At 42.7% G+C, this 284,796-nt stretch overlaps 15 protein-coding genes and 3 long non-coding RNA genes across 62 annotated transcripts in view; 6 read left to right on the forward strand and 12 right to left on the reverse strand.

Annotated features, from left to right (window-relative positions):
• Positions 1–4,960: 4,960 nt before the first annotated feature.
• LOC118237132 lies at positions 4,961–8,014 on the reverse strand. The gene is made up of 2 exons (XR_004767126.1): positions 7,145–8,014; positions 4,961–5,995 (listed from the first exon to the last, which is right to left on the reverse strand). It is a non-coding gene; the product is annotated as an uncharacterized LOC118237132 (long non-coding RNA).
• Positions 8,015–8,110: 96 nt separating this feature from the next.
• Positions 8,111–12,638, reverse strand: tmem267 (transmembrane protein 267). 2 transcript variants are annotated; one of them, XM_035435863.1, is made up of 3 exons: positions 12,519–12,638; positions 10,373–10,784; positions 8,111–8,475 (listed from the first exon to the last, which is right to left on the reverse strand). In XM_035435863.1, exons 2-3 carry the CDS (start codon positions 10,700–10,702, stop codon positions 8,140–8,142), a joined length of 666 nt encoding a protein of 221 aa, XP_035291754.1. In that variant the 5' UTR covers positions 10,703–10,784; positions 12,519–12,638; the 3' UTR covers positions 8,111–8,139. The 2 variants fall into 2 exon arrangements, with proteins under 2 accessions (XP_035291754.1, XP_035291756.1); XM_035435865.1 differs by having other exon boundaries at positions 10,373–10,864; positions 12,519–12,627.
• Positions 12,639–17,551: 4,913 nt separating this feature from the next.
• LOC118206565 (lysophosphatidic acid receptor 1-A) lies at positions 17,552–29,095 on the reverse strand. 2 transcript variants are annotated; one of them, XM_035379379.1, is made up of 3 exons: positions 28,150–29,095; positions 21,416–22,180; positions 17,552–18,176 (listed from the first exon to the last, which is right to left on the reverse strand). In XM_035379379.1, the coding sequence occupies exons 2-3, from the start codon at positions 22,152–22,154 to the stop codon at positions 17,878–17,880; spliced, it is 1,038 nt and encodes a 345-aa protein (XP_035235270.1). In that variant the 5' UTR covers positions 22,155–22,180; positions 28,150–29,095; the 3' UTR covers positions 17,552–17,877. The 2 variants fall into 2 exon arrangements, with proteins under 2 accessions (XP_035235270.1, XP_035235269.1); XM_035379378.1 differs by lacking the exon at positions 28,150–29,095 and adding an exon at positions 24,852–25,291 and having other exon boundaries at positions 17,553–18,176.
• Positions 29,096–42,703: 13,608 nt separating this feature from the next.
• Positions 42,704–72,014, reverse strand: LOC118206566 (phospholipid phosphatase-related protein type 1-like). Its single transcript, XM_035379381.1, has 8 exons — positions 71,458–72,014; positions 57,631–57,724; positions 47,196–47,384; positions 46,667–46,799; positions 45,494–45,744; positions 44,188–44,364; positions 43,575–43,706; positions 42,704–43,194 (listed from the first exon to the last, which is right to left on the reverse strand). Exons 2-8 carry the CDS (start codon positions 57,688–57,690, stop codon positions 43,162–43,164), a joined length of 975 nt encoding a protein of 324 aa, XP_035235272.1. The 5' UTR covers positions 57,691–57,724; positions 71,458–72,014; the 3' UTR covers positions 42,704–43,161.
• A 6,374-nt stretch (positions 72,015–78,388) lies between these two features.
• si:ch211-12e13.1 lies at positions 78,389–90,491 on the reverse strand. Of its 7 annotated transcripts, none has more exons than XM_035378580.1 (8): positions 90,159–90,491; positions 86,961–87,063; positions 86,562–86,669; positions 83,892–83,962; positions 81,585–81,748; positions 80,932–81,174; positions 80,446–80,643; positions 78,389–79,081 (listed from the first exon to the last, which is right to left on the reverse strand). In XM_035378580.1, exons 5-8 carry the CDS (start codon positions 81,661–81,663, stop codon positions 78,873–78,875), a joined length of 729 nt encoding a protein of 242 aa, XP_035234471.1. In that variant the 5' UTR covers positions 81,664–81,748; positions 83,892–83,962; positions 86,562–86,669; positions 86,961–87,063; positions 90,159–90,491; the 3' UTR covers positions 78,389–78,872. The 7 variants fall into 7 exon arrangements, with proteins under 7 accessions (XP_035234471.1, XP_035234470.1, XP_035234474.1 ...); XM_035378579.1 differs by having other exon boundaries at positions 86,562–86,675; XM_035378583.1 differs by lacking the exon at positions 86,961–87,063 and having other exon boundaries at positions 86,562–86,675.
• Positions 89,898–120,837, forward strand: si:ch211-12e13.12 (A-kinase anchor protein 2). The gene is made up of 7 exons (XM_035435630.1): positions 89,898–90,228; positions 96,500–96,521; positions 97,451–97,556; positions 99,325–100,041; positions 116,120–118,240; positions 118,857–119,038; positions 119,484–120,837. The coding sequence occupies exons 4-7, from the start codon at positions 99,336–99,338 to the stop codon at positions 119,577–119,579; spliced, it is 3,105 nt and encodes a 1,034-aa protein (XP_035291521.1). The 5' UTR covers positions 89,898–90,228; positions 96,500–96,521; positions 97,451–97,556; positions 99,325–99,335; the 3' UTR covers positions 119,580–120,837.
• A 1,222-nt stretch (positions 120,838–122,059) lies between these two features.
• On the forward strand, positions 122,060–150,994 carry LOC118206259 (polypyrimidine tract-binding protein 3-like). 7 transcript variants are annotated; one of them, XM_035378678.1, is made up of 14 exons: positions 122,060–122,076; positions 122,289–122,423; positions 136,187–136,268; positions 141,195–141,341; positions 141,632–141,799; positions 142,266–142,376; positions 143,778–143,952; positions 145,532–145,603; positions 146,275–146,414; positions 147,072–147,105; positions 147,609–147,701; positions 148,410–148,626; positions 149,028–149,105; positions 149,629–149,761. In XM_035378678.1, the coding sequence occupies exons 4-14, from the start codon at positions 141,207–141,209 to the stop codon at positions 149,759–149,761; spliced, it is 1,356 nt and encodes a 451-aa protein (XP_035234569.1). In that variant the 5' UTR covers positions 122,060–122,076; positions 122,289–122,423; positions 136,187–136,268; positions 141,195–141,206. The 7 variants fall into 7 exon arrangements, with proteins under 7 accessions (XP_035234569.1, XP_035234568.1, XP_035234574.1 ...); XM_035378677.1 differs by lacking the exon at positions 122,060–122,076 and having other exon boundaries at positions 122,261–122,423; XM_035378680.1 differs by lacking the exons at positions 122,060–122,076; positions 122,289–122,423 and adding an exon at positions 129,374–129,486.
• Positions 150,995–151,149: 155 nt separating this feature from the next.
• LOC118206968 lies at positions 151,150–155,514 on the forward strand. Its single transcript, XR_004761287.1, has 3 exons — positions 151,150–151,927; positions 152,938–153,018; positions 153,469–155,514. It is a non-coding gene; the product is annotated as an uncharacterized LOC118206968 (long non-coding RNA).
• An 825-nt stretch (positions 155,515–156,339) lies between these two features.
• susd1 (sushi domain containing 1) lies at positions 156,340–175,654 on the forward strand. Of its 19 annotated transcripts, none has more exons than XM_035379387.1 (22): positions 156,342–156,947; positions 158,076–158,216; positions 158,349–158,504; positions 158,776–158,961; positions 159,238–159,417; positions 159,839–160,018; positions 160,503–160,682; positions 160,891–161,070; positions 161,408–161,587; positions 161,966–162,145; positions 167,856–168,035; positions 168,125–168,304; positions 168,594–168,773; positions 168,999–169,178; positions 170,674–170,850; positions 171,548–171,642; positions 171,890–172,076; positions 172,810–172,903; positions 173,677–173,929; positions 174,625–174,657; positions 174,983–175,076; positions 175,502–175,654. In XM_035379387.1, the coding sequence occupies exons 1-21, from the start codon at positions 156,872–156,874 to the stop codon at positions 175,058–175,060; spliced, it is 3,276 nt and encodes a 1,091-aa protein (XP_035235278.1). In that variant the 5' UTR covers positions 156,342–156,871; the 3' UTR covers positions 175,061–175,076; positions 175,502–175,654. The 19 variants fall into 19 exon arrangements, with proteins under 19 accessions (XP_035235289.1, XP_035235290.1, XP_035235283.1 ...); XM_035379388.1 differs by having other exon boundaries at positions 156,344–156,947; positions 168,239–168,304; positions 174,625–174,664; XM_035379385.1 differs by having other exon boundaries at positions 156,345–156,947; positions 174,625–174,664.
• Positions 175,655–182,021: 6,367 nt separating this feature from the next.
• LOC118206309 (ceramide glucosyltransferase-like) lies at positions 182,022–202,840 on the reverse strand. 2 transcript variants are annotated; one of them, XM_035378874.1, is made up of 10 exons: positions 202,640–202,840; positions 199,208–199,349; positions 196,069–196,171; positions 194,500–194,601; positions 190,476–190,588; positions 189,888–190,066; positions 189,318–189,404; positions 187,899–188,085; positions 187,351–187,506; positions 182,022–187,218 (listed from the first exon to the last, which is right to left on the reverse strand). In XM_035378874.1, the coding sequence occupies exons 1-10, from the start codon at positions 202,732–202,734 to the stop codon at positions 187,204–187,206; spliced, it is 1,179 nt and encodes a 392-aa protein (XP_035234765.1). In that variant the 5' UTR covers positions 202,735–202,840; the 3' UTR covers positions 182,022–187,203. The 2 variants fall into 2 exon arrangements, with proteins under 2 accessions (XP_035234765.1, XP_035234764.1); XM_035378873.1 differs by having other exon boundaries at positions 182,022–187,506.
• On the forward strand, positions 201,108–221,540 carry LOC118206308 (protein shortage in chiasmata 1 ortholog). 7 transcript variants are annotated; one of them, XM_035378868.1, is made up of 30 exons: positions 201,108–201,317; positions 201,414–201,493; positions 204,622–204,698; positions 205,198–205,327; positions 205,999–206,089; positions 206,868–207,061; positions 209,667–209,835; positions 210,091–210,190; positions 210,508–210,652; positions 210,953–211,069; positions 211,506–211,641; positions 211,902–211,996; positions 212,226–212,522; positions 212,898–212,927; positions 213,810–214,211; positions 214,328–214,471; positions 214,941–215,117; positions 215,730–215,837; positions 216,007–216,188; positions 216,515–216,587; positions 216,708–216,777; positions 217,055–217,230; positions 217,602–217,731; positions 218,048–218,159; positions 218,496–218,617; positions 218,696–218,789; positions 219,185–219,316; positions 219,442–219,591; positions 219,959–220,817; positions 221,084–221,540. In XM_035378868.1, the coding sequence occupies exons 3-30, from the start codon at positions 204,627–204,629 to the stop codon at positions 221,167–221,169; spliced, it is 4,593 nt and encodes a 1,530-aa protein (XP_035234759.1). In that variant the 5' UTR covers positions 201,108–201,317; positions 201,414–201,493; positions 204,622–204,626; the 3' UTR covers positions 221,170–221,540. The 7 variants fall into 7 exon arrangements, with proteins under 7 accessions (XP_035234759.1, XP_035234761.1, XP_035234755.1 ...); XM_035378870.1 differs by lacking the exons at positions 201,108–201,317; positions 201,414–201,493 and adding an exon at positions 202,838–203,226 and having other exon boundaries at positions 219,959–220,559; positions 220,602–220,817; XM_035378864.1 differs by lacking the exons at positions 201,108–201,317; positions 201,414–201,493 and adding an exon at positions 202,838–203,226.
• A 227-nt stretch (positions 221,541–221,767) lies between these two features.
• On the reverse strand, positions 221,768–227,285 carry LOC118237059 (guanine nucleotide-binding protein G(I)/G(S)/G(O) subunit gamma-10-like). Of its 2 annotated transcripts, none has more exons than XM_035435457.1 (3): positions 227,050–227,285; positions 225,153–225,285; positions 221,768–223,582 (listed from the first exon to the last, which is right to left on the reverse strand). In XM_035435457.1, exons 1-2 carry the CDS (start codon positions 227,128–227,130, stop codon positions 225,160–225,162), a joined length of 207 nt encoding a protein of 68 aa, XP_035291348.1. In that variant the 5' UTR covers positions 227,131–227,285; the 3' UTR covers positions 221,768–223,582; positions 225,153–225,159. The 2 variants fall into 2 exon arrangements, with proteins under 2 accessions (XP_035291348.1, XP_035291347.1); XM_035435456.1 differs by having other exon boundaries at positions 221,768–223,585; positions 227,050–227,282.
• A 5,077-nt stretch (positions 227,286–232,362) lies between these two features.
• tal2 (T-cell acute lymphocytic leukemia 2) lies at positions 232,363–234,139 on the reverse strand. 2 transcript variants are annotated; one of them, XM_035379968.1, is made up of 2 exons: positions 233,820–234,139; positions 232,363–232,782 (listed from the first exon to the last, which is right to left on the reverse strand). In XM_035379968.1, the coding sequence occupies exon 2, from the start codon at positions 232,776–232,778 to the stop codon at positions 232,449–232,451; it is 330 nt and encodes a 109-aa protein (XP_035235859.1). In that variant the 5' UTR covers positions 232,779–232,782; positions 233,820–234,139; the 3' UTR covers positions 232,363–232,448. The 2 variants fall into 2 exon arrangements, with proteins under 2 accessions (XP_035235859.1, XP_035235860.1); XM_035379969.1 differs by having other exon boundaries at positions 232,363–232,785.
• Positions 234,140–238,306: 4,167 nt separating this feature from the next.
• LOC118206880 lies at positions 238,307–238,876 on the reverse strand. The gene is made up of 2 exons (XR_004761264.1): positions 238,751–238,876; positions 238,307–238,623 (listed from the first exon to the last, which is right to left on the reverse strand). It is a non-coding gene; the product is annotated as an uncharacterized LOC118206880 (long non-coding RNA).
• A 1,154-nt stretch (positions 238,877–240,030) lies between these two features.
• On the reverse strand, positions 240,031–245,809 carry LOC118237376 (leucine-rich repeat-containing protein 19-like). Of its 3 annotated transcripts, XM_035436025.1 has the most exons (6): positions 245,589–245,809; positions 244,070–244,176; positions 243,226–243,347; positions 242,377–242,881; positions 241,485–241,784; positions 240,031–240,987 (listed from the first exon to the last, which is right to left on the reverse strand). In XM_035436025.1, the coding sequence occupies exons 3-6, from the start codon at positions 243,304–243,306 to the stop codon at positions 240,620–240,622; spliced, it is 1,254 nt and encodes a 417-aa protein (XP_035291916.1). In that variant the 5' UTR covers positions 243,307–243,347; positions 244,070–244,176; positions 245,589–245,809; the 3' UTR covers positions 240,031–240,619. The 3 variants fall into 3 exon arrangements, with proteins under 3 accessions (XP_035291916.1, XP_035291915.1, XP_035291914.1); XM_035436024.1 differs by lacking the exon at positions 244,070–244,176; XM_035436023.1 differs by lacking the exons at positions 244,070–244,176; positions 245,589–245,809 and adding an exon at positions 243,534–243,745.
• Positions 245,810–252,604: 6,795 nt separating this feature from the next.
• LOC118237185 (tyrosine-protein kinase receptor Tie-2-like) lies at positions 252,605–263,175 on the forward strand. Its single transcript, XM_035435663.1, has 19 exons — positions 252,605–252,842; positions 256,100–256,399; positions 256,743–256,853; positions 257,024–257,176; positions 257,464–257,595; positions 257,940–258,077; positions 258,815–258,940; positions 259,098–259,376; positions 259,537–259,845; positions 260,118–260,278; positions 260,490–260,697; positions 260,815–260,925; positions 261,050–261,240; positions 261,427–261,540; positions 261,636–261,706; positions 261,866–261,906; positions 262,070–262,166; positions 262,281–262,380; positions 262,750–263,175. Exons 1-19 carry the CDS (start codon positions 252,791–252,793, stop codon positions 262,822–262,824), a joined length of 2,769 nt encoding a protein of 922 aa, XP_035291554.1. The 5' UTR covers positions 252,605–252,790; the 3' UTR covers positions 262,825–263,175.
• A 481-nt stretch (positions 263,176–263,656) lies between these two features.
• zgc:152968 (uncharacterized protein LOC564848 homolog) lies at positions 263,657–271,968 on the reverse strand. The gene is made up of 16 exons (XM_035435947.1): positions 271,816–271,968; positions 269,809–271,376; positions 269,637–269,720; positions 269,352–269,559; positions 268,976–269,124; positions 268,249–268,389; positions 267,905–268,019; positions 267,593–267,664; positions 267,217–267,363; positions 266,577–266,690; positions 266,264–266,337; positions 265,629–265,733; positions 265,053–265,168; positions 264,759–264,897; positions 264,453–264,573; positions 263,657–264,177 (listed from the first exon to the last, which is right to left on the reverse strand). The coding sequence occupies exons 1-16, from the start codon at positions 271,961–271,963 to the stop codon at positions 264,086–264,088; spliced, it is 3,393 nt and encodes a 1,130-aa protein (XP_035291838.1). The 5' UTR covers positions 271,964–271,968; the 3' UTR covers positions 263,657–264,085.
• An 8,861-nt stretch (positions 271,969–280,829) lies between these two features.
• Positions 280,830–284,796, reverse strand: part of LOC118237077 (transcription factor AP-1-like) — a 6,311-nt gene continuing 2,344 nt past the window's right edge. For both annotated transcript variants that reach the window (XM_035435496.1, XM_035435495.1), the window contains one exon: positions 280,830–284,796. This exon is cut by the window's right edge. In XM_035435496.1, the coding sequence (XP_035291387.1) occupies positions 284,734–284,796 (63 nt within the window). In that variant the 3' untranslated portion in view covers positions 280,830–284,733.

The following is a 284,796-nucleotide window of genomic DNA, read 5'->3' on the forward strand; positions in this document are numbered from 1 at the left end:
GTGGCAGCCACTGGACCTGGCTCACTCGTCTTCACTGATGATGTCACTGCTGATAGCAGCAGCAGCATGAGGTGCGAAGAGCGCAGAAACATTATCCGCTCAGATCCAACCAAAATGCCTCAAAGCTCTCTGGGAAGGCAATTCACCTGGCAGCAGGACAATGGCCCTGAACGGACTGCTAAAGCAACCACGTTTTTCAGGGTCAAGAGCGGAATGTTGCCAACTGGCCGAGTCAATCATTCAAACAGAATCCAACTGAACGTGCATTTCACTCGCTGAAGATACAACTGGAGGCAACAGGCCACAGAAACAAACAGGAACTGAAGATGCTGGAGATGCTGTAGCCATTGTTTTTTGCCAGAGCTAGCAAAGTGTTTTCCTCGTGTAAAGTACGTATTTTTTTCTATGTCTGTGTTTTTATGGTGTCTGTGATTAATAGCAGCTTAAAATTGATTTTATTGGTAATTGCCATGGTCAAACAGGACAGTAAGGTTGAGATATCAATTTACATAGATATAGTACACATTATTTTTTGGAAGATGCCAACTCTAAATATGGGCATTTCTTAGACAAAATCAACAAGTAATAAATCCCTAAAATGTGCAGTCTCGTACACACAGACTGTGTTGAAAGTCGAAAATAGTAAACTTTTTTCAGGATTGTTCACATCCCCAGTATCTGCAGTCGCTGATAAATGTTACTGCCCAATTCCCATTTAAAAATAATGGCACCGGAACCCATGTACTGTCTCTTCTATCCTCACTTTAAGCCCCCATCAGAAATAGCAGTGGAGAACGCTGTCAGGACTCTGACACTAAGCCAAACCCTGTTTTCATTCTGCCTGCACCTTACATGACCCCAGTCCGGTATGACTTCTCTCCTTGAAAACAGCATACCAGGTTCTGCAGTGTTTTTAACCCATCCTACTGCTTTCCACTTTCCAATGAATAAGATTGTGGGTGGAAGCCAGATCCACATTATAACGTTTCTCTAGCTTTTTGCTACAGTCGCTCACATAAATTATAAAGGGAGGACTCAATTATCATTATTAAAGTGTATTAATCCCTGGGTTTCTTACAACAACAAAAACATTCAACAAGTAACAATCGATAGCAATCAACAGCCTGATTTTAGCTGATAACATATTGACGTGCAATGTTACGACCTCTGTCATAGGGTTTGTGCTCACATTAGTCTCTACTGCATGCGTCTCATTCAAGACATAAGTGTATATTGCTTGTTTACTTTTGAAATATGCAACAAAAGGTTTATATAAATATTTAAATGAATTTTCACGGAAACATGTCTGTGTATAACGTTGTACCTTATGCATGAAAAGTGGATTTCTGACAAACGATTTTGGTTTTTTTTGTTTCACGATTTGCGCTGTAGATTGTGCTTTTATTCGGCCTCCTGCAGTGAGATAATACTGCGCCACTGAAGGGAGGATTAATGTTCTGCCAAACATTACATTTGACAATAATCTATGTTCAAATGTATCTGTCCCTATCAAATAAACATTAAATAAATAAATAAATAAAGATTCTGCAAAACTCCTCATGAACAACTGCCCTGCAATGCACGACCATGCAAGACCATAATGCACTGGGCTGCCACCTCACAGAACCTCTAGCTTTATGCACAATGCAGTACCTCACAGTCCACCAGATGGCAATATAAAAAGAAATTGATGACATGCTGGATCAAAAGCAGCAAAGTTGAGATTTAAGCAATGCCAAATGCTATTCAACAAAAAGTCAGATGCCATATTTTTTGGCAGCTGGAAATGTCACCCTGCAATGACCAAATAAAAGGTCAAAATCCAGTTTTATTTGCCTCCTAGCGGTTATGGATGAATCACATTCAGCACAAAATAGTATAAAAGAATAATGCATGGCACTACAATGTGGTAATTAATATCTATATTTGAAAGGCTGCTTTATTAAGTATCTACATTAATAACTACATCAGTGCAGTTATGGAACACTGGAGCACAGACACAACGTTACGTTAATAAGCATCTGTCTTCCTGGATTCATATCTACAAAAACACTTGAAAATGTAAGATATAAGCTTTTGTAAACTTGGAAATGTTTGAAAATGCTTTTTCTTTCTGGCTGACTTTATGAACCAGCCAACTAAAAATGCTTGTAACATTTTTAAAAATTTTAGGAAAGAGGCATGTATAACAGAAAGCTCTCGAGTAATATGAGAGTGCTGACATGGGGACTGTGACTTTAAAAATTAAATCATTACATAAATCAGTTGGTTATTCAAATTTACATAAATAAGGGATTGCTGTACATATGAGTTTCCATTTTCACAAAGATTACATTCTTCAAACACTGAAAATAAATTATATTTTTAAAATAATAATTTTTTTAATTTATTTTTTAATCAAATCAAAGTTTGTGTTTTAGGCTCAGCCCCTCTAATTTATTAAATGCAGTTTTTACTGGTCGAATTCTGAAGCTATACATTGCAATTTTGACATCATACATTTTCACATTACACAGTTTCTGGTTAGATAAATGTTAAATAAAAATAAAAAATAAATTAGACCAGGGGGTCTAAAACTCAGTCCTGTGGGCTCAGAGTTTTTTTTTCTTTTCTTCTCTTGATCAGTTAAGCTTGTTGAAAACATGTGCTTATGTTCGACCATAATTGGTTCCTTAAACTCGTTGCTCACTAATTCACTACAGGTTTGGTTCATTTGCATTTACTTAAAGAACTCAAAGATAAATCTTATTATCCACCAATAGTTTAGTTTTGCACGCCTGTTAGTCTATTATTTAATCAGTTAAAAAACATAACCTTAACTTATGGAATTATCTTCCATACATCACATTAAAAGCATTAGCTGATTAAGTTCATTGATGAGTATATCAAACATTTATTAATGCCATGAATTGTTGTTTCTGACGTAATGTGGTCTTAAGAAGGTTAAATCATTGAACAATAGAAATGAAAAGTGTCTAATTAAGAAGATTTAAAGCTTGATACAATACACTAGCTCACAGTTGTGGTATGGTGAAGTTTTCTGCCGTGTTTTAAGACAGGTAGCCTTAGACGTACTGCCACTGCAGCAAATCAAAGACTTGTTAGATTTATTATTCACAAAAGTAGTTTGACGAGTTTGTGTGTTTTATTTGTTTCTTCTTCTACATTTCTATAAATACATGGACAGGAGAAGGGTTCAAAAATCTCATCAGCCAGGCACCTCGAGCCTTCAAGTGCAGGGTCTCGGTGAAAACATTCAACCCAGAATTAATCTTTATCTGCGTGAGAAACAGAAGCATGTGACAGATCGACACAGTTGAAAGGTGACGGAAAACCAAGAGCTCATGGGAAGATTAATCAAGGTGACATGATTTATTCAGGAGCCAGTTTGTCATGGCGATGGAGAGCCCAGCAGGCCTACCCCAGGTAATTAGGGGAATTATGTCCAGTTGCTGCCATTTTGAGCAATTTTCATGAATTTTTTCATCCTAGATTTACTCAACCGTTGTCCCTGACATTGACTCACAATTAAATTTGAGTGTTAGATTTATTCTTTGCGAAAGTTAATGGCGAGTTAATTTCATCGCTGTGTTTGTATAGACAATGATGTAAAACAGAATTTAATCACGAGTCTAAATTGGGTGTTGATTGAATCACTGGCTAAACTCTGGATTCTCATTTTCAAACACAATCAATCACATTTTATTTCCACAGCACATTTTACACAGGATTTGTCACAACACACATCACAGAGTGCCCTGGTCTAAACCTCCACAGAGCGAGCCAGAGGTAACAGTGGTGGGAAACACTCCCTGGAAAATGTGTAGGAGGAAACCTGGGAAGGAACCAGACTGATCCGGGGGAGCCCCGTCCTCCTCTGGCCGGCTCAGGGTGGGGTTCACTGGGGCAGGCAGTTTGGGACGGGCTGCATTAAGCACCCTAAGGAGTCGGGCCAGGGCTGGGGTGGCAGGCTGAAATGGGGGACAAACGGGGGCGATGTTTCGAGAGCAGGGACCGGGAGAAGCTCAGAGCCTCAGCAGTTTTACTTGGTTTCATTTTGCGACTGGCACACACAGCTGAAACAGACAATGCCTTTTGTCTGCATGAGAAGTGATGAGTTCAGAAATTAGATATCAGACAAGAATGAACTTAGATGGGATGAGAATTAAATGAGATTGAGATGAGAATTAGATATCATACATCAAATAAAAGCATAACCTATGAAATGTTCAGCTTACAAACCAGTTGCATCATAGTCTACAAATTATTCTATTTTAAAGTTTTGATGCTATTCATTACCCTGAGAAAACACATTTGCAAAGGAAAATAACCACTGCGTCAACATTTGTTTTGCGGATGTTGTTATCGTCAGGAAAACCTTAAAATCAGTGCATCTGTTAATGATGCTTCGTTCCAGATGGCCTTTTACATTTGTGCATGTGTGTGTGCCTGTGCTTGTGTGTGTGTGTGTGTGTGTGTGTGCATGTATGTGTGTGCCTGTGCGTGTGTGTGTGTGTGTGCATGTATGTGTGTGTTTGTGTGCACGTGTGTGTGCCTGTGCCTGTGCCTCTGTGTGTGTGTGTGTGTGTGTGTGTGTGCATGTATGTGTGTGCCTGTGTGTGTGTGTGTGTGTGCGTCCAATCCATGGAGAATGAGGTCACGGCATGCAGGGTCCTGCTTAACTGGCTGACAGTCAGTGTGAGAGGATTGAGAGATCGATGCTGCCGACCCTCTCCCAGCAACCAGGAGAACATGAGACTTATTAACTTCCTGTCACATACAGGACATGTAGCAGAGCCAGCCAGCTGAAAACTGCAAATAAGAAGGAAGTGTGTGGAGGCAGGAAGTGTGTGGAGACAGGAAGTGTGTGGAGACAGGTGCTGCCCCTGTCAGGTTCCATTAGGGCAGAGCGATAATGTCCAGCTCCCCTAATCCCCCCAGTGGAATTGCCAGTCTGTCAGAACGGCAAACTTTTCCAGATTTAATATCAAGATAAGAACTTTTCACTGCAGAACTTTGAATGCGACAGACACTTCCACACAAGGCTGATAAATTCACACTGGCTCACACTGAGGTAGGAGCAAAGCACAGCATTAAACCTGCAACCATTACATCAGGGGTTTTTACAGCTATGTGGATGGAAATGAATGATCTGAAGCCTTCAATTTGCTGAATTTCAGATATTATTCTTTCACATGTAGAGGAAGGATGAACATGTCCCTGACTGTGGCTTTGATGTGGGAGCAGTCATATTCTGGGTGACCACCAGGGAGAAAATTATGGCATAATAGGCATCATCACATCAGATTAAATTATTTACCACATCCATTGTATTTATACATCTTCCCTGTCAAAATAATACTATTAAACACAAAATACAGTGAATGGCAAGTTATTCGCATATATGGAAACTAATTAAAATATTTTGAAGGCAAATAATTACATTAGTCTTCGTCTGATCATTCCTATTCCCAATAATGTAGAGGAGTGCGGTAGAACTAGAGCACACCCAAAAAATCTGAAAGCAACAAGGCACGCGTTTATGTGCATATTATAGTGCTGCTGTTTACTTGGCATCTGCATGAAGCCGAGTCCTCAGGCTGACTGAGAGTTCTAAGGAAGAGAAACAATCTACCGAGCTGCACGCTCGTCACTGGAGATGCTGTAATTAACTGGGCGAACATTCAGTAAACAATCAGTAAAGACTTCAATGAGTGGGCAATGCGCCCTGACATGATCTAACTACAGAGGCATGGGCCATCAGTTCATTTATCAGGGGAATTTAACCTCAGAAATTACACTAATATAAACGAGGGTGAAGCGTGGATTCAAGCAATGCTCCACTGTCATCCATAAGCACACATCTCTCTTCTGTCTGTGTCCAGCGCGGAACCCCTTCAAACAAAGAATCCTTATTTGTCTGATAGGCTCGGGGCAGTGTGCGAACTCAGAGCTAGGGGTGAAATCGAACCCACACGGAAAAATGATGAAATAGCTGGAAATGAAAGAAAAGAGAAAAGCAGGCAGAGTGAGAACAAAAAAAAAGGCTAAAGTAACCGACAGGCCGCCGTAATCCATCCTAAAACCTCAGACTCGCAACCCCCCATACCTCCCCCCCCCCCCCCCCCCCCCCATCTCAATCTTAACCTCGCCATTTCAGTGACACATGAGCAGCTGGTCACATGCTGCTCTTTTCTGTGCGCAGGGTGACATCTGCTGGACAAACTGGGGAAATGTGTTCACTTGCCAGAGAATTATGAAAATCACATGAACAGAAGGTCAATACCTTCCATTCCTTGTACTGTTCACTAACTATATATACATATGCATTGCTGTGAGATTTTTTATTTCTCAAAAAAATTTTTATCTAATTGTTATTTATTCTCTTCCTGTAAAGGACTATCTGTCCTATGAAAGGTGCTATATCAATAAAGGTCATATCACAGCTGATGGACTGATAAAGTTGCTGCTAATAGGGCAGCACAGTGTATGTAGGGTTAAATTATGGGAAGGTAATATTGCTGAGACTTAAAAGACCAACAAGCCATAGTCAAGTCATAATCACTTTCTGTATTTTATTACAGTTGTTATGAATGCGCTTAATCTAAAAATTAAAATGATACCAATTACATCACAAGACACAATATGAAGTAAATAAAAAATACACTTAAAACTTCAATTAAGATTTGATGAAGTGCAAAAAATATGTGCAAAATACATGTTCACAGGTTCAGCTTGTCAATATCAAAAATATATCATATCAAAACAATAAACTGCTTGTGGGCTGCAGTTGGATATTGCCTTGTTGATACTAATTATACGGCAGTTACTGTCCCCAGAGGAGGTGTGTATTACAGTTAGGCTTAAAACTTTGACCCAAATTTATGCAACTCTATTTGCACATCACAAAAATGATTCATTAGAAGATCCACTTGTTAAAATTGAAATTACGGCCAAGAAAGACCAATTAATTTGTACCATCTGTATCTCCCTTCAGAATTTTATAAGAATTAAATTACAACAGCAGTATAATCAAGAAGTATAAACCAGGCATATCCATTATTGAGGTAATCCGTGATTTATTTACTGTTATTTTTGTGTGTTGTGAAAATGCTCGGATGGTGTAAAACTCTCTGTCTTTTACCTGGATAATCATGAGGGTGACAGCAATGAGCGGAAAGCAGGTTCCATGATTCATGTCCAGTAAAAACAAGATTAATGGGATGCCTCTTCGTCCATTGATAAGTCAGGGCCTTGGCATTGATCTCCTGTGAAAACAGGGCTGAGCGATATACTCGCTCAATAACGGTCACATTGTTTTGACAACGGTCATCACCACCATGTGCCTTTCTGTCTGTCTCTTCACTTACACCTGCTCTGGTAATAAACATCCAAACTTTAAAGGCAGCATGAAGTGCTTCCGGGGGGGGAAAAATCCCCGCTGATATCTATTGGATGCTGATAAAACAGCCAATCAGTGGCTGTTCTTTGTCGATCACATGGAAGCTGCAAGCCCCTGTATGACCTTGCTGCTGATTGGCTGTCTTATCAACATCCAATGGATATCAGTGGTGTTTCTGGAAGAATTTCACACTGCCCCTGAAGTTTGGATGTTTACTACCACATCAGGTAGAATTAAATAATGCAGATAATTATAATAACGATAATTTTAAAAAACAACAAAGAAAGAGAAAGGCAATACACCAAAAGGTGGCAATAACTGCTATTGAACTAAAAAATATATATAAATTAGGTAATTATTGAATGAGTATATTGCCCAGCCCTATGTAAAACTGGTCCATTTTTTTTTTGAGCTTTTAGTTAAATATTCTCATGAGATGCGTTCTGATATCAGACAAAACCTACCAAAAACTCCCGAATTAAAGTCCAACATTCAGATGATGAAAGAAAAAGCAAATGCATTCACAAAGAAGCCATGTAATTCCAAGAATATGGGGCATCTAGAACTAGGTATAGTTTTTTTTCTTGGGGGGGTGGGGGGGGGGGGGTAGGACCGAGGCATCAGCAGTGCGCCAGACGCAGGAGACAGGCCCCGGGTGGCAGCAGGATGGCGGGGGTGGCGGCAACACGGTGGGGGGGGGGGGTGGGGGCACAGCACGGTGGGGGGGGGGGGGGGGGTCAGACGTCGATGGCGACGCCGTGTTTGGTGGAGATCACGTCTCTGGTGCCCGTCAGGTACATGAGCACGGAGCAGAGGTGGGGCAGGGTGGCGCTGATGCCCACGTACAGCCAGTAGGGCACGGGTGCGGTGTTCCCCAGGGGCCACACCCACAGGCCGTGCCGCACCCCATCCCGCACGTGGTGGGACGCCAGCGCGATGAAGAGCATCCAGGGGAGGAAGCACCAGGAGTCCTTCAGCCGGAACAGCCACATGAGCAGCCTCAGCGACAGGCAGAGCACCGGGATCAGCGTGGAGCAGTGCAGTGGGGGGCGGTGGGGCAGGCTGACAGCCGCCTGGTGGGTGGGGGGGTGGGGGGGCGTTAGGGAGGTGTTACAGTTCACACATAAACACATCACATTCACTCAGAATTAACACAGCTGCTCAAAAATGTAATGGGGTCAAGTCAAGTTAATTTGTGAAGCAGCTGCACTTTCATAAAATAACCACAAGAGGCAACCTTGGCTAAATTTTAAGGCCAGTCTCATTGTCCGGGCAATTAGCTTGTCGATATTATAAAGCACTTTTTAGAACACTTTCTTTTTGTATTTATGAAAATGTTTCTGAACTTTGGTCTTCCGATTTTTAATATCCCATCGTATCTGTAGTATCTAAGAATAACTTAATTATTCTTCTCTCACGGCATCTTCAGGTGTAGTACTGGGCTGGAAGAGTCTTGATTGGTCAACAGTGCTGGTTTGGAAGTCTCTTGATTGGTCAAGAGGAAACCTTCTGATCGGCCTTTTAAGACTGAGCTCGTTTTGACAGAGCCGGAGAGAAAGTGTCATGTTACTGTGTAAGTGGCATCTTTGGAGAGCTCGTTGTGTTTAAACAGCCAAAACAGACGTACTTTAAATTCAAGACCAGGCATCTGTGACCTACGACTCTGGTTTTAATGTGCCTTCCATACACACGTCCTTGGAGCGTGACAGGAGACAGAGAACAGCAGCAGCACACGACGAGACTGCAGCTTACAATCACACTGCATGCAAAGGCTACATAACTCCCCAAAATTAGGAGATCATACATATCGCTATATTTAAATTGTAAAATGTAAATTGTAGAGCAAAGCTTACTAATTGTGTTAACTGCTGTCTCCAGAATCTCAAGGCTGAACTTCACATCAGTGTGTGTCACAACCACACAACCATGCTGTTTACAGGCAGCTTTGCAAAGAACCTGAAGAGAGGCCAGAACCCTAATGTGAAGCTACGCTGACCGTGATAGCATTATTTTCAGATATCTGTTATGAAAAATAATTATTTGTACTTCTGCATGGTGTGAGTTGACAGGATTTGTAGCGATGTTCATGGCTATTTTTAACACTGATGTGCAGTTACATGGGAACAGCTACAGGCTGCCTGTCTCTCCTAAACCCACAACTTCCCGTGGACTCAAACCCTCTCCCATCACATATCCTTTAACCACAGGCTAATTCAGGAACATAACCACGGCGGTCGGCAAGGGATTAATGACCTGGCTGAAACTCCCACAGTGGAACAATCCCAAACTCTCCCAATCTGGCCACGTAATCCTCCAAACTACAGTTAAGGAGCTACGCAATCCCTCGAGCTCACGGCCCGCTCTGTTTCCCATGGATACCGCTGCAAATGAGAACAGAATTCTCTGCTGACCTTTCCAGCTAAAGGTCATTATGATGCGCATCTGCGTGTGTGCGCGTGCGTGTGTGTGAGTGTGAGTGTGTGTGTGTGTGCGTGGGTGTGAGCGTGTGTGAGTGTGAGTGTGAGTGTGCGTGTGTGGGTGTGCGTGTGGGTGTGCGTGTGTGTGTGTGAGTGTGTGTGTGTGTGCGTGGGTGTGAGCGTGTGTGTGAGTGTGAGTGTGTGTGTGTGTGTGCGTGGGTGTGAGCGTGTGTGTGTGTGTGCGTGGGTGTGAGCGTGTGTGAGTGTGAGTGTGAGTGTGTGTGTGTGAGTGTGAGTGTGCGTGTGTGGGTGTGCGTGTGGGTGTGCGTGTGTGTGTGTGAGTGTGTGTGTGTGGGTGTGCGTGTGTGAGTGTGAGTGTGTGTGTGTGGGTGTGCGTGTGTGTGTGTGAGTGTGTGTGTGGGTGTGCGTGTGTGAGTGTGAGTGTGTGTGTGTGCACGTGAGAGAGTGAGAGATACTGAATGAGCACAGCAGTGCGTTTTAAAGGTCAGACCGTCACAAGGCGGAGCCTAGAGCGGGAGGGGGAGGGGCCTACCTTGAGTGACAGCGAGCCGGCCAGGTAGAAGTGATCCAGGTCGATGACAGAGGCGAAGAAGCCGGCCAGCGCCACCTCGCACAGGTCGCTCCTCTTCCTCAGGCCGATGACGATGGCCCAGGCCCAGAGCGCGATGGCAGCGTGGACCGCGTTGTCGGCGGCAGCACGCAGCCATAGGTGGCTCTGGATGAGTGACAGCTGCAGCAGGCGGTCGGCGCAGAAGCAGAAGACGCCCAGGCCCACGCTGGCTGCCACCGACGCCGAGCTGAAGGTCTGCAGGAGCGCCCGCGCCTTCTCCGCCTCCGCCGCCGCGTTCACCGCCATCGCCATGGCGACAGACCAGGGGTCCGCGTTCGCCGGCGCACTAACGCATGGCCGGCCCCGCCCACAGCAGGGTCAGCACGCCCACATCCTGAAACAGCCAATCAGACGCAAGCAACCGGTCAGCCCGAATACTCCCTTTACCCACAACAGGGTCAGCACGCCCACATCCTGAAACATGGATCACATGATTGCTTTAATAAAAAGACCGTAAACCAATCAGCTCTCAGCTGTTCTAGCCAATACTGCAATAGGAATGCATAAACGCTAAATATAAAATGAGACGGGCCGAGGGTAAATATCTGTTATTAGGCCTACCTCTCCCGCCTGAAAGTTAGAATTCAGGCAGGAAAAGAGTTACACTGACTCTGCATTGACTCATTAATCACACACTGGTGTGGTTTCAAGGGAAAATAGGAGAACATCATTATTATTATCAATTATTCAAAATGCACTCACCTAAAAAAAATAAAATAAATAATAATAAAAACTGCACATCACAGCACTATTTTCTGTATTCCAAAAGAAGATTTACAGGCTGCGTTTAGTATCTTCTCTGTCTGTTTCACCGCACATTACAGGAAACTGAGGCATTTAAGAGTGTGTACATTTAACTGGAGTGCGATTAGACATGGATATAGGTTATGACATTTAACTGTATTTTACATATTGTGTTTATTCAGTGTTTTTGCATATCTGTTTGTGTGTGCCCAGAGTATTTTTATAATAAATCACAATTTTAACATATCTTGGTATATAGGTATGTTTCAAGTGCAGTGGAATGGACAGAAGTTAAGGAGTAGATGGAAAGGGTTGGACTAAAACATACATTTCAGTTCATTTCATTTCATTTCAACCTTGGATTGCAATAAATACACGAGTTTCACTTGCTGGGTTTCTGATCCAAATCATATCTACAATCTAAACTCCAAGCCGATAATGTTACAGTAGGTTTCATTTAGGTAACTGTTTTTTTTTTTTCATCCAGTGAGCCATTGAGCTCCTTAGAAAATGAACAACGAAACATTTTACAATTTTACAAAGAAAGAAAGAATATTTAGCACTACGCACGTAGGAACCCTATGTCTGTACATTTCTCATCCACAACGCATCGCAGGATTGCCTAACAGTAAGGAATTCGCTCTTATGTCAGATTCCTATGTGTAACGTTAGTGCGAAAGGTTAGCAATAGCCCTACAGCACTAACGTTAGCAACTGACAAGAAAACGGCAAGGGCTAACCAACACTTCGGCTAATAGGACCTACGTACAATTAACATTGTTACCTAGCAAACATAGGAAGCTAAATACAGACCGGAAGAATGGTCCTGGTCAGGTAGCTAAATAGACTACCACGTTTATTATGGAATGCTAGGGTTAGCTAGCCACCGTACGGTTAGTAGCTAAAGAGCGTCATGCATTGTGTGCAGTATGTTTTGTAAAGCAAAACAAGCCGGTTCATGCAAACATCTGCGTTCTACCAAAAAATATTATCTCGAAAATAATATTTTGCTCTATACTTTTCGAAAAGTATTAGGTAACTAGCAAAGTATACAGAAATCAAGTTAAATATAGCTATTTGCGGAGTGGATTAGTTTAACATTAAATCGAACGTTGTAGAAAGCTTGCTGGCTACATTCATTTCCAACTACAATTTTGCAATTCTAGTAAAAACACTGATAGTCCCTTTAGCCACCTTGCTAACCTAGCCTTAGCTTGACATTTCAAATAATGATATACTGTCAGCGTTAGCCAAGCAGATGACATAGCAAAATAGCAATTAGCTAGATAGTATGCATATTGCCAATGTTACCTCTAGACCTTACCTTATCATTCAAAACGTATCAGCTCGAAATCCGTCTTCTAGTCAACTGTCTGGACATCCAGCAGGACTAGCAAGCAAGCTTCGCTCGGATGCAGCGTGAGCAGGAAGACACTAGGGTTGCCAGAAATCTAAGGATGCACCAATCCAAAAAAATCCCCCATATAAGCCATTTTGAAGAATTTTCATTCGCCTCATCTATTTGCAATGTTATTGTCGCGGTGTAGCCTCTTTTCTGGATATAGCCTACAGTTATTGTAAGACACTATTTTTAGCATGCAGTCTGGTGATATAAAATGACAGATTTTCCAAGGTATTTGAATTGATTCAATTGTGCTTGCAAATGCTTCTGGCAATCAATGCCCAATATATTTCTGATGTAACATAAATAAATAGATAGATCAATAAATAAATACATTTCAACTTCATGTTTTTGTCAGTATACATGTAATATGTATGTATATGAATAATTTATGCACACAAGGTTATTTCAGGTTATGTTAGGGTTGGTAATGCACCAGTGTGTTTGATCTGCACACAAAAAGAGATCCAGTGCCGATCAAGTGATGATATTAATTTCTTCAGCAACAACAACAACAAAAACCTGGTAGAATCAGCTTTCTCAACGCAAACACACTGCACTATTCAACTGTAGACCAATCAGTAATAATCTGGCAGTTTATTCCTTGTTACTTTGAGGTTTGAACTGCTCCATGAGCATTAGATCATGCATGAACAGTGCAGCACGTGGGAGGCTGAGGGGTGTCGTGCAGCTGCGATTGATTATTAATGATGTCAGTCCATGGGAGGATGACATCATGGGAACTGTAAAGCATCATGATTTATATTTCACATAAATTACAGAGTTCATATTAATTTTAAAAATGCCAATGGCTTAAAGGGATGCTGGAGTAAGTCCATGTGATTTAATATGAGCTCCTTTCTTGATTTAAGTTCAACGTGTGCATGGCAGAACCTGACTGTATAATCAGCAAGGACTTTATATAAAGAATTAAATAGACAATTAATTATTTATATAAAGCCCTTACTGATTAAATGTCAACTCCTGATTTTTTTCTTTTTTATAGATTCGCGGTTTGGAAAAAATTACCTGTCCCCCTGTTGTCTTCCAAGCATTTGCCTGACTTTCTACAAAAATCGGTGGATATTAATGGCTCTGGCAACGCCGCAAAACACAATGCAATCAGAGGCGTCCTGGGTGACGCAAGACCTCGACGCATAGGCCTACGTGTAAACGATGTGCCAATCATTATGCGTGTATGAGCATGCATCACATAGACATTTTAATGGCATAAACCCAATGACATAAACCTTTTCGTAAATACGTAAAACTAAACATTTACCCAATTTAATAGTGCTACCTGAGATTACATGGCAGTAATTATAATGTTCGCCTACTAACTAATTTACCAAGCAGAGCAAAGTCAGGGTAGCAGGGACACATATCAACCAAAATGCCATACAGAACTGCATTTTCAACTTGATTTATCGTTAGGCGTTTACAATTAGCACAAAGTGCTAGCCGTCTTTCTTCAGAATCTTCTAACATGAATACGCGAGAATGATAACACGCATTAATGTTAATATAAAATTGAAGTAGGCTACGGTAATTAGGTCTCCGTCGGGGTTCTGTACGTGGTACGTGTACCATGGTAATGTGCTTATTTCCGATAGACAGACAGGCTGCTGTAAATAAAAAACACATTTTCAAGTAGGCAATACTCAGAAATAAATATAAAAAAACATTTTTATCTGATAAAGAATTAGGCTGAAATGAAGCATACTGCAAAATGGGATTATTTTCTTTGTAGTAAAATAAACCAGATAACCTTTTTAAAATATTTGCCAGACATATAACAGACTGGGAAACACCACTATTATTTTATGTGACCTTTGGAACAGACTTTTCCCCCTTTCTTTAAAATACCACAATAACCCCCCTTTTAATTCCCCTTGATTTATGGAGGACACACACACACACACACACACACACACACACACACACACAAGTATGCACACAACACACACTGTATAATGAATATGCATTAGTATCAGAGGGAAGAAAACTACATTTAAAAAAAGTTTGATAAGGTTTACTGTAAGTTTAAACATGCTCCACAAACTGAGTTCGAGGGAAACTTCAGGTGAACTTTGTATTTTATTGGAAGGCATTTTACATTACGTACATTAATCAGTTAGCAGATGCCAATACCCAGGTATACAGTGCCAATATACAGTGCTTACAAGCTTTACTTTCAAATGAATGTAGCCCATTTATACAGCGTTATGTTCCCTAATGCAGTTCAAGCATCTCACTGAAGGTAACAGTTTTACCAGGGATTTGTAGGCCCTGATCTGGACTCACGCTAACTTGCCTTTTTTGCTCCCGGTTGCTCTAGGGTAAGTTTGCACTTAAGCCAGAAAAATAGCGCAAGATATCCCATTTTCCCTGACCCCTGTATTGACCATTTGCCAGTCTTCCAGACTGTAAATTAAGTAGCGTGAAAGAGCAGTAGACTGCATTTCCCAGGCTGATTTTACTAACTCTTCATGTCTGAATTGATTGCATGTGCGTTTGAATATCGTCTGAGCTGCCCAGTATCAGTGGTTTTCACCACTTTTAAAAGCTGCTTCCACTTTCCTTCCACAGGCAACAAGATTCCCAACTGTCCATGTTTCTCTGAAATTGAATGTCTGACACTAGAAGAGAAGCAACTCTATTGGTTGGGACATTGCTGTCATAGCCAGATAAGGCCGATGGTTGGATGTCTGCCACTAGAACAGAAGTATCTGCTGGTCAGGAAATCGCTGTCGTAACCAGATAAGTACGCTTCATAACTGTGTCCTTTCCTAAAAGCTGAGTTGTGCAGAATTATCACACTTTGATATCTGTGTCCTGGGTAAGGCAGAAAGCATATCAGAAAGCACAAAAGGACATTTTATTTTTTATTTTCTGGTGGGAGGGGGGGCTATATTTATGCTGCCTTTTCAGCATTTAGCCAGCAACAAACACGTTATTTGTTATATATTCAGTATATCAGAGATTTATACAAACGTTGGGTACCCAGAGTATACACAAGAGACATGCTGTATGTTCCCTTTGCTCCATACTGATGTATGGCTGCATTAATTCAAAACAACTTCAGCTTTCCCACATGTCTTCATGTACTAAACATTAAATGTCAGGATTACACGGGCCTTCGCGATTAATTACTGAAGGCCGTGCTTCATTTAAGGCACTGTAAAATAAAGTGCTAATTTGAATTCCTCAGGTGCTGATGGTAGGTAAACATCTGTGGGCATGAAAGGCTGGAAGCTGGGCTGTAACACAGCTGCATTGAGATCAAAGGCTGATTCATCATGAAGCAACTCATAGGATGACTTGACCTATCAGCCAATTAAAATGGCCGTCATTCACACGAAAGGCAAGGCCACATTCACCACACACTTCACTCATGAAGGGAAAAGGTTTCTTTATCTGTCTGTAAAGCATTGTGAGACTTGGAGTAAAAGTTCTATCTTAAAGGCAAGCATTTATAAACTATTTACTTTTTAAGCAAAGTTATTCAATCAAAAAAAGACCAGCAATTTTATTATCACTAAATATTATTATACAATATTTTCAAAGCAAAAAAAAAAATCTTATTTTAAGTGTTAATGCATGTTTATTATATCCAAAACATGAAATTGAATTAATTTCCAACATTGCCTACCATATTTCATTTACGGTAGCCACGACTGTCCGTACCAGAATCGCAAAGCTATAATGACCTCGGGGTGAGTCGGTGGGTCGGTCCATAAGTACTTACACTCTCATAGGGAAAATCAAGTAACATTACAAAAAATTAAAACAATGTTGGAATATTGTAAAGAACAGAACTTCATACAGAGACAGGAGAGGGAATATGTAAGATTTTCTCAGAAAAGGAAAGCAATTTTTTTCATGTCCAATTCTGAGTTTTCTTCATGTACAGTGAAACCTGCCCTCTGTGAAATGCATATAAAATGAAAGACAGTATTCCCTTTTTAGCTACCTGTTACTATGCCCACTCAATCAAAACTGTTTCCAGTGACCAAGCGGAAGAATCGAGCTTTATGTTCTACTTCTGACCTTCGTCAACTCTCCACATGATGCCATGATGAAGGAAACAGCCAGAGGGGGAAGGTCCACGGCTGAGACAGTAAAAGTCCTTCCGTGTGTTTCCTCCGCCCATGAACTCAGCCAGCTGATTTAGCTCCACCATTGTGCTAATTAGCAAATCCAGGTGATTGGAGCAAAAAGCAGGGGAGGACTTTTACTTTCTGAACCTGGATTCTTTCCACCTCTGGATAGATATACACATTTCACTATGCAGGGAGCAATAAAACCACAACTGCATTTCATCCTCTCACTAAGAAACCTGCAGACATTTGTCGTACCGAGTGACCTGGTCAGCCTATACCTAATGTAGCTTAGCAATGTATTGACTTTTTTTTCTTCATACTATAAATAAGAAAACACATTGGCTAGTTATGGATTTACCCTGCTATCAGCAGGTGACATGAATTTTGTATCTCAAAACTTGTTTGTGAACAGCACTTGATCGATGTATTGCTTATTTTAAATGTATTAAAAAAGCTATATGTCTACATTATTCTATAAACATTCCATTCACAAAGACTGTATACTTATCCAACAAATGATAGGACACAGGTCTTGTTCCCTTTGTAAATTATAATGGTATTAACTTGAATAAATACTATGGTATACATTTTACATTTAATGACCAAGATATAGATGTCGTCTGCAGAATGATAATTATAAAATGCGATACTGTGGTATATCCTAAAAATGCCTATCAAGACAATCCAATAAGGGGGACATAACGAGAACACAGTAACTAAGATGTGTGTGTGTGTCTTCGTGTGTGTGTGTGTGTGTGTGTGTGTGTCTGCGTGGGTGTGTGTGTGCATGCATGTCTGTGTGAGAGTGCGTGTGTGTGTGTGCGTGTGTCTGTTTGTCTGTGTGTGTGTGTGTTTGTCTGTGTGTGTGCGTGCGTGTCTGTGTGTGTGCGCATGTAACAGTGTGTGTGCGTGCGTGTCTGTGTGTGTGCGCGTGTAACAGTGTGTGTGAGCGTGCATGTGTGTGTTCTGACATTAATATCACATTAAGTTAGTCCTCCCTGCATAACGCAGGGAGCTCCATAGGCAACGTGACATTTCTTTTGCAAGAAACTTCTGGCCAATGTGGCAACGCGATGGCATTGTCCTTTTTGGCAACATCCTATTTGGATGATCTCCTGGTGACCTGCGATTCACCCTGTTCTGCTCCAGCCAGGTGGTGTTGTGTGGTGCCCGTTAGCCTACACAACCGTGCGGTCGTAAAGCGGCGCGCTCAGGATGGTGTGGTTGACGGAGGAGGCCGAGCGGTCAGAGCCGTCCGCGGCACCGTTTACGTTCTCCTGCCGCCGGCAGCACAGGATCTGCTTGAAGGTGGCGCTCATCTCCTTGTCCCGGTACGAGTAGATGATGGGGTTCATGGCGGAGTTGAACTCAGCCAAGAGGAGGAAGAACTTCTCGAAATCCAGCACGTTGCATTTGGTGCAGAAAACATCCAAGAGCAGCAAAACCAAACCAGGTGTCCAGCAAATGATGAAGGCACCTGGAAAACATTAATGCAGAAAAATGTCAGAGTGGTTCTCGTTTCACAGCCTCACGGAGTGGTGCTCAGCAGCCTGGCCCAGGCCACAGCTCAGATGAAACAGCAATAATGTATGTTTTCACATCCACACTAGAGGTCTGCAACGGCCAAGCCCTAGCCAGCCTGGCAAGCTCTGGCCAAATTTTAAGCCCAAACCTGATAGAGCCGGATTACTGAAATAACAAGCCAACCACGCCATACAGCGCGAATAGGAAACAGTGCAGTGTTTCCTGTAGGAAGGTTGCAATTGAAGGTGATGGCAGATCGAGGTGGCGGGGGGGGGGGGGGGGGGGGGGGGGGGAGACAACACTTCCACCAGCTTTTAACAAGGACGGGCACAGCGTACGTTACTGGGACCCCTACATGCACTCAGCATCTCTGGGTCAGTCTTCCTCAACAACCCCAACATCACCAAGCTGCATTTGCCTCTTCAGATATCTTAACTATTTGCCAGTATATAGAACAAATACATGCTTTTAATTTGATAGCTTGCAGATCCTAAACGTAACTATAAGCTATTGTGTTACGAAAAGCACAGAATCACTGTCATTCTGGAGACTACTCTCGTGGAAGGGAACTGTCTTTGGAAGAATAGTATGTTCCCTTGACTTCATTTGTGTAAGGAACACAGAGAATTGCTTTCATTCAACAGTGTTTTGTAACACACTGTGGACCACCTCTTTTAAAGTTATACATTGTGGATCACAGATGAAAACTGTGGTTAAATTAAAAGTGAGCAAGTTGTACACTGCCAAATGTGCATACCAATTTCTATTTAGTTGGCTCTGAGTCTCATAACGTGGACCTCCTTTGACTCGAACATGAAAGATATTAGTGGATTTCCCTGCAATATTTACAAGTCACTGAAGTAAGTTCAAAACACTAACAGTGGAAAAAAAGAGAATGTCTCATGTTTACGCAAGAGATCCAACTCAAGACACAAAGAAGCTGGTGAAGAGGAATAACATTTATTTTAACTGTGGAGGAGTTCAGTGTTGAAACACACATGCAGGATGTTTGTCAGGGCACTGGTATGAGCTTTATCCCTGCTAGGGACTTGGAAGATTTTACGAAGTTACGGGAGATTTTGAAAATGCCATTGTGAAATGTACCAATCCACAGCCATGAAATGGATGTGAGTATAACAAATCTAATAACCATAAGTGAAATTAATAATTAATATGTTCCAAACATTATGGTGCCCTGAAATGGGGGGCTATGTGTAAAATGTGCTTTAATGCGTACGTAGTGAAACAAAAATGTCTACAAATATCATTATTTTAAGAAAAGCAGAGAATGTGCACTTTAACCACAGGCTACATTAACTGCCAACCTCTACTCTACACTGCAAAAAGCAATGGGCCAAATAAATGAATAAATCACACAAAGATACTAAACAATCCCGTCTTTACAATCTAATGCCATTACACTTTGAAAATGAAAATAAATAAAACATTGTAATAAAATTGTTTCATTACAAATCAAAAGTTCTGGAGTAAAGCCAAATCCAGAAAAAAATGTCCTTGTCCCAAACGTTATGGAGCTCATTGTATATGCAGAAACACACACTGAAGTTCATACTATCACCAAATGTCCCTCTGCACGTCTCTAACCACTGAAAGATCTTTCCGCTGAATGAAAACGTTCCTTTTCCACATCATTCATCATAATATTTTCATTAGGGGTGTGCAGAGGAAGCTGCAGCCATGTCTGTAATCATATCTGTACCATGTGACAGATGCACGTGTACTCAGAAGCACAACGACTGGACGGGACGAACCAGAAATGCATCTGAAAGCATTCCACAATTAATTACCACCAGGAAGTCATAATATTGCGAAGTTATGACAAGAAAATGTAAGGACAGATTACTCCAAAAAATATTATCACATCCAGATCAGATTCCCAGAAATATGATCAGAATTTGTGATTAGATTTAACATGCAGGAAAGAGAAATATAATGCACATAATGAAGTATTTTAATTATCAGTCCACAATTTTTGAGACATCTTTCCTATTTATTGTAACTGGAGAACTGTCTGTTAAGGAAAACACATTTCTTACTCATATTAGCATTGCTCATTTGAGGAATAGTAATGATCTTTATATCTTTGTATTATCAGATGATAAACTACTCAAAGTGGAATTTTTCGAGCCTTTCATATTACAATTTACTTAATCAGATCGTTTTGTTCAATCATGGCACAGACTTTTAAAAAACAGAGACAGACTATCCATCATGAAGACCATCAAAAAAAAAAAAACTGGCAACAGTCTCATTAAACTGTGAGCTTCAACTTGGTCTGCTGAACACAAAGTTCTGTTTTGGCCAAGTAAAGCTTCCACTGATGTGTGGACTCTGCATGTACATTGGTTATTATTATGCTTAAGAAGTCATTAGCACACTGGAAGAACAGAGATTTATGAGACCACATTAACTGCCAACGTCTACTCTACACTGCAAAAAGCAATGGGACAAATAAATGAATAAATCACACTAAACTATACTAAACAATCCCATCTTTACTATCTAATGCCATTATACTTTGAAAATGAAAATAAATAAAACATTTAAGAAAACAGTAAGCAAAGCAAAACCTTTTTTTGGTTTAACTTCTGGGGCTTTCCTCATACCTGTTTTGTGGTTTGTAATCAAAAGCAAATGCAAACCAGCTGGAAGGCAGTAAAGCATGTTTCACTCGGCCTACCCCTGCACAAGCTAATTATACAAACTGGGACATGACCTAGAACATGCTTAACCTCTGTGTGGTCTTCATGTTCTGCATGTGCCCCGTGTCCACAGGGTCAAAAACAACCCACCCTCGCCAGACCCCCTGCGATAAAGCCTCTTCACTTAATTCTAAACCAGAAATCAACTTTTGTCATGTGGAAACAACCTGTCACTCATCAATAAATCAGTGAATAACTGTTTTCCTACTTCTCAGGCCACATTGTATTTCGTGAGTCTGCACCACTCGTTTTTTTTATCACTAAACCCGTATCAGGACAGATTTTTTTCTGTTAATTGCCTTAACTTGTCCCTCCTCACCAAACCAAAGTTCAAAATTCTAGCTAAAGGAACCTCACATCCATAGCCTTCTTGGCTGCCAGGACTATCTAGACATATACATACATACAGCATATCCAGTCTCACTCTCAGGAGAGGGCCCAGAGAGGAGAGGACCGGTGGGGTGCTTACCCAGGACAATCACCACGGTCTTCAGCAGACTCATCATGGTGTCCCTCTTCCGCCGGGGCCCAGAGATCTGGCGGGACATCCGCATGGTCCTCTGCCGCACGTAGACGAATATGTGGGCGTAGAGCACCACCATGACCACGAAGGTGACCAGGTTGAAGACGGCCCAGAAGACCAGGTAGGAGTTGCTGTAGAGGGGCGCCATGTTGGAGCAGATGCTCAGGTCGCAGATGCAGTTCCAGCCAGCGCTGGGGATGGCGCCCATGACGATGGACATGGTCCAGATGACCACGATGACCACCACCACGCGCCGGTTGCTCATGCGCGTGTGCAGCTGCATGCGGAAGACGGTAATGTGGCGCTCGATGGCGATGGCCAGCAGGTTGGCCACCGAGGCGGTCAGGCTGGTGTCCAGCAGGCCCTGCCGAAGCAGCCAGGTGCTCACGGTCAGCCTCCGCGTGTTCGGACCCGTGTTGAACATCAGGTAGAAGTACGCCAGCCCGGCAAAGAAGTCCGCGGCCGCCAGGTTGGCCATGAGATAGTAGATGGGGAAGTGGAAGCGGCGGTTGGTGTAGATGGCGACCATGACCAGCAGGTTGGCCAGCATTATGATGATGCACACAGTGATGCCCAGTCCCATCACCAGCTTGCTGACTGTATTCCATTCTGTGGCCAGATACTTCCCGCTGCGGTTGTAGAAGAAGGCGATTGTCTCGTTGTAGTAGCACTGCCCTTCGGCCATTTTGTTCTCCGAGGACCCTAAACAAACTGAGGAGTTTGACAGAATGAGCAAATAGATTTTCAAAAGTCATAACACAGCAACATAACTATGAAATGTAGGTACAGCGAATTGATGAAATGATGTTCAGTAGATATATATTCAACAACCAACCTAGTGAGCAACTAATTGGTGAAAGGTATTCTGTATAATTCTTGACTTGACAGTGTTTATAACAAAATTCAGAGGCTGGCATTCTGCATAAGCTAAATATTATTCATGATATGACTGCATGATCACACATCTATAAACATTCCTAATATTTATAAGTCTCCCTATCCATGTACATATCAAGTTTACATCTACAGTATGTGTCCCTCCTGTACAGTGTAAAAGAAGCAAAATTATCACGCATGCTATCACTCCATCTATATAAATGCCACAATCAAACCAAAATTCAGCATTATCCACATCTCTATTGGGTTTTATTTGAATTGGCTGATTCTACCCTTTAAAACATCCTGGACAGGATGTGGGCCTCAGGGCTACTTCTGGACTTAATGCCTTTCTGTAATTCAACCCGTATTATTTACTGGCAAAGCAGGGTCACTACAGTTGACTATTTTGTATTCAGCTGAAACACAAGGGGAATTCTGTGGAGTTGGTGAATAGCACACCTGACACAGCAATGGTTCCACTGTTACGTAAACTACAGAGTTCAACTAAATCCGTGCTTAAATAAAAAAAGACCCCAGGGCCCTTGCATTCATTGTAAATGAAAGCAATAACACTTGAATAAAATGGCTTTCGTTTTCATTCACAGTGAAAATAATGTAAAAAGAAGAGTGTTTGATGTATCACCAATGAAGACATCCACAGTCACACAATGGCAAACTCTCTCTTAGACAACACATCCACACTACATGCCCATGAAAAGACAGGAATAACTGAAAATAATCACTCTCTTGCTAGATTTACCATATCCTACAGTACATCCAAATCACACTTCAGGCAATGATCGAGAATTGGTCAAAGTCCCAAAAACTGGCCTTTTTTAAATGAAAAAAAAAAATTACATTGTAATATTTGTAGCAGCATATTTTACGCTGAAATCAACAGTTTTTACACCCCCCATTTTGCTCAAGTTTTCCACGCGCGGGTAGTTACTCCCATCTGCCCTTGCCTGTTAAATGGCTAGAGTACTCTCGGAAGAAAGACAGACAGCCATCGTTGTAGCGTCTGTTCTGCCGCGCTTCCCGCAAAGTTTTTCCTCCTCTCAAACTCCTGGTGAATCATGGACCTACGGTACGCATTACCGTCCCTTGGGCTGTGCTTTTTAATGATTTCCTGTCTAACTGGTAAGTGAATTCTCGAACCTACAGGACACACGAATGATTTGATCACGCGTATCTGCTGGGGTGTCCGCTTGTCTCACTGTCTCTCCAAGCTGATAATTATTCCCGCTGCATTTATCCTCTTAAACTTGTCTTCAAATTGTTATCTGGCATGACATTCCAAATTACACCGTAGTTACAATAATACAACCGAATGACACAAATTACAAACACACTCTTCATTTTAAGTAAAGACTATATGGAACCACGGTCTGCATATATCGTTCTTAATTTACAGGTCTAAAAACGTTTGACAACTCCCTTCTGTTCCACGCCTACTTGTAAAACAGAGCACATTAAATGAAGTGTCTGCCCCTTTTATCTTACTCACACGGCCATTACGAGGGCTATAACGAGAAAGGCTAAACCATACAGCTCAATATTGTAGGCTAAACCATACAGCTCAATATTGTACTTACTAGGCTGCCAGATGTTGTTATCTAGTACAGACCATGGCCGGAGACATTGGCAAAAAACTACACTTTCAGATAAGTTGACCAGATATTTGCATATGATACCACAATGGACAAACAGTTTAGACAGCCCTGTGCAGATTTTATTCACATTTGTGGGGTGCAAAACCAGTACAGCATTCAGAATTAAAATCGAGTTTCCCAGACCAGGGTTCAATTTGGAGAAAATCCAAAACAGCTGGGATTTTCGTATTCGAAGGATGTGTCAGCCAAGAAAAAAGACAAGGCTTCAGGGAGAAAGAAAGAAAAACAACTGGGAATTTAGAAATGAGCGGAACACTACACACGCTCGACTTTTTTCATTCTTAAATATTAGTGTAAAGATCTGCAACAAACAAACGAATCTTCACGCAACATTCTCTATAAGTCTTACCTTTAATCTGACGAACCACCGTGGTTACATGCGCTCATTAATGGGATGACTGGACCTTGACTTTTTTGTTCATAAAAGTTAATGTCTACATACGACACCTATAACGGACCCGAAATACGTATCTCCAGACTGCAGCATGTGTAGTTTTCCTCCCTCAGACAGTTTCATGTCAGTATTCAAAATATTTTTCTTGGAAAAACGTACATCACTGGCCGATTCAAGTATATCAGACCAGTTTCTACATTATTGCTCTAAAAGCTAGAGCGCGTTTTTAACATTACGCTGGCATTACGCTTTTCCAGATGCGCAGGTGTGACCTAAATCAAAAGTATAGTTCTGTGCCTAGAAAATAGTGTGTGTGTGTGTGTGTGTGTTATAACACAATGAAACGTTTGCAATACAGTACTTGCAATTAAATAAAACATAACTGAATAAGTAGACATAAGTTTACCACTTTCGTATAACAAAAACGATTACTTGCCTTCTTGGTGACACGGAATATACTCGTCAACTGTACTCCAAAAACTGGGAATTGAGAATTAAGAAAAAATCTTTTTCGAACAATAAATTTTGAATTAAGGAAAAGAAGACAGAACAAATTTTCCAGTCGAAAAATCCATACGTGATGAAATCATCTTCTATCCATTAAAGGGAGATTGTGAGACGGCGAGATACCAACGGGAGTCTCTTTTCCACTCCGCACAGTTTCTTTGGGCTGCGAGCGGCATTCTGCTGAGGGAGAATCAGTCTCCTGCTGCTGTGACGTCAGCCCGTTCGCATTGGCCGTGTTCTTTGCGGTGGAACCGCAAAATTTAAGTCAAGAAGACCATGCTGTTGATATCCAATCAGAAGCCGACAACCGTACCCAAAATTCTACGAGGCACCACGTTTTGTTTTGCGTTCATGGTGCAAAGACATGACCTTAAATCAGCCTCCAGCATACACACACCCACTAACTTGGACACGCTAACCCGCCCCCCCCCCCCCCCCCCCCCCCCACCCCCTTCACTCCGTGTGTCTCTGGAGTTTAATTGGAAACAGATTTTGCTTCACAACAAGCTCAAGAAACTTAACTCTAAACAAAAGGAGGGGAGGAAAACCTGAACCTAAATGTTTTTGTTTCTCAGGCATTTGAATGTCATTTTCTGAGGCTGTTTTATTCTGCCCTGACAATTGTGATAAAGTGATAGAATACAACTGCATTCATTTTAACATATGAATTGTTCTTACACCATTAAGACATATCTTCAATTCACTAGAAAACAAAAACTCAGAGGCCCTACATCTTTATTTTTAGACTGTTCACACAGAATGATACTGACTACACATAAATAAATTAGAAATCCTAATCATGGTATTTTAAATTAAAGCCCAATTTTAAATGAAAAGAAAACTAATGATGAGAATTGAGTTATTAAATTATCTTCAACATTAACTGTGACTGAGACCCCGCTGTTCACAAGGTTATGATGTAAAAACAGATGCTAATTTCTTTCAGCCCATTTCAGTAAAAACGAATCAATTTTAAACTAAGAGGAAAAGTGTGGTGGTGTGAGCAATCTGAGTATTGTAATGAGGTAATAATATTACAACACAAATGTTTGCTGTTGCATGAAGTCATAGTAGCATCTCTGGGTGAATATCAGTTGCTATAGCTACTAAAAGCCTGATTATTTAATGTAAGTCCACAACTGTAAATCACCAAAACAGTGACAGCGGGATAAGTGGCGAGCACGAGGGTGATCTGGCAGCAGGGCAGTATCAGACCTCAGTAACATAGGGGAAACACCAACAGTGGCACTTTCTGGCTTTGAGAAGCTCAGTGCTGGGTTTGTCACTCAAATGGAACTCAGAACGTCCTTAATGTGACCTGGTTCGACAAACAGGCCCGGCTCTGCTCACATCCGCAGTTTGGGCTTTTTCAGTAGTATTTGAGTCCCGGTCTGACCGTAGTCAGCGAGTGCGCTTTTTAACCGTTCTGATAAGATCATCGACTGTCTGCACGTCTTTGTTGGGGCACCGTATATACAAAGAAAAATAAAGAAGAAGCATTGTTGGGACACTTTATACACAGCCTGGAGCCTTCCAGAGAACAGCCACAGAAAGGTTAAATAAATCAGAGATGGAAATTATGGGCATTCGCGTCAGTCCCAGGGGACACGCAAGTTAGGCAAGCGTCGGCTGAGCTGAATGTGTTTAATTAGCGCTGACACAAAGTGACGCAGCACGTCCTTGAACGACTTTCTAAACACCACTTGGGCTGTTTCGGGAAAACAAAGTGCAGTTGCATCTCCTGATGTTGAGTGGCTTGCTGCTGGCAGGCTGCACGCATGGCCCTGCCCGGCCAAGTGGGAGGTTTGCGTCTGAATTACACAAGCCAGCTGCTGAGAGCCATGCGAGCGAAGGGGGGGGCCTGTCCCATTCAGGTCAGCGCACTCAAATGTCTCCCCCCAGACCAGAGGGGGGAACTGAGGTCACCCCTCTGGGCCTGACCCTTCAGACGCATACCATGGACAGATGTGATGGACTCTCTCCAGGAGCTGGGAGCAGCTTTATGACCGCTCCGTCCACTAGCGTGAGCTCACACCCCTCCATCCACTAGTGTGAGCTCACACCGCTCTGTCCACTAGTGCGAGCTCACACCCCTCCGTCGACTAGCGTGAGCTCACACCCCTTCGTCCACTAGTGTGAGCTCACACCACTCTGTCCACTAGTGTGAGCTCACACCCCTTCGTCCACTAGCATGAGGTCACACCGCTCTGTCCACTAGTGTGAGCTCACACCACTCCGTCTACTAGTGTGAGCTCACACCACTCCGTCCACTAGCGTGAGCTCACACCACTTCGTCCACTAGCGTGCCTATGAGCTCACACCACTCCATCCACTAGCATGAGCTCACACCCCTCCATCCACTAGTGTGAGCTCACACCACTCCATCCACTAGTGTGAGCTCACACCACTCCGTCTACTAGCGTGAGCTCACACCACTCCGTCCACTAGCGTGAACTCACACCACTCCATCCACTATTTTTCATCCACATTTTTCCTCAAGATGCATATTATCATATTATCGAATCCAAGATGGCAGCATATCAGTCTTTGTCTGAGTTTGCAGTTTGTTTGTAAGTGTTTTGTAAGTTTGCAAATTAATTGTACTCATTTTTCGCACCAATTATTTTTAAATTATAGGCAGAAGAATAGGTTTTATTTTATTTTATTTTTAATATGTTGAAAAGTTCGTCTTGATGCATTATTTTTGGCTTGCTGCTCAAATTTGAAAACAGGACCACCAAACAAGGCCTAGCAAAAGGTCCCTTGAAGTGCGACAAAGTCTGCAAAAGAAAAGCTTGTGGATTATATGATTCAAAATGCCAGCGTGAGTGGCATAAGAGTGGCTTCAGCGCCTCTCCCTGGAGTTGTTCTGATCAGCTAGACCACCATCTCCCAGCCCCTGTTCTATGGTCAACATTCTCCATGGCTGCCTACTGATGTTGTCTATGAAGGAAGCTGGCCTGCACATCAGTAGAAGTTTTTTTTTCCTGGTCAGCTGAATCTTCTTTCTACCTGCACTTCGCGGCTCTTTGTGAGCAACAAGCAATCCTGTCCTCGTGCACCTGGCAACCCACACAGTGTCTCTCTGTGATCAAAGACTATGGCTATCTGGAAATCCGCTTTGAGCACATCTGGCAATCCTGGTGTTTGAGCTCACAACACAAATCAGTGGGTAGAAGTACAGTCAAAATGAAAGCTCTCCTAGTAATAATATACTATCTACTCACCGTCCGTAGTGAGCAGAATGTGGTGAGTAGTTCCAATCACGAGCGTTTTTCGCGGATGATCTTCCCTTTGACTGCCACGGACTCAGTATTTCATTTTGATCATGCCCTGTCTGTCGTCAAGCCAACACAAAATTCGGAAATCCTACATCATCTTCGTAGTTTGTTGCTTTTGTATGACTACTTTGTTGTATCGAAAGACTCCGTTTTGGATTTTGTGGACAAATTAAATGCCGAAAAAGTGATGTTTAAGCACACTGAACTGAGAAGCTTAATTGTTCTGCTGTTGCTTTTATCCGGAAATGTTCAACCAAACCCTGGCCCAGACGTAAGTCTAAAATGTTTGGAAACTCCGTCAGATTTTAAAAGTACATCGCGTCTGGGTATAGTACATTTTAATGTTCGTAGTGTAGTTCCGAAAATAGACCTGATAAGGATTCGGGTTGAATCAACTGATGCGGATATAATTGTGATATCTAAAACTTGGTTGAGCAAGTCGGTTCCTGATAAAGTTATTCAAAAGGGGATGTGGTGTAGCTATTTATGTCAAAAGCAATTTCCATATGAGTGTACTGCTGTCAGAGTCCGCGTGTAAACAATTTGAAATGCTTGCTCTAAGAGTAGAGGTGTCGAAAGACGTCTTCATTACTGTGGTTGGTTGTTACAGACCTCCATCTGCTCCAAGTAATATGCTGTCTTCTTTCACGAAATGCATGGCGAAACTGAACTACAGTGAGGTTGTCATTGTCGGAGATCTAAATTGGGATTGGTTAAAACCGGTCTCTGATGATTTAAAGGCTTACTGCGACTCTATGAATTTAACGTAATTATTAAGTGGCCCAACACGTCCAAATCAGAAATGTCCAGAGAAATCGACCCTTATTGATCTTTTCCTGACAAATGTTCCGCACAAATATATTGCAACTGGTATTTTTGTTAATGATCTGAGTGACCATTGTGCCATTGCAGCTATACGCAACACTAAGATCCCTAAAACCAACCCCCGTTTTCTCCAAAAACGTAATTTTAAACATTTTTCAGAACAATCGTTTTTACACGACCTGCACTATTGTGATTGGAGCAGGATCAGTCTTATTCCAGATGTTGAAATGGCTTGGACTTTCTTTAGGGACAATTTCTTGAAAATCTCAAACAAACATGCTCCTGTTAGAACTTATAGGATTAAAGGTAGGGAAAATCCTTGGTTTTCTGACGAGTTGTCTAAGCAATTACACATGAGAAACCAAGCTTGGGCTACTGCTAGGAGAACAAGTTCAGAGTCAGATTGGCTAATATTTAGGTTTCTGAGGAATAAGTGTACACTTTTAGTTAAGAAGCTAAAATCTGACTACTTTGTATCAACCACAACTAAAAATGTAAAAAAACCCTTTCAAATTTTGGAAAGTAATCAAATCCCTGCATACAAACTGTAATTATGAACTGCCGTCATGTATTATAAAGGGCGTTGATAAGGTCACTGATAGAGCTGAAATGCTCAGCTGTTTCAACAAACATTTTGTTTCCTCTGGTTTTCTATTTAAGGCTACATCAGGTAATCCGCCATTTACTGATGCCGTTGTAAATAAGAGAATGGGACAAAGTTTTAGTTTTTCCCCTTTTTCTCTACCAGAAGTACACAAAGTGCTTAAAGGTATAGACTCAAAAAAAAGCAGCTGGTCCTGACAACTTGGATCCTTATCTATTGAAACTTTCTTCTGATTTTATTGCTGAGCCCCTAATGTATCTCTTTAATCTCACTCTTGAATTGAATGTTATCCCCAGTGTATGGAAATCTGCCTTTGTTCTGCCCCTGTTTAAAGGAGGGGAGCCCTCAAATCCAGATAACTACAGGCCTATTTCTAAGCTTTTAATTCTGGCCAAGGTTTTGGAGACACTGGTGTGTGATCAGATCAAGGGATTTTTAAGCAACAACAATATTTTAGCTGAGTGCCAATCAGGTTTTAGAAGACAGCATAGCACTACTACTGCAGCAATTAAAGTGGTTAATGATGTTATCTGTGCGCTGGATAAGAAGCAACACTGTGTCACCCTTTTTATTGACCTGTCAAAGGCATTTGACACTGTATATCATGACATCATGCTACAAAGATTAGTCAATATAGGATTTTCTGACCAGGCAGTTTCCTGGTTCAGAAGCTACCTCTTAGATAGAACACAGTGCATCCAGTTTGATGGAAAGACATCTGGTGTTTTAACTGTACAGAATGGGGTGCCACAGGGCTCAGTCCTAGGACCTCTTTTATTTACGATTTATTTAAACAATATTGGCAAACACGTGTCACTTGTCACTTGCGCACACGTGTGCTATTCCCATACATGGCAGGTTAGGGTCATAGTCAGGGGCAGCAGCAGTGCTGCTTTGCCTTGATTGCCATTCAGAACATGCTAACCAATTAGGAATACATAGCAGGGCACGTCTAATCAGCTATAAAATCCAGTTATGAACAATATACACTAATAAAAAGAAGTCAAATTCATTAAGTAAAGTACAGGAATATATGAATGATATAAGTAGAAATACTAATACTTTCATACATTAAGTTTATAATTCCTGCAATTGCTAATGCATTTTTTACATACATTGTGTAACATACTGCAAAATGTATTGCATTGAAATGCATTCTTTCCATTTAAAGATTTTTAAAAGTACAAATGCACTTCTTTACCAGGCTACAATTCCCCGTGATCGAATGAAGTGAATGTATGACCTGAATTATAAAAATGTTGTAATATTTGGTGGTCTCTCCGCAGTCCCTGTTCTGGGCGTACGCGTGTGCGTGAGGAATGCAGCTGTTGACAGTGTCAGTTCTAAAGGTCACGGCGTGTGACACCACCATGACCGATATCAAAAGAACACCAGAGTGACCCGGTGACACCTCCCCAGAACCATTCTCTCTTCTCTCCCGTTTTCACTGGTGATATATCTCTCATGAGTGGCTCTCCACCTCCCCCCTGCCCCACCTCCCCCCTCCCTGCCCGAGCCTTTTTCCCGACAGATGTTTGTTATTGAGAAAGTGAGGTCAGTTATCGCATACTTCAGGCATGCGGGCGTCTCATGCAGCATTTGGAAATTGCCGAGTGATCCCCTTTATGTGCAGCTCTCAAGCTGTATTTCCGCCTCCCATTTCCTGCGAATGATTATTGGAACATTGGAAGAACACAAAACATTGGAACTGTCCAAAAACGTATGTGTGTGTACGTGTGTGTGTTTGAGTTTGTGTGTGTACGTGTGTGTGTTTGAGTTTGTGTGTGTACGTGTGTGCGCATGAGTGTGTGTGCACATGCGAGGGTGAGGGGTCGGGGGGGCATTTTTCTTACTTGTTCCTGAAATTTGTTGATTTCATTTCTTAACTTTCAGTAAGCAATGACATCCAGTTCCATAACACCATTCTGAGAATACTGTAAATACTGTAAGTTTCTTAAACCAAATTTTTGGAATTGTAGCAATGGAGTCTCCACCTTCTCTCTCTCTCTCTCTCTCTCTCTCTCCCTCCCTCCCTCCCTCCCTCCTTCCCTCCTTCCCGGTAAGGTGTTTTCAATTACAGAACTTTGCAGTAGACAGGAATCGACAGTCTTTCTCGCCAGCACTACCACGAAAGTGGTTAAAATTATTATTATCATTAGCATTCATGCTAGTAGTTGTAATGGTATTATAAATATGTATTTATCTGCAGAAGCAATATTGTTCATACTAATGAAAACAGATCAGTTTGTTGTGTAGCATCTCAGACCTTTTATTTTGGTCACAGCCATTTTGGGTGTCTCTGTAGAAGGGTGTTTTTGTACAGTACGTAAAGGTGAGGCAGGCATCGGATCTCTCAGTGTTCAGCCCAGCTCACTCACAGGATGAATGGAAAAGCCATTTAACACAAAAAGCCCCATTATTTCACCAAGAACTAAGCAGCCTCACATGAGGAACCAATTACCCTCCTTTCCGTTACCCCCCCCCCCCCCCCCACCCCTCTCCCTCATCTCTCAGAATAAAAGTGGTACTATTAGCATCAATCACACTACAGCCAACTGCCTCAGCGATGTTTAATACTACTATTGCACTACCTGTTAGTACACAGGGTTGATCAGTTCACAGGGGCATTCAATGTAATTATCAATAAGGCTGTTAGTCCTCTGTTATGTAGATGCAATGTATAAATGGGTGCATTGTATTATTCTCTTTGATCACGATAAGAAATGCCATTTTAAATGTAAGTTCAAAGAAGCAGTGTTGTGTTCACTGTAGGCAGTGAATAGGTTCAAAAGAAAACATCGGGGAACCAGATTTTGGACATTCAAGCTAATTAAGCATCCAAAAACTATACAGTGTAAAGCATGAAGTGTGAACCAGATGTTTAATTGGCCTCTGTGGTTTCTTCCGTTCTATCTAAACGTATGTTTGTGATTTCTGTTTGGTGATTTTTTTTTTCCTTTTTCAAAAAGCAAAACTAACTCATTATTTGCACAGGGAATGTGATATCAGAACCAATAACTAATAATTAGAGCACTGACAGCTGACCATATTCACATTCAAAAATGTTAAGAGTTTGATAGCATAGTTAGTATAACAACACAATGTGCTCAATTTTGGATTAGGAATATATGTTTATGTTTAAAAAATACTTACTAAAATTAGAATAAATCGTAGCACCACATGGTATAATCAGGGGTAGTCATGTTTCAGTTAAGCAAATAAAATGTTTTAATAATTACAATGGTACTGAAAAGGCAGTCAAGCAGCACACAAAAACCAGCGAAAGAAAGGAGTAGCCTACGAACCTTGCATTTAAATGATTCTTAATTTGAGAGTGTATGGCAACTCTGGTGAACTGCTGAGGGTACAGTGCAAGAAACCAATGCAAAGCACAGCGGTTAGCCACAGGAATGAGATATAATATGACCTCCGTGCGAAAAATATTGCAGCGTATTGATTGTGTAACTGCGGCTGAGGCGTGAGCCTTCTTACAAAATTTGTGAAAGAAAGCGAAGAGCAGCCGGATAGCGTTAGTGATCAAAGGAACGTAAATCGTTAACACGCTCACAGTCACGAGTGAGGCGCGGCTCTGTGATCTCAGCGCACTGTATTCAGAAACAAATCAAGACTCTTCAACAGGGACCGTAAGTGTTTTTGTTTGTTTATTTTTTAGTACTATTACTTTAAAAAATATATATACACAGGAATGATTATTTCTGCATCCATCTCCGAAAACATGTTTGTGGGAGATCAATTAAACCTTGTTTTAAATGTTTAAATCCGTTACTGGAGATTTCTGCAAAATGTATCGTGGTAATCTGCAATTGGATATTGTTAGTTACAATGGCCTGTATCTGGCAAGGGTTAATTTTGTATTTTGTCTGTTTTTAAATGGCATGTTAAACCTTGACACACAACACAAAGACATTTGTACCTATATAGCTAGCTAGTAGGCCTTGTCTGCAACCAGAAGCATGACTGACACAAGCAGTGGGCTCTGCTCTGAGACCGGTATGGAGGCTAGCTAGCCAGCTAGCCTGGTAACGGTACCGAACTACGCAAGAGTGAGCTTGCTAGCTGTGCTTAATTTTTAAATTACCCGAAACTTCGAAGCACATGTTGTCTCTGTACCGTTTGTTATATTTGCACTGGATTTCTCCAACTAATGAACTATATTTTTATTATTTTTGGATTATTGGACTAAATGGACTTATTAAAAATTGCCTGGCTTTATATATTTATTAGTGAATTTATTGGTTAAATTCATGCAATTACCAAAGTAATGATGTTCCAGAGCGTCCCGGCCCAATTTAACCCACAAACACAAAAAGCTGCTGTGAAAATACAGATTTCTGTTACGGAAAGGTGCGATTCAGGAATGAGTATATGCGGTGTCTTCCTTCCCTTATTGGCTGAACTGTAATGCACAGCACTTTAAGACCTCCAGCTGTGCTCACCAGGAGAGCCTAAAACAAAAGAGCTGCATTTCACACATTTCTGCCCCGTTTGCCTAAGCAGTATGAGTAAATGCCGGACCCACGCGGAGTACTGAGCTGCCCCTCAGGGCCCGCGCAACGCGTACAGTACAGCATCGCCGTTAATGAGGTGACGTCATAAGGCACTGATTTCAGACTGCGGTGAGAACGCAAGAGCGCCCGCTGCAGCTGAGAATGCGCGTGCCAGACTTCAAACCCAAGAGCTGGAAATACGCAGTAAACAAAGCAGCTAGCTACTTGACCCGATGCATGAGTTACTTGGAACCACAGCAAGACAGTGAACGGATTAAACTGTACATTGCAAAGATGACGTGTATTTAAGAGATAGAGTTGTCCATAAAATGAGTCATGGTGGGGTTCACTGAAGATTAAGTGGGGGTGTTGCAGATTGCCCAGCGAACTCCTGGTGGAGTAGTCAAGGGGGAGTCGGTAGGGAGGTGACACAAATGGTCAAAGAGGAGGCGTACACTGTTTGTGCAGTCAGAAATATTTAGTGCAGTTTTGCAATTACACAGGGCCGTCACTACTGGGGTGAAAGGTGGAGATGATTGTAGGGGCCAACAGCCTGGGAGGAGGAATGGGGGGGGGGGGGGGGGGGGGGGGGTTGGGAGGGGGGGGGGGTACTGTAGCTTTAAAAAAAAAAAATTCAGTTGGTTTTAGTTTAAAAAAAAAGGGGGGCCCAGAGCAATATTCTTTAAGGGAGGCCAGGATTCCTGGCTACGCCCCTGCTTTTACATTCGCCCATGCTACGTTTTCCAGCTAAAATGCTCCAGACCCAATACGAATCTGCTCAGTCGATCTGCTGGAGGGGGTGAACCTTCTGAACCCTTTCTGAACCCTCTCTGAACCCACCAGGTTGAGCTGCCCAGGATCTGCGGGTATAAACTGCTGTCGGAGGTGAAACATTTTACAGAAGGACCACAGAACAATAGTTCTTTCCTTTCCTATAGAATCTTATGTGTTTTGTGTTTGTTCTAACACAGGGGTGTTCAGTCTCATCCAAAAAAAGGTGCAGATTTTTGTTTTAGCCCAGCACTAAAGACACCTGATTCTGCTAATCAAAATGCTGAAGACCATAATTAGTTAATCAGTTGAATCAGTTGTTGAGGTGCTGGGCTAAAATAAAACCCTGCTTCCGCATTGGCCCTTTTCAGATTGGCCTGGATGCCCCTGTTGCAACAGATGCGCATGTCAGAAATGTGCACAGGGCCAGCTACAGGAGAGTAGCTCTGTGTGTTAAGAAGCTGGTCTACACTGCATAGAAACAGCACAAACATCACATTAAAGAGAGCTTCCTGTGAGTTCTTATCACAGAGCAAGATAGCATAACGAGATTCACAGTTAAATGGCAGCATTTGAATGTTCATATGTTTTGCCAATTGCTTTGACACGTTTTACAAAAGCCTACCAAAGTGGTGTTATTTCCTTTTCTTTAGATTACAGTTATAGACAGTAATTACTGAGCTGTTTCAAGTGGAAGGCAAGCCTGTCTAGTAAAAGTTAAACTCAGGCATTTACAATGCAGAATATAATACAGAAAGGCTGTGGATGATATTCTGAATGTAAATAGATTGCTTGCTGTGAAGTTAAATGTGGCTCTGCTTTATGAACACCAGTCTAATGTATTCCACCGCATTCTGGTGACAACATATCATCATCAATCACATCATCTTTCATGTGTCTGTGATTTGGGATGGGTTAAAAATACAGTTATATCCTCATCTGATTATTCACAAATGTATTTAGCCATTTGGCATTTTTGCTACACGTTTTTACTGTAAAAGTTTCTCTCGCTGTTTTTTTCTCTGTCACTGAGCACAAGAATACTCTAGTAGTATTCATATGTAAATGTACAGATTTTTTAAAGCAATTTTCATTCTCCTTATTCATCTGAGGAGCAAGCCTTGGTGGGTTGACCTCATATACCCTGTTGCATATGTGGAAAAGTGCTGTCTGTAATATTTCAATAGCAGTGACAGATGGCAGCTGATTTCATTTGTTTGAAGTGATGTAGAGACTGTAACCCATACATATGAAATAGAATCTGCCCTGTTTCAAAACCCATCACATACATTTGAATTATGAGTATACAGTTCATTCTTTTTTTTAGATACAAAAAGACTGATCTTTTGGTCACCACGTAGATAAATGAACATACCTCTAAAGTGCGCTTGTAGCTTAGATAAAAGATTAATTCTTTCGGAAAATGTTGTCGTGTCTTAACTAAATATTTTTGTAACTTTTTGAGGCCTCCTCTGAAATACTCAAGCATCTCTGTGACACACGAGGAAATCTGTAATCCTTGTGAAAATCCCAGTGCGAGAATTCAATGATATAATCAGAGTTACAGCTGTTTTCCATTGGTAGGAATTCAGTTTACAAGCGGAATTTTGTCATTAGATGATGCATTTCCACCATTATAATAAATGTGATGTTTATGGGGATTCGTCTGTTTAAATAGCGTGATATTTTAAAGCCCATAATAAACACAATCTGGCCTTTTTGGCGCCATGATCTGTTATCAGCGGTCGACCACAGACCCCAGCGTTGGGCACCCTTGTGCCTTTCATGATAAGCTTGATTGACAGGTGCTTAACATTCTGGACATACCGCACTGAGCAGCTGTTTGATGGCGTTTCTGAAGGATGAAGAGGAGTAAAGACAGAACCCGTAGCTCCTACTCAAAACCCGGAGTTTTTAGCTTCAGAAATACATGTTAAAATAATCTTGTCATTTTACAGAAATTTATGATAGCTATAGAATGGAATGAAAATGACAAGCAATAACACGGTGGTAAACAGAGAATAAATCTAATCACATTAACTGTCATAATTTTCCATAAAATTGCATTGAAATACACTGAATTTGATAGACAATGATATCGCCATGACAGTGTCACCTCACTGGTGTCTGGTGTCCACTCTCTCTGCTAATGATGTGAGTGCTGTTAGCGTTTGCCTGTCTCACAGCTGAGGGAATGTCCTCTTGCTGTGCTGTTGTACGGTGGATCCTCATCGAGGCTGTGCTCCAGATGGGCTTTCATTAACTGCCAATTTTCAGTTTCTTCTTCTTAGCAACTTAATTTTCCCAAACTCTGCGAGAGTTCAACCAGAGAGTTGTCTGTTATGAAGAGCTCAGGCAATTTTAGCTTTCTCCCTCCACCACCACCACCGCACACATATACATGCACGCACACACACACACACACACACACGCACGCACGCAAACACACACGCAAGCACGCAAACACACCCACAACCAAATGCACACAGACACATACGCGCACACTCAACATTCACACACACACACACGCACAAACACACACGCATACATTTAATTTCACCTTTTGTGATGATTCTGGGTGCAGTGCTCTGATGGAGACCAGTGATGAGGCACCACATGTCCCCAAATGCTTGTGCAGGATTGGCTGCCTTGATCCCGACAGGAGGGCTCGTGAGCTCTTGGCCACATCACAGAAACGAGTACCACATGCAGCCGGAGACAGACAGACAGACTCATCCGCTTCCGTCCCACGCTGAACCCAGGCTTGGGTTTGGCAGTCTCCTCTTACGGCCTCCATTCCATTTTCACCACAGCCCTGACTCACTCTTAGCCAGACAGATGTGCAAATTCAGCCCTCCTCTGGATCCTCTTTGTTCTTCAATTGGTATAAATCACCTACAGCTTTAAAGATCTAAAGACACATGAATTAATGCAAAACACCTGCTGCTTCGAGTAGAAGCTCATTAAAGACGCAATCAAACCAAACTGGTCTCCCACCCAACAGTTGATTGTGCCAGATGAGTTTTTACAAAATAACTGGCTCCAATTTAAGATAAACTGGTTACTTAAATTGTACCATCAATCATTGGTTAGAGGGTGTATTAAAGCTTTGAGTTTCAAGACCCCCTACAAATTCTGTAGAAGTAAAGGTTCTTATTTCTGGGAATATCATTCAGTCATATTCAGACTGTAATCTGAACATATGATTTGGAGCTGCAAAATCCACCCATATCTGGTTCTAACTAAGATTTGAGGAAAATCCATTAATAATCTGTCCCTCTTGGGGGCTGCTGGGGGGCTCATCCGGTTAAGGCACCATGTTGTGAGGCACAGATGAGCTCCACTGTCACCACTGAATGTCATGATATATCATCCACTAGACCAAGACCCCATGAACTAACCTCCCCATGTTCAGGCCACTAACATGGCTAAGAATTTCAGCAAGCAACATGCAGCATCTCACTGATGTTTGGTGAAGACTATGTTGAGGTGTAAAAGTAGGTGAAGGTACAATACTTGGAATCCAGGTATCCAGCAGACAGAAGAGCAGATGTCAGGCAGAATCACTCCTAGGAAACTTGCCCATGACGCCACCGCTGCTTGGGTGGCATGGGAAGAGCCAGCAGTGGTGCAGGCTGTCCACACAGTCTAGTTTCCACTGTCCCGTCCAACAGCTTCATCTCTGAAAGCCAGCTACATTCCAAGGGAGATGTACGACTGGTCTATCTAACCAATGTCTAGCGTACATTCAACAGAGCACTGGCAGTTCCTGCACTCCTGTCCCAGATAAGGGCGATAAGATGGACACAGATGAGACCGATGGACCCGCGGCCAGGGAGCTTAGAGAACAGTGCAGGTCATAAGTGTAACATGGTAAAGTTATTAGGTACATTTTAAAAAGCTGCCTGTGATTGAAAGACTGCACACCTTTTAGAAGATGGCTTCCACCAGAGTTTAGGGAGCGAAGCTTCTACAAGAGCTCTAAGCACTGTGCCGAACCCCAAGATGGACCCTGCCGGTGTTTCGGTGGGAAGAAGGCAGTGGACACCCCTGCTGCTGAGGAGTGCACCAAACCCAAAAAGGCCTCCGACAACCTCCACTTGATGAGTAAAACTGGCAACGTTATATTCCAGTGGGGGAAAAAAACGAGCATAGGATCATTTAGAGGGAATTTATTTCAGGGCCCGTGCTTTGTAGCATTAGTCTGCTGTAATAGCTTAGCATGACACTGTACTTCATAACGGTTAACTTCTTCTCTCTGGCAATGTAAAAGAAGACTGTCAAATCAGGGCTGTTTCTGTGAATTAAAAAAAGCTTATTAGTTCCTGTACTGGAAGAGAACACAGGATTTGCTTAAAAAAAGAGAAAATACTCAGTGATAGTGCCTATATTCTCTCTAGCCCCAGGATTATGAAGCTATTGCCAAAAAAACTTGTTACAGTGGTGAGTGTTAATCTCAACTAGGCTAACCTAAGTCTTAGTCTAAGCAGCTATTAAGCTAAAGTAAAGATTTAAACACACATATCAACCTCCAGCAGTGAATTAATTTAATTAGCAATGCAGCCAACCAGTTCTGAGTAACATGACCTACACATAGCAGAAATATTACCCATAGAATGACACGGCAGCGGGACAATGCCTGGTATTCACACTGACATAAACGGCACCCAAACCTCAAGGGATTAGATGCCTAACATCCAGTAGGTGTCTCCCCTGGTGCCGTGCTTTTCAATGCACTGCTACAGTCCTCCTGGCCTCATACACCATTATTTAGCACCACCATTCAGGAATTTTTATTTGTTATTTCAGTTATGCCCTTTTTTTCCCTCTCTCTTACCAAAAAAAGACTCCTTTCAAAGGCTATTTACCTAAAAGTCAAATCATTCAGACGCACTAGCTGGGAATACGAGACGTGTTAATGAGCCGGTTCCACTGCAGCGGCTCAGAGTGCAGCTGAACGTTTCCCCTTTTGACTGCACATTGGGTGGAACCTGAACGCCCCGACATAAACAGGGCCTGGACGTCCCTCCAGCCAGCGCTACCTGCCAGTCCAAATCTGGCACAACCTCCTCCCTTGTGCTTTTTGGGGAGAAGCTCATAGGCTTTGGCGGGGCAGCGGAAAAGCAACCCGCCCTGTTCCCACCCAGCATAACTACTGTGTGAAAGCAATTCATCAGGCCCACGTTCAAATGAAGCTCAGGGAAACTTAAAAAAAAGACAGGAAATAACTTGAGTCGAAAATTCTGATAAGGCACACAGTGCATGTTGACACAAAACACACAGCGTGCAGGGCAGTCCTCAACAGCGCAGAACTGCACCCATGGCTGCTTTCCGTGCTGATTTCATCTCAGATTCCTCTGAAATCTCCTCAGTCCTTCAGCCGTATGCAACGCCAGTTCTCATTTGCAAACTGTGGCTTTGCTACTTTGGGCTTCTGCCTAATTTTTATGCTGAGCAATGGCAATTCCCACTCGAGTTCAGCATTATAATGAATCTATCTGTAATATGACTGCGTAATACATGCTGAATAAATACAGGACCCTGTTGGATGATGAATAATGGAGTCCAAATATTTAGTTATGGGTTGCATGACATATTACTGTGTCAATAATGGGTACTGGTTTGCCGTATTTTACTTTTATCCTCATTTTCAAGAAATGAAAATACACACTAAGGTTAGTACTGTTTTCATACCGCTCACATTAGAAAACTCAGTCTTCCATCGTTAGTTGTTTAAAAAGTTAGATAATCCATCTAAACTTAAAAAGGGGGGGGGGGGGGGGGGGGGAGAAAAGGCAGATTGTGACCCGTTCAGCAACTCAAAGTTAAGAGACCTGCATTTTTTCACATTTCCTGTGGAAAGAATGAGGTAATATCACAGGCCTGTTAAACACATCATGTCACTGAAAGAGCTGCTCCATTTTTCTTGGAAAGAGCAGGCGAAGCAACGATGGCCAAATTCATTTTCTCCACAAAGCACAGAAAATACCGTTACAGATGTCGGATCAAACCACAATAAACAATCACTGAAAGCAGAATTCAATAACTAAAAAAAAAAAAAAAAACAATATTGACTGAAAATGTACTTTTTTTAAAACTATCAAAACAAAGCATTACCACAGGAAGAAGGAAAGAGTAAGTCCAGTGAGGTCATCGGACAGCAGTGAGGTGGCAGTCATTACAATGGCTTTTACAGCCAAATAAAGAGTGAACTGCAATGCACAAACAACATGGTTTCAATCTTCTTCTTTTTTTCTGTCGCTGCTCATCCAGAAAGAATTTTTAAAACTTTGAGTTGATGAAATATCAAAAAGCTTTCAGTTTTTTAAGCCCACTCGCGCCCATAATTGAGAACATTTTTAGCACAGCTTATTGTGAGTTATGTATTCAGTGTTATGTAAATACAACTAGCTTATTTTGATGAAAGCAGTTTGCAATAAAACATTAATAAAGCTGACATCCACGCTACTACTTTTCTCAAAAAGCTCTCTTTCATGAGATTCAGTCAAGCCGACACTGAAGCAACAAACCCCGCAGTGTATGGCGCTCGGCTTCCAGTGCAGGGGGTTCCAACCCACGCCCGGCCTCAAAGGCATCCAGGGGACCCCCATCATCAGGGTTCTACTATTTAGCAATATTTCAGCAAATCTATATATCGTCATTGCGTATCATGCCTGGCCAGGGACCCCCTACAGAACCTTCAAGGCCCCCCTTGGCTCTGCAGACCCCCTGCTGAAAACCCGGGTTCCAGACAGAATCATAGAGATACTCAAGTTATTTTAAACTCTGAACCTAATGCATAGTCTTAATAATTGTCAAATTACTTTCTATTAGTTAATAAGCCCAGTAAGGTTGTTATGTCCACTATTCTAGGGCATCCATTTTTGCACCATCCACCAGCTCTCCTAATAAAAACAACTTTAACAGAAACCGGACTTTCCAAAGTGACTTCTAGTCCAGGTGTTAGGCAAGCCCTATAGAGGGTCTCTGAAGTGGCTAAGCTCAAATAAATACTTTCTGATTTTAAATGAATAAACTAAGATAGGACCATGAAACCACAAGCAGCGCAGTTCACCCACGTGCCCATCTATCGCATGGTACACTGTATTATCCAGAACTACCATGAGTTAATCTTTTTATCACATTCAACATTATCTCTTATAACACATTTTGTTGGCTGTACCTTATCTTATTTCCGTTTGTGTTACTTAAGAAAATAAATCAATTTTCTACACACAGAAGGCCAAAACGAACCACTGGAAACCATATGAAACTATATCTGAACTTGAAGTTTGAAATATATCAATAGAATAGTAGTAGCCACAGGTTTTGACGCACGTGGAACGGGAATCGAACTGGAGTCCTTGACAATGACAAAGTACGCGTGGACCTTTGTGTTTCAGTGGCTATTACTTATTCAAGATTCTGTTACAGTTGTGATGAGCAGTCACTGCAGAGCTGACATCATCTCTGCTAAACGATGCACAGCCTTGAAGCTGTTTTTATAATGCATGACTCCAGCTGCCTGTGTTCCACAGCATCTTACTGAACAGTTCAGTGTGTATGCTGGATCTGCTCTAGGTCTGCTTCATTGCACTGTGATGCTACCCATCATACTGTATAATATTTTTAACTGGATATTTTTCAATATTCTAGGTTCAAAAAACCTAAAAAGGTCCAATCATTTCAAAAATATAGTTTCTGTAGAATAATTCATTTTGTTGACAATTGGTTTACAAAGGAAAAATATTCTGAATAAATACCAGGTTTTACAAAAAACAGCACACAAATATGTTTTGGATTCCTGTTTGATTTTCTTTACTTCCATGCTGAGTAAAGGGCATGTTTTAAAATCCCAACAGAAAATGTACAACAGAATAAAGAAATATATATTTTTCCTTAAAACCTAAATATATGAATACCAAAGCATTCCTGAAACAATTGCAGGCAAAGTTGGTCAAATATTGAGTTTAAAACAGATTAAAAAAAGAATACAAAAGGTGAGCTTTTTTTCAAAGATTTACAGAAACAGTTATAAGAGATTTTCCTTGTACAAACACCACACAACAACATCAATATCTTTCTCAAAGCTATTTAGGGTAAGCTACGGCACTCTCTTATACAAAAATGTACAAAAACAGCTTCTAACTACAACATAATACTGTCCTTTTTACAGTGTAACACAGTACAAAATGCTTGTGCCTAGGGGTGTTCCAGGGAAGCAAACTGCAGTCTCTGCTGGGTCTGGAGTCATGTGACCTCTGTCATGGACGCCGAATGATTCTGTCAGGCAAATCGCAAAGCTCGTTAAATTAAGCAGGAATTAAACCAGATTTAATTACATTTTTTAATACATACTGTACCCCTAGGCCTGAATTCGACAAACTTTTAACTTTGTTTCTCTTCACAAGCACAAGTTTGGCAAAATCATCTTTGCACCACCCACAGAAGTGTCCACGGTTTGGCGAGTTTATTTATTTATGCTGAGCTTGCTAAATTGGGGTTGTGAAGAAAAACAAAGACTTGCACTTGTTTGTAAATCGAAGTAAATGAAAAATTCTGGAGTCCATGCCATGTTCTCAAAAGCAGGAGAGAATGATATTAAATGAAAAGTAAATGTTACACACTTGACTGAGCGTACCGAAGGGCAGGTGGGGTGTTACCTGTGCAGTCAGGGTCTCTAGGGGGCTCTCCACCCGTGGAAACGTGATGAGCGGCAGCCCGCGGTGCTCCTCCGTCTTCAGCTTGGCCGCAGCAGAGTGCACTCCCCTGAAGTTACGGACCACACAGACCGCCTGCAGGCAAAAACCGCCTCGCGATCACCTCACAGTCAGCAGCCAATACTTACGTAACGCTGAAGCCAAGGCTCAAACCGGGACACAATCAACAGGTCTTAACAAACTGGTCTTTGGCAAACTAAAAGCAACAGAACCACAGCTGAAGAAGAAACTGGCATTTGGTCTGACAGTAATTACTAAGCAGTGGAAACGGGGCCAGCGCATCTCTGCACAAACCTTAACCAATCAAACGCCCGTATCAAGATGTCCATCCTGTAAATTTATAAAAGGGTATGTTTTACACATCAGCGGCTTCACATCAGTGTGTGTCTTTACGGAGGTGTGGCTAAGTCATGAGATCTGTGCAGCACTGTATTACCAAAAACAGGAGTCATGTGACCTGTGCATTACGTTCTCACCAGGAACAGGAGTCATGTGACCTGTGCATCACGTTCTCACCAGGAACAGGAGTCATGTGACCTGTGCAGCACATTCTCACCAGGAACAGCGCCACGGAGCTGCCCAGCAGGAAGCCGGCGATGACGTCGGCGCAGTGGTTGCGGTACTCAGACACGCGGTTGAGGCCCGTGAGGAAGGCGGCGCACAGCGTGCCCAGGCACAGCACAGGCTTGGCCAGCCGGCTGCTCTTCGTCTTTATGGTGCTGGTGATGTACATCTGAGAGAGTAGCGCGCACACACACACATACAGATACACACATACGCACACAGATACACACATACGCACACACACACACACACACAGATACACACATACGCACGCACATACACACACACACACACACACACACACAGATACACACATACGCATGCAGATACACACATATGCACGCACGCACGCAGAGAGAGACACACACACACACACACACACATATGTCAGGGGAAGAGGCCCAGGTGAAATCAGCACCATGTATGGAGGCTGCGACATAAAGGCAACGGAAGGACTCTTCTTTGTAGATGCTAGAGGCAACAGGCAGGGGGTGTTGCCTGTAGAATCTACTAAGGTGGGCTGCATATGAGAACCTGAGAGTCCACCATGGTCCTTGTAAGCATGTGTGTGACCATGTTTGCCTGAGTCCAATTATAGATTTTTATTTAGGGCACTGGACTGAAAGAAATACGTTTTCCTTTGTTATGTATTAAAATGTTGTACCAGCGACTCACAGGTCAGAACCAGCACCTGGCCTGGGCTTGTCCAGTCCTGATCTAGACCTCTCAATCAGCAGCTGCATTGCTGCCGGTGGGACAGATTAGGGTTTGAGTCTCTTTGGGGCCCTAAGGATGTACCGGATATCAGGGCGACATCCTGCTCCGGAACTCATACAATGCCCTTAAATGACCATACCCCTTTATTATTACTGAAAATAGTGTTATATTCTGAAAAGTTTTACATATTATTATTATTATTCCTGTGAGCAATGTTTTCAAAAATTCAGCTATCCATAATAAACAAACAATGACTGAGCCAAAGTACAATCTTAAAATACACGCATTACTACATGCGATACACACACTGAACACACACAACAACTGGAATCTTTCTCTGAATTCCTAAAGCTGTCACTTTTCATTTACCCCCTTTCAAAAATGTTTTTCTGTCCGTTTACAAAAAAGACTTACGTGGGTATACTGACCTGGAAATTCTGATTCTGATTTAAAAACAAAAACATTTTAAATTGTTTGTGAGGCTGGTCTTTGTGAGGTCCCTGTTTGCGAGGCTGGTGTTTGTGAGGACGGTGTGCATGAGCAGCAGTGGCTCTGAGGGAGGAGGTCTTGTGGGGACTCACAGTGACGTACACAGCGGAGTACACGCTGAGGGAAGCATCTTTGGAAGGGAAGGACTTCCTGGCCCGCTCCACCACCGAGGGGTCACCTGTGCAGATGTTCCCCCGGGAGATGAACTGGTGGCCGACGCGGCAGTCTGTTCCTGTGTAGTTCGGCTTGCACACGCTCAGGAAGTACGGGGACAAGTTGCCGGTCACCACCTGACCGGCATTCACAAAGATGTCCGTGGCGAACAACCCAAACGCAAAGACACCTGCAGAAAGAGACAGGAAAGAAAAACAAAAAAAAATTGAAATAAAACTGACCTCAAGCCATTGCAAACCTAGAGTTCAAAAAAGGGAGGAGTTACTTAAATTCATTTAAATTTCCACATTTGTGTGCTATTACCTTTATTATATTATTAACACATGAAAATAATTGTTCAGTTCAGAGTTTTGGAATGTTCTAATGTGATATCTTTGTATACTCTCCAGAAATCCACTGTAAATAGATTCTTCTGTCTCGAGGTGTAGATCCTGTTTTAACATAAAATACATTAGCTTATGCTAAATTAAACTCTGGGAAGAGCAAGCCCATGGCCTGTAATAACATTCAATAATTCTAAAAATTCAACATTCTTCACAATGACAATATAGACAAAGAGAACTGTCATTTGATAAATCTGTGAAGACTCTGCCTAGAAGCTGAAAATAGCAATGCTACTGGCTCCAGCAAAATATAAATATGCAGTTGTCACTGTGTTTAACAAGCTACTCCCCAGCACGGCCTATATTTAAATAAGCCTTTTTAAATTTTAAAATACACCCAGGTAAACCACAACCATCTCTCAATGTCAATGCTGTGCTTTAGCAATATTGTATATTTCACAAAATTGTTGAGGGGGGCAGTGTTTTAACTGGATGTGCATGACATTGCTACACTGAAATACTGGCCACAAAGTGCTATATTTATTTATGGCTGTGTGTGTGTGTGTGTGTGTCTATGAGTGGCTGTTTAGGCCATAAACCATACTGGATCTCTCACACACCATCATACTCACTATATGTGTGTGTATGATGGCGTGTGTGAGAAAGCACAATGGTGTGTGTGACAGAATATGATTTACGGCCTCTCATGGTGCATTCACATTTCTTCAGGGTAAAGCATAAACAATACGAGTCAGTCTCAGAACTCACCAATAAACCTTATGATCCTCCGAATGAGCGGGTTCAGGTAGCAGCATTCTCCGGTGACGATGGTCTTCTCCTGGGCAATGAGGGCTCGTCTGGTGGACTTCATGATGTACATTGAGATCTCGCCAATGAAAATCTACAACAAACAACAACAAACAACAGAAAAACAAATTAATTAAAATTCCAGAGTCAAGTGCAAAGACTGGATTTGTTTAAGTGAGCTGTTTCTCCTTAAAACTTCCTTTTAAGAAACAAATACCAGCTGACTCAACTGCCCTCCATAAAATTAATTTAATATGCTTGTTTTTTTATTTATTTAATTTTTTACAGCAGCTGATTCTGAGACTGGTTGGGTTAGGGTTGGGTTGGGAAGGTGAGGCCAGAGTTGGGTTAGGATTAGGGTTGGGAAGGTGAGATTAGGGTTGGGTTAGGAAGGCAAGGGTTGGGTTAGGGTTGGGTTAGGAAGGTGAGGGTTGGGTTAGGGTTGGGTTAGAAAGGCCAGAGTTGGGTTAGGGTTGGGTTAGGTACTCACGACAGCAGTGGGCACTGCCGCCACCACACAGTAGAGGATGAGGGGGGGGATGAAGCTGTCCTCGTCCGTGCCGGGGTAAGGCTTCATCAGCTCGGCGTCGTGGCAGAAGAAGCCCTGCACATGCACCCCGAAGGTGTCCGTGCACTCAAAGTAATAGGCCAGGAGGACTGTCCCGGCCATGATGACCAGCTGGAGGGGGGGGGGGGGATTGGGGGGGAGGGGGGTGTTAGACCACATGTTCATTGCTTCATTTCAAATCCAATGTGCTACAGTAACAAGCCAAAGCAACAAAAAATGTGTCACTGCCCAAATACTTACACACACACAAATAATAAACACTTTAATACAGATTGAATGAATAAGGCTACAGCAGCTAGATGGCTGCCTAAAATAACACGCAGGCTAGGTGGTCTGGCTTGACACCAGGACAACATGTTTACTGTAAAACACTGGTCTTTTCATTTAATTTCATTTCCACGTTAGGCTGAGAACCTGACCGAAAATGGGCCAGATTTGCAAGTACTGTACGAATGCCACTTCTGACAGGATGCCAGCAGAGAAGAAGACATTTGAGAGCTCGTCACATGATTTGGAAAATGCTTAGATTTACTAAACTCTGGCAGAGCTTTCAAAAAAGGAAGTTTACAGTGGACTTCAAAAGAGAGCATAGTGAAGGGAACCAACAAAAGCAGACCATTTCTGCACAGTCAAATAAATCTGGGCCTGCACACACTGCACACTCTACAGCAGCAGCTAGGGGTAGGACTATTTACTCGAGTCTGGCCAGCAGATTCTTTCAAAAAAATATAATCAGAAACTGAAGATCTTTTTTTGCATCTTTTAATAATAATCGCCATAGTAACGGATTAAAGTGACAGATGATGACTGATATTTTTGCTCCTTCTGGATTTCAGCATCTTTGGGGACCGCACAGAGAAGATTGTGGAGAGAAATGACCAGACTGAAGTCAGCAAAGTACTTGCTTTGATTATCTTATCAGAAACGCAATGTCTTTAAGACAGTACACTGCTTCAAAACAGGCTTCAGGCACAAAAATTATAAAAAATGCAAAAAAGCGTATTTGAGTAGACACAAGGAAGTCCGCTTGTAATCATGTAGAGAAAACCGTAAAATCCTCCACCCCTAGTAGCAACCGGCACTGTAAACAAATGCCCCGTAAATAAAAAATGAACAGACTACCAGCAATGCTGCCAGTGAAAAACCATTTACTGAAGGGAAGAAACGGCATAAATCCTCTTACTTAACTGTAAATATCCATCATTCTTTTCAAAAATCTGTGAAATCCTGTAAACATTTTACCGTAAAAAAAGTGATGGGGACAAACACCACAAGATTGGATTCATGCTACAGAAGGATGTGTTTCTCCATAAACGAGAGGACCAGAGAACTCTAAAAACCATTTTTACACAGAAACTCTCTACTGGTTACTCACACTCACTCACACCTACACGCAAGCACACACGATCATGCACAAGCAAGCGCAACTGTGATGGCTCAGACAGACTGTCCCAAATTTAGAGAGTGCGATCAATCTTAATGGCGATTGTTAAACTTCACAACATAAAAGCACAGACTTGTGCCAAAAAGGCTCTCACCTCACAGAATCACAGAATCACAGAACCCTGTCCAGTTAAAAAAGCCATTGATGTAGTGCTCACTATCTGTCATCATCTACATCAAGCCACAAACTCACTGCCACTCGGAGGACTCAGCTGCACTTTGTACTAATCTGAGAACACTTATATGTACAGATTTATATGTACAGATTGATGTATTTGTTTCATACATTTTGCCAGATTTTGGCAGTTGTTAACCATTTGAAAAAATATTTTTGTAATAATGCTTTCACAGTAAACCAACATCCAATTCTTATACTCATAATACTTGCATTAGTAAATCTTCTGGCATTATCTTGCCAAAACATTCTGCCCAAAGACCTTTATAATAAATGAAAACATGGAGGGTGCATTAGGAAGTCATTTATCAGCAGTGACATTGTTTTTCAGGCAAACATACTGCTCTCCAACACAAAGCGAAAGATTCTCATTTCTGGACTCTTAAATATATGCTTGTAGAGAGTGTAGGAATCAAGAATGTTTAATGAAGTGCTTCTACTTAGCAGACAGCGTAGGCTGATGTTTAAAGACAGCATTTTCCCCCTCAGTGGCAACCTCTGTGAATCCTTAAGATGCACAAAAAGACTGTTAAAAATAACACAGGTAACACAACTGTGTTGTTCCAACTGTTCAAGAAAGTTTTTTCTAACAGGTAACAATTTTGTATTGCCACCTCTGTTTTCAGTATTCTCATCACAGAAATACGACTACACTGTGGTCTTCTATACTGTTGTATGAAATTAGTATTCGTATTGGAGGGGATTTGACCATTATTCCTCAACACAGATGTTTTCTCAATCGTACAGATCCTTTACTTGTGGACAGCTCACTTTAATTCAAACCACAATTTTCCAATCGGTTAAAGTCTGGAGACAGAGATTACATTGCAAAACATTACATTGTAATTTTGTCCTCAACTAACCATTTCTTGCTTGATTTTGAGGTGTATCTGGGATCACTGTCTTGTGGAACAATCCAACTGAGGCCAAATTTTTGCTTAAACAGCAGCCTTTTTCTTACCCAGAATGCCATAGTCCTTCTGTTTCCATTGACCTAAACAAAATCATCAGGACCCAGAGATGCAAAACAACCCCATAAGATCACAGATCCACCTGCATATTGCATTATAGGTATGATTTTACTTTCAACATAAGTTCCAACGCTGGACTTTGATTACTGGACCTAGGTGGCTTCCGATCACAGACATTACTGGTGTTGTTTATTTTATGCAGCCTTTTTGTCATAATTAGCAATGATGCCAATGACATGTCCACTATAGACTTTAGATACTTCCACTCTTGACCGCCAGATCGTATATATATGTGTGTCTGCGTGTGAGTGCATGCGTGTGCGTGTGTGCGTGTGTGCACGAGTTTGTGTGCGTGCATGTGTGTGTGAAGATTAAGGCACTCAGATAACAGACATAAGCCATCCAGAAAATAAGCTGGAGATTTAGAAGTAGATTTCTCTTCACAAATGAGCTCTTTTTTATCGCACTTGAGCTATTAAACACTTTTAAACACTTGACACCTCTTCACATATAACTACTTAAATCAATGAGAGATCTTTTGATTTCACTGTTCTTTACAGAAAAAAATGTTCGATTCAAATGTGAGCATTCCCTTTCTGTCTGAGGTTCTCTGGTGGAAATTCAGTGAACAAAGGATTGGTTCCATCATCCAACCAGTGCACTCTGGGTAACTGATCCAAAAAATAAGAAGAGGCCGTGCTCTGGGGTGGTGAAAGTTAATAAAAGTGACCAAAAAATGCTTCTCTGGATCCCCTATAACTCATTCTGTGTGCCATCACTGAGGCTTCTCTCTAAGACAAATGAGTGTGATTAGTCATTTGTCTTGATTGAGGTGATAGCTTGTGACAAGCTATCACCCCAATGAAACAGCATCCAATCTGCAGTCACAGTGTGATTAGTCACAAGCTATCACCCCAAAGCCACAGCATCCAATCAGAAGCCACAGTGTGATTAGTCACAAGCTATCACCCCAAAGCCACAGCATCCAATCAGAAGCCACAGTGTGGCTTTAAGAGCACAGTGCTGATTGGTTCTGCTGGTGTTAATATGCCTGATTAGATACAGCAGCTAACAAGGACATTGATTCTGAGCCTGTTTGTGATTTATAAGGAGGAAACGCTCCTGATGGCTGCAGTTCACTGATTAATTACCCTAATTACACTTGTATTGATCTCAATTAGTGAGAAAAAGTTCATATGCTCAGTGGTGAACACTAAAGGTAGCAATCAAAGGAATCATCACAGTAATTTAATCAGTAAAGCCCACTCAAGAACAACTGAGTTTGCAACACACACTGTTCTGGAACTCATTTAAAACATGCAATAAAAAATATTTGTCACTGTCAGACAGTTTATGCGCACATTTGCTCTTCATATCGATTTTAGGAATTCATTTAAGGATTAAGAATGACACGTCCAACAGATTTTAACATAGAAAAAGTACTTGCCCACCAGGCTATATTTTACACCAAAAAGTCAAAAGTTTAAACAATTCCAGTTTGTACTTTGAAAAAGAGAAAGGAAAATGTTTAAAAAATTTGGAAAATCCGAAATTGACTGGATACTGCGCCACGGCAGTCATTTCAGTTGATGACGGGTCACGGAACAAACGCCAAAAAGAGACGAATGTCTGAGGATCGCGCTGAGGCAGAAACACGCCAGCCAGCTGCAGGACCGATACAGAAACGAGAGATGAAACATGACTCTGCTTCAGCTTGCGCTGGAAAAAATATTGTGCAACCCCATCAGGGCACTCAACAAGAAACAGGAACAGAGAAGCAGGAGGTTGTAAAACAAGAGCACATTTTCCCCCAACATGTGATATGAATATAACCAATGACTGACACAATTCTTCACTCTTTGCCAGTGGTACCCTTGTGTCCAGTGCACAAAATGTGAAAGTAAACACTACATGTGAAATCAACTGTCTGGACGCACCCTCAATAGTGTAGCTGTACTTAGCACAATGTTAGCATTATATAGAAAATAACCAGAAATTGGGAAAATTAGGAAAGGAAGTAGTGTAGGAAAGGATGATTTACAATTTACTAGCTCAGTAGGTGTCATCTGGGGTGACTTGAATGGTCTGTATTTGAAAATGTTAGTGTTTTTTTAATCAAAATCAAATGTTCCTTTCCCTGAAGGTACAAGAGCCTTCCTACCCAGCAAGATCAAACAAGATTGTGGAGACAATTCAAGATCCATAACCACTACTCCTCAATGCCTCCCATAGTGCTATCTTAGAAATATTACTGATTAATAATACAAGTCATTCTATGCAAAAATAATAAGAAGAATGTACATAAATCGCAGATATACTGACAAAAATATATTGGTGACTTACCACCCCTTCTGACAAACCATTTTACTTGGCAAATTAAAAAATGGCTCCCTTTTTTTCCAAAACATGAAATGATATCTAAGAGCAGTCGCAGACAATAAACACAAAGCACCAAAAGTGGTGGAACAGTTCAAAATTTGCCCAGGATCAAAAACCAATATCAAGTGCATTCTGGGTAAAGCAAGCTGATTAGCTCAGAGCTTTTTTTTCTTCTCACCCCAATTTAAAGAAGCGGCACCAGGTCACCCCCCAGGCTGCTGAGTAAGGGGGGACCCCTTGGTGAAATCTGAGAGGAGGGGGTTAAAGCACTTTCACTGCTGAGAAGGTCACTTTGCTCTTACGCAACGGTCTGGAATGTAATTGCTTTTCCTGTGTGTAAATGCATAGATGCTCCCTGGGGAATAGAACATATTCCCTGACAGACTGTATGCCTTTGTGCAACTGCAGACTCCATGCCACCAAATATTTTGCTACAGACATATTAAATAGAATGTTGTTCAATCTGGCAATATTTTACATATGATCAACAAGGGAAGTACAAATTGCAAAATTCAAGTGTCAAATACCTGATCAAAAACTATGCTAAAGCAGTACTGCCTGCTTGATTGTGATATTAGAAATTGACAGCTAAGTCACACAGAGCCAGCTTTTCCTTATTTAAAGTCAGTCAGGTTCTTAGCACTAGTTTTGCCATCTTTATTTTCCTCGAACTGTGAAAAAGTGCTTGATAAACTGTTAACCGTCAGAAATACTCTGAAAGTGCATTTAACGACACTGGCACTAAACATTTAAACATTCCCCTCAATTGATGTTTTATGTACTGCTGCTAACATTCATTTATTTGTTACTACATAATTAGGGTGCACCGCTCTGAAATAAGGCGTGTAGGAAACTGCCATAAAGTAAATGAATTCTATACCGTGGGCTGATGTATATTTATTCATTCATTTAGTTCTTGGTCCTGGAAGAAACAGTACAGCTGTCAGCAGGAAGGCAAATGAGCCAGCAGCTTTTACTGTTAATAACAGGCCTCCAAACCGTCTTCTGCTACATCGCAGTAAAGCAAACAAAGATGGAGTTATGAATATACTTTTGCCAAAGGGCTAGGTTCAACTGACTAGATAAGATAAGCAAAACCAGAAGAAGAAAAAAAATTAAATAAAGATTATATAAAACTTTGGCAGGAAGAACCAGGAGGCCAGAGAGGTAGCCGTCACCAAATCACAGAAATCTGCCGAGATTCAAAACTGCTGCTTTCAGCACCACATCACTCTTAATAATGTTTGGATTGCTGCGCTGCACTTATTGTCATCCTTGAATTTTTTATTTCATTTTAATTTGTGCAATAGCAAAGATGCTGTCTGTGACTGCGCTTAATTTATTTCTGCATAATGGCTCAGTCATAATGATCTGGATTTAATACAAGGTTGTCCTTCTGAAATGAAGTCACAAACATTTATTTTCCCTTTCTTTTTTCTTTGCAGACAAGTTCAGTGCTCAGCTTGGCAAACTGTGTGAAGAAAACAAACACTTGCAGCTATTTGAAAGTCAAGGTTAAGAAGAAACATGGAATGAATGTTGGCCACTGAATTCTTTAGCTATATAAATCTGAAGACGATAAACGATGTCACCAGACATGAGAAATGAACACGTCTCAGACTCATTTGTCCTCTGCAGTCTCTGTATACACCACTACGGCCTGGATTCAGTCTTCTTTGACAAATACATGCAAGCATTGACTTTTTTTCCTATTCAAATACTTTCTTTCATAAATTCTGGTAACTACTGAATGTACCAAAATGTTTTCGCAAAGAAATAAGGTGACACCCTCATTTAATTGTATGTCAAAGCTAAGGACAACTGTTAATTTGATCCAGGCCTATATACACAGATGAATGAAGCTCTCCATCTCACAGAAATCTTAAAGCAGAACAATGAACACTACCCTCCTTTGCCTGCAGGTGGCAGAACTCCACTGCTTTAGGCCCGTCTGACTCCAGTTTGAATTCATGAGCTGAGAGGGTCTGTGCCGTGTGGGAAACACAGCATGGCCAAAGGACCACAGCGGGCTCAGCCCTGGCTGTTCAGCTCTGTGATTATTGTTAATAAGCACTGAGGAGCTTGTCTAAAGCTGCCGCAGTCACTGCTGAGATTAAGGGAGATCTGTGTACATTATGACAGCACTTACCGGCCACAGGCGTGCAGCAGACATGATGCTTTTTACTGTGGCATTAAAACACGTTTCAAAAGGTTACAACAGGGCGTTATCTTAGTAAAGCTTGTAGGCAGCCTGATACACTGTGAATATAATATCTGCCCAGTCAGGGGCTTATTTACACACAGAATATAAAAATTGGCAGCAAAGGAATCTCAATATGTAACTGAATCAATTTTTCCCCATTTCCAACACTCATGTGGTTAATAGTTTGGAGCCAGATATTTAAATGGAAAAGCCAGGTCAGACCATTTGGGGTGACCATAGGCTGCCACATCCCAATTAGATTTTCTCAGAAAAAGAAATTCAGGTGTGGAGCAATTAATTAACACAACTAATCAATCATCTTATTTACACACCAGTGTGTATCCTGAGAGTCCGCTGGCATGTCGTGGCAGAACCGCCAGCCCAGGCTTCAGTGGAAAGGCTGGAGTTTTAATGAGCCAATTAGAACCGCAGTAATTCCATGGCCAGATGAAAGAAAGAACACGCAGGGAACTGGAAAAATACTCTGTGGGTGAAAACCTTCCCCTTGCGGTCAGTGTTTCCGGGATTTTAATTATCACAGCAGATCCGTGAATCGCTTCAAAGTCCAAGCACGGGAAACTGCGCGAGAAAATGTGGGCGTCCCAGAGCAGAAGCCCTTTCACCTGACCAATCAGCACTCAGCAGGCTCCTCATGCACTATTAACGAGCAGCGAGTGAGGCTCCTCCCACCAGGGGAAGAGAAACGCAGCCTTGTGCTGGAAAAGCGTGACTGTGGCAGCAGGACTGCGAGGTCAGCCAAACAGAGCCGTGACGATGACCAACACCTCTAATGAGGCCCATATTCAACAGATATTTATGGCTTAATCTGCACTTATTTATACATTTAAGTATCATTAACTAGAGGAGTGGTGGTAGTAGATTGGTATATTCCACAGCACTGACTACACCCCATTCCACTTGGCGACACCAGACCTTTACTAAACTCACTCGATAATGATACCTACTAGTTAGCAGAGCAAAGATGAAACGTGCATGAACTCAAAAACCGCAGGAGTAGAAAGCTCTTTACTAAACAGCCTAGCAAGCATTTAAACCCCAGGTTAAAGTCTGCAACTGCTTCCTTGGTAATAGCAGAGTACTGGAGCACATATGATTGGTTTTACATCCAGAGCTGGTCTGTGTATGATCTTTGTTTGACGCGCTACCCGGTTTAAAGGGACGTGATTTCCCGTGTGATACCTCCTGTATGACTGCAGGCTGCCTCTTCAGCAGCAAAGCTAGCCAGCACGTTAGCACTCCTGCATTTCCAACTCGCCGGCTGTGATAAGCAGAGCTAGCACAGCACGTTAGCAGTCCTGCATTTCCAACTCGCCTGCTGTGATACGCAGAGCTAGCACAGCACATTAGCAGTCCTGCTTTTCCAACTGGCCTGCTGCGATACGCAGAGCTAGCACAGCACGTTAGCACTCCTGCATTTCCAATTGGCCTGCTGCGATATGCAGAGCTAGCACAGCACGTTAGCACTCCTGCATTTCCAACTGGCCTGCTGTGATACGCAGAGCTAGCACAGCGCTATGTCTGCCCACTGTTCTCAGGCATTTCGCGCTTTGCAAACAGCGCTGGGATTATCTTCCATCGCCCGAACACGGGCGGGTAAGCAGCGCTTAGTCCTCCTCAAACCGCTGAAACGTGTGATTCTTATCCAGCACATCCAGGATTACGCCCCCAGGCCTCCATCAGGAGGATTTGGGAACAGACTGACACCATATGGGACACGGCAGTGAGTCCCAAAAGCACAGTACCAACCCCCCCTCTCCCCCCCCAGGACAGACACAGTCATAGTGCCACAGCTGATGACTAGCATGCCTGCTATACGGCCCACAGTTTCCCTGGGAGAGACAGAAGCAGTTTTAGGAATGGACAGCTGATTGTTGAAGACAGAATGTAGGGCCAGGCAAACACTTATAGATCATAGACTCCAATACGGAGTTCAGATATCAATACACAGGGTGCCATTTAATCTATGCTCCACTCTTCCAAATGAGCTGATCTAAAAAATAAAAAAAAACATAGCTTTGGTATTAATGCCAGCTGCTCAGGCCTTGCAAGTAGAAAGATTGCACTTTAAACACATTTTGTAAATTCAATCAAGCCTAGTTCAGAATGGACCTAATTTACAAAAACAATCCAAGGACTGTACACATGAAACAGGAAACCACTACCATATTGTACAGGAAGTGATCTGGCTACAACAACATCCAAGTGTCCTTTTCGGCAAGAAATATGTGCGTCCTTGAGATGCCAGCACTGACCCTGAGGTCCATACGCGTTATCACGAATGCTGCAATAATATTCTCAAGTTCAGGCAGCGGAAGTGTTCACAGACACACACACCCCTCTCTTCCCAGGGCAGTGTCCATATCTTCATGGAATTTATGGCTCGGCTGTAATTACTGAGTGTTTTCACCAGTTTCTGGGTCTCCATGGTGACAAGGCCGAGATGCAGAAATCATAAATTGACATAACCAGATCCCTGACTGTGCATCTGAAACCCCTTCCATGGTGTGCAGGGTGCTGCAAAAATATGTATTTGTCCATGATGACGGATTTATATCTGACTGCAGAATGCTAGCTAATGCAAGTAACCCCAATTATACTGTACTCTGTATGTTAATTAGCATGATGCATTATCACAGCATGATAGCGCTGTAGCTCTTAAGAGTTGAAAATGGCCGTCACTGCTGTTTGGCTGTTTAGAGGATCTTCCTCACTGGGACTGCAAGTCTTTCAAATAAATCATTTGTACATTTAAAGCGTTTTCATGTGATTAAAAACAACTGATAGAAATGGTGAACCAAATAGTGCCGTCAAAGTTATTTTTGAGAAAGAGGAAAAAACACCCCCATGAGCTCACATGAGCATGAGCATACACCTGGGGCCAGAAGCACGAGGCAGCTAGCAGGATAGCTGCGCTGAGTAAAACACGGAACAGTTCATTTTTCACTTCAATTCCATGTTCCAGATTTAGGACAATTCCGGGTTTTACTAAGCGCTGCAGTTATCTAAACTAACTCAGTAATCCTGATTTGTGATACAGGCCCCATGTCTCTTTGTCCAAAATGATTCTCGAAGGACAGCTGCATTCTTTCCATTGAAATAAGAGAGTTTAGACACATTTGATCCTATGGAAAATATAATGGATTTTGGTTAGTATGTTAGTCTTACCTCTATGAATATGAAGCATGGTATGATTGAGTAACTGCGATATGTGTTTTCAAAAGCCATTTTCTTTTGGTGTGAGTCTCAGTGCCGTCCCACCCTGAAAAACAAAAACACGCATTTAGGAACATTCATGCACTGTAAAACGTATCACATTTCAACATGACCACCCCCTTCAAATTGGAGCCAGAGTTCACACATATATTTCAACTATTTCAATGCCATTGATGCCAAATTAATATTAGTACTTATCTCTATTCTGAGATATGCTTTTGTGATAACTAGTTCCTCATAATTCAGGAGCTCATGAATTCTAGGTTCAGTGCTTAAATCTCACACCCATGGCCAGGGACACACAGGCACGTCTACTTTAAAGAAGAAAGCACAGTAAAACACATATCTGCTTTTTATTCTCACAGTTGAATGCTAGTAAAGTAACAAATGATGACAAGCAGAAAAGTCGTATGACTGATTATATTAGCAAATAATCCTCCTGGAACGAACATAGCTCCTTTTATGTCTATATTACCATCATCATCATGGAAATGATATGGTTCTCATAGCACTAATACAGTCGATGATTAAAATATTTTTATTCCTTAAAGAATTTCTTACATTAATTTCCTGCTTGAAATATTTAAATAGCAATCAATGTTTTGAGTAAAATGCTAGATGCAATGGGAAGCCTATGGATTTAGCCCAGGAGGCAGGAGCTCTGGGAACTGAGTGTGAGTTTTGGATGAGTTGTACAGATTGTCTGCCATTTATTGGCATGGAGGTCAGCCAAGAGGGCGCTGCCAAGCTGGCCTCGGAAAATCAGTCTTAGCAGATTGGCAGACACCAGAAATGCTTTCAATATTCATTCAAATGAACCCATTCCAGTGCGTGGAAGTGGCTATTAAGTTTACTCCCATGGAAAATAAACTTGGACCAATTAAACATAAAAATCTGTTTTGCTTTCTCTACATCTTTCCACGACAATATAATCCTCTCCAAAACTATGATACTGAAAAACATTGTGTTGCTCTGATGACCAATCCAGTCCCTGAATACCTGTTCTGGGATGGGACAGAAGTTAAAACAAAATTATGTCCCTCGGTGGCTACAACAACATGCACTTTCCATTCTGCACCTATGCTGAGAATAAAGACCTCTTCAGCACAGCCTTTAATGTTATGAACGGATGGAACAGGCCAAATTACTGCAAACGGGGCAGAAGCCTGGTCTTGAGTTTCTGACTCTACTACGTGACCTGGCAGACTACTCCACACATTGACTACTCTCTGTGTGAAAAAAAGTCTTCTAATGTCTGTACAGAATTTACCTTTTGCTAATTTCCATTTATGTCCCCTCACTCTACTAGCAGAACTCAACCTAAAGAATCTCAAATCGCTAAGTCTGAAGGGACTTAGTACACATCTAAGCGAAAAATACATTTTTCAAGGTAACTGAGTATAAGCTCTGATTCATTTCTTCTTTTCAGATGACAGATAATTCCTTCTGCACATCAGCCCTTTCACAAAAAAATCAATAAATTTGGCCTGAATAGGAGCAACTTGAAAAGCTATGTCCAGCAAAATCTAATCAAAGAGTATATCAGGTTCTTTCATAGCCAATTAATGAGAACCACTACCAGCTTAAAAAATCTCAAGTACACTGGTGGTTATAGTTCATACATCAGCAAAGCTGATATTAACAGAGTTACTCTGTGTTAGAAAGCCTCCTCTGAGCACCTTCAACATACACCACCAGCATTCCAATGCCTGCTTCACTTCAGCTTGGAATATAAACATTAAATTTCATTAAATAAACATTAAATTTCAGCGCAGGCATTCAACTTCCAGCTGCAGCACAGGCTGATGGATTAGCAAACAAATTCTGGAGCCAACACATTCTATGATACATGGCAGTCTACACGACTCACTTTACAAAGAAAAAACTGAAGTGCTGTGATTTTATATACTTTATATGACATGTATCTTTCATGCTATACAATGATACAATGATTTAAAGACCATTTTAAATTTTTACAAATTAACACATTTTGTTTCCAGCTTAAAACATGAACAGGGTTATAAGCGTGGATGCAATCTGTCTGTTTCTGCGTTTCAGCAGATCCCCTTTTGAGCCCCATTTTTACCAGTTAGAAACTGTAGCTCAGCATGGAGAGAATCAGATATTTTTGATCGCAATCTGCAGATCAGCCTCAAACAAATTTCACACTGTTTTCCAGTGACTCATCGGAAGCCAACTGGACAGAATGAATGCCAGTTTGAATTCCACTTGATTATAAGCACTTTCCTGTCATGTATATGCATTGAAGGGTGACTAGATATTTCAATTAACAGGCCAATCCTTAAAGCACTCGTTAACAAAAAACTAATTGTGGACCAATTAACCCTGGCCTTGGACCCAGTCTTTACATTTGTATTTACTGTTGTATAGCAGTAGTCCTTGTCTCTCATGCTCATGCAGTCAGAGAACCGAGTCACAGCCCCTCCAAATGCTTTGAAACCTGTTTCCAAAAAAAACAGAGTCTCATAACCATTCAGTCACATGCTAGCATTCCAGGAAACAGTGTATGGCCCAAAAATCCTCTGTGTGTTCTTAACTCTTGGGATAAAGTTACACAAACAATCTCTGATGCACCACTGATTAATGATTTTGAACGAGTGAAATATTTTCTACAGTAGCTTGGCTACCTATGGCCATTAAAAAATGAGCAATATATAAAAATTTTTTCAAGGAAAAAATCTTTTTAAAAGACCTGAAACATATCATTTTTCATTTGTATTATTGTATTCGTGATATTTACCTTGATCTTAATGAATTTTAAATGGGTTTTCTGATGTTTTCCAAGCTACCAATGGCTTCAATTAGGGTTAAGGGCCCAAATTAGGGTTAGGGTTAGGAAAACGGTAAGTCTGAGGGTAAAGGGAAGTTCACAGCTGTGTTCAGCAGCTTGAAGAATGGTTAGGGCACAGGTTTGTTAATGATTTTGAATGAGTCAAATATTTTCTACTGTAGCATGGGTACCTATGGCCATAAAAAAATGAGCAATATATAAATATTTTTTCAATTAAAAAATCTTTTTAAAAGACCTGAAACATATTATTTTGCATTTGTATTATTGTATTTGTGATATTCACCTTGATTTTTAATCAATTTTAAATGGGTTTTCTGATGTTTTCCAAGCTACCAATGGCTTCAATTAGGGTTAAGGGCCCAAACTAGGGTTAGGGTTAGGAAAACGATAAGTCGGAGAGTAAAGGCAAGTTCACAGCTGTGTTCAGCAGCTTGAAGAACGGTTAGGACACAGGTTTGTTAATGATTTTGAACGAGTCAAATATTTTCTACTGTAGCATGGGTACCTATGGCCATTAAAAAATGAGCAATATATAAAAATTTTTTCAAGGAAAAAATCTTTTTAAAAGACCTGAAACATATCATTTTGCATTTGTATTATTGTATTCGTGATATTTACCTTGATTTTTAATGAATTTTAAATTGGTTTTCTGATGTTTTCCAAGCTACCAATGGCTTCAATTAGGGTTAAGGGCCCAAATTAGGGTTAGGGTTAGGAAAACGGTAAGTCTGAGGGTAAAGGGAAGTTCACAGCTGTGTTCAGCAGCTTGAAGAATGGTTAGGACACAGGTTTGTTAATGATTTTGAATGAGTCAAATATTTTCTACTGTAGCATGGGTACCTATGGCCATAAAAAAAATGTGCAATATATAAATATTTTTTCAATTAAAAAATCTTTTTAAAAGACCTGAAACATATTATTTATCATTTGTATTATTGTATTTGTGATATTCACCTTGATTTTTAATCAATTTTAAATGGGTTTTCTGATGTTTTCCAAGCTACCAAAGGCTTCAATTAGGGTTAAGGGCCCAAACTAGGGTTAGGGTTAGAAAAACGGTAAGTCTGAGGGTAAAGGCAAGTTCACGGCTGTGTTCAGCAGCTTGAATAATGGTTAGGACACAGGTTTGTTAATGATTTTGAATGAGTCAAATATTTTCTACTGTAGCATGGGTACCTATGGCCATTAAAAAATAAGCAATATATAAAAAATTTTCAAGGAAAAAATCTTTTTAAAAGACCTGAAACATATCATTTTGCATTTGTATTATTGTATTCGTGATATTTACCTTGATTTTAATTAATTTTAAATGGGTTTTCTGAAGTTTTCCAAGCTACCAATGGCTTCAATTAGGGTTAAGGGCCCAAATTAGGGTTAGGGTTAGAAAAACGGTAAGTCTGAGGGTAAAGGCAAGTTCACGGCTGTGTTCAGCAGCTTGAATAATGGTTAGGACACAGGTTTGTTAATGATTTTGAATGAGTCAAATATTTTCTATTGTAGCATGGGTACCTATGGCCATAAAAAAATGAGCAATATATTAATATTTTTTCAATTAAAAAATCTTTTTAAAAGACCTGAAACATATTATTTTTCATTTGTATTATTGTATTTGTGATATTCACCTTGATTTTTAATCAATTTTAAATGGGTTTTCTGATGTTTTCCAAGCTACCAATGGCTTCAATTAGGGTTAAGGGCCCAAACTAGGGTTAGGGTTAGGAAAACGATAAGTCTGAGAGTAAAGGCAAGTTCACAGCTGTGTTCAGCAGCTTGAAGAACGGTTAGGACACAGGTTTGTTAATGATTTTGAACGAGTGAAATATTTTCTACAGTAGCTTGGCTACCTATGGCCATTAAAAAATGAGCAATATATAAAAAATTTTTCAAGGAAAAAATCTTTTTAAAAGACCTGAAACATATCATTTTTCATTTGTATTATTGTATTTGTGATATTTACCTTGATTTTTAATAAATTTTAAATGGGTTTTCTGATGTTTTCCAAGCTACCAATGGCTTCAATTAGGGTTAAGGGCCCAAATTAGGGTTAGGGTTAGGAAAACGGTAAGTCTGAGGGTAAAGGCAAGTTCACGGCTGTGTTCAGCAGCTTGAATAATGGTTAGGACACAGGTTTGTTAATGATTTTGAATGAGTCAAATATTTTCTACTGTAGCATGGGTACCTATGGCCATTAAAAAAATGTGCAATATATAAATATTTTTTCAATTAAAAAATCTTTTTAAAAGACCTGAAACATATTATTTTTCATTTGTATTATTGTATTTGTGATATTCACCTTGATTTTTAATCAATTTTAAATGGGTTTTCTGATGTTTTCCAAGCTACCAATGGCTTCAATTAGGGTTAAGGGCCCAAACTAGGGTTAGGGTTAGAAAAACGGTAAGTCTGAGGGTAAAGGCAAGTTCACGGCTGTGTTCAGCAGCTTGAATAATGGTTAGGACACAGGTTTGTTAATGATTTTGAATGAGTCAAATATTTTCTACTGTAGCATGGGTACCTATGGCCATTAAAAAATGAGCAATATATAAAAATTTTTTCAAGGAAAAAATCTTTTTAAAAGACCTGAAACATATCATTTTGCATTTGTATTATTGTATTCGTGATATTTACCTTGATTTTTAATGAATTTTAAATTGGTTTTCTGATGTTTTCCAAGCTACCAATGGCTTCAATTAGGGTTAAGGGCCCAAATTAGGGTTAGGGTTAGGAAAACGGTAAGTCTGAGGGTAAAGGGAAGTTCACAGCTGTGTTCAGCAGCTTGAAGAATGGTTAGGACACAGGTTTGTTAATGATTTTGAATGAGTCAAATATTTTCTACTGTAGCATGGGTACCTATGGCCATAAAAAAAATGTGCAATATATAAATATTTTTTCAATTAAAAAATCTTTTTAAAAGACCTGAAACATATTATTTATCATTTGTATTATTGTATTTGTGATATTCACCTTGATTTTTAATCAATTTTAAATGGGTTTTCTGATGTTTTCCAAGCTACCAATGGCTTCAATTAGGGTTAAGGGCCCAAACTAGGGTTAGGGTTAGAAAAACGGTAAGTCTGAGGGTAAAGGCAAGTTCACGGCTGTGTTCAGCAGCTTGAATAATGGTTAGGACACAGGTTTGTTAATGATTTTGAATGAGTCAAATATTTTCTACTGTAGCATGGGTACCTATGGCCATTAAAAAATAAGCAATATATAAAAAATTTTCAAGGAAAAAATCTTTTTAAAAGACCTGAAACATATCATTTTGCATTTGTATTATTGTATTCGTGATATTTACCTTGATTTTAATTAATTTTAAATGGGTTTTCTGAAGTTTTCCAAGCTACCAATGGCTTCAATTAGGGTTAAGGGCCCAAACTAGGGTTAGGGTTAGAAAAACGGTAAGTCTGAGGGTAAAGGCAAGTTCACGGCTGTGTTCAGCAGCTTGAATAATGGTTAGGACACAGGTTTGTTAATGATTTTGAATGAGTCAAATATTTTCTACTGTAGCATGGGTACCTATGGCCATAAAAAAAATGTGCAATATATAAATATTTTTTCAATTAAAAAATCTTTTTAAAAGACCTGAAACATATTATTTATCATTTGTATTATTGTATTTGTGATATTCACCTTGATTTTTAATCAATTTTAAATGGGTTTTCTGATGTTTTCCAAGCTACCAATGGCTTCAATTAGGGTTAAGGGCCCAAACTAGGGTTAGGGTTAGAAAAACGGTAAGTCTGAGGGTAAAGGCAAGTTCACGGCTGTGTTCAGCAGCTTGAATAATGGTTAGGACACAGGTTTGTTAATGATTTTGAATGAGTCAAATATTTTCTACTGTAGCATGGGTACCTATGGCCATTAAAAAATAAGCAATATATAAAAATTTTCAAGGAAAAAATCTTTTTAAAAGACCTGAAACATATCATTTTGCATTTGTATTATTGTATTCGTGATATTTACCTTGATTTTAATTAATTTTAAATGGGTTTTCTGAAGTTTTCCAAGCTACCAATGGCTTCAATTAGGGTTAAGGGCCCAAACTAGGGTTAGGGTTAGAAAAACGGTAAGTCTGAGGGTAAAGGCAAGTTCACGGCTGTGTTCAGCAGCTTGAATAATGGTTAGGACACAGGTTTGTTAATGATTTTGAATGAGTCAAATATTTTCTACTGTAGCATGGGTACCTATGGCCATAAAAAAATGAGCAAAATATTAATATTTTTTCAATTAAAAAATCTTTTTAAAAGACCTGAAACATATTATTTTTCATTTGTATTATTGTATTTGTGATATTCACCTTGATTTTTAATCAATTTTAAATGGGTTTTCTGATGTTTTCCAAGCTACCAATGGCTTCAATTAGGGTTAAGGGCCCAAACTAGGGTTAGGGTTAGGAAAACGATAAGTCTGAGAGTAAAGGCAAGTTCACAGCTGTGTTCAGCAGCTTGAAGAACGGTTAGGACACAGGTTTGTTAATGATTTTGAACGAGTGAAATATTTTCTACAGTAGCTTGGCTACCTATGGCCATTAAAAAATGAGCAATATATAAAAAATTTTTCAAGGAAAAAATCTTTTTAAAAGACCTGAAACATATCATTTTTCATTTGTATTATTGTATTCGTTATATTTACCTTGATCTTAATGAATTTTAAATGGGTTTTCTGATGTTTTCCAATCTACCAATGGCTTCAATTAGGGTTAAGGGCCCAAATTAGGGTTTGGGTTAGGAAAACGGTAAGTCTGAGGGTAAAGGGAAGTTCACAGCTGTGTTCAGCAGCTTGAAGAATGGTTAGGGCACAGGTTTGTTAATGATTTTGAATGAGTCAAATATTTTCTACTGTAGCATGGGTACCTATGGCCATAAAAAAATGAGCAATATATTAATATTTTTTCAATTAAAAAATCTTTTTAAAAGACCTGAAACATATTATTTTGCATTTGTATTATTGTATTTGTGATATTCACCTTGATTTTTAATCAATTTTAAATGGGTTTTCTGATGTTTTCCAAGCTACCAATGGCTTCAATTAGGGTTAAGGGCCCAAACTAGGGTTAGGGTTAGGAAAACGATAAGTCTGAGAGTAAAGGCAAGTTCACAGCTGTGTTCAGCAGCTTGAAGAACGGTTAGGACACAGGTTTGTTAATGATTTTGAATGAGTCAAATATTTTCTACAGTAGCTTGGCTACCTATGGCCATTAAAAAATGAGCAATATATAAAAAAATTTTCAAGGAAAAAATCTTTTTAAAAGACCTGAAACATATCATTTTTCATTTGTATTATTGTATTTGTGATATTTACCTTGATTTTTAATCAATTTTAAATGGGTTTTCTGATGTTTTCCAAGCTACCAATGGCTTCAATTAGGGTTAAGGGCCCAAACTAGGGTTAGGGTTAGAAAAACGGTAAGTCTGAGGGTAAAGGCAAGTTCACGGCTGTGTTCAGCAGCTTGAATAATGGTTAGGACACAGGTTTGTTAATGATTTTGAATGAGTCAAATATTTTCTACTGTAGCATGGGTACCTATGGCCATTAAAAAATGAGCAATATATAAAAAAAAACTTTCAAGGAAAAAATCTTTTTAAAAGACCTGAAACATATCATTTTGCATTTGTATTATTGTATTCGTGATATTTACCTTGATTTTAATTAATTTTAAATGGGTTTTCTGATGTTTTCCAAGCTACCAATGGCTTCAATTAGGGTTAAGGGCCCAAACTAGGGTTAGGGTTAGAAAAACGGTAAGTCTGAGGGTAAAGGCAAGTTCACGGCTGTGTTCAGCAGCTTGAATAATGGTTAGGGCACAGGTTTGTTAATGATTTTGAATGAGTCAAATATTTTCTACTGTAGCATGGGTACCTATGGCCATAAAAAAATGAGCAATATATTAATATTTTTTCAATTAAAAAATCTTTTTAAAAGACCTGAAACATATTATTTTGCATTTGTATTATTGTATTTGTGATATTCACCTTGATTTTTAATCAATTTTAAATGGGTTTTCTGATGTTTTCCAAGCTACCAATGGCTTCAATTAGGGTTAAGGGCCCAAACTAGGGTTAGGGTTAGGAAAACGGTAAGTCTGAGAGTAAAGGCAAGTTCACAGCTGTGTTCAGCAGCTTGAAGAACGGTTAGGACACAGGTTTGTTAATCAGATCCTATAAGACTTATGTCCTTTATTTAAATAAAAGCTACAGTGTCTGGTGCATTAAAAAAATCTTTATGAAGATTAGTAATGAAATGGAGTCAGTGATTCCATAATAATACTAATAGTAGGATTTTGCCAGCAGTTTTTGGCAGATGAGAAGATGTAATCCAAAGACTGCATTTTGCCAGCCAACAATCAACAAATATTTTTGTTTGGGAATGAGAGTGCCACACCCAAACATCCTACTGGATCTTCTGTACATACAACACCGTATACAGTATCTCGACCTACTTTAATTGGCAACGGTATACGTTGGTACAACATGGTATAATATTGCATTTGGAGACAAAATAGTTTACATATTTTATAAGCTTAGACACATATTTATGGTGACAGATGGGGCTTAAATTTGGGATTTGGACCATTTATAGCATGTCTGGCAAATTATATATAGCTGAAGCTATTAAACTGCAGCCTAACCCCGGTTACCCTGGTAACCACGTACTCATTTCCCATCAATCTGTAACTTAACAGTGCGAGCAGGCACGCACCAGAACTGGCACAGCTTTCTTCAGCAGCGTCAGAGAGATGCTCAGGCTCGAGACAGAGGCTTGTATCACCACTGTAATCTTGTAAAACGTGTCAGTAAGATCCTGGAGCAACACACATTTAATCTGTGTAATTTATATCAAATACCATGATATGCCACCAACACAGCAGACAGTTATTACAGTAGATGTGGGAAATGATGTATGATAACCAGCTCTTCCGACACCATGCTATACCATCAAACCTCTCTACATCACCCCTAGTCTAGAGAGCTATGAGTCTCTGCATAGCTGGGCTTGTGAGCTTTGGCTGGTCGAAATGATACAGCTCATAATAAATAAAAAAAGACGTTCAAATGACTATGATTGGGCTACTTTTTGAGCATGATATTTGCACCTAATTTAAAGCACCAGTAGGACATCTAATGTATCACCTTTACAGCCAAAAGCATTCCACCATGATATGGGTCACTAACTTATCAAGCCGATGCCAATGAGATTCCAATGCTATCATGAATCTGTAATTCATACAGCACAATGTTTACTGAGAGAATTCAGCTGTAGTACGTACATTCTGTAATCCTCCCCAAGATTTGAATATGTACTCTTATCTTTAACCACTAGACCACACTGCTTGCAGAGAAAAACGGAATGTACTCTAGACAATACTAAGTATTCAATACAATAACAAAACGGATTTGAAGGCAAATGATCTCACGTTGAGTGCACATACTGACACCACAAAAGCCAGGGAAAGTGAGTTAATTTGCTGAATACGCTCAACTCAAATGTAAAACATTGCCACCTGAGGGAGAAATTAAGAGCTGGATTTTTTCCCCTACCTCCTTATAATTGGAGACTTTACGAGCCAACTAAGATGTGCTCAAACTTACAATTACTATATTAATCAACACTAAAAAGGTCAGCATAGAAGGTATGGAGCCTGAATGTTCCCCTGCATGTAACACAAAGGTTTGTAAATATTTCCGATTTCACTACACCTGCTATACTGGGAGAGACCAGTATATGTGCTAATGACATGGCAAGGAAGAGATTTCTCAAATTTTAAATGGGCTACAGACAGAAATGAATGCTATCATGAGACTGGATTTAATACGCCTCTGTTTCCATGAGCGCAACACAGTCCCTGCTCCGAGTTTGCTGTGGTTTATCACAAATGGTCTCCTTCCTGCCGATTATTCTGTATTTTCAAACGGTAAACTATCGTGAAAAGTGATAGTACAGTACAATCCATCTAACACACCACAAATGGCTACAAGGCATGAGTAATTATGTTGTCTTAAGAGTCAGAATAGGACACTATTCAATCAAACATTTGTTGTTAGCTTTGACTCATAATTGAATTCAAACCCTCTGGTGACTCCAGTGACTGCCAAAATGAAATTTAAAAGTTGTGATGAACTGAATGAGTCAACATTCAGGTCTACTTCAGGCCTCGGACTCTAGTTTCAGAAATATGATCTCTAACTAGATTCCATAAAGTGACATGGATATTAATTGCAGGTTCTACGATTGCACATTTCACATAATAAACTCTACAATTTGTCAGAATTTTGAACATCTGAATAATTTCATAACTGCAGAGTATATACTGCAGAGTAGTCAAAGCTTATAAAAGAGAGAAGGTGCCCTCAGTATAAATGCCTGTAATGTACACATATATATTACAGGCATTTACCAGATGCTCTTACTCAGAATTACTTACACAACTTCTTTTTAAAGCATTTTTTAGATAGTATCTATTTATACAGCTGGATATATACTGAAGATACACAGGTTAAATACCTTGCTCCAGGGTACAACGGCAGTGTCCTACCTGGGAATCGAACCTGCAACCTCTGGGCTACAAGCCCAGTTCCCTAACCAATATACGGCCAAAGCAGTTTTTGAGAGATGCTCATGGCAGTATCCCTGGCAATGCGGTGCTCAGCCAGAATAGACTTGCCAAACACATTGTGGATATGTGGCATCTGGCCAGTGCCTTCCTACCTCTTATTCAAGCACTAACATCATAAGCGCTGACAAAAAAAAGCTGACCTGAATGCTGGGTTTTTATACCGTTGCTGAATAATTTACCTGCACTATTAGCCACAATATGAACAAGGAAATTATACTAACAAGACTGGACATGGAGTATAGTTCAGCCTCAGTACTAACAGCTAGTATTGTACTGTGTTAAAAATGCTTTATATATTAGTCTTTTTTATATACAATATTTTGACACTTTTGACCAGAAGTATCAGAGTATGAAAGTACCCATAATGCACCTCAGCATGAGTTACAGCGACGCCCTCCTACACGTGTCTCTGACACACGAGGCAGAAATCAAAGCAGTGGAGTCCAGACAGCCATTACCTGAGCTCCAACATAAAAACTTTAAATCTTCTCCCTTCCTCCTCTTTGTATCTCTTTATTTCCCTTCGGTAATGTAAAATTTAAACCGCTTTCATTGCGAGTCTATTTTACCCTGAAAAGGCCTGGAGCTGTAAAGCAGAAGACAAATTGAAATGCATCAAATGAATCCGGCTGATCAGCCAATGACAATGCAGTTCACAGCACTGCCAATTAAGAGCAGGATCCTTCAGGCCACATTCAGTCTCGCTGAGATGGGAGGAGAACTGCTGATTAAAACCATTTCATCCACTTGCAGATTCCTGGTTTATGAGTTCAGCAGTCTGCTCAACCTGACCTCATAACTGAGCGCTACGGTCCACACAGTACGAGCAAACCGCTCTTCCACAGACCAAGGAGGGGGAACACCTCTAAACGGGAAGTAATGAGATGGTACAAGAGACTATTGCAGAATAAACTGCTGTCCACTCAGAAATGGTCTATCAAAGCTGAACATCAGAAACAGAGTGTAAGATTCATAGGCATTAAGCTGAAAATTCTGCAACTGTAAAATATGTATAAAAAGTACAGGCTGAGATTATTATTATTGCCCAGGTTTATCTCAAGCACATTTTGGAGGCTGAATGTGAAAATGAAGGTGGTCCATCCATCCAGACAGACAATCTCATAAACTTTCTTTTCTGTCTTTATCCCATTTTTGAACATCAGAAAGTACAAATATGTGGGTGTCTTTTTAAAATGCATAATAAATCAAACAAGGCAGTCCTCAGTCAGGTGAAAACTAAACTGCACTTCAGGAACACTATATGCCTTTCTGACATCACTGCAACCTACATCCTACCTTCTGCGTTCTTCTGTTCCTTCCGGGATATTCACAGCAACATAACATCCACAGCACTGCATAACAATTATTTTAATTCATGTCCGGAGTGATGGGTAGAGTATAACAATACAAAGTCAATATTACGTTGTATATGATAAATAAACAGTGAACGATTGTTTAAAATGCCATTCTCACAGTGCACAAATAAGGCCATATAATAATAATAATAATAATAATAATAATAATAATCATACAAAATGTGGACTGTTTTCAGTAAAATTATCTGTGGAAAAGGATACTGAATGCATTTGAGATGAGTGCATGTTACTGTTATTAACAAGCAAGCACCAATTACACGCTGTTATATGTTGTTCCTGCACTATAACATAATCGGCTATATAATGATGATAAGAATGTTAAATGCACAATTCATATTTGGTTATCGAAGCATATATCTGTACTGCATATTTCATAACAAATATACTATATCTATTCAGTATATTATGAAATGGCGATTGCCAAAATGAAGTAAATAAAAAATATATTAAAAAAAAAAAAAAACCATGTGGCACACATCGGTTGTAACCCACAACTCAAAATGACATTTGATGGAGGCGTGTATGAGGTTGGCGGACTGATGGAATCCCGACAATCCACACGTCCTGAAAAAAGCAACCTGGCTTGCTCCAGAAAACCCCGATCCAGAATTCCCTTCGATTTATTAAGTGTAATTCTATTATGTTTCTACAAATATTTTGCTAGGCGAATCTATTAGAACGATACCAGTGCGGTGAAGTAATGCATGTCTTAAACGACGGAGCACGTACCATTAACCTAAGCTTCAGTATTTATATATGTGGTCTTGCTGGAAGTCATTACGACGCAAAAGAAATATTGCATTTTTAGGAGTAAATATGGTGCAACCAAAGATTATGTTGCCATAATTAGTAACAAACATCTCGATATTCAACGATAAAACGCGCACGCAAGCTGATAACGGAAAGATCATGCATATCCCTTACAGAAAACAGCAATATTTTCATCAACCAACCCTTCTCCTTTCGAAACTTACCTTACGATCAAGATTTCCTTTTGTGAGGAGGGAAATGCATCAAAGGAACGAAGAGGGAAATCCCACAAATGACAGGTGTTAGTCCATGGTCTTTTCCACTCTTCCAGTATCACGGCACTCGGCTGGGTTGTGATTACAGGATGTCGTGTTTGTTGAAGAGGTTGAACACAAGCAGTGAGTAGGGGGGTGGAGCTCGTAAAAGCACAGCGGTTCAGGGGGCAAGGGAAGGAGACGGGCGGCCACGCTTCGCTGCGGTGCGGTATCGCCCTTGTACACCAAGCGATCACTGAAAAACGACAAGACTATAATAAAGCTGGACAGTGTGATACTACCATGCTGACCTCGTCATCTCTGGCAGAAACGCTAATGCCGTGAGCCGCGATGAGCAAGCAGTACCGTGCCCCTCCCCCTTCTGCGTCTTCCTCTGTCTGTGAAATAGCCTATATGATGATACAAATGCAACTCTTATTGACGGAGTGAAATCTATACGATTTTGCAAAGAAACCCACATGGAAGCGCATCGTATCAACAATAGGATCTGGCGGTCTATAGTGCAGTCCGTAAGGGACAGTGACACCATTTTTGTTGTTTCGCCTCTGTGCTCCAGCACATTGGATTTTAAATGAAATAATTAATATAGCGTTAAAGTGCAGACTGTCACCTTTAATTTGAGAGTATTTATATGCATATCGGTGCGTACTAAAGCTAAACATAACGACTTTATTTAAGATTATGTTAATCAGTCCAAATACTTGGTCCCCTAAAATGGGGGACTATGTGTTAAAATGATCTTTTTTTAAATTTCAAATCCAAAGTGCAGTCAAAACAACAAAAATTCTGTCAATGTCCAAATACTTCAGCAATACACAGTATTTTTTTCATCAGCCACTATGATATTCATGACTAAAAGCCCAGTTGCTCTGTGCAGTCACATCTCATTTGTGAGAACCCTAACCCACAATACCCCGAGGCAGTTATAACGCTCATTTTGATTGTCCTCCTGTAACTGCAAGGGAGCATAAATGCTCCGATTTAACTCCAAGTCCAATTAAGTCCAAAGCTCCCTGTGCTAACAACACTTGTTCTCATTTACCCAGCTGTGCTCATAGGTACACTAGGAGGACCTTTTCTTATTTGTAGATAATTTACTCAATTGTACAGCAGGGTGCTACATTTTCTGTGCATGGTGCAGATGTATGTGCTGTTTTTGCTTTTTCAGGGGTCAGAAAATAAAAGTCCTGCCGTGTGTTTCTTCCACCCATGAACTCAGACAGCTGATTTAATTAATTAGTTCTACCTCCTGGCTGAAGAATTGTGCTAAGTAGCAAATTCAGGTGACTGGAACAAAACACTGGGAAGGACTTTTACTTCCTGGACCTGGATTTTCCACCCCTGGTTAAACCTCCTTGAACTCAATTGCAGGCTGTGACACTGGTGCTGTGTAGTGCTTATAAACTGGAATTCTCACTAAGAGAGCGCCGGTTCAAATGCCACTTGTCGCACTGCAGTTGCACCCTTGCACAAGCTCTTAACCTCAATTTCTCCAGTAAACTATCCAGCTATATAAATACAGTAGAAATCATTTAACAGAAAAGGCTGCTGTGTGAGTTGATCTGGATGAGGGAGTCCGCCAAGCCACTAAATAATGTAATGTCTACTTGTCCGACATAAAATTCAGTGACCTTACTTCAGACCCTTGAGTGAAATATCTGAGACTAGGGGGAAAAACCTTTGAGAACACAAGAAGCTGAAGCCGTATCTTTATGGGCTGCACTCTGTAAAGGCCAGGCAGATGAAGGTTAAGTGAGTACTGGGAGACTGAATCATCCAACAATGACGGGGGGGGGGGGGGGCATTGAAGACAAGGACATTGCCACAAACAGCTCAGGAAGAGACCCTATACAAAGAGGGCCTCATGGAAGAGAAGGGGGCCCGAAGGACACACACTTTTGAGATGCTCCCTGGAAAGCCAGAGATCCAAATGGAATATACAAGGAAGGAGTCAATAATGTCATCCTGTCAACAAGAGGAGGACATTAGACACAGCATCCAGAGGACTGAGGAAACAGCCAAGACACCAACGGCCGGAAGAGGACTGTGGTAGCTCGTCCTTCCACTAATGGGGAAAAGTTGAAAATGTTTCAGTTTAAAGAAAAGCTTATCATTTCCCTTGCGGCCTACTGTTCCATACATCCACAGAGACTATGCTTTATATCTTGACTTAGGTTGATCCACAGAATTTGGTGTTTCATTTGATGATTGCCACCCTAGATAATAGCTATTGAATAGAATCAAATAGGCATTACCCTGGTCCTCTCAGACACCACAGGCGTTTTACCCTGTGAGCCAGTGACCGTACCCCTGGCTAGCCTCATCACCATGACAGCCAGAAGCTCAAAGTGCAGTGGACTGAGCAGTGGAAGGGACATCTAACGTGCCTCAGAAGCACCTATGATCTTCTCCAGTCCTGCAGAGCTCTTTGAAGCGAGACCCCTGGTCCAGGTACATGTGAAGCGAGACCCCTGGTCCAGGTACATGTGTCCAGAGCAGAAGTGGGACTAGTACTAGCCCCAGGGAAGAGAGGGGAGGACAGGCTTGTGTTTGATCTCCTTCCCTGAGAAGCCAGGTACTCTAGTATTGGGTGATGCCTTGTCATTAACAGGGCTCTTGATAGCCTGCAGTATTACTGGCTCTGGAGAGAATGTGAGACTGAGAACAGAGGAATGACACGGACTCGGACGATGACCCAAACCAGCGCATGTCATTTAGCGCTCAGCGCTTCAACCTTTATAATTAACAATCCCGCACAAGCCTGGCACACGCAAAATAACGGCTTTTCATGTGTCCTAGCAGTAAGGGAGAGGAGGATCTTTGTCTGTCTCAAGGTTTCATATCATGCAGCCTTTGCTGGAATGGGGAGAATCCATTTCACAGGAAGCAACTACAGTTTTTATTGTTAATATATATCCCAAAATTATTATCAAGTACTCACTTAAATACTGATATATATATAATTCTTGTTAATTTCTGAGGCGCTGTAGTAGATGATTCTTGTAGAAATGACACAATTATTAACTGCGGCCCCAAAAATGACATTTAGATAGCCCTGATGAGAACGGGACTGAAATGGAACAGGCCAGGACTCTTGGGGCGGGGATTTGGAACCACTGCTGGGGTTCGACCAATGAGAGCAGATTCTCATAATGGCTGTTTGACTACACTGCTGAGACTGAATTGCACTCTACATTATTATGTACATTGGTTTATTTACATATCAGTAAGTGTTATTTTTCACTTTATTTACTTTTAGCTTGGTTTATGGTGTTAAATAAAACATAATTGCACTTGTGTACTATTATGCCTGAGATGTGTGATTCAGCAGCCTACATTACCCATATACCCAGGGGCAAGGAGTGAACTGAGAATCACCCTAATCGCAATAAAATGTATTAATGAAATCAGGAAACTACAAAAAGCTTCATTATTTAAGCACTTCTATTCCATAATGTGCAATTGTAATAAGCAGTGTTTCTCCCGAATGCTTGTGTGATATGTTTTTCCAGCCCATTAAAGGCGAATCCAGTTTAAGCGTAGTCTATTACCATAAACACAATGAGAGATGCCATTTTCTCTTACGCAGATGTGACGTGATGTATGCCACGATCGCTTCCTGTAATGGAGCCATATTTCAGATCCCAGCAGCTGCATAAGAGCAACATGCATTCTGTCCCTGCCGGTGTGTTACTGGACCTCTAATCATCTGAGGGGAAAACAGCATTTTGCTGTAATTAGTATCCCACTGTTGTCTGAAAGCTGAAAACCACAAATTTAGAATTTCTGTATAGTCCTTTTGCTAACTGAGAACAGATACAAAATCAGCCACGTTTTATATCAGAGTAGAATTGGGTCTTATTATAGCTTTTGGTTGTCTGCTACTGTACATACAGGGGTATATATAGAGGGATATACAGGGGGATAGGGGAAAGGCCATATTTTTTCGATGTCATTGTGACATTACAGTGGTGACATTCCACAATGAAGCCATTAACACAAAATAATAAGAAATAATCATTTTGCAAAAAAATTAGGATTAATCATAATAAGAAGCTTCAACATCAAATGTTCAGATCAAATATGCACTAATCTAATCTGACGAGGTAGCAGTGTTGATTGTAGCTACAGATACTTGGTGACTACAGATCTTTTAGTGTTAACAAAGCAGTCAAGGCCTCCTTAAGGATCTCAAATGAATGATTTTTTTGGGTCACTGTGTTAAATTCAGATAAATTTGACCGGGAAGAAAACAACAATAACAATGACCAGCCAGACGAGCTAGAGCACAGCTAAAAGGAAAATAGTTAGCAGGGAGCACTTTTAAATAATTAAACCGCTTCCTAATTTACACTTATTTATGTGGTGGCCATTTAATATGTGGCCATTTATAAAATGGGGCATAAAACAAAGTAGCATAGCACATTGCAGGAGCCACATGTACACAAGCAGTCACATATATACCACAGACGTCTTTTAGGCCACTTAATTACACAGGAATGCTAATACACGTCACAAAGGGAAATTTGCAACATGCAGAAGTGAAAACAGTGAATTTATACTTTATATTTCTTAACTTTATTCCTATACGTTATATACCAACTGATTAGTTAGTAATATGGCACTATGCAAATGTCATAGTCATTTTAATGTTAATTTTGAATGTCTGGTATTTGTATATGTGGGATCAGAATCAGACAAAATGATGAAAACTTACATGGAAGTGCACTATACACATTTTTAGCTGCTGGACCAGTATGCCAGTAAGGAATGCGCTAACATGCTTTTCCCTCCTGCCACACATAAATGTGGATCAGACACGTGTATGAACTGCTAATTCCAGCCAAGTGTGCCACAGAATAAAAACAACAAGGCACCAGGCACTGGATCTTCCTTCGGCCTCTGGGAAATTGATTTGTACACACACTCAGCATATTATTAATATTATCGTGTAATATAAGCACTGTTCAGTTTCAATATGCTTGCATTTAACCCCGCATGTATTGATTCTGGCATCCAGTTTCCCTCCCTCGGAGTTCCTGGCCCCTCCCCCTGTTGTCATGGAGATGCTGGTGCGGACGGGCGTAAGTATCTGAGTGGCTGGCTCGTAACCAGAATGACACAGTCTGAGGTGGAAGTCACGGCTCAGAAACAAAGCTGGAGAAATGTCCTGCTGCCGTCACTGTGAGGACCAATGACAGGACATCCTATTATTCTACTGCCAATTAACGTGATCAAACTACCTACCATAAACGATGCCTTTGAATTATATTTGACAGACATTTTTAATATGCTGTGGAAAATATCAATGACCTTTGTGCGTCAATATTATTCATCAATTTTTCAGACACTAATTATCCCAGGCTGACAGACAGATTTGTGCATTATAAATCAAGGAATTATTTCAGTTCCCCACTGGCCAAAGCAAACAAAAAGCTACTGACACAAGATATACAAGCAGCACAGTTAGGGCACATGATAAGCATGATAGAGACATAATGATACATAACAGCCTGTCACAGATGAAGGCAGACTTGTGCCACATATCGCAAAAATCACAGTCAATAATTCATTTGTTTTTCAATTTAACTGCCGCGGTTTTAAAAATTATTCAAAACAAAAGTGGGTTCTCATTTTATCAATCTGTCTGATTTATTCACTCAAAAACAGGAACACATTTCTTGAAACATGCTGATACTGATGGAGTAATATGTAAAGAAAGGTCCCAAACTAAAATGGCATACTTTCAGAAGGCCAGTGGACACACACACACACACGGTAGCAGAATACTACACAGAGCTATAAATAAACCAGGCTGAAGAGGTAGCCATGGTAACGACAAGACCTCAAAAACCGATGCATTTGAGCTCAGAAAAGGCTTTCCAGAAACACAAAGGCGGGGGAATGGTATGTGGCTGTATACACCGCTGAACTGCTTAACAGAGTCGCCCAATGGACCCAGATCAGCACGCTGCTTAAATATCCCCCTTTATACCTGCGTCTGAATCACCCCTGATCTCGGACTCTGAATCACCCCTGATCACCCCTGATCTTGCACGCCTGAATCACCCCTGATCACCCCTGATCTTGCACGCCTGAATCACCCCTGATCACCCCTGATCTTGCAAGCCTGAATTAATGTGCTGGTTCTCTGACGGGATGATCTTCTGCACGGCTGAACATATTTAATATGGAAGTACCCGAGCAAAGAGGAACACAAGTAAGGTGAATTTGGTGTGCTTAATATATTTCAATCAAAATATGAGTATTTATATATGTGCAATTTATCTTACAGATTATGAAATACATATACTGAAAATTGACTCAAATCGATGGGTGGGAATCCAGAACTAAACTTGAGGGAAAAAACAACTTCCTCAGCTTTCTATACATTAAAAAGCTTATTTAAAGCTAACTGATATGTTAGCAGCTTTTCCCAAGGAACCGAATGCTAACACTTAATGAGAATTCAGCGAGAATGAGAATGCTGCGGCTCGTCTGGTCTTCAACCTCCCCAGACACTCCCACGTCACTCCCCTGCTCACTACCCTCCACTGGCTGCCTGTTATAGCTCGAATCAAATTTAAAACATTGGTCCTAGCATACCAGGCAGTCAAGGGATCAGCCCCAGCATACCTCCACAAGATATTCAAACCCTCCATGCCAGCCAGATCCCTCCGTTCTGCAACCTCAGGACAACTAGCACCTCCCCCTCTTCGCACCTGCACTTCCAGAACACGTCTCCTGTCTGTTCTGGCCTCATGATGGTGGAATGACCTCCCTGTGGAGGTCAGAACAGCTGAGACACTGACCCATTTCAAACGACGACGGAAGACTCACCTCTTCAGGCTGCACCTCTCTCCATCCCTCCCTACCCCCCTGTAAATGACTGTAAGCTTAGGGTTGTAACTAGGTAGCTGTTTCGTAGGTGACGAGCAGGCCACACAGCCTGACACGGCACCCAAACACAGCGGTTTAACAGACTGAGTGACTCGGCAACAGCTGTGAATTTAAAGTGAGCAACGATCACAAACCATTAGAGACGCGGTGAGCCAGTGTAGTCTGAAGAGGTGTTTAGGGTCTGAGGACCTTTTTGACAATATAGCCGGCCTGTCCCTTTAGCAGCCAGTAGGTTAGCACCAGGGTTGTGCATGTGATGTGAGCTGATATAGGTAGGCCTGATGGGGAAGGCAGGGTGGCGAGTGAGCAGGGAGGTGCAGCAGTCCAGACGGGAGGTGATCAGTACCTGGGCTAAGAGCTGGGCTGAGTAGCGGTTAAGTATGGGATGAGTAGGGGGCGAGTAGGGGGTGAGGAAGGGGCAGATTCTCCGAACGTTGTAGAGATCATCTGAAGGCTTACTAAGGCTACTGCTCCAACCTGCCGATTTCTCCCACAATGCACGGCGTTCCCAGGCTGTCCTCCATTTGAAAGGCGCAGTGTCTGTGAGAGGGACCCGTGGCCCCTGGGGCCCCTGGGGCCGTTTCCCAGAGCCTGACAGCGGCCTTCCCAGGCAGGAACAATGGCTGACTGAACCAGACACGCATGCAGACTGGGGCTCGGACAGCATCAGCTCCTGCAAATTAAATTAATCACAATCCGGGTTTACTGCAGAGGAGCGCCCCTATTAATCTTCATTAACGGATCATTCAGAGGTGGAGAGAAGAGCATTCAGCAACGTACTGAATAAACAGCCACACAACTCCCTAGCCAGGATAACTAGGATTTCACACTACGTTCATAAAAAATGTTTGTTATTCTGGTAATTAGCATAACTGCATTTTTTTTTTTAATAAATGGGATTTCGGGAAGCTTCCTAGAATTATCTAAAATAAGTCATCTCTCTCTCTCCCCCTCCCTCTCCCTCTCTCTCTATGAAACATAATACAAATGGGACTTGGATGTAGGAAGCCTCCAGTTTCACCATTTAATCTATTCAGCGCATGGCAAATCAATAAGGACTCCATTACAGGTTGTTGTCACCAGATGCACATCTCCTCTGTGCATTTTATAAAAGCCACCTTTAGTAGATCAGCGATGCACATAAATCCCACAGACCAGGTTTGGTTGGATTTACAGAGCTGCATTCTGCCCATCGACTTTCATTAGAAATGTTCATCAAAACACTTTAAAAAATACTTACTGTAACGCAACAGAGCTATTAAATTAACCTTAACAGAAAACTGTATAAATCTCAATTTACAGTTACATTGAACAGTGAGTATTTGACAACATGATGGCCATCTGATAATTCTTACGACAGCTTCAGGTGCCCTTTTATTGCATTCAAGCAAATTTGTATTTTCAAGAATTTGATAGCTTAGTCAATATCAGATTTACTGTTTACAGCATATGGCTTAGTTCATATCTATGAGTGTGGCATTATCTTATTAGAATCATATTGGGCCTGTAAAGCAGAACAGCGAATCCAGACGTTTTTATGTTGCTGTTTAATGAGCTGAGCACGACTTGGTGATCAGACAAACGGATTTTGTGAGAAGCGCAGTAACGGTGGCACTTCCCTGTGTGGCCCGCGGGTGGCTGAAGGCCCAGGGAGCACTGTAAACGCTTCTTACAGCTCTAACTGCAGACCCACGACTCACGCCTACATTATAACATCATCACTTAGCTCATGTTAATGTGATCAGATTTTTTTTTAAAACAAACCAATTAATCTGCAGGTTAGCAGATTTACATAGAGTACTTGCAATTATAGTAGTGAAACACAACTGAGTATGTATAGCGCATATTACAAAATTAATCATAGGCCCCAAGGGCTGGAGTTTGGAGCGTCAGTGTGCACATAACCAACATACTATTCAAACAAACGCCACATAATTACCTAGTGTATTATCCTTATCATACAACTCATAACACGTTCATGTTAAAGCCACCACATAGGTAGTGATGATGATGACTGGTATTATTCCATAATGTTACCTTTGTGCTTTTCGACTTCAGCCAGGCATTTGGACAGCACCCACAGGCTGGGAGCGAGGGGGCGCCTGTAGCCCAGCAGCCGGGCGGTGACAGGGAGGAGGTGCTGGGGGGAGTAATCACCGGACGCCCAAGCACACCTCAGCCCGGTGGACCAGGGCACGGAGATCTCCACCGCCTTCACCTCCTCCGGCTCTGGGTCTGATATAACAGCATAACAGAAAGACCACAACACCGCTACATCATGCGCAAAGGTTCTCTTCTTCTATATCAGAGCAGAAAAGATCATCAAAAACACTGGTTAATTAATTTTATTAATATGCATTCAGACAACAGCAACTCTTTGGTTACAGTATGTTAATGTATATGATTGAATGGGGGAACCAAATTAAATCCTGCAAACATATTAAAAAACCCTTCTAATCCATATTTATGATCATCCCCCCACCGGTGTACAGCCATGTGGATAAAACTCCTGGTTATATTTACCCAGAAGCCCTTGGGCTGGAGGCTGCCTGCTCGTTATGTGCTGGGTGTCTCTGGAGAGCAGTGTCACATTGGCTTCCCACACAGGTAGGTCAGCTCTGTCGGCTGCAGAGAGCTTAATATCCACCTCTACACCACGCTCCACCGCCCTGTACTCCACCACACCAGCCTGCAGGGAGAACGGACCCTTCTTCAGCTCGTCTACCGGCTGGAAGGTTCTCAGGGTTTGGCCTACACGAACAAGGCCTAAAAAACAAGAGCAACACCTGACTGGCACTTATAATCATCGTACAGTGCTAATTCCCGCAGTGCATCAGAATGTCCATCCGCAACATCTCAGTAGGTCCCATGTTTGTATAATTTGTACTTTTGTTTCATTGACACCATACCTTCTGGATAGTTCCAAATCAAGTCCTCATGTCCTGTGTTTTGGAATGAATTTACCCAGAAATGCAAACCACTACAGAATTCAATGTTCACATTAGCACATCAAAAAGAAAAGTCTCACCACCTCAAAAGAAACATAGATTGCACCAGATAGTTAATACTGTTGGAGGTGATTTTGAAAATCACACTAGATTGCAATGAATATAGAAGTCTAGATTTCATCGATAGACTTTAGAAATACACAATGAATTCACAAAAATAAGTCTTACCCAAGGGGCTTAACCTGAATCTTTCAGCACATACAACCATAGTGAGTAACCGGAAGGAGAGAACCTCCGGATAGCACATCGGGATGTCTCTGAACGTAGAGTCTGGGTAGTCCCAACCATACCCAAACGCACTGCAGTACCGCCTCAAATGCTTGGACTGAAATCTGAAAGAAATATAAAAACACACACAAACCATGGTGAAAGGCACTTCTAATAAAATAGAAAATAAAAAATAAATACAGGAATGATCTCTGTAAAAATCCACTGTCAATTTATGTATGAAGCTCAATGTGTTTGTTAAAAATAAGAGAGCTTCCATCAACGCACGGTTTAGCTATTGACTTAATTTTAAAGCGATTGTTCTTTATGCTTCCTTTGATTACTAACCAAGTAGTAGTAAAATTGCATTCTTGTTCCCTGCTGTTACTATAATATGTGGCACTGTTCTAAGTAGCCTGTGTTAAAACGCCAATAAATTAATAAATGAATAAATAAATACGCCCGTTGCTTCCCAAATGCAATGTGCAACATAATATTTTTGTTCGTACGGGGCACGTGGAAAGAACGATAGAGTGAGGGTGGAAACTTGCTACAAGAAGAAAGATATACACCGGGGTACGTTACCTGCAATTAAAAATGGTAAAAGTAACTTTTTCGGCACTATCCTTGATCGGATAAAGCTTTCCCTGTCCCCTATGCAGGGCTGCTTTTGTAAATCTATACAGCAGGTATGCAAAACTTGGAATCTCCCGTTGGCTGTCAAACACAACGACGCCGCTTTTATTTAGTTTATATGAGCGATACAGGTAGGTGTAAAATAAATACACACATAAAGCTGTCCAAGCTCCTATGAAAAACAAAGTGAGATAGTTTTCCATAGTTTAAAATCGGATGAGAGACGGTCAACTTCAGTGACTGATAGAAGGCTACTTAAAGATCAGTAGATTACTTCCGTCATCACGACTAAAGGAAATTCATATTTAAGATCCAGGCCGGAGTGGCAGGACCACCCGATTGACCAATGCAAAAGTTAACAGCTTCCAACTTTTTTCCATTTGTTGTGTAGGCTACACAGAATTGTGGTAGGTTAACGACAACTTTACACCCACCCAATGAACAACAATGCACCCACCACTGAAAGATAGGAGAACAGGAAGTCTACCTATTTGCACTATGCGCAAGCGCAGATTGTCTGCCTCTAGTGGCGGCCGAAAGAATTGCGTTCCTCTGAAATCCATTCTGAAGAGTTATTTTTTGTTTTAAATAATACATTTTGTTTGCTGTAGTAATTCTTATTTTTGAAGTTACTCTGAGTTCCTTTGGCAATAGAAAATGCAAATTTTGTCATACCAATAAAGCACTTTGAATTAATCTGTTTTTACAGCCATGTGAAAAATGTTTCATTTGTCTGGGTAATCCACGTCAGCTCCTTTAGGTTTATTTGTGCCCTGGAGTAGGCTTGTGCCTCAAAGCAGCCTTCTGTTAAGAAACACGAACGTTTTATGCAGTTAATTATAAAAATCAATGGTGTTGATGTGGAACAAAGTATAAATACCTACCCATAAAATGACAAATTGATCATATTTTTCCATCTAATGTTTTCATCCATTAACTGTTTATTGTTCTGTCTGCTATGAATCTGTTTTGTCAATGTTTAATATGCATTCATAAGCTGCTAAAGTGTATTGTAAATTTTGTGAATTCTGTGTTTTCATCAAAACACTTTTCTTCTCGGCTATTAAACCACTGGATGAAGTCGATCAAAACTCTTGACTCTGCCATGTTTTGCAACAAAAGGCAGCCGATGCTCCAGATTGTTAATATCTTCCAATGGTGCCCGGAGGTCCTGTAATGCACATGTGCTGTAATTTCCATCTGCAGAAAGCTTGTATAAAACCCAGTACATTCCAAAAGGAGTGCTGCAGCAGAACACAGACTTTCCCACATGGTTTTGTATAGCTTAGAAGGTACAGACGCCTTCTAAACCACAGGTCACAGTGCAGTTTAGCAATCTTTGTCAATTCATAGTCAGAGACATGAGCTGCTTTTTTTATGAGCCAATCAGAGGGCAGTCACCAGAGTTGAAACTTTAGTTCCTAACATCCTCTAAGCTCAGTTTAAATTCTGAAAAGCATTCATATTTGCTTCTGACACAAACGCTGTTGGGTCTGAGCGCTTTATTCAGGCCTGTGTGATGGCTCTTTGTTTCCAGCAGGCTAAACGGCCAGACAGTGTCAGACGTAACAGTGATGTAGAGAAAGTTGGGCTACATTTAAAATAAATAAATAAAAAGCAAATTAGCCTCACCACTTCACATTCATTGCGCTGTCCTCAAATAAAACAAAGTGCTGTGAAAAATGGACGGTGAAGTGGAACGTCTGAAAAAGAGTAAATCAATTATTGAAGACAATAAAGAGCCATTCACAGCCTTGAAATGAGACAATTGTCAGGTCTGCTGTATATCTCAGGACATTAACCCCCACTGTAAGGGAGTGGTGCTGGCACTGTCACAGACAAATAAGGTGGGGAAGAGGGACCAGAGCCATTTATCATTTGTCTCTGCTACACAATTCCTTCATTTTTATTTCTCAGTACGGAGACCGCTTGCTCTGCTATGTAGTGTCTGCAGTCCCGCGTGTGTTTGGCTTCCTGGTTACGCCTGTGTGCGCTCGGCGGTATTGTTCCGTGTTGAGCTATGCGAGAGCTTCCATTTTAACGGCAAATCCTTCCTCGCGCTCCACATCTCCATCACCATGGCAACCACTTCGACTTGCTCCACTACCTCCAGGGGCTAGCCCTGGCCATTCATGCAAAACGCAGCCGTTCCTACAAAGCGATTAACGCACAGGGAAACGACCTGAAAGTTAAAAATCCCTTTCAAGCCAACAGTTATGTTCTCCCTTTTCTGTTTTGGTTCAGTGTTTAAAAGCAGGTTGACAGTTTTGTTAATTCCTACAGGCACTAGCTTGTTGTATTTTATGCGTGTTAAATTCTTTCTTCACACTTTACACATGAATGCAAATGTCACTCATGGTTGTCGCAAAAGAGAAAGTTATTCAGGTATTGAATTAAGTAAATTGTTTTTCGTTTATTTAATTGACACAAATGAACATTATGAACACATTATCTCCATTTGCATACCTGAAAAAATTGTCCAGTTGTCAGAATCACTATGCACTTTTAATTGGAAAAAATCGTAAATAACAAAGTAAAGACGCAATGATTAAAATCCTTTGCAAGTTGAAATTATTCAAATAATTAAAATACAGTTTTAAATGAATTAATATGATTATTTAAAAAATAGTGATTTTATGATGTGCAGAATTGAGAGGGGAAAAAAAACTATTTAAATTCCTGTCACTCTTAACTATAAGGATGGATATTTTGTGTTTACAGATGTTCTGAGGAAAATCTGAATGACTGACAATTAATCGGAGAGAGGGAGAGAGAGAGAGAGAGAGAGAGAGAGAGAGAGAGAGAGAGATATGGCATGCAATGGTCCTTTGTTCATTTATGTCCCAGAATCCTATGATTGATCATTTCTGTTCTGATCACATGACATATCTTGTTCATTTCAAACATTGAGTGGCAGTCCATTACTTGTAATAACCATGTCTTCTATACATTCTCTTCACTAAAGAACAATGATGAAAGAGTGATAAAAATGACAATGGATCTATCAAATGCACACTATGATGACGCACATTTCCTGGTTTTGGCTACATATAATGAGACATCTCAAAGTATGCATGTCTTTTGAATCATCTTGTTCTCTTCTATGTTGTCTTTTAAAGTCTAATTAATTTTCTCAGATTTTCTTCTTCGCAAATTTGGAGCTGCCAGTTGTTCTTCTCGACTCTACACAGTGAAATAAATGTGTATTTAATTAGATAAGCTACTGCATTTTTTGTGCAATGGGCTTTCAAATACTGCACTAATGCATTATCCCTGTAATAATGAAGTCCCATTTACATGATTGCAGAAGTACACACTGCCCTCATAATGTTTTAATACCCGAATTGAGACAACTTTAATGTTCCTCCATCTTAATGTGATTGAAGAAAAGAACCCTCTTTAATTGGTTTGCTTAACATGTTCCCTTTGATTCTCTCTCTTCAGAAATAGGAGGCAATTCAAAAGAAAACAGATGGAATGCACTTTATTAAATAAGTGTTTTTAGGGCTTTTTCAGCTTCATTGGACGGGACAGCATAAAGGGACAGGAAGAACGGTGAGCGAGGGACATAGCGTTGCCAGATTCGAACCGACGACATCGCAGCAGCGCATAATGAGCATGTGTACAGCGATCTACAGGCTACGTCACCAGACACACCTGGAATGAATTTAACTCAGAGCTGGGCTCTATGGGACAAGCAACAGTCAGACAAAATCATATTATCCACGAGGGGCCACAGGAAGAGGACCAGCCAGAATGGAGGTGCATGCTGGACTCACAGCCAACCCACGTGCATTGTGGATGACCCAATTCCCACTAAAATGGTTGAAGAACTCCCTGAGCTAGGCCAAGACACGTTCAAAACTATTAACACGTCTTCAGGGGAGCCAGAATAAAAGTTTAATAAATATATTTTTTACTCTCATAATTATGTCATCATCTGCCAGTTTATTGGATATCTATCATTACAAAAATTTCAAAACTACAAAAAAAAAAAAATTGATTCCTCTAGAAAAACATATCCTGTCATTTAGCCCCATGCTCCCACAGCCTTGACTTAAATAACCTTTATAAAACAGTAATTAAGCAGAGATGAGTTACTGGGAAGACAACGTCAGTTTAGTGAACAAGTCTGATTAAAAATAAGATGAACGGCTCCCATTTAAAAGACGTAGTCTCCAAGTTCATCAACATCAAAATGTGTATCGATGTGTTGCGTTTTCAATAATTCCTAGTAAAACCGCTGACTCCACGCCTTCCATTAATTAAAACACAATATTTACTGAAACGTGCGCTACATACCGTCTGCTGTAGGTACCCCCGCCTCAGACTCCCCTGGGGCGCTGCTTCAGATAATCTGCCGCTGCAGATCTGATTTGGGCCTCTGTAACTGTGCGATCCATTTCATTACTGCAGCTAAGACAAGTGTTAGTGTAAATCATACAACATTAAACGTAATCTTGAAAATCATCTATTGCAGCACAAAATTGTGTTTTCCTGCAAGTGGAAACATCTGTACTTCTAAAAGCAGACCGTGATATAATGCTACGGCAGTGGAGAGAAGCTACTCCACTGCTGTCAAGCCTAAAACTGACCATGGCCCTTCTCTAGTGTTTGTGTGTCTAATGTATGCACGTAGGTGGAGACCAAACAGAGAAGAAATAAGCTGACTAGAGATAGGGTGGTCAGTGCAGTTCTCACCGCTGTGGTTGGGGGCCGGCCCAAGCGTGTGCTCCCTCTGTGAGTAACCAGCTCCAGCTTCCCTCCATGCAGGATTGCTCAGAGCTTCAGAAGTTAGTTTCATCTTCCAGGTTGAAATAATCAAAAGGCAAAACAAAACAAAATAAACTTGGCCAGACAACACCAGGCCAACAGGAACTCTTCGAGGCAGTCAATCCCAAGGATGTAGCCACCAAGCAGCATTTGAGGCCTGTGGCAACCAGAGCAGCCACCATGCTCCAAACTGAGTCTCAAACGCAACCCTGGGCTGGGCCCTCAGAAAGGGGCCTTCTTGTACCCTCTCCCCAGTCACCTGACTTCATGTGTGCAGTATCTCTCTCCGGTCAGTGATGTCAATTTTATAAGGTATAAATTGAGTTAGCACACTTGATGCCTGTAATACAAGTTAACTGCCGAATCAGACTTTAGTGCTTTTCATGAGCTGGCTTGGCGTGTGTTTATGCTTTATGTATACTATCGGTGAATGACTTGAGAGTGTGTGGGTGTGTATTTGCTTGTGCAAGCGCACACTCTGTTTATACGCTGACGTGGATGCACTTAGTCTGTAGGCCTATCCCTGGACAGGGTTTATGGCATCATACTTCTTTTAGTATTGTAATATTTTTTAATATTGTAATAATATCTACATATATTTGTGCTGACGGCTGACAGTTGTCTGCATATTTTGTGGTGTCTAGATTTAATTTATTCTGTATTTATATAGACATTGTTGAACGTACTGTTACAGGCTGCCTCAAATGTGAAAAACGTTTTCCTTGATCCTTCAAACCATAACCTTCTTTTATAGTAGACATACTGCCCTCTGCTGTTCAAATAGTGTTAAGTCACAGTATGTGTTGCTGGTTTCCAGAAATGTATAATGGTAAATATAATTGAATATTAATAGCTTTATTCCATATGCACAACTGATCATGAATATACAGTTATTTGCTTATTTCATTTAATTTCATTTTGCTTCAGGGAAAATACAAAACATAAACCCATTTGTTTGTTCGATATTTTTTTATGTTTCAATTTAATTCAGCCTTAGGGCCAAAACATTGGCCATCAGAAGTTCACTGATGCAGCTGCATTGAATTGATCATAAAAAGTCCAGGTTTTACATGACTGAATGCGTTATTCACACGAGATTCACACATCATTAGCATTATTCTTGGAGGATACCAAAATCAGCAAATGCAGTGCACGTTTGAATATTGCACTTGCCTACTCAGTTCTTCAAGGTGTATAGCGAGCTTCTTTTCAGACCCAGAGTGAAGGATTTTCCCCCATCTGAATCTTAAAAGAGGAAGAGACAGCTGATCTTAGCATACTGTCTTTGTCAAAACGGGGAAGACACTCCACTGCAAGCACTTTGCCCGGCTTCCCTCCAGTAAGCAATACTGAAATCACTTTTGGATCAGTTTCAGTGGAAGGAGGAAATGGCTGTTTTCATTTGAAATGGGAGTTTTTAAAGCTGCAAATGACTGAAGGGTGAAGGAGCATCTGCACAGAGACGTCCGGTCTGGGAGTAAACATCTGTGTTTCCCCTCCCGGCTGTCTCTCCTGAGGCCACAGGAGCCCAACACAGCCACTGGAAACAGCTACAGGAGCCCAACACAGCCACTGGAAACAGCTACAGGAGCCCAACACAGCCACTGGAAACAGCTACAGGAGCCCAACACAGCCACTGGAAACAGCTACAGGAGCCCAACACAGCCACTGGAAACAGCTACAGGAGCCCAACACAGCCACTGGAAACAGCTACAGGAGCCCAACACAGCCACTGGAAACAGCTACAGGAGCCAAACACAGCCACTGGAAACAGCTACAGGAGCCCAACACAGCCACTGGAAACAGCTACAGGAGCCCAACACAGCCACTGGAAACAACTACAGGAGCCCAACACAGCCACTGGAAACAGCTACAGGAGCCCAACACAGCCACTGGAAACAGCTACAGGAGCCCAACACAGCCACTGGAAACAGCTACAGGAGCCCAACACAGCCACTGGAAACAGCTACAGGAGCCCAACACAGCCACTGGAAATGGCCACAGTGGCGCCCGTAGTGGCTCTACTGGGAATGGAGGAACTGCTAAATATTTCAGCCTTTTCAAGCCTGCATGTTTGCGAGAGCATTTTCCTGTGTATTATTCATACAACGTTCCCCGTCACAGAAGGTAAAAGTGAGCGCTTGTGAGTACGCCTCTGCGCACATTCTACATGCAACAGAGAAAGAAAAGCGCAGCAGTCACAGAATGCTGCTTACAGGATGCAATGGCATTCAGATTTCCTAAATAAAAACACCTCCCCTTCCGTTGCCTTTCGTATAATTACATATTATAACACATTTCAGATTTTATGAATTAAAAGTCTATGATCTAATGAACAGTCCAGGGGGAAATGCACAGTAGAGATGGGTCCAGCTCCACCGGGCAGGGCAGTCGTTTCCACACAGACCAGCTTATCTATAGCATTATACTCGGAGCTTTCATTTTTACATCTTGGGCGTGATCTGACACATCACCCATGGCAGGTCAGTGGTGTGCTGTGACATACATTGCTTTGCATGAACAAATCAAGGTGAAACTTTTATATAATTTAAGTGTATGTGTGTTTGTATAAGGCAAGTAATCTAAAATGTTTCAGTAAAATCTTGACGGAGATAAACATTAATATCAATGTCATTTAAATATTTCTCAGTTGGTATATTCATTAATACAATGGAGTATACCCATTGACATTTTTCTTGCTTTATCCCTCCTCGGGTGGCTAAAAAAATTTTGAGGGCTCTGTTTCAGTCCCATAAACCTGCAGAATCAAGGCCTCTTAAAAATACTGCAAATCCCAGACTCACTTCCTGCAAGAGCTTGCACCAGAGCAGCCTAGCGTGACATTAACGACAAGAATTATTCATGCCAGGTTGCTGTCTCTCAGCTGAGCTCAGCTGCTGCTCCCTGCCCGGCGCGAGGGAGAGATTGAGTGCCGGAGAAAGAATGCGGGCGGAGAGAAGGGCAGACGGCCAGTGAATGTGAAGCAATGTCCCCCAGCATGCGATGCCGCGCAGAGACTGGATTACAGCCGCGCCGGACCAGCATTCCGACTCAACCCTCCCACACTCGACGCCGCCGATCAGCACGCGCCAGGGCTACCGCCCCTCTCCCCCTGCAGTGACTCACCGTGTTCCCGCGAGTCCCTCGTCTCTCCCGCACGGCCGCGCTCGCTGTTCGGAAGGAGCGGCTCCGAGTGGTAATTCATGTCTCTTTCTCCCGCTCGCTTTCTCTCTCAATCGCGCGCGCGCGCGTACACACTCTCCTACACACACACACACTCGACAACTTTATCCTCATTAAGCCGCTGGATTGTGCAATTGTTTTCATTTTGACTGATGTTAAGACCGGTTGACAAAATGTCTGGATGGCGTAATACTTGGGACGGATGTCACTTTTGCTTGAGCTCGGGTGATGTGTCAGTATATGAAAGATGAATAACTGTGTGAAGCTATATAATGGATGATATGTTGCATGATCTCGGTTTTATACTCGGCCAAATCCATTAGCATACACTAGTCTACACAGACGGGTGAAGCCACAAGCACTTGGTTTCACTCCACTATTGCAGTTCAAAGATGCTTTAAAAAGGTCAAGACGCTGTTTAAAGGCAAATGTTTTCATAGCGGTGAAATTATCATTTTGTATATGCTTTTTGTAAGGTAGTCCAACATTTTAATACCAGTTTTTTAAAGTGGTATTTGGTTTATTGACACTCTAATACCTGTTGGAGGAAGCCAATCAATATTAAAACTGTGAGAACTCAGAATCTCTGAGGGGTTTTAAATTAATATTAAAACAGTGAAGCACAACCAAAGGACATTCAGGCTTGCCTGTACTGGCACCACAGAAAGGAGATTTGATTTTGCCAAAGCAATGAGAACATTTAATTGTCCCTGTTTTTAAGGCTAACTGTGCTTTATACAGGAATGTACTAGCCGTGTATTTGCTGTTGATATTTTAAGCGGGAAGATAGAAGAAAGAAAATCGAATCATTTTCATAATACTCTCGGACAAGTAGTTGTATCCACAGGCATAATGTCAGAGGCACAACCTCTACTATTTAAAACCAAGAATTCATAGCTCAGCATGTCATACTGTAAGCAGTCAGTACATCATGTCATAATATATACAAGCTCTCTCTCTCTCTCTGTCTATATATATATATAAGAGAGAAATTTATGACCATTAATGTAACCTTGGATGAAGGAAAGCAATTGTTGCGAATGCTGAAAAATATTTGAATTTGCGCTCAATTGCGAATTTGAGTCCCTCGTTGTGGCTCTGAAATTAATTAAGCAATTATTCCCTCAGCTTCAACATAGTACAGTGTGTTCTATGAAATGTGTTTTTACAGGGTCTTTTAATTAATCATGAATGTATTTGTAGAAAAATGTGGTATACCTGTTTTTTTTTTGGGGGGGGGGGGGGGTAGGTTCACTGGATTTGTCAGTGGAAAGATTTACTCCTTGTTTTTTAAGTTCACTTGATGGATTTTGAAAAACTGTTATTTCGGTTTTAGTGGATGTTTATGATTGGCTCAGACAGTTTTGGGTGGCATTGTAAGGTATTTTAGTTAGGCAGAGAAGCTTATGATGACATGCTGGCTTTACAGGTGCAGGCAAAGGGCTTTTGGTGTTTATGGCCTAAAGCTATAAAACACTTCAGGTAACTCCAAAGCAACCTGTACTTGTACCAATAGTTTGTGTTTAACATAGCCTAGTAATCAATGAAAATGTTTAAATGAAAAAGCTGGTGTATTTGTTAAATACACAAACGATAAGACTCTAGACAAAGAGGGGTAATGTGAGGATTTATTGGCAATGTAAGTGAGGTCCATCTTCCTACCTATTCCAGTACAAAGTTGCCAAGTCAAGCTTAATCTACTTTTTTGTGTTGGGCTTCAAGTAATTCCCTGGAAAGGCGTTACATATCCACCATGCTCATTGTGTGCTTAGTTGCACGTGGTCTTATAAACAACAACGTGACAGTAACTCAGTACTCCTCTTTGCACCCACCTCTAAAGCTTTGAAACTCAAGTTTCAAAACCCGGAATTGCCGAAGTCTATGTATTGTGATGTATTGGAATATTTCTCCCCATGCTTCAGAGCATACTTCACAGCGTTACTCCATAAAGTCGTTATTCTGAATTATTCAAAGCTCCTGCATCTTCCCGAGAGGCGAGACACAAAATGTGGGAAATGCGCCCGATACCCAGTCTCTTTCTGCGGACACGCGCGATTATCTCTAATTTATGAAACCCTGATTCTATCTCGCGAGGCATCCGCGCGCGTAGATTGTCCTTTTAATACCGCGCGATGCACTCCCGGTAATGGGTCTGCGATGAGGACGGGGACGTGCGCTGTCGATCGGCGGGATCTCCAGTAATAAAAAGCACCGGCGATGTTCTGCTGATGGCTGAATGGTTTGATTCCCTGGCCGGTGAAGGAGTGTTTTTAGCGCTCGCTACTGTTTTGGGATTCCCTGTGGGGTAATTGCACAGGGCTTCTAGCGAGGCTGCTGCTGAGCATTGTTTCTGTTTATCTGTTTTTTAATGTAGGCCCACCCCTGCTATGCTGCTCTGGTTCCTCATAGATACAAGCAATGCAGTTTTCTGTTTTTTTTTTTTTTTTAATTTTTAATCGCTTCATTTTTATGCTTAACAGCCATGTCAGATGGTCTCCAAACCTGCATAATAAGCAGTGTTGTTTTCGTTTCTTTTGGTGGGTAGCCATCAGTAAATTCAGCTGACAATCCTGTGGCTAAGAAGCTTAATATTACATGCCACCTGAAACATATTTGGCAACCATTATGTTTAACGGATTTATTCTTCTGAAGCCTCAGGTGGCATAACATTGACTGAACCAAGAAAATTAGATTTTACGTCTGGAAAATATTCAGGGTCAAGGATGCTAAATCTGAGGGGTTAAATCATATCAATGAGGCAAATCCAAATCATAGGTCTGCCATTATGGCACCCACAGTGAGCTTTATCAGCTCTGAATTGAGACATAATAATAATATAGAATTGAATGAGGATGAATGTGTAAACTGACAGGGTTATGATTTGGACACAGGTCACTGCAGATCTGTTTATTTTGTCTTGCGGCATTTTTAACCTAAAAAAAAAAAACTCTTGACTTGGTACTTTATAGAAGTTAGGTCATGATCAGTATTTTATCTTAGAACATAACTTAGAAGAATAAATATATATGTATGTAATCCCAGCTGGAGCTGGATGCTGTGGTCAGGTGTGGCATCAGAACAATAAAACTTGAGCGTAACGTTGAAATGGGCGTTACGGTCAAGGTGAAATATGGTGGTGGATTTTTTGTGTTGTTGTGTTGTTTTGCATCTATTTGTCCTGGACCTCTGGTTAAAGTCAATGGAAATATTAGCTCCAGCAAGAAACAAGAGATTTTTGCCCAAAAAAAAAACAAACATGGTATTCCCTCTGCAGGAACCACAAACTTGGCGATCTTTTTGCAGACCAATGGTCCCAAGTGTGCTTCTAAATAAACCAAGACCTGGCTGACTGACCGCAAAATTGCTGTTTCTGCAAAGGTCACCGCACTCCAGTTTCAATACAGATTGAAAACTGGAAGTTTCAATTGAAGTGCGTAGTCCACAAACTCAGACTGTAGGATTTTAAGAGATTATTTATGGAGGAACGGGTCAAAGACTCCATACAGGAAAAATCTGTAATTCAGTATTCTACGGCAGTGCTTGCTTAACGCTGTAAAGTGATAATTTTTTTTACAGATTATAATGTGTTGCTCCCTCTCTGGCTGTGTACGATACGCTATCAGACATCTGCTACATAACAGCATTTTACATGTATTCTCAGACCAGGCAGTTAATCCACGGCTATTTCAGAGATGGTGCGAACGATGCCAACTGATTAATCGCTCTGGGGTCCAGAATCCTTGGAGACATGCGAACCCTTCTGGTGGCTTTCTGATCTGTTTGTGAAGATGGCTCTCATTCCTTTCCTCCACACCTCCTATTTATCTTGCTGTCTTGGCGCAGCGAGGGCACAAGTGCAGCAGCTAATTTTAAAAGCAGCTGTCCTGGGCGGGGCTTGGAGCATGGTGGGAGGGGCCAGAAGGCACTCAGTCTTCTGTTTCCCCCATCGCAGCCACGTGGAGGTAAACAAGTGATTTATTATCTATTATCTATTTAGCATTTACCTCTGTTTAGGCCTCACTCTATATGCCAGTGGATCTCAAACTCAGTCCTGAGGGGACCACTGTGCATGCTGGTTTTCATTCCAACATCAACAGCAATCTCACAATTTTAACAAGCTGTTAATTTTTCTTAATTAGGTGCTTTTCATGTTTTAGAGCTGGGGTCCCCAGTCTTATCCAGAAAGGGCCAGTGTGGGTGCACACATACTACAGTGTACCTTCTAACCACAGCACTACCCCTTTATCCTTAACTGTGAACTTAAGTGCGAGAGATTTCAGTCCTTTATTTTAAAATAAAATCACGTGAGTGAGAATAAATAACACTATTTTCTTAAAAACTCCACAAATGTATAACATATCTCGAGATGTTTTACTCTTGTTTTTGTTGTGACTGGTCGTGTGATGTGACATCACACTGTGTATTACGTTCAATGACCTTCAGTCGTTGCCTAGGTATCCAGTGACAGGAATGTTTATCGCGTGTTTACCAGTGCAGTCTAATCTGTGCTGTTTATTAATACTTCTTATCAAGTGTCCACATATTTGCAAGAAATAGATATGCAAACGGCATTCACTCCAGATTTATTAGGTATGGAGTAACGCTAACCATCACACAACTAATTATTTTTAGTTGGCTTTTCAGTATGCCATTTAATCAGGATAGGGATTAGAAGGATACAGAATAGAAGCAACACAGTCTCATAATTTAAATTTTTTATGACTCCTCTATAAAATGCATAATTCTGTGCTTGGCAACTTGGTGTCCAGGAGCAGTAGTTGAGTGGAGAAATGCGCACACACATTGCCCTCCCCTCGTAGTTTAATGGGAAACAGCTTTTTCTGCAGGTCATGTGTAAACAATTCACGACTCTGCTGTTTCTGTAGATTGGAGAGAATATTGTCCAGTGGGGAAATGAAGGCTCACAGATATCTAATGAAGAGGTCCTCAGAGGGCATAGAAAGACAGGGTCCTGTAATTAACTATAAAAAGGTTTTTTTTCATTGACCCCAAGCTTATTATGATTTAATAGCAGTGCTTCCTCACAGCACAGGGGAATGTGCATCTCACACAGCTGACCTGTGCAGCCCCAGATGACTGTGCATCTCACACAGCTGACCTGTGCACAGGGGACTGTGCATCTCACACAGCTGACCTGTGCATCAGGGGCATGTGCATCTCACACAGCTAACCTGTGCACAGGGGACTGTGCATCTCACACAGCTGACCTGTGCACAGGGGTCTGTGCTTCTCACACAGCTGACCTGTGCACAGGGGACTGTGCATCTCACACAGCTGGTGAAGGCAGATCACAGAGTGGCTATTGGACAGAAAGGAAAACCCAAAGGGAAACCCTGCCATTTGAGATCCTCCCTCCCATTGGCCAATGCTACAGCCAATTAAACAGAGCCAAGAAAAATAATTAATAACTCTGTGCTGCCACCTACTGCTCAAAGCATTACATGCTTTTGAGTTATATAGTAAAATTATTCAAATGGTAAATGGACTGCATTTATATGGCGCTTTTATCCAAGGCGCTTTACAGTTGATGCCTCTAATTCACCAGAGCAATTAGGGGTTCGGTGTCTTGTTCAGGGCCATTTCGACATGCTCAGGGCAGGGGATTGAACCAGCAATCCTCCGACTGCCAGACAACTACTCTTACCTCCTGAGCTATGTCGCCCCCTATTCAGATGCATGTAAAACTCTGGTCATACTGTGGTACTACTGTATTATACAATATTATACTATATATGTTTATGTATTCTTCTATGTATGTTTATATAATTTGAGAATAAGAGCATTCATTTGTTATATTAAGGGGATATTTAAGCTTGGAAAAACATGATAACTTAATTTTTGGGGAGCTATAGGGTCAAGATTAGAGGTGTTGTCAGTATCTATAAGTTTATAGTCAGTGTAAACAATATTTATTTATTTTTACTTAGCAGAATGGAATTACAATAATTTAAGTGGCAATTTTTAACTTCCAGTAAAACTTTTGCTTTCATTCCCGCTTGCTGGCTGAACGAACGTGTCTCACACACCACCCGTCACATGACTGACCGCTCTTTTATTTTACAGAAGAATGGCTGGCGTTTAGGTTATAAGCCCCGCGCGGTCTGTGTGACCCCCATTTTAGAGGCAGTGTGCCGGAGTCATTCGTTCACTCTTCTTGGGTTTTTTCCCCCTTGTGCGCCGGCAGTAGGTTTTCAGATCTACACGTCATCCTCCCTGCTAACCCCTGCCAGCGTTTGACCATTTACAACTTTCTTCCTTTGCAGAGTATCCTGAGACCGGACGGAGGTATGTGCTGGGGACCACGTCAGTGCAGAAAAGCGCAGATATGATGTCACAGGTTGAGCAGTAATATAAATGAATGGTTTATGCATAATGTGAGCTTTCAGACTTGTGTTACCAACATTCAAATTCTGATGTCATATAAACAATAACATCATAAACATACGTCTTTATGTTCTACTGCGATCAGAAGGGGCCTGCTGACAACAGAAAGGTTTTGTCTTATATTATAAAACATTATGTAATATGTGCACACACACAGACTTATGTTAATACAACATGTGTGTGTATAACATTTTTAATAATTATTCCAAATGATTGCAGATTGTGATTAGTGCTGTGTTTTTCTCTACATCAGTGTATTGGCAAGTTAACAGACTGTTAGCATCAACTCTTATCAGCCATAGGCATGTGTGTTTTGCGTGCATGCAGAAACACAGACATGCATGCAGAAACGCAGACGTGCATGCAGAAACGCAGATGAACATGCATGCAAAAACACAGACGTGCATGCAAAAACACAGACGTGCATGAATAGACACGTGCACACATGCTGCACGGACATACAGGTGAGCAGGTGCGTAATCTCACTGCTTGCCGTCTCCAGACAGAAGAGCGGTCCCTCTCCAGCTGCACAGCGGCCTCTTGGCCCGTTTCCCTCTCGCCTCGGCTGGATTACTGAACTTCACCCACAAGCCAATGACTCTGCACTTTGTTTACAGGCTGATCCCACTATTCAGAGGGAATCCCCCTGACCGGGGGTTCATTGTTCCCTCTAATACACTCTCACTGGTTCTGCTGCCTAAGCACTCGACTGCCTGGTGGGGGAGGGGGCGGGGAGGACAGAGGGGTAGAGTTTGGGGGGAGGGGGCCACAGGGGGGTTGGGGGGCCCGGCGGTCTGGCTGTACTTCCCCTCCTGTTCTCCGCCCGACAGATGTGGTGAAACGCGTGGTCTCCCTGAACCCCGACCTGTAGAGCTGCTCTCCGACTGCCCGCCTGCCGCCAAGGCTTCTGGGACACAAGACTCCTGAGGAGCACCGGTACGTGTTTGGGGTGGGGAGTGGTTGCCAGATTGGAGCTGGTCCAAGGGTGTTACTGAGGAAGCCACTACAGGGCTGCTCATTTCCTCTTTGCGAATACAGCCAGCGTCTTTGGTTTCTATAATGTCTCTGTAATGTACACTCACTCAGGCTGGCTTTGAGCTCTGCTTAATAGTTTGTGGCATCAGTAAGAATAGTTTGCATTCATATTCTTTTCTCGTGTTTAGCTTGAAATTTCCTCGTGTAGCTTTCCCCTCTCTCACCATGTGCTTGTCTCATGTCAAATGCTTAATGCAATGCATGGCTGTGTATATGTCAATACATCCATAATAATTTGTGGAATTTTCACATTCACTTGCTCTCTTTAAATTGACAGCAGGTTTTCAATGTTTTATTTTGTAAGCTGTATTAAATAGTGTGTGTCTGTGCGAGGGTCTGTGTAGAGCTTTCAATAGCAATATCCCCTTTTTTGTTCCTATAAATCTTATTGTTAAAAACACGTGAATGACTGGGAGCATGTGGTGTATAACTGTCCCCATGAGTCAAGACAGATCTGAATGTGCAATGTGTCACCTGGCAGATGTCATATTTATGACGAGAAACTACAGGAGGGTAGATTGGATTATGAATATCTACCAACAGGTGGCAGTGTTGTAACATGCAGCAGTGTTAGACGACTCATTACAGGGAGTCCTGGACTCTATTGAAATGAATTCCACTAAATATGATCTTATTACTATTAATTTGTTTTCGAGAATGTCTGATAGTAAGCAGCGGGGATTAATTGCCTGGTTCAAGGGTTGAACCTGCACTCTGCAATGAGTAACAAGATCATTAATACAGTACTAATACACTACACCACTATCACTGTACTTTAGAATTCTAACATTTGGTGAAGTAGCGACCAGCAACAATCTGCATAAGTGTATGGAGTTATGCAGTTCAATCTTTGTAGTATGGTGAAATTCTCTGGATTTAGACCTCTGTTCCCTTTTATTTGGTTTATTATTGTTGTACAACTCAAATATAAATTTATTAATAATAACATGAATTTGAACATTATTGTATTTTTACTGGATCACTGCAGAAGAATAGTGTCTATGTTTGTGACAACCTTTGTTTTGTTTTTAATCATATATCACCATTTTGAAATATTTTATTAACCATTGCAAGATGGTCAGTTATTAATCAGTCCTCACGTTCGCGGTGTGTGATTACTGCAAAGGCCAAAGTAATGATAAAAAATTAAGAAGAGTGTGGGACCTAATATGGAACCTTGGGGCACTCTCTTTACTTATTTAGCATATTGAACTCTTAGATAATTGAAAAACCAAAAAGGACTCATCTGTTATGATGATATGTAGTTTGGATGAAAGAATCAGTTGGTCCACCATGTTAAATACCTTGGCTAAATCTACAAAAATACCAGATCTGTTTTTATAAACAGATTTAGAAATACAATTAGGGACCAATGAGGTTTTCCCTGAATTTAGATAAACAGAGAAGAATAGAAATGGGTCTCTAGAAAAAATGGTCACCTCCCCACCTTTAAAAACAGGAAGCTAAGAGGCCTTTAAAAAGAATGGACCAAAATCTTTGAATTTTGTAACTGAGTTGCATTAAAATATGTTATATCAGTATGAATCTGTTAATCAGTGGTTGATATTTAGAAAGTTAGAGGGCTTTTTAATTTTTTAACTTCTGCAGTTAGTTCTCAGATTTGAATTTGAAAAAAGATTTGACTTTTCTGTCTCCCTGCTTCCTGAAGCAGCCTAAACCATGGATATCAGTGTGGGGAAAGACAGAAAAATGGCGGACACCGCGATACTCTCCGTCTCGGCCGCAAACGCAGAGGAGCTCAGCCAGCGGGGTGTGAAGCTGTACGATGACGGCCAGAGGGTGGTGTACGAGGTGCGGTCCGGAGGCTCCACCACCCTGGAGAACGGCGTCCACCCCTGGAGCTCCGCGGAGACGGAGGAGCTGATGCAGCGGGTGGGCCAGACCTTCGGGGACCAGGCCAGCGTGACAGTCACACGCACACGCCCAGCGGCTGCGGGCAGGGCCCAGGCAGGCACCGGGGAGCAGACTGCCCCCGCTGAAGCTCACCGGGACGCCGTGCTGGGTCCACGGGGAAAGAGGGCGCCTGCCCCCCCAGGAACCGGGCACGGGGGCGAGGCAGCGCAGTCCCCCCCCGCCCCGGCGGGGATGGCGGTCACCGTGGTGTACGTGGGGGATGGGACGCCGGCAGTCCTGGAGTTCGACGGCACCGCCCAGGGGGACGTGTTTCTGATCGACGAGGACGACGACCGCTCCTTGCGGGAGAAGACCGTCACCGACGTGTCCGTCACCGACGGCAACGCGGCAGACCTGGTCGCCGGCCGGCCCCAGTCCGTGTCCTCCGAACTGCCGTCCGAGGAGAAGGAGGAGAGCTCGGTCGTGGAGCTGCCGCCCCCGGTTATTCAGAGGAAGAAGCGGTGCCGGTGCTGTACTGTCATGTGACCACATCAGAGCCGCCATTGCAGAAGGCCTGCTCAAAAAGGCACCATCTCACTGCAGACAGAACCTTCACTTCTCCGCTTGGAAAGCTCACTCTTTGATGTCTGTTTTTAAAAACCAGCCGCTACTTTTCAGCGGCTCGCCAGCAACCACAACCACGTGACGACAGGAGACGGGCAGGGGCCTGTGCCCGGCGATAGAATGAGAATCAGATATACAGAAAGGCATTTGTTCAGCCAAAGGCTGTTTGAATATATACAAATATTTTTATTTTTAAGGAGGGAGCCATTGACCTGCTTAAAAAGTCCAGTGATTTACCTGTCAACCAAAAATAAAAAGTCTAGTTTTTTTTGGCAAGATACAAGGCTTCAGGACAATTAAAACATAAAATTTATTTATGAGATAAATAACTTCCATGATTCTTGGATTTTTGTGGTGGTGAAAAACACATTCTCACAGGTGCATGTAAATTAGGTGTTTCCTGAAAATGCACTGTAACCATTGTTTGGTACTTCACACACTGAAAACTTTACTAGCATTTTTACTGCCTTTCAGACGCCATAGTTTCCCAGTTGCCTTAAAGAAGCAAAATTAACTTGCAGTTGAGCAGGAAGAGGGTATATTTCACATTTTCAAGTCGAAGTGAAAATTCCCTCCTTTTTGGCTGGGAGGAACCCTAAAAAATGAAAGATAGCGGTGTACAATAAGAGATAACCTTGAAACATTTCAGCATTTATGAAGAACCTTTTCAGTACCTTGATTTTGAGCCTATTTATTCTAAAGTGTGAGTAGTAGAAGCTAATATTATATTGAAGTATTCTCTTTTATTTATTTTAATGTGTTTTTAATTTAAATCTATCAAATGGACTTCCTCAAATTTGGCATAGCTTGACGAGACATTGTAAGTGTTTTTCTTAAAAAGGCTCCCAAGTTTCTTGGGATATTTTTGTAAATGTGTTTGTAATCCCAAAGATTTCTGGGGCCTAATTTACCTGCAATGGGCTGAAGCAGATAGTTGACTTAATTAACCTTCTTTATAAAAGTATGTTCCATTTTTCTTTGGACTGCAGTTTTTTTTTTCTGAAATACACAGACCATACTTTTGATCATTCTCTTTTTGAAGCGTTTAACTACCTATTGGACTTTATAACAGGGCTGTAGGGCAGGTCTCCCAAAATATTTTGGGTGGTGTGGGTTCAACAGGCACAAGCTGTACTGTGACAATCGAGTCTTAGTTTACATGTGAAGTTAACTCAGTGCTTCTCATCATTGGAAACAGCACATTGGAGACTATTTATAAAAAAGCTGCTTGCTAAATCTATAGCGGTCACAGTCATATTAGCAGTTGTTGCATTTAATTGGCCACTTTGTCTGGGAAACAAATATGGGGAAAAAAACCATGCCCAAATTAGTGTTATGTCTTTGATTATTCACGGTATATTTCTATGTAAAGTGAAGCCATATTTAAATTTCTATGAAAATATTTGAAATATTCTGAAATTGTTTTTTCATAAATTGATTTCAAGCAAATGCTTACTTGCATTAATATATATAACCAATATCTCCAATTATGAAATGGGCTACCAAGGCCAGATTTCAAGCACACAGAAATGTTAGGGTTAACATGTTACTGTTAACAGAAGTCAGTTTTGTTATTTTATTTGATGTCGAATCCAAATTCAGACCCTCCATTCAATTCTCATTTGGCTGCCATGGAAATTAAAAGTCTAGATTGTAATATCTAAGCACAAATCAGCCAAACATTTGTAAAGCCAATTGCAAAGCATCCATTTCCATTGTATTTTAGCAGCACATTTTTATCTTCTATATTGTTTTATTGCTTAATTTAAATTTGAAACGCATCTCAGGTGTCATTACGATCCTCTGCTATTAGGATCCTGCATTGCCATCCAATGAGGAGCCTTTAATGAAATTGAAATCTGCAGATGTATGAGTGGTATCATGACTGTGTATAGCAATACTAAGTTATCTAACATCTGTTACTAATTCTTTAGAAGCAGGGAGAAAAAAGCAGGGTTTTTTTTGTTATAATAGCTAATGCTTTCTGGATTGAATGGTTTGGCATTATATATCTCTCTGAGATGATTCAGGTTCTGCGATTACTGTGGAGAATCGCTCAACAGGTGGCTTATGAGGATAATTACTCCACGGGTGGCTTGTTATTCTGTTTCTGCAATACCAAATGTTGTTTCCAAGCATAAACTTCAGGTCGGTAATTTCTGCTTCTGTTTGTTTATCTAAACTTGTAGGCCATTTACCTCCATTTCTCAGTATTTGCACAAATTTTACAGTAAAAGGTAAACAAAGTAGGTTGACCATTGTCATTTGTACTAAAAAACATAATGTATTTAATAAAGTAAAAATATTATTTTAATTTTACAGTTGCACATAAAACTATAATAATGTAATGTGTCATTTTAGTTTTACTTTGGGGGAAAAAAATATTTTGGACATTATTAGACATAATTAGTAATTTATTCCATCTGAATCAAACATGAATGCAAGTGGTCTGGAAGTAATGACCTACAGCTAGCCATATGAATGGACTTCTGTGAGTTCGAAATATTATTTTTGTTTATGTATGTTTATCTACTATTTTTAGCTATTTACTTTTCAGCATAATTATAACCCTACAAAAAAGTCCAGCTTAAACCAGCCTAAGACAGTCAGTCAAAACAATTTTAGCTGGTCAACCAGCTGACCAGCATATATAGTCAGCTCCCAGTCTTACTGGTAGCATATTATACCAGCTCAAACAGCTTTGACCAGTTTGAGACCAGCTATGACCAGCTAGAAGTGTTGAAAACACAGCTTAAACCATGGTAGACTACCTTAGAATCCCAGCTGGTATTACCTGGAATTTTCAGAAGGGATGGCCCCCATTAAAAATGTATAATAACTAGTTCTTGTAAACATAATGGTTCTAGAGTTACAGTTGATAATGTGAAGAATAGAAATCATCTCTTGAGGTTTAAACAAAACAAATTGTCAAAACTGTCAACCTAACAGCCTGTTTTATTTTTGTGGAAAGGGGAAATAATAATAATAATAATAATAATAATAAAAACTAAACTATGTTTATGTGGAGAAAGAAAGAGCATTTAACTCCATGTTAAGGACTGTTCATTTCTTTGTCTCAGCCTTTTGTTTTAACGAACCCCATTATTATTTAAACATTAAAGTAACATAGTTATTTGGGGGGGGGGGGGGGGTGGGGACTTCCAAATAATGTTAAATTAATAATTTAACATTAATTAATATTTCTTCATTTCCTAGTTCAGAACATTAGGGCTCGTTTGGTTATACGTAAATAAAACAATGTAGAAGAATATAATTTCAGCATTTCAATTGGTATTGATTTTTCTGTCTTTGCTTGGTGAATCATTGATATCTTCACTTGTGAATAAAGTTCATGTTGCTCTAAGTCACACCAGTCAGACACTTGAGATGGAATAAGCTGGCCTAGCCTGTCCCTTAAACAATGGCCACACCACTGATTTTCGTGTGGCACAGTTTTAAACAGATTATCTGAATTAACGTTAGTGTCAAGGTGTGGGAATGCAGCTTCTGTAGAATGCTTTTTTTCTGTTGAAGGTGAACTGATTGAGTGAACAGAATTACGAGGACACCACTGTGCTCTTTGATAGAGATCTTATGTATTTTCTTTGCCTGAAGCTTAGTTTGTTTATATGTTAGTTAAATTACACATTTCTCCTCTTCTCTGTTTTCATAATAAACGCATCCTTCCCATCTCCAGATCATGTTCCCCCTCCAAGATATTAAATGAACTGCTGTAACTATGGCAACTCCTCTGTATGTTACACTGATTTGAATAAACTTCATTTTTTTCCACTGTGCTTGTTCTATGGTTCTTTCTAAAATGGTTTCATCTTCCTAAGCCAACCCTATCCTCCTTTTCAGGAAAAAAATCTCCATCTATCATAAGTCTTTGGTACCGCTAACCCAACCCCTGCTGTTTCAGCATTTTGTCTGTCACTTCCAGACTCGTTCTTCTGTCTCCATCAAAACAGCTGCAGTCAACAGCTACATGATTGGTGTGGTGTGACATTAAATCAGGAATACATATCTGTTTATTCAGCATTTCCATGTATAATTCCCCACATTAGCCATGTAGTATCTTAGTGTAATCAAAGCCAGAGTTCATTTACATCAAAATAAACTGCGCATTCAAATTAAGTACACAAGCAATATCATACGTATTGCTAAAATATTCGAACTCTCTCTTGTAGGCTAAATTAACTTCAAAATGGCATATAAGTAAAGCATTCTGTAAGAGTCTAGCTGCTGTCTACACCAAGTTATTGAAAATGATATGCATTAATCTTTTCTGTTCATCACATGACACAGTGAGCAACCTCCGCAGCGTGCTGGACTCAGAAAGCAGAACAGAAAAGGTGCAGAGGGACAGAAGAGTAAGCTCATGCAGGACACCCTCGTGCCACACCCACCTGCTACACCCATCCTCACCCCACAATACACATAATGCTAACCAGATGTTCCTGCCACACCTTTAAGTTTCAATCCATAAGGTTTCCATGTTAATCTGCACTGTACTGCAAAAAGGTTTCACCTTTAAAATGGCCGAGTGGTTCTGAATGGGCTTTGTGTGAGTGCTGCACTCTGGAAATCACCCAGAAATACTCCAGATGCCTTCGCTCTGGCTCTCTCATTGCAGATTGTGTTCCCCTCGCAGGTAATGGTTCTTGCCGGGCATGTTTACTGGCGTCCTTGAAGACACCTTGACCAGCGGCTTTGGGCTTCCGTCCGCGGTGGCGTTAGCACAAAGATAGGAAGAGGGCAGCTGGGTGCCCTGCTGAACAGGACAGGAAGAGGGCAGCTGGGTGCCCTGCTGAATAGGGCCACAGTAATCTGAGCTGCAGCGCGGGGCCCCTTGTGTGGCCCCGCTCCAATATGCGCCCCGCTGCGCGGAAAGAGAGAGAAAACCGGCAGGACCCCAGCATCCATTCATTATTCAACTGGAGCCCAAGCAGAGAGGGAGGGAGCAAGAGCGAGAGAGAGAGGAGAAAGAGAGACAGAGAGGGAGCGAGAGAGAGAGAGAGGGAGGGAGCAAGAGAAAGAGAGGGAGCGAGAGAGAAAGAGGAAAGAGAGAGGAAGAGAGGGAGAGACAGAGAGGAAGAGGGCGGGGGAGAGAGGAAGAGGGAGGGAGAGAGAGACAAAGGGAGAGGAAGTACAAGAAAAAAAGTTACACCAGAGCCTCAACTGCAGTACCTGAAACTGAGAGGCTGTGTAGGACCCAGTGGTGGCAGACAGTAGCAGCGGCTGGACAGTTTATCGCATGCTCTTCATCAGTCTTTCAACAGTAACAGTTTTGTTTTGCCTGCCGGGCGGTGCAGCGCAGTTTGCTGCAGGACAGTGAATTCATCGGCCGTCCGAAGCCCGCTTACCCGCTCTGAGGTAAATCACTGGGATCCTCCGACATGGGATTATGAGTGAGTGAACGCCACAACTGCTGGGTTAACATACAATACATTTTACTCTCGCAAATGGCATTAAATGCATACAACATGAACAGGACAGCAAGTAACAGAAACTGGGTAGGCCACAGTCGGGTCATTGCCTGTTTGAGCCTTCAGTGGTGCTACACAAGTGTTTAAAGTAAAAGTCTGTTACTCCAGTTACTGCCACATTATTTTCTCCCAGAATAATTACCGGTAACATTTTTTTGTCAGTGCTGAATATACCCCTCTACTCCTATAGGCACTAGCTGTCCTGTAGCGCTGTGTGGCTAGTGATGCGGTGCATAAAACAGCTGCAGTGCTTTCTGCTTGGAATGTGGGTGAACAGGAAACCAAACAATGCTGGATTCAGACATGTTCTCTCCAGTGTGAACTGGTGTCAGTGTTTGACGTTGGCAGTAATCGCCGATTTTTGTAGTCTTATGATCTTTATACAGAAAGAATACCAAAATAATTTAAATTATATGCAGTGGTCTCCGTAATGTTTGGGAAAAAGAGACATTTTTTCTTTATTTTGCTCTGTACTCCACATTTTGAAATTTGTAATCAAACAATTCACATGTGGATGTGCATATTGTTGTCCACCCTAACCCTGAAGAGTGTTTCTGACCTGCTGGACAGATGTTTGTGTTTTTTTTCATTATGGTGAGAATTATTTGGTCATCAACTATTGAGGTCTTCCTTGGCCTACCAGACCCTTTGTGATTACTGAGCTCACCACTGCTCTTTCTTCTTAATGATGTTCCAAACTGTTAATTTTGGTAAGCCTGAGGTTTGGCCTCTATCTCTGTTTTTATTTATTATTTCTCAATCTCCTAATGGCTCCCTTGACCTTCACTAGCACAACCCTGGTCCTCTTGTTGGCAAAAGGCAATAACAGAAGCCAAAGGCTGAAAATCAGGACTACATGTTGAAAGCTCACTTTCAAGTATACCTGCAATAAGGAGACAATTGATCACACTTGACTAATCAGAAAAGAAACCTATGAAACCATTTTTACCACTTGGTGAAACCAAAATGTGCAAAAATACCCTTTAATAAACCACATATGACTTGTTTGATTACAAATATAAAATTGTGGAGTACAGAGCCAAGTCAAGAAAAAAATAAATAAATATGTCAGTCTCAAACATTATGGAGGGTACTGTATGTATCACTAAAAACTACAAGAGAGATTTTAATACTAATATATTTAATATCAGTATATTCCAGCCTATTCCTGCATAGTCGTTGTATATTATTGTTACCAGGATCCTTTAAAAGAACTCCTGACATCTGTTTTCCCGGAATTTCACATGAAATTATCAGGAAAATCCTCTTCACCCCATGAAACACTCCCAGCTGGCTAGATTCTTGGCAGTCCATCACCGTACTTTCCAGTCCAGTCTCAGAGAGTGAGTTTGCTTTCAGTTTTACATGAAGTAGAGAGCATTGTAACAGTATGTCTCATCGCCAGGAATTGAAACTGAATCTCATCTGCAGTTGTCACGGAAATCGGGGTGTGGTGTTATATACACACATCTTAACCCCACTCTTAGTCAAAGGCTCCTTCTGCTGTAGCCAGACTATAACATGTTAAAGCTCCAGTAGCTCTTTAATAGTGTGTGCATGAGAAAGGGGGGGAAAAGTATGTTTAATAAAAGGAGATAAAGCTCTCTTCAGTTTAACTTTGACATTGAGAGCAGGAAACACAAAGCAGAAGAATCTCTGATCTGGAATTTCCTCAGAAATGTAAGGTCACTGCATTGTTTGTGGCATCCGGAGTGGGGAAGGCCAGTAATGCAGCCTGACGTTGCGTCAGGGAAGTCCCATTCCCCGAGAGGGTGTAAACTTTCATTACTGCTAAGTGGACCAGATCATTTTGGAAGAGCTTTGGAATTCAGTGAGCAAAAACAGGAAGTAAACATTTTACTTGTTCTTCAAAACCCATCAGAAGCAGTTTTCTGGCTCAGCAAGACTAATGTTGTGGTTTTTGATCTACTGATTCTGATTGAAAAGATTTTTGTAGTCATTGGGAGATTGCTTTAAAACTTTTATATAACGTAGGATTTTGAATTCTAAAAACAGTGTTTTTAATGAAAAGCAGTTCAGGACGACACAACTTAGACACCTCCTAAGAGCTTGTTTGTTTTTGAAATAAGTTATATATTTTTTCAGAACAGTAGCCTAAATACAGCACACAAGGTTTTTATAGTCTTAAATATATTTTAAATTTGAAATTAATTGTACTCTTTCAGCATCTAGATGCACAGATCAAACAGATTCAGTAACTGCATTCACAAAGATCTCTACAAAATGTTGCCTTTATCTAGGACACATATAATATCCAATGGAACAGTGTGTGCGCCATTGAGAGAGGCCTGAGAGCAGGCTCTACCGCTAGCACGGCTGAATTTAAATTAGCCTCTCCTACGGGAAGCAGCAGGGTAGCCTGTCACAAGCACATGCTAATTATGGACATGAAAGCATGCGAGAACATTTGCTATTGTGAGTGAACTCAGATGCTGTGATGCTAATTCATTTAAGCGGTTAACAAAACAGCCTCACTATATATTTTGCCAAATGGTTTTTGGTAAAAAGCTTGTAATCATTTCAGTTCAAGTTCTTATGCCGTTCTTTTGTGTTCTGCAAGCAAAGCTTTTTACTTTCACATTGAGAAAACGGAATATTCTAGACCCTATTTGAAAATTAGCCTTCTAACTAGACATTCCGTGGCATACTGTAGTCTCGGTACATATCTACTGTATATTGAACTGATTTAATAGGCTGACCTTTTAACATTCTTCATAGGAAATGTGAAAAGGTGAAAGAAAAAGAAATCACAAATAATTCTCTTTTAGCTGTATCTGGGAAAATTGTGTAAAATCTATACTTAATTTCGGGAGTTTAGTCAAATGCAACGCTGTGGACGATGTCTCTCTCTGTGTTTGATATATCCCAGGCCTTGTTGAGTTACAACATGAGTTACCCTGCTGGGGGAGTCACAGCATTCCAACATTCCTGTCAATCAGCGCTTTGGAATGGCAGGGTGTCTGCCGTGAACCTTGACCTCCTCACGGCTTACTGCGCTGAAGTGGGCGTTACCAGCAAGCTGTCACTCACACCTCACTGCTTCCTGTGCGGGGCTGCAGCACGGAAGTGGCCATTATCAGAGAGCTGTCACTCACACCTGTCCTCGCCGCTTTGAGGGTCTCGCCCATAAAATGGCCACTGATGCAGAGCTGCTTTTGAGATGGAAAAAGCTCTTGGTGCCAGCTTTGTATAGACATCCGCCAAAGAACACAGACATAGTACTGCTCGAGTGATTGACTAGATCTTATCCTGTATATGGATAAGGGTTTAGGTGTGTGTGTGTGTCTATATGAGAGAGAGACAGAGAATGGAGAGAGAGATGGAGAATTTCAAAAAAATTACTTCAAGATAAGTCTGGTTCTTGGATTTTCAAAGGCATTTTGGAACACTGGGGTTGAAAACTGCGTGGTTGAAATCAGTCACAAAGCATTCATTTTGCTTCTTGTGGAGACCGCTTAGAGCCTGAGTTTACAGAGCTGAGTTAACAAAATAGCAATGTTTGGGTTTATCCTTTGGTATGTATGACTGTGCGGTGTCCAGTTTGTGGACTTTAAAAGCCCTTTCCTATGGAAAATCATAATATTAGGATGCTCTAATATATGGTCTCTTCTTGTTCTTTCTGTTAGCTGTACCTGGTTGTTTTGAACAGCGTAAGGCTTTACTTTTTTTTTTTTTACCTGAGCTACTCTTGAATAAACCTACAAACTCCCTTTTCTACCAAACATGGTAGAGATCCTAGCATTGCAGAATTGGAGACGTGTATTTTTAGAAACTGTTCCTTGTACTATAGATAACAGCAGGGAATGCTACTGCATATCCTATTTTTTAGCTAGTTAAAAGGTGTATGCATTATTTGAAAAACCTGAGAAATCCATGAAACAGAAAAGGAATGCCAGCATTTCAAAGGCATGCGATACTGGCTCTGCAATGCACAGGGAGGGGCGATCTGGCAATCACGCACGCATCACCACCAAGTCAGTGCGTAGATCTGGACAACTATGAAATCCTACTACTATAATTGGAGAGCGGTTTGTGTGTTTGTGTGTGTGTTTGTGTGTCCCACCACTCCTCCAATCATAAGAATTCCTTCCTCAAGAGCTGTTGGCTACAAATAGCTGGCATTTTCCAGCTCTCCTACTTGAGAGCTGTCATGATACCTTCTATTTCCAGCCTTCCCATGGGACAGGAAAGCGTGCAAACAAAGACCCACTTGAGATGACCAGAACACCGAAGTTCCCAAAACCGGGAGCGGAGAGAGCACCTATTCCACAGCTAGCCCCAGCCCCTGCCCCACACAAGATCGTGATTTGGGGTGCTTTGTCCAGGTTCACTTCAGATCCTTGCCCAATTTTTATATTTCACATTCATTTTAAGGCCACCTTATCAGTTTTGTTTTTCCATAAATGATACCTATGGATAACCAATCACAGTTCGCATGTACAGTGCACTGCATAAGTATTTGGACAGTGACACAACCCGTAAAATAACTGGATCACACTCATTCAGTCATTGGACTGGTCTGGCTCGCGTGACCCGACCAGGAGCTTAACCGCCCGCTAGCACGACTCTAGGGGTCACTGAGACATGCAAGTCCCCCGAACACAGCAAGGTGGCGATCCGCTGGGCATCCATTATAGGTGGCCCAATAACAGGGAATGGATGCAGTCGCAATTAAAACATCACAAATGAGTTAACGGCAAGCCAACTGTTAGTTAACAAGTAGGTTACGGGCAGTTTTTTCATTTTCCATTTTTAATTTTTTAAATAGCTAAATCTGATCAGAAAGGAAAAAAATGATGTGGTGACTCATTCAAACATTATCAAACATACTTGCATTCTTGAAAGATAGAGCAGTCATAAAAGTACTAACGACGGACGAAGTCGATGAATGCCAAACATTTTTTGTCAAACTGATGTGAAGAAGTGCAGTTCACTTCTATATAAAATACAAAAAAATGTAAATACTTTAAAAGAAATTGAAGAGTGAATGATTGTGCTGGTTGTGCAATTAAGCCCAGAGGTCAGAGGGGAGGCAAGCAGGCACACTAACAGCTCTGCAGGGATGAGTTATGCCCCCCCGAGGCCCGGGACCCCCACTGTGTGCCTGTCAAATTAATTTAGGGCCTTGAACTGGGCCTCCACCGTATGAAGTCATTAAAACCGATTCACTTCTGGCCCAAATTTAAAAGGCTTTGCCAGAAAATGCACAATTCTATCCAACATTCTTGTCTTATACCAGAGGCAGCATCACTGCTTTAAACATCAGACTGAATACATATGTCCATATTCCATGTGTCTGGTCACAGATTTTAAAATTATAAAGACCAAGAATACAGGAACTCTCTGTTAGCTGAGCATTGTGGATAAAACAGTCCCTACAACACACACACACACACACACACACACACACACACACACACATTCTCCTTCAGAGCTGGACAGTGCTGTGTGTAAGGCCAGCGTTAGGGACAGACTGCCCGGTCCACGCCCAGGTAGGCGGGCCGAATTGTCCAGGGGGGGTGGGGGGGGGGGTATGGGGGGCGCAGTCACAGAGGGGCTTTGTGTGAATGGGCCTGGAAGGGGTGCTGCCCAGTCTCGTCCGGCCCCTCTGAGTATGATGTCACTACCAGCAGAAAAAAGGCAGAGGAAGGAATTTGTCTTCAGCTGTGAAAGAGAGGAGAGGCACTGTGGACGTACAGGGGTGCGCCGAAGTGAACCGGGACGAGCCGAGCTGAACCGAGCCGTGCCAAGCTGAACCAGGACACCCCGAGCTGAACCGGGACAGCCGGAATGCAGGGTGAGTGGAGCGGTGAATAACAGGAAAAGAGCAGCTGGGCAGCACAGGCACAGCTTATCACTGTTTTATTCTCTCAGTATAAAGAGGAAAATCACTGTGAACGTCGAAGTTTCAGCCAAGCAGCTGAGAGCATATGACGTCTGTAGTTTGATATGTTACATATCAGATTAAAGTGAGAGGAGAAAAGTAATTCTCTGACAGTTGGCCAATGGACTTTGTGTGACGTTAGAGCTTTTCGATCATGAGGATTTCATGTTGTGTGTACTAGGATAGAACGCACAACCCAATCAGCGTAGGCTCTCAAAAATGAGAAAGGAACTGGAGTTTAAGAAGCTCTATGTTCTGTTAGCCCTTTTCTCGCGTAGCGGCTGAGCCGTCCGTGTAATCTTCCATCAGACCCCCGAACGCTGGACTGCTTCCCCCCCTGGGCATAAGCTTCATTTCCAGGAATTCCTGTGACAGAGGGGGCCGCAGTTTGTGTAGGGAGGAAGTTCTTTTGTTAAAAAGGCTGGCTGGGGGGGTCCTGGCTCGTGATCTGAATCCCAGGTGCAGAACTGCAGTGGTGCTCTGGACCGTAATCCTGTCAGTATACACACACAGAGCAGCGCTGTGTGAACGTGCGGGACATTAACCGCGAGCTGTGGAAGTCCCGCAGGACCGAGGCGTCCAAAAAGGAGCGAGGGGAGTCAGGTAGCGTGGCCGCGCGCTGACGAAGACTGGGGGGCGCGGAGACGAAAGTTGGGGGGGTGGCGGAGACAAGGGCTGGGGGCGCACAGCATGTTTAGCGGGAACCCTGGGGGGAGATAAATGCTCACAGACGTGATGAACGGCTTGGCTGTTTGGACAACGCAAAGCCCGCCGGACTCCAGCTGCTGTCAGACACAGAGAGCACAGAGAAAGAGGGGAATCACAGAGGCCAGTGTTAAGAGTTAACTCAGGGAGCGCAGAGAAGTGCTTCTATTCACTCATTTACATGCAGTGTGTTCCTGGAGTGCACAGAGGTGCACATCCAGTCTCTTACTGCCTCTCTCTCACTCGCAGATATCTAATCTGTTCTTCTGTCCACTTTCTCTTTCCCATCTCACACACATGCATGCAGGTCACTGAGATCATTTCCTTTGCTCTTAGTCCCATACAGTCTATCAGAGTCATTCGTTATAATTATACTGCAGGGTTGCTGTACCCTCAGTAGTGCTGTTACCCAGATGGAGCGGAGGCTTGTATGTGAGGAATGCCATGCTGTTCTGCCCCTGGCTTCCTGGTTATTACTACATCACACACATCACAACCAACTGGCTTCCTGGTTATTACTACATCACACACATCACAACCAACTGGCTTCCTGGTTATTACTACATCACACACATCACAACCAACTGGCTTCCTGGTTATTACTACATCACACACATGCTACAACACACATCACAACCAAGCCCTGTAAACTCTGGGAAGTAAACTCTGTGGTGCTCAGTGGGTTTTGAAAGAGGCACGGCTTTAGATAAAGAACTATGTTCTTATTCACACATTTAAACGAGGTCTTCCAATAACAACGCCATATTACACACGAAGTCCTCACCTTCTATGCCATATATCAAGATGCTTTCTAGTCATAATTACCATCTGTGGATTCTTTCCATTGAACAAAATTTAACAACAGATAGCAGTGAAAAGAAGATAAAGGCATTTTAAGCTTTGTCCAAAAACAGAGGATGTTCTGCTCTCCACGGCTAACTGCCGTGGAAAACAACATTCTTCCACTACGCTTTGAGGAGTACTGGCCCAGCAGCCAGTGCTATCACAGATAACGCCGCTTCCGAAACACTGGCCACTGTTTGTCCTGGGAAAACACTTACGCCAAGAGACAGGGCGGTGAGGGAGTTTGCAGTGTGTCAAAATAAGCTAAGAAATCACAGTGATGTGCGTGTGTGTTTGTGTATGTGTGTGTGTGCGCGCGCACACGTATGTATGTGTGTGTACACACATGCACACACATGTATGTGTGTGTGTGCGCATGTGTGTGTGTGTACTCGCATGTTTGTGTTCACATACGTGCACATGTTAGTGCATGTGTGTGTACGTGTCAGCCCAGACGGAGAGTAAAGTAAAGTTGCTGACCGTTACGCAATGCGCTGATTATGAGTGCCACACCTTTCCTTTGTACATGTTGTGATTCTTTCAGCACAAAGACACCCGGGGGTCAGTTTCCTTTGTTGACCTAATCATTGTTGGACAGCAGAGAGGGCAGGAAGGCAGGAGGCTGCTGGGGTGTGTGGATGGTCTCTGGGCTTCGTACATTTGATAAAGCTTTTCCTAAAAAGGGCAATTTTTCTGCACTATACTGTTTAATGAGCAGCAAGTCAAATAATATTGCCTTTCAAATAAGTTACTTCAAGAAAACTGGCCAGACCCAAATAACAAAATTGGTGGATGGCTTTTAGAAAATTAGCAAAGCGTGATTGCTTATTTCATGCAGGCCTAACACACAATTCACCTGTTATTTTTACTTTCCACTTGTTTGTTTCTAATTAACATAAAAAGGAGGAGACAATTTAATGGACACAAAGTACATGCATCTGCAAAAAAAACTGAAAAAAGACCCTGTCGTAGAATACGGACTCTAGATCTGTGTTCTGTCTCATTCTGGCCAGCGACAGTGAATCTATAAAATTACTGTTGTTCCAGGCAGGCAGAGCAGGGCTGACAAATGTCAGATGTCATGCATTCTCAGTGATTAGTTGGCTCTGTGCAGCATCTTTAGCCAGTTATTGACCGGTCCTGTGCAACATCGTTAGCCAGTTTTGGACTGGTTTGACTGTAACGTTGTAAGCAACCATGCAGCCCTACCGTACAATACGATGACTCCGTTTTAGTAAATATGTTTTTAAAATAGTCACTGTGCAAAAATGTGACCTGTAAAAAACACTACCAACTTAATTGCATAGTTGCAGGGTACTTAAGACACCTACAGTTGCTCTAAAATTTAATAAAACTACAGGGAAGCCATTTTGGTTGGACATAGCAGTCATTCTGAGATCCACAGGTTGGGTTTGTGCTTATGATATCAAATTACTGTGCAGCCCATATCAGACTATCAAATATCACATTTAGCATTCATGCAATGATACCTGCATGATAAATGATAAAAATAATGACCATGAAATGCACTTTTTTGACCATGAAATGCACTTTTTTTGTACGTCGCTTTGGATAAAAGCATCTGCCAAATGAATGTAATGTAATGTAATGTAAAGGAACTTGTTTTCAGAAAACAAGGCATCTAAAATGAGACTGTTGTTTGCCTTTCAGTTTAATGTTTGACACGCTTTATTCTTGATACTTCAAAGACAAGAAAAAGATCAAGACCTCCAATTCAGATCAAGTCATTCTAACTGTGTAAAAAGTCACTGTCTTTGTAGTCACCTCAAAAAAATGCCTCCCACAACAATTGAATCATTTCTAAGAAATGCTGGGCCAACACCCAGGTCAAAAGGGAAAATGAAGCCGTTCCATCCTTCTAAATCATACCGCTTAATCTGAGTATATCTGAACTCTAAAACTGAGAACTTCAGCGCACACACACAGTTTCTCTCTCATTCAAAAATCGTATACACTTTCACTCTCAACTCACAAACATGCATAAACCCTGATTGTTTTACAACCCTGATTTGTCTTTAAATGAACATAACCTCATGTTAAATAACAAAATAAATAACTTTTGATGGGATAATTCCCTTGCCGAAGTCAAATTCAGCTGATATAGATCTACTAGCAACTGTGTTTTCATAGTGTTTCCCCTGAACACCTTGCAACATAAGCTATTGTAATTACAAACGAGCAAAAGGTGCCAAAGTGGAATGCTGGCCTGTAGTAAAAGTTGGGCAGTCTCTTTGTTTCTCCAGACATTTGAACCCCACTGTGTTTCTCCCCCACCCCCCCCCCCCCCCCCCCCCACCCCCCCCACATATGTTCCCTCATAATGTAGCCATGTGAACTCCTTTTTGCATTACTCAAATGACTGAAATTATTAAAAACAGATTTATGCAAGAACAAAAATGTAGAAATAGGCTGGGGATCACTTCAGATAGGCTACATTTGATGTGAAATAGAAAGTAAAGTAAAACAAAAATGTGTTAAGCTGAAAACAATTAAAACACAACTTTTAAGATAGTCACAACTATCTTGGCATCTACTCCAGGCAACACCTAATGAGTATATATAACTGCCTTTAGAATAAACATCATACTTGCATACATGTACTGTGTTTGAGCTCTGGATTGCCTGTCAGAGACTGCAGGACATTTCTCGCACAGTGAGTGAAACCACTTATTTTATGTTTAAGATTTTCTTAGATTTTCTTAGATTTTCTAAGAACATATAGGGCATTTGGGTACAATAGCACTTTCACCTCTATTCTCCTCATAGTGAATGACTCACAGTCTCAGGCGGGGGAGTGAAAGTTCCTCTCATTGATTATAGATGCCTTAGATCCAGTTGCCTTGGCCAGAGGTCAAGGTATCCATTATCCTCTGCATTCAGTGTTGTACAAACAAAGTTTGAATAATTTTGTTATTTTTTATTGGACTAATTGGATACATGTTTGCCTTTCAGATATCCTCCTCCAAACTCTGAAAGGAGAACCCTGAGCCATTGACTGACAGAAGCAGTGTGACGCGTGACGCTTTCCCTTGCACTGTTGTCAGACCTCTGGGTAAAAGGCACAATGGAAATGGAAGCTCCTTTTCCCAACACCCAAATGGAAAACCAGCATATCTGCTGTCCCGCAAATGAGCAGAATGGCTTCGCAAACCGCCGTGACTCTACGGAGGGTGAAGCCATGAGGGAAATGGTCCCCCTAGATCTGGCACTGGAAGAAGACAGCTGCCATTCAGCATTTGGAATAAACTCAAGCGGACCTTCTTCCTCTGGTCTAACGACAATTGATACCAGTGATAGTCAGTCTGCTTTGGTTCCTGATATACAAACTGCGCATATCAAAAAAGATGAGGTAGAAGGGAAGAAAAGTGCTTGTACTGATGAAGATTCTTACTACAGAAATCCTAATGGTCATGTAAAAATGGTAGGTCAGGATTGCAAGTCGCCGACAACCATCAAGAAAGAGGCCCGCTTCGAGCTCCGGGCCTTCCAGGAAGAGAAGCCCTCAAAGCTTTTTGACTGCAGTTCAGAGAAGGAGCCTATCCGTGTGACGAAGGTCAGAGACAGTGAGGAGATGGAAGAACTGGAGAGGGAAAGGCAAGAGCTTATCCATAGTCAAGCCGTTAAGAAAAACCCAGGGATAGCCACAAAATGGTGGAACCCACCTCAGATAAAAACAATAGAAGAAGAGCTGGATCCAGACCAGCTGGAATCACACAGAAAGTATCAGGAGAGAAAGAAGAAGCTTGAATCTTCAAATATGCAGCAGACAGATGCTTCCTTCATACCGGAGGAAGCCATCAGGAAGGAAGACCTTTTAATAGAGGAAAGAAACTTTTCCACAACCCAGAACCAGCTTCAGCTGGAAGAGAACACTGTTGAAATTAGAGGACTCCAGACAGTAGTAACGCCTGAGCTTTGTTCAGGAAACCTATTTTCTGGAGGAGCAGAGGCAACACATGCAGAAAAATCTTCTTCCTCATTAGAAAACACCACTGCTGACCATGTCCACAGCGCTCAGGAAAAGGCTACTGAGGCAAAAACCCAGAGAGCTGATGAGCATCCAACAGACACTACCACTGAGCAAGCAAGGACTGAGAATGAGCTGAAAGAGAGAAAGGACAGGCGGGAAAATTATGGAGACTTCACTTGTGCCCAAGCAGGGGTGACTGTCCTGGAGGATCCAGAACTGTCCTCAGCGAATAGTTCCTGTCACAATGAGGAGATTGACTCTGGACTTGATGACCTCTCTGTCCAGTCTCAGGACACAGCCCCACAGGAGCTCCTGTCCAACGACTTCAGCATAGACAACGTGAGCGACAGCGGGGCCTCCAACGAGGCCACCGGCACCTTCCTGGAGAATTCTCTGGGGGATTTCTCTCTTCCTGCCACCCCACAGGCCACCTCGCCAGTGGATGGTGAGATGGGCAGGAGAACTGCAGCACGAAGTGAGATCAGCACGTCCCCATCCTCCCCCAGGACCTTCATGACAGAGGAGCCCGTAGAGTATCACACTACAGTCCCAGTCCAGAAGGCCACTCAGCAAGCCCGCCAGACCACCAGCTGGGAATTAACAGAGTCCCAAAAGGAGTCCCTGCCCAACCCTGGGAGATATGAGGAGGTGCGCAATGAAACACATTTGGGAGAATCCTCAGGGAGCAGCGATGGGAAAAGCTGCATTCAGCAGGACTCCCAAATATATGACCACAAATCTAAATATGATCCTCCACAGGCGTCGTCTCCAGTGCAAGAAAAGCAAGACGTAGCTCAAGAGATCCCTATGAAGACCCCTCCAGTCTGCAATGACACCTTCCGGCCTCTGACCGTTGGGGGTAGCCAGTCCCCACAGGCCAGTGAGAAGCAGCAGTTCAGCTATTTCAGTAAGTACTCCGAGGCCGCGGAGCTGAGGAGCACAGCCTCCTTGACACGACACCGGGAGCCCGAGGTCAGCTCAGTACCCTTCAGACTGCGCTCCCACAAGCAGAGGACCCTGTCGAGGATCGAGGAGGAGATCCGAGCAGCGCAGGAGCGCGAGCAGGAGCTGAAGAGGCAGCGGCAGACACGGGGACCGAGTACGGCTCCCGGCCACAAGGACAGGACCTCCAACGTTCCCACAAGACTGGTGGTGACAGCAAAGACAGCACCGGGTGAGCCCTTGGGCATTATTCTGTGCAATATGTTAGATTCCTCCTGACTTCCTGTATGGCTGAATAGCTCATTCTGAGGTCCCAGCTCCATATGCCATATATAGCACACATCTTACAATCAAGTGCTCCACAAAGGTGTCTTTTGCACTCCCAGCAGTCACTTTCATAACATGTTAATAACTGGCATGTTGACACTAAGTCCAGTCTGAAAGGAGCCTTTATGAAAAATGAAAACTCAAGTAATGCAAATGTAGAGGAAATTAAGGCCAAAACCCGAGACTGGCTTGGGACTAAATGGTCAAAATATTAAAGAAACAACAGAGCCTGACATTAGCCATTTCTGATCATTTCCATTACTCGCATCGAGAATATTTTTACTGAATATTTTCCGCCAGTTTTGATATCAGAAATGACAGCACCAGGGGAGTTTATTTTCATTATTTTCAAGGCTAATATTGATATAAAATAAATACCACATTGTCTCAACCCGTTAAATGATAAAGCATTCATTTTAATGCATCGTGCCAACAAATGAATAAAGTAACATAACCGGAGAACACACTCCAGTGATTAGACCTTAATATAGATTCTTCTTCATTTCCTCTGTTACGAACAGGGAAAATACACTGTGTTGCTTTCACACCCCCGGGCCAGGACTGCCCAAACTCACCCACCCTCTCTGACGTGAGCAGCGAGGGCTCAGAGGGGGGCCAGCGTCCCAAAAACTTCATGCAGACCCTAATGGAGGACTACGAGATCCACAAAGTAAAACGCAAAGACAAGATGGAGGACAACAGAGTGAGTTCTTACCCATTGCTCTCCTGCCATTTTGATTCATCACTCAAGTATAGTGCAGTGTGTGTAAAGCAATCAGTCCAAGAAGTCTACAAAGGCCTCTGGTCTGGTCTGAATGTCAAATAAGATGCCAAATCAGCTTTTCTCCAATGGCCACGATCTGCCATTAAACTCTATCTTTAGGGATAATATTGATAATAGGTCAAATTTTTTCATGTGAATGTGACTGAATTTGGATGCCATGCATCACATTCCTATAGACGATTTAAATATAGTGTAGCAATTATAATATTTTAATGCTCAGTATACAATGTGAAAAAAAGGCCAGTTAGCTCTTCTTACATACTGTATTTCCAGATATAGCTTTATGTTCCAGATATAGCTTTATTTCGGCTGATAGAGATGAAAGGGTTTGGTTGAGTATCTCCTGTCTTGTGGTTTTTGCCAGGTCCTGGAGGCGACACGCATCACCCGCCATAAAAGCAACATGGCGGTCCAGTGGGAGGCAGGGGCGTACACTAACCAGGAGGAGGAGGAAGAGTAGCACATTCTTCAACACCGTCCAAGGAAAATGCTTGAGCCAAAAGTGTGAACCCCAAAGAGTCCCTTCTGAGTGCAGTTTATTTGACTCCAAGCGATTGGCTCTTTGAAGTAACCTGGTTCTGTGAGCCCAAACTGAGGACTTGGACCTTCTCCAAACATAATGTTTCTGAGACAATGAGGGAAATCAATAGGAATTCCATACAAACACTAAGCAACGGGGAGGGTCGGCTTGACTCCCATCGTTCTATTTCCTATTTCACTTCAATATTTGGGTGTTTTTAGCACACAGGATTAAAGGAAATTTTGCAAGTGTGAGGAGGATGAAAAATGATAGGAATGTTGTTCTGAAGTTGTGTAAAACTGAGATGCTAACTGTAACGTAGCTCTGAATTTGATGAGTGTCCAGCTCAAGAGAGACTTATTTTAACACTGATGTATGCAATAGTTACTTTTATTCATGTTACAATCAATTTCTATGCTGTGTCAGTAAAAACTGGCATTATCATTCAACAAATCAAACAGCAAAACCTAACATTAAAATGCATGTTCAAATATAAATATAAGGCATGTTCAAATATAAAATCTAAACCATAAGGAATATTTACTTGAATATGCATAAAATTACACTGCATTAATTTGTAAATATTTCTATTACTACTTGTTTCCAGTTTGTTTATATTTATATCTGTAATATACAAATGTATTCTGCAATAATACATTAAGCTGCATATATCCAAGTGGCACTAATCATTTGAGCTATATAAAAGATATTAGTATTATTATACAATATAGTGTATTTATCCACATTTATTTTTTCATATGATTGTGGAACAATTAATACAACACACCTTGAAGGGAACTATAAAATATTTTTTTATTCATGCTCCTTAAAATAAAAAAAATTCCCCCTAGAGAGAGCTATACCTGGGTTGGAAAATTACATTCATAGTAAACTCATTAATAAACATGTGTTGTCTGCAATTTTTGGTGTTTTTGATAAGAAAAGTCCTGCTGAATTACATTGTGCTTTTCTTTCATCATCAGTGATTCATAGTAACGTCAAAGAAAACACATTTTATGGAAGACAATCAACTATTTGATAATATTTCTAAAAACTTCCTCTGAGACAAAAATGTTCAGAGGAGACTTCAACTGTTTTGCAAGAAGGCCGACCTTATTAACTTCAAAGGCACCCAACAGCGATTGATAATTCTCAGGTTGTGGATATCATTATATAATAAACAAATGAAAAATGAATTCTAACCATTAAAGTGACAAACACTTTAAAGGGATTGTTTTGAAAGGCTAATTGAATCTCTTTTGATGTGTCCTGAGGGCATTTTCAAATACTGAGTGTTCACAGATACTTAAGGATCAAGGGAATGCTTCAACAAAGAGGTGAAACTGGGCATTTTATTTGCATTTCCAGTTTTGTTTATCAGTGTTGCTGAAGCTTTAACTTTAGCTTGCCGCGCCCTCTAGTGGTGTGATGAAGGGCGGCCTTTTTTTTTCTTCCTTGGACAGCATATTAGCCAAACCAGCTGGCTCCTTAATGTCCCTCTTAGCAGGACTAAACCTTTTTATTCTTCTTTTTTGCTGAAGGCTCTGCTTTAAGTTAAGGGGTGTGACCATTAACTAATACAGTAATTACACTCCATTATAGCCATTTAGAGAGGGACTTTTACATTATTATTTTTTTTTGCATTTTTAGATAGTATCCACTTATACAGCTATATATGTAGTCAAACAATTTTAGTTTAAGCACCCACTCCGCTTTATTGCTGTAGCATTACCCTAAAAAAAATATTGACTTGATTTTAAAGCTTTGAAATTATGTTACATATACATTAAACATAAAGTAAATGTACCAGATCATTTCAGTTGGCTGATTAATTAAAGCAAAAATATTTTTCATGGTACTAGTATTGCGTAGCAATAGCAAATGACTACATACAACTCGGTATGTTGTTTTCTTCTGAATAAGCCCAGTTCATTGCAATATCTCTGTATGCTTATGACAACATAGTAACAGTTCGGAAGAACTGCATTTTTCTCTTCAAAATAACATGCACTCTTCCAGCAAAAAAAAATTTAAAAAATGTTATTAAGCCCAATGCAAGAGTCCTTCCCACACAGTAAACTGTCACGTGGTGCGACCTCCGTGGACTGTATTCAAAGCAATATGAAAAGAATTTCTGAGTTCAATAATATTATCCACGAAGTGACCACGTGATTGGGGGGGGGGGGGGGGGGGGGGGGGTTCACGTTATACAATTAACAGGCAGACTAAACATGCATAGATACAGCCATTTCTGAGTTTAAAATTATGGTAAACTGTTATTGGTTTGTCAAACTCAAATAGTCTTTAAAAATACATTAATTATATTGCCAACTTAATTCCATGAAATCGACGTTGTTTCCGGTCTCCCTATAAATAAGAATGCTAGCTACAATGTAACGCCATAAAAACGTCATGTATCCAAAAAGTATTTCCTTGGGTAGGCTATTTATGTATTTGTTGATTTACTTATCCATTCAATAACTCTTGAAATGACTTCAGAAAAAAAGATATTTATCAGTGTATATTTAACAGTATATAGTCGCTGTAAGGAGCGTTAAGATATGCTGCCTAATAGCAGAAAAGGTAACCATTTTGTGCGGCTAAGTGTGTGCAGTCTACAGTACATGTCTGTTTCTGTGTTCACGTCAGGACCAGGAAGCATTTCTTTGTGCCTATGAGAGCGAAAGTGTGGTGTGTGCGCGAGGGCGCAGAGTTCCAACACCTCATTCTACACAGCCCCGGTTATAGCTTCATTCTCCGTCGGCTCCTGCGTGTAATGGATGGGTAGGTGTCTTTTAAAACGTATTTTAGGCTGTCTGTTGCCTGCTTACAGTTTGAGTTAGGCAGGTTATTTTTTTCATGCGTGTGGCATTTACGCGTAGCTTCTACACTGAATGAACATGTTTTGAAATTCCATTTCCAGTGAGTTTGTAGCCAGTGTAATGTTGTAAAATGAACACTGTAAAGCTATCGCAGAGAAAGAGGAAGTAGCTACAAAACACGGGAGAAAACTCATAACTCACCCCATAATGCTAGGCTATATTTATGCCGTCGCGATGACTTCCTATGAGCCTGTATTATTATTCGTGTATATGACTCAACACGCATTGAAGCAGCGCTATAGGCCATGCATCTGCGTTACTTCGCCAATCGGTGGTCTGTAACTATGTGGGTCTGGCTGTTTACTAAAAGTTAAGAAAGTAAGCGATCACATCTCCTTGAATGTGGTTATTTGTCAAGTCAGTAAAACAGAAAAAAATTAACAGCGCCGAACATTTGTAAATTCACTATGTGATTAACTCGAACATATTTACGGAGAAATTGGTGAGATGTCATAATTATTTTTTATTGGTTCCTGCTTAATTTTAAAACGTACGCACAACTAAGACGCAGTCGAACCAAATCCTTTAAATTCATTAAAGAAAGAGTTGGATCATTGGTTATAATATCCCAAAGCAGAACAAGGAAATAGTCGCCTGCTGTTGGTGGTGGGATTTGGCTGGCTACAGGAGGAAGGCGTGCGCTTGTGGGCGGGGATCGTCTTTTTCGTGTTTCCTTTAGCATTGTCGTTATAATTTTTAGATTTTGTCAGATGAAAAAGTGAAAATTACTTTGTTACTCACGCTACAATGTCTATTCGACCTAGTTTTCAATTCGATCGTAAAATGGGCGTATAACATTACATCGCGGCTAAGGAGAGAAAGCAGGAAAACAGTAGTACATTTGCATTTAGCGCTTTAGTGTCCAACGCACAATACTTCGGACAGTACTTACATTCGGCAAATTAACGATAACAGACAGATATTAAATTAACGATAACGCGCAGATATTCGGAACTAAAGTTTCCGGGTGCCCAAGACGTGGCGTTTTTTTATTTCGATGTCATGGCAGTGTCTTTGTTCAACTTCCGTTATCACAGGTCTCATGACGTTTTGAAAGCTGGTAACGAGGAAATAAAAACTTTCTACGTATATATACATTTCATCCAAAGAAGTAAAATATTACTCAACGCAGCGAACTTTTAATCTTTGAAAATTCGTCCATTCACCGGTATTGCAGTGGAAGAGTTACTATTATCTTGCCATTAAAGAATGGGGCTGGGGGCGGTATATTGGGTCAGAGTTCAGGGTCATCCTCACGCTCATCCAGCTCAAGTGTGCGCTGGGAGCACAAGATGAGAAACATGTTTCTTTGTGGGTCTAATGACTTGGCTGCGAAGCTGTCTTTTGTGCACACCGTTGTCCTTCACTCCTTTTATCATCAGTGCCCCATATTTTCTAGGGAGTCATGCTGATTTACAGTACGTGTCAGGTGGGGGGAGGAGAACTAAGATTTTTTTTTTTTTTTTTTGCAGTCACAGCTGCAGCAGATTGTCAAATGATCATACACTAGGTCTACATTACAGATATTCCAATTTATATATATGGTCATGACGTTTTATGCGTGCTTGTTTTCAGGGGCGAGTCGGGCAAACTTTCCGTCTTTTCAGAAGCCAGAGGAGACTTAACAATTTAGAGTGGTGACGTGCGATACCCCATGTCTACTTCGATTAGTGTCAAGGATCGCCATTCCTGATGACAAGTACTTGAAGTTTTCTACCTCTCGTTCATGCTACAGCACATGGGTGCCTGTGCATATTTGGCTGAAGGGAAAGAGCAGGCTGATGTACAGTAAGACTGTAACTGGAAGAGTGCAGGGCCCAAAGCAGCAGAGAACGGTGGCCGTGTAGTTTAATGGTCACGGAAGTAAGGCTGCAGGTTCAGTCCTTAAGTGGAGCAATCCTGCTGCATCTGTGGGCAAGCTACTGAAGTTGAATTGCTTTAGCATGTATATAGCTGTATGAATGGATACTATGCAGTATTGTGCAAGTCACTCTGGATAAGTTCCAGCTAAGTGCTTGTACACTTGTAAATATGATACAGAGAATTTGATATATGAGAACTAGTTGAATTGGATATGGGTATTAGTTAACTATGCTGTAATGTTGAGATAGCAGGGGAACATAAGTTAACTTAAATATACAAATTATGTAATGACATCATGTTGTACTACTGTTTTAAATAAGTATCTTGCTAAAATTGTCCAGTGTTGTTCTTAATACAGCTTGCTGGCTACGCAACCATGTATCTCACTTGTATATTGACAGTTTCCTTTCGTGGAGAGTTGAGCTGGCCTTTAAAAAAAAATTAAAATACTCTGTTATCAGTGTGGATGATCAAACCATTCTATTAACACCAACACACTTACTATGAATGTTCATGAGTATGGACTAGGGGCACCAGTTTATCTAGAGTCGGGGTCTCAATCTCCAGTCCTAGAGGCTGCAGTCTCTCTATCAGCAACCAGTTTAGGCCTTGGAAACCCGGTGTGCAGACTGTAGCCAATCAGTGACTTAAATTAAACACTTAATTAAAGGAACACATAAAAATAACAGCAGAGACAGCAACCCTCCAAGATTTGAGTTTGTCAATATTTGATTATTGACATACGTACCATTTGGAAAACCATGAGGCAGAAGGTGCAATAGATGTTACAGTTCATGACCCAAACTTGACATGCTAAAGGTGAAATTATTGGTTGGCTTTGGTGAGCAGTGTGGTGCAGCGCACGGTTGAGCGAAATGAGTCCCCCCTGCCCGGCACCTTCTGACCTTTGACCTCTTCTCTAACAGTTACCCTGTCTGAAAGGGCAAAAACATCACTATGAAAGGTGGCGGGCTTTCAGTTCTCCTTCAAAAAATAAAATGTTCGCCTGTTTTACAGACAGCTGTCCAGTGGAACAGTATCACCTGAAAAAAGTACTCTCTGAAAATCTGAAAAGTAAATATTTATTCTTGGGTTTATTCTTTGCTTTGACTGATTACAGTGTGAAGTATTTGCCTTTTATATGTATTCTCCTGGTGTATTCCTTGATTAATCAGTGCCCCTGCTGATAACATTTACCCATATGGTAGTTTGCATAGCAGCTTTTGAATAAACAATGGCATGTGCACACATGCAACAGTGAAAGAAGCATTCAGAGAGCTTTCACACCGCAGGTGCACGCTGACTTCGGGCTGTCAGCAGAGACAGGTCAGAGCTCTCCTGCAGCACTGTGTGGCCTGTCCTGAAAAACAGTCACTGAGGGCAAGCTGCAGCTGAGCGTGCATGAGGCCTGGGTTACCCAGCACATGGGCACGTGTGTTACCCAGCAGATGGGGCCTGTGTTACCCAGCACATGGGGCATATGTTACCCAGCACATGGGCACGTGTGTTACCCAGCAGATGGGGCCTGGGATACCCAGCACATGGGTGTGTGTTTTCGGTTGAAAGTCGAATCGCTAGGCGACATTAGCATCCATATACAGTTGTGCATTACTTTGACTGTCTCAGCTGCCAGTTCATGCTCTTTTCACTCGATTTCAGATTTCTCAAGCAGGATTACTGCAGTGATGTGCACTTACCCGCCGGCTGTGATTGACACGCTGCCGTATCTGGCTGGCAAAGTGCATCCGGGGAGCTAATCATGTTCTGAGAAGCAGCCTTTAAACATATTTAGACATGTCATTTCATGAAATAAGGTTTAAAGGACTGGTTAGTAGGCAGAAGTTCTGGCACAGCAGGCTATGGCTATATTCACACAGTATTATTCAGCCATAATTCTTGACAGAAGCATGTTTTCATGTCTGAATTAATATTGGGCGAATTATTGTTCAGATTTCTTTGGTGTGTATAACAAAGGAACACAACAATGTGATCCAAATGTTTGCCACAATGTTATATTTCAACATGGCTGTAAAATTTAATGAATAAAATATAGGCCTACATATACACTTTTCAGAGATTTCCACATTAACTGGAGATTACTTTTTTATTTTTTATTTGACAAACCGTTAAAGACTAGGACTCTCTTCACAGTCTTGGAATTGCAGGAGTAATTTTTATTTTTTTATAATTTTGTTCAAAGCTACTTCTCTAGAGTTTTTCTTGTTGCTACAGTAGGCTATGGTCTGTTCAGGGCCAGGTTTTTGTCCAAAGCTGAAGGCTTGTGTTTCTCATTATCAGTCATTTGGAAATGCTAAATGAATATTCACACTTAACTCTCCTGTTCTGTTCATTTTTTAGGTACAGCAAAAATGTTCCCGGGTCAATCCCCATACAGGGGGGGTTTGCAAATACATGAAATGAACCATTTTCATTTAAAATGTTGATTACACTAATTAAGGCCAGTAGAAGAAGTTTCATACTGAAAAAATAATTTTAAGTATTTTTCCTAGATTTTCAAACTTTAAAAAGGGTCAATTTGACCCGCAACATAACAGGAGGGTTAAATTGGTTTTAACTGTCACGTCTACCCTGGGCACTGATATAACAAGACCCAGCAATTTTAATAAATATAAGAGTTGATTTGAAAGGGTTTGTTGTCAAAGGGGCATTAAACATAAATATCTCTGTAATAAACCAACTCAGGTTGGCGTGCAGAAGAACAAAAGAAGAATGAGTAAGTAACTTTACCAGAACGCTGCTGAAGGGAGACGCCACAGCTTCTTCAGACACGACGTGGTCCCCACCGTCGTAGCCGCGACAGGATAGCTCGCCGTTTGGTCACGAAATCTTTCGCTAGCTAGCTTAGCTGCATCCAGCTTGTTCAGTTTGATTGTCTAAAAGGTTAAAAAAAAACGTCTTCGCGTGTCGTCTGTGTCCGGGTTTGCGCAATATAGTTGTTTCAGTTGAATGATAGTCAGTGAAGAGAGACACGCGACAGCTGAGCTGTGAGCGCTAAACGCCAAACTTAAGTCATTTAGACAGATCCAGGAGGCGGCCGTCTTCAAATAGCAACCACCCTTCGCGCCAAAACCTCCAGTATAATTGGCACACCACTTCCTGGTCATGGGGTCAAACCATTCCTTCTCTGGGTGATCCTCATCATAGACATATATATGTCTATGATCCTCGTTACCTATTATATTGTATTATAGATATTATATTATAATATATACTCTAAACGTGCTCTCCATAGGTTTCTATTGGCGTCGCTGTCTCTACATATTAGGAAGTTGTAATTTCGACATGTCATGCATTCAAGTGCTCTTTGTCAGAAATAAACAATAAATAAAATAAAAATGGATGCACAATGGAAGCAAGTTTTTGTGACTAGTCACCTATTTTATTTATGAAAGCAAGCAGCACAGCACGCATTTTTTCAATCTACACCTCACGCATTTGGGCTTGCTGAAACGTGAGCCATGCATATTTAAACATTAACCTATTCTCACATATACACTGCTTTGTTGACATGGCTAGTTGATAGCAGACACTGGCTTCATAGTAAAAGTTAGCTTGCAAGAACAGGTGCATTAATAAAAGCGTGAGGTAACTAAAAATAAATAAAAAATACTAACAGACTAACGATCGTCCAACGCATGAAGGCAGTATAAATCATTCAGTATTGCACATCAAGCAGGCCGAAGTCATTTATGAACCCACTACTGTAACTCTAAACGTAGGATTTAACTAAACAATTAACAGAAAATAACGTAGCCTAAATAATGGGCTTATCTGGGACCTATGAGACCAAGTGGCAGTCTTAAAGGGATCATACTGCGAAAAACATTAATTTCCTTGCAAGTTCATTTGCAGTTTGGAACAAATCAAAGTCAAATCAAAATTTTAGAACAAATCAAAGGTAAATTATAGGTTCGCTATAAGTTCGTAGCAGTATGTAGTATTTATGCAGCTGTTATACAAAGCCGGTGGGAAATGGTAGACCTATTTGTAAATATCTGAAAGATTCAGTGATGTGCCGCCCGGGTCCACAGACCTGTGTACACATATCGACTGACCAGGTGCCCAATTGTCTGCCTTCTCACAGAAGAAATTTGATTCACTAGGTCTGTTCTAAAAACACAGAGATATAAATGCAGCACTTCTTCTACCAGTGGAGCTGGAATGAAAACAGACTTGACCTCCATGATAAGGGTTTCCTGTCTTTGGCAGGGGATTCATGTCATGCAGGAGAAAATAACAAAATGGACAGCCATCGATGGTTCATTGTTTGCTGACTGTTTCGAGCACTACTTCAGTGAATTCTCTGTCTGTGGCACATAATAATAAACAGACAACACCTTTGTTTTACCCAAACCATGCTGGTCATTTAAATTCTGTATGGTTCATGCCTTTGTGCCATTTGTTATACATCCTGTCTCATCCATTTTGGTTGTAACCAGACACTATTACTTACCAAAGGGTTTACCTGCCCAATATCAGGACTTCATTCATTTACAGTCTTTCAAGTTCGACGGCTTGTACTCTGATGTTAAGTGGCTTTAATACATGATATCCTTCATGAGAATTTTCTTCAAACTTAAAACATCCAGTATGCTGCAAAACAGCCATTATGTCTTCAGATTACAAGGCTTTGTCTGAACAGGAACAGGAACCTTATGAATCATGGGTATTGTAGTTTCCTTAGAACATCATTAAGCTCTGGAATAGAATACAAGAATAAAAAAACTTCCTTAGCCAGATTAAAAGTTTGATGTTGGGGATTGATTGAATGAACTCTTTCCCTCGTGTTTTTATTGGAATTTTTATCGGGACAGATTCCCCCCACCCCCCACCCCCTCAGACTCAGCTCAGTCTAGGTGGGTGTGTCTCTCATCCCCCCCTCACCCCCCCCCCCCCATCTCCACGCTCTTCCCCGTCTGTTGCGCGGGCAGTCACTCTCCTCTTTTCCTCTCTCTCTTTCGTATCTTTCCTGGACGGAATATTCTTCTTTTTCTCTCTGTTTTTTCTCTCTCTCCTTCGACCTGTCCTCTCATAACCCTTCATCTGCAACAGAGGACTAGTTTGCTGCCCGGGTGTCTCAGGTACAGTGGTAGTTTTCCCAGCCATTATACTGTGTTTCTGTGTGTATGACTGTTGTTTTTAATATACTTCAGCTTGCATTGTCGTTCTAAATTAACTTCATAAAACATGAATTGCTGTACGGAGAACAGTTATAACTCAGTAAAGCAAGCCTACAATTATGTGATAAATGTCCTATTTATCTAAAATGTCTTTTCTTTCCTTTGGTGTTTTATGCCGTTTTTAGCTAGACGGCAGGAGGTGTGGAGCCCTGTTCTTGCATTCTTCTGAATCATAGTCTTTACATGTCATTTTAACTGCTTGTTTAACTCCGCCTTCTTCCCGGTTTGTCTCCCATGTGGTCCTTCCAGTGACTCTCTCAAAAGCTATTCCCCTTAAGCCATTTTCTCACGGTTGGCAGTCAGGACTGAGATAACACAAGATAATGCTGCAGTCTTTGTGCACAAAAGAAACGCAGATAACGAATAGTTACAGTTGAATGCTATAAAATTGTACTATTTTGATATTTTGTCATGAGGCACAGAATTGATTTGTGTTTACCTTGTGTTGTCATGCACAACCTTAGAATAATATTTTAATTTACTGTCCTTCAGTTGATCGAGTCCATTGAGTTGATTTAGTTCACGTTCTCTTAATCTGACATATTTATGAAGGTGATTAATGTGTGTTGCCCCAGTGAGCTCTTAATAGCCGTATTTGTATGTAATTGGGACATAATTGTTACATATTGAGACAGACTGTTGAAGTAGAGTAAACACAATGATTCGCTTTTAGGAGCTTCACATATGTGAGGGGACCACCTCATATTTCATATCCCATTTCATGATTGAGCATATATCATTGTCAAATTAGTACATTGTTGTTGGTATATACTGGTATAAATACAGCGACAAGATTACACTATTGCACTTTAACATTAGGCTGAACTCCATGTGGATCTGTTGTAAGTCTTACTGAATATAATGCAATTTCCCACAATATTATCAGTAGCATTGCGACCCATTCCCTAATGACTGTACAGTAAAGTTATGCTAGTTCTTTACTGATATCTTTGTTGAAATACTACTACTCAGGTTTTATGGAGCTACTATTCAGAACAATGCAACAGAAAAGACTCTGATAACAGACAGTGGCTGTATTCAGAACCCAGAGAGAAATGCGGGAGAAATAAATCTGATTCAATCCTCAAATTATGCCTCAAGGCCGGCGCTCTCATAAATTGTTGTGAAGGTACTTTCCTGAAACAAATGCTGGATTTTGGTGAGTAGTGAAATGCCTGGAGCTTGATTTAATATTTTCTGCAGAAAAGCGACTGCAGCTTTATGAAAAAACTGCTCCAGGATTGTCAGGCCTGGAGATTTGAGTTGGTAATAAGTTATTTTTGTTGCAACAGCATATCAGTGTATACATCTTGGCGCAGAATGCTTGTACGTAGATAACACATAAGATGGTTTTTACATGCACACTTCATGCACTGTTTATATATTTAAGATGAGCATTATTTATGTGCATTAAATAAGTACTATGTGGTGTGTGATAGGCACTGCAGCCTGTAAAGAATTTGGCTGTGTATCCCAGTCAGATAGCAGATAGATACCAACAGCAGGTAGTACTTTTTCCACTTATTAACTCTTGACATTATTAACCAGAAGGTTGCTGTTTCGAGTCCCTGTGAGTGCAGTACAGTTGTAGTTTAAGCAGTATGTTTCAGTAAATATCTACATCTGAATGGATGTACAGTGCAGAATGTGAACGTTTCCCAGGATGGCATTTTCTAAGGTAATACTAATCTGTAGTTTAGTTGGATCGATTTGAACCATTTAGTCACACACACACACACAGAGTGTAGTTATATAAATGCAGAATGTAATTGCTTGGACTATATAATGAGATTGTGAATGGGTATTTATTCGAAATAGTATTTACAGATTTTATTGTTATTTTGCCTCTCACTCTCTCTCTCTCTCTCTCTGTTTGTCTGTCTCTCTCTCTCCCTCTCCCCATTATACCGCAGTTTCTGTTTTTTTTAAATAAACACTAATGCAGATTACTGTATCATAACCTGCTAGAACAGCTGGAATTAATCTTGTATGTCTTGGTTTTGGCCCGGTCCGTACGTAGCCTGACCCATATTGATCCAGTCTTTAACATGGCTGACGTCTGCACAAAGGCTGGAAATCAGTGAAGTCCAGATTAAATTACAGACGGAGTGTTTCTCCACAAGATCAATACCCGTTTGCGTCTGACGCCTCAGTGATGTAAAGTGTACGTTTTCTCTTCACGCCGACGGCCTTGTTCTCCCGTTTGTCTTGTTTTACCCCCTTAAGCAGGAGGATGTGTTGGAAAAGTGGGATGCATGTCCATAGATACATATGACAGGGAACACAAGTAAAATTTCAGGCCCTGTAGACAAAACATTTGTTATGAATTTTTAAATTTTATATTGAGTAGATCTGCATATTTTCTCCATTGCATATTTTACAGATGTTCATTAAGAGAGCTGAGCTTTTGGTCAGAAACCTTCTTTTTCCTTCTTTTTTAATTTATCATTTTGCCTTCAGCACATTTTCAGAGTGTACGGTAGTACCCTTCATCTATATTGAGTAGATCTGTCATTTTGATTATGCATGGAATATGATTTCTAGGGTGTAGTGCTGATCTCATACAATAGAGGTATATTGATTGCCAGATAGCAGTCAGAACATATTAGCCCTATTCTTTGAACAGGTATTAGAATCTTATGTGCCAGTATGTTCTCTGCACTCAGAACATGTATGGCTACTGGCAGATATACCCAGATATACTGTGGCTTAGATTAGCTCAAGTTATTCTCTCAGTTTAGATCCTTCAGTTTGTATTTGCTTTTAGTGTCGATTTCTCTACAGCAGAAAAGCTTAAACAATGGCTTTTTATTGAAATCCAATTAAATCAGTTTTGTCTGTGCTTTTATGTGGCTATATGTAACTCGTTCAATTATGTCTCCCTGAATTTCAACTTGATTATAGCTGTTCAACACCCTGGGAAACCCTGGTGTGATAGAAATTTTAAAAATAAAATTGATGGATTATACTACAGACTAAATGGCTAGCTGCATCTGGGCTGCTTTATTGAATCCAGGGGTTCTGATTTGTGTGCTGCCGGACTGCAGTCTAAGGGAAGAGGGGGATATGTCATGTCTGTAGCCGGCTCATGTTTACTGGTGAGCCCAGCACAGTGTGCCCTCTGTGCTTGTTTAAAACTGCTTTTGATTATGGAACATGTAGGGAGGTCATCGTATTTTAGCATGGCTGCCTCTAATATGGAATTTCATATTCACATTTCTCTCTTTGGTTTTGCAAACATTTATTGGGCTTTCTCTCTTTTTTCTTTAGGTAAAGGAAGTGTCACTTTAATAAATGTATATTAGTACGTATGCCAAACATTTATTATGGAATTGACTGGCACATATCTTTCGGTCTTGCCTCACTATGTGACTCTGTAGCCTCATTCAGGGTGTGAATAGTAATTCACTGAACCCTAATTTGGCTCTGCTATATTCTCACAGTGGGGGCTCAATTCTGTACATTTTCCTGGTCCTAAAGAGGATAAGTTCACCTGACCACTCCCTCACCTTCCTCGCTCTGCTTTTTTATGAATGTGTATGCTGTCCCTGTGCTGTGAGAAGCTCTCATTCTACACTACCTCCACTCCAGGCTACACGGAGGGACCAGTAAAGCTCTGTTCACTGTAATCCACTAGTGCCTGGTGTACTTTGTTGCTATGGAGATTTTCTTCCTTTCTTTTTTTATTTTCCAAAGGTATTGCAGTGGATAGCAAATTATTAAACATCACTTTTGTGGTGTTTCATAATGAGGCATATCGCATTAAAATTAAAAGGAAGTTTTCCATACCCTGTAGTGAATTTCTGTTCTCTGCCTAGTTGCTGAAATTTGAGTGCTGATGCATTGGGAGTTCATGGCATTGTTGTTCATTATAACTATTTTATATCGGTATGTTGCCTCTCTTTTTTTATACTCAATTTACCTGATGGAGGAAGCTTAGGTTGTCAGCACAGGACCGGTTTCCTTGGCTAATTTACAGAGGTTAACCTCAGTTATTCTGCGGTAGCAGCAGGAAATGACCCTTCCCCTGGATCCTCTGTTTAGAAGTCGGAGTGCTTTCTGTCTCCTTGTAGAAATGACTGTGCGTACGAAACTAATCTGTTAGCCAGTCTTTGTGGCCTTTATCAGTAACCAAAGCAATGGCCCGTCTCAGTTTTATGGGGTTTTTTTCTCTCCTTATCTTTTGTAATGTCTAGAATGTTCTTTTTGGGGACCTGGTAGCCTTGATTATTGTGTAGCTGATTGACAGTCCTGTGGTTGCAAGCTTAGCAGTGATGCAGCACTCACTGCTCACTCAACACCGTCCCAATCCAAGTGATTTTACACTGCATAGTGACGTCAGGCACTGACTGGTCATCTGGCTGATTTCTGCAGTGAAGTTGGTGGTAGAAGGAAGAGGAGGAGTTTGACACTGACAGCACATCCTGCAATGCAGCAGCTTGGCACAACAGTCCTGGTGACAGCTCAGAGCCTTCTTCCCTTTAGATCAGTGTGCCATCCTGCTCATGCCAGCTGAATGCCACATAACGTGGTGCACAGGGAATTATGGGAGTTGAGTCCAGAGCTCAAAGATCTGAAGTGTTTTTTTTATTTTTTTATTTTTTATGAGGTTTGGGCTTCTCCTCCAATCAACCGCAGTGTGTAATGGTTGCTGTTGCGTGTCCTTTTGAAGGCTGCTCCAGTTTACCATGTTTCTGAATTTGGCTTTATGAATATAAACAGATGGCATCTCCTTCAGCATGGGAATTCACAAATTATTTAATTTATTCATTTATTTATTTATTTATTTATTTCTGAATGACTGAAGTGTACGCTCGAATATTAAAATGTAAAATATTATTGCAGTGCTTGTTTAGTGTACACACAGCAGGCCTTTAATATTCCCATAAGCTTTATTTAAATGCAATTAAACAATTTTTTTTTTTTGGAATTTAAATACAGGGGAAACCATTGGGAAATTCTATTCAGTTTGTGACACCGTTGCCACATCATTCTATATGAGCGCAGAAAAATACGAAGATCAAAGATAAACCCTACATTTTTAATTTAATGTAATCTAAATTGCTGATTTTGGAGGGTAAGACAACATACTTATAAACAAGCATTTCAAATCAAGTATATACAATAAAATGACTTTTAATTATTATTATATTTTCCATGGAAGCATTCTGTGTAACAGAGCCACTTTCTAATTGATGAAAAACACTTTGCTATAAGGGTCTGGTGAACCACGGCATGTCATCCAGTCATTCTGTAGCACCAGTGCTCATTTTATGGTAATAGGATAGCCCTGGGGGGGGGAGGTGGGGGGGGGGCAGGGAAGTGCTGTTTGGTAAATGACAGCATAGCCCTTTCTCTGTAGACTGGAAAGGCTTTGCCACCCACTCCTACCTCGGATTTGATCACAGTCTACCTGCGCAAATCCATTTCACTCTCGCAAGATGAAATCTAGAGAGGCATTAGGGATGGGCCTGGCTGTAAAGGGTAATTTGATAGCTGAGCTTTTGCATATTACAGCCACAGGGACTGGAGCATCATCTGAAGGGGAAGATCCTCCATGTGCAGAGGGGGAGGGGAGAGGATGAACGGCGAAAGCGAACGGGAACGGCCTCAGGGCCAGTGCCGAGCGAATCGCTCCCTAAAGGTGGCGAGGCCGAGCTGTTTTGCTTTATCAGCAGATATCTTAAACTCTGTGGAAATCCTGACTGTTTTTTACTCATTCGTTTGGTGGAATTTCATAAGCCGTGAGGATTATGTGTGTGAAATCGAAGGTAACATTATGCAGATACCCTGTGGACCAACACTTTTAACTGGCTATATTACACTACTGTGTTCCCTTAAGCGCATCGGTACATAGTTTTGCTAAGAGCTCTGATGGATTTCTGCTTAGTGAAACACTTATATAAACATGGGCAACACAATCTATAATCGGTTTATCACGTGCAAATAAATCATTACTGTACCAGTAGTTTCACTCAGTTTTCACTTGGATAAACACGGCCAGTCTTTTATTGATTGAGTGGCAACTGGCCGGCAAGTAACTAACCCTAACCCTAACTCGAGCTTTCTGCCTGGTTATTTCTGTGCTATTGTATTTCCTGTTTCATTAAAGTGTAATTCCCAGTCAGTTCGCAAAATTTATACTAGTTTGCCATGTTCAGTTAAGCTAACTGCTGAGCTACCTGAACGACTGAGCAAAGAGAATGAGGAAGTTAATTTATAAAGTATTTCCTCCTGTGCAAAACTCTTGGTGGAGAAATGAAATCCAAAAAGTCGTCTCTCCTGTTTCTGCGTGCTATTTCTTCAGCCCAGGAGCCTGACAGGGCAGGGAACCAGGAAATCCTCTCGTTTCAGAGTACGGGTTGTACCAATAATATCTGTTCTGGAGGGGTGCAATATATCCACCCTCCAGAATCCCCTTAGTTGCCATTTTACATTAAAGAATCTGTGACACATTCATGGAACCTCCCGGACATTGTCAAGATCTGCAACATGTCACTGTACGCAATGGAAAACTGGGCTTAAAAGGGTTTAAATTATTTAAAGTGACTTGCGTGTCTATGACCAATGGGCTATATTTTTCTGTATTCTTGTGTTTCAGAAAGGACATGAGCAGCTTTCATCTTCTGGTTCCCGTTTTGGCCGCACTACCATGAGCAGTTGTATTTCGTCTGCATACACAGGTACTGTCACTCCTGGGCCCTGCCAGTGTTATCTCTCAGCAGTGAGGATTTCGAATTTGCCTGTCTGATTACAAAGTCATCACTATGGAAACTTCCACAGAAGTACACCAGCGTGACGATGTCACTACCACGATATAGTAGCGATGACAGGAGAATTATTCACGTGCTCTGCCGTTCGTATCTGATTAAAAGAGTGCTGTGTTATGCATGAACAGAAATGTATATAACGTTGTTTATGGAGGTTTACAGATTACTGTGAAGTTTAGTGTTTATCATCCTCCCTGAAATTATGCATTTTTAAACTATTTTATTGTAAAAGGCCTTCTTCCTCTTGATTTGATTTCAGTCTCATTTCGGTTTTTTCAGTGATTGTATTTTGCATCAGAGGGATGCTGTCATTGATTTTTTTTTTTCCAGTCAACTCATTTGTGGTGTTTTATTTTATCATCAAAAAGCATCATCAACAGGGATTCCATTTTGTATACCTACCCTCATGAAAGGACAGCAGAACATTAAAAATACTATCAAAATTGTCACTGATATGATTTGGCTTACTACCTGACCTCAACAGGTGATAATATGATTTGTTAGTAGTTACCCAGTGAGACAACTGTTGTCTTATATTAGGTATGTTGCTGAGGAGACTTATTTCTCAACTTTAAAGATGATCTTTATTCTAGTTTTAGAGCGAACTCTCTCCAATTTTCATTTTTTGCCATTACATAGCTCTCTGGAGCAGGTCGTTTGTCCACCATTGGTGAAACTTTCTTTATCAATGTGTCTGGCTATGCATACTGTTTTGTGAACGCGCGAGGTCAGTGTCATTGCTGATAGGTTCACGATGTGGAATGACCTCTCACAGCAGCCCTATGATAGCTGCCAATTAAACATGACCATCCCCGGATATCTTTCTAAAAAAGCTACCTACTGCAACTTTGGATTATATTCTGCACTTTTTCCTATATAACCCAGCATCCTGTTGACCTGTTGCTACAGCACAGTACCTAGATCCTAATGAATTTCTTGTCAACTATGCCTTCCAAGTCTTCCTCAAATTGATCCTGTTTCAGTGTTCAGTCCCGCATGCAAAGCTTTGTGCCGTCTGCAAATGTAACTATTTTGCTATTTAATGCTTATGTAAATGAGGGAAAACAGAGGTCCTGACATCAGTTCTTGTGAGACTCCATATCCCATAATACTTTGCTCAGATAAGATTTATTTTTGTATTCTACCTTACAATCAATGCAGACACACTATGACATGCATCCTGCGATTCCTGCTCATTTCACGTTGACCAGGAATGTCTCATGGGATACTCAGTAAAGTCCAAAGGTAGTTTCATAAGCTTGGTTTGAGTCAAAACACTTGGTAGCTTGTTGAAAGGTTTATTGGCATGACTTCATGCAAAAGCCATGTTGGCTGTCCCTTAAGATGCTGTTTTTCCAAGGAATAATAACGATAACAGTAAATAACAAATTCTGGGGCCTAAATGTGGCATTATCATACTCCTATCTAGTGTTTGAGTTGCACTGCCACTTGTATAATGTTAAGGAAATATATTTGCCTATATTTACAAACCAGCAAACTATGCTGCTGAACAAAACAAAGTATTCTTTGAAAAGGCCTATGGACTTTTATCAGTTGTGGTGCTCAATGAAAACAAGCAATGTAAGTAAAGCATCGTATATATGTGAACAAAATAATCAGAGAGGGAGTCTTGCAGTATCATATTTAAGTGAATCTGTCTGAGATGTATTGATCAAAGCAACCTGAGATATGAGTTAATTTCCCTTTTTCCAGTAACGTGATTATTTCAGACTGCCCCTTGCTTTCAAATTCCCTTAAATAACACAATTAATCTGTCTTTTATGTTCAAAGTGTGCCAGTTCTGAATAATATAGTACTCATGTGGGTATGCAAGCATTACATGGGATTGTGTTTGAAAGCATGAATACATTCCCTAGATGTATCTCATGCAATGACTGAGTCTGCATTTTATAAGATAGCAGTGCTTGTTGAACCCTGCTTGTGAGACCCTGGAAAGGTCATTTTCACTCCGTTATAAAGGCTTTTTTCCCCTTTTTATGTCTCGGGATACCTCATAACTCTGAAAAAGGTCTCCTTAATCCCATTCGAAACGCGAGATTTGTAGCTGGGAAACAAGATGACAGATGCAAGGAAGAAGCCATGCGCATGTCGCTATGGAAACACGGGGTCGCTGAGAGAGCAGGCCAGTCATTGTCTGTTTGTTCTCGGTCAGCTGATGTAAGCAGGCCCGGAGTGGCCTATTTTTAGCGCTTCATTTTGCTCCGCGTTCGCCCAATAAAAACACGTCAGTCAGCGCACGCACCGCCATCTCGGAAACTGGTGCTTTCCCTCTCACTTTCTTTTTCCAGTTTGTCAAAACACATCGCTTAATTTTGCCAACAGAAGTAAATGTCGGATTAAAGTGTTTGTTTTAAGGATATAATATTTCATCATACATACTTTCCACATGGACCTTGGAAAGGCCAAGCTTATTTTAGTAAATTACAACCCTGTAATATTTACAAAGCATTTAGTGGCAATTTTATGGTTTAGATTGAAGGTGATTGTAATGGTCAGAAAGAGGCTGCCATAACTCAACAGGGGAGGACAGTACTGAGACACACACTAAAATATCCGGTGTTAATTCAACTCTTAGTGTTAATTGCACTCTTAACCGATAATATTTGGTTCCAATGCTGTAAGTTAAGTGAAAATGTCAGCTTTGCGGGATTCTCAGTGTGAGTTAAAATGACAAAATGCCTTTTTTTTGCGACATTTTTTTTCAGCCAGTGTTGGATGTTGAGAAAAGACAGAGATCAGGAACCAGGAACTGTTTTTTCTAAAAGCACGCCCTGCTTTTATTAAATTTTATTCTGTAAAACTAATCTACGGTGTCTGGTTATGTGTCCCAGACTCATGCTCTCTGCTTAATAATAAAATAAGTTGAATCGTTACACAAATAAAATTAGTGACGTTTCTGCCTTGTGTGTTTTCTGACATCAGTGCTCATCTATTTCTTCCATGAATGTGGAAACTTGGTTGCAGTTTGAATTTAAGATATTATTTACATAAAGGAGGCGGTTATCGGTCAACATGGCCTGTCAAATAGGGGTTAGATATGGGCAGAGAATGTCCACATCTCCGGTTGTTGTGTCTTTACTGCAGTCTGACTCTTTGCCTGTGTCAGCAGGATCTTGTGTTTTGGTTCTTCCTGCGTCTTATCTTGGTTCAGGCAGAATTCATTCTGAAGTGAATGTGCAGAGCAGTTTGATTAGCCTCAGCAAAAAACTCTAGTGCCCTCAGGATAGCACTGAAGCACTACAGTGCAGGCATATCCTTTGAAACAGCACAAATAATCTCACATCTTTCAAATATGATTTGCAACATAATTGTGAACATCTAATTGACTGTTGGATTCATGGGGGTGTTGGAGCCTATCCCAGAGTGTGTTGGGCCACAGGCAGGAACGCACCCTGGACAGGTCACCAGTCCATCACAGGTCACACACACCGTTCATTCACACACTCGTGCCTACGGCAGTTTTGCCTGGTGCCCGCAGTCTGTTTGCTAAATCGGCGCATGACCTGCCTGCCTTCCGATTCCCACGCAACCCGCAGCAGCAGCGTGAAAACGAGCAGCTGGTGATGTCACATGCTTCGGCGCAGAGCGTGTGCTTCTCTACGCTCTCCCACATCGGCTGCAGAGATCGCTAAATTAGTGCTTCTGCATACAGCCGGGCATTCCAGAACATGTGTTCTTAGTTCCAACTGACTAAAATGTTTTCGTTTTTTGTGGGCTCTCTGGCATAAAGCTTTCACACCTGTCAAAGGAAACAGACCTCTACCTCTGAAAAATAATCTGGAAATACATGATGGAGGATACATTTAAAGAATATACACAATACAACAATTACACAACTTGAAACAACAAAACTAAGTAGGCATTAGGCTGTTGCTGCCGTGTTCCTTGTGTCATACCTTCAAGGGATATCCAGGAGACTGGGCACGCTGTGCATGCTGGGAAACGTAACTTTCCTATTGCTCCTGGAATGCTCTGGAAACCAAAGATGGCTGGGTTAGTGATGCTCAGAACACCCCTGTGAAGCTGAAACTAAGAGCTTGCAGACACTCTCTAGGACATTTTAATTACACATTCATTCCCACAGTGTACCTCAGGGATGCCTTTAAATACTGGGCTGGTGCATTTGCATTCGGAGATATCACTTTAAAGAGCAGGAGAGGGTTTTTGTCTTATATAATGTCTTCTTTTTGAGACGCTGTATATGTTATAGCTCATATTTGAATGGAACAATGCTGAAATGGCAGCTTGTCAGAACAGAACACTGTAGAAGCTTGTTCACTTTTCCCTTTGGAGGTAACGAGTAATTTTTGCGCTAAAAGTGTAATCTTCTAGTCAAGTGCTTTTCACACATGCTTGCATTAATGTTTCCTCTTCTAGTGTGTTCTCCACATGGTGCCTAACATCAGATTTCACATTGAAATTCTTTTGTCTACAGGCGTTTTTGTGGAAAATTGAAAAACTGTCCACTTCCCAAATTCTGTTCTTTAGGAATAGTGCAATGGCATGTTCCTTATTTTGATTGTACCTGTATATGCATTTCTTTCCTCTTACTGTATAGTGCGACATTTCCCATTTAATACCTGTTTTTTCCATGGTAATGTGGTACTTTCTAAGAAATTTTAGTTTCTTATCCATTTGGTTGACCGTTGAGTTTGCAGTTAGTTTTTTGAGCTTCTGCTTTACCTATGAAAGAGACTCATGTGGACACACTTTTATGTAAAATTGTTGTTGTTTTTGGTTCAGTGTGTCCAGCTTTGCAGCTCAGTGAAACCCATTTGATGTCAGTTTAGCACAGTTCTGCTGTTCCGCCTCACTCAGGCTTCTATAGAAATGGCCTCAGAAGACGCTGCCATAGCGATGCTGAACTACTACACCGCGACCACGCCCCAGCTCCGCAACCCGCCCGTCTTCGTCCAGTACTCAAACCACCGCGAGCTCAAGACCGACGGCCTGCCAGGCCAGGGAGTGAGTGTGCTTTGCTGCTTTACACTGCATCGCACCGCGCTGCGTTAGCGTTTAGCGCTTAGCGTGTAGCGGACACGCCAGGGAGTGAGTGTGCTGTGCTGCTTTACACTGCATCGCACCGTGCTGCGTTAGCGTTTAGCGTTTAGCATGTAGCGGACACGCCAGGGAGTGAGTGTGCTATGCTGCTTTACACTGCATCGCGCCTGGCTGCGCTAGCGTTTAGCGTGGCAAATAGCCCTGGATGGGGCTGCCCGCTAAATGCGTAATGACTGTAATAACATCTCTTCCAGAGAGCAAGTGCAGCACTGCAGACAGCGAATGCAGTGCATTCTGGGAGTATGAGTCTGTCTAGGTCGGCATCGGCCAGCAATGGCACGATGATGGGAGGCCAGAGCCCGGTGCTGCGTATCATTGTGGAGAACCTGTTCTACCCTGTCTCTCTGGAAGTGCTGCACCAGGTCAGTCTGTCCACACCTCTCATTTCCTGTTCACTTATAAAGGGCAGTCTAAATAGCACTATTTTTTAGAGTCAAGGTTACAGCATGACAGGACATTGGAATTGACCATGGGCTGCCCTATCTGGGCAATCACACACCATAAATAGATTTACTTATTTATTTATTTATTTTTAAGCACCAGACAGCCTGTCCGTGGTAACAGGGGAACGATTGATGTGGATGGTTTGGCTCCCGGTGGCTACTCCATTTTAGATGTACGAGGGGAGGTAATGTTCAGCCCAGTTTGTGAAAGTTAGAATTTAGTCTTTCAATCTTACCATCATCTTAAACCATGTAATATTTTTAGTCAAGCGTGTTGTCTGCTCTGGGTGTCTGCTTCTAATGGCTGCTTCTAAGCCAAGCCAATGTTGAGAAGTACATTAGAGAACTGTACTGTGTTCATACATTGTATTGTGTTCCACTGCAGATTTTCTCAAAGTTCGGGACAGTCCTGAAGATCATCACTTTCACCAAGAATAACCAGTTCCAGGCCTTGCTACAGTACAGTGATGCAGGGAATGCTCACCATGCCAAACTGGTCAGTACTGGAATACTCTGCACCGTATATTACAGCTGTGTGCTGGTGGAAGCATGCAGGGATTGAATATCCTAGTAATATACCGTTTCCTTAGTAATATAAATCATACCGAGGCAATGCCAGTATCACTTTGCATCCGATGACAGTAATTAATTAAATTGTCTGAGAGGCTTGTTGCTTGGTTACTTCTACCCGTCTTGTAACCTTGTTACAGGACAGCAGTGTTACAGAATTATTACTTAAATCTCTTAGACTTCAGAAGCTGAACGTCAGACAATGAGGGATTGGGTTGGTCATGTGACTCCTTCCTCTGGGTCTCCCCCTGTTGCCCCAGTGTCCTCAGATCAGAGTAAACCTGTCTGATGCCATGTGGGAGAGATTCCGCCATTCTCTGAGCGCCAGACAGAGGATTACCAGCCTGCTGGCTGCTCTGCTCCTCCCTAACCCGCTCTCTCCTCTCCGTGCCAGTGCCAGTCCCCTGTGATTAATTTGTCCCCCCATCGGCTGCGTAATTAGCACCGCTGGAACAGGAGCGCGAGTCATTACCGCTCGGCTCCACGGCTCTGCTGCTTTGTGCTCGTGTCACATAACAGTATGTCAGCGCTGCACAGGGAACGCATCGCACAAATGTTTTTGGGAGATTTGCAAAGAGAAAGGACCTCCTGCCAAATCACTCAAAGATAAGACACTGAGGTATTCCTAAGGAGGGGTGGGGTGGGGTGGGGTGGGGGGGGGCGGGCGGGAGCGAATGGCTCTTGTTTAGTGAATCGAGGCTGTTTCTGTATGAACGTCATTCCTGGGGAAACGGAGCAGATCGGTGTGTTTCATGCAGGAGGGACGCCGGCAGCCCTGAGCTGCTCTCCTGGGCTTCTCTAGTGAAAATGCAGATGTGTCTCATGTGTGCTCTGCTGGATTCCTTGGAAGAATTCCACTGACGAATTTTGGTCATTAGGGGTTCAGCTAATTGGCAGTCCTCTTTTACGGTTGTAGCTTCAAAACCCCCCCTAAGGCACTCTTGTTCTCTTTCTAATGAGTATTCCTCTCTCTAAAGAATGTCACAACACAGTGTGTCGAGGGACAGATGATATTAGTTCTAACTGGATTCTTTTTTTTCATTTTGCTGCAACGTTAGTTAAGTTAAACCATTATCATGTGCAATTCAGTATTTTCTGTTGTTTAGAAGAGACCCAGTTCTACAAAGAAAGATTGTTCCTCTCACAAAAAAGTGGGAAGTCGGTATATATATTGCTACATCATTATTTGGTGAACAAATCAGTATGTTAAATGTTTCTATTCCTTGATTATTTGGATATTTTGAACAAAATGTAAGTAATGTTACATCAGGAGACATTTTTCTTTCCAGTTTCCGTACTGTCCCTGACTTTTGGTCCTCGTTCTCAGGCTTTGGACGGCCAGAATATCTACAACGCGTGCTGCACCCTGCGTGTGGAGTACTCCAAGCTGACCAGCCTTAACGTCAAATACAACAACGACAAGAGCCGTGACTTCACCCGCATGGACCTGCCGTCCGGGGACAGCCAGCCCACCCTGGACCACGCCATGGCCGCTGCGTTTGGTAGGCCTGGCGACCCCCACCCGCCGCCTGACCCAAACACAGTTCAGAGCTCAGTGGCTCCGCGGCTGTGACGCTGGGTGAATTACAGTCATACCTGGCATGCATGAACAAGAGGACACCAGTGTGTTAGATTGGCTTACTAGGTTATCAGTTATTTCAGACGGAAAACATGTATGGCCTTTAAACTGCCATATCGATCTAATATGCCACCTAAAACACCCCCCCCCCCCCCGCCCCCACCTAGCCTGGCGGCCAAGTATGTGTGCTTTATGTATATTTATTTCCAGATTCTTGACTCAAATTTTTCTGTGTTAAGTTATGATTTTATAGATTAATTCATGTTCCACTGTAAAGGATTTTGAACGTAGTTTTGTTTTTTTCCTCCCTAATATTTCTTTAAATTGGTTCTGTTTTGTTTCATCGGGACCTGTTCCCGCCCGTTTGATGGACAGGAGCCCTGTCTGGGCCCTGGTGTTATTGTTATCAGCTTCCAACACCTTCCGCACTGAAAGGAAGCAGGAGGCCCTTATCAGAACCACAAACCCAAAGTTTCTGAATGGCCTGGACAACAGAGGCCGGCCCCCAGAGAAACATTTTAATTTATCAGGGGGTGGGGGGCCAAGTGGGGGGGGGGGTCTGTGCATCTCAGAGGCCCAGACCATGTACATCCAGGGGGGGACTGTCACTCACAGAGACACCGGCCCCTGCTTCTGCCTCTTTTTTGAAGCCAGTAAATCAACCCCCCCCCACCCCTCCCTTAAAGCACATACACCCCTCCCCCTCCTCCCCTAAAGCACATACACCCCTCCCCCGCCCCAACGCAGACACCCGGAGGGCTGCTCGAGCCCATCCACTCTGCCTCTCTGACAGCCAGATTGGCCCAAATTGCAGAGTGCTAAACTGAGCCATTAGGCAGTTTGTTTAGACCAGAGCGACCTCCTTTTCATTTTGGCGTTGCAATAATGCTTCGTTAAAACCTTGTATTCTGTTAAACGTTTCTCTGGGGTGAGGGGAACATTTCTCATTATTGGAAATAAAAATTTATAGGGAAGCTTGTCGAGCAGGTTGGGCATTTATTGATCGTGTGACTCATCCTGTGATGCAGTCGATAAATGTCATGATGTTAAATGCCAATTCCAACCTGCTCGGACACACACAGTAAAATGCCCAGTGCTAATTCAACTCTAACAAAACAGAAACTCTCACTCGAAATATGAGTCCAATAGGGACCATATGTACTCTGTAAGAGCTGTTCTAACACTGAACACTTTACTGTGTAGGTTTGCCCAAAAACCTTATGTTTAATTTATCCAATAATCTCAACCTTTATTTTAGGTCCAGCAAAACCAGAAATGGTGGTTGCTAGTTGAGTATAGCATTACCGCTGTTGCTAATTAGTGTATTCTTTTCTGTAATTTTCTGTGTTTATATATACATTTAAACGCATTTCTGACTTTTGATTTGTGAGTCGCCCTGGATAACGGACTCTGATAAATGTAAGGTGAGGTTCTGTGAGTGTTTGAGAGTCCCCTTCAGCGATGGTGACCCCGCCCGCGTGTTCCCGCCGTTCTGTTCCCAGGGGCCCAGGGGATAATCCCGTCACCGTACAGCGGAGCTGCGGCGTTCGGTCCCATCAGCTTTCCCCACGCAGGTAGGCCCCGCTCAGGTACTCACTCACTGCAGGTAGGCCCCGCTCAGGTACTCACTCACTGCAGGTAGGCCCCGCTCAGGTACTCACTCACTGCAGGTAGGCCCCGCTCAGGTACTCACTCACTGCAGGTAGGCCCCGCTCAGGTGCTCTCTTACTGCAGGTAGGCCCCGCTCAGGTGCTCTCTTACTGCAGGTAGGCCCCGCTCAGGTGCTCACTTACTGCAGGTAGGCCCCGTTCAGGTGCTCACTTACTGCAGGTAGGCCCCGCTCAGGTGCTCACTCACTGCAGGTAGGCCCCGCTCAGGTGCACTGCAGGTAGGCCCCGCTCAGGTGCTCACTTACTGCTGGTAAGCAACAGAGAGAATCTGTGAAGTATGCAGGCTGGAATTCAATCGCTCAAGCTCTGGTTTTTAGCTTCATATGACACCGTGTCGTGCAGAATTTAAAATAGGTGCATCAGCCAAAATGTAAACTTGTGGGAAATGTAGGAGACAGTTATGAAAAGTAGGAACTGGGAATGAAGGAGATCCCCACACTATTAGTGGCTTCATCCTCTCCCTTCACCCACCGTCTCCTCTCCCCCTCTCCCTTCTCTCCTCCTCTCCTCCTCTCCTCCCTCTCCCCCTCCCCCTCCCCTCCCCTCTCCTCCTCTCCTCCCCCCCCCCCCCTCAGGTCTGTCCCTGCAGATGATGCCAGGCACTCTGGAAACCCTGAGCATGCCCAGCTCAGCCATGGCGGGCAGGATGGCCATCCACGGCATGCCACACACTGCCATGAACTCAGTGCTCCTCGTGTCCAACCTCAACCCCAGCGTGAGCCCCCAAACCCCCTCCCCTCTCCCCTCACCTCCTCTCCCCTCCCCTCGACTCCACAGCCTCACCACAGACACCTGAGGCCATAGAGGAGCCTTTCTGTTTTGGGCAGGGGTGTCCAGTCTTATCTGAATTGGGCCGATGTGGGTGCTGGCTTTTAGGTGAATTGGGTGTCGTAGTGCTAGACCAAAGCAGAAGCCTGCACCCACATCAGCCCTTTTCAGAAAAGATTGGTTTGGGGGTGAATTACATTCACATTTTAGGCATTTAGCAGATAATTTTATATATGAGCAGCAGCTTTAGTTTTATATATAGATATATTAATATATCTCCAGCCCCTAAACTGGATTGTTTTCATAAAATGCCCACTAATGGTGAACCCTAGGAAGAGACACATCAAATATGCAAAGGGAATGGCCTCAATGAAAAAAATATGAAGCAGAGGCTAAATTCAAACACTAAATTTCAAACACTGTCAAACCAATCAAAAAAAGATGAAAATATTTATTTTACTTTCTCAATTTTTAACTTTCCTGGTCTGTTTATTTCTGCACAAAGATACACCACACAATGAAAGTCAAACTCTTCATATCTCTCTCTGGCTTCTTGAATTATCTTCTTTTTTTAATGGCCAACTCTGATGTTTCTTTCATGCAGAGCATATCGCCACATGGACTCTTCATCTTGTTTGGTAAGAATAAAAGGTTTTAGCAAAAGCACTTGCTTATTAAAAGTGTGTTTCAATTCCAAAGGCCTTATCCTTATTTTCAATGTCAAACACAGCCATGCATCCAGAGAGAAGAACCTAGAACTGACCTGCCTACATTAACATTGCTTTGGTCATTTCAAAAGTATCAATGTCTGAATGATGAATATTATGTACAGTTGCAAAAAATGTAGCCGTCTGGTATGGTATGACTTTAAAATTGACAAGAATCCGTACTGTATTTATTCCTATGTATATTTTACATATTATAGACTCACCAAATCTCCAAGTAAACATAATTTCATAAGTTATTTTTTGCATACAAGTAATTTTATATGTGTGTGTGCCTGAGCGTGTGAGTGCGTGAGTGTGTAAGTGTTTTGTTTATGGTGTGGCGCTTAAGTTTACATTTTGTGGGTGTGATATTCTTGTGCTGTATTTTGCCATTTTGTATAAATTTCTTTCTTTCTTCCTTCCTGTTTCTGTAGGTGTCTATGGGGATGTGCACAGAGTGAAGATCATGTTTAATAAGAAAGAAAATGCCTTAATACAGATGGCTGATGCCACCCAGGCGCAGCTGGGTGAGTCCCGTCTCTCACGACCGAAATCGACGTCTGTATTCTTAAAATGGGCTTCATTTTTAACAGCAGTATATTATAGAGAGAACGAGAGAGAGAGAACGCAACAGTAAAAATCTGTCAATGAATAGTGCCTCCGTACTATAGCTTGGCAGAGCATTCCAAAGGCTATGAGCCCGAAAGGAAAAAGTCATCTCACCACTTCACTGAAGTTCATTAGAAGATTAAATATTTTAGTTTGGCTGGTAGTTTGTATTTTGGTGCATAACCATTCTGTGTTTTAAAAAACGGTTTATGAAGGCCGTTCCTAAAATGGACAATAAGGGACGAAATATCTTATCCATTTTCAGAGTGTAGCGTCTCATAGTAAGAGCCTCAGAGTTCATAGACGAAACAGAGCATTTTGGCCTGTTGGTCTGTGAAAGCTTGCCTCTGAAAGCGTGTCTGTGACCAATGCCTGTGCTTGCCTGTGAAAGCGTGCCTGTGAAAGCGTGCCTAGCGTGTGACTGATGGCTGTGACAGATGGCTGTGCTTGGCTGTGAAAGCGTGCCTGTGAAAGCGTGTCTGTGAAAGCATACCTAGCGTGTGACTGATGGCTGTGACTGATGGCTGTGCTTGGCTGTGAAAGCGTGCCTGTGAAAGCGTGTCTGTGAAAGCATACCTAGCGTGTGACTGATGGCTGTGACTGATGGCTGTGCTTCTCTACTCCAGCGATGAGCCACCTGAACGGGCAGCGGCTGCATGGGCGGGTGATGAGGGTGACGGTCTCACGGCACCAGAGCGTGCAGCTGCCCCGGGAGGGCCAGGAGGACCAGGGCCTCACCAAGGACTACAGCGGCTCCCCCCTGCACCGCTTCAAAAAGCCCGGCTCCAAGAACTTCCAGAACATCTTCCCCCCGTCCGCCACTCTGCACCTGTCCAACATCCCGTACGTCTGTCTGTCTGTCTGTCCAGCGGAGTGGTACCGACTGCTGGGTATTGTTAATAAGCGTGACAGCCCCAATAGTGAATCATTCTCATATCATATCTAATAGCCGCATCTCGCCCAATGCACACTCACGAGCACACGCACGCATGCACACACACGCAACACACAAAACACGCCCCACACACACCACACACGCATACACACATGCTCACTACATTGATCTTTTGCATGTTTTCTGATATTTTGGTTTAAATAGTCTGTCTGGAGTATATTTAAGCAGACTGTGTACAGAAGCAGTGTTAAAAATGTGCTGAGCTACTGTTGGTTTTTTACTGATCGTGCTGTCCTGTGGCTTGATTCTGTTTAATCATCTTTTCACTACTCTCTGTTTCTCCCCTCAGTCCTTCTGTCACTGATGAAATCCTGCAGGATCTGTTCACTGGCTGTGGGTATTCAGTAAGGGCCTTCAAATTCTTCCTGTAAGTTGGATGTATAACCAAGGCTCTGTTTTTCAGTTGCCTCTGGGGGGAGTTTCTGTCTGTAAAGTAGACTAATTGCTGTGTATAATGTTATGATACTTTATAGCAAGGCTTCTAAACAGGAGAGTTTTAGTTATTTTTCAGTCAGCAGCTAATTTAGACATCATGAACAAGGATTGTGGACTCTATTTTGAGCTAATTAATCACTGAAATAAAATATTTAAGTTCAGAAACACCTGCAGACATTGCAGCCCTTCGGGATCTGAATTTCAGGTCCCAGTTTAGGATTGAGTGTGTAATAAATATGTTTTGCCACTAGAGGGAAGCACTTAACGGGGAAATGTTCCAATAGTATTCCACCCAACACATCAGCGCATAGACCCTTTCCTGATCCCGGTTGCTCTTTGAAGTGACTGAAATAAGAATCTGGCCGCTCGTTTCCTGAATTCCAGACTGGAGTGTCATTACTGCTGAACGGCTCTCCACTCTGTGCCCAGGCTGACAGGCTGTCTTTCGTTTGCAGGAAAGATCGCAAGATGGCGCTGATCCAGCTGGGCTCCGTGGAGGAGGCCATCCAGGCCTTGATCGACCTCCACAACCACGACCTGGGAGAGAACCACCACCTCCGTGTGTCTTTCTCCAAATCCACCATCTAGCAGACTCCGCCCACCAAACAGACCCCGCCCACTAAACAGACTCCGCCCACCCGGCTGCCATCTTCTCGCACTGAGGACCACAGAGAGAGAGAAGCAACAGAGGATTTATGTTCACAAGTGAAATAATGAGAGCAAAACACTAAAGAAGGCGCATGAGGGCTCCATCAGACAGGCTGGGGGGGTCAGAGATCCGTTTCTGAGGCAGATGAGGGAATGTTCTAACCGCTGCACAGTGTCCCGTTTGAGCCTTCACAGTCCACAGTGAGCTCTGGCTCAGAGCCTCTGCTCATTATGTCTTTATACGGACAAGTAATTAACTCTGCAATCGGACACAGAAGCCTTTTTTAAAATCAGGAAAATCTTGTAAAATGCTATCAGATGCTGCAAGAAACAAAGTCAGGCTGTTTTTGGTATGAGGGCAGGTATAGGCACGTGGGAGCACCCACCCTGTACCCTAGGATTCACGATTCAGCCTTGCTGGAACCGTACAGAAGCTAATGAACCCGTGGAAAGCCATGTATCCTTCTGTCCTGAAAATGGAATTATGTGCCAGCTGTGCAGCCCAAAGAGGACCTTCATCGCTGGAGTGCTTGGAGAGCCTCACACAGGCATGCAGGGGAATCATGAGGGGATTTATTTTTTAAATAACGGTTGCATGTGTGACAGGCACAGGTTCAGCAGGGTGACAGGCATGGGGGGTTCAGAAGTCTCACTGTAGCGTGTGTTTGCTCCCTGCGAAGGCCAGGCGCACAAACAGACTGCAGACTCGCACATCACACTGATTTTGGATTTCGCTTCTGGATTTTTGGGGTTTTTTAAGTTATAAAGGATGTGTTTTTATATGTTAGGCCGAGGGTTTTTATTTTATTAATTCTTTTTTGGGCAACGACATTGGGTTATCAAAGTCAGCAACTTGATATAAAAAAAGAAAAGACTGCCGTTAATCGCTTCTGTACATGAGCTTTATACACAACACTGAGTTCCCTCCGCCAACTCCCATAAGCACGCTCTCAGCACAGTGCATCCATTAACCAGAGAACTGAATTCGGTTGTCTCTGGAAGCAGACAGTGACATAACAGAAACTGTGAATAAAGCCGGGAGGGTTAGGGTTAGATAGAGGCCATGTCACGGCCGTTCCAACAGCACCACGCTGTCACTGCGTTGTCACTGCGTTGTCTCTGCGCTGTCACTACGCTGTCACTGCGCTGTCTCTGCGCTGTCTCTGCGCTGTGTCTGTGCTGTCACTGCGCTGTCTCTGCGCTGTGTCTGTGCTGTCACTGTGCTGTCTCTGCGCTGTCACTGTGCTGTCTCTGCGCTGTCACTGTGCTGTCTCTGTGCTGTCACTGCGCTGTCACTGCGCTGTGTCTGTGCTGTCACTGTGCTGTCACTGCGCTGTCACTGCGCTGTGTCTGTGCTGTCACTGCGCTGTCTCTGTGCTGTCTCTGCGCTGTCACCAGGGTGTGTGGCCAGCGGGACCCATGTGCTCCCAGGTGAACTCAGGGGCGTGAGATATGACAGATTAGAAGAGCGCTCCAGTCAGTTATGAGTCTCTGTCTGGGTTAAATCTCCAGGGTTTACTTTCTGCTTTCTTCCCCTTCATTTTCCTCTCAAGACAACAAGCAGAGATGTCAACAGCCTACTTGAGGATATCTTTAGCCGACTATATTTTTTTCCTCTGTTACTCTTGAAATTAACCCCCCCCCTTGCCCCCCGGGGGAGATGAAACTCTTTCCTTAGCCTTGTGCTCTCACAGGACACACACCTGCCTTTGATCTCTCTGAGAACTGCACACACACCTGAGACTCGGACTCTGAGGCACACGCATGGCCCATGCTGCCAGGACTGTGGTGTGTGTGTGTGTGTGCGTGTGTGTGTTCCCGCTCTTCAGCGCCATTCAGATACAACAGGCCACGCCCCCTCCGTGTGACCGCTGCACGGCTCGAGGCCCGCCTTAACATTCCGAGAGGGGTTGCCATGGAAACCCGCGAGTGGCGTGACGGGGGGCGTGTCCCCTCTGTGTCAGCGAGCAGTCTGGAGACTTCATAGAAAGAGCAAGCACTTCTTAAATATTAAAAAGAGATGTTTACAGTCTTAAATACAACGGTAATATTCAGGTTTATATATTTAAAGGACTGTTGCATTTGTAAAGAAGTTACTTATTTTTGGTAAGTTGTTCTTTTTTACAGAACAAAACAAAAAATCGGAAACCTTGTTGGGTTTATTGTACCACTGTAACGGCTCAAGAAGACGTGGGGGGGAAAGAAAGGGGGAAGGGGGTGTTTTTCCGTGTATTCAGTTAAATTCTTATTGTACGTGCCTTATTATAATCAATCATAGGTTTTAGACTTCTTACCATACATGTTTTTGTGGGGCTGGTGAGAGGGCTGGTTTATTTTATGTGTTGATTTGAATGGGTCATTTTTAAATGTGTATTTGTGTGTGGAAAGTAATTGTTGAAATATAATGAGGTCATGCTGTAAACTCATCCATTATGCTTCACAGGTGCTGGGTAGAAAAAGGACAGGTATAATCACACTGCTTTAAGGTTTGCATGTCATTTTCAGTGAAAGGCCTCACTGCTGTTCAGTCAGGCAGTGTGCTTGTGTCTGTTCTTCGCTGCGTATCTGTGAGCGTTTAGTAAGCCTGGAGGTCCTCTGGTCCTCCCTCTGTTCATTTGGCTCTATACTGTCTGGCGTAACTGTCCATATGGTTGCATTTAGAAAATTCATTTTCATGATGTCACATGATCTGCCACTGTTGTTTGGGAAGTGAATGCGCTGGATGGCTTCAGGTTCTCCATCTTGTAAAACAGGTCAGCTTCATATTGCATTCCAGCGACTTAAGTCCATTTTTAAGAACAGGTCTTAAGATTAAAACTCTGCCAGCGTTCAGTAGTAGGCTCAGAGGTTCCTCACAGAATTGAGACTACTTAAATCGATTTTTCACAATAAACCATGACTTTCAAATATCGCCCCTGTTGTTTTGTGTGTCCCCCATAACATTTTTATTATATTTCCACCGTTTCAATAAATGTCAGAAGTTATGTGTCACTTTACATACCTCATTATTCATGGGTTATCTGTCTGTTCTAATAAGGGATGTGTGCACATAACAGAAATACAGATCGCCTCTTAGGTTAAGATCTCATTGCCTTTTTCCCTTTGGTATCACACAGTTTGGAATGCCCAGTGACCATAAGCCCATCAGCTATACGCGACCTCCACAGATTCAGGTGGACCACATTACAGTTTACAATGTAGGTATCCAGGGAAACTTCCATAGCTTATATTTGCCATACAGTCTATTTATATACTGTTTCATTCTATTAATGTCTATGTGTATTTACACACGCCCATAGACTGCCACACACAGCCTTCTCTGCAACCTGCCTGCAGACCTGCTAGCATGACTAGATAAAAATGATCAAGGAACGTTCATCGAATAAGTGGCAAATGTTGTATAGTCTAGCACTGGCACAGCAAAACTGTTACTTAATGTACATAAACATACACTGTAGAACAATAATATTAATGAACGTTCATAATGTGTCTTAATGTATTTATTAAAGGTAAATAATGTTTAACTTTATGAAGGTTTCACAGAAATCTGAGTGGTGCTGAGGGATGGATGTATGGCTAGGCTGTAACCCGTATCCCAGAACAGTATCTTTTGGAAATGTGAAGAGTTCCTTGTTTCTTTCCAAAAGGATTTCTGCAATAGCAGGTTGCAAAAGCGTTGGTCTTGGGTTGCGCTGTCCCTCCATTGCCTCAATCCATCTGTTACAGGCCTGCTCCCTGCTTGCACATTTTATTCCCATGGGATTAGCTGCTGGGCTTCATCCAACAGGTTTTTCTACACATTGTATGGAAGATGGCTGAGAAGCTTTAAATTCCAGAGAATTAAATCCTAGAGAACTTTAAGTTGCAGTTGTATTTATACTTACCTGCAGTTGTAGTCTATTTCCTGTGGTCTGACTAAAGCCTGGGTTAATATTTCATCATATTATAAATTCTGGGTTTTCAAGGGTTATATGGTAATGACATACAGTCCTTTGGTAGTTCAGAACTGTGAATGGGATTTTGTGAGTTTATATAGTTAACCATTGACTGGACTGTATCCATCTAAACTACACTGACACTTGAAACATTGGATTTGTTTTGTTTTTTATTCCCAGTGTTGAGAGTGAACAGACAATAACAGAATGTATTATTTGTACAGCGCCCTACAAAATGGAAAGCACTGGAACAGCGGTAGGCCTGACTGGTGGAGGATGAGAGTGGGTCTGGCCCACACACACAGATGGTTTGGGGAGGGGAAAGTCCACGAGGCACAGTGGGAGATTTGTCAAAATTTGGTTGCATCTTCGATACACAATGTCTCAGAATCTACATCAGATTCCGCCTTTGTGCCGATTGGCTTCCTGGAAGGGTTGCCAAAACAAGCAACAAAAATGAACATCTGGGGTTTCCTAAACAGCACGGGAACCTTTGGAGTCACTCCTATAAAGTATCATTTCATTAGCAATTTGCAGCTCTCCCATTTTGGACAGGTCAACAGGAAGTGCTTTTCAGCGACCCTGTCCTAAATCACTAAACCTTGTGTGCTTTTGCAATATGGTACTTTTACAAAAAAATAAACAATGTTCTGCATTCTGTTCACTTATCCTTGCTTTCTATATTCTCTCTCTAATTTTCAATAGCCGTGCTGAGCTTGTGTCTCGTAAATGTTTTTAGGCTGTAAATATTTATGAGGACACAGTGGGACAGCAGTTACCCATAAGTAAGCTCCTTTGCATTAGTTATCCCACAGGCTTAACATCTCGTCACTTCTATTATCTTTCAACTAGTCAGACCTCACCTCCTTTCAATGTCTGTGTACATGACATTTCTGTTGCGTTTTCACCACCAGATTATTTTCAAACGGCTGGCGATACGGTGGAGGCAATGCTTTGAGCATTTCACTTCATTTCAGAAGATACTCTTACTGCTGGGGTTAAGGGCACAGGACAAAAGCACACGTGCCTTTTGTTAACCATATTTATAACTGGATCTGCTTCATGTTATGTCAAGTCTGTATAGATGTCCCATAGGTTGTGAGATCACAATGTTGTTATTATGACAAATTCAAATATTAGTTTATGGATATTGTAAGTAATATAAAAATAAAATACTATAGCTGTTAGTGTAACCAAACCGGATTAACACTTAAAATCAATTTAAAGCCATATATATGGTTTTACATGACATTGTTAAAATTTGAAAACAGGTAAATTCGTGGTTGCTTAATTTTTACAAATTGCTGAAGCTTGGTGTTTTTGTTCTGTAAATACAAAAGTAAACATGAACAGTGCCCCTCTTCCCTCCGAAAAAGTTTTGGATATTATGTTAAGTATGGCCAGCAGTAATTGAATTTTACTGCACAAATATAAACCGTAATGTTTTGATGCAGTAGAAGTTCCAAATTTCTTTTTAAGTGTTTTTTATGACCTTAACAAAGAGAAGGGGAGAAACAAGATGAGTTTGTGTTGAGTTTATGCTCTAAAATGTATAAATGTTTGAAGAGAAAGTATTAACCCTATTAACCCGTGATTGCACGTTTGAATCGTCTGCATGGTTCCGAGGAATTTCTGCATTTGGTTTTAATTAAAATTATAATTACTCGTTATTATGCTCTAACTGTCCACATACTTTTTTTCCAATATTTAACTGTTGCATGCCTTGAATAAATGTCATGATATGCAAGCTTTCCTCAGTACTCTAGTATCCTTGTCTTTATTTTCATTGCCGTATCATATTATGAGTGTTTTTATTTTGTTGAGCCTCTCTATAACAGTAAATTATCCTTCATCTTCTGGCACAAACCCTGCTCAGCCAACAGCTCTGGTTCTCTCTGTGGCTCTCTGAGTTCTCTGTATTTTATGTGTTACAGTCCATGTCAGCTGAAACATATTGTGCACCGTAATGGTGTGAGTGACCTGAAATTTCCTTTGACATTAATTATCATACTGCAGTAATTACCATTCGTCAGTAGCTCTGTGTCCCTCACTAACCCCCCACTCGTCCCCCCCTGCCCCCACCCACCCCTCTCACCCGCCCTGCCCCCCCTCGCCCCGCCCCACCCCCACTCACCCTTCCTACCCACCCTCCCCCCAGCCCCCACTCGCCCCCCCCACCCGGACTTCCCCCCCCTACCGTCCACCCCCTACTCGCCCCTCCGACCCGCCCTGCCCCCCTCCCCCCCTCCCCCGGTGTTTTTCACGCAGACCTTCAGTACCCTGCTGCTTATCCTTCATCAGAGCAGCAGAGTGCTGTTTATGAGGGACAGGCTGTTTTAATCAGGCCCTTACAGCAGGCCTGCTGGCTTTGGGTCTGTATGACAGAGGGTCGGCCCTGTCGGGGCTGGTGGTCTGAGCGATAGGAACAGAATACACTTATCTTACGGCCCCACACTGGGGGTGCCTTCCACCCCATACTGGGGGCTCACTCTAAAAACAACTAACCAACGTAACCAAGGCATCAGAACGGTTACTTCAGAATTTTATTGATTTTGCATCATTAGGTGTTTACAAAAACAATATCACTATGACAACAGTACTGGCCACGTCGCTCAGAGCAGCATAGTGTTGGACAAAGGAAGTTATTCAAATTAGCGCAGGTGAATTCGTCGGGTTGTTTTCATTCATGATACAGAGATTCTTTATTTCATCAGTATAGCAGGAAGAATTCAGGTTTTAAAACAAACCGAAAGACCAAATATAGCCCTTATCTGCCAGCCGAACGTGACACTGCAGTCTTGCGAGCTTTAAGAGTTTGACCTCAACAGCCAAGTGGGTGGTCTTTTTGAGCGTGATGTAAAACTGAGCCTGACAGAAAACGGAATGTGACGGATGTGGCAGACATGTCCCCAAACCGCCACGGCGACATCATCCCCAATGAGACAGGGTCGACCGTTGGCCCTCGTTTTTGGACTCTGATACCTCTAACATCCAGCTCTTAGTCCTGGTTATCAAAGCGGGTCAGGACAGAGAAGCTCACAGACAGGAAGCAGAGTGAAATGCATATAAAACAAAAGCACACACTCCTGGGGTGTCTAAGAGGCGAGAGTTGAACATGGAACAAACGTCCTGGAAAAGGCTCCTTGTGGCCAAGGCCTTCCTCCTTTACCTCACCTCTTCTGTCTTTAAAGGTAAGTTCACTAAAGGCTTTCACCACAGAATGTGCAGCACACTGTGTCTGCTGTGCTGGTGGAGAAAGACAGCATTTTAGGAAAGGGGTGGGATGAGATGCACTTTGAATATCTTCTTTGAAGTATTGTAGAATTGGTGAAGTAACTGTCAGAGTGTAAAACATTCATTAATAGGTAAAATTTTTGTAAAACAATCAATCAACAACATGAGGAAATGTAAAAAAGAGGATGATAAAATTGATCGTGGCAATGTATTGCCACATAGAGGATCATCATGTTTGGATCCTCCAGACAGAAACATTCCACACACTCCTGGAATCAGTTGAGCTGTTGTATTCTCAGACTCCTACCCTCTGGGGATCAATGAATGAATGAATGAATGAATCCAGTGGCTTGTAAGGAGCATGTGATCAGCTGGGCACATGCAGCATTCCCGTTCTGATTAGTGGGGGGAGGAGGTACACAAAGTCTTCCATAGAACCTCAGTTCATATCACAAATTACCTCTCGGTCCCAACTTGGTTTCCACATGTTTCCAGTTTAACTATACCCCATTTTTTTAAAACCCTGATTGGTGCAAGACAATCTAAATATAACCATACTGTAGTGAATGACAAGACCGTTTGTTAAGAATATTCAAAATAGCCATAGCAGTTTGTGACCGTAAAAGAGATTTACTTGTTAACTTTTCTCAGGTAAGTACCACACACAGGCAGCTAATCACTTGATAATCATTTAAAAACAATCGAAAAGAAGTTTGGGATAAGTAAATTAAAGTAAGTTCTGCTTCCCCTACTCTCATTTTCCAAACTACCGGCAGAAGTTGCTAACGCAGTAACTCTCCCTGTTTGCAGTGCGTAACTTTCCCCTTCTGCAGTGCGTAACTCTCCCCGTTTTCAGTGCGTAACTCTCCCTGTTTGCAGTGCGTAACTTTCCCCTTCTGCAGTGCGTAACTCTCCCTGTTTGCAGTGCGTAACTCTCCCTGTTTGCAGTGCGTAACTTTCCCCTTCTGCAGTGCGTAACTCTCCCTGTTTGCAGTGCGTAACTCTCCCTTTTGCAGTGCGTAACTCTCCCTGTTTGCAGTGCGTAACTCTCCCTGTTTGCAGTGCGTAACTCTCCCTGTTTGCAGTGCGGGTGGCTGGAACGCTGGAAGACGTGTGCGCGACGTGCCACGTGAACGCCACATGCCACGACAAGATGGACGGCAGCGGCGGGAAAGTGTGTACCTGCATGTATGGTTTCCTGGGCAACGGCATAACTCAGTGTCAAGGTGAGGTACTGTTTCCTGTTTAGACCTCTGAAAGTTCGACTGTGTTATCTGAGCCGGTTCTCTCTGAGTCTGCCCCTCTCTGCGTGAATAAGGCGTGCTCTTGGACGGACGGCAGCGTTTGTTTCCTCACAGACAAAAACGAGTGCCAGGCTGGGCGCGGTAAGATCTGCGGAGATCACACCGTCTGCCACAACACCTATGGCAGCTTCTACTGCACCTGCCTGAGAGGCTACAGCCCTTCCAACAACCTGGTCATCTTCATTCCCAACGACGGGACCCAGTGCAAAGGTCTGGTCCAGTAACCCCAACCCTAACCCAACCCCAACCCTAATCCTAACCCTAACCCCAATCCCAATCCCAACCCTAACCCTAACCCTAGTCCAACCGCAATCCCAATCCCAACCCTAACCCAAGCTGTACCTGAACCTAACCCTAACACCAACCCTAACCCAACCCCAACAAATATCTGAGTGCAAGGTCCTGTTCATTTCACACATTGACAAGTGTAAGGTCCTGTCTGTTTCACACACTGATGAGTGTAACTTCCTGTTTGTTTTAGACATTGACGAGTGTAAGGTCCTGTTTGTTTCAGACATTGACGAGTGTAAGGTGCAAGGGATTTGTGGAGAGGGCGGATGGTGCACCAACGTGCAGGGCGATTTCAGCTGCCGCTGCCAAGCTGGATATAAGGTGCAGAACGGATCCCAGCCTTTCCACCCACACCGGGACACGGCTTTCTGCAAAGGTACCGGAAATAACCAGAGGAAAAATACAAGTCTAAATATAAATGACTGTCAAAAGTACGATCTTATAGCTGCAGACTCAATCATGTATCACATCTCAACACCACCAAGAATGAGCTACTGCACTCATTCACACATTTCCAGTGTGATAATGATGCCCATATACCATGGATGAGAAAAGATTGTGCTTGCTGTAGCCCGTGACTATATGCTGTAATGGTAATGTACACAGTGGTGAGCAGCACACACAGGAGCCTGACTGTGTTTTCCTGTTTTAGCCATCGACTGTGGGCAGCCTCCTTCCGTTACCTACGCAACCCAACTGTCAGGAACAGGGACCCGCTACGGCAGTGTCGCCAAGTTTGGTTGTTTGGAAGGATTCTTCCAGAAAAGTGGGAACAACACCGCGATCTGTGGTGAAAAAGGTGTATGGGAAGGCCTCAGTCTGGTGTGTGAAGGTAAGACTGTTTACTTTCTCTAATTATCTCTTTATTTCATTGGTTAATTGGTTTGGCAGCAGGGTTTCAGTTATTTTGCTTAAGTGATTTCCCTGCTGGCACCAGCTGCATAACAAGTACAGTGGTCTCCCAGGGCAACGGGCACTGCTGGACTTCTGAATGAAATGGAGGCGTGGCCATATGTTCATTGGACGACGCGCTTGTCAATCTGTGCCCTTGCAAATTCATGGACAAAAAAAAAGAAGGCTGTTGCATCTATGGGATGAGTGTTTGGTCACTCAAAACTGGGGAGTAAAAAAAATTATAGACAGTTGTTCAAAAATAATATGTTTTGCTGAAATACCATATGTATTGTTTGATATCTGAAAATGGTTACCTGGTCACTGGACCTCAGACTCATTGTCACTACCTTGCCTTCTAGAGATAGATTGTGGTGATCCCCCGACTCTCCCCCACTCTGTAATGACATGGAATAAAGCCTCCAAGTTGGGCACAAAGGTGTCTTATAGATGCAGTGCTGGATTTTACAGTGTTGGAGATGGGAATATATCAGTATGCAATACAAGAGGGCAATGGGACAAAGCGTCTATGCAATGTGAAGGTAAATAACGTGTTCCTTGTGCCAGCACTGGGTACTGTCAGCCTGTCTGTTAGAACTAAAACAGGAATCTCTCAGTAGTATTTTCTAAGTCTTCATTTCAAAACTGAAAAAACAGGGATCAAAATCATTCTTATCAGGATTCAGTCTTGGTAATCCAAACCAATCGTGTTTAATGTGGCCGACACCTTGTTCAGAAGTCAGGATAAAGGTATAGACCACTGGTTCTGGGGCCCCCCTGTGTATGCTGGTTTTCTTCCCAACCACAATCCCTGTAATCCCAGAATTTTAAAAAGCTCTTTATTTTTGTTAATTAGGTGCTTTTCATGTTAAGCGGGGTCATTTACCATGTTAAGCCACATTATGCCAGAAATAGCTTTGCATGCCATGACGAATAAATAACCACGTTCATATTGTGCTTATTGTGCTATATTGCAAACAATTACATAATAGTCATAAATATAGTTTCTGATGCTTTTTCTCTCAGAGATTAAGTGTGGTGACCCCCCAGTGCTGCCACACAGTGGACAGGTGTGGAATGGCAGCACAAATCTGGGCAGTGCTGTATCTTATTACTGCAATAAGGGATTTTATCAAGAGCAAGGAGGGAACGTCTCTTATTGTGTAGGAAACGGTTACTGGACAAAACCGACGCTAGTGTGCAAAGGTAACAGATTTTAATTACATCTTAGCATCCATTCGGTATTAGCACTCAGTCTTATTCACTCATCTGTACAAACTGGACCCTGTGTATATATCGTGAAATCCCATCTCAGTAATGCTGGTGGATTTGATTTCAGTTTATCGGCTGAATGGCCATGACATCATATACTGACCCTTAACCCGATCCCGCGGTGCTTGGCGTTCCCTTTTAGAGACGCAGTGCGGTCGCCCACCACACATACAGAGCCTGGTTACGCAGTGGGACGGTAGCGTGAGTGTGGGCAGTGTGTCCTATTACTCCTGCCAGGAGGGCTTTCATAAGGTCACAGGAAGTGATGCGTCTGTGTGCACTGTGAACGGTCAGTGGCAGGGCGTCACTTTGACATGCAAAGGTAATGGAGTATCGCTCTGAATATTCATCCGTTATTTGCCGGTTCACACAAGGCTGTGAAGGTAGACTGTGATGTCATAATGGGTGGAGCCAAAATGCGCTGTAAATCACTGTCTTAACCAATCGCAAGACTGTACTCCCCGTGGAATTACACAATGCAGTGTGCCATTTTAAGCTCAGCACATTTTCGATTTCATGGCATCTAATTCTCCTGTCGCTAGTGTAAAAAAGCATTTTTGAACCGAAGCACTTATACACTGAAATGAGGCCTCCCGGCCAGACCAGACTGACATACCAGTACAGTCTGTGTAATAATGTCTCACTCGCTTTCTTTCTAGAGATTGAGTGTGGGGAGCCTCCTTCATTTCCTCACTCCATCACGTTCTGGAATAACAGCACTAAGATCGGCACAGAGGTGTCTTATCAGTGCCAGGCTGGATTTTACCATGCCGGAAGTGGGAATGCTTCTGTTTGTGCTGCTGATGGTCACTGGGACCATGCTAACATACTGTGTCAAGGTTAAGTGCAACGCTGTTATCTTCATTTACCCATCACAGGTATATTTTTTTTGGAGAACTGTCTCCTCCTGCTGAAAGCTGAGTACCCCCTTGCGTGAGCACAGGGGTCGTGTGTGTGTAAGGACGGATTTCACCGTGCGCACAAGCAGAGATAACAGGGGCTCTGCTGTGTGTGGATGTGGTTTAAACAGTGCGATCTCGAGCATGCACCAGCATTGCACCGCCCTCCATCTTACATAGAAAATGTCTGTGTTAATTCACCATTAACTGAAACAGAAGATGGACTAACATGCCTTAAGGGAATCCCGTACCCCTATGGTGGTTTATGGGGACATTGAACCCTCAGTGTCAGTGTTGTGACCCTCAGCTCTTTTACAGAGATCAACTGTGGGCCTCCAGCAGTTTTCCCCAACACTGACCTGCTCTGGGACCGCACTGCGGTGCTGGGAAGTGTAGTCCACTACGCCTGCAAACACGGCTTTTACCTGGAGGGAGGCCGCAATCACTCCACATGCACTTCAGCCCGAGAGTGGGAGCGCATTACTGTAACATGCAGAGGTAACTAACACTTTCCACATTACACAGCACAGCTTGTGGCTACAACGCAAACCTACAAACAGTACAAACAGTTTTTTATATTGTTCTCCCCCATATATGTCTATTATTTACATGTATATATATATACTGTATAGTCTGTAGTCTGAAGGTAAAGGAAAGTTCACAGCTGTGTTCTGCAGCTTGAAGAACGGTTAGGACATAGGTGTGTTAATGATTTTGAACGAGTGAAATATTTTCTATAGTAGCTTGGCTACCTATGGCCATTAAAGACATGTGCAATATATTCATATTTCTTCAAGAAATAAAAATGTTTTTAAAAGACCTGAAACATATTATTTTGCATTTGTATCATTTTATTCTTGATATTTACCTTGTTTATTAATCAATTTTAAATGGGTTTTCTGAATTTTTCTAATCTACCAATGGCTTCAATTAGGGTTAAGGGCCCAAACTAGGGTTATGGTTAAAAAAACAGTAAGTCTGAGGGTAAAGGGAAGTTCACGGCTGTGTTCAGCAGCTTGAAGAATGGTTAGGACACAGGTTTGTTAATGATTTTGAATGAGTCAAATATTTTCTACTGTAGCATGGGTACCTATGGCCATAAAAAAATGTGCAATATATTAATATTTTTTCAATGAAAATTTTTTTTTAAAAGACCTGAAACATATTATTTTGCATTTGTATTATTGTATTCATGATATTTACCTTGATTTTAATCAATTTTAAATGGGTTTTCTGAAGTTTTCCAAGCTACCAATGGCTTCAATTAGGGTTAAGGGCCCAAACTAGGGTTAGGGTTAGGAAAACGATAAGTCTGAGGGTAAAGGCAAGTTCACAGCTGTGTTCAGCAGCTTGAAGAATGGTTAGGACACAGGTTTGTTAATGATTTTGAATGAGTCAAATATTTTCTACTGTAGCATGGGTACCTATGGCCATTAAAAAATGTGCAATATATTAATATTTTTTCATGGAAAAAATCTTTTTAAAAGACCTGAAACATTATTTTGCATTTGTGTTATTGTATTCGTGATATTTACCTTGATTTTTAATCAATTTTAAAAGGGTTTTCTGAAGTTATCCAAGCTACCAATAGCTTCAATTAGGGTTAAGGGCCCAAACTAGGGTTAGGGTTAGGAAAACAGTAAGTCTGAGGGTAAAGGCAAGTTCATGGCTGTGTTCAGCAGCTTGAAGAATGGTTAGGACACAGGTTTGTTAATGATTTTGAATGAGTCAAATATTTTCTACTGTAGCATGGGTACCTATGGCCATTAAAAAATGTGCAATATATTAATATTTTTTCATGGAAAAAATCTTTTAAAAAGACCTGAAACATTATTTTGCATTTGTCTTATTATATTCATGATATTTACCTTGATTTTTAATCAATTTTAAAAGGGTTTTTTGAAGTTTTCCAAGCTACCAATGGCTTCAATTAGGGTTAAGGGCCCAAACTAGGGTTAGGGTTAGGAAAATGGTAAGTCTGAGGGTAAAGGCAAGTTCACAGCTGTGTTCAGCAGCTTGAAGAATGGTTAGGACACAGGTTTGTTAATGATTTTGAATGAGTCAAATATTTTCTACTGTTGCATGGGGCCATAAAGAAATGTGCAATATATTAATATTTTTTCAATGAAAAAATCTTTTTAAAAGACCTGAAACATATTATTTTGCATTTATATTATTTTATTCTTGATATTTACCTTGTTTATTAATCAATTTTAAAAGGGTTTTCTGAAGTTTTCCAAGCTACCAATGGCTTCAATTAGGGTTAAGGGCCCAAACTAGGGTTAGGGTTAGGAAAACGGTAAGTCTGAGGGTAAAGGCAAGTTCACAGCTGTGTTCAGCAGCTTGAAGAATGGTTAGGACACAGGTTTGTTAATGATTTTGAATGAGTCAAATATTTTCTACTGTAGCATGGGTACCTATGGTCATTAAAAAATGTGCAATATATTAATATTTTTTCATGGAAAAAATCTTTTAAAAAGACCTGAAACATTATTTTGCATTTGTCTTATTGTATTCATGATATTTACCTTGATTTTTAATCAATTTTAAAAGGGTTTTCTGAAGTTTTCCAAGCTACCAATGGCTTCAATTAGGGTTAAGGGCCCAAACTAGGGTTAGGGTTAGGAAAACGGTAAGTCTGAGGGTAAAGGCAAGTTCACAGCTGTGTTCAGCAGCTTGAAGAATGGTTAGGACACAGGTTTGTTAATGATTTTGAACGAGTGAAATATTTTCTACAGTAGCTTGGCTACCTATGGGCGTTAAAGACATGTGCAATATATTCATATTTCTTCAAGAAATAAAAATGTTTTTAAAAGACCTGAAACATTATTTTGCATTTGTCTTATTGTATTCGTGATATTTACCTTGATTTTTAATCAATTTTAAAAGGGGTTTCTGAAGTTTTCCAAGCTACCAATGTCTTCAATTAGGGTTAAGGGCCCAAACTAGGGTTAGGGTTAGGAAAACGGTAAGTCTGAAGGTAAAGGCAAGTTCACAGCTGTGTTCAGCAGCTTGAAGAATGGTTAGGACACAGGTTTGTTAATGATTTTGAATGAGTCAAATATTTTCTACTGTAGCATGGGTACCTATGGCCATTAAAAAATGTGCAATATTAATATTTTTTCATGGAAAAAATCTTTTTAAAAGACCTGAAACATTATTTTGCATTTGTCTTATTGTATTCATGATATTTACTTTGATTTTTAATCAATTTTAAAAGGGGTTTCTGAAGTTTTCCAAGCTACCAATGGCTTCAATTAGGGTTAAGGGCCCAAACTAGGGTTAGGGTTAGGAAAACGGTAAGTCTGAGGGTAAAGGCAAGTTCACAGCTGTGTTCAGCAGCTTGAAGAATGGTTAGGACACAGGTTTGTTAATGATTTTGAATGAGTCAAATATTTTCTACTGTAGCATGGGTACCTATGGCCATTAAAAAATGTGCAATATATAAATATTTTTTCATGGAAAAAATCTTTTTAAAAGACCTGAAACATTATTTTGCATTTGTCTTATTGTATTCATGATATTTACCTTGATTTTTAATCAATTTTAAAAGGGGTTTCTGAAGTTTTCCAAGCTACCAATGGCTTCAATTAGGGTTAAGGGCCCAAACTAGGGTTAGGGTTAGGAAAACGGTAAGTCTGAGGGTAAAGGCAAGTTCACAGCTGTGTTCAGCAGCTTGAAGAATGGTTAGGACACAGGTTTGTTAATGATTTTGAATGAGTCAAATATTTTCTACTGTAGCATGGGTACCTATGGCCATTAAAAAATGTGCAATATATAAATATTTTTTCATGGAAAAAATCTTTTTAAAAGACCTGAAACATTATTTTGCATTTGTCTTATTGTATTCATGATATTTACCTTGATTTTTAATCAATTTTAAAAGGGGTTTCTGAAGTTTTCCAAGCTACCAATGGCTTCAATTAGGGTTAAGGGCCCAAACTAGGGTTAGGGTTAGGAAAACCGTAAGTCTGAGGGTAAAGGCAAGTTCACAGCTGTGTTCAGCAGCTTGAAGAATGGTTAGGACACAGGTTTGTTAATGATTTTGAATGAGTCAAATATTTTCTACTGTAGCATGGGTACCTATGGCCATTAAAAAATGTGCAATATATTCATATTTCTTCAAGAAATAAAAATGGTTTTAAAAGACCTGAAACATATTATTTTTCATTTGTATTATTGTATTCGTGATATTTACCTTGATTTTTAATCAATTTTAAAAGGGTTTTCTGTTGTTTTCCAAGCTACCAATGGCTTCAATTAGGGTTAAGGGCCCAAACTAGGGTTAGGGTTAGGAAAACGATAAGTCCGAGGATAAAGGCAAGTTCACAGCTGTGTTCAGCAGCTTGAAGAATGGTTAGGACACAGGTTTGTTAATGATTTTGAATGAGTCAAATATTTTCTACTGTAGCATGGGTACCTATGGCCATTAAAAAATGTGCAATATTAATATTTTTTCATGGAAAAAATCTTTTTAAAAGACCTGAAACATTATTTTGCATTTGTCTTATTGTATTCATGATATTTACTTTGATTTTTAATCAATTTTAAAAGGGGTTTCTGAAGTTTTCCAAGCTACCAATGGCTTCAATTAGGGTTAAGGGCCCAAACTAGGGTTAGGGTTAGGAAAACGGTAAGTCTGAGGGTAAAGGCAAGTTCACAGCTGTGTTCAGCAGCTTGAAGAATGGTTAGGACACAGGTTTGTTAATGATTTTGAATGAGTCAAATATTTTCTACTGTAGCATGGGTACCTATGGCCATTAAAAAATGTGCAATATATTCATATTTCTTCAAGAAATAAAAATGGTTTTAAAAGACCTGAAACATATTATTTTTCATTTGTATTATTGTATTCGTGATATTTACCTTGATTTTTAATCAATTTTAAAAGGGTTTTCTGTTGTTTTCCAAGCTACCAATGGCTTCAATTAGGGTTAAGGGCCCAAACTAGGGTTAGGGTTAGGAAAACGATAAGTCCGAGGATAAAGGCAAGTTCACAGCTGTGTTCAGCAGCTTGAAGAATGGTTAGGACACAGGTTTGTTAATGATTTTGAATGAGTCAAATATTTTCTACTGTAGCATGGGGCCATAAAAAAATGTGCAATATATTAATATTTTTTCAATGAAAAAATCTTTTTAAAAGACCTGAAACATATTATTTTGAATTTATATTATTTTATTCTTGATATTTACCTTGTTTATTAATCAATTTTAAATGGGTTTTCTGAAGTTTTCCAATCTACCAATGGCTTCAATTAGGGTTAAGGGCCCAAACTAGGGTTAGGGTTAGGAAAACGGTAAGTCTGAGGGTAAAGGCAAGTTCACGGCTGTGTTCAGCAGCTTGAATAATGGTTAGGACACAGGTTTGTTAATGATTTTGAATGAGTCAAATATTTTCTACTGTAGCATGGGTACCTATGGCCATTAAAAAATGTGCAATATTAATATTTTTTCATGGAAAAAATCTTTTTAAAAGACCTGAAACATTATTTTGCATTTGTCTTATTGTATTCATGATATTTACTTTGATTTTTAATCAATTTTAAAAGGGGTTTCTGAAGTTTTCCAAGCTACCAATGGCTTCAATTAGGGTTAAGGGCCCAAACTAGGGTTAGGGTTAGGAAAACGGTAAGTCTGAGGGTAAAGGCAAGTTCACAGCTGTGTTCAGCAGCTTGAAGAATGGTTAGGACACAGGTTTGTTAATGATTTTGAACGAGTCAAATATTTTCTACTGTAGCATGGGTACCTATGGCCATTAAAAAATGTGCAATATATTAATATTTTTTCATGGAAAAAATCTTTTAAAAAGACCTGAAACATTATTTTGCATTTGTCTTATTGTATTCGTGATATTTACCTTGATTTTTAATCAATTTTAAAAGGGTTTTCTGAAGTTTTCCAAGCTACCAATGGCTTCAATTAGGGTAAGGGTTAGGAATACCGTACGTCTGAGGGTAAAGGCAAGTTCACAGCTGTTTTCAGCAACTTGAAGAATGGTTAGGACACAGGTTTGTTAAACAGTGCGATCTCAAGCATGCACCAGCATTGCACCGCCCTCCATCTTACATAGAAAATGTCTGTGTTAATTCACCATTAACTGAAACAGAAGATGGACTAACATGCCTTAAGGGAATCCCGTACCCCTATGGTGGTTTATGGGGACATTGAACCCACAGTGTCAGTGTTGTGACCCTCAGCTCTTTTACAGAGATCAACTGTGGGCCTCCAGCAGTGTTCCCCAACACTGACCTGCTCTGGGACCGCACTGCGGTGCTGGGAAGTGTAGTCCACTACGCCTGCAAACACGGCTTTTACCTGGAGGGAGGCCGCAATCACTCCACATGCACTTCAGCCCGAGAGTGGGAGCGCACTACTGTAACATGCAGAGGTAACTAACACTTTCCACATTACACAGCACAGCTTGTGGCTACAACGCAAACCTTTACAAACAGTACGTCTCGCTGATTTCCTTTGTAGAGGTAGACTGTGGAGAGCCCCCTGCTCTTCCTCACACAGAGAGGGTGTGGAGTGGGAGTGGCAGGATTGGCACAGTGGTGCATTATCAGTGCAATACTGGATTTTACAATGCAGGGGGAGATGGACCCTCAGTTTGCACAGCTAACGGTCACTGGGATGTGGCCTCTCTGCAGTGTCAAGGTACTGGTCATCAGTTTATATTTATTTATTTTGGGCAATAGAAAAATCATTCTGTTGGCTTTTTAAAAATCTTATCATTTTTTTCCTCTGTCTCCTGAATTATAGGTAATACAAATACGCTCCATTACCCATGGACTTGAAACATGATATTGTTATTGCCAGTCTTAGATGAAATCATGAGTGATGCAACTGAAAATGATTTCATTCATACCAAATGAAAAAAAAACAAAAAAAAAAAAAACAAAAAAAAAAAAAACTGTAAACTATAATGCATTGTGTGAATTTGTAGAAGTTGATTGTGGAGTACCGATGTTGATCCCTCACGCCTCAGTCCTGTGGAATAAGCCCTCGAGAATGGGCAGTGTGGCGTATTATATCTGTGACAGGGGCTATTACAGTGTGAACGGGAAAACCCGGTCTGTCTGTGGGGCAAACGGACTTTGGGAGGATATTACAATGCTCTGTGAAGGTACTTAATCTTCTACATTCTGAACAATGTATAGTATAATTAGCAAACACATTAACATTTTAAAAGGGGGATGTTTTAACATGGTTGAAGACTTTTCTGTCACAAAGAAGCCCAGGTAAAACAAAATGACTGAAAAGCTTATTCACCTGCATTGCATTGTAATTTTATGTTTTTGTAGCGACCCTCGGTTGTTTTTTTTAAATTTTATTTTATTTTTTTTTACAGAGATTAACTGTGGGCCTCCGGCAGTGTTCCCCAACACTGACCTGCTCTGGGACCGCACTGCGGTGCTGGGAAGTGTAGTCCACTACGCCTGCAAACACGGCTTTTACCTGGAGGGAGGCCGCAATCACTCCACATGCACTTCAGCCCGAGAGTGGGAGCGCATTACTGTAACATGCAGAGGTAACACATCGTTAACTTTTACACTTAACCCTGGTTAGGGTTCCACTCATTTTATCATTCTGCTGTGTGTACCAGGAGAGAATCTGCCATGGATTTTAAAGAAATTTTAAGGCTACAGTTATGGAACCTAGTAGGTGCTGTTGAAATTTTACATGCATATATCTGTAAAAAATATACGAATATCACTATTATTATCTTGCACTGTGATGCATCAGAACAAAAGTTAAATTGAGTAATTGTCACTAAATATCTGTGCAAATATCCGTGCAAATATCTGAAATAAATATGACATCATTATTGTGAGTAAGAAGTCTGCTGTTCAGCCTGCTTGCCTCTTCCCTGAGCTCATGAGAAGCCATTCCCTCCTGCTTTTTAAAGTGCTAATAAAGTGAGATTGAGAATACTGATAAATGAAACCCCAGGGCTGGTGTCTCGCCCTGCCTGCTGAAGAGACATTCTGCATTAATCCTCCAGTCCGTGATCGAGGAGAGCAGAGGATTTATACTGGAATCAGTTCTCAGGAAGGGAATGAAGAACAGATCCAGGATTAAAGAATCGAGGAACAAGCTTCCTTTATCAGACCAATAACGTTCCAGCCACAAAATGGCAAGAGAATAAACTCACTGGAATTTCTTGCTGAGGATTGTCATAATATTCATTCCTTCATTCATTCATTAGTAAAACCTGTGACTGATGAAAATCATACACACCGTGTGTAAGGCAACAGTACTCTTTCGGAGGCTTGTGAGGTCATTGGATTATGAATTTATCAAAATAACTAAAAGTAGCAGTACAGGAAAATACAACTTAAATATATGAAGTAACTGCTTAGAGGTCTGGGTATTCCGTGTATAAACAGTCATGCTAAAGTTCTTAACAGTCATGCCGATCATGTTGTTTTACTCATAATGTACCCAGTGGTCAGTGCACTCAGATTCTCTGTGCTGGCCTGTGGCAGGGGGCGGTTTGGGTTTGGCTTAGGGTTAGGGTGCGCTTCCGGCTGGATTTACTGTCCCGGGCCGGCCCTGCTAAAGAATGCGATTCTTGTCCTGCGTGAGAGAGGCCAGGGGCCATTTTACGATTACGAAACTTTTTATGGACAAACCGTTAGAAGTCCTATCGCCAAATCAGCCACGCTAATTGTTTGTTTTCATTTTGTTTCCGTTTCCTTCCTGTTTCTACTCACCAGGCCAGGCTTAGCGTAAGATGGTGTGCAGTAAGTCATGTGCACAATGTGATTTGTGAATAATTCCATGGCTTGTTCCTAAATAAATACATCTTGACTGCAACACTTGCTTCCTGTGCCAAAATTGTAGCCCAAACCGTTAGGTGCCAAAAAAATTTTTTTTTGTAAGTTTAACTTATTTATCTGTTTACCTTAATATTACCAGGAATAACTCCCTTTTAGATTCAAAAGGGATTCAAAAAGACAGTCCGGCTGTCTTTGGGACATTGACAACCCCCCTCTCAATCGGTCTCCCCCCCCCCCCCCCAGCCAGGTGCGGCCCGCCCCCCTCGTTACCCCGCTGGGAAGTGGCGTGGCAGAACGGCAGCTCAGCCGGAAGCGTGGCGCTGCATCGCTGCCAGAGAGGGTACCGGAGGTGGAGGGGGCGGAGCCTGTCCATCTGTGAGGACACGGGGATGTGGCAGCCGGCCACACTGGTCTGCAGAGGTACACTAGCACCTGCGCACCTGCATCTTAAGACCCGTTCCGTTAAAACTGTGATGAAAAGTGAAAACAGAGCTCAGATTATAAAATATGCCACCCTGCACAGAATTAAGCGGCCTCAAATACTGTTTGTTTTTTAGCTGGAAGCTATGCATTCATTCATCTGTTCAGTTCGAAGGGCTCCACTGCAGGTGCTGGGTTCTGAAAGCATTGAGGCTTAATCTCCTCCCTGTGGACCATGTGGACTCACTTCACTAGAGCTTCACATTAAATTTAAATTTCGCCTGCGACACACACTAAAAATGTAGAAATTACTACTGACCTATAGCAGACCGTGAAACTGGATGTTATCTCAGTAATATCTCAGTAATGCTTTGGGTAATTGTAATATAATACATTCTGTCATTTTCAAGAGATAACACCCAGTTTCACAGTTCGCTATGGGTCAGTAGTAATATTAGAAAACATCTGAAATTGGTTTCAGAATTATTACACTGAAGATCAATTTCAGGAGATTAGAGATAACTTCAGAGATAAAGATATACCCTGCATGCTCTGTTATGTCCACCAACTGCTGTTTTTTTTTTTTAAACCATTGCATCATGGTAATTCTCTTCTCTCTCCTTATCATTAATAAGTACATGGCTTCTGATGCTGAAGACCAAGATCATGTCTTTTTCTTATTTCCTGTGAATAACAGAAATCAGGCCTGCGATCAGCAAGCTGGTGCTGTTCAATGAGAAGTGCCTGAGATGGACAGCAGAGCGATATGACGAGCGGGGAGAGGATTATACAGTAATATCACTTTCGTGCTTTTAAATCTGAGAATGTGGTGAAGCCGTTCCAGAGCTCCACCTTGCTGTGTGCAGCGTGTATGGTATTCCCTATCCAGACAACATTTGTAATCAATTACCAATGCGTACAAATCTTTGCTAATTTTTATTTATTTATTTGAATCCTTCTCCTATGACGAAGTTTGGTAGCTCATCTAATGCACTCTATCACTGTGTTAGGCTGATCCCTCTTGCTGTCTCTAATACAGGTCCAAATTGTGGGATCCAGGGACTATCAGAGAGCTTTCCGGGACGTTAGAAAGAGGGTCTTCAGCTCGGAGTCTGACCAGCCTGAACTCTGCCTGAACCTTCAGCCGGGCACCAACTACACCATCAACATCACTGCGCTCTCGGCCAGGTTCTCCTGCACCATCACTGCCAACACCAGCATCCACGGTACTAACGTCCTCTGTGGCTTTCCCTACAAAAGCAGAGCTTTTGTAGAAAGCAGTTCACACAGGCAGGCTGTTAGCCCAGTGAGGCAGGCAGATCAGAAGAACTGATAAGTTGTTATTATGGTATGGCACGAGGGGGAGTAGTGTAGGTGCAGCAGGAGTTCCTCTATCAGTCTCATAAAGGGTTAACTAAGTTTGTCCTATTAATAATTCAATTTACTGCAGGGAAATTCTTTGAATAGCAGAGGATGGGTGCAATGGATTTATACATTTATTATAGACGGAAGAATTTAGAGGAAAATTATACATTTTTTCACAAGATAAAACTCACAAGGGAAGGAGAATTACATCCAAGAACACAATGTACCATTAGCTCCAAAAATAGGGCCATTCAAGAGATGGGGGTCAAACGGGGTCAGCTCACAGTGCACTAATGAGGTTTCATCCAGAGGGCCCAGGACCAGCTGACCAGCAGCCACAACACAGCCTTTGTTCTGTTCAGAATTACGAAATAGCAGAAGAGTTGGAACTAACATTTCCTGTTTTAAAACTATTCAAATCAAAGAGGTAGTAACATTTTACAGCAATAAGTATTTATATTTATTTATATTTATATATATTTTTTTTTTTATGAGTAATTTTGGAATTTTTGTTGTTGTCTAGCAGTCAGGATTGTCATAAGTGATAAGAGAAATTGTGTCTCACTTATTGTTTTTTTTTTTTTTTTTTTTTAGCTCCGCCTGTACCTGAGGTTGTATTCAGAGATGTAGAGGTTCCCCTACCTTCTCTTTGGCTACGCAGATCAATGAACACCCTGGACCCTATAAGGTAATGGTCATTTTACACTTCTGTGCTCTGTACCCTGGTCAGGGATTCATCAAAATCTTTCAGTGATATTCAGAAGGGCCAGACTGACATTAAAGTTTGGCATGCAGGTGGAGGCTACCTGCCCTGGAAGGTGCTCATGTCTGCGGTCATTCATCCCAGAGTAACACTGGACTTTCTGTTTCAGTCACTGAACCCAGAGCCTGTTGGCTCGCTGCCCCTCAGGACTACAACTCCCAGAGTACATGTTACTCACAACATAATTACAGGACAAATCTGGGCCTGGGAAAACAGCCATGTAGAGAAAAATTCCAGAAAGAAATGTGACAAGGAGTGAAGTTTCATTAACCCCCTGATGTACCTGTAGGTGTTTATTTATTTGCATGTAAAGTACTATGCTGATGTCGTCAAAAACCCATACGGGGTCACAAAGGAACTCCAACCGAAATGCAAATCATCGACTTGTCTGAACCAACAGAGATATTTTTTTTGTCCGCAGTAAAACAGGATGATTAGTGCAGACCAGAGAGTGACTGATAGAGTATGTTGCTCTCCCCATTTTTGTTTCCTGACCCCCGCTCTGTTACCTGGCCTGTGCCCACAGCGTTTCCTGATCCCCGGGTCTGTGATTGTGTCTGTGCCCGCAGCGTTTCCTGATCCCCGGGTCTGTGATTGTGTCTGTGCCCGCAGCGTTTCCTGATCCCCGGGTCTGTGATTGTGTCTGTGCCCGCAGCGTTTCCTGATCCCCGGGTCTGTGATTGTGTCTGTGCCCGCAGCATGTACCAGGTGTTCGTGGTGCCGCTGGAGGGCCGCGTGGCGTTTGACTGCAGGTCAGCGAGCGAGGCGCGCTTCCACAGCGACACGCCGGCAGCGCTTTACCTGGCAGCGCAGATTCCCGTGGCGGACGTGGGGGCGGAGCTCAGCTTCACCGTGGGGGACCAACGCCACTACGGCGAATACTATAACGCTCCCTTACAGCCTGGCAGGGACTATTACATCATACTGCGCGCTGTCAGTCAATGGGGACGGGTGAGACCTGCTCCTTAAACACCTCTCATCTGAAGCCATGGGGTCTACTGCACTCAGGCTGAAGTACAAGCTGCAGGATATGCAGGATATCCAAATCATGAAAAACAGCCCCAGACCAGACATGCACCAATACAACAGATCTTTTCTGTCATATATATGGTGTAAAGATTTTGTGCATCATCCTGTGTTGCTTTGCTGATGGATCACATGGGATCTTGGGTTAAATTAAAATCAAAAGATTGAGCCACTGTAACACAGAAATGACAAGCTAAAATGAGTTCATTTTAGTTAGTTCAGTTAGTACTGGATTAACAGCCAAAATAAAAGTTAAAGAATCTGATCCATATTTTAACATTTAAACTGCAGCCAGTGAATGTTATGGCTAAATAAACACATAACCTGTCAGCATTAAATATAATGTCATATTTAAGCAGTTGGGGGGTTGGGGACGGACATTTTTTATAGCAGTTTCCAAAGCGAAATTTTTTTTGGCACCAGTGTTGGAGCGGGTTGTTTGCATTACATCATGTGACCTCTTTCATTTTACTGTACATGCAAGAGCCGGAGGTGCTGGTCTCGCTTTAAATTTCTTTGCATATTTAATTAATTCCGCATATCTAATTAATTCCATGTGCAAACACACGTGCCATGCCATCCATATACCTCCTGACATTTTATGAAATTGTTTTTTCCAGGTCAGGAAACAGTCCTGTGTCTTCTGGGCAAAAGTAAGGGGTAAATATAATATTTATTTTTCACTTACGTAAGCCCTTTAAAACATTGCGGCATTAACTTCTCATCTCAATGCGTATGAATGTGTGTACTGTGTTCATAGATGCATATACCTGTACATTTTTACTATGCTTAAAGGGAGAAAGCTCTGTTTATGACAGAGACAGAATCACATGACGTAGAATGAAACAGGGGCAGCTCTGTACAGTGTTACTGCATACAGGCTGCACTGCATGGCTCGAGGGGCACATGAGCTCGTTCTGTGGTATCCTGCATCTTCTCGTGATCATCCCTGCATCCTCTCGTGATCACCCCCCACAGGCACATCCTACATCATACAGTCTGCCACCATGCTCACCGGAGGACTCATCGGATTGGTCGCTTTCGTTGTGTTTTTGAGATTCGCTCATGTATGGTAAGATTTTTTTTCCCTGATATTCTGAAATTATTAGTGTTTGGTGTGTGCCAGAATTTTAAAAATTAAGAAAGTCTCGCTCAAATGATTTTTACAAACTGCATATGGGAGTTGATATTTTTTCCATTAGGCCTAATGCAACCCCTTTGTCAGTGGCACTTAAGTAATTAAAAGTAATTAAAAGTGCCACTTAAGAGTAAATTGTGTGAATGAGATTAATTAATTACCATGAATTAATGAATTACGTTTCTTGATTTTAAAACTCTGAATGAACATAATGAGAAAACTGAAAGGGTCAGAATACTTTTGAAAGCCTCTGAATCATTAAAAGTTCTGGTGCCATAACATTTTTATCTGAGGTTAATTTTCATTGTGATTATAAATGTTTTACTGTTTAATAACTGTGGTGCGGTGTTCCTCTTGAGGTACTGCAAGAAGACATGAAGCAGACGTCCGAACCACTGCCTCTGCTGCTTGAGCTAACCCAGAGGAGGAACTACACCCTATCCTTCCTTTGTGTTTTTACCTGTGTTATTATTTTTGAATAAAGCAAAAGTAAAGATTTTATAGTACCCAGATGTCCTCTTACTTGGTTTCTTTTAATAGTTAAAAAAAAATGTAATCAAGTTGCCTCCCTATTACAGCCACAAAAACATAAAAACAACCACATTTTTATAGTAAATTTACATGATTTACATGAGGTTAAACATGATTAACAAAAGTGGTGAAGTCAGTAAATGTTGGACAGTATTAGGTTTATCCGTTTCACAGTGAAAGGAGAGAGGGGTGAAGGGTAGGAGAGATCTCCCCAGTGTTAAGGCTGAACTGAAGCCAACATAAACCCACCAAGGTAAAAGCAGCTCAAGAGGAACTCTGCTTCCCCATAAAATAAAAACAGAGATTAAGGAAAGTATCTTATAATGGGCCATCAGCTCTTCAGTCACCCAGACTCTCTGCTTCAGTACATAAAACAGAATGGGGAAAAAAAACAAAAGTATGTAAAAGTATGTATCCAAACCCTGGACCTGGTTTTTATCAAAATGTTTTTAAACAATTAAAGTTGAATTAAGCAATCGACTCAGTTGATTTGAACTGAACTGAATTGAGTATTGAGTGCATGTCTGTGTGAGAGTGTGAGTGTGTGTATATGTGCGTGTATGTGTGTATGTGCATACGCGTGTGTGAGTGAGTATGTGTGTGTGTGTGTAGTGTTTATAGCTTTGGCAGCCCACCTGAGAGTCTCAGTGGTATGTCCTGTTTGGTCCTTCTGTTCCCAGGACACACTGGAGGGGTGTGCAGTAAGCTTGTTCCTAAAGTCCATTGTTTGACTTTGCCTCTTAAAATGATGAACCCCATATTGCACTGCACCTCTTACGAAAGAAATCTGTTTCCCTTTGCAGTGCAAACATTATTTGTAACCAAGGGCCCTGTTTTCACTCTATGGCTACAATATTTTCTCTAGTATTTTCCTCATTTTCTCCTGATTTTGAGAGGATTTCCTCATGGGAGGAACACCCAAAACACTGGATCAGATTTTTATTTGTGTTCTATCTAATCACTCATCACTATCTAATTAGTAGAGCACGTCATATTTGTGTTCTCCATCACTATCTGATGAGTAGAGCACGTCATATTTGTGCACATCACCTGGATGTTCACGTGGCATCCTGGTCCATTTCCTGTGCTTGTCAATAAATGAGTGAATGTAGGATCCTACATAAAGCCATTCAGATGTCTGGCTACCAAAGAGAAGCACATGAATGAGCCGCTAGATTCACACAACCGTTAGACAGATGCAGGTCAGCAGGAGACGACTGCTTTGGACTGCTGGACCCAGATTGAAAAGCAGACGGTGATGAGCTGCAGTAACACGTGTGACCTGAAGGGGGTGACAGTGACATTGGAGTCCCAATGGACACCACAGTCCACTATACAAACTGAAATCAGGGCTCGTGAATCCTGCCTTTCCCTCACCCACACAGTAAAACTTAAAAATAAAAAATCAACTCATATGTACTCTGTTAGAGTCCAGTAGGGCCCAGATGTACCCTGTATATTTTACTGTGCATGAACAGTAGCACATACGTCATGTTCTTCAACCATGTTCTACAAGAAGAATCAAAGAAGGACTTCCCATTTAAAGATAACAGACATTGTTGTGCAGTAGTATATATGCTTAAATAGAGGTTTTTTAACCCACGTATATGCTTGATGCTACCGTACAATTACAATTACTTCAGCTATCTTTACAGTTCTCAGTTCATTCTTTCCTGAAACCAGTGGATTTAACTAGGCAATTGTTTGGGAAATAAGAAGTTCCCCAACAATGTGACTGTATTGTTCACTGCCAGCTTTACCAGAGTTTTTTAAGACTTATTTCAGCTTCCTGTGCCCAGTGGCTTTAATGGACCACAGTCTGCCTTGTATCTCCTTATGAATGCATCTTTTGTCTACAGTACAGTACCTGCCGGTGTTTCAGTCTACATGGAGTCAAATTGGCCTGCGCCTGTAATACGGACTGAGAAGGTAGGTCTTTATTATTGAGGCATTTAAAATTGAGTGATTTACTTTCCACACTCAAACAGGAAGTAGAAGTACGGTATGTGCATGCAACTTGCGGCATACGTATTCTGCTAAAAATGTAATGCCTAACTGAAAAAGACTAGGACTATTTTGGTTAAGCTGAATCAGGAGAACAGTCTCATTTGCCAAGATAGGCGGTCAGCTTGCAGTTTGAAATGAACGCAGAGACTTGTGAAGCTTAATTAAGATTTCAAAACTCCAGCTCAAAAAGCAGGCATGGGTTTGGACAGGGTCAACAGAGCAGCAGCTTTGGCTTTGGCCTTCACTGTTCATAATGCGTGACCTTTCCCTGGAGGTCGCAGTTATTAAGTTTAATCAGCACAGTTCCCACACTCCAGTGATATGTCCATGTACTCCCATTCACCCCGAGTCCAATTCACCCAGAATCCTTTTCCAAAGGCTAATGTATGTCTGTGCCTTTCCAGAGAATTCACATCTCTCTAGGATATAGAGACCCTGGAATGTTAGACCTATTAGCCTTTCAGCTTTAAGGATTTGCCATAAGTAAAAGCTTAATGCACACAAATTATTGACCCAGAAATCATTGGAGTATGCATATTATTTTATGAATGCACTTCATAAAAGTGCCAACTATTGTTGTGCTGTGGATCAACACGCTATCTACGCAGTGAAGTCCTAGCTGTCGCTCGATACCCTGAAGAGGGGGATTCGCACAGTGAGGTGACAGTGTGGAGCCCCCCCCAGGTGATTTGCACAGTGAGGTGACAGTGTGGAGCCCCCCCCCAGGTGATTTTCACAGTGAGGTGACAGTGTGGAGCCCCCCCAGGTGATTCACACAGTGAGGTGACAGTGTGGAACCCCCCCCAGGTGATTTGCACAGTGAGGTGACAGTGTGGAACCCCCCCCAGGTGTACCCCCACTCAGGTGTACCCCCCCCCCAGGTGTACCCCCCACTCAGGTGTACCCCCCCCCAGGTGTACCCCACTCAGGTGTACCCCCCCCCCCCAGGTGTACCCCACTCAGGTGTACCCCCCCTAGGTGTACCCCACTCAGGTGTGTGCCTTTGTGAATCATGCCCTGCAGCTTGTGCACAGAGCTCCTTATGCAGAAAGGAATTATTAAAGTGACTGATGGTGAATTTAAATGCTGGTTCCTGTCTGTGTGGTCTGTCTGTGGCATTGCAGTGCTCACTGAAACGATGTGAACATGGCAGCCGCAAACTGCACAGCATGCTTCACATCAAAGCTAGTTCTCAGACGTGGGCGTCAAAGTATTAAGAAAAACAGTTCACACATACTGAGAAAAGAGAGGTAGACGGACAGCCTTGCAGCCTGAGCAGTGTTTTGAGAGGAACACACACGGGCAGCACAAGGACCCATTCATCCGCAGGGTTTGTGGAAAAGCAGAGAGCACAGAGTCTACATCTCTTCAGGATTCCTGAAATATCCAGAGCGGTCATGTGATAGAAACCCTAATTAACCAGGCGGGGCATCTTATGAAAAGCTCCTTCTGGGCCAAACTAATCATGTGAATGTTATTCCGTATCTGGAGGGTACTGCTGATGATGCTCGATGACAAATCATCCGAACTGTGCCTGGTTGTGATGTGCGTGCGCAAGTGATGAACTAACACTTTTACTAACGAAGCCAAGAAGTTCAGTGTGAGGTTCAGTGTGAGGTGACGTGCGTGTTCTCTTGCATTCAGAGTACACACTCCACTGCAGGCGCAAACCTTCTCCCTAAACCTGCAATCAATGATGCTGTCAGACCCTAAATATGCAATATCCACACATCCCAATTCCTCTCTAACCTCCCCATCAATCATTTTTACATTTTTATATTCACAGATTATTCTAACTGACATTGTGGCAGTTGCATGTACTCGTAAAGATGTGCGGTAACTGCTAAATACCCTTCCCCTTAAGTAACCCGATTAGTGTCAGATTCAGAATGATGGGCTAGGAATTCAAATCCATCAGCACTGAGAAAGAAAGGTCACGGAGGTTACAACTATACAATTTTTCTGTCATATACTACAAGCATTGAATAGTTTCATGTTTAACTACCGTCAGTCTGTTATGTTTGAACCTAAGAACAAGTTTAACAGGTTGCATGTATTTACACAAACCCTCCCACAATGCAACACTGTGGCCTTCTGTCGGCAGCGAACCCCTAGATTCCTCAAAGGGCTTCACTGGAGCTTGGAATGCTGCGACCGTTCTCGTCCGCATTTTATCTTTAGGGAGGGTTGTATGATTGTTTGATACTCAACATGCACCCAAATCAAAGGGCAAGTTACCCTGCTGTAACCCGTGTTGCCCCAGCATGCATCTGCAGCATAGGACTGAAGACAGCTGCAAAAAAAGGAGGCCAAACTCTGCGATGGTTGTGTCCTCACGCCTAAAATAGCAACGCCGCAACCACGGAAACTTGCTGATGCAGCGATCGCTATGGCAATAACCACTGAGGGTGCGATGAGGAACTGATACGCTGCAAAGGCTTAGGGACAACAGCTCAGACATTTTAAATGCAGAAGACAAAAAGGCCTTCATATTTTAAAGAGTACTGGAAGCCATACAGGAAAGGGGGGTCTGATTCTGGTTTGATTGTATGGACCCCAAACGGGAAGAGGGCTAAACCCTCATTAGAGGTATCGCCCATACAGGGTTTTATTTTCAACATCCAGAGATACTACCGCTCAGACCTGAAGACAAACAGGCCCTGAATGTGGAGCAGTTCTGCTGACACAGAAAAGGAGCTTTTTCTAATAGCATCCCCCTGGTAACTAGTTCTGCGTATTTTAAGGCTGCTGACAAAGGGAAATTGATTAAGGACAGTGACTTCCCCATCTGCTGTATCTATGAATATTTGTGGCAGGTAACACGTATAGAAACAGAAGGTCTGAAGATGACCGACAGAATATTATTGCCACTATTATTACTACTCCATAAAAATCAGAATCACCATCAAAATAACTCAGCAATACTACAGACATTATAATAGTGACACTGTATATCAGAACTGATAGAAATTGCAAAATAAAAAAACAGCAATAAGATCAGCATCTTGCTCCCAGCTTTCTTGCCCTATCAGAGTCCTCCCCTCACAGGGTTTAATTTCTGCCATGGCACAGTTATGGTCCCTTCTCTCCGTTCCCCTTTCTCTCTTCTTTCCTTCTTGCTGAATACATCAGAATAAATACTGGAGGAGGGTGGACTGTACTGCTCTCTGGTGAGTCGTACACGGCTGTGATCTCCAGCCATTAAACGAGAAGCATCACAAACCACAACCTTCGAAACAAACGCACGCCCCCCGCCAGAATAATCACCCGGGAAGATTGGGAACAGACTGAAGGCCGTGGTAGGGAGCCACACGAGGACATTTACAGCAGTATGGCTGTGGCATGTCTGTTGATAACAACAAAACAGAACTGTGGATGACAAACATTCTCAAAAACAGGGCATCGTGCCATTGTTTTTATATGGGGAACATTGAGGCAGTCTTGCGCCATTTTGTCTGCAATAATTTTCCTAGAAAAGCTAGCACGTGTAATTAACTTTTTTGCATTGACTTGTTGACAGAGTGGAAGGAAAGAACATTGCATCATAAAGTGTATTTGTATTGTTTTTGAAAGTGGCTGATTTGTGGCTGATCTGAGGTGCATTTAGAATTACCTTGACTTCCACGAGCCCACATCTGATCCGTTCGTGCTGAGAAGCCCAAAAAATGCCTTTTCTGCTGGCCTACACTAGGGGAGAAACCCCGTTTCTGCCAGGCCCCCTGATTCCACCAGCCCACAGCTGCAGTAAGGGAATACCAGCTGATTCTAATTAAGAGATGTCAAATCCACACCCAATTAAGAGCTCCACCAATCCTAATTAAATAAGCTCTTAGCTGGAATAAAAACCTGCACACAATGCATTTTGACAAACACCGCACTAGACAGAGAGGGGACTGAATTAATTTATCGGTCATTATCTCACGCAATCAGATATTTCATCTGATCAGCCTTTTGGCGGCTGCATTCTAAGGGTGCGAGCTTTCGGTGAAGTTCAGGTGCTGGTTTTTTGTGTGTCTGTCAGTGCATCTCTCCTCAGAGGTCACAGAGAGCAAAGAGCAACTGACATTCACTTTAAAGACTAGATATGCATCTTATCAAATTTTCGATTTGCACTTCATGACCTCCTGAAGCCAGAGGTGGAAAATTCAGGTTCAGAAAGTTTTCCCCAGTATTTCAATATTTTGTTCCAATTAACAGGATTTGCTAATTAGCACAATTCTTTAGCCAGGAGGCAGAGCTAATTAGTGAAATCAGCTGGCTGAGCTCATGAGTGGAAGAAACACACGGCAGGACTTTTACTTTGAGACACCTGAACAGAGACACCTCTGTCTGAAGCTCAACTTATTGAATCATATTTTATTGAAAGTCAATGCTAGACTATGAACAATACAATAATTATACTTAAAACTTAGCATGACTCTGTATGACATAAACATGTACTCAAGTCAGAACATTTATATTTTAACTAATTTGGATGGAAATGTAAAGGTTTAAAGCAGGGCTGGCCAACCATGTTTCTGGAGATCCACCATCTTGGTTTTCATTTAAACCCTAATTGGGCACATCCAGCTCTACTATGAGCAGCTCAAGGATATCTGGAGCTGTTGAATCAGCCAACACAAGCCGCCAGGTCCCCTCTGTCAAATTACATTTGGCTCCCTTACCTTTAAATTGTTTATAGCAAAGAAAGTCTTGCAGAGTGCTTATTTCTGTCTCCCAGTGTACTCAAAATTCAGAAAAGAAATGGTAACCAGGACAGGTGTGACGGGTGCACTGGAGTGGTTTCAGGAGAGGAAGTGATACCAGTCTCCACATTCTCCACACAGAGATTCCAGGGCAAAGGTTTTACTTCCTGATGACTCTTTAAAAAGCGTGTCCTGAAAGAGACTTTTAAAAGACTGTTCTTTATCTGCAAGACCAGTATATGATATCTTAAATCTTTCTCAGAATGTGGACTTAACTTGGGGTTTTTGTGCCATAATATATGCGCATGTTTTTGATAAGGGATAATTGCATATTTTAACTGCATCCCCTACCTGCCTGAATACAGGAAACAAACAAAAGGACATGGGATTAAATGCAATGGTCAGTGGAATCAAGAAAAAAAGGAAATATACAAGTTTGAGTTGAAATATAATATGAAAAATATATACTAAATAAACTACTACTACTACAATAATAATAATAATAATAAAATAATAATAATAATAATAATAATAAAGGAAGAACCAGGACTTGACAAATGCTTTTAACAAAGCTTTTTTCTGTAATGCCAGTTTTCAGCTGCAAATGACATTTTTAGCATCAGAGTACAATACATAATAGACAACAAATAATCAAAATGGATGACTGAACAGTTAAAAGTTTGTCCATCCTTGTTTTAACACCGCTAACAGCATCATAAGCAAATACCTCCATTTAGAAAATAAATTAGGCTTTGCTCAGCAGTGTCTACAATGACATCAACCAAACTTCATAAATATACTGTACATGTGATAAAAAAACAACCAGCAACTATACAACATACTGCAGAAAAGATTCATAGAAAACATTCACAGAAAACACTGAGTGGCACATAGCTCACCCGTTTTCCCCATCTGGGGCCATAAGATCATATTTTTCAGATGGCACCTCATAGTGATTTCAGCAATAACACTGTGGTTCACGAGAACATCCAGAAATATACGACACCCTCAAACAATGGTCTAACAGTGATATTTCAAGTACATACATCATAAATCCAGACTGGGGTAAATGAAATGTACTGAACAATTAAAGACAGTCAAAGGAAAACAGGAGCTGGGAGAAGCTGTTAAGGAGAGCTGACATACTACCTGCATGTAGACCCACTGCAGGAGCGAACCCAAAACCCAGGTACAGGACAGGCTACATGCAGGCCCTACTAGTTTGCTCTTTTTCCTTAACAGCGAATAGCGTGTTGAAGCCAGTCTGTTTTGCCTGTGTTTTTATTTTTAGATGTCATAATTTGAAGTCAGCTTCAGAAACTTCAGTGCATACTGTAATAATTGTTGGAAGGGGAATGTGTGCTTCTCTCTTCAGTATTCGGGATAAAGCAGGTGCTAAATTCAGGCCCTGGGGCATCAGTAAGACGTGCTGATCTGACGGTCCTCTCTCTCAGGCTGAGGAAAGGTAAACACTGGGGTTGTAAAGACCTGCAGGCCCACAGGTGAGCCTGTGTACAAGAGCACAGGTGTGCAGGTCTACACAGGGTCTAATCCACATCAGCCTACCGCAACATCGATAAACACTAAAAACAACACAAACAATGACCTCTCTCTCCACTGGACAGAGCAAACACACAATCGTGTTGTATTGTGATGATAAATAAGGCAGTAATTACAGGGTGTATGGGAAAACCCCATGGCACATTTATGCCCAGATGCGTACACATACAGAAACACATATATCCACACATACAATACATTCCTACGTAAAAACACAGGTCTTTTAAATTAAATTAACAGTGCGTTTTAGACACCCTCTCAACAAGCCTTCTAACAAAATATTTGCGAAGCGAGACAGCGACTGGCAAGGAAGGCTGAAGGTCTGGGTTTGGCCGTCAAAAAACTGCCCCTACAGCTGGGAAAAAAGAACCGTATGCCCCCCACCCACCCTGCGATACAGCAGCGTGGACTGGTAACGGTGCTGCTCACGAGTTATTCACATGCAGCCCAACGTTCGTTTGTAATTCTTACTGAAGCAAACTGCTTTTTCCTTTTTTTAGGAAAATAACTTTCAAAAAGGTTAAAGGTACTGCAAGTTACAAGAACCAAAGCAAAATGCAGAAATGTTTCATTTTTTGTTCCACAAATACAGTGGTGGTTCACACCTGTGCTCTCTATGGCAAAGCTCCTTGTTCCTGTTCCTCCTCTGTTTTCTGTTCCCTCTCTCCCCACTTGACCTTCAGCTCTGCGTCTCCAGTCACCTGTCGCTGTGCTCCTGGATACTCTCAGGAAGACCAGAATCTGAGCTTAAAGGCGATTTGACCGTCGAATTCGGCTCGACTGCAGCAGCCAGAACCCACAAAGAGGAGCGCTTTTCTCTGGAAACATAACGAAACCCAAGGGGGGGTCAGGGGTGCAGGTTTACTGGTCCAAACGGGGCAGCTAGCCTGACATATTTATCACACATAAGTTTTGTATTGTTAAATTATTCCACACAATATAGCCTGACATGGATCGTTTGATGCAAGATTCTAAATGAAACACAGAAGCTGCAAGGCCATGAACTTCTGTGAGCATTAAACAGCTTGTGTTGACAGGACTACAGGGCTAGTGTCAGGCAAGCGAAAGGGAGACGACATGTCAGACGCGGTCAGAACAACATTTATATTAGCGGTTTGGCGGCTTGCTAGCAAGCAGTACAGTGCAGGAGTTGGCCATGACGCACACAGGACTGTAGCACTTCAAAATAAGAGTCCCCTCTCAGAAATTCCTGGCAGCAATTAAAAAGAGAGAAGAGCAATCATAAAAAACTGTTCCCATGTTCCATCCAAACATCGTTGAGAAATCAGCGTTGTTTAAAAACACTGTTGAACATTGAAAAAGATCAGAAACACTCTGCCGTCCAATGAGAACCACAATACCTTTGGCATTCATAGGACTGGATTCTGTAACACTTACATTGTGGTTAACCGAGCGATACAATAAATACTCTCAAAGAAAAATATGTTTTGCTGAAATGATCATCCAGTTTTGTTTTTTGGGATGCGCAACCTTGTTCGGGTCCACTTTCTTTGCAAAACTATTGGAGAAAATTATTCAAACCTTTCATTAAAACATTCAAGTGCTCCTGTGGCACTAATTTGGGAAAATCTTTAATAATACCTTTCCATTGCAAGCCAGGAGTTTTATTTTTATAATGTTGCTTTCCATGTTAGAACATGGAACTAAAAATGATTTGAAGGCAAATTCGTAAATTGAAATTCCCAGGGAAGGTGAAACCACAGTAGAGAAGAGAATGTTGTAACTGGCTTACATTTCAAAAGATATCAAATCGGGGTTCCTGAGGCCATGAAAAATTAACCTTGAAAAATCATATTAATGCGGCTCAATTATGTTTCTATTAATGCCTGAGCCAGTGGTGAATTATTTTGTACACACCACAGCGTATAAATGCTGCTGTGCCAGATTCAGGTAATAAAAATCAACATGGGCTTATGGGTTTTTATTTGAACTGATTCGCTCTCACGGGTCATCCAAACAGGGCGTTTTCTTGTTTTACTAGTATTTGCGCAACCCGAAAGACAGTCAGATGTATAAGTCAAATGGTCGTCTACATAACTCTGGACACAGTGGCATAACCCCAAAATGAAACCTCCACCCTCTGCAGCAGGAACTGAACCACACGAGAGAGGGGCATCATTTTGTGCTGTTGCCTATATAACTATGCTAGTCTATGAATATACCTTAAACTTAAACGCATCAAAGTAAGTAGCAAATTGCTCAAGTGGGATATTGGTGCAAAATAAAAAAATATCTTTTTAATACTATAGGAAAGTCTTACAATACTGCAGCCTTGTTAAATCTGGAGCTTGAAGATAACTACAAAATTCACCCAGACGGACACTGACAAAAACTGGAGCACTTCAGGAGGGAAACTGTAACTCCTGAAGCTTGAGAAACGACTGCCCAACACGTGCCGTCACAACAAGCTTAACGAGAATTAACACCTTAAATTATCTCACCAATACTAGGGGGCCCTACCAGATCTGCTCATTTAATTTTGGTAGTCAAGGCAACACCATGTTCAGGAGAGTATAATTACACTGCATTCAAATAGCAATATAACAGAACTAGATATAACTATAAATATGTGAGTCTTGTGTGATCGTAAACATCATCAAATGTTTCATTTTTAATACATAGGCCAAAACAACATGCAGATAGCATAATAGGCAAGTTATCTGATTAACTGCATATAAAATGCAGTGCAGTGAATGGCCACATGCCCACTCCACACACTGTTACCTGCAGTTCTGTGGTATAAGTTACATACACTTTGGCCATCTTCAGGATGGCTCCCAATTTTTATTTTTTTTAAAACCGAAATCAGATATTACCTCTCACGTTCTCACACATTTCTCCACTCCTCCTTCCTCATGACAATAACTGGGCACGGAGGAAGGAGGAGCTGAGGCATCTTCTGGGAAAAAGGAGTGCAGTTCTTTAAAAAAGAAAATAATAAAATAATAAAAAACAAGAACCTTGCTTTGCATTGATTCAAGTTCGAGACTGAGGTTGAATTTTTCTTCCTGAAACCGGTTGGAACTGTCACGCCTTTTCTCTCCGAACGCACTGTCACTCGATGCTCCAGCTCATTTTCCATTTCCATGGTTTCCTCTCTGTGTGAAGTCTTTGGCCCCTAGGGGTCATACGGGTTTCCTCTCTGTGTGAAGTCTTTGGCCCCCAGGGGTCATACGTCCAGGCTCTCTGTGTGAAGTCTTTGGCCCCCAGGGGTCATACGTCCAGGCTCTCTGTGTGAAGTCTTTGGCCCCCAGGGGTCATACGTCCAGGATCTCTGTGTGAAGTCTTTGGCCCCCAGGGGTCATATGTCCAGGCTCTCTGTGTGAAGTCTTAGGCCCCCAGGGGTCATACGTCCAGGCTCTCTGTGTGAAGTCTTTGGCCCCCAGGGGTCATACGTCCAGGATCTCCTCGGCCGTGCCGCCACAGCGCAGTCGGTAGCGGCCTGTCCTCCAGCTGATGGTGGGATCCCACAGTGCGGACAGGAAAATGCGGAGGCTCATGGACTCCCTGATGAACCAGGCCACGGCGTAGTCCAGCTTGGAGAAGGGCGGGGGTCCACCCTGGGGGGGAAGGTGCGTATGGGAGGGATGGGGTAGGATTGGGGTGAATAAACTCTCCAATGCACAAGCATTTCACACAGCCCCACCAACAACAGGGCAGAGCGCCCCACTTCACAAATGTACAGAACAGCATAACAGACAGAGTATGTGGTTCTATGACTCAGCTGATTAAGAAATCCCACTTCATTCAATGCAAACAGTTTTGCAATGAACACACAAAGCTTAACTGGTGAACATCTTAACAACAGTCATTCCTGAGCTCCCCTCCAAGGAATCTGCGTTACTGTTCGCTACTCAGAACGGATCCTGTTTTACTGGTGCTGTGTCGGGTACGCTGATTTCCAGGTACTGAAAGGCGTGGGAGTGTGGGCCCCGCCCGAGGCGACGCTCACCTGGACGCCTCGCAGCTGGATGTAGTCGCAGATGAACCAGGCCAGGCAGTGGCACAGGAAGAAGACCAGGACGTTCCACTGGAAGAAGCAGTGCGCGGCCCAGCCGATGATCAGGCTCGCCAGGAAGCACTCGGACACGGGCTCGCACACCGTGCCCGGGAGCATGTTAATGCGCAACTTCGCCCACCTGGGGAACGCACACACAGGCCAAACACACACCTACGATTAACACACACACCTACGATTAACACACACACACACAGGCCAAACACACACCTACGATTAACACACACACCTACGATTAACACACACACACACAGGCCAAACACACACCTACGATTAACACACACACCTACGATTAACACACACACCTACGATTAACACACACACCTACGATTAACACACACACACACAGGCCAAACACACACACCTACGATTAACACACACACACACAGGCCAAACACACACCTACGATTAACACACACACCTACGATTAACACACACACACACACACACACACACAGGCCAAACACACACACCTACGATTAACACACACACCTACGATTAACACACACACCTACGATTAACACACACACCTATGATTAACACACACACCTACGATTAACACACACACCTACGATTAACACACACACACACGATTAACACACACACCTACGATTAACACACACACCTACGATTAACACACACACCTACGATTAACACACACACACACGATTAACACACACACCTACGATTAACACACACACCTACGATTAACACACACACACACGATTAACACACACACCTACGATTAACACACACACACACGATTAACACACACACCTACGATTAACACACACACCTACGATTAACACACACACACACGATTAACACACACACCTACGATTAACACACACACCTACGATTAACACACACACACACGATTAACACACACACCTACGATTAACACACACACACGATTAACACACACACCTACGATTAACACACACACCTACAATTAACACACACACCTACAATTAACACACACACACACGATTAACACACACACACACGATTAACACACACACGATTAACACACACACCTACGATTAACACACACACCTACGATTAACACACACACACGCGATTAACACACACACCTACGATTAACACACACACATGCTGAAAAACCACAGGTGATGTGAGGTCATTCTCAGGAATGACCCAGGCACAGTGAGGTCATTCTCAGGAATGACCCAGGCACAGTGAGGTCATTCTCAGGAATGACACAGGCACAGTGAGGTCATTCTCAGGAATGACCCAGGCACAGTGAGGTCATTCTCAGGAATGACCCAGGCACAGTGAGGTCATTCTCAGGAATGACACAGGCACTGTGAGGTCATTCTCAGAAACAAGTACCTGATCATGCGGGACTGGAACTGAGCGATCGAGTACGATCCCGAATTTTGCATAGCGACCTGCGTTGCCATGGAGAATTTCCACCCCCTGACAGAAAGCGAGACCGTAAATGCATCATTAGTTTCCAAAAGACAGTACCAGGACAGCTGAAATCCCCCACACTGAGAATCTAACAAGATTACGCATTCCTAAAATACAGACAATATACAAAACATTAAACACATTGATTGCCTAAGCTTGCAACTAATGTTACACAAGGATCTCTAAAGCCGAGTTCTAGCACATCGATATTACTTCATGTGTTAATTACTGATAAATGTAGTGAATATTTACACTGTGCTATGCATGAAAAGGAGGCAAAAGCAGAGAATAGCAGCTCCTGACTGGCTGTGGTAGAAACTGCCCGACAGGAATGCTTCATATTGGAGTTACTGCTTCCATAACACAAACACACGTGTTACAGCTGAGCTCTTCCTGCTGTGACAGAACGGAGCGCTGTCCTGGAACAGAGGAAATGGGCGAGCGTAAACCGCACAGGGGCGTGGCCTGTTCTGTCCGGACTCCACCCACCTGTCGGCGATGGCCTTGGCCATGAAGTAATCTTCGGCGATGTACTGGGCAAAGGCGATGAGCCCGCCGGCCTGGTCCAGCACGTCCTTCCTCATCAGGCAGGACATGCCCGTCACACACTTGAACCCGGTCACGTTGGCCGAGATGTAGGAGCGGGGGTGAGACGTCCCGAAGTACACCTGGAAGGGAGCGAGCACAGTTCGGGAGGGGGGGGGGGGGGGGGGGGAGGGGGGGTTCGGAGAGGCGGCCAGGTGAGCTAAAGGTGACAGCCGTCATATGTACAGCATGGAAGGCTCTCCCCGTGCTACACAGTTAGGCTTGCACATTTACTGCAGAACTGTACTCTCCAAGTTCAGTATTCTTGCCCTTTAGTCACACTTGTTCTGCAACAAATAATGAACAAGCGAAATTTACGTAATGACTTTTGGTTAAGTCTTGCTAAATTGACCACTTTCCATGATGTTAGAAACCTTTCCCCCATTCAACCCTTTGGAAGAGAGAACGCAAGAAACTGTAAAAGGACAGACTGACTTTAATCTGACATACATGTATAAAATATGCATATGATATATTCTCTGTGTTTATCACCTGTTCTAACGTCGCAGCGAAGCCTTGCCTGTCCGCCACGTACGGGAGGCCATGCACAAGCCCCACCTTCTCCGTCATCTGATTGGTCATATCAGTGAGGGTGTCTGGTTTAACTGCGATAGAACATGACAAATTAATACCGCCGAATACATCCACATGTACTCTTGAGTGAATGTTTTAGATAAACTGTTTCTTAATACAGTTTTCAAAGGACGACATTCTACAGGTTCAAATGATGAAATAAAAGTTTAAAAATGTAACCTGTAAGACAGAAATGTCCAATCTTATCCAAAAGGGCCTGGGGGGGGGTGCAGGCTGTTTTAGCCCAGCACTAAGACACCATGGGTGTGAACAGCTCTTTTTACTTTCAGATTTGGAAGGGTTCTGGATTTTACCCCCGCAATTATCCAGCTAACTCAGTAATCCAGCTAACTCTGTAATCTTGTTTTGTGAAATAACCCCCTGATTCTATTTATCAAGGTCTCGATTGAAGAGCATGATTAGTTCATGGTCTTTATGATTTGCATGACTGGTTGAGTCTTAGCCCTGGGCTAAAACAAAAACATGCACCCACACTGGCCATTTTAGATATGACTGGACACCGCTGCTGTGTTTGATAAACATTCACTTTTACATACAGTTGGGCCAAAATAGCCTGCTCTACATTTTTAAAATGGCATTTGCACAGTCCAAACAACCACAAGAACAAATGTAGCTGGATGAATATCAGAAAGCTCAGTACTGAAAGAGAGCTGTTGTTAAATCAGGTCAGCTGATTTAACAACAATTAGGGTTAAGGGCCCAAACTAGAGTTAGGGTTAGGAAAACGGTAAGTCTGAGGGTAAAGGCAATTTGACGGCTGTGTTCAGCAGCTTGAAGAATGGTTAGGACACAGGTTTGTTAATGATTTTGAATGAGTAAAATATTTTCTACTGTAGCATGGGTACCTATGGCCATTAAAAAATGTGCAATATATTATTATTTTTTCAATTAAAAAAATATTTTTAAAAGACCTGGAACATATCATTTTTCATTTGTATTATTGTCTTCATGATATTTACATTCATTTTTAATCAATTTTAAATGGGTTTTCTGAAGTTTTCCAAGCTACCAATGGCTTCAATTAGGGTTAAGGGCCCAAACTAGGGTTAGGGTTAGGAAAACGGTAAGTCTGAGGGTAAAGGCAATTTGACGGCTGTGTTCAGCAGCTTGAAGAATGGTTAGGACACAGGTTTGTTAATGATTTTGAATGAGTAAAATATTTTCTACTGTAGCATGGGTAACTATGGCCATTAAAGACATGTGCAATATATTAATATCTTTTCAATTTAAAAAATATTGTTAAAAGACCTTAAACATATCATTTTTCATTTGTATTACTGTATTCATGATATTTACATTAATTTTTAATCAATTTTAAATGGGTTTTCTGAAGTTTTCCAAGCTACCAATGGCTTCAATTAGGGTTAAGGGCCCAAACTAGGGTTAGGGTTAGGAAAACGGTAAGTCTGAGGGTAAAGGCAATTTGACGGCTGTGTTCAGCAGCTTGAAGAATGGTTAGGACACAGGTTTGTTAATGATTTTGAATGAGTAAAATATTTTCTACTGTAGCATGGGAACCTATGGCCATTAAAAAATGTGCAATATATTAATATTTTTTCATTAAAAAAAATATTTTTAAAAGACCTGGAACATATCATTTTGCATTTGTATTATTGTCTTCATGACATTTACATTAATTTTTAATCAATTTTAAATGGGTTGTCTGATGTTTTCCAAGCTACCAATGGCTTCAATTAGGGTTAAGGGCCCAAACTAGGGTTAGGGTTAGGAAAACGGTAAGTCTGAGGGTAAAGGCAATTTGACGGCTGTGTTCAGCAGCTTGAAGAATGGTTAGGACACAGGTTTGTTAATGATTTTGAATGAGTAAAATATTTTCTACTGTAGCATGGGTACCTATGGCCATTAAAAAATGTGCAATATATTATTATTTTTTCAATTAAAAAAATATTTTTAAAAGACCTGAAACATATCATTTTCATTTGTATTATTGTCTTCATGATATTTACATTCATTTTTAATCAATTTTAAATGGGTTTTCTGAAGTTTTCCAAGCTACCAATGGCTTCAATTAGGGTTAAGGGCCCAAACTAGGGTTAGGGTTAGGAAAACGGTAAGTCTGAGGGTAAAGGCAATTTGACGGCTGTGTTCAGCAGCTTGAAGAATGGTTAGGACACAGGTTTGTTAATGATTTTGAATGAGTAAAATATTTTCTACTGTAGCATGGGTACCTATGGCCATTAAAGACATGTGCAATATATTAATATCTTTTCAATTTAAAAAATATTGTTAAAAGACCTTAAACATATCATTTTTCATTTGTATTACTGTATTCATGATATTTACATTAATTTTTAATCAATTTTAAATGGGTTTTCTGAAGTTTTCCAAGCTACCAATGGCTTCAATTAGGGTTAAGGGCCCAAACTAGGGTTAGGGTTAGGAAAACGGTAAGTCTGAGGGTAAAGGCAATTTGACGGCTGTGTTCAGCAGCTTGAAGAATGGTTAGGACACAGGTTTGTTAATGATTTTGAATGAGTAAAATATTTTCTACTGTAGCATGGGAACCTATGGCCATTAAAAAATGTGCAATATATTAATATTTTTTCATTAAAAAAAATATTTTTAAAAGACCTGGAACATATCATTTTGCATTTGTATTATTGTCTTCATGACATTTACATTAATTTTTAATCAATTTTAAATGGGTTGTCTGATGTTTTCCAAGCTACCAATGGCTTCAATTAGGGTTAAGGGCCCAAACTAGGGTTAGGGTTAGGAAAACGGTAAGTCTGAGGGTAAAGGCAATTTGACGGCTGTGTTCAGCAGCTTGAAGAATGGTTAGGACACAGGTTTGTTAATGATTTTGAATGAGTAAAATATTTTCTACTGTAGCATGGGTACCTATGGCCATTAAAAAATGTGCAATATATTATTATTTTTTCAATTAAAAAAATCTTTTTAAAAGACCTGAAACATATCATTTTGCATTTGTATTATTGTCTTCGTGATATTTACATAAATTTTTAATCAATTTTAAATGGGTTTTCTGAAGTTTTCCTAGCTACCAATGGCTTCAATTAGGGTTAAGGGCCCAAACTAGGGTTAGGGTTAGGAAAACGGTAAGTCTGAGGGTAAAGGCAATTTGACGGCTGTGTTCAGCAGCTTGAAGAATGGTTAGGACACAGGTTTGTTAATGATTTTGAATGAGTAAAATATTTTCTACTGTAGCATGGGAACCTATGGCCATTAAAAAATGTGCAATATATTAATATCTTTTCATTAAAAAAAATATTTTTAAAAGACCTGAAACATATCATTTTGCATTTGTATTATTGTCTTCATGACATTTACATTCATTTTTAATCAATTTTAAATGGGTTTTCTGAAGTTTTCCAAGCTACCAATGGCTTCAATTAGGGTTAAGGGCCCAAACTAGGGTTAGGGTTAGGAAAACGGTAAGTCTGAGGGTAAAGACAATTTGACGGCTGTGTTCAGCAGCTTGAAGAATGGTTAGGACACAGGTTTGTTAATGATTTTGAATGAGTAAAATATTTTCTACTGTAGCATGGGTACCTATGGCCATTAAAGACATGTGCAATATATTAATATCTTTTCAATTTAAAAAATATTTTTAAAAGACCTGAAACATATCATTTTTCATTTGTATTACTGTATTCATGATATTTACATTCATTTTTAATCAATTTTAAATGGGTTTTCTGAAGTTTTCCAAGCTACCAATGGCTTCAATTAGGGTTAAGGGCCCAAACTAGGGTTAGGGTTAGGAAAACGATAAGTCTGAGGGTAAAGGCAATTTGACGGCTGTGTTCAGCAGCTTTTTTTTTTTAAAGACCTGATTTAGAAGAAGCTGTTATAGCTTTGTTCAAACGGCCAGGAACAAGTTCCCATTAAGAGCTCTGCTCGCATGTCGTCAGAGAGGAAATGAAAGCCAGGTTCTCACCGCGAATGCCGCTGTCGCACACCCACACCAGGTCATACTTCGCCCCTTCGTATCCCGGCATCAGGTTGTTTATTTTGGGATTGATGCCAACTTTCCTTCCTCCTAAAAACGGAAAAGGCAGGCTGTCAGAATGAATTCACTCTGTGGATGTGTGTGTGTCTGCTGTTTGTCAGAGCTAACAGATAAATAACTGAGCAGTACAGCTGTGACAATCATACTGAACAACAATCAGTCCATACGCTTAGTTCAAAAAATAACCACCACAAGGTCCAATAAGACAGTCACAGACACGCAAATTAATTGGTAACCTCTGGTAAATTTCGTCCATCAATTACGTGGACCAGGCATTAGGCTGCACTGTCCGGTCGGGACCGTGAACCGGACATGTACAAATTATTTAAAAACCGGACGTTTGGTCTAAAAACAGACATCTAGCGACCCTGGCTGCACGGCGAGAGGTAACGTACAGGTCCAACAGAAAACAGGCCAACTCTGCACAGCTTTTCAACCCCCTGGCGAACTTCAGCTGACGCAATTGAGAAAAAGCAATTCCAAGGTTTCAGTAACTGGTTGTTGAACAAGCCCTATTGGCTTGTCTTTTTACTTTGCTGTATCTGGGCCGTTACAACAGCTGGCTAGCTACAGCAACAAACAATCCATTAAAACCTCAAGTTAAAAATCTTGCATAATATGCCATTATCCATTGACTTAACAAATGTAACAAATTTAACGTTACAAAGGGAAAAAGTTCTCTGGGACAATGCAGACTTCCATTTGCTGCATTACAACGCTGATTTGTGTCATTTTCCATCCTTCCAAGTTCGTGTGATTTGTATTCTGCAATATTCTTTTGCATGAATTTCAGACAGATATAATTAAATTTAGCAAAAGTAAATCAGAAAGAGCTCATAAGATGTCCTCTTGTCAGCAGGGACACTGAGACACTGATTCAAAACAAAGTGGAAAATGCAAGACCAGTGTTTAGACACAAACACTTTAAAAAATACACTTTAAAACTACGAATCAATATGTAATTTGGGCACAGAAATGAACCTTTTTTTATTGCAAACGCCTCCCAGTGTAGAGTCAGACATATTTATTAACCTCAGCAGAGTGGTTTTGTGTTTGGCCTGTTCAGCGTAACACTTCCACTAGCTTTATTCTTCAGGTCGAAGCACCAAGCATCCAAAATACTGACAGCAAGCAAACATCAGCACTGCCAGTGGAGATTAAAGGGAAAATCTCGTTTTTGATCTTATGTGATACTCGCTTAGCTGCGCGGTCTTAACACACCTTCCGTTTGTCTTTGGATAATTATATTTATTATTAGTTATGGATAATAATTATTACACAAAACACATGCTTTAGCAATTTAGTTCCAGCTGATTGAGTGTTCCGGCAGTGTATTAGCCTAGCCTGCTAAACTCACCCACTGAATCACTTATTCTACCTTATGCTATCACACTTATATCATACTCATGCACATTACCTGAATGTAAAATAGAAAAGCCACATGTTCAGTATTTTAAAGTGTTTAACACTGCTTTGCAAACGGCAATTTGTGCTCACCGATAAACAGTCTGGCATCCACGTCGGGATATTTTCCAAGTAATTTTTTACAGACGTCAACAGCAGGATCGTCGTGGTCTTGGACACAGAGGAGGATTTCATACTGTCAAAAAAGGAAAATGCGACACATTGTTAACCACCTTTTTCCACTGCATTAAAATAAAAGTGGATTCGTAAAAAAAAAAAATCAGGTATACAATCAGGTCAACTGTGACCTGATTGTATAATCTAATGTTTGGGTCTAAGTGGGCCAAAAGCTGGGTGAACACCACAGGCCCTAAATTACGATTGAAAGTTTTTTTGTGTTATTCCCACTGTGGTATGTTCTTCTCAGTCCCACCCCAGATAGTCAGCGTGTTACTCATTTTAAAACCATAAAAAATGTTTGTGATGAAAAATAACCTTTGCAGGTGTATGCCCAGCAGTGAGAGCAGATACTCAAAGAGCTTTGAAAAAAAATGTCACTGTAAAAATCAGACAATCTGAACTGGGGGGACAGGGGTGGGGGGCACTGGGGGGACAGGGGTGGGGGGAAATGGGGGGAACTGGGGGGACAGCGAGGTGATAAAAACGCAAGCACAGCATTCTGACTGACTTACACTGCTAAAGCATTTAAGAACATGATTATCAAGCCAGCAGCAGAAGCCAGGAGCTGTCGGATAACTGATGAAGTTCATTCAGGTTGAAACGGCGGTTTGGCGAACGCTCAGATGGGAGGAAGTAAGTTTTGTGTCCAAAAGCTGCTGAAGGGGAGGGAGGGGTGCGAATGATGTCTCATCTGTCAGACCACAGTTAAAAACAGGGGGGGTGAAGATGAAGATGCGTGTGCTTGCACCGACTGCAAGTCCACTAAGACTCAGGATACGGAATACTGGGGCTACTGTGCATTTTGGCAAATACACTGCTTCCATGATTCAATAATTTAGACAAACTGACATTTGCAACAAACCTACTGAGCTTAAATTTTAAATTCATTTTAAAATACAGCTAAAAACCGTGTGAGTGACAAAAGATAAAAATCTATTTTAGCATATTCCCACATAAAAGCAAAAAATTTGTGTCCAAGACCAATTAGCGAAGGCTGAAGGGAATTTTAAGTGGGCTGCAGTGATTGGACGGGAACAGTATGCTGAGTGCTGTTGGCTTTATCCTAGTGCATTCAAACAGCTTAACTCATTCACTAGGAGCATTAGGCACTCGACTGTAACGGCAGCCGAGTAAAAGCACAGAAGGCCGAGCCTTCACACGGCTGCATGTCTGTTCAGGACTCTGTACTGCTATTCAGAGGCTCTGGAGGGCTGTGCTACGGGACAGCCCCCCTGTCAGATTCTCCGTTATCCAGTCACCTCTGTGCCTGCTTGCCATTCGCAGTGACGAGCTGCGTTTGCAGGCAGAGCCCTTACCCCAGAGGGTCTGGAGCCCAGCCTCATGACTGAAACTGCTACTGAGTCAGTCAGCCACGTTCCACAATCACGAACTTTGTACCAAACAATACGCTTCCTGTCATTAAAAGTTCAAAGCGCAATAGAAACAGGCCAGCTCATAGCCAAACACAGCCAAAGACACTCCCAACACTCCCATTTCCCTATGTGCAATTTTACCTTTTTCTCTTTAGGGTAGAGTTAGTGAGCAGGCACCTCAATAAAACTCCTTTCAGTTTTTATTGCAGCCATCTTATTTTAAACTTGAGTTATGTTAAACTAAAAATAAACCTCGCATTTAGCGCCTCCTCTGTTGAAAACGGAAGTTGGCGGGTCTTATGGGTCATAGGCAGTCATTAGGCCCTTTACACTACCTGTTGTTCTGCAGCCAACGGGTAAGCTTCAGTTCCCCTTAGAGGAAGGCATTGCCGACTTTCAAAACAACATCTGAGAGCAGGAACACAAGCTTTTGTAGTGTGCCAATGTCATTGTGTAGCAATTAAAAACAAAAACAAGCGTATTTAAAGTGCTGACTTTGGGCCAGAATCGGTGTAGATCTGGCCCAGAGTCACGGGCAATCTGGGTTGTTACTACCCATACCACAATTAGTTATCTAGCTAGCTAAACGTAAGAGTTAGCCACAAAGATCCAGAAAAAAGATATTGTTAGACACCCCAGCTATAATTACTTAGCTAAGACGGTACGGTATGTAGTACTGGCTAGTGCAGCTAGCTCACAACCAAGCGGGTAGCCAAGTGTTATCGTGTGTATAAAATGTGTGCTTTTTTTGTTGTTGACAGTAGCATAGCAAGCTAGCCACAAAAGGGCTAGCTAAGTTAAATGCAATATGTTTGTGATGTCACTGTTTCTAGCACTGGCGCCTAGTCAAGTATAAAGGAGCTTGCAGGGTGTTTTCAGCTAACGTTGACAGAAATGGCAAGCTGCATGGTTTGGGACATCAACTGTAAGGTTAAGAGTCCTGAGGCAATTTCAAAGAGAGTTATCTTCTACACGGACAGGAAGGTGGTATCACCACACACATATTCCAATGTGCAGCTGGCAGCCGATACTTTTTTTATCATTCATAAGAGAAATAAAAATCTAAATCTTCAGCGCCAACTGGTTCGGCAAGAAACAGGAAGTTAAACATAATCATGAAGTTAAACATAAAATGAATCAACCCTAATCAATCCCTCCATCAATGAAAAATCTTTTTTAAAATTCTGAAACCTAAACCATTCTTTAGATCCAGTGGATATTTTACAATAATGCCAGCCGGCTCACCAGCTAATATTCAATAAACAAAACTACATTTCATACCAGCCTCCATATCACAAGACTGAGACAGGAAGGGGCTGTTTGCAGAACACCAGCAGTTGCCACAGGCCGAAGATGATGGTTTATTCAATTAATCTGACTTGCAAATTTATTCAGAAGAGCTCAGCATCACTCAACTTATAATAAATAATTCGTAATAAATATATTGTCATTTTGTCCACATGAAACACTTGTTTTTTATTTGTGAATGTGAATTTTTTTAAACCGCAAAGGGGACGCACAAAGTGATAGAAATTATTAGGCAATAAAGCCAAATGGACAGAAAGTGGCGGGACCTGGAAATGAATCGCTCAATAAACAGACACATACTGGGGAGGGAGCAGGCCGGAGAACCCTAACCCTGGAACAGCAGTGAGCTGAAAAGCTTGAACGCAGCACACCTTGGGGTAGTCCAGCTCAAAGAAGGTCTCCAGGTTGCTGATGAGGTTCGGGTCCACCCCTTTCAGGGGCTTCAGCAGGGACACGCCCACCAGCTTGCTGTACGACGGCTTGTCCGTCGTTTTCCTGTTCAGATGAAGCCGGCTGAGAGAAAAGGGGATAGGAAGGAGGAGAAGGCGATTAGCGACAGCTGAACTCACACACCCGACCTGCCAACCTGCACACACACCCGACCAGCCAACCTGCACACACACCTGACCTGCCAACCTGCACACACACCTGACCTGCCAACCTGCACACACATGAATGAAGGAAGAGAACTCGCACCTGAGTCACCAGCACAGGCACCAATGTGACTCCATTCACTTTCCTGGAAAGAATGTTTTCAGAACAGAGTCTGCAGTGGAGCCCTGGAATTACGCGACAGAGTTGGCAAGGTGGTTCTACAACCTGAACTTCAGGATTCCACCTTTCATTTACCAGATACAATCACATATTTTTTAAAAGTAGGATGGATTTTTCAGGAAAGCTGTGAAAAAATTTACTTTTACATTACAGGAACCATACCACAACAGTTTCTTGTAAACAACAAGCATTAAAAACTACTCCAATTTATTTTGCATATGTAGAGCAACTATAGTTATAAAGGTCAGTCATGCCAATAAAAAATTACATAGCCAGTTACAGAAATGTTCTGTTGCTTCATTAAAATCTCACGAATATTTCTGTGCTTTAGACTTCCTTAAAAATATGCACATATGTCAGCTTGAGGAACTGGTGTTGCTGTTCATAAGAAATAACTGGTCTGGCCCTTCCCATCTGAAAGTGAATTTGAGGACAAGCTTGTAAAGGTTTGGAGCAGCACAAGATACACCCTGCAAATCACCAGTTATGATTCAGAAACAAACTGCAATTTAAATTTTATGGTCGTTTAGAGAGATTACGTTTTGCACCACATTTGTAATATTGGACCGTTGAACAGAGCCTTCTGATGCGATTCCATCTTTGGAGAAAACATGAAGAAATCCTCATCTTTCTGACCACTGACCCACATAATGATGGCAAAAATATTGTTCACCCTTCCCTGCGATGAAGCATTTTACCAAACATGGCATACAAGTGTAATCTGGCTGTGTATGGAGTCTGGTTCACTCCATGCGCGGTGAGAGGAGTTTCTGTTAATATGCACATGCTTCAGTGCATCAGTGAGCTTCCAACTGAAGTAATGCGTGTAAAGCACAGACAATGGAAATAAGTACGACTACAGAAGCTTTTCAATAGCTTAATTAAATTGTCATAAATGTGTCTAATAATTTTGCTTCAACATTTATGTTTTCATTCTGGCAAAACTTCAAGCACAAATCATAAATGCAACAAAGCAAGAAAATAGGTACACTAAAATACACTTCCCTGCAGCCATGCCGTGTGCTGACTCAAACACCTAAAGCCACTAGCCAGCTGACAGAGCAAACTTAGTGAACTCCACAAGTGGCAAAGAACACCAAGACTCTGGCCACATGTCTAGCCATGTCACACACCCCCCCCCCCCCCCCCACTCACTGCCTATGTCAGCTCACAGAACATAACCCTGGTGCTAGCCTATCAGGCAGCTAAAGGGACAGCTCTGTTACATCTACAAAAATATCATCAGACCCTACACAGCTAAGAGACCCCACTGTTTTGCCACCTGTGGGCATCTGGCACCTTCCCCCTACGTACATGCACTTCCAGGTCAGGTCTGCTGTCTCTACTGCCCCCTGGTGGTGGAATTAGCTCCCCACTGCAGTCGGTACAGCAGAAACCCGGCCCATATTCTGACAGACTGAAGTCTTCCCCCTACAGACTGCACCATGGTTCTCTCACCTGCTTTACATAACCTTTTCTCTTTGAATAGGCTATTGTTACAGTTAGCTATAGCTGTCTAAAGAGGTTCTCTGTCCAGTGGTACTTTCTTTAGTTATAATACAAATTGTTTATTACGTTAACATTACACTTATTGATTATTTATTAATGGGCCTCTGTGGCTCACTGATATTGCATTTTTGTATTCCTGAGAGTTACAGTGATGTTCTCCTTTTCAGTGTGTTGCTGTAGACAAGAGCGTCTGCTACTGTGAGTGACTGAAAAGCAATGTTACGTATCCTAGGACCGTTGCACTGTGACAGCAGGATAACGAATTTAAACTTTAAAATCTTTTTCTAATCTTAGTGTCTAGAACAGGGAATCTCAACCCTCGCAAGTCGCAATAAATTCTGCAACTTTAATTCAGAAACAAGAAACCAGACGAGGTGAGTTAATTGTGCCAAGTAACGGGGATCGGCAGACCCTGTGGATAGTGTTTAATGAAAGGAATCTCGCACTTGTTAGGCAACGTTATAACATATAGTTTACAACCTTATAACTTTCAACGTATTTACCGCTGTCTAATCTTACTAATAACCGTCAACCAGCAGTGATAATAAGGCTGAAATTAACATAGAGCTTTATCCAGTCAAGGTCAACAATCGGAGCAGATAGCCAAAACCCGCATTCCGTCAGAGAAATGACGATGGTACTACTGCACCTTGATATGACATCATTGGAGTTAGACTAACGCCATGCTCTTTAAAGCGGCGATAGCTCAATGGCTTCACATATGTAGCTACTGAACTGTAGCGTACTGAGTAACTTAGGCTAGAGGTAGAGCTGCTAATATAGGAGCTGCTAATTTAACTAATCTAGTAACGTTAGCAACAGCTTAATTCACGTTTACCGAATGTAATAAGACATTGTTGCTCCTTCGTCACTGAAACAATACGACTTTTTGATAAATCAGTTCAAATTGTCAGTTCTCCAGGACAAGTTCCTCAACATAGCTAGAAGTTAGCACATACAACTTCCTCAACAACACAGCCCATGTTACGGAATCCGCCAGGCACTGCTGGCTCAGCAGGTGTAGTGCCCTAACACTGCTGCAGCTATGCTCGTTACAAAGCTTATTCGGTAAAGAACTAATCATAACTACTTTGCCAGTACTAACACATTTACAAAGCAAGCGATCTATCTACCAAGAAAACAAACAGCTAGCCAACTGAGCTGCTGTTTAACATTGCTGCTACGGTAGCTTGCTGTTTACCTTGTAACACCGAATATAATACATAGCTACCAACATTTAACTTGGCTAGTGAACGTTTCTTCAAACACACATCATGTGAAGCTACAGTCATCTGATATTCGCTATACCTAGCAAAAAATCAGTCGCTAACAGTGACTTATTTTGGTCGGATACAAAGCAATCCATCTTGGTGGGCACACGCTACAGCACATAACATAAAGCACTCACCTTACGTTAGTGCTAGCAACATTAGCTACCTGAACCTCGCTAGGCTCGTAGCTGTTTAGTTAGCAAGGTACACATCGAAGCTTCATTAAAAAACGAAAATGACGAGACTTACACGTAGATGATGGACATGAAATGCATGAGCCAAAGGACAAGGAATAGAATGAATCCGAATACGACCAGTCCTAGTTCCAAGAGGGCCATGTCCATTCTGATCTACGTAACGGACCGCACACAAGTGTCACTGCTCTCCCAAACCCAACTAGCAACGTTCTACGCTCAAGTTATCTGGCTGGCACTGCGGAATCTGGAGAGAAGGGCGGGACAAAGCAGCTCTCGCTGCATTCATTCATGCTCGCTGGTTAGGTTCAGGGTTGCCAGGTTCGCGGTTTTCATGCCAAATTTACTTGTAAACTTTAGTTGCTGCTATTAAATTACTTGCCGCGGGTCGCGGTTTTTTTGGGCTATTATTTAGCAAATGCGCGGTCGCAGAGAAGACGAGCTCTAACGGCAAAAAAACAACTCTGCTATTGTACTTTTAGGTTGAAGGATGACAGAAATGGGAAGCGTTTTAAAAAGTGACAGAAATATTTGATTCTGAATCAAAGGACATTATCAGTGACTCCGATAACTCTGATGAGCCTACAGAAGACAATCGCTGATCCTGATACCGCAATACAGCCGTTCAGGCTTGAGCCAGAGGTGCAGTGACTTTGTTGTGTAATTTGCCATATTCTGTTAAAAAAAGATGACAATTAGTATCTCTCTTTCTCACTTTACCAATGTTAACTGTAACGAGGCCTTGGCTAATTAATATGCTTTGGAAGTTCCATCATATTGAATGGGACTGGGAGTGTTTTCTGATTGCATGGAGTATCTAAATGTGAGAAAATGCATATCTGTAGGTCTAGGCAGGGGTCTTTTCCCCTTTTTAACACATTCTAGCAAGATATCTACAGTATGGCCTTGAGTAAACCATACGAAGATATCGTCACATAGGCCAACGGCTTCATTATTAGTTATTATTATTAAAACTAATAATAAATCAATAAATTATTTTATTTTACATTTTACTCTTTGAACAAATGAATAACACAATAGCCTGCGGTGAGGGTAAATATACATTAATATCTGCTATAGCTGTGAAATGAAATAGGCGTAGGCCTACTGTTAGTCTCCCGTTCTATTTATTTAATTACAATAAAATGTAAATATTGTTGCTTTTATTTATTCAAGTTTGGCCACAGGGCATTATGACGAGCAACTGTAGATCTTCAGGGCGCGATCGTTGCTGCACCTCTTAAGTAATGAAGCAATCAAGTTATTGTAAATGCTAATGAATCAGAATAAACTTAGTCGGTTATAAATAAGCCACTTCACCTACGAAGAAGATCTCGTGCTGGTGAAAAATGACGTCGACATAAGGAGCCACGTTGAAATCGTAGCGCTGAGTGTCGTGAACATAAAGAGTTCAAGTGTACAGACAAATCAGAATACCACACTTGTTAAAGTAAGTCCGTTTACAGAAAGATACAGTCAGTGTAAACCAGTTACCATATTCGCTTTTAACTGAACCTGACGTGGGCTATGGATTAGCAGCCTAAACTGCTCCGCCCACAGTCACGTAAACTGATCTGAAGTTCAGAGATCAAGACGGGTAGCTAAAATTGTAATTAAACTGGATTTTCCCTGATCGCCTAAATAATTAGCTCTAGTAACTAACTTATATGTAACCCGACTGGTTAGCTGCAAAAACCATAACTATTCGCATTTTAGCTAATAATTCTGGAGAACAGTGGTATTATCCTGTCAGCCAAATATTTGTTAGTGTTTGCCTACTGTTAGAAAATATCCCGCCATTTTCTCACGCTGCATACGTGTTTTTATACTTGGATGGATACTGTAGCTCGCTATAGATAAACTTTCGTGTAGGCCTACATGTCTCAATTTATTAGGGTATTACGTATGATTATGTATTGTGTGAATATACATTCACTTGACTCGCCTACGCATTTTAAAAACGTGTAGAGGGGTCCTTGGCGGCTGAAAGTCTGCGGAAAGTACATTATACATATTATTCATGTTTGTTTTACGTAGGTCTGATGTTGACAACCACAACGGCAAGCACAATGTTCCCAGCTGTAAAATACAGGGCTATAGACTATGTCTATGAGGTAGGTGAGGACGAGAGGTTATCTAATCCGAATATATATATATATATATGTGTGTGTGTGTGTGTGTGTGTGATTGTGTGTGTGTGTATTCAGGGTATATTTTTAGCATTTTACAGCTGTAATACTCCGTAACTGCAGTCCAATAGCAATTATTATTTATGAGTGGAACTGGAAAAAGTACAGGTAGTGGCATCGTAACATTGTAATTTTGCTACAATGCAATATTCGCCCCTTATCAGGAGTTATAAACTGTAACTTGGTTGATGCCAGCAACTCATACACTGACAAGAGAAACAGCTGATAATACTGCAACAGTCCTTTTAGTTTTGTAGAAATGGTCAAAGTAATGTAATGAATTATTATGCTAATTATTAATGGGCAATTACTCAATTATAAAGGCGCTATGGAATAATATTCTGCTATAATTTATGTGAAAAATAATTCACTATACCAGGACAGTTTTATCTCCATTTAGTTGATTGTTTTTCATTCCATGGAGGCCTCTACAAGGCAGAAGTTGACCATGAATTGGCTGGTTCTCCCGGTCCCCTACCACCTGGACCGCTCTGACCTTTACGCGCACTCAGGGACCCTGCCTGAGGCCGTCTACAGGATGCCATGGACTCGGGGTACAGATAACCCTCTCGACTATGGAAACTAAAAGTTTTTCTTTTTTTTTGTCTGAAGAACGAAGAACAGAAAAAAGACTGATATGTCTGCATGTTTTATGTTTTCTAAAGAGTTTTCTCTTAAGAAAGAATGCTTGTGGAAAGCTTGTCCTTGGCCGAGGGCCAGTTGGCTTTTACACACATTCTCCTCGGACGGTTTTGGTTTTCAGTACAGTAATGCTGGTAGCAAATGGCTGTCTCTCACAATATGTGTGTCTTGCAAGTCCTGTGGAAAATTATTGTTGCCTCAGCATGTGCCAATATATTTGTAATCAAAACTGAATTGTATGACCTTATATGATGGTGTGGTTAAAGAAAGGTTGGGAGGTATGCGTTGTACTCCAGTGTGTACCTTATGCTGACGTATCCACTTGTTTTGTTGTGTCATAGGGAATGGGCTAGCGCTTAAACTCCACACATTTGTTCAGTTGAAGGTGGACTGCTGACTGGAGCCATTTGAATGCATATTCCATAAACGCAGCCTCTCAATATGTACACACAATAGCAAATGACCACGCTCACGCCTCGGTCAAAGACCCCTGTGGAGGGGTGCTAAATCAACAGTTTAAAAGTGAAACAAGATTTTTAAGTGACTAATAAATAAGTGTTAAAAATATTAATTGTTTCAACAGGAACTGTGATTTCCACCTGCAAGCTCGTCATCAGTGGATCCGTACTGGATGACTTAAAGAACAGTGGACAGCGAGTGGACTTAAATGAAAAGTACACTTAACCCCATTTACTTCGGCTCACTTTGGAGAAATATCAGCCCTACTCATCTCCACACTTTCCTTCCAGGCCTTTAAACAGACCATTGGTCTCAACCTGATTTTATTCATTTGCATTGATTAACAAGTGTGCCAACATTGAATAATCCATTGCCAGGAAAACACACAGCTTCTTTCTTCACAGCATATTATGGAGATTAAATCATCATTTAGGAAAATCAGTTTTAATCACTAAGTACACACAACCAAAAAAGATATCCACTCTGTTAACTACCGCGTTTGCTTTTACCACAACCATCAATTAAAGCCTGGATTTTGCATCAGTGATAACAAGGAGCTTGATGTGATGTAACTGCCTGTTCTACTTCTGGTTTCATAACCACCGGTAGATTCAACTCTGTGGTTCATACGTAGGAGGTCCTACCGTATTTAACACTGAGAAGCAGCTCCTCAATTCCTACTGTTCCCCCTAAGCTTTTATTGGAAAGATTTCCAGTTGGAAACAGGAAGTTGCTACACTATCGATCCTGCTGTTTTTCAATTTGAGAACGTGAGTTCTGAGTAGAAATATTAAATGGTTAAAATGTGAATGTATCATTTGTAAACCAGCAAAATGTAAAAACTGTTCAATACTTTTGCAAAGAATTTTATCTATATCTATCTGAATTACAGGAATATAAATTAGGGAAATAAACCTTCATTAGTCTGTAGTAATGCTGTGGGAAATAATGCCGTGTATCCGATGTGATAAGGCTGATCACCCTCTCTGTCAGATTCGGATGTCCCCTGGTCTGCCTGGGAGGGGTCTCTGTGGAGGTGGTGCCCAGCTCAAACCCCGCCTCCCAGTCTGCCCCGGACATGGGCGAGGCCCTCTGGCTCATGGAGGGGGGTGGGAGAGAGGCGGGATGCGCTGAAACTTTCCCCGAGGCCTCGGAGGAGCTCCTGCACCCAGGAGAACAGCCCAGCGGTAAGTTCAGCTGACTGGGCCCAGAACAGCCCAGAACAGCCCAGCGGTGAGTTCAGCTGACTGGGCCCAGAACAGCCCAGCGGTGAGTTCAGCTGACTGGGCCCAGAACAGCCCAGAACAGCCCAGCGGTAAGTTCAGCTGACTGGGCCCAGAACAGCCCAGAACAGCCCAGCGGTGAGTTCAGCTGACTGGGCCCAGAACAGCCCAGAACAGCCCAGCGGTGAGTTCAGCTGACTGGGCCCAGAACAGCCCAGTGGTAAGTTCAGCTGACTGGGCCCAGAACAGCCCAGTACAGCCCAGCGGTGAGTTCAGCTGACTGGGCCCAGAACAGCCCAGAACAGCCCAGCGGTGAGTTCAGCTGACTGGGCCCAGAACAGCCCAGAACAGCCCAGCGGTGAGTTCAGCTGACTGGGCCCAGAACAGCCCAGAACAGCCCAGCGGTGAGTTCAGCTGACTGGGCCCAGAACAGCTCAGAACAGCCCAGCGATGAGTTCAGCTGACTGGGCCCAGAACAGCCCAAAACAGCCCAGCGGTGAGTTCAGCTGACTGGGCCCAGAACAGCCCAGAACAGCCCAGCGGTGAGTTCAGCTGACTGGGCCCAGAACAGCCCAGAACAGCCCAGCGGTGAGTTCAGCTGACTGGGCCCAGAACAACCCAGAACAGCCCAGCGGTGAGTTCAGCTGACTGGGCCCAGAACAGCCCAGCGGTGAGTTCAGCTGACTGGGCCCAGAACAGCCCAGAACAGCCCAGCGGTGAGTTCAGCTGACTGGGCCCAGAACAGCCCAGAACAGCCCAGCGGTGAGTTCAGCTGACTCTGTTCGGCCCACATGTACAGACCCTGCCAGCCTAGTTCACAAGCGCTATTGTGACCTGCCTCCTGTGCACACAGGGACAAACCCACAGTAATGCATGATTTACTAAGCTATAATTGAATGAATAAAATGGTCTGTGCGACGGTGGATATGCGGTGAAGGCGCTGTTTTAGAGCAGGACACCCCCAGCTGTCAGAACAGCTGCGTGTCAGTGCGCAGCAGTGACCCCTGCTGGTTGATGAATGTGTTACGCTGCGCAATAAGCGCCTGCCTCTGACTCATCTGTGCCGGTCTGACTCGGGACCTGCTGTGTTATGAAAAGCAGCTGCTGACATCATGTGCTTCTCAGCACAGAACACGGATCCTCTGGGCTCCCCCACACCGGCCCCAGAGAGCAGGCTGAGTGTTGCAGCTGGTGTGTGAGTGTTGGGCGTCCCAAACGAAAAGCGTTCCAAATGAAAAAGCGTTCCAAACTGGGGAGAAAAAGAGGAGAAAGCATAAATAAAGCGGTCCAAGAAAAGAAGTGTGTCGTGATTGGCGGGTGGGAAGACAAGAATGCACATCCTGGCCTTCAGGTTCCATGGGGATGTGGAACCAGGAGAGGGTTGGGATTGGGAGGGGAGGTGGGGGGGGGGGGGCGGCGGCGGCGGGGGGGGACTCAGGGTGGGGCAAAGAGACTGAAGCTCCAGGGGAGGGAAGAGAATAGGAGACGGGTTATAGGGGCTCCATAAATTAGATTACATGTGTTGCACACACAGCCGTCTCAATAGCCAGTCTCGCTGGCATGCACGCAGAGCTCAAATGTGGAAACAGAAACTCTGTTTCTGCCGGAGCAGTTTCAGGCGCTGGTGTAGTTTATGTAACGTGTGTCCAAGGGCACTGGCTCCACGCTGACACTCCTGCACCTGAAAGGCAGGCGCGTGACTGTGCCTGCCTTGGTTTCTGTCAGCACCTGTCCTCAGTCTGCTTCCACGCTTTGTTGTACGTCGCTCTGGATAAGAGCGTCTGCCAAATGCCTGTAATGTAATGTAATGCAGTTTCATACCACGGCTTCTCACACGGAGCAGCACAGTGAGGTCACACGGTCGTAGGTGTGACACCCCCCCCCCTTTAGTAGCAAAGCCACGCCTCTGTGTTATCGCGTGTGCGCTGAGGTGAAGGCCTCGTAAACACGCTGACAGGGCGGAACAGGTCTGCTGGTACAGACATTACAGATGCCTTGTCTCACTGTGGTATCTGTTCTGTGACTAGCCTATTTCTTCGCCTTTTGCAAATAACTGACTGCTGAGTTTTCTGGTTAATGCGGAGTGGTGGTGTATTAAATGAACAAGTCGGGATTTAAAGGCAATGTCACCTGCTGTGTTTATACAAATCTACAGTATCTCTATATTATAATCTATATATATGGCTGGTGGTGATGAATTACACATTCAGGCTTGTTACTAATCAACAGTTCTCAGCTACTAATACAGTTTGGAACTTATGGTGTGCCGCATAAATCTGTGAAAGAAAAAGCTAACAAACTTAACCAAACTGCTGTATTTGTGTGTGGACCAGACAGGTCAGATGTTGAATCCAGGCTTAAATCTGATCGTCTGATGAGCATATTTACTCCAAGGCCCTGCTCCCCCATGTTTAATGCCAGAAATCTAAATGTATTTACTTTGGCTCGCTGTAAAGCGTTCTTCTGATTGATTCAAATCTTCTAGACTCTTTCAGGAGACTCTCAAATGTTACAGCCATCAGAGAAATGTTGGAATTAATGGCTGCTGCACCTCTGACCCTTCCTGCAGACTCAGGTCTGTACCTGAAGGAGGAAATGCTCTTCATCGATCACCTGCTGCGCTTTGGAGAGCAGTTGCCGCGGTTACGCGCCATATTGGGCAGGCTGAAGACGGTGACCGTGCCGGACCCCCTGCTGTGTCCCGCGGGAAACGGCCTCTCAGAGGACCTCCTTTTCAGGTACCCACCGGGGGGTTGCCATGGTTACCATATTTTTGTTTGGGAGGGGCCTCTTGGGTGGGTATTGCAGTCTTTGGCTCCTCCTCCAGGAGTATGGAAGTACTGAACTTTCTATGAGCAGACATGCCCTAATGACTATGTGTGAGTGTGTGTGTGTGTGTGTGCACGTGTGGGACTGGCATATAATGTGCTTTGTGTCGCTCAGGCATACTGTGTGCTCTTACGCCCTTAAACATGGCCGCCTGCCCTGCGCAGGCACTGTCTGCCCTTTGAGGAGCCCTGTGCCACAGAAGCAGAGCATCATGGTCTAGGCCTCCAGGAGGAGTTCTGCCAAGTGCCTGTGCTTCAGGAAGAGGTAACTCACATGGGCAGTTAATCCCCAGCGCTGCAGAAGCAGAAGCACTGGCGTCAGACAGAAAGCTGCACAAAAACACATTTACTTACAGTGAATCTGTGGTGTCATCTGCCAAATAAAAACAAAATGTTATATTTGGACGGTTAATAATTTCATTGACATTGACAGTGACTTTTATTCTAGATGTTACTCCTGGTAACGCATATGAATCAGAAAAGCACACTGGGTCATTGTTTTTACCGTAATGACCTGCAGTGTTATTTGAGCTCACACAGCGTTGTGTGACTCTGAGTTTAACCAGGTTTGTTTTTATTCAGGCTCTAATGCTCCCGCTGGAGCTGGAATCCCGCCATTCCAGCAGACTCCGCGGGGGCTCTCTCCTCCAGGAGCTGCAGCAGCGTTTTAACACCGTCCCGGAGCAGCCAGGGGGCGACCCTTCCATTTTGGAGTTACTCAGGAAAGGTGGGGTACGCTGGGCAGACCAGTGTCGCCCCCTGCAAGTTCCATTATGCATTCTGTCCCCAGAGATAACCTGGAGAGCTCTTCAGATGGGTGCTAGACTGAGGCAGATTTAGTATTCTGAATGTAAGATATTTTGAATGTTAAAGTTTTATCCCCAGTTTTGCATCTCTCACAGAGTATGCTGTCCTTTTCAGTAAACATGCTCCTGTTCTAGATGCTGGATTTATTGTGGCAGAGGAAGCTATTGGCAGGTCACTGTACTAATCTGTAGATGTCTGTGACTGTACGTTTCCCTCTCAGACGTGCCGTCCAGTCCGTGGGACTCTGTGGAAATGTCTGATTTCAGAATGCCAGAGGATCCTGTGGAGGAGGGTCCCAGAGCGGGACCGTTATTCTCCCTGGACCGCACACACCCAGGTACGGCCGCACTGCGGACTGTGAACTGCCTCCCACCCTGCTCCCTCTGCACTGCTGCTGTAATGTCCTGCCAGGACTCAAAGGTCAAAGGTCCCGTGACTCTGATTGGGCAGCGAAACAGACGATTTTTGGAGGGTAGCTTAAATTGATAAGAATGTAGGATAGGCATATATAAGCATTATGCTTCTGCCTGTGCCTTTTCAGTCACTACCTAATACATAGATTGTTGACTTGTTTATACTGTCTAGACTGTTTATATTTATTGTATTGTGTGTGATGACTGAATAAAAACTACTACTACTACAACTAGTACTTTTTCTGTAATTCTCAGAGGAAGTTTTCTGTCTTGTTGTGTTGAGTACAGAAGTGAAAGCCACAGCAGCTGTGTGTACTCTGAGTGAGTCTGTTGTTTATAGATCCCCCCCCCACCCCCCAGGTCATTACAGGTTGTACCCACAGCTAGAGACAGACCTTACCCTCACCCCGCCCCGCCCACGGCCACGGCCCCCCCCTCAGACCCAGCTCTCCAGCGCCGCCCTGCCTGTGGAACTGATGTCCCCGGTCTACAAGCAGTGAGTCACCACGCCATGCCCCTCCCAGCCCCGCCCAGCCACGCCCCACCCCTGTCACGCCGCACCCCCACCATGCCCCAACATGCCACACCCCATCCAGAGACAGCAGGGCGAGCACTTTGCTGTTGTTGCCATGGTGCTCGTAACTGTGAGGTTGTGGGTTCAAATCCCAGGTGTGGCACAGCCGTTAAAAGCGTATGCTCCGCTGTGGTGGATAAGTGATTGGCTGGAGTGTTAGGTGTGTTCACTGTGTGCTGCAGGCGTTTGGTGTCGGACTCTGCCAGAGAGAGCATGGAGGAGGCCGTGTGGAAAGCAGAAAAGCACCTCCCTGTGGTCCTGAGCCTCCTACTGGCAGGTAAGGGTATTGCACCCAGGGACTCCCCCTCACAGGCTTTTAAAGCCCTAACTAGCTGCTGACTGGAAGCAAACCACAGAAATCTGCATCTGTGTCTGTGAGCTCTGTCTGTATGGATACTTGTCACACACATTCCCCCGGATGCTGCATAGATTATTGCCTGAAGCTCTTTCTAAAGCTGCATATTGCAGGTCTGAATACCCCCCACTCTGCCCCCCCCCCCTTACAGAGCCTCAGATGCCTGAGCCCCCCCTGCAGCACCAGCGCATCTCAGAAGCTTTTAAACTGATGGCGTTTGGGGCATACAGCAGTGTCCCCGTCGCCGGGGATCGGGGGGGCACCGGGTGCTCCGGCCCCCACGCAGCCTTTCCCCGAATCAGCCCCGCCCACAAGCGCTTGGGAACACCGGGAATTTGGGCCGGAGAGGGTCGGGAATTTGTGGAAAAGATGGATGACGCCGGTCCCACAGAACCAGCGGCAGCATCTACAGAAGAGTTCCCGCCATTTTCCTTCTGCCAGATCGACAGTAAGGAAAAGAGTACAGGCACCACTGAGCCACCTCGTATACTATACTACTATACTCTATTGCTACTACACTGTATACTATGTATACTATACTATAACATACTGTACTACTATACTCTTTTACTACTATACTGTATATTATATATACTATACCATAATGCACTACACTATACAGAATTTTATTACACTGTACTATTCTATACTAAACTAGTTTATATACTACACTGCACTATACTATAAAGTACTATACTGTATAAAACCACACTACTATAATATACTGTACTGTACTATAGTGTACTTACATCATAAGCGGATACTTGTAATCTGCATGAAACACATTCCAGTGATTAATATCCTGTCTGATTTCTTTCTACAGATATTCTAAGAAAATGCAGTGAAGACACTGGTGAGCTTTATTTTTAGGCCGATATGTTTTAAGCATTTTATCAGATTTCATGTACAGCATTACGACATGCTGGTTATTCCCTCTGTACGCATGGCATTCCAACACAGACGTCACAGCACTAAATGTGGGCGGGGTTTCACATAGCCATAGACGCAAATAAAACAAGCAAAGAAAAGTCGGCATGTGGTTCTATAACAGCACTGCCACCTGCTGGCTGGTCAGCAGACATGCGCTTTGTCATAAATACACGGACAGATGAGTGTACAGTCACATTAGATAAAACTGCTCTCAGCATCCTGTCCATTACAGATATACATAAAAGGGCACTTATACGCATAATTTATCATGTAGTATAATTTCGAGGAAGTATTTTAATGTGTTTCCAGCATGTTTGAGTTTTTAGGGTGTATTTCTAATGTACTGTCCGTGCCAGCAATAGGGCTAACCAAGCAGGGCTGTATCTGGATTTCATCCCAGCTTCTTAATGACTTAATTAGCCCAATCATTTAGTAATTGATATTTTAGCTACATTTCTGGATAAGTTCCTGAATGACAGCCGAAATCTGTTCCTGTGTCCCAACACGAAGCACATTATTGTTCTCTAATCTGCAGTTAAACCAGCATCAGCGCGTTCAGCTAATTGGCTAATTTGGCCAGTGTAGTGTCAATCAAAACCTGCATACACACCGACCCCGGCCACCCCTGCCTTAAATGAATGGAGTCTCTGTAGGTGTACATGTCTGCATATTGGTGGGAGAGTGTGTGTGTGTGCATATGCACGTGTAGGTGTTTGTGTGTGTCTCTCTGTGAGTGTGTGCATGTGTATGTGTGTGTGTGTTAAACAGCCTGCTCATGAAACAGACTGTGTCATTGCTCTCTCAGGTTGCCCCGGTTACCCAGTCACACCCACCCCAGTCACAGACAGTCCCACCCCCATTGCTATGACTGACGCGCTGGGGTCCTCCTGTCAGGAGATGCAGAAAGCTGACCAGCGGATTGCCACAGAGGAAACTGCCACCAATCAGGGGGATCAGGGGGCGGAGCCTGTCCCGGTGGGCGGGATCGTGAGGGGAGGGAATGTCTTCTCGGTACAGGAAGGGACGGGCGTCCACATGCCCATCCCTGCCAGGCGTTCTGTTAAAGCCCCCCCCAGCGGCTGCCCCGTCTCTGGGCCAGGGGAAGACCTGGACCCTCTCGCCTCTTTCATGATGCTCAGGTCCCAGCAGAAGGCTGGGGTTGCCCCTCCACCCCAGAACTCCTCCTGTACAGATCCCTCAAAACCAGGTACTAAAGATTACAGGGAATCTGCTGCCATCTACTGGCAGATGGCTGCTTTTACATCTTTGTAAGTAAAACTGGCAGTGCAGGTTAAATCTGTATGAGGCCTCTGTGTTTACCAGAGCCCAGTATGGTGACAGAACCCAAAGAGGAACTGAACCCCAGCTGTGTGACCTTAGCAGGGATACGAAGTGATGTCAGAGCTCAGGAAACCAGCAGAGCTGAAGCCAGAGAGGACAGCCAAGTTATCTGTGTACAAGCCTCAGGTACAGCATCTCACACAGATACACACAGAGAGCGCATGCAGAGCCAGTGGATGATGTGACTGTATATGTGTGTGTGTGTGTGTGACTCTGTGTGTATGTGTGTGACTGTGTGTGTATGTGTGTGTGACTCTGTGTGTATGTGTGTGTGTGTGACTCTGTGTGTGTGTGTGTGTGTGACTCTGTGTATGTGTGTGTGTGACTCTGTGTGTATGTGTGTGTGTGTGACTGTGTGTGTGTGTGTGTGTGTGTGTGTGTGTGACTCTGTGTGTATGTGTGTGTGTGTGACTCTGTGTGTATGTGTGTGTGTGTGTGACTCTGTGTGTGTGTGTGTGACTGTGTGTGTGTGTGTGTGTGTGTGTGTGACTCTGTGTGTATGTGTGTGTGTGTGACTCTGTGTGTATGTGTGTGTGTGTGTGACTCTGTGTGTATGTGTGTGACTCTGTGTGTGTGTGTGTGTGTCCGCACACAGAGAGCCAGCGCCGGGCCTACAGGCTTCTTCACGCCGCGGTGAGCCCCTCCCTCTCCAGTGCCCATGAGCTGGGACTGTTCGGCAGCGCTGCCGGGGACTTCAGCGCCCTCAGCCCGGACCACGCCCGCTTCCTGCTCAAACAGCAGGAGAAGGAGCTGAGCGCCAGTGGGAGGCCAGGTTAGCCGCCCAAATAAGGTCTTTAGTGCTTTTGGGTCTGCTCCTCACCCCCGGCCCCTGTGCATGGTGCTACTCTCTGTGCTGCTAAACTCAAAGGTGGGCAGGTTTTAGTGTGGGCTGGTGTGTGTATGCAGGTTTTTTTCCACCAGTTACTCTGGCTAAATGAGCTAATTGGCTATATACAACTACACTGGTTCACTGGCAGATTAGATCACAGAAAAGCATTTCATATAGCACACAAGAACAGTCTTTGGCTGTCATTCATACGCTTATCAGGAATGTAGCTAAAATGTCAGATAACATAAATGTTAGGGCTAACGTATCTAATCAACAGTAAAAGTATTTACAGAACCTTCAGATTTCAGTTTTCAGTGAGTCAGAGGCTTGTTTTGGCCGGATGTTCCACAGATATTTCCACACACACAGATCCACCCTGGCAGGATGGTACTCTGGCTCTGCTCTGAAACAGCCTGTCTGTAAACTGCCCGAGTTTTCCTGCTCACTTCTTTTTATTTTTTGGAAGTCGTCCAGGGTCTGGTGTTTTGGCTGGGATTCGGGAGCTGAATGGGGTGTTTTGGCTGGGATTCAGGAGCTGAATGGGGTGTTTTGCAGGGGAGCCCAGTGAGGAGAAGGTCCGTCTCTACAGGCAGGTGGCGCTCATTCACCTGCTGGTGACAGTGAGGGAGCTGCTGCTCCAGTGTGACCTCAGTACTGCCATTGGTCAGTATCTACACCTCTCCTCTCCTCTTCTCTCCTCCCTTCTCCCCTCCTCTCCTCTCCTCCCCTCTCCACATCTCTCCTCTCTCCTCCTCTCCTCTCCTCTCCTCTCTCTGAGTCAGTAAGGCCAGTGACAGCCAGTGTCTTAGCCCGCTGTTACTCCTCCTGTTAGACTACCTGGCCAGAGCCAGAGAGGCGGGCCCTGAGGCCTGTTTGGGCAGGCTGTGGGTGGACCTGCGTGTGGTACAGTACCTCAGTCAGAGGAGCCAGGAGCCCCTCCCCAAAATCACAGCGCTCCAGGAGCATCTGAAGGCCTGGATGCAGGAGAACAGGACTCAGAGGCCCTGCCCGAAAGTAGGTCCTCTCAACCGTCTACCTCATCAGCCAATCACGTGTGAACTTGATATGTACCAGTGGATTTTCATTGTCACTGAAGATTTAGAATTTTGAATTTGTGACAATATAGTAATTTTAGCATTTTGTTTCTTTCACTAAACATTCTTTCCTTGTTTGCTTAGTTTGTAAATGTAATGCAAGTATGTAATTCTTATACCACATGACTTATTGGAGAATGAAATATTTAGGATTAATATTGGCATATCCAATATGTGGAAGTGAATATTGGCTACACCACTGGTATTGCTGTAATGTCAGCATTGGTATGTCCTCTGTCCCCACAGGCACTTGTGATAACTACACTCGACTGTGACCGTGTAAGAGCTCTGCTGGTTCAAAGCCTCAGCCAGATCGCAGGTGGGTAAATACATCTGCAGTGCCAATTCACTCTGACCTGCCAATTTGCCCACAGGCCCCCTCACAGGAAACATGATAACCTGCCCGCTTGTCTTCATCACTGGTCTTCCTCTGTCTTAGGAGCCCACGCTTTGGCTGTGTGTCCTGCAGAGGGCAGCAGTAAGCTGGACACCCAGAGGCTGAGGGAGAGGTGTGTGCTCCTGTCGGTCTCCTTCCTCTTCAGCTCTTCAGCTGGCTCTCGCTGCACACGACCAGCCTCCCGGCCTTCACTCCTGTGGCACACAGGACAAAAGCGTGGAGCTCAGCGCTCACCTGGCTGTGGGAATGCTTTGCATCTGTGTTTGATTGCCTGGGTTTGATAAGGCGGCAGGGCTTGGAAATACAGCTCAAGGTTTACTGAGCCAGTCGTGTCAAACAGCTGTCCCAGAATGCAACACGCACGCTTCAGATTAACACTCTCCCCTCAGTGTGCAGCGGTGTCGCTGCCTGGTCGTCTGCGGACAGCACATTGGACCGGACTTCCCCTGGCACTGCTTCTCTCTGGCTGTGGAGTTTGAGTGGGTCGGCGCCCCCTTCTGGGCCCCCGTGTGCAGAGAGAGGAGCGTCAGTCACGTGATCCTCAGGACCACAGTGCCCTGCTGCGGTCAGTCTCACACAGAAAGGGAAGTCTGTCTGTAACCTTGGAGCCCTTTAAGGACGTTTCTGACCTGAAAGCTGCTTTGTATGCATCTTATTCTAGGCTTTGTGTTTTTTAAAGTGCACTCAGGGTGTATAATTAGCAGTAGGCTAAAAAGGAACACTACCCAATATTATCAGGTGACATTTGATGGAATTTATGTTATATGCTTTTGGTTTTGGTTCAGGTTCACATAAATTGGAGTTTGTGCATAAACATGTGCATGCGAGTTTGTGTATATGTGTGTGCATGCATGCTTGCATGTGTTCATGCTTCTGCGTGTGTTTATGTGTGTTTGTATGTGCATGGTTGCATGTGTGTATGTGTGTATGCTACAGAGGCAGACCCTGCAGACCCCTCTCTGGATCAGGACCCCCCCTCCTCCCTGCCCTTCATCCTGCCCTTCACCCTGCTTGTGACCGACAGCCTGCTGCACTCTCCCCTGCTGCTGCAGACGCTGGAGTCCACGTGAGCCCCCACCCCTCTGAGAACAGAGAGCATGCTGGGATATGTCCCTGTCCCTGTCCTGTTTAAAAAGGAAAAACCCACCCTTCTGAGAACAGAGAGCAGGCTGGGATATGTCCTCATCCTGTCTAAAATGAAAAAGCTAAATGGCCTGAACCCCACACTTCATTTCCACTGTTTTTTCTTGCACTTCTGCAAATTACACAGTCACTTAGCTTTTGTGTAAAAAGAAAATAATAATGCCACGTGTGCATGGTAGTGTGGATTGGGAAGGTATTAAATGGGTTTATAGGAACATTAAATGCGGTGTTCTCTGCAGATATAACATGACTGTGCTGGAGAGGGATTTTCCGCACTCTCTGAAGATGCTCGGCGGGACGTCCCGTTACTGTGTGATCACAGTGGACGAGAGCACAGCGGTGCTAATCCAGGTAGCACCCCCCTCCACCCCCTGAATCAGGCTTATTCAGGTAGCCCCCCCCCTTTCCCCTCCACCCCCTGAAACACAGCCTCTCTAGGGTACAAACTCACACATATTTCTGATCAGCGATGCCCAAATGTTTGCATGCTGCTGTAATCTGCAGGTTTCCATGGATAAGGGTGAGAATGTGGAGCACGGGTGTGCTGCTGCTGTGTTACCTGAGAGTGTGTAACGTGTGTAATGCAGGTGTGCTCCTGCTGGTGTGTTACCTGAGTGTGTAATGCAGGTGTGCTGCTGGTGTGTTACCTGAGTGTGTAATGCAGGTGTGCTGCTGGTGTGTATTCAGGAGCTGGAGGAGCTAGAGACAGAGCAGGCCTCAGAGAGCTTTGTGCTGAGAATGACAGCCCTGTCCCTGCAGTACAGCTGCTGCTGGGTCCTGTTCTACTGCCCCGGGGGGCAGGGCTCGGGGTGAGTGCCACTGTTCTACTGCCCCGGGGGGAGGGGTCAGCCTTACTATAAAAGGTGTTAATGCGGTTCTTCCTTTAGGTATAGCTTCAGCAGCGAGGTCTTCAGCAACCTTGTGCTGATCTCCTCGTCCTTTGTTCTGTTTGGATTGAAGTCCGAGGACCTTGACGTCAAGGTGCGATTTCTGAAACGTTACACATTTCATATTTAACACTATCCCTTCACCAGCCTCTACCCAGCCAATCAGTCAAGAGGAGGTCACGCCTGCCAGCAGAAGAGCTGAATGAATGTATACTGGGGTTATTATTATCTCATAAATCATATGAACTTTTATTTTCCTGAAGAAGTTATGTCTTTTTCTTGGTTGATAAAAGACACTGTACTCCCCAAAGTTGCACTGATTTTACCTGTGCTGTAGAGTGAAAGGAGATGAGATGTCTTAGGTTATCAATAAGCGTTGTTGTTCATTTGTAAATGTCCATGCGTACGCACATGTTAAGTGCTCTGTCACCCAGTGAATGCGGTTGTGCATCTTGTCCGTCCCGTCCTGAGTCTTGCGGGAGTTCACAGGTGCTGATAGTGGCCGAGGCCTCACACCTGGCCAGGTGCATCCAGCGGATTTCTCACCAAACTCTGCTGTCCTCTGGGAGAGACCCCCTCGCCTGGCTGGACAGGGACTGGCTGTCTGTGCTGCCCTCAGAGGTACCTTTTGCTCATTTATAGACCCGAGCGGCTCAGGTTAAGCTTCTGCTCCTGATACATTATTACATTATTATGGGGCTCACTGATGACTGTGCCCCCCCCCCCCCCCCCCGGCTCTCTGACAGGAGGAGCAGCGCCTGACGCTCTTCCCCTCCGTCTCCCCCCTGGTGGCGCAGCTGATGCTGAGGAGGGCCCCCGGCCTGCAGTGGCTTCTGGGGGCCACACTGTCTGAGCTGCAGGAGCTGCTGCCGGAGGTCCCTCATAAGGTCCTAAAGGTGAGTTCAGCAACGAGCCTCACACTCCCTCACACAGTCCAAATACGAGCTGCACTGTATGCTCACATTAATAAGAGCTCTTCTTTAATGGGATCAGCCGTGTGAAAGTCTTCCCACCCATGAGGATTATCCTGGGTGTCTGTGGGCCTGGCTGTGGAAACGGGGGCCGGTCTGTGGAACCCCCATTCCAGCGGTTTCCAGGGGGGGAGCAGTTTATACCAGGCCGGGGAACACCGGGGGGAGCAGTCTACACCAGGCCGGGGAACACCGGGGGGAGCAGTCTACACCAGGCCGGGGGTTTGCTACACCCGCCGGTATCGGCCTTGTGAGGGTCATCAGCGCTGACATCTTCTCTCTCTGTGTTCAGCTCTTCAGTGACATCACTGCCCTGTACCAGCTGAACGTGTCCCACTCCCCTCCCGAATCCCCCGCCACGGCCGCCCAAAACGCTCCCAGCAGCCCCTGGGGCGTCGGCGTTAGGGACCCACGCGACGACCCGGAACTGTTTGGGGCTGACCTCATCGGCCCCTTCGCCGGCCCAGAGGACCTGGCGGCGTGCGGCTCGGACGAGGACGTCTTGGACTTGACGGGAGAAGCGGCGGATTTCTCCGGAAGCGCGTTTCTGAGAGACGGCGTGTGTCGGCAGTGGGGGGGAGGGGGGCGCTTCATGGCGCTCCCACAGGCGCCCGCCTGGTCCGTCAGAGATGCCCAAAGCCCCCCTACGGGAAACACCCTCCAGGGCAGGCCCGCTCCCAGAAACGCCAGCGCCCCCTGGCAGTCAGGGGGTGCAAGTGGCCAGACGCCAACTTTCTCTGGGGGGTTCACTGCCCAGCAGACTCACTACACCCCTGCCACCTACCTAGCCCCGCCCACTTCTGCAGGGAGCCAATGGAATGGCAAGGCCAGCCCCTGTGGCCGTGCTAGCAGACCCAACGTAGGGGCTCCATGTGGGTACAGAGGAGAGCCCAGCGCTCCGTCAGGAGCGGAGGGGTGTGTGTGGGGCAGGACAGGCGCTCAGTCAGGAGCGGAGGGGTGTGTGTGGGGCAGGACAGGCGCTCAGTCAGGAGCGGAGGGGTGTGTGTGGGGCAGGACAGGCGCTCAGTCAGGAGTGGAGGGGTGTGTGTGGGGCAGGACAGGCGCTCAGTCAGGAGCGGAGGGGCGTGTTTGGGGCAGGACGGGACAGAAGAGAGGTGCATATGCTCATGAACAGGACGAATGGAGAGCAGGTACAGTAGCACAGCTGCCCAGGTCTGGTTGGTGATATCTCTGGCCTGAACAAGCATGGCAGTTGTACATGCACTTTCTTAAACTGTCAAACTGGCAAAAATACCTCATTCCATCCACATTAACATTTACAGCAGAATGAATGTGAAAATCCGATTTGCCGATGCAAAGATTTAAATACCATTATTAAAAAATCTGAGGGCGCTCTTTTGATATTTTGGTTCTGATAACGGCTGGCATTATTCATGTTTGGGTTCGTTTTAAACAGATTTTCCGCAGCTGAAGAAGGGAAAGCTGACCTATGAGAAGGTTCCAGGCCGAAGAGATGGACAGACCAGACTGACGTTTTTCTAGCCTTGATTTTCCTTTCGCTACTCAGTTAAGGTCTTTATTCTAAGTGTTAGATTTTTAACAGAATATTTTATTCAGAAATATTGAAGGCATTACTGTTATACTGCTGCAGATGCAGCAATCTGTTATATTTATGTTATATTATTTCAACCATTGCAAGCTGCACAGTGAAGGAAAAATTACTTAATGTAGCCTAGGATGTGTAGACTATGAGATTATTTTAAAAAATCTACTATGTTCATTTTGGTTTGCTTTCCCCAAAACTCCTTAATTTCCTTGTGCAGCACTCTGTATATTTTACATATCTCCTTACCTTTGTATCAGTATTAACAGAAGTATAAATTTCAAGTTGTCAGTATTAAGTTTCTATTATCAAAAATAAAGTTGTAAAAAAACTTACAGAAGATTGTTTCTTCGTATTACTGGCCTCTGATCTTCCGTAAGTGTCCGTAAGAATGTCACGTGTGTCCATTTTGTGACATTTATCAAAAACTTGATTTGTATGTGTGGGAACCAAAGGTGAAAGTCTGCTATTTTATTCCAGTAATAGGTATTGCTTGGGGTTGCAAAAGTACTCTAATATAAAACACAGAAATCCGTCTATTTTACATTAAACACATTTTAATAGAATGTTTGAACTTTTTCAGATTATTTTGAAAAGGCCCCTATTGTACAGTTCTTGTGTGCCAAATACACACACATGCACGTGTTCTACATAAAAGACAAGCCTGTGATTAAGGAAAACAAAATCAAAATGGCTGCATTCTGCACATCATACAGGCCTTACAGAAAATAAACATTTTACAGCACAGGCTCCCAAAGCAGGGGGCACAAAAATATTTTAGTAATTCCTCCAACGTGCTGTATAGTACTGCGTGTTTATGGGCCTCTGCGTGGACCCAGGACTGAGGCTACAAATCACTTATTACATCATTTCTGACCAGTCAGATGACTGCGTTTAGTTGCTTTTGGTCATAATTTGAAAAAGAAAAAAAAGACTACTTTCTTATCTATATACACTGTACTGTAGGTGATAAGCGTCTTACAGTCAGGCTTAAACCGCACCTTCATAAACGTTTGTGTTTCTCCAAGTTTCCTGGAACCTCAACGTATTATATTACAGCAGTATATGTTCAACAAACAGTGTCCGTCCACTGAATATACAGCATGAAACAGAGTTTTAATTCCTAAAGGGATGTGACTCCTCGCTGCTGAGAGGATTCATAAATTCCCCCAAACCTCTCTGAGGTGCAGGAAGGCCTCCTGGCCCTGATGCTGTCTGTCTGAAATAATTACGATCTGGACATTCTCAGCAGGACTGGCTGACCGGGGAGGGGATGTTTACGGGCTCGTGGGCGATACGGAGGTCAGGCTAAGGAACACATCTGGAGACACTCACTTTGGAAAACACACGTAAGGTTGTCTGTTAAACTGTCAAAAGGTTTAGGCTACTTTCTATACTCATATTTGCACAATGGTGTCATTTTATTTGTCCTTTATTTATCTGTCATTTCAGCAGGGAGAGTCACACCAGAGAGATGTCTCTATAACAGAGGAGCCCTGCTTACAGTTCCAGCTGTTTTATTGACTCACATATTAATATAGGCTCCTGGTTTCACAACTATTGAGTGTACTTTTCAAACTGTCTAAGTTAAGGATTATGACTGAATCTAGACCATAGTACCTAATCTATCGTACTGTTGGGAATTAGAATAAATTTACCTTTTTTGTGGCACATGAGCCATGTGCATTCTGGGAATTGGAGGCAGACGGGCCTGAAGTGAGTTTGAGTTAAAGGTACCACTTGGTTTCAACTACAATAGTACGAAATATAATTTCACTGAACAATAGACCAGTGTTTCAAAACATGACAATGAGTAAAAACTAGTGGAATGAAAGTTTTTTTGTTTTGCCTTTTGGTGTGCAGAACAGGTAAAGCTGAAGAGTATGCATTTAGATTTTCAGTGATGCTACGATTTTAGTACCAACTTTTTTTCATTATTATTTAAGTGTGTCATTACATTTGTTACTCAAAGTTAGCTAGTGACAAAGTACTGCAGCTTGATGAATATTGTAGAATGTAGAATGCACTAATAAACCTCCAGCTTGTAATTCAATATCCATAGCAGTCCATAGTTTAATGCTACAATGATAACATGAAGAAAATGTGTCATGTGACACACCTGTAAAGGTTTGGCAGCCTAGTAAAAAAAAAGAAAATATATATGTTTTATCAAATATATTTTTCCAATTATTTACAGAAGTATACAAATATTAGCAAAATGTTTAAAAATAAAAAATATCTAAAATAGTTGAGAAGCAGTTCCACATGCCTGTGAAGTGTGTTCCTGTCTGTCAGACAGTGCTGAAGCCAGTCAGGCTGCAGTCATCTCTTCCTGTCCAGATACAGCAGCTCCTGCTGAAATACATACCAGCTGTTTTAATGAGTGTAATGCAGCAAAATGTGCTTATATCTGCTTAATATCAAGATCATTAACCCAGGGCTGTACAGTCTTATCCCAAAAAAGGCTGGTGTGGGTGCAGGTTTTTGTTTAAGCCCAGCACTACAACACCTGATTCAACTGATTGCCTAATCATGGCCTTCAGTCAAAACTTCCTCTTTTAATTCTATGGTTTCACATATTAGAGGACACAACTAACACTAGTTGGACATATAACATATTATAGATTTTACTTTCTCCTTATTTATTCAACCAAAAATAGGCCAACACTCAGAAGTCTTCTGTGAAAGAGCCTTCTGTACTGAATTGAAAGAAAGCGTGCTTTCTTTTTAACATAGCCGCAAGTGCTTTTCAGAAGAAACAATAAAATTATGATAAATTGCCAAGCAAAGCCTGCGGATTCACAAAGTTTTTTGAGATTCAGAACTGGTGAACCTATTGATTTTTTTTAACATAAGGGTAACTGGTACAGTGTATTACATTGTGGAGACAGTTTGATTAGGGATTGTAGGAAGTGACCGGAAAGACAGACATTGAAAGCTGTGCCTGATCACTGTCCTGTGAGACATCAGTACCAGAGTCTGTGCCACAATAGAAACTGGAAAACTACCCCAGTTATGGTGCGGATAGATTCTGCCCCCAAGGAGATGTTTTTCTTTTCCTGTTACGGTTCTTATTCTGATCAGGGCTGGTTTAGCTGACTCCAGATCAGCTGTCAGGGGCTAACAATAACCACAGCCCTAACAACTTCCTCTTTCCACATGCCCTGCGCAACCCCACTTCCTGTTGATTCTGCAGTCTTTCCCTCCAGAGGGAAACTCCTCACAGTTAAGTCACACCTCTCCATGTGAACGCTAGACATCCAATTGACACGTTGGGATAAAGATAGACTCAATCTCAGTGTCTCCAAACAAGGGACAATGAAGCACTTAAGAATGCTATGAGGAGTAGATATTGTAATAGTAGAACCTGTGTTTATGAACACATACTATGCACAAAATGCTCTGCTTGGATTTATATTTAAATTGCATCATTTTTAAATACGCTACAGGAGGGAGCAGGTACCTGGGGTCTACAGGAGGGAGCAGGTACCTGGGGTCTACAGGAAGGAGCAGGTACCTGGGGTCTACAGGAGGGAGCAGGTACCTGGGGTCTACAGGAGGGAGCAGGTACCTGGGGTCTACAGGAGGGAGCAGGTACCTGGGGTCTACAGGAGGGAGCAGGTACCTGGGGTCTACAGGGGGGAGCAGGTACCTGGGGTCTACAGGAGGGAGCAGGTACCTGGGGTCTACAGGAAGGAGCAGGTACCTGGGGTCTACAGGAGGGAGCAGGTACCTGGGGTCTACAGGAGGGAGCAGGTACCTGGGGTCTACAGGAAGGAGCAGGTACCTGGGGTCTACAGGGGGGAGCAGGTACCTGGGGTCTACAGGAGGGAGCAGGTACCTGGGGTCTACAGGAAGGAGCAGGTACCTGGGGTCTACAGGAGGGAGCAGGTACCTGGGGTCTACAGGAGGGAGCAGGTACCTGGGGTCTACAGGAGGGAGCAGGACCGCGGCTCACGGAACGGGTTGCTCCCGGCAGGAACCCCGACCAGCAGAGAGTCTTTACAGGCGTTCTGGAGGCAGTACTGCTGCAGCTCGGCCGCTGCCTGGGACACCTGCAGAAAGAGGGAGGCAGGGTGAGCAAAGCTCCAGCGCCCCCAAAAGGAGGGGAGGTATTACAGGCCATCTATAAACCACAGACTCAAACCATTCACAGGTTTGAAAAAAGCAAAGTCGTCACAATCACAGTTTGCTACAGTTAAGCAATCCCCAAAATGAGTTTGGCTTGCTTGTGAGCAAAAGCTAAGTAAAAGCTTTTTGAAAGCAAAAATCGGTGTGTGTTCCCAGAAAGCACAATTAAGCAATGGGGGATTTTTATGCACAAAGTGCATATCCACCACCTTAATTCCTAGAACTTTTATGTTTGAAAACTCATCTGTGGACAAAGTCATCTGTGAGTTAAACAAAAAGTGAAGCATACACAAAATGCAACATTCCTAAAACAGCCCATGAAGTAATGTCCTTCATAACATAAATCAGCAGGCTTGGATGTTTTCTAGATAGACCTGAATCTAATTCTGCAACCTTACTTTCTGAGTCCAGTGCCTCTGCAACCCCATTCGCATTCTATGCTGTGAACAGGAGACCTAAAAAAAGACCTAAAAATGTACAGATCTGAAATGGCTGACTTGGGGCCAAGAATGAAATGATTTATTGGGCCGGTAAGGCTGGCAGAAGTAGAGTAAATTCCACTTCATAGGTTTTCCTTGGGTTTGAGAGTTTAAGGCTATACATCTGGTGATTGCTTCTGGTGAAAAAAGGTGGTTCTGCCTAACATCTAAGCTAATGCTGTTCATTTTTCTGAACCTAACATTCACCAAAAATCAACATGCTTCACCTAAAATCCACAGCTCAAAACGCACAGCCTAGCAGGAATTGCTGCGGCAAGTACTGCCATAGGGCATTGACTGGTACCTGTAGCAGAGTAATTTTATCATTAACAGTGGCCTGGATTTCCATAAACATCCTAATTCCATATAATATGGGTACAATCCACATTGTACTATTTCACATGAGTCACTAGCCTCACCATCTAGCTTTAAATAGACCTTACTTACATTATTTAGTGGGATTTTCTGTTTACTTCCATCATTCACAGATGACTGCACTGTGGACCCCTATAATCAAGTCCCACCGCTGGCTATTTTTAGCATGTGCAGCAGAACGTGAACTGAAGCCGTCCAGCTCCACTGCAGGGAGACGTTAACACGGCCGTGAAAACACTGCCTTGGCAGAATCACGGTAAACTACGAGCAGCCGTCTGAAGTTAACGGTGAACTCATTCGACAAAAACGACGCCGACTGTTCGTTCGCCTTTCCATTTTCATATAGCGTATTCCATATGTAGGCCTAAACTAAACGAAGTTCCCATCTACCAGGAGTGGTTTAAAATAAATCGGCTGAAGTTCCCGAAAGTTTTCAAACCATAATAAATGCAAACTCTGGGCTACTATACAGAAATGTAGAAGCTTTGAAAAGTATAACCTGAATGACACAAATTCTTAGTAGGCTATTTGGATTTTTCCCCACAACACAAGCAGCTCTATGCTGTACAGTTTACAGTTAGGCAACACTACATGTGGGGGAAAAGACAGCCATGGAGTAGGCTAAAATGGTATTGCGTGGCTTCATGCAACACCGTTTTTAAAACCAGGTTTAGCCCATGTGAAACGTTCCCTCGAAAAAAAATGATCATGATAAATTAAACACAGAAACAATATAAACACACTTTCAAGTGCGTTTTTACAACGTCAAGTTAAACCAATACTGGCAGTGGCAACAATCCAAAAACTGGTTAATTATCTCGTAGCTATAGCTACCTTTATCCGCTCAACGCTCGCCTCGAGCTTCAGCTGATCCACAAGTCGACGCATGCTGATCAGGTTAGAATTTGAGGACATGGTGCTTTAATCGGGTTTTAATCCACAACCGAAAAAGTATCCGAACAGATTCGCCGTCGCTGTCTCCTGCGTGTAGTGAGCGGTCTACCCACTGTTCATTGGGTCTACAGGCGAGCTGTTTGCTCGCCGGCATCAGGTCAGAGCTGGCGTTGCGCAGATCTCTAAAGTATATGGATAGGCTGAGAGATTACGCTGATGAGTAGCGCACTCACATAGCTAATATTAAGGTCACTGTATGCTGTGATATGTCTGCTACTATAAACTACTCGGCTATGGCATTTTTGATTTGGTGCCTACCTTCCTTGCCTTGAATAACTGGAATTATAATTTTACAAATAAATACCGACTGGATACTGAAAACAAAAATGTACAGTCTCGTTTGTGTCCTTTGTCTTCCTTCCCCCTGCCTTTGTACTGTATTAGAAAGTGTATTTTGACCCAAAAAAAACTGTAAAATGTGTAATGCTAGCATACACAGAATGAATGGTGTCAGATATAGAATACTATAAACATTGACCTTGATGGTCACTTCTTACCTCCAAAAAATATTGGTGCCACAAATCCGCTTGATGTGATTACAAAACCTCTTGATTGTGATAAAAAAATAACACGGGGATAACCTGCAAACTTTATCTGGTTAACACTGCCCTCTGTTGGCCATTACATTACATTACATTCATTTGGCAGACGCTTTTATCCAAAGCGACGTACAAAAAGTGCATTTTCATGATCGTAGACAACTGCTGAACACGGGTTCAGTAAGGTACAATTACTTATTTTGTACAGCTATTTCTAGCCGAGAACAATGAACAATGGCCAGTATGATATCATGTTCAGCAGTTGTCTACGATCATGAAAATGCACTTTTGTACGTCACTTTGGACAAAAGCATCTGCCAAATGAATGTAATGTAATGTAATGTAATGTAATGTAATGTAATGTAATGTAATATCACAAGGTTCATATATCGACGTAAAAGCGCAGGACCTTCTGAACTTAGTTGAAGGCTGAAGCCAGTGTTCACGCCAGTGTTCATGCGATCGGGGGACCTCCCATGCCTCCACAAAGCGGGGGCGGGGCGGGGGGGGGGGGGGGGGGGGGGGGGGGGGGGGGGGGGGGGGATATTTTCCCATCCTTGAACATATTAGTGTGGATCCTAAGCCTCTGGGAGTCCATTTGAGAGAGCTCAAAAAAAGTTTTCCAAATGTAAAAGTTTTAGGTTCATTTTGGGGTTTTTTCTGCCCCCCCCCCACCTCACATCCCTTCCACTTCCCTGCACCCCCTACACCCTCCTCTCACCCCTCCACCCCTCCGCCTCACTCTGCTGGTGTGTGTTACAGCGTATTATTTTTGAAGTATACATTTGCATAATCTCATTATAATGTGGGATTGCAGCCCATAAAACAGTGCTTCAGTAGAGAGAGTGCTGTCCAGCCTGACAATGGGGGTACCCCGGGCCCCCCACAAGCTGCACCTGCACCCCGGGCAGAGCTGGCCTCTTCTGGCCGATTCAGAGACAACTTGAGGGACGGGGGTCCGAGAGGCCGCGTGAGGGCTTTGGGATGGGGGGGGGGGGGGGGTTTATAAATTGAAACATGCACAGTGTGAATTGGTTTAGCGGGATAAAGAGCTGGGGGGGGCGAGAACTGGGCTGGGGGCTCCAGAATGCCTTTTTCACGCCCCCTCAGTCTGGAGAGAGGGGCTGCAGCCAGCGATCTGGCCCTTTGTGATAAGAGACTCAGACGGCGTGCCAGACGCAGATAAGGAAGCGCACTCTCAGTCGCTGATTACCCTCACGCTCTGAAGAGCCAATCAGAGAGATTTACTCGCACACAGAGGAGGGGAATACTGATTGGGTTCTGAGGGGACTGTGGAGTAATCCGCCCGAATGTGATCACAACCGCATGTAATTATTTTATTTCCATTTCTCTAAATACTCGTTTCTCACAAAATCTATCCTCCAGCTCCTGTCATCATTAATAATTGAAATAATAAAATTATGTCTTAGTAATATGCAGCAAGCATGCATTTGTGCGATGTACAAAAAATCTACTTATAAATATTAAAATATATATCTTAATATATATAGTTTATAATTGATATGATATTCTGTGTAGAAATAATACAATAATAGTAAATAAAGACTCTCAAACAGTGTTAGAAATAAGCTTTCTTTTCCAATATGTAATAAGGAACAAAAAAGAAATAATAGAATATAAATACTGTAATTCAATTAATTACTATACAATCATGAAAATAATGTTGAATGTAAATACCATATTTGAGCGCACAAATCAAAACCTCTATATCGATATCACAAAAAAGTAAATGAACAAACAAGACTGTTGTATAAAATCAAAATGCACTTTCATCTAAGAATTAACAAATTAATCTGGTCTGCAAAGCACAAAGCTGGAGAAAAGAGAGGAAGGTAAATTCCAAAGTAACAAGTTATTATATTCCAGAGATAATCAATTAAGTAATGCATTATAGAGAGTTAGGAAAGGGTTTAATATACAATAGCAATACCACCACCAGCTGTACTGGAGCTGTATCCTAGTGAGTTTGGAGATGGCAGTGTATGTTTTTAACAGTGTGTAAAGTGTAAGTGTGGTCAGTGTGAGTCAGTAAAGTGTTGGGATAACCTTCCATTACTCTGTTGACTGTGACCCGACTGAATTTAGCCGCATCACCTGCTAACTTTCACCAGCCTGTCAGCATGTCCAGCTGCACCCCTGTCCGTTTAGACACTGTTAGCAGGTTTAATTGTCCAGACAAAGCAAACCCCAAATCTGTTTACCCAACAGCTCAGTGGGGTCATACCCCACTGGCAGGAAAGACCCCTGGGTGAGATTCAGAGTTCAGCCCCCCCACCCCCAAGGGTGTGATGCATGCTAGGCTTTATGTTTTTAGGCTGATGATACACAGATGAATTGGTGCTGAACAGCCCAATGAAGGTGATCCCAATGTCACTGGTGACAATCTGACTGCACATCCAACCTTCGCCTGGATGAAATGATCAAAGTATCACTCCGCGGTTATGGCAGTGCTGGCCAACATTCTGCTTCTTTTCTGCTCTGATGGGATCTCCTCCACACCTCTGTTATAATTTAGTCTATTGCCCCCGTCCACTTCCACATGAATTTAGAGCACTTGCTAGTCTAAGTGCTGTTCATGCAAACCCAGAGGGAGACAGTGCTACCCTGTGTCTTATTGAATCACACGTCCACAGTTATGAGAGGTAATGGGACATTAAGACTTTGCCTTTTGATCCAAAATCACACTTTGGAAAGCTCCCACCAAGGAGCCATTTCAACAGCACGTAAAACTCTTGGCCCTAAAGTTTCAGTCACAACCTTAAGCCATTGTTGAGAACATTTCTTAATTTAAAAAAATTAGATAAATGCTGTGTGAGAAAAATAAATGGCATTATTTGTTTAAATTGCTGGAATTCACAGCATGTTTTTAGACAGTGCCTGTTCTCCTCGAGAGAATCTCATCATGACGGACAATCGCCCTTCTCTCTCCGAGTCCTAAAGTCAATGGTCCATTCAGGGGTGCTGACTGCCCAGTGACCTCCTGACCCCGGGGCACAAGTTAAGCTGTCCTTTCATCCCCTCACCCCCCCCCCCCCCCCCCCCGCTGACGGACAGGACAGAGGTCAGCCCTGCACGGTCTTCACAGGGTCCGTACTGGACAATCACGAAAACACACTGTCTCTGGCACCTGGCCCTGAATTATCATGAAAATATGAGTGACTGTATGTCTCAGAACATTCATTAAAATGACTGCATTAAAGGAATAATAATGATCATAAATACTGCCATTTTAAAGGAATAATAATGATCATAAATCCAAAGCCAATTCATCTCTGTTATAATACACTTGTCAAAAATGACAGTATTTATGATCATTATTATTCCTTTAAAATGATACTACTTAATTATTTAAATCTTATTTTTGTTTATTTTGTTTTTAATTACTTCCTTTTTACCCATATGGAATCCTACTTGATTTCACAAAATCATCTTCAGGAATAGAACAAGTATTTATTTTTTTACAACATACTTTATTAACAAATTACAGATGCAGTAAATAAATAAATCATAATAAATAATAGATTCCCATATTTAAAACGAACCACCAAAACATACATTACAAAGCACACAGCAGAAGATCTAACCAGAAGTCTTGATAAAGACCAAATAATCCTCTTTGGCTACAGGACTTTTAAATAAAACAACAAATACTCCTGTACTGTCCATCCAGTAGATCTGAAGATAATTTAAAAGGATTGTCAATTTTCCTTCACCTTTGTCCCTGACAATTCAGTAAACATGCAATTTAGCTGGTTGGACTGGGGGTGGAGAGGTGGTGGGTAGCACTGGTACCACAGTGGCAGCAAGCTTAGCAATATTTTTATTCAGCACAGATATTGGATCCCCAATGATACTTTATGTGATCAAAAATGGAATATATCCTGCCTAGGAAGTTTAAATGTTGGTCTTCTTTTGTTTACTCAAGTTTCAAAGATGTAATAACATCTTTTTTTTATTTTTTAAAAAGGATCTCCTTATGTCTTCTTTGTGGAGTTGTTGACTTGGTCTTCAGAGAGATTGTTCTTCAAAATCCTCCAATCTTCTCTGAATTTCAGACATGTTTGCTTACGATGCAGATTTCATCAACAGCCTGGAGCTGTGTTCAGTGCAGATCAAAGAGCAGCGTTGGGAAGAAATCCAAAACAGTACTTTGCGATTTAGCGAAGAACATAGACCTTAAAATCTGCCATGGTACAGGCATGGAGGAATCACATATCACGTGGTGGGGAAGGGGGCATCCGAGTTACATCCATGCAGATTCAGACAGAAAGGGACAGAAAAGGTGCTCGTCCCTCCAGAGTCAGCAAGCTGCCATTTAAACATTAAAACACTGAAAAGCCCATTCAGGGGTAAGGGACTTAGAACAATGGGGCGTCTTGAAGAGTGTTGTTTGGTGATTTGGGGCGGAGTCTGGAGGTGGTGGGGTGGCTGTGGGACGGGTCAGAGTGGCGGTCTGATGTGGGGAGCGGGGTACGGAGCGTGTTTCAGGCATGTTTCGGGTGTGTTGGGTGTGTTTCCGGTGTGTTTTCAGTGTGTTTTCAGTGTGTTTCCGGTGTGTTTCCGGTGTGTTTCCGGTGTGTTTCCGGTGTGTTTTGGGTGTGTTGGGTGTGTTTCGTGCGTGTTTTGTGCGTGTGTTGGGTGTGTTTCCGGTGTGTTGGGTGTGTTTCCGGTGTGTTTCCGGTGTGTTTCCGATGTGTTTCGGGCGTGTTTCGAGCGGGGCTACCAGGCCTCGGAGCTGCCGCAGCTGGACCCTGGCGACGGGGCGTCGGAGTCGCTGGCCGGGGCCCAGGCTCGGCCGGAGTTGAGGTGCTGGACGTTCCCACGCAGGAAGGAGAGCAGGGAGGCGGGGCCGGGCGGCGGCCCGCTCTGCGCCTCCAGCAGGCGGGACAGGAAGCCGATGTATCGCATGGCGAGGCGCAGGATCTCGTTCTTGCTGAGCTTCTTGTCGGGCGGGTGCGTGGGGATGAGCTTGCGCAGCTCGGCGAAGGCCCCGTTCACATTCTGCTGCCTCCAGCGCTCCCGGCTGTTAGTGAAGACCTTCCTGGTCATGGCTCTGCTGCCCCGGGGGGGGGGGGGGTGGGGGGAATATAATATAATTATTTGGAAATTGTTTCATTTAAAACAATTATTTATATAAAATTTTGGCGCACACACACGCATGCAAACACTTTCTCTTTAACTGTTTTACTCTACCATAAGCGAAACCATTGTATGGATAAGAATCACTGTGCAATCTTAACATAACACATAATACATAGCTCTTGTAATACATAAATCAATTAAATTAAATTCAGATATTAGGAAAATCTGTCAGTGTATTTACATTTAAAAATCTGCATTGAAATCACTAAAATTATTTTCAGGCATGACTTGGCACCGAATCTGAATTGAAGCACAATTTGTATGTTGAGAATCCATACACAAACCACAAAAATGAGTGAAAAAAATAAATAAATAAAAAACATTTTCCATAGTCTGTATCAGCCTGGATGCTGGCACTAGTCTTTGTGTTCTGTAAATATTTACTTACAAGTAACTTCCTTTTTTAAATCAGAACCATTAAATTACATTACAAATCAATACTGCAGCAGGTAGGGCTGTTTTCCCCAGTGATGTTGCAGCCAGTGTAACAGCCTTTGTAATGATAGCTTACACAAGAGCATTCACACTGTACGCTTTTTAGATCATTGACATTTTCATATTAAAATAGTAGAATTTATTTTAATATTTCTGGCAGAATAGAATATAAACTATGTATTATGTGTTTAAAGTACAAAATGTACATTTACATTTATATATAATATAAAATAATTTTTGCGTACGATATAATTATATTTTGCTCGATATCATACTTGAATATAACTGTTTCTTTCAGTATCAAGACGATATTAATGTGTTCACAAGGTGCAAATTCTGCATACGGACCAGCCATAAAGGAACACGATAAATTACTGTCAGCAGGAAAAACACAGGCGTGTAATCCCAGCCATGCACGTAGCATGTATATGAACCCCAATGCCCAGCACAGCCACGGTGCTGTTAAACAGCGAGAGGAGAACCAGAGTGCTCTCCACAGAGGGTCAGGCTCACCTGAGAGACAGGGGCGCAGGGAGAGAGGTTCGCTGGGCGAGTGCGCGTCGCTCAGGTCATCCGGTGGTGGTGCTGGCTCTGTTTGGCGGCTCTGTCCGGTGGTACTGGTGCTGGTGCTGGTGCAGGCGGTGCTGGTGCTGGTGCTGGTTGAGCTGGAGGCAGTTGAGCTGGAGGTGCTGGTTAAGCTAGAGGTGCTGGAGATGCTGGTAAATCTAGAGGTGCTGGAGGTAGCTGATTTTAGTTCCTGCAGGATTCAGGTCCTCATGCTGTCTGAACCCTCTCACTCAGCACTCCGTCAGGGGGGAGGAGGAGGAGGGGAGAGCTGGGGGGGGGGGTCCCTCCTGCCATTTATAGCGGGTCCAGACCCACTCTGTGACGTGGGAGCTGTAGTCCAGACCCACTCTGTGACGTGGGAGCTGTAGTCCAGCCTCCGCATTGTGCTGGAGCATCAGACACTCACTACGCTCCACTCTGCTTGGGCTGGGCTCACAGATTTATTTATTTATGTTAATGTATAAGATTTCATGTACCTCTAGGGTTTAGGATTTCTGTCATATATTATATATGTTATATGTGTCATATTTTTGTAAAATTGTTACGGGTGTCAGAAACTACAGAGGAAAGAAAGCAATATACTTTCACTTGTCTTTTGCACAAGATAAAATGAACCCAGAAAGGCATGGCAAATTATAAAAGACTATAATTTCAACATCTGCCATACAGTTCAAAAGATTATGTGGGTATGGCTTTCATACACTTGCAAATAAAATGAATTATTTGGTTTATTTAGCATTTTTGCTCCTTTTAATAAAAAAAAGTGTCAAATGCTGAAATACATTTTCTGTTGGCGCAACTGCTTTTGTTTGACAGGTTTAATAAGCTCAGATAGTAACTCAGTTTTGAATAGATTCCCAACATAATATTTGCATTAAAATGTTGGCCTTTTCTGAAATGTCAACATCCGATGCAGCCATGTTTTCTGTGTTTTCCAATGGGTTCTTAGCCCAGCTGCTATGGTAACAGGTTAAGCTATAATTCATACACCCTTCCTTAAAGAGGTCTCCATTGAGCTGTGCAGGGATTATACCTGCCGTGGAGTGTCACTTCCCTCTACTCATCCATCGCTTTGCCCTTTTGTATCTTTCCTTTTTTTTTTTTTACACTTTTCATGACCATGGAGAACATCATTCTTCCCTGGTCCCCCCCCCCCCCCCCCCCCCCCCCCCCCCCCCCCCCCAGTGTTTCAGATCACAACAGAGAGGAAGTGTCTGTGATTGGACCATGAAATCGGAGAGTACCAAGCCGGGACTGCCATCGGGACAGTACTGGTTTAGTCCTGAGTGGGGTACTGGTTTAGTCCTGAGTGGGGTACTGGTTTAGTCCTGAGTGGGGTACTGGTTTAGTCCTGAGTGGGGTACTGGTTTAGTCCTGAGTGGGGTAATCTTGCAGAGTCGGTCCAGGGGAGCGGTTAAAGCGGGTGGTGGTGAGCCAGGCCACGGGCCGGAAGCTTAAACAGTCTAAAGAGTCTCAGCGAACCCTAAACAGGGAGCCCCACGATGCGCCTGATCCCCCATTCCCTTCTGCCCGCCTCCCCACTTTCACCCCCACCATCAGATCAGAAACTAATGTCTAGTTCAAGCAATTGTTTCTGTTTCTTTCTACCCTTCAAGTGTTTGTTTCAAAGAGCCAGCCTTCCATGAAAGCCCCTCTGTGTGGAGTAGGAATTTGCATAATCCGATTACGGGCTGGGATTATCCGCAGGCCGTGGAGCAGCCCAGTGGGCCCGGCCTGAATTGGTCCCATTCATGGTCCTGAACTTCCAAGGAGCTGCACCTGCAACAGGCCTCCACACTGCAGCACAGGCCTCAAGAAATCTTAAAGACCACCCCCCCCTCCCCTTACGCCCCCCTAACCCGTCCCCCTTTCAGAACACCAGGGCTGTTTTTTTAATTGTTCACCAGGGCTCAAAGGAAAACTCTGGAAAATATAACCAAAACTAGTTTAGCTATAGCCTACAACTCGTCCAAGGTTTGAGTTCCAACTTGCACAGATGGCTATTCTGCAACTGGTTCCTTATATATTCGACATGCCCCCTAATCCAGGGCAACATATATTGTTAAAATTTAAGGAAGCAACTCCTAAAATTCAGATTTCATTGTGCAGTGTTACAATTTGTTCAAATGCACAACAGCATTTGAGTCATCTCTGGGATGACATCTAAGAACCTTGTGGTTGTAAGGTCAGTTTCCTAACTGCTATTCCACAGGATACTGTAAAGACTGCTCTCAGGCTTCGTTTGAAATGTTATGTTGGAACATCCTCCGACATTGTTAATAAATTGAACCATGACGTATCTCTCTTTCTGCAAACAACTCTTCCAAAAACAAACTACTGAACATTTGCCTATTCTCTGTTTAAACTGTACTGGATCCAAGACTGCAGTGAGGACAAACTGTGAAGGATGTATTCACATTAAAAAGAAAATTACAAAGCATGGCTTGACAGCTTTGGCCTGTAGTCACAGCATAGCAATCATTCAATAGCAACCATTGTGACACTTCATATTGGTTTCTCACATTGGAGACTGCGTTCAGTCAAAGTGCTGCTAAAGAACAGGCCACGATGTACGAATGACCGAATGGCGAATGACCGAGGGAAAAGAACAACCGAAAGGTTAGATTTGAACAGCGTGTCCATTCTCACTATAAATCTCTCTTTCGTGAAAGGAGCAAAAGCGTGGCGGGGGTAATTACACAGCCATTACACAAATGTTTGCCCGGCGCCTGTGTGAGGGCAAGTTTGAACAGTGTCTCCGTGGCTTTTGTTTAGACGCCATCAAAAAAAATTACCCTTTTTTATGGATTTGTCCCGGTTGTCCTTGCTTGCGCGACCGCTCGGCACAAGTTAAGCGAGGCCGGATGGTAGGTAGTTATTTACGGCGAGCGTCGGAGGCTCGGAGGACCCACGCGGCAGGAATCAATGCCCCGGAGTTCCCTTTGTCTCTCCCTCATTCCTGCGAGAGCTTGCCGCAGTCTGCTGGCTCGCGCAGATAAGCGTTTTCGACACTCTGAAAGACTGCGATAAGGGGATTTCAGTGTTAATGAAAGATTACCTTTTCAGCTAAAAAAAAAAAAAATGGTGGTGGTGGGGGCGTGGGCTTATCGCTTTTACTGGCAAAATAACACCTACTGTCAAAAAAGACATTTGAATTATAAAATATCATGCAGTAAGCTACCTTAGTGTGTGTTTAAAATTCAAGTCAGTATAAAAGTCAGTATTTGCAAAAATGCATGCATCATAAGAGAAAGATGTTTTTTTTCCTACAACTGGATTGTAAGACATGACCAATTAAATTGCTCCAATATTTTTTATTAATTTCAAAATAATTGCTGAGTTTTTAATTTGAAATTGTTGTGAAATTCAATGAGTAGTTTTCTATTCCTAAATGTCCATTATGTTTTCTGCAGTTGACAGTTGGTACAAGTTTTATTGGTAGTGGTGTTATGTAGCCCAAAAAAAAAAAGCATTTTGTTGTGATTTTGAATGAACATATTTTACTTAGCAGACTTTGTCATGAAGTGCAGACCCACTTCTGAATAGTAGAGTAAAATGGCTTCCCTAGTTTCCATACCAACAGAAATACAAGAGATGCTCCCCTGGCAACCATATAGGCTTTCTATTTTACAAACTGGATGTTATTTAGGACCCAAATTGGCTCTCTTATTAGGGTCATCCCTATTACTGTTGGTAAACACAGCAGGAATGTGTGTGAATGGCACTTAGCCGCATCCAGCTGCGTCCCCTCTGTGGAAAGGCTGGCCGGTTATAGAACCAAGACACAGCAAAGCGGGGTGGCGTGGTGAAGGCTGGAACACAGGACTGGTGACTGAGGGGTCACAGGCACACATGACCTCCGTTATGCAGTTAATCATGAATACAAAACCAATTATGACACATGAGAAACCCCTGAAAATTGACACACACACACATATGGATTTCAGGCAACAGGAACACTTAAAGTTGATATGGTAATACACAAATTATTCCTTTCCAGAATGTTCATAAGTATAGGAAAATATGTGTCATAGAAATGTGACCTTTAACATTTACAGTAACTAGCACTTAAATCCAGTCCTTCAGGCACTGCTGTAGACAGTCTAGTTGCAATTAACAGTGGTAAGCATTTAAAGGGGCCGAACCTATATTATATACTCTAAGGGCCAAACCAATTGTACAATTAAGGAGCAACTGAAGACCCTGATAGCATAAGCATGGTCTGGGGTGCCAGTGCTTAATTTGGAACAGAAAGTGCCTGAGTGAGAGGAGAGTGAATGACTAGGTGTAACAGATACCTATTACGCTGACTCAGCAATACACCCACACATTGCTAGATAATCGATGTCATTTCAATTCAAATAATTTCAATTACCACATTGCGATCACAAACCAGGGGGATATGCTTCTGTCAGAGATAGGAAGACAGTCTCTCTTGAATGTTTAATCTCATGTTGCCCTGCGAGGTGATACAGTAATTAGTTTAATCTGGGAGCGACTTTGTTCTTAGTTTGCAGTCTTTATTTGGCGTGAGATGAGTTTGGGTGGCGCGAGAGCACGTCTCCTGAAGTACCCTGGGTAGTTTATGGTCTCGGCCTACTCGACCGTCTGGTCACTTCACTCACCATCTTGGTTTAAAAAATAAATAAACCTAGCTCAGCACTATAACATCATATTCAACTAAACAAGATTTTGATTGTGACTCCCCTGGGAGGGAGCTGTGGCAGTTCTGGGACTGAAGTGTCGTTTGCTGCATGGAGAGAGAGAGAGCGCGCACACACAAACACAAAATTAAATAAGTAAACATCTTCACCCTTCCCCCTCACGGGCTCTAGGCAAAAACAAACAAACATAAATAAAGGAAAAAGAAACCAAACCTGAGCAATAGCTTTTCAGCTCAGCACTTGTAGCTGGCCAACTTTTCAGTTTTCTTTCTCCTCGTCTTTTGCGCTCAGACAAACCAAACTCAGAACTCGTTCTCTCAGCATGTACTCCCAGTCTCACCCCCAAACTCTGGGAGACCACGACTTTAAATACCTGGGCTGATTAGTTAACGCAGTCCAGGTGCGTGTTCAGACCAATCCGCTTCCCTGGCAGACCGAATGTGATACAATGGTTAGGTCATTAGTTGATTGAGGTTGATTGACTGCTTGCCCTTCTTGAACCTGATTGGACACTTTGCCCTAGAAACGATTGTACTGGCCCCCTGAGCAACCGCCTGTCCGTTTCTGAAAAATGGCTCCTGCTTTTGAAAGCAGGTGACCACACCCTGTAAGAATGGCTCCTAACATACTTAAAATTGGAACATTTCATCTTACATGGAAAAGAGGGGGAACATTCATTAGAATAGTATGAATATTAGGTTTCCCTGTGCTCTTACTAATGCAGCTTTTGATGATCATCACCTGGGCACAATAAAAAGGCAATATTACAATGAGGTAGCTGATTCTCTTCTGAGTCATTTTATGGCCAAAGGTGGCCTTTCAGAAATGCGTGTGCTTTGAAAAAAAAAACACAACCACAGCAAAGTAAGATTCAGTTTGTTGGTTTCTGTCTGGTTCAATGTAAAAAAGAGGGGTTTTACTGCTCCCTCTACTGGTCAGCCTTGAAATGACAGACGCGGTTTTGAAGTAATACATTTTTATAGGTTCCAAGAAGCAATGGGAATCTGTTTAAAGGTTTGTTCAGCTACGAAAGGTAATCCTTTATATGTCCTGCTTTTCTAGGACAGAGTCACAGAGAAACCCAGAGAAATTGTGTTGCTTATGCTAATAGATGAGAATATATGACAGAAATCATAGATAAAAATAAAAGTATATTTATTATGGTTGGTTCTCTGTGCAAAAGATGGATTTACTGCCCTCTACTGATCAGCCTGTGCAACAGCACACTGTTTTGAAGTAGTGGATTTTTTCTCGGTGCGAAGACGCAGTGGAAATCTTTAACATGGTTCACACAGCCCAGAGAAACAACACATAATTTATATTTCCTCCACAGCTACAGCAGAACTCCAGAGAGGATGTTGTTTTTCTAATGAGAAAATGTAACATGAATGGTGAGAGAATATTTACTCCAAATGCACCTTCTATGGCTGTTCGCTGACCATATTCACCTTTTTCAATTAAATTTCAAAGAAATGTCCATAATTCCCCACATCCACTTTGGAAACATACATTTTATTTGTTCTGTAGATTCAAATGAAGTTAACAGCACAGCATAACTCCTTATAAACACGGTCAATTTCTAAAATATACAATTAAAATCCCCAGAAACTGAATTCAGATGAGCCTGTGACCCGCACACAATGTGTCCAATGCTGATGTGGGCTGCAGGGTGCTGATTCTGCTGCCAGTCTGAGGTGTAAGAGTGGGACAGCGCGGGTCCAGACAATGGCTCTACAGTGCAAACAGGGCGGAGTTTCCAGGGTCTGGATTCCACCAGTGTCACTGCGTGGTCTCTCCCGCCACACAAAAGCCCATCACCCAGCTGGGCCTCCAGATTCGACCCACACAGGGATCATCAGTCTGTGGAAAAACACTCAACAAATATTTACAACTGGAAAAAGCCTGTACTTGGGTTTATTTAGAAAATAACTGATAGTAAACTAACAAGAATGTGTACTTAAATGGAATTTATTGTTGTCATAGACTTTAAGATCTAGTCCACTGTGAAGTTAGCATCAGTGCCTCAGTATGTTTCGGTGGTCAAACCCAGTTTACGGTGAGTGATCTTGGGCTTAGTTTTCCTCACAGCTCTGTCTGGTCCCTGTAACTCCTGGCCTCGATGTAACCGTCTTCAATGTAGCCATCCTCGTCATCCTCATTAAGCTCGTCATCCTCGTTAAGCTCGTTATCCAGGCTGATGTCCAGCTCCTGGGTGCTGGTCTCCACCTCCTCCTCGGCCTCCAGGCTGAAGTTGGCATGGCAACGGGAGGCGAAGAGGTCTGACCGGTCCTCGCGCAGTCGCCGGTGCCGGTAGAGGGACAGACGGCGGTAGCACCGGGGAGACTGGGCCGTGCACACGACCAGCAGCGACGCGCCCAGTGCCACCCCCACCACGCCCACCAGGAACCTCCAGCTGCCCCCCCCCACCGCGGGGGCAGCCTCACTGGAGTCTGGGGAAGTGAGAGATGCAGTGTGGAAAAGAATACCAGGAATTAAGGAATACCAGTGGGGCTCAGTGGGGAAGGTCATCCTAGCAGGGGCTGCAGTGCTTTGCAAGGTACTGGCATCTGCTGGAGACTCTCATAATCAGTCTCAGGTTGTGCACTGAGACCTTCTGAATGGGTTGGGCTTAGATTCAATCAATGTTTTTTTATTTATTTTTGTTTTTACAGTTTTTTAATTAATGTTTATTACTGCTGAACTTGCCCAACAGCTTTTGTGGAGAAAATACTAAATGGTGTGCGCATGCAAAAAAAGATGCGTACGCCACTTTCCCCATGGATTTAAGGTTTATAAAAACAAACATGCTCACATTTACACAAATTATGACCTGTTATATGAAATCCATTTGTGCCTGAACCAAATAAATTCAGACATTCTATTATCTCCTAGAACAATAGCATTATAAACTGTACTTGAAAAAAAATTCATGCAGTTAATCGTTTACCTTTATTGGAGTCTGTCAGGTTTCCGCTGTTGGTGTGTTCCCTGGACACAGTGTGTGTGGTCTGCCTCCTGGTGGCTGTAGCAGGTACTGAAGGTGTAGTGGGTGTAGTCTGCTCCCTGGTGGCTGAGGCAGGAACTGAAGGTGCAGTGTGTGTAGTCTGCCCCCTGGTGGCTGTGGGAAGAACTGAAGGTGTGTCTTTTGGAGATGAAGTGCTGGTGAATTCTGGGAAACGCTTAGTGCAGCTGTTCAAGATGCTTTCACCAGCTTGATCCTCTGGGCTTGCGCAAACTGCCCCCTGGCCTGGTGAAAAAATGCATAATCATAATCATAATCATGGAATCTGTGACATCCTTGCCTTCCATGAAAAAAAAATCATAATCAATAATTAAGATAACAGTTACTCCTGTTGCAAGTATCTAATTAAAGGGTTGCTTTGAGAATTGCAATAATGAAGGAGAAGGAATAATCTGGAGTAGCTTGAATGCCAAAATGCTTATTGCTGTTATAGTTATCTTATGCAAAGGGCAGTAAAATACAAATGTAAGTTTTGAAATGGCATTGAGATGTAAATATTTTATATTACTTATATAACATAAATAATCATAGCCGTAATCTATTTATTTTATCTATAATACCAAGAAATTATATATCATTGTGAGTGGTTATTTTTACTGATTATAGCTAATCGCCAACAATACAATATTGCACACAATATAATGTAACACGATTAATGCAATAGAAATACTTCAGGGGAGTTTTATATTGAAATGAATAAACAATTTACAGTGTAAATAGTCTAAATGCAGGGTGGTTTGATGCTACATTTCTCAGTTTTTAAACTTTTCCCTCAGTTTCAAATGGAAAAATGAAAAAAGAAATAAAATGACCTTACCAATCTTTCCCTTCATGCCGTTCATCACCCACAGAAATGCACCAGAGCAGTTCCAGGGATTTTCATTCAGATCCAGGTGATTTACTTTTTTTAGATCCTCCAAAGTACTGTTCTCCAGGAAGTGCAACCCATTCCCTTGCAAGTAAACAGCTTCCAGGCGGGAGAGGTTGGCAAATACCTGTGAGGGTAAGGTGACTATGGCATTATGGGAGAGGTCCAGCTCTCTAAGGTTGGCCAGGCCTGCAAAAGCCCTGGGTTCCACCCTACTGATGTTGTTGGAAGACACGTTTAGGATCTCCAGCTGTGACAGACTGTCAAACGTGTGTCCTGGCAGGATCGTCAGCATGTTGTTGTCAAGATGGAGTTCCGTTAGCTGAGAATGCATCTTCAGGGTCTGGATGTCTGACTCTGATAGCTCAATGGCGTTGTGACTCAGGTTGAGCTTTGTGATGTTGGAGGGTAAATCTGGTGGAACGTTTAACAGCGACGTGTCGAACGTGTAGTTCTGTAAACACGAAGACCAATAAGACCAGAGTACAGCAATAAAGTGTTTTAAAGAAATGGTGCCATGTGTTTGTGTTCAACGTACATTCAAAATTTATTTCACTGAAAGTAAAAAAACTTTGTTTCTATAAAATCAAAGACAAATTATGATAATAAACATCATTTATCTATTATAGGATAAATTTGGACATAAACAACAATTAAAGTGCAGTTGAGTGGGCTTTTTAACATGTATGCAGCCCAATATCGTTCACAGTGGCTTATGAAGGTCACTTTTGATTGCCAACAAAGGAACATGCAGTTCTTCTGAAATAGCCCACGAACGGCCCACTCTCTCTGGCTTACCAGCTCAACCTGCCTCACGGTCTGTGCTGAAGCCAGGTGAACAAATCCCATCCACAGAAGCAGTAATCTGCTCAGAGCCATGATCTTCTGCTTGGTGGAGCTGTAGAAAGCAGGACCAATGCCTACCAAGCAAGCAGAACAAACACAACTACATTCAAACCAGGACCAGTTTGTTGATCAAAAATTATTATTTTTCAATCCTCCTCCTTTCCTCAGATACACTGATGAATTATTTGCCTGGTCTGCTCTCTGAATCTGTTAATCCTCCCTACAGAATTCCCTCAAAAATACACACTAAAAAAAAGTACATGAATAGTGTACAAAGATCAGCATTGTTTGCGGGCAGCCTGTTGTCCTCCAGCATGTCCCTGCTTGTATTTCCCTTTTTTATAGAGAACTCCCACTGCAAACACTCCCATAATCTGCACGCTGGCGCCCATCGCAGAGTTATTCGGGTTTGGTGGCCGAAGTTCAGTGTTTCGTGCTCGACTGCTGCTGTCTGATGAACATGTGAGCCAGCCCACTCCTGTGCAGAGCAGCACTGTGTGAGAGACCGCGTGCTGTGTCGCTGGACTCATCATCACACTCTCTCAATATACAGTACACTGTCTGATCTAAACAGCCAACAGGAATGAATAACAGGCTTTGCGATTATTGTCATGAAACACACCCAAGCAGTTTAGAACGTTCCGTTGACAGTTTAAGTTTTAGTTAAAGCAATTATCTCAAAACACAAAACTCTCATGCCTTAGCCAGATTGCTTGGATAACTTTATGAATTTCCCTGAGGTTATAAATTTGACAGAAGCTGTGGTGCAGGATAACTGAGGAGCAATGGCAGTCACCTGTTTCTGTTGATGGACACGAGGTTTATTGTGCTGTTCCAGTGATGCAGAAAATCCAGCGCTCACAAATGTAAATGATCTATTCGGCTTTAAGGTTATAATAGCACCTGTGGAGAGTTTATGGATCTGAGTGTACAAGGGACTTTGTACTGAGCAATAAAATAATAGTTCTATGTCACGCAAACGGAAATATAAATTTAGAACAGAAATATACTGATTCAACGTAAAAAAAAAAAAATACAAATTTTAATAAATATGAATATAAAAATATTGAAACATTTCACCTTTGTTATAGGTCATAGGTCAAAATTTAGATTTTGTTCCAAAAACCCCAAAGATATTTGTCTGTTATCAAGGACTCCTTGAATTTGTGGCAGCTTAGTTGCCTCCATTTCTGAAGTTTCAAAATGCTTTATGTTACCAGTGTGAGTACCGCATTCTCCTCAGCTCATAATAAATTATGAAGCACACATGCTGCTGTGACAAAGCTCGGTGTGGGAGCGGGAATGAGGGCAATCTGGGGCCATGCTGATTGGTTAAGCAGACACACACACCTGGGCTGTGTTAACCAATCAGCCCAGGGCTTAATGAAAAGTGTGTGTTTCCACAGCAGCTGGCTGAGACCGCAGTGCTGCTGCAGTTTAGCAGCTCAGCGAGGTGGAGGACACGGGGAAGCATTCAGGAAGCAGGGCGGATAAAGAGGTGTAGCGCTCTTATTGTTTTCGGTAGGAAATTAAAACAGTCAGACACTCATAAACGGTGGCTTTGTGCTTCAGGAATGTGCTGCCCCCTCCCCCCTCCCCCCTCCCCTTCCTCCCACTCCTGGAACGATGCAGCTGAATGACATGCTCCAGTCCTCTAATGCACCCCCGCCCCCAAGTGACTGTTCTACACACCAGCACAAAGTATCCACAAATGATCTAATTGCCTTGTGTTGTCAATAATAATAATTTTTAAATGTAAATCATTTTAAATGCTGGTTTGTTTCAGTATGTACTGAACATGTACTCATACCCCTTTGAGTTTGTTGGCTGTATTTAATCGAGTTGCAGGACATGTTTTATTATACCTGCAAAATTGTGAATGTTTACAGTTTCCGATAAGACCAATAACATAGTCATGCGCTTGCAATGAAACATCATATCCTCATTCCAAAGATTTCACAATTTTTTTACAACTGAAAAAGTCAGAGTATAGTGATCCCTGGAAACAACATCTTTCAAATGGTGAATATCACAACTTGGAAATTGCGCATATGCATGAATATCATGAACATTTCCGATCCTGTTTCTTACATTTAGTTTGTTCCACTGCTTGTTCATATTAATTGTACCCCGATTTAATTGGTAATAAAAATAGAAATTGTTGAAGGAAATAGTTAGTTCTGTAAGGAAAGAATAGTAATTCTGAAAATATGTTACGAGTTGGCAGGTAGTTATACTAGCATATATAATGAAATGTCATTTTTTTATGCAGTGAAAATAAAATAATTAGAATGAAGAAAATGGTAAATCCTTACCTGCTCATGCCAGTGCTGGACCAGGACAGGTTAGCAGGTGAGCACAGGTTAGCAGGTAAGGACAGGTTAGCAGGTGAGAACAGGTTAGCAGGTGAGGACAGGCTAACAGGTTAGAGCAGGTTAGCAGGTGAGGACAGGCTCACAGGTGAGAGCAGGAACTCCAGGACTGAGCTGCAGCACCTGCCGGAGCTGGAGGTGTCCAGGTAAACAATGCTCCCCTGGGAGAGTCTGTGCTCTGCTCTTAATGGAAGGGCGTGGCTCCTCAAACAGGTGAACCTGAATCAGCGAATCAGCTGCCTCTCTGCAGAGTCATATCCAGGACAGAGTCATTTCCAAAACTGCCTGTTTCCCCCCCTCCCTTAAAGTATTATTTAGTTATTTTGTCTTGCCAGTAGATCTTAGCATGTGTATCATTCTTGATGTCACAATGGTTGCCCTGCAGACTGTTGGCAGTATGTCTTGAAAATATCTTATGGCTTAGTTTTGAACATCATAAAAGCGTCTTATCTGTGATAAAAGGTGGATATCAGTAACTGTTTCAGGCTCCTAAGTAAACCCAAAACAAAGGTTTAAAGAAAAAATAAAAACTCTTGAGGAGCAGAAAATCTGTAAGTACCAGGAGCTAAAGCAACAAATGTGCATGATGAAACAAAATTAATGTGTCCACTTTGATAGCAAGATAACTATCATTACAAAAATAACATGGACTTCTATCTAAGATTCCTAGTATTAGAGATCTGGTAATATCATGGATATCCTTTCTGGTCAATGGATGTCAGAATAAGATGCAAAAAAACTGGTTGTGCAACACACAAAAGACAGACCTTACACAGCCACGATACAGAAAAAATAATTTGTGAAGACATTTTCCTTTAACTGCAGTAATGTCATGGCTCCTGCTCACCTCCAGAGGACAGCAGAGTCCTCGTCTCACAGTAAGAAGGTGCTGGGTTTGAATCCCAGCCTGGACCTTTTATAGTTTGTGTCTTTGTACCCATGTTCACTCTGTTCCTGTGTTCATTACCTGTGTTTTAATTTTGCTGATTATATCATCGTCACTGTTTTCCCTGCTTCCTCCATTTCGCTTCTGTGCACTTGGGTCCACACCTCAGTTCCTCGTTACAGGTAAGACATGATAAAATATTATATATTATCTGTACTATAATGTGTGCCTTATTGGTCATAATAAATCGTAATCAATTTGTTTGACAGAATTTGACAGAATTCTACTTCTGAATGATAGCACTTATCCAAAACAACTGAACTGGACATAACTTACTATTTGACCAAAGCAGACAAAGGCCTTTCTTCCCAATAGGCAGGGTTCTCTTCAGCCAGTATGACTGCAGCTTGGTGTCATTTCCATACGTTAAGCTTCATTATACACGAGAGTCCAGCGTGAGAGAACACTGTACTGTATTGTGACTGAACACTGGGCTGTATTGTGACTGAACACTGGGCTGTATTGTGACTGAACGCTGGGCTGTATTGTGACTGAACGCTGGGCTGTATTGTGACTGAACACTGGGCTGTATTGTGACTGAACACTGGGCTGTATTGTGACTGAACACTGGGCTGTATTGTGACTGAACGCTGGGCTGTATTGTGACTGAACACTGGGCTGTATTGTGACTGAACACTGGGCTGTATTGTGACTGAACGCTGGGCTGTATTGTGACTGAACACTGGGCTGTATTTGGAGGGAAAACAGCAGCTAAGAGTTCTGAAGTGATGCAGTCAGACCTCATGACTTCCCAGTTCCTGCTCAGCAAGGGAAAATTGAATAAATATTCACCCAGGCTTTTGAATCCATGCCAAGTGCTTCCGTTCTTTGTGTTGGGTCTCTCAGTACATACTCACTCCACATGCACCTTATCTGCTCCCTGCCACTGATAAAACCCAAGAAACATTTCCTTCATTTTACTGCTGTGAACCATCAGGGCATTGTTCATGTTTTTATTCTGTCATGCGTGGTATTTCATAGTGTGGTTGAAAAGGTCAAATAGCTGACCTTGAACACTTCACCTGTCTTATATGGTATATTGTGCATACTAAATTAAGATACGTAGATCATGGCGCATGTAACACATACAGTATTTTAATTATTATAATATCAGTCATGATTCTTTGTAGGCATGCTGTGTTTAGCCCCAAGCCATTAAAGCTTTGAAGTTATGCATTATTTGTTGTTGGAGGCTGCATTGGTAGATGTGCCGCATTTAGTTTCTGTTTTCTTTTGTTTTCTTTACAACACACATTATGCTGTGGAGTCTAGCTCTTATTGTTCATGTCACACAATGTGGGTTTGGCTGTTGTTTGGGAGTATAGGCCTTTAACCCTGAGAATGCAGAATAAACAGAGGATAGTCTGCACAATGCAAAAGCCATCTGCTGGTTCATGTGTAAATATTTTCAATCAGGCTCTTCCAGGGCACCTTTCTCTCATGTCTGAATGATCTGGGACCCCGGCAGCTAACGGACTGACCAATAACAGACCCCAGGAGGAAGCTGGTGATAATGGGGCATTTATTGACTTTTCAGTGGCTTTGCAAAGCAGCCTCTCCAAACACAGACCTGAGCTCCTATCAGGAGGAACCGCCCTGCATCCCCTTCCTGAACCCCCCCTCCCCCGGAGTGTATGCACGGGAGAGTCTGCTGCGTGAAGAGGCGCACTGGGCAGATGTAGGAGGGGGGGCCCTAGAGCTGTTGTGTTGTGTAGTTGTGTAAGTCGCTCTGGATAAGAGCGTCTGCTAAAGGCCTGTAATGTAAAAGCTGTGAGCCCCTGCTCTCCAGCTCTCCTGTTCTCCTGGTTCTGTTCCCCTGCTCTCCAGCTCTCCTGTTCTCCTGCTCTCCTGGTTCTGTTCTCCTGCTCTCCTGCTCTCCTGCTCTCCTGCCCTCCTGCTCTCCTGGTTCTGTTTTCCTGTTCTCCTGGTTCTGTTCTCCTGCTCTCCTGGTTCTGCTCCCCTGCTCTCCTATTCTCCTGCTCTCCTGCTCTCCTGCTCTCTTGCTCTCCTGTTCTCCTGGTTCAGTTGGAATGAGTGTGGGAGCCTCAGGGGTTAACGGAAGGCAGGCTGATCGCTCCATTGTTTCATTGCTATTGTTTTCCGGCCATGTGTTATCAGGCCGCTGGCCCTCGCGAGTGTCTCAGCTACCCCCCCACCCCCACCCCGACTCCCCCCCACACCCCCACACAGCCTGGACTCAGCTACCTCCCCCCAACCCTCAACACAGACTGGACTCAACTATACCATCCCCCGCCCCCCCCCATCTCGCCCCACCCCCCTACTCCCCCCCATACCCCCACACAGCCTGGACTATCCCACCCCTCATCCAAGAGGAAGAGCATTTCTTTCAGCTCCCCGCCCCACACCCCCACACCCCAAGCTGGATCGTTGCTGGCGGAAATTACTGGATCCAAGCTTGAACTGGAGTTCATTTTTGTTTACATCCACATGCTGCACAGAGGATTTCCACTGTCTGTGAACCAGATTTTCTGGCCAAACGAAAATGATGAAAATGAGTAATCCCAGTGAACAGAATTCACAAATCCTCACAAATCAATGAACAGATTCATTTTTAAAGTGTTGCTGTCTGATAAGAGTCATCAGCTACTGCTTAGATATGGTGAGCTTCGGTAATAAAGGGTCAGATGTTCAATGCATTCACTCCACACCTGTGGCACGGTTACACCTTTACCAGCTTTATGAGCTTTTGGTTGGTCAAGCCCCTACTTTGGCAGCTTTAGGACAGTTATGCCCTCAGTGTGGTTTTCAGGGTGGGCTGATCTTTGAGAAGCAGACTGAGGGTCAGAGGTGAGAACAGCGGTCCTTTCTCACTCAGGTGTAGTAAACAGAGCGACTCTCGCAGTCTCCACCTCGTCCTCCGACTGCGCTTTGCAGACATGTCTTCCACTTTGCACTTCAAGTTTGTTTTCTCGACGTCTCACTGTGACGTGAAATGTTTGTCTGAGAAAACATAACCGAGAAAAATCTTTTATTTAACACATTGTATTTGTGTGTGCTTTGTTTTTCTGGCCATGGTGGTGGTTTTGGCCGTTTTCTCAGACAAATGTAGCTCAGGAAGTGCTGCACCAGGGGCCTGTTCAACAGGCAGAACATTCCATTATGTCTCAAACATTCCGTCCGTAGGACAGGAAGTGCACTCTGAGCGGTTGGCTACGTTTTGCAGCACTTGCCTCCTCGTGCAGACGTTCCGTGTGCCTGCAGGGGCAGGGATGTGAGTTCTGCCTCAGGGGCAGGGATGTGAGTTCTGCCCCAGGGGCAGGGATGTGAGTTCTGTCTGCAAGGGCAGGAATGTGAGTTCTACCTGCAGGGGCAGGGATGTGAGTTCTGCCCCAGAGGCAGGGATGTGGGTTCTGTCTGCAAGGGGCAGGAATGTGAGTTCTACCTCAGGGGCAGGAATGTGAGTTCTACCTCAGGGGCAGGAATGTGAGTTCTACCTCAGGGGCAGGGATGTGAGTTCTGCCTGCAGGGGCAGGGATGTGAGTTCTGCCTCAGGGACAGGGATGTGAGTTCTGCCTGCAGGGGCAGGGATGTGGGTTCTGCCCCAGGGGCAGGGATGTGAGTTCTGCCCCAGGGGCAGGGATGTGAGTTCTACCTGCAGGGGCAGGGATGTGAGTTCTACCAGCAGGGGCAGGGATGTGAGTTCTGCCCCAGAGGCAGGGATGTGAGTTCTTCCTCATGGGCAGGGATGTGGGTTCTGCCCCAGGGGCAGTGATGTGAGTTCTGTCTGCAAGGGCAGGGATGTGAGTTCTGCCCCAGGGGCAGGGATGTGAGTTCTGCCTGCAAGGGCAGGGATGTGAGTTCTGCCTGCAAGGGCAGGGATGTGGGTTCTGTTGGGCTGAAGGTGGAATAATGCATTCTAGCAGGTTAATTCATGTGAATGGCCACAGCATAAAGGCCATTGGTCACTGGCCACAGTGTAGTGTTGCTCATTTCTTTGCCTCACCCTTTCATTCATGAAATCTGAAATGAACATTCAGTTCCATCCAATATTTGTTTCAGTGTGTTGGAGCTCTTCCCAGTTCCAATTAGGTCAAAATAGCAAACATTCAGTAGCTACTTCAGACAAGAGGCAACAACCTTGGGTCTCAGTAAGCACGCTTAAACATCCATCCATCCATCCATTATCTAAACCCGCTTATCCTGGTCAGGGTTGCAGAGGGTACTGGAGCCTATCCCAGCATGCATTGGGTGAGAGGCAGGAATACGCCCTGGACAGTCTATCACAGGGCACACTTAAACATGACAGATTGGCACCACTTGTCTCTGGGCTGTTGTAGCAGTTGTAAGTGCTCAGCGTTTCCACATTCCTCTGTATAGAGTAATGAGTTAGAGGAAGGATCTGACTTCTGTCCAAACAAGTCCTCTCATCCATTCCATTCAGACCTCAAAGGTCATATATCATTTTTCCAACAACTGTGCTGATATTATTTTTTACTCATGGACTAATACCATTTCACATGCTGAACAGAGTATTGTCAAGGGAACTTCATCCATTTTTACTTCATTTGAAACATTTATTTAGCCAGAAGGTCCACTGAGATGAAAGCTCTTTTTTTGAGAACCCGGTCAAGACAGCAGCTGCTATACGAAAAATACGATTCATGAGGAACCACACAATTCACTTAGACTTAGTTAATATAATTACACTGCTCACGGAAAATGGTATGCACAAGGGTAATTAATTCATTCAATAGATGATTTGGATAATGGATGATAATGGATAAGGAAGGTCTAACTTAAAAGAGCTTTGGATGTTAAGTCCATGGTGCTAAGTGAGAAAATGCCATTTTGCCAAGATAGGAGATGCTTTAAAGAGACATGATAAGAGCATGAACTGTAAGAGCATTCAGAAAAAGACAGAATTGAATTCAGAAACCGAAACTGATTGACTGATGACCACTCTGTATTTACACATTGGGCTTTATCAGGTAGGTTGTTCCTGAACCAGTCAACAGCTCTACCACTTAAACCATTGCTAGTGTGTCTGTTTAACACATACTGACAGTATGGTCCACAGAGTCAAATACTTCTGGTCCACAGAGTCAAATGCTTCTGGTCCACAGAGTCAAATACTTCTGGTCCACAGAGTCAAATGCTTCTGGTCCACAGAGTCAAATGCTTCTGGTCCACAGAGTCAAATATAAATAATTGAATGGGGTGTTGCCAGTGTACCCGGTCACAGATGAGCAGTGATGGGCTGCTCAGGCATAAAGCTGAGATGTTCCTCTGGGCCCAGCCCACACTAGCGGAGATCACTGTTATAGAATGAGACACTCAGGAGCCCTTTATATCTTCCCTCTTCATGGACAAACATTTAATGCTAAATTAGCGTTCAGTGGACTGCCTGAGTGGCTCTGAGCCAGCAGATCATGGAGGCCATAGATAAAATCTCAGGGGACTTGGCCTGGAAGCTACTAGCATTGCGAACGAAAAGAGCGGACCCTATAATAACCACTGGAGCTTGGTACTAATGTTTCAGTATCACTCTCCATCCAGTCACGGTCATTACAGCATGGGGTAGATTCCTCACTTAATTTCTCAATTTGCCGTCTCAAAGGAAGGGTTTTTGGGAAGAATGACGTATGGAGACTAAGTTCACTAGTATTTAAGAGACCCCATATATGGCACTCCAGACTCACAGCAAAATATATCCACTAACAAATGAAAGTAATTTCCTGTGTAAACGGTTCACAACTGTTCTAAATACAAGCTACAAGCTACCTAACATGCTAGGACATAAAATTAAAAAACATAACATGAAATGAATGAAGTAATCAAATAAATGGACACAATTAGATTAAATAAAAGTTCTTCTGATGTGCTTCCAGTGAGCTCTGGGAGGCTCTTTCTCGCAGGTCACACTAACAGACGTAAACCTCAGAAGGCTGTTAAAACGCAATTGATGGCGAGTAATTGTTTGTGAAAAGGAAACAGGAAAAAGGAACTCCCCCGGCACCGGACAGTGCCGAGGAGGAGAGAGAGAGAGATCTGGAGAAAGGGAGGGAACGGAGGATACGGGACGAACGAAAGTGCCGGCAGTTCGCAGAGAGAGTGGAGGAGCGCACCCATGGGTCTGTCTGACCCCCCCCGGTTTTTAGCCCCATGGTCAGTCTCAGCCCCGAGCGGGACCACACAGTGGGTATAAAACCAGCCTCTCTCTCCCTCTGATCTGAGCAACATGGATTACCTCATCTCCAGGGTCCTCTGCATGGTCTGCTGGCTATTTACAGGTACGTCCCGCTGATTTCTCTCATAGATAATAAAGCATATCCTGTGTCCAGGCTTTCTGTCTTGTTTGCGTGTCCCGTTCTGCATGATGGATTATAAAAATAGCTCAAATGCATCTGGGCCTTAACTTAGTGTAATAGTTTCTCAAAATTATATTACTATTATTACATAGCTAATCTGATGGTCATCTGAATTACTATTGATTACTTCGGGGGAAAAAAGCCTAAATCATACTAGGATGAGTCATTCCAAAAAGAACTAAAATGTTACACTGTTCAACTTTTAATCTGAATTTAATCACATTTAATCATTTAGTAAATTACAAGGGCTTAACAGTCATATGCCATTACAAAACAAAAAGTTATATCATGTTCAGTAACTGGTGACTTTGCTGGTTATTATGTATGTATTATATCATGAAAGAAAATCTCACAAAGTTTAATTATGTACGCAGAATTCAGTGCACATTTTAAGAACCTGGATGTGTACTTGAATGCATCAACATTCAAAATTGAAAAAAAAGATTATATATGGAGTATATATAAGGCATATACTGTAACAGAATCACTTTAATTGATAATCTATTGTTGTGCTATAGACTCACATGTGTGTTTGTGCTCTACTCAGTGTGAGATTCTCATGGAAAAGTTATAAGAGTCAAGAAGAGAGGAATTATCCATAGAAATCATGTTCACTTTAAATACCTAATCGAAATCAATGAGCGATACGGTCTATTTGCATAAGTGTTGAATCAGGTGATCAGACTTGAATTCCAGCAGATTCATATGTTCCACATCACCGTTTTTCTGGAACATTTGACAGCTTTTCCTGTCTTAGTGAAATATCACATGTAAGAAATCTGATGCCAGTGGCCAAAATTCAGATTTGGAAAATTATTACCAATTGTTCCTCCCAGGGTCCATTTTAGAATGAGTCAGTGAGGAAATAGATGGATAGATATCATTTTTCAGGACAAATGTTCAAGACAAATTTTCATATTAGTGTGTGGAATTAAATGAGAAGATATGCTGCTCCACGAGTGAAGAGGTAAAAGACCTCAATTATGAATTTATGATGAATCACGCATTTTCATCTTTTTATTACATGGGGCTCGGATTAATATCCAGTGTGTGAGTTCAGAACAAAACAGACAGCCAGTCAAACAAACCATCAGTGGTTCTTGCAGTATAACAGGCAGCTCATGCAGCAGTGCATCTTACTCTATGTATCATTTAATATTAAACAGACATTCATTTATGCTTCATCACACAAACTTTGTGTGCAACGACAGGAAATGTGCAACAGGATTTATCGCATTTTTAATTAGCCATGACTGCAGGGAGTTAAAGTGAATAGCAGATGGTTGTCAGGGTTCCATATTTTCTGTCCAATATAGGGTTTCTGATCCCATGGAGTCATTTCAGGGGTAGAATTTATGGGAGTCAATGGTCAATGGTGCATTTTTAAAAGATAAGTAGGAAAAGGCCTTGAAATTCTCTTGAAAAAGAGCCAGTTGAAGTTGAGAGATTTCGCAGAAGGTTTTGGGGAATAAAATCACGATCATCTGGGAACACAGAAGATAGTGGAAAGTGTATAAACAGTATTTAATGAGACTGTCCAGAGGGAAGGTTATAACTCTTCACAGCTGTACTGACTTGTCCCGTTTCCTCTCATGCCCATTTGCTTCAGTCCTCTAACCGTTTATGATGTTTGTGGACAAGGCAGGACCGTGTGAGACTGGTGCAAGCCATTGTCTGCTGCAATTACTGTACAACAAAATGGTCACTGAACGGAGCCAATAAAGCATGCAATGGCCAGTCATTAGCTCTGGGTTTTAGCCCATCAGAGTTTTACAGATCAGAGCCAGCAGGCAGCTAGTGGACAGCCAAGGCCAGGCAGTCAGGTTGAGGTTATTAAGGGAAGATGAAACAGTTGAATGGACCAGCCGTTGGCAGACTGCTGTAGTGGCCATTTGGCACTGTTGTGAGCAGCGGTACGAAAAGCATCTGCTTCAGTAGGATGCCTCGAATACATCCTGTGTATTTAAACTTCACTGCTGTCAGCCATCTCACTGAATGAGCATTTCTCTCCTCCCAAAATGGAAGTTTCTAGCTGCCTAAACGAAGCTGATGAATGGGTCTCATAAGTAATAAAGATGGTGGCAGGCTTTTGTGGGGGGCCCGTCGTCATTGTGATTTATGCGAGCATCAACGCAGAGCTGTGTGTGTGGGAGGAACAGCCAAGATGGCGGCATATGGAACATATCACGCAGACAGGGGCAGTGTGCTGAGGTCATGCTCTGAGGAATGGATCAGTGACCTCACAGAATGGAAACCTCACAGAGAGAGTCCTGTGAGCCTTATGACACACTACACATCACTTCTCTCAGCCTGTCAACAGTCTGCGGGATGAAAAAAAGACCTGCAGTGTTCTTTTATTTTACACAGTTAAGGAGAGAGAAATAGTCGAGTCATACTCAGCCCAAAATGCTTCCTTTTCTTTCCTTTTTGACACCTTCCCTGGTCTAATTTTTATTAGCCACTTTTTGTCTTTTTGCACGTGATTTTCAAAATCCTATTTAGGCCTCATCAATGTGTGAGGTTTACAGTTAACCTGCAAAAGAGCTTCACAGAGGTGAATCCTGTAAACATGCAGGGCAGAGAACCACCTGGGGCCCTGAGCGGGGGGGGGGGGGGGGGGGGGGGGGGGTGGGGGGTCGTAGGCTGTCAGTATTCTATTTGGTGGCTACTGATTACTAATGCATTTTGCACATGCAATCAAGTCGAGACAGAATGGATTTATGTTTAGCCTTTTTTTTAAACGATGTTGTTGTTCAGACATTACGCCTCTTTAGCATCTACAGTGTGCAGGGCTCATGACCTACATTTCCACAGCTCGTTAATCAGTCTGGGTTATAGTCCCTGAGCGCTGTCCTGCACAGAGAAGCCTCACGTTCACACAAACACAGCTGCTTCCACAGCATGAGCCGCAGCAACAAACGCTTACCGCGTATGTATTCAAAACACACGCTCGTCAGCTTCACCAAGATTTCTATAACAGAATCAAGTATGGTTGAGAGTGAAAGGAAGTAGGTGCACTATGTTTATTAACTCTCGTCAAACGAAAACAATGTGAGTATCTGCTAACTTGTCCTGCGGCCAGTGGGCGAGGCGTGCCCCTCCATCAGCCAGAGAGCGTCGTCCACCACGCCCAACGCTCACTCACATGAGAATGACGTGTGAAATAACTGCCGTTTCAGGAACGGCAGCGGAGACGGCGGACTTGACGCTCCTGAACTCGGCCCCCGTGGGGCCCCTGGGGCCCGGCCGCGATTGGTCGCTGCGCTGTGTCAGCGGCGACTGGAGAGGCGGGACTCTGCCCAGCATAGGGCGGGACTACCCAGGGGACCCCCAGAACCTGCCGGCCGTTCAGGACCCCGACTACAGAGCGGCCACCAAGGTCACCCTGAAACCCCAAAACAGCTTTGGAGCGTTCTACTGCAGGAAGGGAAGGGGAGACTCAGCAAGTCAGGTGTACACCTTCAAGATGCTAACGAAAGGTAGCAAGTTTAAGTTCCTAAAGTTTTTTAAATTTTTTTGTATTCTGTCATATTCAATTAAACCACACAAACTCCCATAGGCAAACTCCCACAGGAAAACTTCCATACAGAAACTTCCACGGGGAAGCATCCTATCGGGAGTCCCTTGGGTAAACACAATGCCACGAAGGATAAATGGGATATTGGACTTCAATCGGGCTGACTTCCTGTCAGAAGTGTTTGTTTACATTCATCTTCCTCAAAGAGCGGGGAGCAAACAGAGGGCTGCAAAATCAGCTCCACCTCTTTCACAAACAGCACAATAATTCAGACATTAAACATATTAAACATGAATTCCTCCTAGCGGCCTTCCTCCCAGAGGCGTTAACGATCACTGCCAGCTTGGGAGAGGACGTCAACATTTCCTACACGCGCCGGAGAGCTGTTGCAGAGGACGCGGTCATACACAAAAACGGTGAGAGATGAAAAAGGGGGGGGAAGTCGTGTCCAAAGATGTATAATTATCCAGATTACACAATATGGCTCATAACATGCTATTGTGAACTTCTGGCTGCCCTAAATGGTCTATGTGAAACACATCTGTAGAATTCTCACCAGCTCTGTCTTTGTTTTTATGTTTCTAAGAGACCTTTATCTACTCTGTGCCGAATTTTGAGCTGTCGGAGACCCTGCACTACCCAGTCAACGCCGTGGGGTTGGAGCAGTCGGGCCTGTACACTGTCAGATACATCTCTGAGAACGTGTCCTCCTCCGCCATCACCCGGCTGATAGTAAGAAGTTAGTGTGTCTACAGTCATTCTCCCATGGCATTGCATTACATTATTACATTACACAAATGAAATATCCTGACACTTCTGTACAAAGAGACACACAAGACAGCTCCTGCCAAAATGTTGGTTGCTTTTAAAATAAATTATATTACTATTATTACATAGCTAATCTGATGGTCATCTGAATTACTATTGATTACTTCGGGGGAAAAAAGCCTAAATCATACTAAATTGTTAAATAAAAATATACTTAGTTTATTTTACCTAATGATGTTTTCTGTCACTGCATCCCAGAATGCCCTGCAGGATCGTGGGGACCGGGCTGTTCTGAGGCCTGCCTGCCATGCACCAATGGGGGCATCTGCCATGACGAGACTGGAGAATGCCTCTGTCCCCCTGGGTTCAAAGGTCACACCTGTGAAATCGGTAAATGATTTGTCATGAGCAAGTCACACCTGTGTTCATCAGTTAAGGGGACAGTCACCCTGGTGCTGTGTTTTCTGTTCTTTAGTCACAGTAAATGTAGCACTATGGTTGCACAAAAGGGGAGTTTAGGGGTTTGGCACTGCCTTTGTACCCTTAAGCCTTTTATTGCTTCAGTAAAAACCCATCATGATTGGATGATATGTAAAACAGCAAACTGTGTGCATAGACCTGCTGAGCACTTGGCTAAGTAAATGAGTAAATCAGTGAATCAGTAAATGAGTAAATCTGTGAATCAGTGAATCGGTAAATGAGTAAATCAGTAATCCAGCTGCACTGTTTTGCAGTGTGTGGCCCGGGCCGGTTTGGGAGAGCCTGTGAGGAGCGGTGTCAGAACGGATCCTGCCACTCCGTGGTGTTCTGCTCACCCGACCCGTTCGGCTGCTCCTGTGCCGCTGGCTGGAGGGGCCTGGACTGCAGCGAGGGTAAGGGCCCCTGTGCAGTGTGGGTAAGGGCCCCTGTGCAGAGGGGGTAAGGGCCCCTGTCTGTGCAGTGAGGGTAAGGGCCCCTGTGCAGTGTGGGTAAGGGCCCCTGTGTAGTGTGGGTAAGGGCCCCTGTGCAGTGTGGGTAAGGGCCCCTGTGCAGTGTGGGTAAGGGCCCCTGTGCAGTGTGGGTAAGGGCCCCTGTCTGTGCAGTGAGGGTAAGGGCCCCTGTGCAGTGTGGGTAAGGGCCCCTGTGCAGTGTGGGTAAGGGCCCCCGTCTGTGCAGTGAGGGTAAGGGCCCTTGTGCAGTGAGGGTAAGGGCCCCTGTGCAGAGAGGGTAAGGGCCCCTGTGCAGTGAGGGTAAAGCCCCCTGTGCAGAGAGGGTAAGGGCCCCTGTGCAGAGAGGGTAAGGGCCCCTGTCTGTGCAGTGAGGGTAAGGGCCCTTGTGCAGTGAGGGTAAGGGCCCCTGTGCAGAGAGGGTAAGGGCCCCTGTGCAGTGAGGGTAAAGCCCCCTGTGCAGTGAGGGTAAGGGCCCCTGTGCAGAGAGGGTAAGGGCTGTGCAGTGAGGGTAAGGGCCACTGTACAGTGAGGGTAAGGGCTGTGCACTGAGGGCAAGGGCCCCTGTGCAGTGAGGGTAAAGGCCCCTGTGCAGAGAGGGTAAGGGCTGTGCAGTGAGGGTAAAGGCCCCTGCGCAGTGAGGGTAAGGGCCCCTGTGATTGTGTTGGTCTGTCTGATTCCAGCTTGCCCCCACGGTTACTATGGCGCTGGCTGCAGGCTGAAGTGTGAGTGCGGAGACGCAGGGGTGTGTGACCGTTACCGTGGCTGCGTGTGTGGGGGGCGGCACGGAGCCCGCTGTGAGAGAGCAGGTAAAACCAAAAACCGTTTCCCCTTTCGATCAGTTTGGATCTGCTGAGCAGGTTCATCATTAGCGGCCAGTATGTGTGTACAGTACACGTGTGCTTGCTGGGCACACCAGCCTTTTTAAGGAGTTGTTCTTGTCACCACCTCTTTAACCCCGGATAGATCTGCCCGCACCCACAGGGGTGAAGCTGGTCCCCGTGAGCCAGACCTCTCTGAGCCTGTCCTGGGACGGTCCAGCCAAAGAGGCGTGGCACTATCAGGTGGAGTGCTGGCAGACAGGCCAGCCTGGGAGCTCTGTGGTGTACCAGCAGCCCCACAATGCCACAGTCCTGCAGCTCACAGGACTGCTGCCCAAGAAGAAGTACGAGTGTGAAGTCTTCATGAAGACCCATTCAGTGGGAGTGTACAGCCCACTGGTGTCTGCGTGGACATTCAGCAACGGTGGGTACTAAAGCAAATGATTATCAATTTTATTTTGTGTGGTAGGATTGTTGTGTGGTTAGTAGGATGATGATGATGATATTTTTTTATGAGTGTTCATAATGATAATAATTGTGATGATGGTAATGGCTTAAACACACTGACCCGTATCCTGTGGCAGAGCTCCCACCGGCTCCGTTCAACATAAAGACCTGCAACATCACCGACTCCTCCGCCATCATCACCTGGTCGCTGGAGGAGGGAAACTCCATTTCTGCCGTCACGATCCGCTTCCAGGACCTCGCCATGGCGGACTATAATCAGCTGGCGGAGATCAACGTGCAGGAGGACCCGGCCATGCAGGTCCAGCTCCGCGGCCTGAAGGCCGACACCACCTACGCGGTGGAGCTCTGGGCCCGGAACAACGTGGGGGTCAGCCTCAACAGCCCCCGCCTGCACGTCACCACCACCCAGCACCAGGAGAGCTCCTGTAAGCAGCCAGGACTCGCATACAGCATTGAGCTCAGCTCTACAGTCTGCTCCTGTACACATATACTGCTTCAGAGACAGTCATGGAAGCATCAGGCTGGACACCTGACCTGGCCTGTGAAATGAAATAAAAATGTGCTCATATTGATCAAAACAGTTTCATATTTTTGCAACAGGAACCATTATTTCACCAAAGTTTAGGATCTAAGGTTGATCTCATAGAACTGAACGCACCTTAGATGTGGTTGGCCCAGCCTTGCTCTTGTGTTCCAGTGCTGCAGGGACTGGGCGGAGACGGGAACATGCTGTTCTTCGCCATCCTGGGCTCTGCTGGACTCACCTGCATTACCATCCTGCTGGCATTCTGCATCGTGCTGCAGCTGAAGAAGGCCAGCCTCCAGCGCCGAGCGGTGCAGGCCCTGCAGAACCAAGAGGTGAGTCAGAACACCCTGCAGAACCAAGAGGTGAGTCAGAACACCCTGCAGAACCAAGAGGTGGGTTGGAATTCCAGTTACACTGTGGGTCGGAATTCCAGTTCCACTACATATGCAGGCACTATCAACCATGTTAATATTTCTGGAAAAAAAATATTTATAATAATCAATTCAAATAAAAATAAGAATCATTCTTTTATCTTGGATGTAGAGAGACGAGCCGGTGGTGCAGTTCAGCTCGGGGTCTCTGAACATGAAGAAGCCACAGATACCCACGGAGTCGGTGGCCTACCCCGCCCTGGAGTGGAACGACATCAAGTTCCAGGACGTCATCGGCGAGGGAAACTTCGGCCAGGTCCTGAAGGCCCGGATTAAAAAGGACGGGATGAGAATGGATGCAGCGATCAAGCGAATGAAAGGTTGGAATGAAAAATTTGTTCGTACATTTTATAGCTGAGAAGCATCTTCCTCTTGCTCTGTAGATTAATATTGTTCAGTGCATTTTAGACCTCTTTCTGTTTCGAACTGTGACACAGAATACGCCTCTAAAGACGACCACAGGGACTTTGCTGGCGAACTGGAAGTGCTCTGCAAACTTGGGCATCACCCCAACATCATCAACCTGCTGGGTGCCTGCGAACACAGAGGTCAGACTCACAAACACCTGCGAAGGTACACTATGGGAGAGGTCAAACGGGGTGACCTCCCCCCAAACAGTATCTGTACACTGAAAATCTGTCCAAGCTAACGCAGCCGTGCTCTGGGTCTCAGGGTACCTGTACCTGGCCATTGAGTTCGCTCCTCACGGGAACCTGCTGGACTTCCTGAGGAAGAGCAGGGTCCTGGAGACGGACCCCGCCTTCGCCATCGCCAACAGCACCGCCTCCACCCTCTCCTCCCAGCAGCTCCTCCACTTCGCCGCCGACGTGGCCCGGGGCATGGCCTACCTGAGCCAGAAACAGGTGAGCAGCATGTATCCCTCCTGACCTGTTCTGCACATACAGTCACCACCACCTCACCATTACATACACCCAGTCCCACCTCACCATTATGATACTGCTAACTGTTGACATGGGTTTGTCCCACATATTGTTGAATGCTGAATATACTGACTGGTTCATTTTTTGTTAACTGAAAAAAAAATCTAGTTCATCCACAGAGACCTGGCAGCCAGAAACATTCTCGTGGGGGAGAATTATGTGGCAAAAATAGCAGACTTTGGTCTCTCTCGAGGACAGGAGGTTTATGTAAAGAAGACAATGGTAAGGGATTTATTTACCTTCTGTAGCACTAACATTTTTAAAACTCTGTTGCTATGTGCGTTAGAAGACATTTGTTTTTATTGCACACCTCACAGGGGAGATTACCTGTCAGATGGATGGCAATCGAATCCCTGAACTACAGCGTTTACACCACAAACAGTGACGTGTGAGTACAGCGCGTCAGACCTGCAACAAAGAGCTTCAACCTGCAGTAACTGGACAGAAAATGTAACGGACACCCAAAGAAAGGTTCACAATGGCTCGCTTAACAAACACGTCAAAACATACGTACTGATGGAAATTATTTCTCTTGCTTTCTCTACAGATGGTCATATGGTGTTCTACTGTGGGAGGTTGTAAGCTTAGGTCTGTATTGAATATAAGGTTGTGGTTAATTTGCAATTATATTTTATTTGTGATCGCAAGCATCAAAGAGAAATGTCATTCATGTAATCGTGCTTGTGTGTGTGTGTGTGTGCACGCACGCATGTATGCGTGTGTGTGTGTGTGTGTGTGTGTGTGTGTGCAGGTGGGACGCCGTACTGTGGGCTTACCTGTGCAGAGCTGTATGAGAAGCTTCCTCAGGGCTACAGGCTGGAGAAGCCGCTGAACTGTGATGACGAGGTGTAAGTCCCGCAGCGTCCCGCACGACCAGGCGTCCCAGGCACGGTTTCATTCAGCTAGGCTGTGCCTCTGTGCTCGCCCACTCAGCGCAACTGTCCCCCCCCTCTTCCCCCCAGGTATGACCTGATGAGACAGTGCTGGCGGGAGAAGCCGTACGAGAGGCCGTCCTTCGCCCACATCCTGCTGTCACTCAACAGGATGCTCGAGGAGCGCAAGGTAAAACGCACCTCTCACCTGGAAGCATGGTCTCTCACCTGGAAACAGGATCTCTCACCTGGAAACAGGATCTCTCACCTGGAAACAGGATCTCTCACCTGGAAACAGGATCTCGCACCTGCAAACAGGATCTCTCACCTGGAAGCAGGGTCTCTCACCTGGAAGCAGGGTCTCTCACCTGCAAACAGGATCTCTCACCTGCAAACAGGATCTCTCACCTGGAAGCAGGATCTCTCACCTGGAAGCAGGATCTCTCACCTGGAAGCAGGATCTCTCACATGGAAACATGCTGTTGAAATGTTGAAACATGAGATGTTGCCTGCTCTAAGTGCTGTAGTATTAAATTACATTTTCTCTTATCTTTTTCAGACGTATGTCAACACCACCCTGTATGAAAAGTTCACCTACGCTGGCATCGACTGCTCTGCAGAGGAAGCGGGGTAGTTCTGCTCTTCCCCACCATTGTATCAGACATGTAAATAACAGTGTCATGGTTCAAAAAACAAATCAAACATCATTCCTTCCTTGTTTTTTCATTTAATTTAAGGACCTCCATTTTTGTAAATTTCTGATAATTTTCATATAATAAAAAAACCTGTCACAAATGTATCACTACAACCCTAACCATGCAAATGAGCTGATACCTGACAATCCACTGAAGATGGCAACTTCAAACACTAGTTTGTAAAGATATTGGAAAAGTATGCTTTTCTTCACATGTACTTCAAACAAAAAGGCAATTTTCTACATTTCTACTTGTATATAGATGGCTTCATATTAAAGAGCATTTCTGTGGCTGTTGTTCAACTGGTTTCTTGAATATCAGTATAACACCCCCTCCCCAAACAGAGTTGATTGGTATGTTGATTGTTTTCATTCTCTAACCAGAATTATATTAATTGGTTTATCATTTTGACCTCATTACCACAATCTGATGGACATTTGATTGGCTGTGAATACCACAGGGCCAGCTGAAGTCTCTTGAGACTGATGTAAAACAGCTGAGTTTCTACAGATACTGGATAAATGAGACACATGTGAAGATCACCAGGTAATTCACTCATCCAGTTACTGATTTTCATTGGTTAACCTCCAAAGTGAAGAGTGAATCCAGCTGCTAGCTGTGATACAGCCTCAGCAAAAGGAGGCGTGACCTACTTGTCAGTCATGTGTTTCTGGCTTCTGATTGGGTCTCACACCCAGGATCCTCCCACGTTTGAGCAAACGCATAAACAGCAAGTGTATGTGTTGGAGGGGAACAAACACACACGAGTCATACAGCTTTAACGTGTCTTTACTTCAGCTCTTCATCACCAGCAGGCTCATTTACTGGAACGACATCGCAGGTGATGTGCATTCCTTTGCTCTCCGTTTCCCCTTTCCAAGTGCATTATATCTCGTGTGCAGTGCATGAATGTGTTTCAACCCCACCGAACCATGCCACCAACCCCAACCCCAACCCCTCCCCCTCCCCCCAATAAACTTAAACATCAGCCCCAGGCGTGTGATGCTGTCCCAACAGTAAACAATGCACAGCAAAGGCCAAACGAAAACTAGCCAAGACAAAAACTTCAAACCAAAACACGCAGAGCGCACACAGTGGGTGAGGTGTGCTCATTTCTCAGACGTGTGAAGCCAATCAGAACAGGGTTTGATATAATCTGTTTTTTTCCCTCTGGATCGGGCGACACAGAATTTATTCAAATCACCATCTTTTCACTTTGCCGTCTTCCTTGACCTTCCACAGCATCAGTTCCATGCAGGCAGTGGCGTCTTCCCCAGAGTCATGACCCTGGACTGCAGGAGAGGAAACACAAACAGCCGCTGTTTAGAATGCCTGTACGCATGTGTGCATACACAAGCATGCATACGCGAGCATGCATACACAAGCGTGCATACGCGAGCGTGCATACACAAGCATGCATACGCGAGCATGCATACGCGAGCATGCATACACAAGCATGCATACGCGAGCGTGCATACACAAGCATGCATACGCGAGCATGCATACGCGAGCATGCATACACAAGCATGCATACGCGAGCGTGCATACACAAGCGTGCATGACCTACCGCTCTCCTGGATGATTCTGCGCAGGTAATCCGCCGTCAGGCTTAGAAGGCCTCGCTTGTGCGGGAGGCCGAGCCGGTGAGGAAACACCGCTGTCAGGTCCACCACGCTGCCGTGAAGAAGCTGAAACCGGACATTTACCGTCAAGATCTCGGGTCACATGGGTCACAAGATCCCGGGTCACATGGGTCACAAGATCCCAGGTCACATGGGCCACAAGATCCTGGGTCACAAGATCCCGAAAAATAGGAAGCACTGGCACTGGCACACATGGCACTGGTGCAGATGCGTGACTGATGCCCGCACACCTTGAGGGCACAGAGGTCTTTTTCCAGGCCGTGTCCGATAAGGATGGTGTCAGCGCTGATGAAGCTCAGCAGGACCTCCTGGACGTCCTGTATGGACGAGCTGGAACCTTCCAGATCTTCCTCACTCACTCCTGAGAACCTGCAGGTCAAATGGTGGGGTCATGGGTCACTCGTAAACTACAGGCCAACCACAGGTCTACTGTACACTCCCACTGCATAAACTCCTGGTGACTTTCCAAAACCTGAGCTCTGAACACTGGTTCTCTGTAGGGCGATAGAGGGGCACTACTTTACCTGGTGTTGTAGTCAATGACTTCATTGTCAGGTTTTACAAAGGTGTCATAGATGATCTGCAGACTGGGGTTGACCACAGTGACCCTGGCCAGCTCAAGACCGTGAGTGGTGTAACACTATACGAAGAGGGAAAACCATTTTAGCTTTGCACACTTATACATATCATACAGTCTCATAACATAAAAATTACTATTTACAACTACAACAGAATTAATATTGAAAGAGTTCTCCTTAAACAACTGTCAGCCCAGATCTTGGATACAAAACCAATCTGAAAGTTGCAAAAATGTCACTGCCTCTCCTAGTAACGATGTTGATGCTTAAACTGGTCAAAACAAAATGGAATTAGAATGAGATCCAAGTAAATTGCACACAAGATCAATAAAATATTTAAAACATGCAACATTAACTTCTCATGAGCCAGAGTTTTATCTGTGGCAAAAATTAATTCATCTTATAATTTCTGCCAATTCAGAATCTTGATTGTCTCCATTTGTTGGTCACACAGAGTGAATGTTGAGGACTAGTAGTGAAAATCACAAGCTCAGTTCCTCCATGAAGCAGACTGAATTTTACCATCTCACAGTCCAGCGCAAACAGCCCAGGACAGCCGTTCTCCGGAGGGGGCTTGGGGACGCTCTTCACAAAACCGTCCAGACTAACAGCGTCATGGACATGCAGCTGGGAGAGGAAATGCTAATTAAAACTGACCTTTATAACCGGAAAAGCCACAGCAAGAGTAACAGATTTAGAGCAAAACTACTTCCAGGTCATGCACTGCATCCATTTTCTTCCCAGTCCTGCTTCAAATTCACAAAAATGGCAACAGGACAAATGTGCCGAGTTTACTCCCAAATTATTACAGTACAGTTCAGTTAGAGGGACAGAAAGGGGCAGTATAGTAAGAAAAAGTAATCTGAAAATGAAATTACCTTTCACAGTAAATGATTAGTTATACTTTGAGGACCCCAAACAGAGTATACTAATCACATATGGAAAGTCACATGCAGGTATTAATTCAATCACTGGCAGCAGTTATCCTGTTGGGAGCAGCTAAGGCAGCAGGGACCAGAGGAACGCCTGGAGACTTCAATCTGCCCTGAACTTAAACTCAGCTTCCATGTAATTCTATGTCTGAAAATACGTTAATACAATTTACAGAGCATACGAAACACTAATTGCAGTGAACACATGATCACGCCTTGTTTCACCTTAAACACCTGGCATCCAGGTGTGCCAATGGCTCCTTCACAGCAGCTGTAGCGCGTCTCCACTCCTCCAGGAACTGAAACGACCAAACAGCGCGACGGTTCTCACGTCTGAGCTCTGCAGCCTCTACCCGACGGTGGGCATTACGGAGTCATGCTCCGTTCAGCTCTGAACTTACTTAAATAATTCAGACTGGGTGTAAACACCTCAGTCCAGAGTTTCAGTCCAACAGCAGTGAGGAACATTAGCATGATAACAATGACAAGACAATTCTGGACGTTCAGTTGAGTTTGAGTTTTACATTCTCCTACTCACCCTTGTTTTCCACCACTTTCCCATAGTGATAGTTGCACTCCTCTTTACGGACGTGTTTCCCTGATTGGCCGACAGAGAAAGTCGCTCCACACCGGCAGCAAATCCTCTTCATTGCTGTTTTCATGTCAGGAATGTTTACACATCAAAATCAGCTCAAAAAGAATTCATAGCATAAAGGCAAAAATTGCCTGTATTAAATACAAAGTAACAACTGACACAGGAATGTCAGTTCTAAATGTTTTTTTTTTCATGATATCTACATGTAGATCAGCCCCACACCCATACCATCCATTTCTATTCTTCCATTTCTGTTCCATTATTCAAAAATGCAGAATAAATGATTATTCAATTTCATTGCAACTTGAATTCAATCAACATGCATCTCCACACACAACAGGTTACCACTTTTTTTTTTCTTTACAAACACTTTGCTACGTTCACTTTGCACTACCTTTGAAAGAAACAGACCCAACACTGGTACCAATTTGTAAGCCACAGTTGAGGGAAACTTTTGCAGCTCAGTGCTGAACTCATTGGTACGCTTTGTATTTGCAGTAACTTTTGTTCAGATTGGAAACTCTAAGTTATGGGAAAAGGGCTGAAGTCTAAATCTTGGTCGTAACCACAGCAGGGTACCTACGGTCAGTGCTGCCTTTCTTCACCTCCCCATACAACATGGCGCTAGCAGGCTTGTCTGGGCTCTGCAGAGGATAGCCATTCTCCTTCAGAGCCGCCTCAGACAGCACATGTTCCTTCAGCTGTTCGTAAAGTGCCACAACTCCGGGATCTGAAATGGATCATGAAGGCCAGTCAAATTTAAGCTTCACAGTTCTGAGAGGGATGACAGAAAAAGCTCCAAGAAGAAACTGAATATTGGAGTCAGAAAGCCATCTGTGGCCATTGAGCACAATGACAGCACACTACGCTACGGTCAACCACAATACCAATCACATTATTTAAACAGAACATTCATATGGGCAAAAAATGCCCTTTATGCAGCCAATACTAGTTCCTACCATTGACCTGTAGTCCTGCAGGACTGAGACTAATTTTGCCTCTGGATCCCTTGATGTTGGCCTCAGTGCTCGCTGTAAAAACAGAAACCCAGAGTTTAACAGAACAAACTGAAAGATCTTAGAGTTCAGCTTCATCATTAGCACATTTATATTAACCACAGACATAGCATTTAAAAATCAGCATATAGACTATCATTCAAAACAAATCCAGTCACAGGATTAGAAAGGATTTAGTTCTAGGCTGTCCATGGTGTGACACACAGTACACTTTAATGTTAAAGGCTAGGATATTAGACCATTTCAGAAACAAACCTTTCACAGAAGGAGCACTCTGGTTCTTTAGTTTCTTGAGTGAGTTCACAGCGACACTCAGATACTTCAGCTTGTTGATGCTGCGATCATACACCATCTTCTCCTCAGCCAGGGCCTAGCACGCAAACAATTCCAATGGAGTTCAAGTCACCAACAAGACTCATTCCACACCTCCTTTTGGCATAGCACAAGTATAACTGCCTTTTTCCTTTTGCCCCACTAAGTAATGCCTAATCATATTCTAAAGCTCAGCTCATTACTGCAATGTCTTCTGTAAAATCTGCAGATGAGCCAATTTGCAGACACAAGAGAGACTTCATAAAGATCGCATCTTAGACACAGACCTTTTCGAAGGCATCCTGCACGGTGAAGGACGTTCTCAGGAATTCCTCCACAAACAGGTTGACATAACGCTGGCGTACGTCGTGGGGAACTTTGATGCCAGGCTCCGGGCGAGACTTCGGTTTTCTTTTGACGACAAATGGCTGTTGGGACACAATTCTGGTGGCACTTCTTTGAACTTTCACAACCTTAGACGCATAAGGTCTAGATTTGTGACACTCCAAAACTCGGTTTTGCACAATGGAAGCCTAGCCCAGGAGACTTGCCCTGGAACTCTCCCCCCCAACAAATTCAAGATTCCAAAAACACTTAAAGAAGATGTGAGGATCCATGTTTTTAGCCTGGCCCATTTCTAATGGTGTAATAGCAGTTTGTACTCCAAATTTGGATCTCATAAGGGTTTTCTAAAGAAAATGTATCATTACTAGTAGATGTGATGTACCCTGTCACACAAAAGCCTCAGAAATCTTTTTACTTGGCAGATACAATGTCACACTTCAGACACAGTCTGGTCTGAAAACTGGTTCACAGTGCAGCACAGTTCAGCAGTTCAGGCTCACTGATGTCAGGGTTCTCACACTCAAAGCAGACTGCTGTGACTGCAGAGGGCCAGACGTACCTTAGCAGGGGTCAGGGGTCAGGGCAGTCTGCTGTTTGCAGAGGGCCAGACGTACCTTAGCAGGGGTCAGGGGTCAGGGCAGTCTGCTGTTTGCAGAGGGCCAGGCATACCTTAGCAGGGGTCAGGGCAGTCTGCTGTGGTGACACCATGTGGGCGGGAACTGGAGTTACAGGCAGAGCAATGTTCCCGTCCGGTATGATGAAGTGCACATTGGAGCCCAGTTGTATAGTTGCTCCAACAGGAATTATATTAACACAGGCTGAAGAAGATAAGGAATACAAAATAAGAGGTTCAATTCTATTAATCAACCGTCAAAAGAACCATTTACAGTGAAACATGCTGTACACTCACTATAGGAAGCCTCAATATAAATTTGCAGTCAAGGTTGAGGACAGAATAAATTTACAGTTGGTGACAAATTGATATGACATCATGGAATTCCATCAGTTAAACAAATACATTGCTTGTACTCTGGACAGCACTTACTGGTCTGCACAGGGGTGGGCTGAGAAACAGGAAGCAGGGATACTGGCTTCCTCTGCCCAGTAGCGGCAGCAACAAAAGCCTGGCCTCCTTTGATGGCCGTGGTCAACACTGCGGCCTTCTGCTGCAGCTGCAGGATCCTGGAGGGGTTGTGCAGGTGTGCACCTGGGCCCCTCCGGGGAACAATCACCTGCTGTCTGCTTTTATTCATCTGTGGAACGAATCAAACCATAATAAAAACGAGGTCACGTCACACACACGCACATGCACGCACGCACACACACGCACCTCGTTGTGTTTGGACACGTGTGCGACCCTTTTCTTTGGTCCTGGTGGGAGGACAGGTGGCTTCTCCAAACCCGACATCTCCACCTGAATAAACGCAATCATACTCAGATAACCTGACCTCTGCTCCTCTGTCCACACCACAACCAAGCATCAAGCCAGGTAAGAATCTTACAGGTGAACTCCCCGGCAGCTCCACCGGTCCTTGGCCGGCTTGGTTGGCCTCCATGAAGATGCGGTAACACTCCTCCATGGGGTCACTATCAGACAGGTCCATGTCCGAATAATTCATGTCCTCTCCGGAGCTCAAATCAGTTTTGGGAGCAGATTCGCTGATGTTGTGCATCAGTGGGTCCTTGGGAATGTCGAGGAGGTCCACCTCACTGGTGACTGGCTGTGGAACCTCAGATGGGGATGGATCGGGCAGCAGGCTGATAGGATAGATATCTGCTGTAGGTTCTGGATGGTCACTGTACTTGGGGTCTGCAGGTGACATGGACTGAACTTTGGGGGAGTCTGGCTCTGATATTTGCAGAACTGTTTTCTGCAAACATGGAACTGGAATTTGTTGCACAGGCAACCAATAACCTTCAACTCTGCTGGTGACCTGCTGATCATTACTCTGGACATGTGAACTGGATTTGAGTGCTAATGGAAGTATCCCCTGGTCACTTTCTGGTGTATTTGGGAAGGAGTTGTGTTTTTCATCATATCTGAGCGTAAGCTCATGTTTTATCACCTGAGGCACCACCGTGTGGGAGTTTCCGTTCTGTTCGCCTGGTGGGTCCTTCAGGGCCCAGGAGACCGAGGTCACTGGGGAGGACTGTGAAGCAGCGCTGCTCCTGTCCATCGTCATGACTTCCATTTCTGGGGGCGAAACTATTTTTTCGCTTTCACTCCTGAGAGTCTCCAGACACTTGGATATGTCTTCCAGTACACTGGGGTTGGGGTTTAGATCACCTTCTCCTCCTTGATTTACAGGAAGACCAGCTGAGGGCTGAGTGCATCTGGAACCTGACTGTGTGCCAACTGTGTCAGGTGTGCCAACCATGGCAGGCGAGGGCACCACTGCTTTGCATGCTTGAGCTGGAACCGAAGCGTCAGTCACGGCAGGTAGAGGGGTGGCATCTTCAGGAACTTCAGGTGAGGCCTTGCGCAATTTTGGGGGTCTGCGAGTCTTCCGTTTTACTTCAAGTGGCGGAACATCAATGACAAGGACGCCGTCATCCGAGTCTTCGAGCTCCGCAGTGAGCGGCTCGCTCCGGTCTGTGCTAACGGGCTCCCGCGGCCTCTTCAGGCTCCGCTTCCCTACAGCGCCCCCGCAGGGCGGAGGCTTCGGCTCGGGGGAGCTGCTCGACCGCACTTCCGCAGCGTAGTTGGACAAAGGGTCGTATTCCAAATTCGTCCTGGGTTTGGAATTGTCCACCACATATTTGCTACCGCGGGAACGGGCAGCGGCGGGCTTCTGTGGGCGGGGCGTGCTGCGGTTGCCCGGGCTACGGGGGTATTGGGCTTTACCTGCAGAATCACTATAGGGGGTCAAAGCTTTGCTCGTGATATCACTGTCCCCCTGAAGGCTCTTGTAATGGGATAATCGTCTCTGCTCTTTCTCTACTTCACATTTAACCGTTTCAATTTCTTTGTTGATCCTTTCCAACTCCAAAAGGCAAGGGTCCCTTGCAAAAGAGACATCTCTAGTGTGGTGGACGATCTTGCCATGAGTTAAGTGATTCCTTGCGGTTGCTGTTTTGAGGAAAAAGGGGGAAAAAACATGGTTTCACACAGGAAATATTTCAGAATACCCAAACTTCAGTAAATAAATAATGCAAGTAAATAATGATATAGAATAAAATTATAAAAATTTTAAACAGAATTTCCAAGCAAACTAAACCCTGAGCTGTAATTCACCCTGCACGGTTTAATTAATACGGGTTTTTTAAATCCCGTCCTTCATTAAATATAAACGCGACGTCAAACCTTTGAACAACATAAGTGTTCCTGTTCACCAAGCCAGATGGGTAATTTAGAAACGAAACGAGTACGATAGACTGTGCTGGGCAATTACGTTGCAACCCAATTAAAAGCCTACAAAGTTGAATTTCACATCAAAGCTGTACTCTGTGAAGCGTTTGACTAAACAAATCAAAACAACTTGAATTAATTTAGACAGCTATGACCTTACCAGCCGCTCTTGTGAAAGGTGGCCGAGGTGAAGCTGTAAGTACCATTTCATCTTTTGCATGTTTATATTGACAAAAAGGTCGCTCACAGAAGCCCTGTAGGAAAAGAGGGCAGTGTATTTTCTCAAAAAATCCTGCTGAAGGTAACATCAACAGGTTATGGCCCAAACAAGTGTAATTTCGTACGTGAACCTCTCAGGTTTGTTTACAGCGCCGAATTTGGCGTCAATCAGACGTCAGATTTTATAGGATCATCTGACAGGAAATGTTCCTTAAGGTCCGGCCACGTCATTGTTTAAAGGACCCAAAAGCGCACGTGCGCTTACACCAAACGATGGAGAATAAAGACCGGATGGTTGAGAATAGGCGTTTCCAGACTTGCCTGCGGTTGGTACAACGTTTATCTAAAAGCTTAAAGGGTAGAAAACCATGTGCATAAATGGTTGTGTCACTTGGCTGGTCAGTGTTTAGTCAACATTTGTCAATATCGTTGGCTGAAAAATAAATGCTGTTTTTTTTTCTTTTTATAAAGTTCTCCGAGAACACCGTTTTCTTCCTGTTGCACGTATATGTAATGGCGCTTGAACATGCCCTCTTCAGTAAGGAAATGGTCAAACGCAGACACGCACAGGCTAGATCAGACGTGTCCAGTCTTATCTGAAAAGAGCTAATGTGGGTGCAGTTTTTTTTAGCCCAGTACTATGACACCTGAATCAACTAATTAACTAATCATGGTCTTCAATCAAAACCTTGATACGATGTCTTTGTGCTGGACTAGAACAAAAACCTGCTCCCAGACCGGCCCTTTTCTGATGAGCCCGGACAGCCCCGGGCTCGATATTCGCTCTTTACCCAAAGGATATTAGGCAGTTGTCATAATTATTGCATGCGGGAGGTTGAGCGATTGTCCATTGATGCTCCTTTCTAAACGAATGGAAAAAGTCAATTATGTATGTGAGTTTGATTTGTAAATATTTTCTCTACTCTAAATATGATTCAATAGATTATTATTTTTTTTTTTTTTGAAGGTCAAATTGGTGTATTCTCATACCAGACAGCAGGGGGAGACATTGTCGCATTAAGAAGCAGACTGCTGGACTCAATTGAAAGAGGAGAAACATCCATTTATTATGTATACCCGCTTATCCTGGACCGGGTCGCGGTGGGTGCTGGAGGCTATCCCAGCGTGTATTGGGCGAGACGCAAGAATACACCCTCGACAAGCCGCCAGTCTATCGCAGGGCAAGATTGACACATCAGTACCTTTGATGCTACACCTCCGTACTGTCAGCTCAAACTGTACTGCCTAGTTTTTTCCAGTAGAGGGCTCTGTAACACAGAATTTCTCTCCATTCCAGAATTATAATAATGAAAATCACTTGAATGTGTCAGGCCTATTTGAATCACTGGTCCATTATCAGTATGATAAAATAAAAACATCTCAAAGTTTAGATCCTGATTGCTATGTCAGTTCGTCATCTCAGAGGAGAAATCTTTATCCAGTGAGGCATTCCTTTGCCCACCAGCTTTACATACAGCTGGATTTCTGTTTTTATGCAAACAATTCGCTTTACGTGCTTTGTTTAATTGTGCGTGGCTAAGATATAAACCTGCAGCCTACAGTATGTCATGAAATCAAATTCTTACACCCCAGTACACCAACCCCCCTACTCCTAGCATTTAGCAAACTGTGCCTTGCTGATTCCCAGGTGTTCGCAAGCTAGCTCATGACCAATTTAACCTCTGATAATTTTCAAAGCTCTTCTTTACTAAGCAAGAATAAATATCAAATTTACACCTGTTCAGTGATTTTGGACTGTCCCATGTCAGAACACTGATTGAACATTGACACATTGATACTGTAACTTATCAGGATATGGTTTTTAATATTTCATTTTGTTTATAATGTTTTACAATAAGGTTAGTTTTTTAAAAATTTGACTTACAATTATGTCTTCATACAATAATGTCACTGCCTTCATAAGTTATGAAAAATGATAAATATGAGTCCTGAAGAGCTGTAAATCCACAGCATTTCAGATTAGATGGAAGGCAGAAAGACTAACCCCTTTATCAGAGCAGCCAGTCTCTTTATGCCACACACTCATTTACATCTTTATGGGCATGTAATTACAGTAATGCCCACCCACACCAGAACATTCCAGACATTACCTTCAATAACACATATACTCCCGCCAGAAAAAACACACAAATCTGCCATAATTATTATGATGGTGTTTTTCCCTACACGGTTTTTTCCAGACATTCAAATGAAGATGGCTGTGTTGGCTTATGTTGGTTTATGTGCCATTCTACATGAATGGCTATTAAAAATATATATAAACTCTTACACATACTGAATATACAAATCCAATTTTGTGATCAGTAGAATTACTGAATATAATTTTCAAAGCTCTTCTTTACTAAGCAAGAATAAATATCAAATTTACACCTGTTCAGTGATTTTGGACTGTCCCATGTCAGAACACTGATTGAACATTGACACATTGATACTGTAACTTATCAGGATATGGTTTTTAATATTTCATTTTGTTTATAATGTTTTACAATAAGGTTAGTTTTTTAAAAATTTGACTTACAATTATGTCTTCATACAATAATGTCACTGCCTTCATAAGTTATGAAAAATGATAAATATGAGTCCTGAAGAGCTGTAAATCCACAGCATTTCAGATTAGATGGAAGGCAGAAAGACTAACCCCTTTATTGTGAATTGTGTGCAGAGAAACTTGGACCAACACTCACTTCAAGTGCCTTTTCTGGAAGACTCCTGTGTTTATTAGGCTGCTCTGAACCTTAAAGAGGCCCAGAGCGGTGGGTTAATGGTAAATGGACTGCATTTATATAGCGCTTTTATGCAAAGCGCTTTACAATTGATGCCTCTCATTCGCCAGAGCAGTTAGGGGTTAGGTGTCTTGCTCAAGGACACTTCGACACGCCCAGGGCGGGGTTTGAACCGGCAACCCTCCGACTGCCAGACAATCGGTCTTACCTCCTGAGCTATGTCGCCCCACATAATAATGCTTCTGTTCCAGCACATCTGATTAAATATACCTGATGCGCATTTTTCTCTAATGAAACTGTGCTATTATACTTATTTGCTTACTTAGCTGGAATCATTGACCTACATAGTCAACTTGCCTGCTAAAACCTTTCAATCACTAGCGTTCGCCTGGGCTTACAGGAAAGAGCTCCTGCTTCTGAAACTGCTGCAGCCTTGAGCAAACTGTTAAAGACAATGTGCCCGTTCACATTTCACCCAAACTGTTAAAGACAATGTGCCCGTTCACATTTCACCCAAACTGTTAAAGACAATGTGCCCGTTCACATTTCACCCAAACTGTTAAAGACAATGTGCCCGTTCACATTTCACCAGAGCATCCAAATTTTTCTGTATGCAAATATTCTGACTGTGGACATGATGATCTTGGGGCGGGTGAGGTGAGGTGTTTTAAATATTTTGGAAAGCAGTGGCAGAGAGCACACACACCTGTGTATGAATGGGAGGAAACCTTCTCCAGGGATTTTGTTGTTTGTTTTATGGCTAGAAAACAGCTTCGCAGTGCAGTTTAGCCCAGTGTGCACTGTATTTGAACAGTCCATTGTTATGCATTTACCAGAGCCCAAGATAGCTTTATTTTTCACTCACATAGATCACATTCTCCTCAGCACCCAGAGACTCGTTCTGTAAATACAGCCTGGAAAGGCTCTGGAGCCCCTAAAACCTGTGATCCTCCAGCTTTGATCCGGCCACAGCCTTTCAGGAACACATTCTCATCACATTAGTAATCGGGGTGAATCAGAGGCTGCAGCTACACCAGTGCGCACGTCAGAGCTGTTCTGGGAGGATATTGTGCTACTGCTTTAATTAAGGGACGTGGCAGAGTTTGGGAACATAACAGACCCCTGCATGGCTTCATCACACCTGGGCAGGAGGCTACAGCCCTGTCAGGGGTAAAACATTTTCATATCCCCGTGTGTGTGTGTGCGTGTGTGTGTGTGTGTGTGTGCGTGTGTGTGTGCGTGTGCGTGTGTGTGTGCGCGTGTGTGTGCGTGTGCGTGTGCGTGTTTGTGTGCATGTGTGTGCGTGTTTGTGTGCGTGTACGTGTTTGTGTGCGTGTTTGTGTGTGTGTGTGTGTACGTGTGTCTGCATGTTTGTGTGCGTGTGCGTGTGCCTGCGTGTGTGTGTGCGTGCGCATGTCCTACTGTTTGATTCTGCAGTTCGTGATCACTGCCCATACTTTAGCATTCAATCTTATATACAGTAATAATATCAACGCTGACTAGAGACAACCTCATTATATCTTTCCAAGCTTGTACTCAAATCTAATTTCAACCACAATACTGTTTACCGCTTAAAGCAGTGAAAAGTTAATTCGTTTTGTCATCAAAAAATACAAAAAATACAAGCAAAATTCTTGTGCATTATAATAAGACTGGGTCTAAGCCCTAGGTAAAAGTAAATGAAAGGGTTTCACTTTGAGAAAATGTGCAAACTGCAGTGGTTATTGCAGTGGAATGATGCTCAGAAGGGTGTGTTCTAATAGCAAGAGGAACATGACATGTTAATGTCTTTGAACAGAACACCCACATTGCTTCAGGAAATACTGCCTTTTGCATGTTTGGTAAATCACATCTGAACAATGTAGGTCACGAATTTGAGCTGTTAGGTCAAAGGCAGCTCTGGATGTTGTCCTTGCAGCTTGGTAAAACAGTTATGTGCAGCTCTTGTGTTTGGAAATGCAGGTTTAGGTGTGTGTTTGTGTAATTACTGTACAGATATGAAAATGCAGGTTTAGGTGTGTGTTTGTGTAATTACTGTACAGATATGAAAATGCGTAGGTTTAGGTGTGTATTTGTGTAATTACTGTACAGATATGAAAATGCCTTCTTCAGGGCTCCACAGTTCCGGCAGATGCCTGTTTTCCCGTCTCGAGTCTAGAGTCAACCTGAAAAATACCTCAGCTATAGTGCCGCAAGAACTGCTGACAGGACAGTCCACGGTCAGAAAGCAGGTCACCATCCAAACATTTCTCTTTCTGTGTGGCAATTAAGGCTACAAACATCTCATAATTACGTTCCGGCTTGTTTCCTTTCCACAGAAGGGAACATGCAGGAGTCACAACCTGCACAGAATGTTTTTACGGTTCTGAGGCTGACATACATGATGCTACTAGAAAGAAGATGGAGGAGTAGTTTACGTATATGTAAGTATATTTAAGTATATTTAATGGAGATCATTAAATGTATTTTTTAAAAGTATACTCAAGAGAAACAATTTCCCTGAACGTGTCAGCACACTGTAAAAGCATCACAAGGCATATTTAGAAATGCTCTAATATAATTCCAAATGGTTTTCCCTGATTTGATGTTATCATAGAACCTCACAATGTTTTCTGAATAAATTGCATCATTACTTCTGTTTAAAAGCTGAACCGTCATTTCAATGCTGTAAGAATCCAAAATTACCAGTAACTTGTCTGTTTTGTGTAATGCGTTTTCTGTTCCATAATGCCTTCATTACATTGTGTTATGTTAAGTACTGGTATTTATACTAAACTTGGGCATGCTGTTTTCTTGTTAATTATACAAATGATTTGTTTGTTTTATACAACGTTGTTTCCATTTTGAGAGACTGTGCTGAGGCATGTGTGGGCCGATCCACGGAGGCCATCTTCTTGCTAATAGCCATGTGCATGTGCAGCTCGTGAGTATGGGAGGGGCCTCAGACAGCGGTGATGATGTCATCAGGGCTGATAACAGCTTTCAGATGTTTGTTTTTTTTTTTGCTGCTCCAGCCAGCACATGCACGGTTTGTTCCATTACACACTGCTGAGGCATCTATGGAACCAGCCACCTGCTTGCCAGATAATCTCCCTGTGATGTCACAATGGGCATGCCATGCATGGGCATTCTAATGGCTGGTGCTGTAAGAGTCAGGTGCATTCATTTCAAATTACTGAGGTTTTGTTGCGAATAACTTGGCACCAGAGTATCTCCAATGAACACAAATGACTCACAAAACAGATTTTCATCGGGATGCCAATTAAATGATGCATCCACCTGCCCCTTTAAATGCTCCAATGACGTCATACTTTGTGGTGCCCATTGTGGTGCACATGGGCCCTTTATGATTGTACTTTTTAAAAAACCCACATATTTTGTCATTGGTAATTAGGCTTGTTTAATTCTGTCACATAACTACGACAGATTCAGCTGTGGGCTGCAGTGGTACTCCGGATTGGGCTGTGGCTGTGGCACTCTGCCAGATCATGTCAGGTGGAAGCAGGTACAGGTGTGCTCGGCTGCCAGGTCGCATAATGAGACTGTTATTTTTATGACGGTATGCAAATCCCTGGGACCCCAGGCACTGTTAACCTCTCGCTGCACACACGCGTTCCCATCCCATGTCAGCCTAACCTTTGACAGAGACAGTGACTCACAAACAGACTGTTTGGAGAAAAGGCCTACTGAGCCAGCAGCACATCAGTCTGGGCTAAATGAGCGCAGCAAAAGAAACTAAACAGAAGGCCGAATACAGATATAACATTTATTACTGATGAGGTGAGGACAGGTCAGCCTGCTGCATGTCAGGCTTTGTTCTGGAGGGTAAATGTGTTCAGTTACTTTAAGAGAGCATGGATGTGTGCATGTGTGCGTGTGTGTGCCTGTGTGCATGTGTGCGTGTGTGTATGTGCGTGTGTGTGTGTAAGTGCGTGTGTGTGTGCGTGCGTGTGTGTGTATGTGTGTGTGTGTGCGTGTGTGTGCATGTGCGTGCGTGTGTGCGTGTGTGTGTATGTGTGCATGTGTGTGTATGTGTGCGTGTGTGTGTATGTGTGTGCCTGTGCGTGTGTGTGTGCGTGTGTGTGTGTGTGCGTGTGAGTGTGTGTGTGCGTGTGTCTGGGTTGCTGGTAGTAATGAAATGTTTCATAAGGTCATTGAAGGATTCCCCACTGACTAACATATGGATGACTTGGGGAGAAGCTATGGTGGGGGTGTCCAAGCTTATGCAAAAAGGGTGTGTGTGTGCATTTCTGTTTTAACCCAGCACTAACCTGATTCTTCATCCGGCCCCCAAGACAATAAGGATGTTGGATAATGGATGGAAGGGTGGATGGATGAATGGAAGGTGTTATAGTGCTGGGCAAAAGAAATACCTAAAGTAATCAAATATGTCCAAACTCACGTGCCCTGTCAAACAGTAACATGTGATAAATCATACAAACCAATTCATAAAATGAATCCCACCATGATGGTGACAAGTCATCTGACATCAAATGATCTTCCTCAGAGGATTAGTTTTAATTACCTGCAATCTGCCTACCAATTCCAGCTGGAAACAGTATCTTATCAGTCTTCAGTTCACTGGCAAGAAAGAGCGTGTATGTGCATGTGTGTACAGTAAATACTAAATATCCAATGCATTAAATATGTATATATTTTTATATTTTGTTCTACAAACAGTTGAGCACTGTTCCTATGTATGTCGTTTTTTTCCCGTTTTTACTACACACCCAAAACCAGTGATTACTTATCTGTTAATCATTCATTCAAAGTTAATTTTTTTATGTGGTTCATACAAACTTAAAAAGTACTACTAACTTTTCTGATGAAAAAAAAAACAAAACAAGCTCGCACTCAGTAACCAAAAGGCAAATAAAACTGAACAAACCATGTGTCATATCCTCAGATTTTTTTTTGCTCAGGCCCAAGAGAAAGTGGGGCTGCATTTCTATTGGCTGAGATTGCATTGCTCACGCAGTCATCATCGTGAGCAGACTCATTTCATGTATCCAGACTCAAAGTGGAAATTCCTGTGATTCCCCTGCCAAGACTGGCATCAGTGAATTTGTCTCTCACAATGACCCATGCTAACCCTAACCCTAACCCCTGCTTTACTGGAAGGCCTATTCCCTGTGCTTTACTGGAAGGCTGGGTCTTCATTACAGGAAATCTTGGAGGCACACAGGTGGTCACATCAAGAAATAACCTTTCTTTTTTTAACAGGGGAGCAGGAGTTTAGGGTTAAACAAGATTTTCAGACCTAGTGGTTTCACACAGTGTTTGATCTTTGTACAAACATTGTTCCTGCCAAATCCCCATCCTCCCCCGACAAAAAAAAACATATACAGTACAGTGACTGATATTACAAACAAGCACATTAAAGCATAAAATATCAATGGTTCCTTGTGCACATGCAAGTCCCGGAGATCTCTATAAAGTACTAACTGTACAATTTGCTACATGTTGTCAAGTCTTGGAGCTGATAAAACACATAATCACGAGAAATCAAAGTGGAGAGATTACCTCAGGTAGTTTGAAGTCTGACTGGATTTCCGTGGCCTGACATGCCATTGGGCTGGTCAAACAATGAGAGAAACAATGCATGCTTCTGCAAACAAAGGTTCTGTTTTCACCCCTGACAATATTCATGCAGAAACTACAGAGATTAAGTCCCAAACAGATGCTTTTGTATTAATACTTATTTTTTCTTTTTTGGAAAAGCAGTACGTCTGGAATGGCTACCCCTGGTGCAAAAATGTGGCCTGGAATTCTGAGATGGAAAAAAGCTATTGGTCCATATTAGCCAAATGCATTCCTAACATTCCAAAAATCCAGTGATGGCTCATAGGTCAGAGGTCATCCTAATTTATAAGCAGTTTGAAGAATGCATCCCCAAGACAGCAGTCTCTCACTGCCTGTAGTCACAAGATGACTGCACAATGTCCCTCTGACCCTATTTAGTACTCTTTCTTTCAGACGGTCCTTCGGAATACTGCTTTAGGTATAACTGTGTAAAGATATGTGAACTGTTAACTTACGATTTGAACAGCTGGTTTATTAGGCTAACTGGCTAACTTCAAAACTAACTGATCATATTCAGCAGTGTTGAGACCATCACTGATGTTAATCCAGAGAAGAGCTCACGCTGAGCGATGATAACTGTAATAACTAATTAATAAATAATTTGTAATAACACAGGAAAAAACATTCATTGGTTTTGGAAACCTAATTATTTTATTTTTCATTTTAAAATTCCAAACAAACAGTAAACATTTCTCACGAAAGTAAAATAAAAAAACAAACAATGAATAAGGAACAGTTAAAGAAAGCAAGGCAAGACGCCTTTTAGTCAAAAATCACTCCTCCGTTGACACGTGGTTGTATTGAAACAACAGTCCTCTTAAAATGTTAACAATGAACTGAACCTGTGTTAAGGTACCAGTTACCTGTGTTAAGGTACCAGTTACCTGTAACCTGCCCAGTTCAGGAGCTCTCTGCTTTGTCTCTCACTCCTGCCATTTTAAAGCTTCTTTTAAACGACAATGTTAACATTAACCCGTGAAGGATCCTTGTGCAACACCTTAAATGTTCAAAATACGTATCTTTGTCAAACCTTGAATGTTACACTTTGTTTGAAAATTGCAGACACAGCTTTAATTCCTGTAAACATTAAATAAACCTGGTAGCATGAACCAGTGTCAAATCCTCACACTTGAGCCTTTACATCATCTCCACTGCAGTGGGGAGCTTGGGGCGAGATGCAGGTGTTCTTTAGCTTTGAGATTCACCCACAAGAACATGACCCAACAGTGAGCATCTCCTCCTGTCAAAATGCACCTTAAATTAAGCGCCATCGAGTTGAAAATTCTCTCATTCTCATTCATAACTCGTATAACTAACCAAAACCTAATCAAATAACAGCTGATGTCACTGAAGTGCGACATACCAACAAATGGGGAAGTTACAAAGTGCTTAAACTTCCTACAAGTCTGAAAACCTTTCAATTCTCCTGACAAATTCAACATGACTTTGTTATTTCTCGCAAATCTTCCCTTCGCAACCTGAGTGCAGTCTTTCATAAAATTTTATAATCATTTTTTATAAAATTCATAAGTCATTTCTGTATGAACAGTAGCTCTCTCAGTTCTGAATTCACAGAATTAAAGGCAGTAAAATGCTGATTGGATTAAGCCACACCCAAGTGATGCTGAAAAATTAAAAACATTTGGTGCTTATGTTCACCTCACTAAAGTGTTTGTGATTCACAAACAAAGAAGATTCTGAACCACCCACTTTAAAATGATCTGGAAATGCAGACTGTGCAGCAACAGGAAGGGTTTATTTTGGCAAACATACAGATTAATCCATTTAATTTCAATATTTACGATTAAACAAGGTAAATGTATAAAAGCCTTCTAGTAACAACTCACACTTCTATACTGGCTAAAGAAGGAATATAACACCAGCCTCTTTCACTCGGCACCAAGTTCTCTGTATGTGATATTACAACCTCTGTTCTCCAACATTGCATCACAGCAACATTTTGTCTAAAATGGTCGGCCATTTTGAAGTCAGTCAGCCAGAAACTGCTTATTATGTCACCATTATAAAAGAAGCAAAGTGTTTAAAATATGTTTAAAAAACAAGGACTGCCTTTTGAATACAACTTCAATAAATAATGGATTCTGGAATGGCCAAAGCTGAATGAACACTTCAGGCCAGACCTCATTTCTCATGTCCTATCCTCATTGAGCACTCCAAATGCAAAACTTTTTTTGTATAAAAATAGAGTCAACAACTAAAGCCTTATTCAAGTTTCAAAAAATAAATATCTTCTAAACAACACTCAATATTACTCTGTTTGACAGCTTTCATATCAGTAGAGGACTCCCCAAGTAAATCTGTGACTGTTCATATCTGTATAAATACACATGTATAAAGCATCATCTATATACCCATACCAAAGGTTAAGCAAAGGTATTTAAGTACCAAATATGTCATTTTTTCTGAAACAAGTCACTGTACACTGCAACAGCACTGTATGTACCAATAGCAGTAGAACACAGCAATACTTTCACTGTTGTCCAATGTGATGCAACACATTTATGAGCAAACTGTCGTAACATTTTCCTGGATGACAACAGCAGGAGTAGGCTTCGTATTTGTTGAGAAAAAAAGCCATCCTGACATTTTATTTGCAGGAATCTCAAAAATACAATTTCAGCAGATCAGCATTATACTGTACATGAATTGTCTTGGCATAATAATATAGCTATAAATATAAAATATGTAATGTTTCCTTTAAGTGCAATATGACAGTTCCCAAAATAAAGCATGTGTCATACACTTGCCTCACACACATTTTTATTAACATAAAAATATAAATAGTAAATATTTAACATAAATAAACTATTAAATGTCTTAATCTCAAAAAGAAGAAAACACTATTGACCGAAAGCCCTTTTTAAATATTTCAGGCATGGACAACTTCAAACTGAGCGACAGCATGAAGGCAAGCTGCGATCCCCCACCCAACACACACACACACACACACACACACACACACACACACAGATTTACTCATAACGGACAACAAAACACATCTCCATGGCTGATTATTTACTCGCTGAATGCCAATTGGACACGGAATGTTAAAGAAAGACACAGATGTCTCCTAAAAACACAGCTTGACACCATTTTGAAAATAAAGAACTTGTGGCTGTGCAAACCAGGAACCAATCAAACGGCTTTTTCAATGTACTGTTTTGTAAATATAACTTTCATGTATGCCAGAACTCCGCTTAAATTACACTTATCTTGGAATGCAGAGGAATTAAGTCCACAATTGCTTAACAACAACTGCATGTAGTTTAAGCACTGTCAAAATAATATGCGTACTTTACATCAAAGTATTTTATACCATTGATCCCTTACACTTAATCACTTTCCACAGATTAAGCACTTTGATATCACCTTGATGAGTTACCAAATAAAGAAAGTCAAGGTACGTATATAGTCCTCAAATTGTATGGTCAAAATGCTGCCTCATTTTGCCAACACACCCCTGTTTGTACAACAGGAAAAATACTCAATATTAGATGGCGGAGACTAAAGGAGTCTTCAATCAGCACAACTGAACAACACAGTGAAAGGTATCGACTTAGACAGCTTAGGGAAATGCAGACCACAGGTTGTCGATGAAACCACCTAAATAAGTTTCACTTGGCTAAAAGGGCCACTTAAGCGACAGCCTAACCTACGTCACTTACCATAAACAGCTGGAAATTTTCACATTAAAGTGCTCATGACTTGTGTCTTTGTTAGTGCCTTGAAGTAAAGGAGCATGTGTATGAGACAATGAGCGGCTAAACGGTACACCCCTACTGCGCTTCAGCAGCTCCCAGCTGCATCTTCACTCAGTTATGCTCCGGAGCTCAGGATGTGCTCGTATCCTTAAGATCCTAAAAAACAGCTCCGTTCTGACTGAATATGAAATATTGAAAATGCTGGGATTCCCTTTTATTCCTCCACAGATCCTCTAATATCTGAATCCATCCGCAGGGATCCTGTAGAGCCGTCCTCCACTTCTGCCCACCTCCACCCAGTGCACCTTCTGACTAACAGCTCTGAGAACGCCTCAGTCTGAAAGCTGCTCCACTCTCTGACTTAGTCACAGTCACAGCCACAGTGAGTGTGTGTGTGTGTGTGCACGCGTGTGCATGTGTGTGTGTGTGTGTGTGTGCACGCGTGTGCATGTGTGTGTGTATGCACGCGTCTGCATGTGTGTGTGTGTGTACACATGTGCATGTGTGTGCGTGTGTGTGTGTACGCGTGCATGTGTGTGTGCGTATGTGTGTACACAGGCTGACCCTGTAGATGAGTAATTGTGGCAGTCTGGATAGTGCAGGTAGCTTTTATTCTGCGAGAGCCTCTCCCTGGTGCCCTTGTTTAAAAGAGATGAAATGTCACAGACTCGCAGTATGAATCTGATGCATTCTGTTCAGGAAGAGCCGAGACCTGGCCCAGCCCTCTCAGCCTCATCCTTATTTACTCTGCTGCTTCTTTACGTCTCTGACTCAGAAGGCGACTTCCAAATACACCCTCAGCAGCGGAGTTCAGCAGCTGGTGCCCTCCCCGCTCTTCCCCAGCGTGGCCGAGCTCACCGCTATCTGGCAGCC

This window comes from Anguilla anguilla, chromosome 10, assembly GCF_013347855.1.
Source record: "Anguilla anguilla isolate fAngAng1 chromosome 10, fAngAng1.pri, whole genome shotgun sequence".
Taxonomy (NCBI): domain Eukaryota; kingdom Metazoa; phylum Chordata; class Actinopteri; order Anguilliformes; family Anguillidae; genus Anguilla; species Anguilla anguilla.

Excerpts from the sequence above, each read along its gene's own strand:
- susd1 (XM_035379385.1), top strand. The coding sequence starts at position 156,872 with ATGGAACAAACGTCCTGGAAAAGGCTCCTTGTGGCCAAGGCCTTCCTC. Across the intron at positions 160,683-160,890 it reads ACCGACGCTAGTGTGCAAAG|AGACGCAGTGCGGTCGCCCA; the intron begins GTAACAGATTTT and ends GTTCCCTTTTAG. Across the intron at positions 161,071-161,407 it reads CGTCACTTTGACATGCAAAG|AGATTGAGTGTGGGGAGCCT; the intron begins GTAATGGAGTAT and ends CTTTCTTTCTAG.
- LOC118237376 (XM_035436023.1), bottom strand. The coding sequence starts at position 243,558 with ATGCTGATCTTTGTACACTATTCAT. Across the intron at positions 242,882-243,225 it reads CCGTGAGGCAGGTTGAGCTG|AACTACACGTTCGACACGTC; the intron begins GTAAGCCAGAGA and ends TCGTGTTTACAG. Across the intron at positions 240,988-241,484 it reads CCTGACAGACTCCAATAAAG|ACTCCAGTGAGGCTGCCCCC; the intron begins GTAAACGATTAA and ends TCACTTCCCCAG.
- tmem267 (XM_035435863.1), bottom strand. The coding sequence starts at position 10,702 with ATGGCGATGGCGGTGAACGCGGCGGCGGAGGCGGAGAAGGCGCGGGCG. Across the intron at positions 8,476-10,372 it reads CCGGCTCGCTGTCACTCAAG|GCGGCTGTCAGCCTGCCCCA; the intron begins GTAGGCCCCTCC and ends CCCACCCACCAG.
- LOC118206565 (XM_035379379.1), bottom strand. The coding sequence starts at position 22,154 with ATGGCCGAAGGGCAGTGCTACTACAACGAGACAATCGCCTTCTTCTAC. Across the intron at positions 18,177-21,415 it reads GACCGTGGTGATTGTCCTGG|GTGCCTTCATCATTTGCTGG; the intron begins GTAAGCACCCCA and ends AATGTTTTCCAG.
- zgc:152968 (XM_035435947.1), bottom strand. The coding sequence starts at position 271,963 with ATGTTACCTTCAGCAGGATTTTTTGAGAAAATACACTGCCCTCTTTTC. Across the intron at positions 271,377-271,815 it reads ACCTTTCACAAGAGCGGCTG|CAACCGCAAGGAATCACTTA; the intron begins GTAAGGTCATAG and ends TCCTCAAAACAG. Across the intron at positions 267,665-267,904 it reads GAGTGCTCCTTCTGTGAAAG|CGAGCACTGAGGCCAACATC; the intron begins GTTTGTTTCTGA and ends CTGTTTTTACAG.
- si:ch211-12e13.12 (XM_035435630.1), top strand. The coding sequence starts at position 99,336 with ATGGATATCAGTGTGGGGAAAGACAGAAAAATGGCGGACACCGCGATA. Across the intron at positions 118,241-118,856 it reads GACAGCAAAGACAGCACCGG|GGAAAATACACTGTGTTGCT; the intron begins GTGAGCCCTTGG and ends TGTTACGAACAG. Across the intron at positions 119,039-119,483 it reads ACAAGATGGAGGACAACAGA|GTCCTGGAGGCGACACGCAT; the intron begins GTGAGTTCTTAC and ends GGTTTTTGCCAG.
- LOC118206259 (XM_035378678.1), top strand. The coding sequence starts at position 141,207 with ATGGCCTCAGAAGACGCTGCCATAGCGATGCTGAACTACTACACCGCG. Across the intron at positions 142,377-143,777 it reads ATGCTCACCATGCCAAACTG|GCTTTGGACGGCCAGAATAT; the intron begins GTCAGTACTGGA and ends CCTCGTTCTCAG. Across the intron at positions 148,627-149,027 it reads CTGCACCTGTCCAACATCCC|TCCTTCTGTCACTGATGAAA; the intron begins GTACGTCTGTCT and ends TTCTCCCCTCAG.
- si:ch211-12e13.1 (XM_035378578.1), bottom strand. The coding sequence starts at position 82,462 with ATGGAAAACTATCTCACTTTGTTTTTCATAGGAGCTTGGACAGCTTTA. Across the intron at positions 81,175-81,584 it reads ATTCAGGTTAAGCCCCTTGG|GCCTTGTTCGTGTAGGCCAA; the intron begins GTAAGACTTATT and ends CTTGTTTTTTAG. Across the intron at positions 79,082-80,445 it reads TGAAGTCGAAAAGCACAAAG|GAGCTGATGCTGTCCGAGCC; the intron begins GTAACATTATGG and ends TTTAATTTGCAG.
- LOC118237059 (XM_035435457.1), bottom strand. The coding sequence starts at position 227,130 with ATGTCCTCAAATTCTAACCTGATCAGCATGCGTCGACTTGTGGATCAG. Across the intron at positions 225,286-227,049 it reads CGAGCGTTGAGCGGATAAAG|GTGTCCCAGGCAGCGGCCGA; the intron begins GTAGCTATAGCT and ends CTCTTTCTGCAG.
- LOC118206309 (XM_035378874.1), bottom strand. The coding sequence starts at position 202,734 with ATGGACATGGCCCTCTTGGAACTAGGACTGGTCGTATTCGGATTCATT. Across the intron at positions 196,172-199,207 it reads TTGAGCTGGACTACCCCAAG|TATGAAATCCTCCTCTGTGT; the intron begins GTGTGCTGCGTT and ends CTTTTTTGACAG. Across the intron at positions 190,067-190,475 it reads TCGCTGCGACGTTAGAACAG|GTGTACTTCGGGACGTCTCA; the intron begins GTGATAAACACA and ends GCTCCCTTCCAG.
- tal2 (XM_035379968.1), bottom strand. The coding sequence starts at position 232,778 with ATGACCAGGAAGGTCTTCACTAACAGCCGGGAGCGCTGGAGGCAGCAG.
- LOC118237185 (XM_035435663.1), top strand. The coding sequence starts at position 252,791 with ATGGATTACCTCATCTCCAGGGTCCTCTGCATGGTCTGCTGGCTATTT. Across the intron at positions 259,846-260,117 it reads CCAGCACCAGGAGAGCTCCT|TGCTGCAGGGACTGGGCGGA; the intron begins GTAAGCAGCCAG and ends CTTGTGTTCCAG. Across the intron at positions 262,167-262,280 it reads CTGAACTGTGATGACGAGGT|GTATGACCTGATGAGACAGT; the intron begins GTAAGTCCCGCA and ends TCTTCCCCCCAG.
- LOC118206566 (XM_035379381.1), bottom strand. The coding sequence starts at position 57,690 with ATGGCTTTTGAAAACACATATCGCAGTTACTCAATCATACCATGCTTC. Across the intron at positions 47,385-57,630 it reads CATGCTTCATATTCATAGAG|CTGGTCATCATGGCCGGGAC; the intron begins GTAAGACTAACA and ends CCCCCCCTCCAG. Across the intron at positions 43,707-44,187 it reads GCTCCGTGGCGCTGTTCCTG|GCGGTCTGTGTGGTCCGTAA; the intron begins GTGAGAATGTGC and ends TTTTGCCTGCAG.
- LOC118206308 (XM_035378868.1), top strand. The coding sequence starts at position 204,627 with ATGTTGACAACCACAACGGCAAGCACAATGTTCCCAGCTGTAAAATAC. Across the intron at positions 217,732-218,047 it reads CTGCAGACGCTGGAGTCCAC|ATATAACATGACTGTGCTGG; the intron begins GTGAGCCCCCAC and ends TGTTCTCTGCAG. Across the intron at positions 219,317-219,441 it reads TGTCTGTGCTGCCCTCAGAG|GAGGAGCAGCGCCTGACGCT; the intron begins GTACCTTTTGCT and ends GCTCTCTGACAG.